The sequence below is a fragment of the Schistocerca americana genome, chromosome X, assembly GCF_021461395.2.
Source record: "Schistocerca americana isolate TAMUIC-IGC-003095 chromosome X, iqSchAmer2.1, whole genome shotgun sequence".
Lineage (NCBI taxonomy): Eukaryota > Metazoa > Arthropoda > Insecta > Orthoptera > Acrididae > Schistocerca > Schistocerca americana.
The window spans coordinates 925,899,436-926,187,793 of record NC_060130.1 but is presented as its reverse complement, the minus strand read 5'-3'; the positions used below and the strand labels follow the sequence as shown (position 1 = coordinate 926,187,793).

Sequence of the window (288,358 nt, the reverse complement as noted above, 5' to 3'; positions counted from 1 at the left end):
CGCTCAGGCATTGTAAAGTGGTGACTGACGTGTTTGCTCATGCTGTCCTTATATAGCAGCCCTTACCATCTGTAATGCCCCCAGTGCTCAGTCCAGCACTATATAAGGTACTTTTTCAGTCACACGAGTGCCATGCCCATTTCAGCTTTCTAATAACTGGGTCCTAAGCTGTGCTTGACTGCAGACCACCTCCTTTTCGTGAGATATTTTCAGATACTTTGATTCTGATTGCTCGTTTTATGACACTAGTTTAGAAACCATTCGTCCTTTTAGTAATAGACATTCCACTGAATGCAATTCAGTGCCCATTTTCCAGAGCAAGTTCTGCAATAGCTGATTTATCAGGATTCTAAGGCGGAACCATCTCCCACATTCCAGATGATGCTGTTCAGTAGTGTGTACAGTCTGTCCAACATAAAACTGTCCACATACACACAGTATTCTACATATTTCTGTCATTCTGAAGCCTGCATCATTTTCCAAAGGCCTCATGAGTTTAAAAATTCTGAAAATACTCTCAATAAAGACATTAGTCTTAGGCACAGATTGGAACCTGGAGATTGAAAGGTTGAATTATGTGCAGTAAAACATTACCTAACAGAGTCTGGACTGCATATCAGTGACATCATAGGTGGTAGCACCACTATAAAGAATGGCAGCAGCAACAACGTGAGTTGCCACTTGATAATGGCCGAGAAAGAGCACTTGCTCAAATGCTCATGGATCTTAAACCACTTAATGTGGCTGGGAGACTGTGAGAATTTTATCAGCGTATATAGCCACAAAATTACACATTTGAAGATAAAAATAGTTTTTTTAAGCATATGTCAGTGTTTTATGGAGTGTGAAAGGTATTCCTCACATATATTAAATTGTTAATAATAAAATAATAACTGGTAAATAGTATACAAGTCTTCTAAATCAGCTGGACTGAAAAGTATTGAAGAAGAGCACAATGTACATGTTCACAAAATATCTTTAGAAATGGGAAAAACAGGGTATTTCTAAGTATGTATTGTCTGAGGATCTGACCCATTTACCACATTTCGAGCTTTCTGATTTATGGTGATGGGTAAGTGAAAGTATATCTGGAGTGTGTACCTCCCCTATGCCTAATATATAGAACTTTTAAGCTGGAAAATGTTTAGGACCAAATAAAAATGTTATGGGTGCTGTAGATGAATATTAAGCAGACCTTCCAGTGTCATGCTCCAAGAATGGGATGGAATCAATGGAAAAGCATGGGGTAAAGTATAATGAACACAAAAATGTCTATTTCTTACTTGTGGCACACGACTTCAGCTATAAGATCATCGATTGTCAACTTGCACTCGTATAATATCCTGATGTACATCGTGTGTGACAAAAAAGTGCGGTGAAATAAGTGAGCCACTAACATTAGCAGGTGTAAAAAATATGAAACAGTAGTGCCTGTGATATTTAGCAGCACAAGGCACTGTACCTTTTGGACACGCATGCATGTCTGAAGGAACATTGCATTGTACTTCTTAATAACACAGGCACTGGTATTTCATACTTATTTCCCAATGCCAGATGCTCAACTCACAAAAACCTGTTGTTCCTGAATGGGAATATACGTAATGTACAAGTGCAGGTTTGACACATGGATGACTTATAGAGGGCTTGGTAGCAGTGACTCTTGGGTGAACAGCCAAAGTGATTTAGGTGACCACTCGCATAAGTGGGAAATCAGGGTTCAAGTCCTAGTCTGGCACAAATTATCATTGTTATCATTCCAACATAAAGCCAAAAGTGGTTCATTTTTGCAACTGCAAATCCATTACCTGTATTACCAGGTGTAACTGGGACATTTAGGCATTTCTAATGCTCTTCCATCAATTAATTGGCCAGATACTAAGTTTGTTTTGCTGACAGATGATACAAATGTTGTGATAAATAACAAGTTAAGTGATGTTTTAGAAAGAACTGTGAATGAAATACTTAATAACATTTATAAACAGTTTGTAGTCGACACTCATTAAATTTTGAAACATTTCCAAACTTATAAGAGAGCTCCATGTAGCATATATATCAAACATGAGACCATTAAGATAGAAGAGGTTCACACCATTAAATTTTGGGGGGTTACCGTTCAACAATAAACCCACCTAGGAGGCAAACGGCATAGAACTACTGAAATTACCAAGAGAATCATCATCTGCAAAGCAGATGTCAGACATTGGTAACATAAAAATAAATATTCTGGCATATATTGCTCACTGTCATTACAAATTGCCATACTATATCATATTTTGGAGTAAATTCTGAAATCAAACTAAGGTTTATCAAGTTTAAAAGTGAGATAATGACAAATTATTTGTGGTGTAAATTCCATAATGTCCTGCAGAAAACTGTTCAAAGAATTAAGCATACTGTCCGGAACCGCGCTGCTGCTACGGTCGCAGGTTCGAATCCTGCCTCGGGCATGGATATGTGTGCTGTCTTTAGGTTAGTTAGGTTTAAGTAGTTTTAAGTCTAGGGGACTGATGACCTCAGATGTTGCGTCCCATAGTGCTCAGAGCCAATTAAGCATACCACCTACTGCCTCTCAGCATATTTATTTCTCATCGAAATTTGTTGTAAATTCACTTCTGACAAAAAAAAAAGTGAAGCACCCGGAAGTAGAGAAGAAAAAAATGAAAATTTACAGGTTGAGATGGTACATCGTGTTATTTCAGCTATTACAAAATTGAGTCAAATTTACAAAGAACCTGGCAATATGAGCCTGCTTATAAGTATGAAGTTGCTCTCCCTTTGGCCTGGATTTCTCCTGAAAGAAATTAGCTCATATCTGTTGTAACTAGTGCTTGATATCCTGGATACTGGCAGTAGGATGGAGTTGATGTCTGAACTGGTCCCACACTAGTTCTACCATTGACAGATCAGGGGAACTCTCTGGGCACAGGAGTACGTCAGCATCATGTAGAAAGTTCATAGACACCCTCACCATGTGTGGATGAGCATTATCCTGTTGAAAACTGGCACCACAATACTGTCATTTGATAGGTAACACATGAGGGTGCAGGATGTCTGTGATGAACCACTGTAGCATTGGAGTTCCCTCAATCACTTCCAGCCATGGCTGGAAGTCATATATGACAGCTCCCACACCATGATTCCAGGAATAACAAGGCTGTGCCTCTCGAAAACTTTGGATTGGGCCTCTCCCTGATCACTGCCACACTCATCGACTATGGTCATTCGGGGTAGTGCACAACTGAAATTTGTTGCTAATCACAGTGGGATGCCCTCAATTACCAGTCAATGTTTCCCAGTGATGACACCACTCCAAGTGGAGCAGTTTATGTAGTAGTGTTCACAGCAGCCTACATATAGAAAGGTGCTAGCCTCTGACCAATGGTGTGGGATGGCTCATAATGTTGTAGGGAGTTCATAATTTCTTCCTTTATGGCAAATGGAGATGTGACGGGATCATGACATGCTTGTTGAAATGGCTCTGAACACTATGCGACTTAACCTCTGAGGTCATCAGTCGCCTAGAATTTAGAACTAATTAAACCTAACTAACCTAAGGACATCACACACATCCATGCCCGAGGCAGGATTCGAACCTGCGACCGCAGCGGTCACGCGGTTCCAGACTGAAGCGCCTTTAACCGCACGGCCACACCGGCCGGCTATGCTTGTTGCTCAACATGTTGATCCTCCCTTCTGGGGTCAGACATGGTCAACCAGAAGCCTGAAGAGGAGTATGCCTGCCCAGTGTTCCCATGCAGTCCAACATCAAAGTGCTCCACAAATGAGGATCTTGCATGATTTGACCAGCAGTCACATGAAAACCCACAATGAATTTTTCTCTAGTGGAGAGATCTCAAAGGTGATCTACTCAGCTCTGTGACACCAACTCAAAAGCTGATTGAAAATAAAGCTATGAAACTGATGCACATGTCACCAGAGTTGTGTTACATTGAAAGGCTAGGTGGCACATGATGTTAATTTATTAGCAGCAAAAGCATCAGCCATTATTTTTCAGATTAGAAAGTGAGATGCCTGATGTATTATGACTACATATCCCATTCTTTCCAAGGTTTCTGAACAATTCTATAGGATTTAGATCTAGATGATATAATGACAGTAGAAAGAATACTATTTTCTCAAAAAATAGGATTTAGATCTAGATGATATGATGGAAGTAGAAAGGAAACTATTTTCTTGAAAAATTTTGTCACTAGAATAAAATGAAGAAGGTAATCACTCCTTAATTAAAATAAAATGATCTGCGTTGCTTGTCTTTATGAATTTTAAACTGTCTCTGATCATTTCTACACTATAGTCCAATGTTCTCCTTTTACAGTAAGAGGGGAGAACTGAACATAAAATGAAACTCAGCTCTTACAAAAATCAAGTATTGTCTGGCATTGTTGTTTGACAATAGTCTTCAAAACTTATTAACAGTGTGTTGGTGTGTTATTGTTGTTGTTGTGGTCTTCAATCCCAAGACTGGTTTGATGGAGCTCTCATTGTAGTCTGTCTTGCACAAGCCTCTTAATCTCTGAATAACTACTGCAAACTACATCAGTTTTAACCGACTTACCATAGTGAAACCAGGGTCTCCCTCTGCAATTTCTACCTCCATAATTCCTTCCATTACCACACTGAGTATTCTTGATGCCTCAGTATGTATCTTACCAATTTATTACTCATTTTAGTAGAGTTCTGTCACATATTTCTTCTTCCCCATTTCAATTCAGTACCTCCTCATCAGTTATTCAATCTACCATCCGATTTTCAACGTTCTTCTGTAGCACCACATTTCAAAAGCTTCTACTTTCTGCTTTTCCAAACTGTTCATCACCCACATTTCACATCTGTTTCCATACAATGTAACACTCCATAAAGATGTGGTCAGAAAGGGATTTTTAACGCTTAAATTTATATATAATGTTAAAAAATTTCTCTTTTTTCATACAATTCTTCTTGTTATTGTCAGTGTACGTTTTATACCCTCCCTTGTTTGGCTATTCTCCATTATTTTTCTGCCCAAACAGCACAACTCGTCAACTACGTTTAGTGTTTCATTTCCTAATCTAATTCTGTCAGCATCACTTGATCTAATTTTACTACATTCCACTACCCCTCTTTTTTGTATTCATCTCATAACACACTATCCATTCTGATCAAATGCTCTTCCAAGTCCTTTGCCATCTCTGACAGAATTATAATCTCATTAGCAAACTACAAAGTTATTTCTTCTCCCTCAACTTAATTTCCCTTTCCAACATTCTCCTTGGTTTCCTATTTTTACCACTCAAAGCACAGATTGAATAGCATCAGAGAAAGCCTACAACGCTGTATCTCTCTCTTCTCAATCACTGCTCCCTTTTGTGATCTTCAACTTTTATAACCATATTAACAATATGATGATGGTATTTTCACAATATTCACTTACAGTCACTTTCCTTCACATCCAGCCCAAAAATACAAATCTCTTTCACTCCCTAAACATTCCCATTACTGCCACACACAAACACACACTATCCATTCACAAAGACCTTTAAATTTTATTACACTCTATCAATTCAAACTGAAATATCTGTAAAGCACTTACTGTGGCTTTGAATAAACGAGTAGGTCCTATATTCCCCAAAACTTTCCCCACACTTCTCAAAGTAATACTCTACTTCCCACATAATGATGTATCCATTCTCCATGTACTACAAACTTTATTGCTACCATTGTACAGCTTTGAAGTTAGCATGAACCAACTGTACACTCATATGAGTGACTAATGCATTATGAGTAGAACTAGGTCAACCATCCCAGTAAAGGTCATTTTGCTCAGTATAACGTCAAACACTCAAACAAATATGACAAAATCCATGTTCCAACATACTACCTTCCATGTCTCCTACAATACTAATTCTCTTGGCATTAATTATCAGTCTAAAATCTTATATCATGTCGCAACACAATGATGGCAGTCTCCACTAGTCCTTTTGCCGAGCTAGTCCTTTTCTCATTCTGAATCCCTTCTCTTATTTACATCTCTCATCTTCCCACAGTTCTTAGTAGCTTCATATTTACCCTTGGCTCTTTCTTCAGTGGTTTTTAGTATCACTTCACTCTTTCTCTTCCTGTGGTATATCTACCTTTCTTGGACAGAGTTTTCTTGATGATTTCCATCACACACACACACACACACACACACACACACACACACACACACACACTCTGTCCTCACTAACACCCACAGAAGCCCCTGTCTATGCATTCTGACTCACTCCTCTGCAGTACCCCATCAACTCTAAACTTCCTCACTCCTATGTGCTGTTCCAGCACATCAAGACTAAAGTGACTGGCGATGCTACACCCTAAGGTGTGTCAAGTATTCTCAAATATGCTGAGCACAACCATATACCCAGCAGAGGAGCTCCTATGTGCTGTTCCAGCACATCAAGACTAAAGTGACTGGCGATGCTACACCCTAAGGTGTGTCAAGTATTCTCAAATATGCTGAGCACAACCATATACCCAGCAGAGGAGCTTTTCCAGGCTTGTATTGTATCTGTGTATTGTATGTTAACCGGGGACCTAGAAACGACGGAGAGGCTCTGTTCCCGCCGCAGCCGCAGTGGTCCACAACCCCACGATGACTACTACAGTCCACTTCACCCCTCCGCCACCCCACATCGAACCCAGGGTTACTGTGCGGTTCGGCACCCGGTGGACCCCCCCCCCCCCCCCCCCAGGGAACGTCTCACACCAGACGAGTGTAACCCCTACTCTACCAGCGTGGTAGAGTAATGGTGGTGTACCCATAAGTGGACAACTTGTTTGCGCAGCAATCACCGACATAGTGTAACTGAGGTGGAATAAGGGGAACCAGCCCGCATTTGCCGAGGCAGATGGAAAACCGCCTGAAAACCATCCACAGACTGGCCGGTTCACCGGACCTCGACACAAATCCACTGTGCGGATTCGTGCCAGGGACTAGGTGCTCCTTCCCGCCCAGAAAGCTGTGCGTTAGACCGCACGGCCAACCGGGCGGGCTTTCCAGGCTTACTTTAGAAGAGCTAGTATACAAAGACAATTAAAAGTGAATATCTGGAGAGAATTCAGAATGAAAAGACAATACTGCTTCTGAAGTATGCCTATTATAAATATTCACACAGAAGAATGAAACTAGAACAACAACACGTGGGCACAAAGTGTGTCAGCTGTTTCTCGTTTGGAATACCTGAGTCAGCTGAAACCAATTATTAGTCTATTGCCAGACAGAAGCTGAGGAAACTACTTTCCTATGCCTGTCTAATGAGCAGTCTATCCAGCATCCAGCAAGGAAGCTGCAGGTATTAACTGCAGTACTCAGACTAGCACACTACTAATTTTCATTTTTTTGCAAATCATTCTCAGTTTGCAAGAAAGTCTGGGTGAAAGAGCCAAATATTGCTGCTTAGGTTAATATGAGATAAAATCATGTTTCTTAAAATGTACTAAAGTAATGGCTCTTTACAGAAAATGGTGTTCAAGAAAAATAAAGGTCGACTTCATTACTCTCACCTTTTTCCAAAGTAATGAAAAACCTTCATGGAGAGGTCTCAGAACAACTTAATGTTTCTGGGGACAAACAATGATTTTTTGGGCAACGGTAAAGTGGTAAAACGAGTTTACCAATAGTTTTTACATATTGGACCACAATATAATGCTAAATGACATAAATGATAACATTTTACCACTCTGGCTGCCTCTGGGTAGAGTACGATGTTTACGTTTCCATTGACCACCTCCATAGCTCAGTGGTCTCCGTGTCTCACTGCTATGCCCAGGTTCCTTGGAGGGTGGACTGAAATGGGGTGCAGTCGGTCTCGTTGTGCTAATTGCTGAACTATTTGAGTCATAAGTTGCGACTCCAAGGCCAAGAAAGCCGACAACGACTGGAAGAACGCTACGGCAACATTGATGGCATATGCAATCAAAATTACGGGTGGGGCCATCCTAGCAACACGTTCTGTACAACGAATGACCTTTTTATTTGTTATATTCCGATATAATTATGCTGCACACAAGACACATAAAGTGACATAGACACCCATCCGATGAAAATAATGAAAGTGTCACATATCACTTAAGTAATACTCAGAGAGCAAGCAAATCCTGATAGGAAAAATATATAAAATACCTTACGGCAGTATTTTGTAAGACATTAGAAGAGGCCACAAGACAAATACCACTGAAACTAAGAACACTTAACTACAACAAGTATTTATTAAATCTGTCTGTAAAAAATACTCACTGATATAACTCAACGGCTGCTAGTCCGTTAAAAAACGGATAACGATGATATTAATTGTATATAACTCCCAACACTCGTAAATTAGGCGTTAGCCTACACAATTAATATGTCTAGCAGCTCCGCTACAAAAATAATGGAATGTTGCTGCTGTCTGAAATCATCGTTGCCCTACAAGATTATTAAATATGTCTGTAAAAAATACTCACTGATATAACTCAACGGCTGCTAGTCCGTTAAAAAACGGATAACGATGACATTAATTGTATATAACTCCCAACACTCGTAAATTAGGCGTTAGCCTACACAATTAATATGTCTAGCAGCTCCGCTACAAAAATAATGGAATGTTGCTGCTATCTGAAATCATCGTTGCCCTACAAGAAGTGCTTTCTAAGTTGATCGTAGATGAACTAACCTCTATTCGTACAACAGATAGGTTAATTAAAAAATATTTTCCAATCCTATTCACTCGATGTAATTTCTAGAACTGTTAAGAATATTTGCGGCAGCCACTACGCAATGGCACAGTTCACGTGTTCCGGGTGAGTTCAGAAATGTTTTTCTCGTGCCCATTTTAGTTGCGAGATGCTTCACTTTCCTTATAACATGTGTAGGGCAAGTGATTTTACTTATCCCTGTGTAATAATAATATTCTGGCAACATAATTTTCGTTCTTTTTCCTTCGTAAGCAAATTTTTTCAGATACTTTGTGGCACATCGTTCGAGAACAGTTGTGAACTTAGTCATCAGCTAGCATTATGCATTTCAGAAAATTGGAATCAATGAGCTTTCGCCAACAACATTTTAATACCAATACCACAAAAAACCGTTAGTGAGAAAGTGAATGATGCTATTCATTGTTGGGGTAATGCTTGTTGTGCCACTAAGCATAGTCGAATTCAATTACACAGCAAAAAGTGGCACCACTGTAGTGACGCCAACGAAAACTATATGTTAACACATGCAACTGTCGTGTCTTTGCAATTTACCACGAGCGGAGACACCACTTTAGTTGTATGTGTGAATGTGGCTTCATTTGTTGTCTAATAGAATGGTAGTAGAATGTTAGCCATTGAATATAGATGGTATGCAAGTTGGTATGTAAGTTGATTAATAGATGTGTGTCTGGAACTATTTAGAAAATCTATTTAAAGTTAGTCGTAGATTATTTAAAAAAGTTGCTACGATAGCTGCTAGATCATATAATTGGGAAATTCCACACCACCTCAAGACAAAGGAATTTTTCGCCAAATTTACACTGATAGCCATGGAAAAAGCATCTCTGTTTCTTTCGTGAAAATTGAACTTAGATTATTCGGTGTTTGATAAGCCCAAACCTAGAGATACATTCAATTCTGTGGTAAAAAACTTAAGTGTAGAAACAAACGAACATAACAAAGACGACTGCATTGTGAGTATAGGTGGCGCCAATGATGTATACAGAAACGAAAGCAAGTCAGCACTGAGAAGTTACAGAAAGTTATTGCACAATTACCCCACACCAATGTTACTGTAAAAAATGCACCAGTACTATATTACATTCTAGAGTGTTTTTGCATTAATAGAGAAATAGGGAATTAAAGTTCAGTGTTACAAAAATTAGGTAAAAAATTCAGCAAGGTAAAATTTATTAAATGTCAGCAAAATGAGCAGAGATGAACACACCCAGCATGGACTAGACATGAAAAGGAAAAGAAAATTAAGGTTAGTGGATGAAATAAAAGTTCTCTGTGCCCCATTCACCAACAAGAAGGAACGAATAGTACTAGGTATTAATACTGAGCTGTTTTAGAGAAAAGAACCATTACAGCAGTGATCAACCAGGCAAAGTATATGTACCGGTATGTAAACCATGGGCACTCAGTGTAATCACACACGTAGAAGATAAGTACAACAGCAAAGACAATTTTGGTTCTGGTCTCACAGAACGCTACAACCTCCACAGACGAATAAACTGAGAAGAAACCCAGGTATCACTTAGCATGATACATCTGAATGTGCAGTACCTTAGACAGAAATTCAATATACTTCAGGTATTTGTAAATGAGCATTTGCCACAGTTGTTAGTATTAACTGAATATGGTCTAGTTAATGAAATTAACTATTATAAACTAGATGCTTATGTACTGGGAAACAGTTATTGTAGAAAACTGCATAAGGGTGGAGGTGTGGCAATCTTCGTGAGAGAAATATTCAGTCTAAAAAACTTACATTTATTGAGAAATATAGTGAAGAGTGGATATTAGAATTAAGTGGTATTGCAATTTAACTAAAAGAGCATGGAGTCAATGTAGTAACATGTAAAGTAATAAGAATATACAGACTATCTTGTGCAAATGTAATTCATTTTCTCAACAGCTTCAATACCATAATTAGGTAAACTAGACCAAATGACTTACTATACTTGGAGACCTTAACTTTGATGCAAAGTCCAACAACAAAGCTAATATGAAACTTGAAAATGTATTAATTTCATTCTATCTTAGAAATATTGTTACCATGGATACCAGTGTTCCACATTCTAGTTCTACCACGATAGATTATGCAATGTCTATGAAGTCTTTCGCGACGTATTTCTTGAATAAAAATCTGTCCGCATACATGCCGCGTCAATTCAGCATAAAACTCCAAGCTTTTGACCACTACCTCCAAGGTCGTCGTCAGGGCTAAAACTGACTGTCATAAAGTATATCTTCTGTTTTTTTCCTTTATTGTATTTCAATTCACCATCGGGGCAGGCTGGCAGCAGCATATGCGCTGCACTTCAGCCGAAAGACATAGAACAAACAATAGAAGACATTTAAAAATATACTAAAGAGAAAACATGACGAACATAGATATAAAAAAGGGGGGAACATCATGGAAGACAATAGAAAAAAAAAGGGGCGACTGTAAAATGGAGATAAAAACCGTAAAAAAGGGGTGCACACAAAAAACCACACACTGGGACAGTTAAAAGAACACATGGCACACCATTACCAGAGCATAAAAGTATCGACAGATGGCTTAGCACATAACAAACACTGACAGTGACACTAAGTACAATGCCAGCACATAATTAAAATCACACCTCTCGACGCACAAGAGAAACTGCACTAAACGCAATACTGACGTGGAACACTGATGATGATCAAAACGGAGGATCTGCCAGGTGCAAGGAGATGAGGGAGACCGGAAGAAGGGAGGGAGGGAGGGGAAGAGAGGGGGGGAGATTAGCGGGGAACGCGCCAAAGAGGGCCAGGTGAGGAGGGATGTGGGAAGGAAAGATGCAAGGATGGGGTGCAGGGTCTCAGGGGGGGAAGGAGGAAAATCCACTCTGGGGGAAGGAGGGGAGGGGAAAAAGGGGGCCCTGGGGAGCAGGGGGGGGGGGAACAAGGCCACGTTATAGTTGGAAGGAAGAAACCAGAGGGTGGGGGGTCAAACCTGCGGACAATGTAAAGGATGTGGAGATGTTGGATGAACAGGAGGAGGTGGGGGAAGTGGGGGAAGGGGATGAGTTCATACAGAAGCCGTGTGGGGGATGGTAGGTGAATATGGAGGGTAAGGCGGAGCGCATGGCGTTCGATGATTTGGAGGGCCTTGTAAGAGCGGGTGGGTGTGGAGATCCAGGCAACGCTGGCATAACAGAGGATAGGACAGATGAGGGATTTGTAGGTGTGGAGGATGGTAGAAAGATGCAGTCCCCATGTCCCGCCAGACAGGAGTTTCAGGAGGCGGAGGCGGGAATGGGCTTTCTGCTGGATGGTCTGGAGGTGAGGGGTCCAGGTGAGGTGACGGTCGAGGGTGAGGCCAAGGTATGTCAGGGTGGGGGTGAGCTGGATGGGGCGACCGTAAAGGGTGAGGTAGAAATCATGGAGACGAAAGGAGCAGGTGGTGCGGCCTATGATGATTGCCTGGGTTTTGGAGGGGTTGAGATGGAGGAACCACTGGTTACACCAAGTGTGAACTGGTTAAGGTGGGTTTGGAGGGTACGTTGGGACCATTGAAGGGTAGGATAGAGAGCCAGGAAGGTGGTGTCATCAGCATACTGGAGAAGGTGTACAGGTGGGGTGGCTTGGGCATATCAGCTGTATACAAGAGATAAAGTAGAGGGGAGAGGACAGAGCCCTGGGGGACGCCAGCTATGTGATAAGATATACGGGAGTTGGTGTTGTGGAGGGTGACATAGGAAGGACGTTGTGAGAGGAAGGAAATGGCTAGACGGACAAAATTGATAGGCAGGGCGTAGGTTTGGAGTTTAAAGAGAAGACTGAGATGCCACAAACGGTCATAGGCATTTTGGAGGTAAAGGGAAACAAAAATGGCGGGGCGACGGGAGTTGAGCTGGATGGAGGTGAGGCAGATGGGATGATAGGAAGAGTCAGCAGAAGGCGGTTAGTTGGGTTTGAGGAATAAGAGGATGCGGGAGGTCTTCCACAGGTCAGGGTAGAAGCTGGTAGAGAGGATGACGTTATAGAGATGGGCGAGGACAGTCAGGAAGGAATAGGGGCTTTCTCGAAGGTGGCAGTAGGTGACACAGTCGTGACCAGGGGCCATGTTGCGTTTGGGCTGGAGGATAAGTTATGTCTTTTGCTGTGATGGGAGTGTTTATGTCGGAGGGGGGCAACTGCTCCAAGTACTGGAGACTAGGAGCAAGTGGAGCGACCTAGGTATCTGCACGGGGAAAAAAGAATAGTCAAAGTGGGTATCATCTGTGATTGAGAAGACCTCAGGAAGGTGGGAAGCGAAGTGGTTGGCCTTACTGAGGTTGTCAGGAATGGGGCGATCGTTACAGAGAAGGGGTTAGTGGGGAGAGGTGATGGAAGGCGGACCACTACTTGGAGGAGTTGATAGGGAGGGTGGCGTTGAGTCATGTGCAGGTCTGGCGCCAGTCTCGGCGTTTCGTTGCTGTAATAAGGTTCCGTACGTGTCACTGTATTTGCCAGTGGCGTTGGAGTGTATCCCTGTCACAAGTGCGCAGGAAGGAGCGATAGAGGCGGCGGGATTCATGAAGGAGGAGGAGGACAGCCCGCGGAGGGAGATTGGGAGGGTGGGGGTGGATGGTTTTAGTAGGAACATGTGCCTCCATGATGTCTGTAATTACCTTCTGAAGGAAGGACGAGGCGTGGATGATGTCGTCAGGGTGGCGATAGGAAAGAGGGTGGCTTTCGACCTGGGTGGTGATGGATTCCCAGTAGGCATCCCAGTTGGCACAGTGGTAGTCATGGACGACCTTGGGAGGGGGTGCAGGGTGGGGAGCCGGAGGGTGGCGGTGAGCAGACGTTATGGTGAGAAGGACAGGTAGGTGATCGCTACCTGTGAGGTCAAGGATGGTGACGGCGATACACCCCAGGATGTTGGCAGAGGCAATGACAACATGTGGGGTGGTGTCACTTTTGGGTCGGGTGTCTTGGGGAAAGGAAACAAGGTCACCTTGGATCGTGGAGAGGAACTGATGCCACTGCCAAAGGGCAGTAGGAGTGCGGCTATGGATGTTGAGATCAGCGGCAATCACATAGGTGGAGAAGGTGCGGTCTATGTGCAAGATGAAGTCATAATGAAGAGGAACAGTGGAGTGGACATAGATGGTCGCACAGGTAATAGTGAAGGAGGGGAAGAAGGCGGTGAGGATAAGGTGTTCAGTGGGGTCATTGAGGAGAGGTTGTGGCTGGATGGGGATATGCTTCAGGTGGCCACTCACAACTCCACCCTGCGCACAAGGACCAGGAGCGTCAGTGCGGTGGAGGATATAGGGAGAGGTGTGGATAGAATGGTGGGGCTGGAGAATGGTTTCGTTCAAGAGGAAGGTGTCGACCTGGTGGTGGGAGATGGTGTGCATGAATAGGTGTTTGTTGGAGCAGAAGGAGCGAATGTTCTGGAAGCGGATGTGATAGTCGTGCTGCGCCATGGCGGGAAGAGGGGGGGGGGGGGGGGAGAGGGAAGGGAAGAGGCTTAAGCTAGGGTGTCGAGGTGGGTGAAGGTGAAGTGGGCTTGTTTGTGGGAGTAAGTGGCAAATGTGTTCAGGTGGAAAACGGGGCGAGTGGCAAGGGAGATTTGTTGGAAGGTGTGGGGGCACTGAAAAGGGTGAATGATTTGGAGTACAGTGGTAAGGAACCGGATGATGTCCATGGCCGTAGGGGGTGGATGGAGGAAATTCTTGGGGTGCACAGGGGGATTAACAGGATGGACAGGGATTGTAAGCTCAGGGGTGGCTGGAGTGAGTTTGGCATTACACTTGTGGGAGTAGGTGGGATGGGGCCCATTGCATGCGTTACAGGAAGGAGGAACAGCGAGGTTGGGGCAGTTCTTAAGAAAGTGGGAGGCCTTGCAATGGGGACAGGTGGGGGGTTTTTGCAGTTAGGAGTCAGGTGGTCATTGTACATCAGGCACCATTGGCAACAGTAGAATTGAGGGGGGGGGGGGGGGTTTGGAGGATTCAACAGGGTGGCGACGGTGGTATATCAGGGCACCCTGGGTGAGGAGATGGTCAATGGAGGGGGCAGACTCAGAGAAGACCCGCATGACGTAGGTGGGACCAGAGGCATTGTGGATGCGGCGGGCAGAGTGGATTTCGAAGTCCGGGTGGGAGTTCAGTTCTGCCAACACTTCATCCTCTGTGATCACCGGGCTGAGCTTGGTAATCACAGCGGTGTAGGTGGGAGTGCGATGGGGAGGCTGGGGCTGATGAGGAGTGGAAGCGGAAAGGAAGGGTGTCAGAGAGGCATGGGGGCCAAATATAACTCATGGGAGTTTATGAAGGAGGTCTGTGTGAAACGATGGGGATGGGGACTTGATAAGGACTGAGTCCCTGCAGGGAATGAGTTGGGAGATGGGAGCATGAGGTAAGTACTTTCGTATCTCTACGGTGAGGGTACGAGCATTGAGGAACTTAGGATCAAGAGATGACAGGACAAAAGTGTGGAGGGTGGAGGGCGGGGTATGGGTGGCTGGAGGAGGGGTGGTGTCCATGGAGACGACAGGAGGAGAGGGAGGTGGTATTGACTTTTTGTGGGAAGTGGTGGGAGCAGAGTCAGTAATGACGCGCTTTTGGGGTTTTTTGGAGACTGGAGGCTTGGAGGAGGGAGAGGGACGGGGAGGAGAGGGAGGTGGCAGGTGGCAGATCCTTGTGGCGTAGTGAAGGTGCCAGGAGAAGCAGCCGGTTCAGTGGTGGCGATGGTGGCTCGGCGAGACGTGATGCATGCGGGGGATGCAGATGAAGTGACCCCCCCTTGGCCATCATAGCACTTTGTATGAGCTCCACTTGACCCATGGATACCTACTTGAATGTTCTCTGGAGCATAATGGAGCTGCTGCCAGCTTGTCTCCATCCTGCAATACAGGTGTCAAGGAGCTGTTCTCCTGGAGGACAACAGATTCGCGAACTCCTATCAGCATGATGAAGAAGGTATCGGGATTCATCAGACCATGCAACACTCTGCCACTGCATCAACATCCAGTGCCAATGGGCATGTGCCCATTTCAGTTGTAGTTGCTGATGTCATGGTGCTAACACTGGCACATGCATGGGTTGTCGCCAGTGGAGGCCCATCGTTAGGAGTGTTTGGTGCACTGTGTTTCCAGACACACTTTTACTCTGCCCAGCATTAAAGTTTGGTATTAGTTCCGCCACCGTTCGCTGCCTGTCCTGTTTTACCAGGCTGTCCAGCTTCTGACGTCCAACATCTGTAATGAGGGGTGGCCAACCAATTCCACAACATCTACATGCGATTTCGCCTTGGTTTCACCATATGTTGAAGACATTTAGCACTGCATTCCTTGAACACCTGACAAGTAGTGCAATTTCGGAAATGTTCATTCCAAGCCTCTGGACCATCATAACCTGACTTCAATCAAACCTTCCCCATTTTAAACAGGGACAGCACTCTTACTGATACTACATGCCCCATATGTGTGTCTGACTAGCAGTCATTCCTTGCCAGGCGATACTGCTATCGCCTGGACGGGTTTATATTGATAGTAGGTCGGTGGCTGCTTAGCCATCACACTGATGGAGGAATGGAATGATTTTCATATGCCCAGGCTGCCATGTAAATACGTAAAAATGAGGAAAATACAACAAAAATGAGGATACTTACATGGCAGCCTGGGCATATGAAAATCATTCCATTCCTCCATCAGTGTGATGATGATGATGATGATGTTTAGTTTGGGGGTGCTCAACTGTGTGGTCATCAGCACTTGTACAAATTTCCAATTTTTGCACAGTTGATTTTTTTTTTTACAGTCCAATCTAGCCACTGTCCCAAATGATGATGATGATGATGAAATTATGGGGACAACACAAACACCCAGTCCCCAGACAAAGAAATCCACCAGTGCAACTGGCAACTGATAGTGCATACTATCCATGCTCTATGGGCTTAAATCCTGCACAGTATACCCTGTTCCACGTGCAGTTGGGTATTGTGAGTCATAAAAATGAAATACGCAGTGTCCAAAGATTTTGAAGTCAGTATGACCAGCACCTAGGACACTGAAACAGTAATGATGTGTCTGGGTGCTATATGAGGAATCAATGCTCTTGATCTGAAAATGGAACATTGTACATGTGCAAGCCCATCACTGTGGAACATTATTATCTTTGGGCAGCTGTTTGGAATCGCTCTGCAGTGCAGCAAACTCTTCCAGTTTCCAAATGTTGCAATGTCTTCAACATTTTCATCAATAAGAAACACTGCCTCTGTCTTTGATTTCCACCACCCTTTTGTGTTATGGAAGCAGCACTCCCTCCACCATGAGATCTCCAGCTTTCTGTGAGACCCAATGGATTGAAAAATGTTAATGTCACTTTAGCAGCTGACATAGACCTCAAAGTCGTGGTATGAAAAGAGAATGTGTGGTGGTGTACAATGCTATGTTACAACAACAACAAAAAAAGAAATATTGTATCAAACAGCTTATAGAACTACAAAACAAGAACCCTTCATGACACTAGAGGCAGCACTGTTGTGTTTCTGTGTTTGTGTCACACTTACTCCTATGTTGAGGGGACATAATTATTAAGAGAACTGGTGCATATTACTGCCAGCTGGACAATGGGAAATGTAATACTGTTCATCAGGATTTTGTTTGGTCTCACGACTAGAATCAATGACTGATGTCATAAGACATATTGATAGCATCGAACATCATTGAGAATTTGGAACTGTAATAATAATATGAGATCTGAACAATTGTTTAAAGCGTGACATCTGAGTGGTTGAATCTCAGTCAATATGTAGTGATGCATTAATATGACAGAGATCAAGATGAGTCGATATAGTGAGGTAAATTGACAGGCTCATCAGTTACGATATGCAGTGTAGCTTTGTGTATCACAGCCGAAGGTCTTGGATGCGAGATGATTGAATAGATACTTACTTCCTGAAAAATGCACAGGCCACCACTGAGCCTCACTGAAACGGTCATCTGGGGTGCGAGAGTCCTGTCGGCCTATGAATGTGTTTCCACGATCTTTGCAGTGTCCGTGATTCAACCATGACCAGTACAGAATGGAATGATTTACAAAGTGCTCTTTCCATAAATTGAGTTTTCAGTTTCATAAGTGCTGTGATTCTAAGTTAGTGACAAGGGTTTGTGAGGTACTGCAAACACTGTGTACCCATTTTCTTGACTGTTGTTGTGTGTGTGTTGAAGAGACTGTGTTCTCTTCATTGAGTTAGTGCAGCATGGTCAAACACTGCTGCTGTGCATTTGTCTCTTTCCTTGTTGTTGTTTAATGCATTTTCCATTGCTGGAGATCATTTTACAGAACTTATGTGAGCATAGCATAATTCCTTAACTGTAATCCAATATGACCATGCACGCTATATATCTCCAGAAAGCTATGTAGTGAATGCATTACAAAGAATCTTTTTTTTTTCCTTTTGTGTAGAAAGTAGTCGTTTTATCATATTAAAGTTTCTCTCCATAATGAGTGAGATACAAACTTGCTGGGTGAATGTATACTGGGTGTTGGAAAAGTACTTCTGCATTGGAGTATTAACAACGTTGCATTCCACATGACTAGTAGCACAGAAAACTACACAGCTTTAACATTATAGCATGTTTAAGTGCAGAACTGTGTAGCCTTAGGACTGTGTGTTTATGGTCTATAATCATTTCTCTCTTTCCAAAACCTTCGTAGTATGGACTCCAAACACTGGAACAGTACACCAGAATTGATATCACAAGTGATTTACGTAAAATATTTCAAACTCCTACTGTCTTGAGCTCCATTATGCATTCTATCTTCTTCTTCTTCTTAACTATCTGTTATATCACCACAACATTCTCAAATGTTTCAGGCTCATATCTACTATACAACAATAAGGAATGCTAACCTCCTTAGCATGCATGCACCTAGAGAGACTGTGTGTACTTGGATAAGTGCCATTAGTAAGATTGGTACAGAACAATCTCCACAGAATGGAAGTTATAGTACATGGTCAGTTATGCAAGATTGAAACACGTGTTATGCTCTTTCTGAAAGCAAAATATCGAAGTGTATTGATTATACTGAACTCAGCTTGCTATGTTCCATCATGAGATGTCGAATGTAGTGAGTATAGTGGCCTTCTACTTCTGGCCAGTTCCAAACTAAATCGGAAACAATGTTGCGTTGAGGGTTGGCCTAAGACAGAGGAAGAGTTACAAGCTGCATAGAAAGAGAGAGATCGTCTAGAGTTTTGCTCAGGATCCTTAGCTCACAGGTTCAATAAAGGAGCAGCTCGTTTCGAAATAGAGAGCAGAGTGCTGCTAGTATAATTTGTAGTTTTACTCCGTTGAATGTCACAAAATAGGAGAGAGATAAATGTGCATCACAGCTTGCTGTCAAACATAAAAATGACTGCGCTTTCTTTAACGCATGAAAGACACTGTTCACTATTGACATTTAATGAATCTGAAATGCATTTAACACCCACGTGCATGATAATTTATTTACAAGACTTCCACTCACACTAATTCTGAATGTGAGGAATGCTTTCAAACTATACCAATTAGTCCATCAAACTGAAAGAAATAGGCAGTACCTGTTCTCATGGAACCATTACTCTTTTATTATCATTGCAATTGTGTTATTTAATAGCTGGTCGCTTATGAGAGGTAAGTTGACGTTAGAAACGATTATTCCACTGAAAGATTCCATCACACAACAGCTTATAACATAGATCTTCTGGAGCTTAAAGTATGACCTAAAATCGTTCTCACCTGTACAAAAACAGCCACAGCTGCAGGATTGAGCATTGGAATAAGTGAGGTGCGGCTGTTGGATAGTTTCCCACCAATTTCGAGTGGTGTTGTGGACTAGTGCACAAACCAAGGTGAACATGTAGTCACACACGCAATCGGAAAAAGCGGGGGTTGGTAGCGCGTCAGAAAGTGGAGGTGGGAGGTGGTGGAGTGTGGAGGCAACAGTAAGACAACCCAGCAGGATAATATCCTCAAAAATATACAAAGTAAATAAATACCTTATATCATTCCTCTCCATCAGCTCAGCACAGATTGAGTGTTTTCCCCAACAACTCACAAGTGGTGGTTGGGAGGGTAACTGGGGAAGAGGAGGCAGGAGAACACCTTGGTCTATGAGTTTGAGGTGCAGGTGTAACAATAGGAAGTAACCACTTGAGTGAGAGTGGAGGTGGGAATGTCTTCAGTATCGAATATCAAAGGGCATCACAGTCATTGGACTAGGAGATCAAAGGGAGCCATCACCCCATGGCTGCCAGCTAACTGGGCGGTCACAAGAAATTTATCTTGTGTCTACTGTTGTGGGGACAACTTTCAGTGACAGCTCTCACAGCGCCCTCTGGGTCGCTGAATAGCGAATTAACCAATATGTTAGTTGAGTGGCGGCAGAAACAGACGTGGGTGTTGTCTGTATTCTCCAGTTTATAAGGGGAAATTTGAGAATTTATCAGTTGATGCTCATGGCGACAGTCTCTCTGGCCTCTGAGAGTCTGTTACAGCCAGTGCATGGATACCAGGAGATGGGTGTGCAACTGCCAGCATGCTCGGCACTTCTGCAGTTTTCCAGCAGTCCTGCAGTCAGCAGACAGTGGGCACTTCATGATCTTGATTGTGTGCGACCAGAAAGGTTTTCTTTTCAACCAGATATGTTTAGTGGAAGTGTTGTGGTGGAGGATGGTGCTTGTTTTCTCAAGTATCACTGAATACAAGAGCTCGGGTACATTTAGCACTAAGATCTATTTGGGGTGGTATTTTAATTACTTGATTTGCAAAATGTATGTGTGTGATTCCCAAACATTGAAGACTTCATATATGTATTATTATGAAGAAGAAATATCATAAGGTGGTGGCGACTTACATCTTCTAGAGCTTTTGTCGCTACCTAGTCTCCTGTAAATTGTTAAACAATGAATTTGATAGGATAGTCCCACTATTTTGATATCTAATTGTGTCTGCTCCCCCTTTGTCTTGTGACATCATAAGTGTGGGGTGTTTTTACCACCCAACTAAAGAGAACCACAGCCCAGCGTTTCTCCAATTTAATTAATTAGTTTAATTAATGTTTAAATAAATAAACAATGTATTTCTCAAATTTGCCGCCCATTTTGTGTCATGAGATCCTCACAGTCCGGCAGCTCAATACAGACTGAGCTTTTCCTGCCAATTCACAAGTGGAGGATCAGAGCACCTGTAGGATGTAGGACAATCCACATATAAATAACTAAAGACAGTACCTCGCGTCCTTTCTTTCCTGCAGCTCAGCAGAGATTAGTTTTCTGCCACCAATTCACAGGTGGGGAGCGGAAGGGAAGAGCCCTGTCTCCCGCAAACTGATTAAATAAAGAATATGAAAAATTAATTTTATAAATAAACAATATTCCATCTGCAATGTAATTGACATTGATTTGAATTTCATACTGTAAGATCCTTTCTCTCCAGCAACTCAGTACAGACTTAATCTTTTTTCCCAGCAGTTCACAAGTAGGGGAGGGGTGGATGTGGGGGACAGGAAGGGAAATGGAGGATGAGGGAAGAGCTGGGGGATTTCCCAGGAGTGGAGAAAGTGGCTCAAAACTGAACTGGGGAGGGGTGACAAAAAAGTGTCCTAGGATCAGTATCCCTTTTCCCAAAGGGGTGGAGGGATGAGGGGGTTGGAAGGGCTGGGGGGGGGGGGGTTCCTCAGAAGGACAGATAATCTCCAGGGGTCATAAATCAACCTCCAAGGGGTCATAAATCAATTAACTTAACAATAGGTTAAGGGGAGGGGGAGGGGGATAATTTGCCTGTGAATGTATGCTTGCCCCTGGATGTATGCAATCTGTATAAACAAAATGCACCCGCTCTCTTTTTGGCTCAGTACACAGGCATTCAGTATAAGTGTTGTATTATTACATATATTATTTAGCGTTCAGCAAGGCATCCCCCTGTGTATTAAGGTTTTAATGTTAAAGTTATTTAGTGTGCTGAGCTACTGGTTTTAGAGCATGTTATTGGTGATTAGTGTTAACATATAGCACTAGGCTACTTGTTCGTTATTTAAGCATGCACAAATGACGACTGGCAAAGATTATTAGAGATTTGTGGGTCTGTGAAAAGATCTATGTGTGAAGCATACAACTACCACCATCATATCTCGCCTAAACATCTGACAAAGAACCCAAAAAAAGTTCTGGTCCTATGTAAAATCTCTAAGTGGGTGTAAGACTTCCATCTAGTCACTCATTGACCAGTCTGGTATGAAAGTAGAAGATAGCAAAAGGAAGGCAAAATTTTTTAAATTCCAAGTTTAAGAAACCATTCATGCAGGACAAACATACAAATGTACCATCATTTGACCATCGCACTGAGTAGTAATAAGCATCCCTGACGTGGAGAAACAATTGAAAAAGTTGAAAACAAAAAAGGCGCCAGGTTCGGATGGAATCCCAGTTCGGTTGTACAAAATGTCTTTGGCCCCTTACTTAGTTTGCATCTATTACAAATCTCTGGACCAGCGCCAAGCGACTGGAAAAAAACATAGGTGACTCCTTTATAAAAGAAGGCTAAAAGAATTGAGTCGAAAAATTACGGAGCAATGTCCTTAACATCAGTTTTCTCCTGAATTCGAGAGCATATCCAGAGTTCGAATACAATAAATTTCGTAGAGACCGAAAAGGTCATGTCCAAGATTCAGCAAGGCTTTAGAAAGCATCGCTCGTGCGAGGCGCAGCTTGCTCTTTTCTCAGACGATATTTTGCGAACTACCGATGACGGGCAACAGGCAGATTCCATATTTATACATTTCCGAAAAGCATTCGACACAACAGCCCACTGCAGACTGTTAACGAAGGTGTGTGCTCACGGAATAGGCTCGCAGGTATGTGACTGGCTCGAAGAGTTCTTAAGTAGGAGAACCCAGTCTGTTGTCGTCGGCGGCGAGTGTTCATTGAAGAGAAGGGTAACATCAGGGGTGCCCCAGGGAAGTGTGATAGGGCCATTACTATTTTCTATATACATAAATGATGTGGCAGATAGGGTGGGCAGCAGTCTGCAGTTGTTCGCTGATGATGCTGTGGTGTACAGATATGTGTCGACGTTGAGTGGCTGTAGGAAGATGCAAGATGACCTATACAAAATTTCTAGTTGGTATCTTGAGTGGCAGCTGGCTTTTAATGTAGAAAAATGTAAGTTAATCCGTGTGAGTAAGAAAAACAAACCTGTAATGTTCGGATACAACATTAGTAGTGACACAGTCATGTTGTTTAAATCTCTGGGCGTTAACACTGTGAAGCTATGTGAAATGGAACAAGTGCATGACGATTGTGATAGGGAAGGCGAATGGTCGACTTCAGTTTATTGGGAGCAGTTTAGGAAAGTGTGGCTCATCTGTAAAGGAAACTGAAAATAGGACGCTAGTGCGACCTATTCTTGATTACTGCTTGAGTGTTTGGGAGCAGCACCAGGTCGGATTGAAAGAAGACATCGAAGCAATTCAGAGGCGAGCTGCTAGATTTGTTACCAGTAGGTTCAATCTGCATGCAAGTATTACGAATAGCACTGGGTGCTCAAGAGGGAATCCCTGGAGGGAAGAAGACAGTCATTTCAAAGAACACTACTGAGAATGTTTAGAGAACCGACATTTGAAGCTGACTGCAGAACGATCCTACTGCTTCCAGAATACATTTCCCATAGGGGTCACGAAGATGAGATACGAGAAATTAGGGCTCATATGGAGGCAAACAGGCAATCGTTTTTCCCTTGCTATATCTGCAAATGGAACAGGAAAGGAAACAACTAATTGTGGTAAATGGCACACTCCACCAGGCTCGATACAATGGCTTGCCGAGTATGTATGTAGACATAGATGTAGATGTAGACAAGCGACACACTGAGCTACGCTATTTAAGATTCCACCAGCACGTGGTGGTGTCCTAGCTGGATTTGCGCATGCAGTGCTTGAGTGCATGCGCTTCTGCTGTTAGTATGTGCAGTGCTCTGTGCGTCCTCCATGGTGAAAGCTCACCTCTTCGGTATTAAAGCGATTGTCTCTCCACAGTAAGATAGCAGGACGACGCCGACTACATAGAGCATGAAGTTTTTTCCATAATCGGCCCCATGCAGAATTTAATAGGAAACTGCCATCTCAATTCATAAGTGATTTAGACAGTCGTATTTCCACTGATTCGTTGATGATTGAGCTCCAAAAGCTTGCTGCGTGGGCCAAAATTTTTATTTCATTATATTTCATCGTATGACCAGTGACATATAGATAGACCATTGACTGTATTCTATCTAAATAAAAGTATAATAAGCTACTCCAACAAACACGAGACGCCGGCCGCTGTGGCCGAGCGGTTCTAGGCGCTTCATTCTGGAACCACGCTGCTGCTGGGGTGGCAGGTTCGAATCCTGTCTCTGGCATGGATGTGTGTGACGTCCTTAGGTTAGTTAGGTTTAAGTAGTTCTAAGTCTGGGGGACTGATGACCTCAGATGTTAAGTCCCATAGTGCTTAGAGCCATTTGAACACGCCTGTTGGACTGTAGGAATGTATCTGAGTTAACTTTGCCCTCATTTAGACGACTGAATAGCGATTTAATACTTAGTATGTGTTGGGCGGCTTTCGTGATCAAGTGGAAATTTGAGAAGATTGTGTACGGAGATGCGTTTGCGCTGGACCGTTATTCCTCCCACGTAAATTGTTCTGTTGACAGCTTCTGCACATTTCGTGCCTTTATTTAGTTGAGAGAAGATCGATTGTGGTGTGTGGAAGACACATTTGCCTGTTCTCTAGACATTGGAAAAACTTTAGTTGTCTTGTAAATTATAGGGATGATTTGGAATCTGTTACATCACCTACTTCGGTATTCTAGAGTGGAAATATCAGTTTCCTCTATTTCTTTCTATTTACTCAGTGGTTTACAGCACGCTGCACCTCGCTAAAGTTTGGAGTTTGTAGAGAAATAATTTCCTGTCTGTATATTGGGAATCATGTTGCACTAGCGATTGGTAGGATGCCACATAGTGATCGATATCGAGAAGTACCGCGAAAATGGTATAATTTTATGGCGAAAATACGCGTGTTCTTGTAATCCCCGAGTCTGGAGATGTGAGTAGAAAAGCGAGCAAGCGAGGAGCAGAAACAGTAACTCGTTTGTGCCGAGGGGACACGAGTGCACCTTAGTACACGTACAGAAAAGGCTGATAGTGATTCCCTAGGACTGAGGGGCATCGTGACACAAAGTTGGTGTGAGTGCAGGCATACGATAAATTTTTCGGGTGCTGTACAGATATAAAAGATAAGTGAACTATTTGTGAGAAAGTGTATATATTGCATTGTAAAGTTACTGTGGCTTATGTTGTGTAAAATGTGTATATATTGCATCATAACGTTACTGTCGTTTATGTTGTGGCAGGACTAGAGAGGATGACTGTGTGTCCTATCGTGAGCCACGTATAGATTCAGCACATCGATAATGGCGAGAGATTTTTTATGTGGAAAATTATGTGCGCTATAGATAATGAGATTGGTTCTAGAAGCACAACCGTCAAAAGGAGACATTACCTGTACATAGATTGGTGTCAGACTGTAGCAGCAATTGTAATATTTAATTGTAGTTACACTGGTAAATATATTCTTGGCTTCCAATGTTCTTGTGAGTCTCATATGTATTTGATGATCTGTAAACAACATTCCAGGTTTAATTGTCAATGCAACTTAGCGATCTGTGCAAAATAATTTTATCGCTGAAAGTCCCAGAAAGAAGAGGTGGATGGTGCTTCGATACTGACGGCATCAGTAATTCGGTGGGTAAATTCGATAAGAGCCAATCATAATGCTCGATTCCTTCACATCCTTTGTGCTGGCATATAGGAGCCTCTACATAGCGGTGAGGACATTTGCGTATGTTGAGGGCAGGGAGGCTATCATGTTAGGTCCGCGAGGAAGACTGCATTCGGTGTTATTTTCGTAAACAGGTTCTGTTAGGGCAAGAATTTCCATGCATACAACTGAGACATCAAGAAAGCGAGCGTTAACTATTCCTGGGAGACTATACAGTTCCCGAGAGGTCGACTTGGCTGTTATTTTTTACAAAGCCATATGACGTAAGATTAACATTGAGAACTATTTTAGATGGCGAGTCGCCACATGGACGTTTCGCAGCTTGGTGTGCTGTCACTGCTGAGCACATCACTCATGTTCCGTTACAAACGCTTCGGAGAAAGCAGCTTGTGGTATTCTGGAATGGATTTCTGCAGCGACGCTCGGCAAGTAGCTCTTCGCTGGACAGCACATAGAGGGAGGGTTCACGTCAGTAGCATCGACCACACTTTCTCGTGGCCCTGCTTGGAGCGTCTGCTTTCTGTAAATAAGTCATCACTCCCATCTGACCTCGTCATCAGGTGCGCCTAGGTGCAACTTTACCTATGTTCGGCGGCATCCCACAACTGTGCTCCCACCTGTTCACGTCAGCACGTGTGTCTAGGTGAACACGTATTTGGATAGGAAATTCTGAGAAATCAAGTATGAAAGTGATGTCCCCACCTCATGGGTGTGGGCATTTCTGCGTGGTTTGACAACTGACGATCCCGTCATTTCATGGTCTGGTGGATAGGGTGTGGGGGCCAGTGCTTGAGCACGTTGAATGCATTATTTTGAGAGTGGGCCTGTAGGCTGTGCCATGCATTATTTGGACAGTTTACGAGTACTGTCTACACATGATTGTGCTGCATTATTTAGGAGGAGTTTGCAGGTCTGTACTGAAATTATTTCGGAAAATTAGCAGTTGCTTGCGTGTCTGCAGACTGTGTATTGTGACCCCAAGCACATCAGGGCTAGTGTTTCGCATCAGTGTGATAAATATACTCCATCCATAAATAAAATATTCCAAACTAAATAGAGTGCACCCTTTTATTACTGTCCCCAGCAGCCCAGCGCAGCCTGAGTCATTTTCACGCCGTTTTCCCCCTACAGACCACCATCTGGGATTAGGTCACAGGAGGGATGACAGTACCCTCTGGTGGCAGTAATGTGTACTAGGTCAGTTGGAGTCTAGATCTCATGGTGGAGACATTGCTTGCAAAATAATAAAGACTTATGTTTAGCATAGGAAAAGTCGTTCCCCCCCCCCCCCCCTCCATTTAGCCACACCATCTTGGATGATGTCATGTGCTGTGCACATTAGTACACGTTAGTGCACGTTAGCGCACAATAGTACACTTTAGTACACATGAGCCCACCAACATGGGTTGGTAAGGGGACGTGGCAGTCGGTTGAGGATTGTGGTGGAGACTTTAGCTACTTCATTCCAAGTCCAGGTGGGTGAGGCATTTGCAAAAATTCATTCCAAGTCCACAGTAGCGCTGTCTGGTGGTGTCAATATGCACTACGCCTAGTGGTGAACACAATGCATGACGCCATCTTGAATAACGGTAGTCGCGTCATCAGATGATGTCATGGACGACAGTGCCCTCTGGTGCCGGTACTGAGTACGAAGTCAGTTGGAGTCTGGAGCTCTTGGTGAACACAATGCATGCTGTCATCTTGGATTACGACACAGATGAGAGCTTCCTCTGGTGGTAGCGCTGTGTACTAAGTCATTTGGAGTCCGGAACTCGTAGTGAGCACACTGGATGTCCGTACTGCATGAAAATGATTAAATAATGACTTTTGTTGAAATGCTTTTCCCACAAATCCTTAGGAGGAGGTGGTGGCTGGGTGACTGAGGTTAGTGGAACTGTGTTTTCTTTAGCGCCATTTTCTTAGCTTAGTAGAGATATGCGAATTGTCCTTTGTTTACTGCCAAAATTAAAACTTGGCGCCAGTTCATAGGAAGAAGTGGCGATTGGGTGACTTAGGTTAGTGGAGGTAGCACAAGTGGCCTATCTTCCCACGATTTTCTTAGCTTAATAGAGATAACAGTGTTGTGATGCATTATCCTTTTGGAAGTCAAACTTGGTGCCAGATTGTAGGAGAGGTGGCGGTTGGATGACTTAGGTTAGTACAAGTGACCTATCTTCCCACAATTTTCTTAGGTTGGTAGCAAAACCCCAAGTGACATTTGATACCGCAAAAATTCAAACTTGGCGCCATTTCATAAGAGGAAGCGGTGGTCAGGTGGCTTAGGTTAGTGGAGGTAGCCCAAGTGAGCTATCTTTCCACAATTTTCTTTGCTTAGTAGAGATAACTGTGGTTTGGTGCATTATCCTCTTAGAATTTGAACTTCCCGCCGTTTTTCTGGGGAGGGGGGTGTGGCACTTTCCTGCTTAAATTCAAACTTCCCACCAAAATCCGCGATCTTGAATGTTGTCATCGCCGCCATCTTGGATGATGTAATGCTCTGTTGCCAAATCTACATGACGCCATCTTGGATGACATCATCGCCGCCATCTTGGTTACATCTGGCAACAATGAAGAGTGGTGTAGAATCTCTTTGCCCCAATACTGTGACAGGCCAATTTTAGACTGATGCATAGTGTACATTTCGTGTCCTCTAGATTGAATGCTAGTTTGCTGCACCGCATGCAGCAGCTGGTGTGGAGTCCTGCAAACACTGCTGTACCTGCATAGCAAATAGTATTCAATAGAGAGGGGCCTCCATGTCATATGACTCATACCCTTAGCCCACCTCTGGGTGGCACCTTAATAGATGAAGCTACTTGTCTCCATGCATGGTAATTTAGGATATGCAAAATGAGTTTTCGCAAACTTATAATGAAAGCAGTACACATGGAGTTTGGATAGGTCTAGTGCGCAGATTTTCACATAAATAGGTTTCGTAAACTCTACTGCAGTCTTTGTCATATCCACAGCCACAAAGTTCTTATTGAATATGGTGAACTGCTTAAAATTTGGTCTGGCGATGCAGTTTCTTGTGCCCAACGCCCATCCCATTCAGTTCTAATCAAAATGTCACTCCATTCCCTGGAATTCTCCATTTTTTCCGAAAATTGAATTATTCATTAATTTATAAAAATCTTTCTCAAAGGCACACATCGCGGAAGCTCTCTGTCTCGTATTCAAATCAAGATACTCCATCAACCAGGCAGACTGCTTGAAGAAGATAGCATGAGTGATTCTAACTAGCTCCATCCCCAAGCTGAGACACTGCTAGAGATTACGATAATGAATATCTCTCTTTATTCCACAGCATTGTCAACAGTGGAGTGGAGCGTCCTCACAGTGGCAAATCGGCGTGAGCGTCGTACCAACTAATAGGGTACCAGAGTTGTTGTTCCACCACATACCCCACATCAGAATCAGCCGCCATATTCGTGGTTTTTCCACCTAATTCCTTCCATTCGTCTTCAGGTACTCATCAAAACTAACCAATCGGCAGTGATCATTACATGGCGTGCCCATATAAGTTCCTCAAATTCACATACACAATGTAACTCAAATCAAGAGAGACAGTGAACCCGTCTCCCATCAGTGAGTTATTTGTATTGGCATGCCCATGGACACATTGTCAAAGTCCCCCGTGGATCCCTCACTCAGAGAAAAGAAGCATGTCAGCATCGGTCAACAATTCAACGCTGCATTTCGTTTTCTTGAGCATAGTGTCCCAAGACATCCTAGGTGCTGTGTAATAAAGAATGGGATCCATGGAATATATGGTCATGCACAGACTCCGGAATTGATTTTATTTCTCTAAGTATATCTGTGACGTCATGTCTATCTATCCCTCTGTGTAAATAATAAAATCCATTTTTTTTTTCAAGGGGTGTATAACGAGTTCTCTCTCTCAACCTTTAGCGCAGGTCTCCATGATATCAGAGACATATGGTGCTATAATTATAATAGATCACTCACCCTTGTAGCTTTCTAGGAAAGCATCTAAGAGATCTCTCCAGACACTTTGATCTAGTACCACATGTCACATTTCGACTACACTTTAAGTTTAAATGCAGATATCCTACGTGACCTTATCATATCTGGATTTTTATTGAATTTTTGAGATTTTCTGCGTTTTTAGGTAGTTGTGCATTTTTCCATAGTCCATATGTAAATGTACAAGTACATAATTTTTATGTGCTCTTATTGCTTACTTAACCAGGTGTGGCTTGCTTTTTTTTAAAATTCCACACAACTTTGACACAACTGTCAACCCAAACAGGGTATCTACTTATATATTCAAGTGATAACACTAAGTGCCAAAATCAACGCTAAAACACATACATGATTACTGTGGGTGTAGAGTAGTGACGTTATTCAGCTGTAAATATACATAGCTACACTATTTCATGTTAAGATGGATGCATCTGTTTTATTATTATTATTATTATTATTATAATTTTCTACTAATCTTTTCTGTTATTGCACTGATACTCACACTAAATATCTATTATTATGACACATCATACCCACGCTATTAGTGAGATAAGGCGCACACACCACCTTTCATAGATACACTCCTGGAAATGGAAAAAAGAACACATTGACACCGGTGTGTCAGACCCACCATACTTGCTCCGGACACTGCGAGAGGGCTGTACAAGCAATGATCACACGCACTGCACAGCGGACACACCAGGAACCGCGGTGTTGGCCGTCAAATGGCGCTAGCTGCGCAGCATTTGTGCACCGCCGCCGTCAGTGTCAGCCAGTTTGCCGTGGCATACGGAGCTCCATCGCAGTCTTTAACACTGGTAGCATGACGCGACAGCGTGGACGTGAACCGTATGTGCAGTTGACGGACTTTGAGCGAGGGCGTATAGTGGGCATGCGGGAGGCCGGGTGGACGTACCGCCGAATTGCTCAACACGTGGGGCGTGAGGTCTCCACAGTACATCGATGTTGTCGCCAGTGGTCGGCGGAAGGTGCACGTGCCCGTCGACCTGGGACCAGACCGCAGCGACGCACGGATGCACGCCAAGACCGTAGGATCCTACGCAGTGCCCTAGGGGACCGCACCGCCACTTCCCAGCAAATTAGGGACACTGTTGCTCCTGGGGTATCGGCAAGGACCATTCGCAACCGTCTCCATGAAGCTGGGCTACGGTCCCGCACACCATTAGGCCGTCTTCCGCTCACGCCCCAACATCGTGCAGCCCGCCTCCAGTGGTGTCGCGACAGGCGTGAATGGAGGGACGAATGGAGACGTGTCGTCTTCAGCGATGAGAGTCGCTTCTGCCTTGGTGCCAATGATGGTCGTATGCGTGTTTGGCGCCGTGCAGGTGAGCGCCACAATCAGGACTGCATACGACCGAGGCACACAGGACCAACACCCGGCATCATGGTGTGGGGAGCGATCTCCTACACTGGCCGTACACCACTGGTGATCGTCGAGGGGACACTGAATAGTGCACAGTACATCCAATTGGTCATCGAACCCATCGTTCCACCATTCCTAGACCGGCAAGGGAACTTGCTGTTCCAACAGGACAATGCACGTCCGCATGTATCCCGTGCCACCCAACGTGCTCTAGAAGGTGTAAGTCAGCTACCCTGGCCAGCAAGATCTCCGGATCTGTCCCCCATTGAGCATGTTTGGGACTGGATGAAGCGTCGTCTCACGCGGTCTGCACGTCCAGCACGAACGCTGGTCCAACTGAGGCGCCAGGTGGAAATGGCATGGCAAGCCGTTCCACAGGACTACATCCAGCATCTGTACGATCGTCTCCATGGAAGAATAGCAGCCTGCATTACTGCGAAAGGTGGATATACACTGTACTAGTGCCGACATTGTGCATGCTCTGTTGCCTGTGTCTATGTGCCTGTGGTTCTGTCAGTGTGATCATGTGATGTATCTGACCCCAGGAATGTGTCAATAAAGTTTCCCCTTCCTGGGACAATGGATTCACGGTGTTCTTATTTCAATTTCCAGGAGTGTAGTTGCAAGGGGGCCAGACGTAAGGTCATGGCCCCATTCATACATGTATGTCTACCCACCATTGCATACCCTTCCCAAATCTCAGATAGAACTGTACTGCAGATGAATAGCGGCCCTCAATAATTATAACATAACGTTTTTATGATGATCAGAGATTAATTGTGCAACAAATAACGTTAAAATAATCTTAAAATCAGCATAGTTTATGCATGGTGAGCCACTTTATGAATGATTGTCCACATTCCTCTTATGCCACACATAATATGTTCTAGATCTGCAACAATAATAACTGCAGTCATACAGGGAAAGTGTGGCGGGAATGGATAGTTGGTACTGGGTGTGAAACGACATGGATGCCCCTATTAATTATTATATTGTTATGAACATTATTCATTCTAAAATCCACATTTGATGGGGAATAATTAACTCTCTCAACAATTTCTACTAAACATGCTGGCCTTTTATGAACATTAATTTCTCTAGACTAACAAATTCAACATGAATTTCTCCTAAAACAAAATGGTATCTAACGAACAGTAATCTCTCTAGACGTCCGCCCCTGGTAGCTGAGTGGTCAGCGCGACAGAATGTCAATCCTAAGGGCCCAGGTTCGATTCCCGGCTGGGTCGGAGATTTTCTCCGCTCAGGGACTGGGTGTTGTGTTGTCATTATCATTTCATCCCAATAGACACGCAGGTCACCTAAGTGGCCTCAAATCGAAAGACTTGCACCAGGCGAACGGTCTACCCGACGGGAGGCCCTAGTCACACGACATTTATTTATTATCTCTCTAGGCTCTTATTATTTCAAAAACTCATTCTTGCTGGACACAGTTAACTTTCCAAACTTTATTTACAATACAATATATTTACAGAATGCTCTGTTAATTAGCACATGGTTTGGGGTTAGGAGGTGCCTTCATTAATCATTCGCACACAGACAATTTCTATCTCACTGACTGTAATATACCCCATACTGATTGAAATAGTAGAACAGAAGTTAGTACGCTCCCAGATCACATGAACATGTTAGCCCCACATAAAGCAGTTCAGACAGACCATTAATACATCTAAGGTAATTTCCTTAACTCGGACACAGTTCCCTCCAGTTTTAGCACTTTCATATGCACATACTTAGCTGAAGTTCAGTAAAACATCTCCTATCCAAAATAAGATCTACAAACAATTGCGACAAGACACACACTATACATATTAACATGACCATCGGACAGACTCCACTATGGACGACATAGTAATAAGCATCCCTGTCGCAGAGAAACAACCAAAAAATTTGAAAGCAAATAATTCACCAGATCCAGATGGAATCCCAGTTCGATTTCACAAAGAGTGTTCTACGGCACTGGCGCGTTACATAGCTTACATTTATCGTGAATCTTTCGCCCAGCACAAAGTCCCAAGTGACTGGAAAAAGCACAGGTGACTCCAGTATATAATAAGAGTGAAAGAACGGACCCGCAAAATTACAGATCAATATCCTTAACTTTTGTTTGTTGCAGAGTCCTTGAAAATATACTCAGTTAAAATATAATAAATTTTCTTGAGACTGAGAAGCTTAAATCCACGAATCATTATTGTTTTAGAAAGCATGGTGCATGTGAAACTCAGTTTGCCCAGACTTCTTAAGTAATAGAAACCAGTATGTTGTCCTCGACGGCGAGTGTTCGCCAGAGACAAGGATATCGCCAGAGTGCCCCACGGAAGAGTGATAGGACCGCTGTTGTTCTTTATATACATAAATGATTTGGCGGACAGGGTGGGTAGCAATCTGCGGTTGTTTGCTGGTGATGCTGTGGTGTGCAATAAGGTATCGAAGTCAAGTGACTGTAGGACGATACATAGGTAAATTTTCCAGTTGGTGTGATGAATACCAGCTAGCCCTAAATGTGTAAAAATGTAAGTTAATGCGGATGAATAGGAAGATCGAACCTATAATGCTCGAATACAGTATTACTAGTGTCCTGATTGACACAGTCAGGTCGTTTAAATACCTGGGAGTAAAGCTGCAAAGTGATATGAGATGGAACTAGCATGTGAGAACTGTGGAACGCATGGGGAATGGTCAACTTCAGTTAATTGGGAGAATTTTAGGACAGAGAGGTTCACCTGTAAACGAGACGGCATATAGGACGTTGGTGCGACCTATTTTGAGTACTGCTCGAGTGTTTGGGATCCATAGCTTGTGGGATTGAAGGAAGACATCGAACCAATTCAGAGGCAGGCTGCTAGATTTGTTGCTGGTAGCTTCGAGCAACACGTAAGTGTTATGAAGATGCTTCAGGAACTCAAATGGGAAACTCTGGAGGGACGTTCTTTTCGAGAAAGACTGATGAGAAAATTTAGAGAACCAACATTTGAAGCTGAATGCCGAAAGATTCTACTGCCGCCAACATTCATTGCGCATAAGGACCACGAAGATAAGAGAAATTAGGGCTCAGATGGAGGTTTATAGAATTCGTTTTTCCCTCGCTTTATTTGCGAGTGGATCAGGAAAGAAAATGACTAGTAGTGGTACGGTTATCCTCCGCCACGCACCGTAAGGTGGCTTGTGGAGCATCTATGTAGCTGTAGATGTAGACATAGGTTAACATAACTGTTCACACGATAATCTGGACTGAAAGCGGATCAAACACATGTTCTGCTCATTGTCTATACAGCCAACAACCACAAGCTCTAAGGGAGACAATTGTTATTCACTGTAATCACCTTTTTTGAGTGCTTGTCTGTACACAAGAATTCTAAGGCTGGCATTCTGAACTTATTCTACACTGCACATGCATGTATACTCAACTTATTCTACACACATTAGCCTCGACTGAAATCTGATCGAGAACGTTCTCTCCTTATTGTCTGTGCAGCCGGCGAACATGAGGTCCACGGGAGAAAATGGTTAAACAGTGTACTCAACCTTTGCACATACTTCTTCGTACAAAAGAAATCACATGCATGTATTATTAACCTATTCTATACACGCTGGCCTCGACTGACATCAGATCAAGCATCTTCTCTCTCATTCCCTGTTCAGCCAGCAACCACAAGGTCCACTGGATATGATGGTTCGACAATGAATGTAATCCAAACTTAATTGCCTACTTCAAAGGCATCTAATCTCAACTTAATCTAGCACATACGAGAATATTTCAACTTAAGCTATCTCACTCAGAAATCTTATCCAGCCATGATTGCAAAGCGTTCCCATTGTTTAAGTCAAAGGGCCATAGTGTAATCAAGTGATGTATCTGATTTAATCAATTAAATGAATGGAAAAATCTCTCTTTTGTGTAATAACAGGTAAGACATGAAAAGGAATAGGTAAGTGCGTACTTCACGCTAAATGTTTCACATACAATACCATTGTCAAGGACATAATTCATTAAGCACATAAAAAGGTCAACCATCCATCTCCTGCATTCATGTCCAAGTGCTTGGCATCACGACACAAAAGACCAGACCATTCTTCCAGAAAGTGGTTTGGGAAAGGACTATCTACCAGCCACAGCCTCCCAAACCTGCAGATCTCCACTCATATTTTCCCCTCATGCCTGCTAAAGTACCCAGGAAAACAAATTCGAGTCGGCAGCATCTTGAGACTACACATGCAGTATCTATGAAAGCTTCCTCTAACATCTGAGCAGATGACACACTCAATGCCATTCAAACTTTCAACCCAGCCGCCAGAAGCAGACAAAAACGAATCATGTAAATAAAATCACTGATACAATGATGACAGTTCAAAAAAAAAAGAAGGGATGTGCAATGAAAAACAGCATAATACAGTATGTCCATCTCTCCCCCATTTCTCACTGGTACAAACATTCCAAAGAATGATGACTATTACAGGCACAAAATATGACAGATCTATCCCAACTGAACAAAAGTGGAAGGGGACAGGCTCTATTCTTTCAGTGTGTTGACTTCCAGCAGGGGCCCCATTCCCTTCCCTGGGCATGGGCAGTAGTGGCAGGGATGGCAGGCGATGTGGCAGTGGGGACCACATTGGAGGGTGGTGGTGGCAGCAGCTGCTGCAGCATCCCAGAATGGGTTTGGAATTGCATCTGAATAGTTGATCCACTTGCTTTACGTGCAGAATATTACTAATGTTGGGTCCACAACACAATACACCCAGGAATACTATTAGGTGTGGAAATAGCATGTCCTACATCCAGCAGTACTGTTTGGAGCCGATCCACCTGCAGAAAAACTGGGATGACGTTTGGGTGGATTCATCTACGCTAAAAATCATCCCAGGTAATCTTCTGTATGGATCCACCCATGTATGATCCGAGGAATCGTCCAAAAGCGTGATCCAACAGCGCTATGTCTAGGGATATTGTTCAGGCTGAATCCAGCATCTGGTACATCCAGGAATACTGTTCAGGGTAGATCCAGCTGAACAAAGCCAAGTGTACTGCTTGGGGTGGATCCACCTATGCACAAAAAATATTGGTTAATGTTTGGTATGGACCCATCCTCATATGATTCGGAATAGTATCCGAAAGGTGAATCCTTCGATGTTAGATTCGATGGTGCCGCCGCCGCCGCTGGGTCCACCGCTGCTGTAGCCCCTGTGGTGCCACTGCCCCTACCACACGCCACGCCAACCACTGCGACCGCCTCCAATGATGCCCCTGCATCGGTGGAGGGAGGGAATGGGGACGCCTGCTGGAAGCAACACATGAAACATCATAGCTGTGCTATGAATGTTTACAGTTGAATAACATCAACACTTTACCCCCACAGCAATCCATATATGTGGATTTATGTCTTTTAGCATTGGTTTTGGCACTTAGTGTTGACATTGTAATAATAAGTACATACATTGGCTGGGTTGGTTCTCTGTATCAAAGCTGGATGGTCTAAAAAAACAGCAAGCCGTACTTGGATACATATAACGAATATGGAAAAAATGGATAGATATCGAGAAACGCGGAAAACGTAAAAATTCGGTAAAGAATCCAGATACAATATGGTCATGCAGAATGCAGAGTGTAGTCCAAATGTGATATGGACATTAGATCAAACTGTCTAGAGAGACTCTATTGACACTTTCCTAGAAAGCTACAGGGATGAGCGGTCTATTATAATCACAGCATCATATGCCTTCAAATTGAGGGTGTTCTGCGGTAAGAGGGCGAGATCGTCATAGACGGCTCGGAAAAAAATAAATGAATTTTGTTGTTTATACAGAGGGAGGGATAGACATGACATCTCACATATACTTAGTAAAAAAAAATCATCATACAGATGGGTTAATCTGTTGGTAGGAGTTTTAATGAGTAGATATAAGAAAGGGAGTGATACAACATATGCCCTAATAGTGGAACTATGGTGCTTTCTTAAGACACAAGACAATTCTCATACTATTGGGGGAGTAATACTACATTAGATACTGCTGACCGTGACATCCTTTTACTGATATGACTCCAAAAATTGGAATACATATGTGTTATATTTTTAGCTGGGTGTGTACATGTTGTGGAAGACTGTAGTTTTAATGGATTATTTGGTAAACACAGCATGTAATACTTCGATACTACACTTGGCAAAAGACGATCAAGATCTGTAATGGTTTATTAAACCAAGTGTTGCATGCCTATAGTTTTGATGTGGAAATCGATCAGACAAAAACAGCGATATTGCCCGCTCTTTTGCAGCCAATCTGATGTTGGAATTGACAGCTACTCCCCCAAATAACTAAAATATTCCCACCTGCCCACATTACTTCCCATGGAACCAAGAGTGAGAAACAAAATTTATTATTATGCACTCGTAGTTATTGTTGGCAGTAACATTGTCTCTCCAGATCTGTCACAATTCCACTATGTAATGCTATTGCCACATTGGTGTAGTAAGTAAATAACTATGACTGGTCTTCGAAACAGTAATCATTTATCACATAAATAAAATATTAAGGATTCTCGTCATGTGTTACGACAAAATACGAGATTTGATTTTAGTATGGTGTCACACAGGCTAGTAATGTAGTGGTCATTTGGCAGGTGTTTACCTTCAGCGTTATGGTATTTAGCACATGTACAATATCTTTGGTTAGAAACTGGTAGTGCTTATTGAATTTGCTATGTAATCAATTAAATAGTATGACATCATTATTTCTACCAATATGTCTGTTTCCAACAAATACACTATGTTGTAACACACACATGCACACACAGACACACACACACACACACTAGTAATGGAGTGGTGGCCTAGCAATGATAAATAAATTGGGACTTATGCTGCAGTGTGGTTGCCTGGGAGCATCATGACATCGACACGATGTGATGTTATGTTGATATGATGTCAAGACATGATGCAATGCTGCACCAAGTCTTGACATCATGCTGCTACATGACACTGTAGTGGCACGACGTTGACACATACACTGATCTGCCAGAACACCATGAGCACCTAGCTAACAGCTGGAAAGTCCTTCTTTGGCATGGATAATGGCAACAAAGTGTCATGGCATTGAAGCAATGAGGCCTGAGGGAGTTGGCACCACATCTGCACATTCAAGTCACCTAATTCCTGAAAATTCCTGGGAGGCGCACAATGAGCTCTGACGCCACATTCAATCACACCCCAGATGAGTTCAATCGGGTTCAGATCTGTCCAGTTGTGGGCTGAACATCAACTGGAATTCGCCACTGTGTTCCTCTAACCAATCCATCACACTCTTGGCCTTCTGACATGGCGCCTTTGTTGAAAAATGCCACTACCATTGGGAAACATGATCGTCATGAAGGGGTGTACGTGGTCTGCAATCAATGTATGATACTCCATGGCTGTCGTGGTGCTTTGCACGAGCTTCACTGGACCCATGGATTCCCATTTGAATGTTCCCCAGTGCCTAATGAAGCCGCCACCAAGTTCGCCCCGTACCACAGTGCAAGTGTCAAGGAGCTATCCCTCTGGAAGATGATGGTTCACGTTCTTCCACTGGAAAACTGAATAAGGTATCAGGATTCATCAGATCATGCAGCACTCTGTCATTGTGCCATCGTCCAGTGTTGATGGTCATTTACCCATTTCAGCCGCAGTTGGTGATTTTCTGGTGATAACATTGGCACATGCATAGTTAGTTGGCTGCGGAGGCCTATCATTAGGTGTTTTCAGACACTATGTGTTCAGACACAGTTCACTGCCTGACTTGTTTTACCAGTCTGCCCAGGCTATGATGTCCAGCATCTGTAATGGGGGGTGGGCGCCCAACCCCATGACGTCTGGATGCGGTTTCACCTTGGTTTCGCCACGTGTTGAAGGCACTACTCACCACACTACTACTTGAACACCCACCAAGCTGTGAACTTTCTGAAATGCTCATGCCAAGCCTTTGGCCATCACAATCTGCCCTCAGTCAAACATAGATTGACCATGTGCCTTCCCTATTCTACACATGGACAGCTAACTCAATAGTACTACATGCACTGTCTGTGTGTTTGATTAGCAGTCTTTCCTCACCAGGTGATGCTGCTATTGCCATGATGGGCTTATATCGATAGTAGGTCCGTTGTCATAATGTTCTGACTGATTGATTTGTGTAAATCTATTCTATGGTCTTGAATATAACTCGCATTATTGCCTGGGGGTTCCCCTGGGTGACCTTGATCAAGTCCTGGTGGTTCCACGGAAGGAGAGGGAGAGGATGGCCTTGAGTATAAGTCGTCCAAGTGTGTCACTGTGGCGCAATGCACATTGAACATTGTGCAAGACAGGTACAGGAAACAGGGTCTAAGGGTTGGTGTCAAGAAAACTGTTGTAGCACCCTTCACAAGGTAGTTTATCCAGGATACATACACGAATCTCAAGTTTTCTAATAGAACTCTATCACTAGAGGACGCAGTGAAGTATTTATGGATAATCTTGTATGCAAAAATATCTTGGATCCCCACACATAGAGAATATATGTTCCAAAACGAAAGCTGCTCTTGGGTCCTGGACAGGCCTTTGGTAAAAAGCTGAGGTCTGACTTGTAAGCCCCAGGAGCATCAGCTGGATATACACAACTGTAATATGACATATAATAAGTTATGTGGATACAGTATGGTGGAATTAGCAGCAAATCCCCAGCTGAGATGGTGACCACACTGGGTGTGCCCCCATTATATCTTTGGGTCACAACAGGGGTAGTAGCAGGGACACACAGGTTGAAAACCAGAAATAATAGGATACCTTTAGGGTGACCAGATTCCCATATCAATACTTGTATAGAACATTTGGTAAATATAGGAACGGTCAGGGAAATGCCACCTGACTGTACAGCAACTTCCAGCTGCTTATGTAAACCTTCAAGGTAATAATTGGAGGTATGGAGCAGTGGAAGAACAAGTCTCAGTATGATGATGGGACATAGTCTGGTTTACTGACAAATCGAAAACAGACCAAGGTCCTGGGGCCACCGTATATGGGGCACAGTCTAGAGTAGAGTGAGCAGTCTCGTGAGGGAAGCTGATCACGATATTCCAGGCCGAAATAACCGCTATCAGAGTGCATGTGGACGAGGATATGAGTAGGTGTTACATGGATCATGGCATCTACATTCATTCAGACAGCCAAGCAGCTGTGAAATCTCTATTAGCCCCCACAACAAGATCATAGATCATTGCCGAATGTCGTCAAGTCCTTGTGAGGCTAAGGTAAAGTAACAGGGTAAACCTGCTGTGGCGCCCTGGTCACTCAGGAACCAATGGCAATGAATTATCTGATAGGCTGGCATGGACAGGTACGGCTACTACATTTTTTTGCCAGAAACAATCCTAACCGTCATTAAGGTTATGGTAAGAATAGAACTACGTATCTGGTTTATGAGGCAGCATGAAGAATATTAACTGAGATCCAATAACAAAAACATGGCAGCCTAATGACGACAAACCTGTGCTTCAAGAAAAGTTCTGTAAACCTTGGCTTAAACAGGAGGCAGATTAAACTCATGGTAGGATTTATGACTGTCCACAGGAACTTTAATTAACACCTGCACAAGATGGGTATAGAAAAAGAAGTCCCTGGGTGCAGACTATTTGGTGAGGGGCGTAAAATTGGGCAACATTTAATCCTCCAATGCAGAGAGTTGGAAGCCAAAGAACACAGAAAGTAGTAGAGATAGTAGAGATACCTTCGTACGAGCACATTTTGTTAGTGCGGGTTGCCTACATCAGGGGCAGGTATGCACTCAGGGGCAAACCTATTGTTATCCTTTGATTGACAGGTACTTAAGCTGTTGTTCTCCTTTGATTGACAGGTCCTTAACCTACTGTTCTGTTAAGTGGTTTTCCATGTCACTGCACTTAACCTATTTTGCCCACCCCGTCCCCTCCACCGTCAGGAAACTCCCCACCCCTCGTTGCTACAGGTACACTTTCAGGTCTGAGTTAACCTATGGTTCTGTTAAGTGCTTTTCCATGTCAATCCCATTTCAATTTGATTGACAGACACTTAGCCTATCGTCACCCCCACCCCCTCCCCCTCCCACAACCCGCAGCCACCTAACTGAAAAAATGTAAATGTCGTGTGACTAGGACCTCCCACTGGGTAGACCGTTCGCCAGGTGCAAGTCTTTCGATTTGATGCCACTTCGGCGACTTACACGTTGATAGCCCCCTCAATGCTACAGGTACACTTTCAGGTCTGAGTTATTGGAACCAGCCCCCCTCTCACTCTTATCAGTTTGACTACTTAATTAAATTGATCAATTAATTAACCTCTCTGGTGGGAAATGCCACGTCTCCCTGCCTCTACTAACCTGTTAAAATGGGCTACCTCCACTAACCTAAGACATCCGACCGCCACCTCTTCCTAGGGACTGGCACGAGTTTGAATTTTGGAGGGAAGATAGGTCAATTTGACTATCTCTACTAACCTAAGGAAATGGCGGGACAGAAAGGGAACTCTGGCTACCTCCACTAAGCTAAGTCATCCGGCCACCACCTCTTTCTAGGAATTGGCCGGGAAAAGACTCAGTTGATTGATTATTTGGAGGGAATCCGATTTTAGTGCATGGAATATTGTTTAAACAATTTAGACATTGTGTGTAATATAGTTTATTTAAAGAATTTAGGCAATTCAAGGCAGTGTATGGAATACATGGAAACTGGTGGAGAAGAAGGATCTCATTACAGGAAATTCAAGGGTATATTGTTTATTTATTAAAAAAATCACTTTTGGGGGGCTGGATTTCTCTTGCTCATCATTCTTTGCTGTTTGGAAACGTGTAGGTCTTGCAAGAAGCAATCACATGGGCCAAACATACTGCGTAAACTAATGTTTGGCGCTGTACCCTTGGTGTCTTAACCTAACATTTCGGCCTTTTTCAGCACTCAACCTATTGTTCCATTAACTGGTTTTCTATGCCACCCCCCTTTTCCTTAAATTATTGTACCGCCTTTGATACCAAATTAAGTAAACAGTTATGCCCTCCCACCATTTTCTGGTACACGTTTCGAATTTCACATGCTTTTCAACGCCATTTCTGGCGCATTCTTCCCTGTCACCCACTCCCTTAGACTATTGTACTGCATTTTACATAAAAGTATGCAAATTAACGTAGTGTTCTGCACATAACCTGCAGTTCTTCTCCATGTCACCTACTCATGCACACCCTCCCATTAACTACTGTACTGCTAACACCACGCCGCTGCTACCTACAGCAAGCAGGTGAAACTTGTGGTCTATTTTCATGTATACAGTTAGAATTCTTCAAGTGTTATGCTGACGTCACAGAACTCCAAGGCGCGCTCACACTCGCCCCACACGCGATGATGCATAGCTGCGATACGATCCAGCACCGAGAGAGATGTTCCAGAATAGCACAGGGTGCATTGTTCCCAGCAATCCTTTCGCCATTGTTTTCTGCAGACGAGACTTTCAGCAGTAAAATTATTTTGCACAGATCGCTAAATTGCACTGACAGTCAAACCCCTAAAATGTTGTCTACAGATTATCAAATACACACAAGACTCATAAGAATATTGGAAGCCAGGAACATATTTACCAGTGTAACTGCAATTAGATATTACGATTGCTGCTACAGTCTGACACCGATCGATGTAGGGGTAATGTCTCCTCTTGATGGCTGTGGTCCTCGAACGAATCTCAGTATCTATAGCGAAGTCTCGAAAATTGCATAGTGTCCCAGAAATACTTAACATATGCTTTTGTAGGAGTTTTCGTGATGTCTCGGCTTGTATGCATGGAAATTCTTGCCCTAACAGAGCCTGTTTACGAAAATAGCGCAGAATAGCGTTGAATGCCTTCTTCCTTGCGGTCCTAACATGGCAGCCCGTCCATAATGTGTTACCCTTCCTGCTTTCAACATATGCAAACGTTCTCATCGCTATGCAGAGACTCCTATATCCCAGCACAAAGGATGTCTTGTGAATGAATTGGGCAATATGATTGGCTCTTTTTGAATTTATGTGCAGAAGTAGTCAACCGGAAAATTTACATGGGAGGGAATAACAGTCCAGCACAAGCACATGTCCATACTGAATCTTCTCAAATTTCCACACGAAATCTATCCAACAAATACTAGATATTAGTTCCCTCTTCAGCCGTCTGGAGGACAACAGTTAAGTCAGCTGCATTCCAACACTCCAACAGGCCTCTGCATTCGGATGGCTCCTACAGTTAACAGGAAACGTGAACCATTCCTGCCACAAGTCACTGGCGCTGCACGCTAAGCAAGCCTAGACAGAATCGACCTAGGAAAAAAATGGGCTCTTATATATTTCATCCCAGTACTTACAACTAAATGTTATGATGGTGGTCTCAGTTGAATGACATTCGGCAATGAGCGAAGTATCGGAAATACAACCTGCTGAGCCGGCCGGAGTGGCCGTGCGGTTCTAGGCGCTACAGTCTGGAGCCGAGCGACCGCTCCGGTCGCAGGTTCGAATCCTGCCTCGGGCATGGATGTGTGTGATGTCCTTTGGTTAGTTAGGCTTAATTAGTTCTAAGTTCTAGGCGACTGAGGACCTCAGAAGTTAAGTCGCATAGTGCTCAGAGCCATTTGAACAATTTGAACAACCTGCTGACGGCTGTGGCTCTGGAAATAGAAATATCGGCACTATTCTTATGACTTGACATACCCTTCCCTTTGCTATCACAGTACTCCACGTCAAACCCATACCTTCTTTACGACTGGACATAGTCATTTCCTGCAGCAGCAACACCACAGACAGACCAGCAAAGCGAGTTGCTGACTCCGCCGCGACGTCTGGCCCGTGCAAGAGTGGCTCAAATGGCTCTAAGCACTATGGGACTTAACATCTGAGGTCATCAGCCCCCAGACTTAGAACTACTTAAACCTAACTAACCTAAGGACATCACACACATCCAAGCCCGAGGCAGGATTCGAAGCTGCGACCGTAGCAGCAGCGCGGTTCCAGACTGAAGGGCCTAGAACCGCTCTGCCACAGCGGCCGGCGATGTAAGAGTGTTTACAGCAAGTACCACAGTTGACAACGAACATGTAGGTGCGACCAATGTCCATCAGAGGGCATCAACCAACAGCAGAGGAATATTAACGAACTATTTCCTGGCAATCACATGTGTGGAAATAATCCTGGAAATATCCTTCGGCCCAGGGCTAGATAAGCCAGCGCCCAGCCGTCCATGAGGCAGTTCTTGACTCGCCAAGTGCAGTGAAGATTGCTGGTCCCGCAATGTGCTACCTCGATCATCCTTTCTTCTGCAACGATTGTGATACGTCGTTTCTGTCATGTTAGGCTATCTACCAGCTGCTAACAACCGACTTCGACATGGAACAGTTGTACGGGTATAGAGTCAAAGGGAACGCTGATTAAAGGCATTAGTTGTTATTTGCTTGATCCACAGAAGGTATCCTTATTGTTTCTTTGGTTTTGATGAGTGTGTTACTGTTGGTGGTTTATTGTAGTTCCTTAAAAAAACAAAACAAAGCTGGCCAAAGATTTGTTTCTCGCTCTGTAGATTTAGCAGTGGCGAAGAATTTGTTCGAATTCCTGCTTTGCTCCATTGCTTGTTGACGTGGCTGAAGGTATTCCGGATTTAGATACGCCGGCAGCTCGCGTGCTTGAGCTGTTAGATCGTTCTGGTTCAGCATCTGCAGGCTTTGACTAGTGTTTCTCCAGGAGTTCTGGTGTCGGCCGCTCCTGCCACATTCCTGCCATTTGACAAGTCTATTGAACTGTGGAATAATTATGCAGCTCGCTTGGAACAACATTTCCTTGCCCATGGAATCATCGACACCGGCCAGCATCATGTGTTTTTTCTTGCCTATTTGGGTCCTGCCATTTATTGCTTAGCGCAGCAGTTGCACCTGAGGTAGAACCCCATGCCCTTCCTTACGAACAGCTAACCGCCACTTAAGCTGAGTGTTTTGATGCCCAGGTCCACGTCTTGGCAGCTTGTCACAAGTTCTTCAGCTGTCAGAAGCTTTCCTCGCAGTCTTACTGGGAATGGATCGCCTGCCTTCAAGGGTTCTCTGAAGACTGCTGGTTGTCTTGTGTGAACCCAGGGTGTAAGCAGTCATATGGTTCGGCCCTCATTCACGACATGATTCTGGTCTATCCTCCTAACAATGCCCTGTGAACAGATGTGTTGAAGCTAACGGATCCCTCCTTGGACACGTGTCTGTCGGTCATTCATGCCTGTTAACAGTCTTCCTGTTCATCTGCAGCACTTCTTGCCTCACCGCAGCTCGTAGCCACATGGCGGCCCCTCTGTCACCCGGAGCCACAGTTGCTGGAGCAGCAGACACACTGATAGCTCGTGGGGAGCTTCCCAACCCCACCTCCTCCTCCAGCCCAGGTTATGGGTTCTCGGGCTCAGTAACGTCAGAGGTTGCCCTCCTGTCGCCAATGCTTTTTTATGCACCAGCACCGTTATTGTAGTTTCCGGCAGGTGGTCTCTTCTGCCTGCAGAATAAAGATTCATCAAGCTGATGTTTGCTACTCCCCTTCATCAATGGTGGTGGACCTCACGGCATTGGACCCTCTGGCTCGGTCTTAGAGGATTCGAGCCAGCTGCCGGGCGTCTCCTTTGTCCAAGTGGTCTTCCCATATGGGGCAGGGTCCATTGCTCTGACAGTCCTGATCAATGGGACTCCTCTCCATTTCCAGTTGGACACAGGGTCCTTGGCTATTATTATCGAGGGCGACTCTCCACGCCACGTGGGTGCTCCTATGCTTCGCCCATTCCTGACCCCCTTGAAGAGCTATAGTAATGACATTATCCGCATGCAGGGATGGTTCCTGGCGCAGGAGTGGTATTGCTCTCATGATGTCACTGTCTGAGTTTTGGTCCTCGCCATTCCCACACACTTACCTTTTGGAGATGGATCTCTTTCATTCTCTTGGCCTTGAGATCCATTATTCAGCCCAAGAGATCGAAACTGTGTCCCCTGAGGCTCTTTTACAGGAGCTTTTCGATTCTTTCTCTGACTTCTTCTCTGATTCTTCTCCAGGGGTGTCTGGTTTTGAAGTGTATGTCCAACTACTTCTCTCAGCGGTTCCAAAGTTTCACAAGGCTAGTCCAATACCTTTTGCCCTGCAGAATGCCTTATGCAAGGAACTGAGTCGCCTCGAGGAGGCGGGAGTTCTGACATAGGTTCACCACAGTCGCTGAGCTTCATCCATTGTCATCCTCGAAAAACTGAATGAGTTCCTCCAGGTATGTGGCGATTTTAAGGCCACTGTCAATGCCCAGTCTGTCATTGACTCTTACCCTATCCCAAAGGTCGATGATATTCTCTCAAAGATGGCGGGTGGAAAGACCTTCACAAAGATTGATCTCAGGGGAACATACCTCCAGCTGCCAGTCGAAACTCCCTCTCAAGTGGTCTTTGTCATCAATACTCCTTTTGGACTCTTCTGGTACAACTGCCTGCCCTTTGGGGTCGCCAGCACTCCAGTCATCTTTCAACACTTTCTCGGAGTCTGTGACTTGGGAGGTCCCCGCCACCACCAATTACTGAGAAGACATCTTAGTTGCAGGGATCTGGCCCTGGTACTTAGTGCGGAATCTTCAGCGACTTTTCGAGGTACTGCAGGCTGTGGGGTTGCAGTGCAACAGGACCAAATGTCAATTTTTTGTGCCACAAGTGATCTATCTCAGCTATGTCTTGAGCGCTGTGGGCATTCACCCAATGTCGCAATACCTCGAGGACATTCAACGGCTCCTCTATGGCTACTGGTTCACGTTCTGCATGCACCGCAACCCCTTGGTCTCCGAGTTCAGGGCCACATCCACCATCCCTACCCAGACCACTTGCCGCCTGCAGTGCTGGGCATTGTTCCTTGCTGAGTCCACCTACGACATCCATTAGCTGGCCGGGGTGGTCGAGCGGTTCTAGGCACTACAGACTGGAACAGTGCGACCGCTACGGTCGCAGGTTCGAATCCTGCCTCGGGCATGGAAGTGTGTGATGTCCTTAGGTTAGTTAGGTTTAAGTAGTTCTAAGGTCTAGGGGACTGATGACCTCAGAAGTTGATTACCATAGTTCTCAGAGCCATTTGAACCATTTGACATCCATTACCGGGCCACTGCCTTCCATGCCAATGCCAATTTTGTCTCTCGACTTCCTGTGGGGGTGGATACTGACTTCTATGCAGATGTGGTTGCTTATTTTCATATGGATGATGTGGCCTCCTCCACCATCGCCGTGTTGCCATTGAACGCCCGGCTCATAGCACAGCATACAGCCTCAGACCTGGTTCTCCAGACGATTCTGCACCACGTTCAATTCAGGTGGCCCTCCAATCGTCATCAACTGTTGGACCCAGAGGTTCAGGCTTACTAGCGTCGCCGCAATGACTTTTCCATCCGTAACAGACACTGATCATTGTTGTGTCGTGATACTGTCCTCCCTCCAGCAGTAGGTCCTCATGCTCCTACATGTCGGACACTGGGACACTGGGGGATCATCCTCATGAAGCGCCTCGCCCGCCAACATGTCTATTGGCGGGGAATGGACAGTGACATCACCCACATGGTGGGTTCCTGCTCCTCCTGTCAGCGTCAGCAGGGCCACGATGCCTGCTTCTGTGACCTCAGACCACTGCCCCATAGTCCCAGCTCCGTCTGGATTTTTTGGGTCAATTCCTAGGGTCCTACTGGCTCATTTTGGTGAACACTTGCAGTAGTTTTCAGTACATAACATGTATGTCCTCAGCGACTGCCACTCACACCATTCGAGCCCTCTCTCATGTTTTTGCCATTGAGGGTCTACCAGAGGCGATTGTGATGCACAACAGCCACAGTTCACATCGGCTAAGTTTACTTCCTTCTGTGATACATTGGGCATACGGCTGCTCTTTATGGCACCATTCCATCCTCCGTCCAATGAGTTGGCTGAAAGGTTTGTCCACATGTTTAAATTGCAGATGGCCAAACGGTGTCAGTAATACTCCCAGGCAGCCACCCTTGACCTCTTCCTGCCTACTTACTGTTCTTTTGGTCGCGAGGGGTCCTCTCCGGTGGAGAAGCTGCACGGCCGCCTTCATTGGATGCCCTTATTACTCCTGATTCCTGCTTCCCCTCGTCCAGCTTCTCTGGTTGCAGTGCAGCTGTGGTACTCTCCACAGGATCCAGTCTGGGTGTTGGTGTTTCCCAAGGGCCACCCCTGCTGGCTTCCCACCAAGGTCTCCACGCTTCTTGGCCACACCATGGCTACTGTCGTCCTTGATGATGGTTCCCTATGTCGGAAGCACTTTGATGAGCTATGGCAATGTCGTGGGGCGGGCCCAGCACTGTTATTGTCTCTGGTACCGCGCCTTTGGTCTGAGGCCTTCTAGGAGACCAGGGGCTCATTGGACTACTCTTTGTAGTCACCGCTGTCACAGCTGCAACTGTTGCAGCTGCCGCTGTCACAGCTGCAACTGTTGCAGCTGCCGCTGCCACAGCCACAACCATTGCAGCTTCCACCGTTGCAGCTGCCGGCGTTGCAGCCATCGCCGACGCTGGCGACACCGGCTTTCGCAGAGTCCCTGCGGGTAGGTCCCTCGCCTATGGATGTTGATGAGGCTCTACCAGCACCTCCGCCGGCCCTTGTGGTCACATTCCACCAGCAGACCCAGGGACTGATGACATGTGCCTTCGCCCCACTCTGGGGAGGGGTGGGGGGTGGGGGTAGGACTGTTGCAGTCACCACAGACACCTACTGCAGCAGCAACACCACAGACAGACCAGTGATGAATGTTGCCGATTCCGCCGCGAAGTCTGGTCGATTCAGGAGTGTTTACAAGCAAGTACTGCAATGGACAACAAACACATATGTGTGGCCAATACCCATCAGAGGGCATCAACCAGCAGCAGAGGAAGGGGGCGCGATGGTCAACAAACTATTTCCTTCGGATTACATGTGTGCAAACAGCCCCGAAATATCCTATAGCCTGGCCCAGATAAATCAGCACCCGACCGTTTAGGGGACAGTTCATGACTCTCCAAGTGTGGAGAAGATCAGCCAGTCCAGCAGTGTGCCACCTTGGCCATCCTCTCTTCTGCAACAATTGTGATACGTCATTCTGGAAATTGGAAATTTGTGGTAAGGTCTTATGGGACGAAACTGCTGAGGTCATTGGTCCATAAGCCTAACACTACTTAATCCAACTTACCCTATGGGCAACACACACACCCATGCCCAAGGGAGGACTCGAATCTCAGGCAGGGGAAGCCACACGGACTGTGACATGACGCCTCAGACCGAGTGGCTATCCCCGTGTGGCATCGCTTCCATCGTGTTGGGCTATCTACCAGCAGCTAACAAAAAACTTCGATGTGGAACAGTTCTATGGGTAGAGACTCGAAGGAAATTCTGATTATAGGCATTAGTTGTTATTTGCTTGACCTGCAGAAGCGATCCTTACTGTTTCTTTGCTTTTGAAGAGTGTGTTACTTTTGGTGGTTTATTGTAGTTCCATAATAAAAACAAAGTTGGCAAACGAGTTAATTCTTGCTCTGTAGCTTTAGCACTTGTCTTCTCTATATAGGCCGAAAAGTTGCAGAAGTGCTTGGTATTGCAGCAATTGGAGCTGTGAATCCTACAACATTTGACTGAGTAAGTAATGCTGAAGAGTCTGCACTTGTTCATGCCACAATGTCTGTTGTTCCCACTGACTGACTTGGCAAGCTGTCCACTTGGAATTTGTGAATTGCTTGACATTGCCATAACAAAAGTCATTTTGAGTTCTGAATTTCATTGGTCTTGAGGAATTTTCTAAGGGCACTACTTTTGTCTGCCTTTTGCGTATAGGCCTGCTGTTGCCACAAACTGATCTTCCCACTCCATTGCTCATTACTGCCCTTTACATCCTTGTGGTTAATTACAGGTACTGTTGTTGGTTGTTGCTGTTCTTGTGGTACCACTTGGCCAGTTTCATCTGGATGCTTCCATTTGAGTGATATTGCAGGCTCTATTCAGGTCTTTGCAGAGGTGGCTGCAAGTAAATTTCTAGCCATTTCTTCTTTTCCTTTAGCACTGAGGTGCAGTCCATGAGAAGTACACCCGTTTCTATTCTCAGCTACTCTAACAAACTGAGTGTTTTGGAATGATTTACTGTTTAAGCAATTTTCCTATTTGTTCATCTGGTTTCATCATTCACACAAGACCAGTTTTCAAGATCATATCTGTAGGCATTACAACTATGACTACATTTGTGTGTTGAAGGCTCACTAATGTTGATGTTATACCTTTTAAACGTTTATCAGCTTCCTGTTTGGCTACATCATTTGTGGCATCCCTGATGACAGCTGTATAATTCAGTGAGAGGTTGTGTAAGTTGTTGCAGCATTCTAGTACTGCACTTAATGGTGCACCTGAAATAACATTTCCTTGAATTACATAATATTATGACTTTGATGCATTGAATTAGCTGTTACTGAGCAACCATGGTTGTCTGAAAACACTATTATTCTTTTCCTGTGTTGAAATAAGCTGCTTACGCCATTGCCGTTTCTATTGTGGCAATATTTTTTGCTATTTATTTTATTTGCTTCACTTGTGAGACGACTTTCCCCAGTACTTTGTTGTTCGTGAATTTCTCTTTTTTGAAGCGCTTCAAACCTGTTGCTTGTCGTAATAATTAACAAAAAACTGTTCACAATTCTTTTTACAGCTTTAAATTCTTTTTTAGGCTTATTTTACTGTTTAGCCCCCGCAAGGGTTTTATTTGCATAGAATTGGCTTTGACATGATTTAGCACCAAATTTTTTGTCTGTCTATTTCACCATCATTTTGTAACCTCTGTCGTGAGAGTTCATCGAATTTACTCTTTAAGTCCTTAATTTCTTCGTTTGATTACATTATTGATTACACCGTAAGTACCCTCTTTCTTTTCAAATTCAGTCCTAGCTCGTCGTCCATGTCCAATCATAACTTCCGTTTCGACTTCATATTTGCACAAGAGAAATGAAACAGTGTTTAATGTCTGATGCACACAATTCCATTGAAGATACGATTGCCACTGTAGCAAAAACCGGAAACTTTTCGGCTTAACGATACATTATGTTCGTAAGATGTCGTTTCGTACACTACCGGACTTCTTCGATTCTAAATTTCTCTTTTTCGTAACTTTTGATATTATAGTGCAAGCTAAACACATTCTGTCATAAATATGTTGAATTGTTCGCACATGCAACATGCATTATGCATACTTTACTTTTGTCTGTCCAGCAATTCGACTGATTGTTCATTTGCGCTTTACTTCAAGCTGAGAGGGACTTTCTGCAGCTCAGAATTTTTATTTCTTAAATGCGAAAAGTAATGTCTTAGAACGCCCAAATTTTTCGTGAGTGCACGGCGGAATGTGTAGATCTAGAGTGTCGTAGCTCCACAAATATTAATAAACACAGTGCTAAAAAGTACACATAATGTGAAAAACTGAATATCTGTAGTGAAATGAAATGTGTTACATGTCATGTGACAGTAAAAATATCAGAGGAAAGAACGGGAATCTCGACAAATTTCGTTAACACAATTGCTAGTACAGTGTCCACATCGTCTTCTGATCAACCTCGTGCTGAACATTATCATATGTACTCACACAATTGATACTGCAACAAGTGACCAGCGAAAGGTATTTTGTAAATTAAATGCAAAACTCGCACCATTACAGTTGTGTAAGTGCTAATCCGGAACAAAAAGTTTCGATTTACATGGGGCTCCGAAAACCGAATATCGTAAACCGATTTCCCAATACCGGTTCTGTGTGGTCATGTAAATACTCCAAAATCGATTTTGGAAATCCGCTTGTGGTTGCCAGTTTTCCAATCCCACAATCGATTTTCGCTGCCATGTAAACGCAACCGGTTTTGAAACGCGCTTGGCCCGTTGGGGTTTCGTCTTGTTATCAAAAGTTATCGGCTAATGTGGATGGAGTGGCTTTTTGTATAGTGAAAGATAAGTAGAAATATTAGATTGAAGCTGTTTACATCTCGTCTACTTGATGAGAAATTGTGACTGTGCTGACTAAATCATAAACCGTAACATCTGTTTTCCAAGCGCCAAATTTAAATAGACTAGCAAATCCACTTCAGACTTTAACATGTAAACACGACAGCGAAAACAGGTTTCGGAAATTCGGTTTTCGTCTTTCGGAAGATCTGTCGCACGTAAACGTAGTGAATGTATCTAAATGATGTCCGTATTTTAAAACGTAAATATGTCGCCTTAACACAAGAAAACCTGCAGCCTGTCGTGAAATATAAAAAAGAAATGCAGGATGCAAAAACAGTAATAAGTAGGTTAACTAATGAACTACAAAGACAGGACATATTGTATTTTTGTTGAGAAAAAAAAACTTATTTATTCTCAATAAAGATCAGGTGCTGACAAAAAGCGGTGAGTTGTGTGTATAATGCTAAAATGTTTTGTTTGAGGCTTTTTGCGTTCCCACAACTCATAAGGACTGACACCTTCTACAGATGACTTCTCTGTCCTATTCAAGATGTAAATTGCTGTGTTAACCAGTTCAGCCTATATCTGTTCTGGATAAGTGACATCTGGATTTGAATACTTAAGTGTCCTGGCCATCTCAACAACTGTCCTGTTATCCCACTCACAAATACCGTTTTGCTCAGGAGTATAGGGAGCAGTCAATTGCTGTTATACCATTTGAACTTAAGGTGGATCTAACCTCTTTGTTATCAAAGTCTTTGCCATTGTCACTTAGCATCTCTTTAACAGAGTAATCCAATGCCTTTGTACATGAGAGAAAATCTTTGAGAATTTTACACAACTCTGATTTTTCTGCAGAAAAATAACCATAGCGAAACTTGGTGTAATTGTCATTGAACAAAACGAGGTGACGTTTCATCTAGAATGACTCATGAAAAGGTCCACACAGATCAGCTGATATCAACTTAGCAGGTCTTGTCGACTTTTCTCTAGTTCCCAATGGTAGACGATGCACTTTCCCAAATTTGCATGGTTTACAAATCTCTGCCCCTTCCTTAACATCAATGTTAATTCCTTTTTGAGTTTTGTTTTAACATGATGCTTGCCTTGATGACCCCATCTCTCATGATACAGTTGAAGTACATCAAATCTATCTTCCACTGAAAGATTCACAGTTGCACCCTTCTCTGGCACTAAGGGCTTAATTTCTGCTTTGTATAAAGTGATACCAACTTTACGATTTCCACACAGTCTCACTCTACCATCAATTGTCAAAGAGCAATATGTAGTACTTGACTGAAATATACTATTTCTTTTACGATCTTGGGCAACTGAAACAGAAATAAGCTTTTAGGAAATTTTTGGTACATACCAGACATCAGTCAGGGTCAGCTCTTCACATCTGCTGACAACTGTTGACAGAATCCGAATTGATCCTCTTTCTGTTGCTTCTAGAGACTCCTGTCCAGTGGCCTTTATACACCAGGGACTGTTGAATGCTTCAAAGCTGACAAAGTAATCAGGACTATTTGTCATATGTTTCGTTATACCATTGTCAATCCACTAGTTGTATACAACCACTTCTAATGAACAAGCCTCGCCACAAACAGTAAACAATGATACATTTGTTACTATAGTTTTGTCCATGTTTTTCTCCACAGTTGTATTTTTAGCTGGTCTTCCATCAGCAATCCACTTCTTGCAATATTTGATCCAGTGGCCCAGTTCTTTCCAATAGTTACATTTTCCTTTAACTTTGAATTTGTTAGTTTTTACTCTGTTTTCTACACCTAATGTACTAATGCCTCTTGTTCGATTTTGTCACTACTCTTTGTGAAATTTCTCTCAAACATGCACAATTGTTCCTTTAATTCATCAAACGTTTTCTTATCATCTTTCGTTAACAACATCCAACTCGACTTAAAGGAACCAAAGCTTGCAGGTAGAATATGTAAAACTTTACATACCAATATCAGATCAGGTAGAACAGTTTCTCCCTTTGCTTTACGCTCGTTGTTCAGTTTTTTTCCACAGACGTGTTAACTTCGCTATGCGTTTGGAGGTATCTTTTAACTGAGTCCAATTAAATGCGAAGAAATGTGAACAAATCTTGAACAGCTGGTCCTTTTATAATGCTTCGAAATTCTGCTTCAATGCCTCCCATGCTTCCTGAGCCGTTTCTTTGTCCATGATCTTCTGATATACAGTGTCTGTAACTGCACTTGTAATCATAGACTTGGCGTAACTGTTCGCTTTACGATAAAAATCTGACTTGACTTTATGATCCTTTATTGTTGCATCATTAGCATCTTCTGACAGTGACTCAGGTTTTACTGACTTGCCATCAATTATGTCTAAAGCTCCTTCATGGTAATCAATTATATCTCGTATTTTTCTCTTCCACGTTGGCCAATCAGTATCACTATTCAACGGTTTGATATGTTTTACCAAATTCATTTTAACTCTAAAACCAAAAACACACTCTCAAATACGAGTTAAAAGAAAACTGTATCTGTCACTTTTAGCACACGTTTTTACACACGTAACTGGGACACATAACTTATCGTATATTTGTTGAGGAAAAAAAACTTTTTTATTCTCAAAAAGATCAGGTGCTAACAAAAAGCGGTGAATTTGGTTTTCAAATACTTAGATTTATTTCTGTGTCTGGAGGCACTGTTTACACAAGAAGTCACTTGACCAAAGAGCTTCTACAAGCACCTATGAATAAAAGTGCGAGTGTTGTGACTCAAAATAAAAAACAGAGATAAATGAAACATTATGCTCATATATGATATTGATTAATAATTTAACACAAAACTTCTTTTTAAATACGTCAATAAAAAGAATTTACTTTAACAGGACACAAACAGAAAACACACCGAAATTGAAGAGTTACAACAGAAAATACATAGCGACGAATCTAAGAAAGCGAAAATCTTCACCCAATTGAATTATTTGTTTCCAAGAAAAAATAAGAAAAGTTCAGGAAATTACACTGAGCTAAATATCTACTCAGAGAGCCATGGAAACTGACTTGTGGATGTACTACGAAACGATTACGATCTGTAAGTATACAGTCATGTGAAACCAGGGGCACTAATGTGGCAAACCAAAAAACAAAAATCATCATGTTGTATTAACGGGAGGAACGAACGACGTGTACTGTAACGAGTTAGCGAACATCATTCTCAACCTAAAATGTGCCCTGGGTTTGGTAGAGAACCAGAAAGTAATTCCTGTTGGTATACAACATAGGTATGACTTTATATGTGCTCCACGTGGGAACGCCGAAATTATGGAAGCAAATAAGCAGATATAAACAATATTCAAAGCGTACCCAAATATAACATTTCTTTGTGTCGATTTCCTGGAGAGACACAGCTTTACAAAATATGGCATGAACTTGAATAGAAAAGGCAAGTCATTGCCTTGCAAAGCAATTTATGAAACGTTAGAAACATACGAAAAACAGAGTATCTTTGGGTCAGTACCAGCCATTGTAATGAAAGCAATCACACAAGAAGTGAATCTGTCTTAGCGGCAACAACTACAGCAGCTGCAGAACCACAAATAGCTACAGCATCAAGATCAAATTCAACAATAAGTGCGCCACCAGCAGTAGCATCTGAACCAACTCAAACAACAATACCAAAAACCGTTGCAGCACAAGCAACAGAAGCAGAAATGGTATCAACAACAACAGAAACAGGAGGGAAACCACAGTCAGTACTGAATCATCACCTCCATCCTATGTCAAAGTGTTATCAAGTGCCTCCAATCAGCATGCCCTCATAAATTATGTAGCATTTGAAACAGACAAGAACCTTGAGAAACAGACAACAAAAATGTCACTTCTATTAGCAGATAAGAAGACAGCAACCTCAGTAAGTACTATATCATCTCCATCCCATTGTGAAGTATAGTGTACCGCATAAAAATCAGCCATCCCACACTATTTTTTATAATGTGTTATCAAGTATGTGAAATCACGCCTGCTAGATAAATTTTGGAGGAAATGAAAAAAGGCTTCCATTCGAGCCTCAAACAAGACAAAAAATGCCACAGCTAACTGATGATTTTTTTATGGCCTGCCTCAAGAAATTCCATCTGATACAGAAACATAACGACACCACCACACCAAACATGAGGACCAGAGAAGGATAAGCCACCATGTATGCATCCAGTTGGGCCCAGGACACTATACATCTTTCCTCTTGCAGTGAAAAATCAATTTTATTTGTGCATATAAATATCAGGTCTCTGAAATGTAAAGCTGATGAACTTGGTGTTATATTGAATGGGAACAAAAGAATGGTATTATATATTAATGGACACTCGTAATGAGAAGAAGGGATAAAAGTGTATGTACTACCATGTTGTAATTTAATTAAAGGTACTGCAGACCCTGCTTGATGTTAGGGACTTATTTGTTAAAGGTGTTCTTGAAGCAGCTGTCATGCTACTACCAACATTAAAACTCACAGTTATTTCTATATAACATTTTTCTGATTGTGATGCTGAAGAATTTGCAGAGTGCTTCGATAAACTTCTTCTCTGTACAGAAAAATATACCAAACACAAGACAGTAATTATAGGAGATTTAAATTTAGATGTAAGGAAAAGACACCCAGAAATACTAATTTGCTAAACGTGCTAAGGTCTCATAATCTCGTCTGTGCAAATTGCAGCTCCACATAACAATTTTCTCATCTCGACAATTTTATTACAAAAGTACATAAAATGATTCTTAATTGGGACTAATTAATGTCGACTATCTGACAGTTCACAAAGGTATATGGGTAAAACTTGCAATTAATGATCGAAAGTGGGACTGTGAACCATCTCAGTATGGCAGGCTATTAAATTATAAAATTATAGATAGCTTTGGGGATAAGCTGAAGGTAATAAACTGGAATATTGTAAAATATGCTTCCACTGATGTTGAGGAGGCTTGTATCAGATTTGTTAGTACTCTATCTGAAATTTTACCGAGCGAGGTGGCGCAGTGGTTAGCACACTGAACTCGCATTCGGGAGGACGACGGTTCAATCCCGTCTCTGGCCATCCTGATTTAGATTTTCCGTGATTTCCCTAAATCGTTTCAGGCAAATGCCGAGATGGTTCCTTTGAAAGGGCACGGCCGATTTCCTTCCCAGTCCTTCCCTAACCCGAGCTTGCGCTGCATCTCTAATGACCTTGTTGTCGATGGGACGTTAAACACTAACCACCACCACCACCGTCTGAAATTTTGGAAACCTCCTGTTCAATGGTTATGAAACAAAAAAAAAAAAAACTAAAGCAAGCAAGCATGGGAAAACAACTCTACATAATTAGTTCACACCACATTTAAAGAAGCTATGGTTGATGGTTTTGATCTGCCATGATAAGGTAAACAACTGTAATGTTGACAAACCAGCGTACATTAGCCACAAGAGACACTACAGATCACAAATCATTTTAGCCAAATGTAGGGCAAATGACACTGGTAAATGTAAGGCTACATGGGGGATCACTAATCCAGAATTAGGTACAGATAGTCATTGTGTAGAAAAGTTGCCAATGATGTTAATGTCACTCCAGATGAAATTAACCTCTTTTTTATCAGTGCTGCTAATCCGAATTCCTTATCTGTTCGTAAGAAGAGTTAGAAATCTAATTCACAACTTGTTTATATAAACCAGTTTTTATAAAACTTTGCTGATACTGTGCCAGCTTGTAAGTGGGGAAAAGTGGAATCATATGATGTCATTAAATCAGTAGCAAAATTAATTGCGTCCAGATCAAAGGATATTTATAGCCTTTTAGATTTTGTGATTAAAATAAATAATCGACTTGGTATCATTCCCTCTCTGTACCCTCGTAAACTGGATGTCTGTCAGTGGTATTTTTCCCAAATATCTAAAAATGGACAGTAGTCATTCCATTGCACAAAATGAGTGATAAATCCTGCTCTAATAATTATTGTCTAATTTCTCTGATACTTCTTCTCTCAAAAGTAATAGAATATTCTATACAATACTAAATTTGCATGGATTTGTCAAGAAACAATATACTGCCTAAATCTCAACACAGCATTACTTTCCAATTGCCAACAATTAAAGCTGTTGAAAATGTTATTTCCATTGCGCAGTCCTCTTTGAATCCAAATTATCTGCTGAAGCCACGCTAGTAGACTTGAGTATTAGGTAAACCCCACATTATTGCTGGAAAAACTGTGGTGTTATAGCATTATGGATTTGGAACTCTCTGTCATTAAATCATATCTCAGTAACAGAAAACAAATTGCAAGCTACAATGGTCAAAAGTGGTAGTTACTCAATGTCACTAGAGATGCTCCCCAAGCATCAGAGCTTGGGCCACTAGTGTTTATAAGATTTATAAATGATCTGCCCAGCAATATGCCATGCAAATCTGAGCTTTAAACACATGATAAAACTTTCATCAATTCAGGAGAGGACATAAATCAACTGAAGGAGCGAAGTAAAGATTTCGTCAGATTGTCCAGTATGTAGTCTGAAGCTAATGAGTTAGCTGTTAACTATGAAAAGACTGCAAATTTTTCTTTTAGATTATCAAATGTTGGTGCTGAGTCCACTTCTACTAAACTTCTTGGTATATATCTAGATACAAAATTAACCTGGGAAAGTCACATAAACTATATACAACGAAAGTTTTCATGAGTTATCTATCTACTGAAAAAAAATATGCACCTCTGTTACTGAAAAACTGCTCATTATTTCCTGTTTTGTCTCCTTTCGTTTCCACATAACTTATGATATTGGGTCATTCCATGTCATAGGGAACAATATTAGAAACCGTCCCCACTCAACCATCTCCAAATCTAATGAAATTTGGTGTGAGGGTTCCATATGGTCTTTGATGGTTATATACTAAATTTCAATCCCCTATCTTCAGTGGTTGAATTCTTAAGGGCTTTTAAAGAGAGGCTACTCACATTCGCATCACGTACGAAGGTGCAAATGAGCCAAGTTTGTTCGGCTTTTTTTAAGAGTTACAGCAGACAATTGGTCATTTCCTTTAATATACAAAGACGAAGTTTTATGCTGAACCACTCCATGACAAAAATTTGGGATTTAGCCACAAATAAATATATATACAACCCTCTAAAATGGCTAAAAAATTGGTTGCATTATGCCGAGAGCCAAGGTTTGACCGACCACGCCCACTTTTCATACAAACCAATCACACCAAAACTTCAGAGGGTTAATCCTACCTATGATGTCTATATATGTATCAAATTGAATTAAAATTGGATGCCTAGATGAAAAAACATGCATGTGCGAAGTTGGCCAAAACTTTGTATGTGTAAATTTTAGGGTATTTTTGAGGACAGTAGCTCAATTGTATCTTGTTCACCCTTTTTTTTCTTGGCACAGCTGGAAAGAGCATGCTTTAAGCTTTCAAAATTATATTGTTTAATTTTTGGATCTTGCATATTGATGAATAAGAATACCTATCAAAAGTAGGGAAAATGGATTATCGATACACACAAAAAATTAATATAATTTGAAGTTGTAAAACAAAAAATGTGTAACTGTAGTGTCTTTTATTAATATAAGATTTTCCTGTGGTTTAGGGGATGTAACTATGCTGTTAAGAAATGTTATCACATTATTTTGCTGTACAGAATATAAATATAAAAAAACCTCAGAAAATGCTTTTAAGATTATAAAATCTAGAAGATCATACTGAAATGCTATGTTGCCTTAGAACTTTTAATCCTACAATGCATAGTGATACATATATGAATTGCCACTCGGTTTGCTTCGGCATTATAAAGCAGCAATAGTTTTTTAAGGCTCTATCCTTGCAGCAGTGATACATTGCTGAATTTGCACATTCAGTTGTTGCTTTCATTTGTGCAGTGTCAGATTTCTGAGTAGTGTAATCTCTGGTGTTGACATTGTACAATTTTTGTGGATGGGTAATGAGTGAGTGAATAATCAATAATCAGCTGAAGGTAAGCACCAAAACAATATGTTTTGATAGAGTAATTTGTATGTTTTATATACAAATAAGTGTGAATCTACCTATGCTTCAAACCAGGACATTGATGAGCCTTCAGCCTTGCTTGTTATCCGTTAGTAATCTAGTGTTTAAATGAACAAAATAGACCCTTGCACCCTGCTCTTTGGTGGATCAAATGCAGCTGATTGTCATAAGTCATCACCATTCTATTATGGCAAAAGTCAACTACAATCATTTAAAAAATGTCACCAGTGGACAAGGAACTTTTACAATGTAGGTCTGGGCTAGATTTTACTGAAGATGCCCAAATTTGTTGGTACCAAAATGCCTTGTTGATGACAAAATTTCAATTCCCGCAGAACACTTGCTGCAGCCCATCTGGTAAAGAAAAACACCTAATCAAGAAGGCTTTAAAATCAGTAACCATTGAAATGTCTGCCAGGTTGAAGTTACTGATTAATGATGATTTTAAACCTGGTCAGAAAATTTGAACTGAATGTAGACATGAAGTGGCCCAAAAGAATCATCCCACCAGGATAAGCAAGAGTCACCATCCAGAAAAGGCATGGATGTTGTTGATGCTTGTTTTACTGCTAATACTTAATTATGATCACTTGGAGAGTCACCATTGAAGCTTCAACGGATCAGCAAAAGGGATTCAAAGAGATACATAAAACACAAAGTTCTGAACGCCCAAGGCAGCATTACTAAGATAATTGCCACATCTGCTGGTGTGAGCCAAGTAGGTATTGCTCAAATACGAACGGAAGAGTGCCAAAAATGTAAAGATATCTTACTTGAAGAACTTAAGCTTCAAGCTTCAGGAATTTGCAGTAAAGTTCACATTTTAACCCTGTCCCCTAATAGCTGGACTAAAAAAAAAAAATTGCTGTTTCAACAAAAATCGTGAAGAAGTGAAGAAAACTAAACATGGAAGATGGGTTTTAGGCAACACCTGCAAACCAAAAATGGAAAAAGCTTAATGATGAAGTAAAAAAATTCCTCTTTTTATCTTGACGGTGATGAGTTTTCTCATTTATGCCCAGGCTAAAAGCATTGTGTTACAGTAAGAGTAAATGGGAAAAAGGTTCACAAGCAAAAACATCTGCACCTTTGTAACTTGAAAGATATGTTCATTGCTGATTGTAAGCGACATGGAAATCAACTGAGATTCTCAAACTTTTGTGAGCTCAGGCCTGAATGGTGTAATACAGATGGTCCTTCTGTATCACATTCAGTATGTGTATGTCAATTCATCAAAATGTCTAATTAATGTTGGCTTCAGAAACATCCATCCAAGATGACTATAAGGTTTTGAGTCAAAATCCGTGTGCAGTAGGGAATTAAGAGATTGTATTCTGCAACAATGTGGGAATGTCCAGGAAAAATAAACTAGAGGCATTTCTTGAAGATGCTTTTAAAGACTACGACCCTGAAGAAACAATGTAATACAAGCAGTGGGTCCATACCGACAGAAATACATTGGAGACATATCAGAAAACTGTTGAAGATTTCATGAAGGCACTGACTTTGAAAATTAGCCATTTTAGAAGAGATCACTTTGTGACAAAACACAAGTTTTACCTTAAACAGATAAAAAAGAAATATTGCAGAAAACGAATTAATTATATTAATGGATTTTGCTGAAAATTATTCACTTGTTGTTTCATTAGGAGGATAGTCAGGCCACATTATATCCATATGCTGTCTATTTTTGTGGGAAGGAATGTCAGAGTATTAGCATTTGTATGATCAGTGACGGTCTAGATCATTATACCATTGGTGTCCATGCCTTTCATATAAATTTAATAGCATGTTTAAAAACAAAGACTGAAAACATTAAGAACATTTATTACTTTAGTGATGGTTCAGATGCTCAATGGAGGAATTTCAAATATTTCGTCAATTTATGTCTCTTCTGGTATCTTGTTCTACATATGTGACTAATATGCATGTACTAAATAATATTCAGATCATATTTTATTATTAACTGCACAGAGAATTTTTTTGTGTATGGTCTCTGTTATTTAATTATGTAAAACTTAGTAAGCGACTTAACAATATTTAGCTCCATATTTAACTGCTAATCATGTGAATAAATCTTTATGTATGAACTGTATTGTTTTATTAGGTATGTTCTTTACAATGTTTACTTAAGTTATGTGTGACAACATAGTTACATTTCTAAACATGTCAATCGTACTCAATAAAAACTCTATCGCATTACTCATGATGACATCGATTGGATGCGAATGGTTGGTGATGGATGAATAAATGAGTAACTAAATGAAATGTAAACTTGTAGCGTTCTTTCAGTTCCACTATTTCACTATTACAATTCCGAAAAATAATTTTTTTGACAGAACTTAAAACTTATGCTCGTTTGATCACTATACACAACTGAACAAGACTCCATCTTGATTCATCGGCCTTAAACACCACAGAAATAAAATTTCAATAGGAATCGATCGTAGAAATCCCGATCAAATGCTTCAGTAAAGCTTGCAGTAAAGTTCACTGCATATTTACAGTGTCATTTTCTTAACGAAAGTGGGACCTTGTCCCTTTGGACACTCGTTCTGTTGACGAAAAAGGCGATACATTAATTTTAGGAGTTTAATCCGTTAAATCGTTTAACTATTTCCGTAAAAGGCAGATAATCCATCGAGAATAATGATGTAGAAGTGAACGTTGTAGAAACGTTTCCATTTAGTCAGCTGACTAAAGATATGGTATTCATAGAATGCACAGAATGTTTCCATTTTCGAGGAAGATCTTCGGTTAAAGTCATAAAGTAGAAATGCCTATATTCCCACTCTATGGTTAAAGTCATGGAGGTATCTTATCATACCACCATGGTTAAAGTCATAGAATAATATACGCTGTGGTTAAGGTCGTTTGACAATATCGTAAGAACGTAGCATCTTTACACAGGATGTCACAGAAGTTAGGTTTGTTTGGTATCATGTGTTGTTGTTGACGGAGAAGAGTGGTGGTGTAATAGGATGTTGATTTTAAGTTTATTTTCGTGACATGTCACGTTAAATTCCTTACACTCATAATGTTACCATGCACTGGTTGTTTTAAAGGGATTAGTTGTCCCTTTTACGATAGCGGTCTTTGCGAGAGGCCGTACTGTCATTTCAAGCATGTAAAGAAAGGTAAGCCCGGGTTACATGCATTTTAACAAAGTTCTTGCAAACTCTTAGAATCCATGACTCACAATGCTACTGTTGTATGGGGAGGGAAAAAAATGATAGCAATAGCTAGTCACCATTTCACACTCTGTATATCGAATCCCTCTACTGTAATATCGAATGTGGCGCGTGTAAAACGTAACTTATTCCTTCCTTCTTTCATTCTGCCAATAAAGATGACTATCTGTGCGCTTTGTTCCACTGTCTGATTTGTTGTCGGTACCGCGGCTTGTTCTAACAATTGTTGATAAAGTTTGATCCCATTTCAAAGATGACAGAGGTTGCACGTGCATTAAAACTCACTTTTATGTTGTCATTTGCATCTCATGCATCCGACCGAGACAATTACACTCCAGGAATGTTGTCATAGTATGTACGAGCTTTTTACTTCGTCTCGCGGCTGTTGCGTTCTGTTGCGACAACTTGTGCACTCCCGTCTGCAGCTTAAATCTTTCATTCAGTCTGCTCAGAACCGTGGTTAGGAAGCCACTGTTGTACGGGTATCTTACCGGCATAATTATTCTTAAGTGGTATGTTTTTGTTCTTTTACTTAAGGTTGCATTTCACTATTTATACAGCTTCAGAAGTTAGTTATTTTATTTTTCTATTTGCCCCTCCCTTCTTTTTATTAATTTTATTTTGGAATAAAATATCCGAGTAATTATTCGTATATTTAGTTGTTGTAGGGCGAAGATGTCACTTATTTATAACAACTCACGTGTGGCTACACTTCTCTGCATTCTGTAGCCTTTTATTTCACTCAGCATTAGTTCTTTTACAATCAGAAATAATTCCAGATCTTTCTGTACACACTGGCCCCCCTTCCATGCCTCATGTACTTACGTATCTGCTGTGTAATCATACTTTTCTAAATTTTACATTGGTTTGTAGGATGCTGCCAGAGTTACCAGTATAAAACTGACTTGTTCCACACCATAGTGATAGGGCGCAATTATGATCCACAGAATGTACAAATATTAAACTAAACAAAACTGTCTTTATTTCCAACTTAAAAGCAAATACAGCCAGTGGCTGTATTTGACATCGCAGCAAAATTCCTGAAGGAATGCAGGAATGAATTAATGAAGCCACTACAACATTTAATAAACAGCTCTTTCAGTCAGGGGTCATTTCTTTACTTGTTAAAAGTCACTGAAATAAGACCAGTGCATAAAAAGGGAGTAACTACAGATATACAAAATTATAGGCCTATTTCATTGACATCAGTACTTAGTAAGCTGTTGGAAAAGCTACTTCTTGATCAACTTGAATCATTTTTTTGTAAGTACTGTGTATTAAGAAACTGTCAGCATGATTTCAGAAAGGGCCAGTCTACAATAACAGCTGTAGCTACATTTTTGAAAGTGATATTGAATATACTTAATGATGGAAACAAAGTTATTGGCACCATTTAAGACCTATCCAAGGCTTTTGACTCTGTAAATCATTCTGTTCTTCTACATAAATTAGAAACTTCTGGAGTCAGAGTAGCAGCATTAGATTTGTTAAGATGCTACCTTACTGACAGGAGACAATGTGCAAAGCTGTATTATACACCTGGGAGACATACACAAACAATAAAATTGTCTTACAAAATTCTTAACTGTGGAGTCCCTCAGGGAAGCATCATCCGACCTTTTTCATTTATTGTGTACATCAATAATATAATAATTCCACAAAATTCGAACCTAGTAAACTATGCTGATGAGGCCTCCTTCATAAGTTGGGGCTCTACAAAACAGTTAGCAGCGCAAAATAATGCAGAGACCATTAGCCCCAAACAGAATCTCGCCAAAAACAAACTGGCACTAAATAAGGACAAGACAATTCTGATGGAGTTTCTGCTAAATTATAAATCAACACAAGTGGATACAGAACCAGAGCTATTAGTTGAAATAATTGATAAATATAAATTCCTTGGTATTATAGTAGATGAACATCTTACATGGAAGGAGCACATCAGCTGTGTGTGTAAAAAAAATCTCCTGTGACACGTACCGGCTAAAACGCCTTTCTACCACAGTAGTGCAACCTGTTTTAAGACAAATCTATTTTGGAATTATACACTCACCTGCTATATGGTATCGAGATTTGGGATGGGGCACTAACGGTATATATCGATAGGGCTTTCAGAGCTCAGAAAAGAGCCATTAGGATAATAGGTAATATTAGTAAGCATCAGTCCTGTAGAGAATATTTTGTTAAGTATAACATACTAACAGTGTATTCATTGTATGTTCTCAGTACTGTACTGTTTCCAAAAGAAAATATGGAGCATAGTGAAATCTGTAATTATAATACAAGAAAAAAAGAGAGCATAAACACACAAAATTTAGCAATGAAAGAGTAACATATCATAGTCCATTTCCTGCTGGAAGACATTTTTATAACAGATTACCAAATAATATAAAATTGTTTAAAGGAAACATACTAAGACAAAATTAAAGCAACTGTTAATTGATAAGTGTTTGTACTCCATCAAGGATTTTTAATGTTATTGACATTCATTATTTGTTAGTTTAGATCTACTAAGAAATGACAGTTACTTAGTGCTCTTTGCTGCCCCCATCCTACACCTCATAATTGATGTATTACATATTTACACAATACGATCAAAATATTCATCGATTTGTCTATTATGTATTAAAACTTTTCTGAATTTATGATAAACATCTAGTTATTTATAATAAAAAGTGTTAAATATGGAGCTTTCATTGACTTTACTAATTCACAAGTACATTGACACAGTCTAAACTAGATGTTAGGGAAGGTGCAGACTAGTCTGTCATGACACTAAAGGTTTCAGGGGCAACACTCTTAACCTCAAGTCCCTGTAACTTGATAGCTCCAAGACCAAGGCATTTTGTTATGGAGTTAAAATCTATGTGGGTAATGGTATTTATAAGCCATGTTAATGTAGGCATCAACTCCACAAGGATTTGTACTGCGGATAATTGCACATAAAACTTCCTGTTTCTCATGCAACTGACACTCAGAAAAGCCTAGTGTCCATCATATCCATTTATATTTTACCCTGAAAAATAGTGAAGGTGATCTTGAGGATTTGAAACAAAATACAGGATCAACCGTACATACTGTATTGCCAGTGCAGACCAAACTGTCATATTCAACCTACCTTAGACTTGGACTGTGCTGCAGATGAGTCTATCACCAATATCTACATCACAAAAACTTACCTAGACACAAAAGAAATATTGTCAGTGTTTCGTTCTCTTTCTGTTTGGGCACATATGGTCCCACATTATTACTGTGTTGTGGAAGAAAGATGAAATTCGGTATTGGCAGTTTCAGTTGATCCAAAATAGATAATTGCTGTTTTAGCAATGTAAGTCTTGCATAACTTGTGCAGAAAAAGTGTTTACTCTGCATCATCGTAAAATATATTTAATTAGTCTGAAATTATATCTTGATTCATTTACTCTCCTCCCCTTGTTGCCTGCCTGTTTTGTGAAAAACAAATCATTTCTCCAACCCTGCTGCTTTAATTCATAGGCATAAGTAGTGATTCAGTCGGCAATGGTACTTGGTTATAGGTAGTTGTATGTTCCTTTCGTCGTACATATAGAAATGTTATATTCATAATGTATAAACTAGTTTATGTAAGTGATGCATTTTGTCAGTGTTTCTATGACAAAAACATTGAGAGTTTGGGGAGACTTGAGATTGTGACACAAACTGCTGGATTTAAGCAGTTATGTTACTGTCAGTTATGTGTATGTTAAATATTCTTTACCTTTGTGTTTGTTGAATCCAACATACATTCCAATAATACATACTAGCTGAGTACCCGTGTTAGCTAGGTATGTATTAATTCCAATCTTTCCCCCTCTCTGTCTTTCCATCTCCTCCTGCCTCTTTCTCTGTCAATGTTATTACTCCCACCAAATTAGGGGTTGCTGGTTCTTATATCCACACACTTTCTTTCCATATATATAACGTGTGTGTGTGTACGTACCAAGTTTGGTTGAAACTGATCCAGGGATTTAGGAGGCGCTTTTTACCCATAGCTTTGCCCACATACGCAAATATCTCATATATTGAACATATTTCACCTGTATCCATAGTGAATTTTGCTGTGCAGTTTTGTATTCACACAGCTCAGTGTTTATGATGCTCATCTCTTCAGCTATGTGCTGTAAAATAATATAATTTTGCGATAAAATCTAGTTGTATATGTGGATACTGTCTGCAAAATGTGTTGCAAATAAAGTTGGTAGTAAAGAGGTAATGAGTTTAAAATTAATAATGCTCAATTTAACTGTTTTACTATGTGAACAGTGGAAAAGTAGTAAACAGTAAAGTTTTTTCCTTTCATAATTTTGTGGGAGGGGAGGGAGGCGAATGATAAAAAGTCTCTTAAAGATTTGAAATTATGTTTAAAGTTTGTTGCAAGTCACTACATGCTCTCATTCTCAATGGATGAATATAGTCTGTCTATTTGTGCATTGTGAGTTACACGTCTTTTTCACCCCTCCCCTCCATCCCTTTGAGAGAGTCCTTACTCCCGCAGTGGTTCTTTCCAGACAGTAAGTGATTTTTATACTAAGGTTGATTGATATCAAGTGGTCTAGGAGGAGATATGGAATGAACGTACGTACTTCCACTTCTTTCTATTATGTATGGATTCAAAATTTGCTTTGTTTCCTTTGACAGATGGAAATTGTTGTTGTTATTAGTAGTGGTGGTGGTGGTGGTGGTGGTGGTGGTGGTGGTTGTTGTCATTGTTGGTCTGAAGTCTGATTTGGTACAGCTCTCTGTGCGAGTCTGTCTGGTACATCCTCTTCATCTCTGCATAACTATTGCAGCATATATCCATTTGAACCTGATTGTTGTAGTGAAGCCTTTTTGATTCTCACATTTATCTCCATCACTAAATTGATGATTCCTTGATTCCTCAGGATGTGTCCTGTCCACAGATCCATTCTTTTAGGTAAGTTCTGCCATAAATTTCTTTTTTCCTCCCAGTTTGATTCAGTATTTTGTCATTAGTTATCTGATGTACCCATGTAATCTTCAGCATTCTGATGGAGCACGACATTTGGAAAGGTCCCACCATCTTCTTGTCTGAGCTGTTTATTGTTCACATTCACACCATGGCAAAAATTAGGGATTTAGCCACGCCTAAATATAGATACAAGCCTCTGAAGTGGCTAAAAAATCCGTTGCACCATTCTGAGAGCCATGGTTTGACTGACCACTGCTACTTTTATGTGCATAAATCACACCAAAACTTCAGAGGGCTATTCCTATCTATGATGTCTGTATATGGATCAAATTTAATTATCATTGGATGTCTAGATGAAAAGATACGCATCTGCGAAGTTGGCCAAAATATTCTACATGCAAATTTTATGGTATTTTTGGGGGGACTATATCCTAACTATGTCTTGTTCAATCCTTTTTTTTCTTGCCACAGCTGGAAAGATCATGCTTTAAGGTTTCATAACTACACTGTTTAATTTCTGGATCTTGCATTTTGATGAGTAAGGATATGTTTCAAAAGTTATTATTTTAGCATTTTGAGATGATTGAAAAGTGAAATATTTTGCTCATTAAATCCCATAATTAATTTTTTTTAGTATATAAATCAGATTAAAACATTGATTTAATACATGCCATAAAAACAAGTATAATACTCAGGACAACAAATTTGCAAAACAAAAATTCAAGTTGGTTCCATTTTTGGTTAAACAGTTCTATAATTCTGTCAAGGACAGGTTGTGGATAACTGCATTGTCTTCCTGATGCTGCTGCTGATGGTCTTCTAAAGTCATGAAAATATGTTACTTAGGAACTCAGCAGGTGTCTAGCAGTTGTCCAGTGGAAGGAATGAGCAGAACTGTGTGGGTGGATATAACTGATGAGGACATCTTGTTGTTCATGTGATACTTTACACACGTTTCTAACCCACCAAAAACTGTCATACGTACATGCAACATACTTTCCTGATTGTAAACTTGCAATTGAGATTGTTGGAATTTCTTCATCTGCTCTGAAGGCATTAACTGTGATTGCTGTAGCATCATTGGAAACTCTGCTTACTGTCAGCTGTTAACAATTAATTGACTTAAATTGCTTATTTTCTCTTGTTCCAGATATTGTATGTCCCATGGCAAACCTCGCTTCTTGACCAGGCTGCATTTTTTCAACTTTATCTTGTGGTACATTAAAAAAAACCTTATGCCTGGAATACTCTCATCACAGAATTTGAACAAATCATATGGAGTCAATATTTGATTATCCAAGGGCCTGTGCAGATGAATAAGGGCTGCTAGTCTTTTTGCAGTTTCCTCAATGCTGTCACAAGGCGATTTACTGTAGCTTGTTCCAAAAAAACTCCATTTGGCAGTGATGCCAAAATTCTTTTTGTGCAGACATAAATTGATGAATTTTTTGAAATTTTTCTATTGAGCATCTGAACCATCACTAAAGTAATAAATGTTCTTAATGTTTTCAATTTTGTCTTTAAATATGATTTTCACTTTATATGAAAGGCATGGACACCAGTGGTATAATGATGGACAGCGTCACTAATCATACAAATGCTAATACTCTGACATTTTTGCCACAGGTGGATGTATTGTGACCTGGCTGTTCTCCCAATGAAATCCTTGCACAGCATCTTGAACAAAAATGAATAATTCTCAGCAAAATCGATCAACATAATTAATTCGTTTTCTGCAAGGTTTCTTTTTAGCTGCTGTGAGTATAAACTCTGGTGTTTTGACACAAAGCGATGGCTTCTTAAACAGGTAATTTTAAAAATCAGTGCCTCCATGAAATCGTCAACAGTTCTCTGACGCGTCTCTAATGTGTGTCTGTTCACATAGATCCATTGCTTCTATTCCATTGTTTCATCAGTATCACAGTCTTTCAAAGCATCTTCAGGAAAAGCCTCTAGTTGCATTTTTCCTGTATGTATCTCATAACATTGCAGCATACAATCTTTTGATTCAAAACTGCATAGTTTCTTTTTTTTCATCAAATCCTTGCAGTTATCTTGGATGGATGTTGCTGAAGCCAATATTAATTAGACATTTTGATGAATTGCACATACGAATACTGAATGTGATCCATAAATGCCAACTGTAGTACACCATTTCGGCCTGAGCTAACAAAATTTTGAGCAGCTCAGTTGATTTCCATATTGCTTAACATAAGCAATTAACATTTCTTTCAGGTTACAAAGGAGCAGGCATTTCTGCTTGTGAATCTTTTCCTCATTTACAGCAGCACAATCATTTTTGTGTGGACATAAAGGAGAAAAATCATCATCTTAAAAAAGGAGTGAGGACATTATGTTTTACTTCATCATTCAGCTTTTTACCTTTTCGATCTGCAGGTGTTACCAAAACCCCACCATCCATCTTTAGTTTCCTAGCCTTCTTCACCATTTTAGTTGAAACAGCAAATTCTTCAGTCTTTTATTTCAATAGTCGAGCTATTTTGGGCCAGGATCACAGTGTGAACTATACTGCAGTTTCTTGAAGCCTGATGCTGAAGATTAGGATCTTCAAGTGAGATCTTGCATTTTTGGCACTCATCTGTTTGCATTTGAGTGATATCAACTTGACTCACCCAGCAGCTGTGGCAATTATCTTAGTAATGCTGCCTTGGGCTTTCAGAATTTTGTGATTTATGTATCTCATTGAACACCTTTTACTGATCTGTTGAAGCTTCAATGGTGACTCTCCAAGTGATCATAATGAAGTATTAGCAGTAAAGCAAGCATCAACAACATCCGTGTCTTTTCTGGATGGTGACTCTTGCTTACCCTGGTGGGATAATTCTTTTGGGCCACTTCATGTCTACATACAGTACAAATTTTCTGACCAGGTTTAAAATCTTCATTAGTCAGTAACTTCAACCTGGCAGACATTTCAATGGTTACTGATTTTAAAGCCTTCTTGATTAGGTGTTTTTCTTTATCAGATGGGCTGCAGCAAGTCTTCTGCAGGAATTGAAATTTTGTCATCAACAAGGCATTTTGGTACTAACAAATTGGGCATTTTCAGTAAAATCCAGCCCAGACGTACATTGTAAAAGCTCCTTGTCCACTGGAAAAGCTCCTTGTTCTGTAGTGACATTTCCTTAAATGATTGTAGTTGACTTTTGCCATAATAGAATGGTGATGACTAATGACAATCAACTGCATTTGATCCACCAAAGTAGCAGAGTCCAAGGGTCTATTGGGTCTTTTAAACACTAGATTATTAACATATAAAAATCAAGTTTGAAAGCTCATGAATATCCTGGTTTGAAGAATAGCAGATTCATACTTATTTGTATGTAAAATATACAAATTACCCTATCAAAACATACTGTTTTGGTGCTTACCTTCAGCTACAACAATGATTATTGATTATTCACTCACTCATTACCTAACACCAAGATTGCACAAAGTCAACACCAAAGATTACACTCCACAGAAGACTGACACTGCCAATAATGAAAACAATGATTGAAAGTGCAGATATCAGCCATGTATTGCTGCTGCGAAGACAGAGCCTTAAAAAACTGTTGCTGGAAACTGAGTGACAATTCACATATGTATCACTATGCATTGTAGGGTTAAAAGTTCTAAAGCAACATAGCATTCCAGTATGATCTTCTAGATTTTATGATCTTAAGAGCATTTTCTGAAGTTTTATTATATTTATATTATGTGCAGCAAAATAATGCAAAAACACTTCTTAACAGCATAGTTACATTCCCCAAGCCACAGTCAAATTTTATATTATTAAAAGACACAACAGTTACACATTTTTTGTTTTACAACTTCAAATTATATGAATTTTTTGTGTGTATTGATAACCCATTTCCCCTACTTTTGATAAGTATCCTTAATTGTCAATACACAAAATCCAGAAATTGAACAATGCAGATTTGAAGTCTTAAAGCTTGCTCTTTCCAGCTGTGGCAAGAAAAGAAGGATTGAACAAGACATAGTTGGAGTATTGTCCCCCAAAAATACCGTAAAATATGCATGTAGAAAATTTTGGCCAACTTTGCAGATGCATATCTTTTCATCTAGGCATCCAATGTTAATTAAATTTGATCTCTATATAGACATCATAGGTAGTAATAACCCTCTCAAGTTTTGGTGTGATTGATGCACATGAAACGTGATAGTGTTCAGTCAAACCATGGCTCTCAGAATGGTGCAACGAATTTTTTAGCCACTTTAGAGGCTTGTATCTATATTTAGGTGTGGCTAAATCCCTAATTTTTGCCATGGTGGGATTCATCGTAGACATTTGTCTGCGTATATTAAAGCAAATGACCAAATGTATGCTAGAACTTGTAAAAAAGCATGAGGATGGGTAGCCTGTCTTTAAAAGCCCCTAAAAATTCAACCACTGAAGATAATGGACTGAAACGTGGTATCTAACCATCAAATACCATATAGAACATTCACAGAAAATTTCATTATATTTGGAGTTGGTTCAGTGGGGACACCTTTGAATGTTAGTCCCTTTGATTATTTGTCATATAACCTCCTTTCAGTGCACTTTCTATTTCATTCAACTTGTCTTCCAAGGGATTAACTGCACCTTTAATACCACTTCGTCATGTCATCTTTCAACTTAAACTAGGCCTCTGACGATGTTGCAATTCAGTACTTAACCACAACTGAGATTTTGGATTCACATTTCTTGGCTTCCAAATTGTCACCTTTCAACCTAACACATATCTTAGACTGCACTGCAGATTATTTGGTCATGATGATGTACATTCTAAATAGTAATATAGACACAAATAAATATTTTCAGTGTTCTGTTCTCTTCATGTTTGCACATGCATCAGCAAACATCAAAGATTTAACTTCTCCTTGAACTTTAATTCCCTTTCCAATTTTCTCCTTGAGTTTCTTTACAGTTTGCGCAGTGTACAGTTTTAAACAACATTGAGGATAAGCTACAACCCTGTCTGACTCCCTTTTCAACTACTGCTTCCATTACATGTCCTTTGACTTGTATAACTGCAGTCTGGTTTCTGTAAAAGTTGTATATTATATTTGGTCCCTCTATGTTATCCCTGCTACATTCAGAATATCAAGGAGCGTGTACCACTCTACACTGTCTGAAATTTACTCAAAATTTTTATCTAATAATTTGTTTCATCGGGATCACTTAATAATTACAATGTTCACATTACCTATGGTGGAAATTTATTGATATCTTCAGATGTGATTAATCCACTAACAGCTTCATCATGATATATGAAAATGCACTTTGAACATCACGAAGTGGTATAAAATATGTCAGTGTATTATACATTGTGTCATGCAGTAAAAGAGGCTACAAATGCTATAAATATAGGTTGGCCTTTCTTCAGCCTACCTTTTAAGGTAAGTCTTAGGGTAAATATTGCCTTGTGTGTTCCTACACATCTCCAGAACCCAAACTGACACATCCCAAGGTAGGCTTCTAGTACTTTTTCCATTCTTCTGTAAAACTTAATATTTTGCAGCCATGACTTTTTAAACTTATAGTTAAGGAATATTCGCAGTTGTCATTACTTGTTTTCTGTGGAGTGGGAATTATTATATTCTTTGTGAAATCTCCCCTGAGGGTCTCACGACTCTTTCGTGAGTTTGTGTGTGGTGCACATGGGGCCTCGAGATGTTGCAGCCCTTTCTTGCTTCCAGGGTTTCATTCCCTTCCCCGTGTCCCTCCATCCCCCACTTTCCTCACTCCTTCCCCACTGTCCCGTCCTTAACCTCTCTCCGTGGCCTTGCTTACGTCATCCTGACTATTCTCCTGGTATGGATTCCTTGCAGTTTTGGTTCCTCTTGCTGTTTCGTTTTCACATTCCCTTTGGGGTTTGACCTCCCTTTCTAAATTTTCTCTCCATAGCATAATCCAACTGGGAAAGAAGTGTGGTGGGGTCATTATGCCACCCTTTTGGTTGAGTTCCTTGGCAATACAGGGATCACACTTCTCGTACCCAAGCTGGTACCTTCTAAAGTATGCCTAGGAGTGGCTGCTTTTCATTCTGGAGCATTGGGACTCCTCGCAATGGCCGCCATGCCACACTGCCCTCACTGTGGCTGGCTGTGGAGAGCCCCAGTTGGGGGTAGGTAGTATCAAGGCAGACACTTTGGATGTGAAATGCATTAAGATTCAAGATGGCCAGTCCTCTGCGACAGTCTCTTTAGTTGGAAATGGATCTTTTAATGCTGTTTCTTATAACCCTGCGGCCTTCCCTTCCCTGGCAACATTCTGGGAGGAGGGCCAGGCTTGCTGGCTTGGGATGAAACCCTTTCCTGCTACCTGATCTGTACCAGGACTGACGGGGACAACTGTTATTTTTTGTGGGTACTATTGAAGACAAGTTTAGTTAAGTTGACTTAAGTCGGGTCCACTGTTAATCAAAACCTCTTGAGCCACTCAGTCTGCTGCCCATGGTGTCGGTGATCATCTTGGCAACCTCCTTGTGTCCTTTACTCCTCGCCAGTCTTGGAATATGGTTCAGGGAGTTTTATAGGGGCCTCGTCCTCACGCCAGTCTGGAATGGTGGGGTGTTCAGAAAGGCCGTAAGGATAATCTCAGTGATTCCGGCACCTTTATTCTGGCATTTGAGGGGTACTTTCCTGGAGGTGGTCAAGGTTATGTGTTATGTGTGATGTGAAGCTGAACATCCTGTCACCTCTGAGGTGTTTCAGTTTTTGCATTTTGGGCTCATGTCTACTTGCTGTACTGCGAGCCCTCTATGCGGTGGATGTGGTCACCCAATCCATGAGGGGAGCCCTTGTATTCTGCCACCTGTATGTGTTAATTGTGACCCTCACTCTCCACTGGGCATTGCATTGTGCTCATTGGCGTCTATATACCTCACAAATAGTGTTTACGCCTTCTTTGCCACTTTGTATTGATGAAGTACCTGTGACGTGTAAAATACAATTATTCACACTGCCTGCATTGCTGACCCACACTTGATGGGCCCCATTCACTTCCGACTGGTCCCATGATGAAGCATGGCCATTTCCATCACCACCTGTGATAGCTGTTGGCCTTGCAATGCCTTAAACAGGACCCTTCCTCCTATTGTCTTATTACCTTTAAACGTTACTTAATGAAACAGAGAAAGCAGGTGTGTTGGGAATGCTTTGCCTCCACCCTGAGTTCCTCAGTCCCTTCATCATGGGTTTGGGCTATGCTCCGCATCCTCCAATGTGCTCCATCCTGGGCCTTGCCATAAAGGTGGCCAGAGTGTAGATTCATCGGTTCTCACGGAACACCTTGCAACCCATTTTGTGATGGCATTGGCGTCGGCCTCTTATCCAACTGCCTTCCTCCTCTGGAAACAGCGGGATGAAGCTTCCCACTTATGTTTTACCCCATGTCAGGCAGAATCCTACAATCAACCTTTTACTGAATGGGAACTTCTGGCCATCTCCTCTTCCCATAATTCAACCCCTGCCCCCAATTTCATCCATAAGCAGTTGCTTCAGTACCCCAATCCTTCACAACAATAATATCTCCTCTGAGTGTTTAATTGTATTTGGCTCCAAGGCACCTAACATTACTGCACTGAGCGTAGTTGCTCTTCCAAACAACAGTCCATACGAGGAAACCAGTTGCATACCTACTTGTGGTTATTTGCAGTTTAGGCACTGGGACTATGCACGACTCTGTTTAAAAAGAATAGCTCGATGTAGTCATAGGGTCAAGCCACGCACATCTGCTTTTGTGCTCTGCAGCTAATTAGCTGCACATAATAACCTGTAGCTGTGATCCTGCAGTCAAACAGTCTATGCACTGGCTAGAATTGTGAATTAATAAAATACACAGAAAATAAAATACGCAGAAATACAAAATAAAGATAAATGAATAAGTTAATAAAAAGGGTCTTATTCTGACATCTGTAATAGATGTAGACGACAGAGAATTATGTTCAATAATATTTATTCAAAAAAAGACATTTCAAATAAACAGGAAGTGGTCCTACAATATTCAGTTAAAATGTAAACAGAAAATGCCCTTATTAAATGTTTGTAAAATTACATTGAGAACAGTATGAGAATGGTAGCAATATCCTAAACTAGATGGTCATCAAAGACTTGCAAAAACGAAGTCCTTTTCATGATCACAGTACACATAAGGTTCACCAGCTCAAAATAGTTCAGATTTCACCATCATGACTCACAAATTATCACATTCATCAGTTCTCACGGAACACCTTGCAACCCATTTTGTGATGGCATTGGCGTCAGCCTCTTATCCAACTGCCTTCCTCCTCCGGAAACAACAGGCTGAAGCTTCCCACTTACATTTTATCCCTTGTCAGGCTGAATCCTACAATCAACCTTTTACTGAATGGGAACATCTGGCCCTCTCCTCTTCCTGTGATTCAGCCCATGGCCCCAATTCCATCCATAACCAATTGCTTCAGTACCTCAATCCTCCACGATGATAATATTTCCTCCAGATGTTTAACCATATGCGGCTCCAAGGTGATTCCTCTCTCAGTGGTGTTGCAGTATTGTGGGTCCTGTCCTCAAGCCCGGTAAGATCCGTTGTCCCTCAATAGTTATTGGCTAATCAGTCTGACTGATATCCCCAGCAAGTGATGTGAATGTATAATGGCTCATTGGCTGAATAGGGTCCTCGAATCTCGGGACCTCTTGTCTCTTTACCAGTGCAGCTTTCTGGAGGGATGGTTTCTGATTGATCATGATTGATCATCTTCTTCAGTTGGAAACCGCAGTTCGACAGGCCTGTACTCAGGGCCACCATCTTGTCACAGTTTTCTTTGATCTTTGTAAGACCTACGACAAGGCTTGGTGCCATGACATCTTTCTTACGCTCCATGAGTTGGGGTGTTCGGGGCCCCTCCTGATTTTTATTCGCCAGTCCCTGTCCAATCTGTAATCAGAGTTCAGGGTGGCAACATTCTCAACTCTTCACAGGCCAAGGAGAATGGCATTCCACAGTGTTCTGTATTAAGTGTCCTTACTCTCATTGCTATTAATGGACTTATGGTCCCCATTGGACCGTTAGTCACCCTTGCTGTATGTGTGGACCATTTGTGTATCCAAGCTAGTTCCCTCTCAGTGGCCACTGTGGAGGGACAGTTCCAGTGTGCCATCTGGTGTGCTTCCGTGTGGACAATCTCACATGGTTTTCAGTTCTACCGCCTTAAATCATGAGTGGTGCAATTCTGTCACTGTTCTACAGACCATCCTGATCTGGAGCTCTATATCGACACCCAAGTCTGGCTGTGGTCCCCTAGTTTAGTTTCTTAGCTCATCTTTTTTACTACAAGCTTACTTGGTTGCCCCAAATCTGCCTTCTCGAGATTGTTTCTGTAAACTCAGTGTCCTTTGCTTACTTGCCTACACCTCCTGGGGCACAGATCATTCGACTCCTCCCTGTCTTTATCAGGCCTTAGTTCTGTCCCATGTGGACTATGGTTGTCAAGTTTATGGCTCAGCTTCCCATTCCACACTGCTCCCTTGGACCCGGTCCATGATTGTGGTATCCGTTTGGCCATCGGTGCCTTTTGCATTAGCTCTGTTGATGGTCTTCTGGCTAATGGTGGGCTCCCACCCTCACCCCCGTTCCCCTTTCAGTTCAGTGGTCCCAGCTCCTGGTTCCCTATGCCTTTGCTGTCTGCTCTTTCTGTGCTTACTCCTCCCATTCTGATCTTTTTGTGGCTTCATGGCATCACCCACCCACTGCCTGCCCGTGAGTGGGTTTACTGGTTCGGCTCCGCCCCACTTCTCTATGCCATGATTTCCATCTTCCCTCTTTGTTTGTTGGTTGTCCTGTTCCCCACATCCTCCTCTCCCCCCCCCCCCCCCCCCCCCCCTGCTCCCCACTCCTTGGTTAGTCCCTCAGCCCTGGACTCGGATGGATTTCTTGTGGGGTGCAAAAGCCTCCATTGCTCTGATGGTGTTCCGTTGTTTGTTCTGTCCACTCTTATGGGAGTTTAGAGATGATTTTGCTTCTTACACTGATGGCTCTAAATCTACAAATCATTAGGGATATGCCTTCACTTCTTCCGTTGGCAGGGAACACTGTCTCTCTTGCTTGCCACGTGTGGGATGTCTAGTGCAGAACTGTGTTAGCCATCTATCAGGCCCTCTTTTGTATTAAACAGTTCTCCCTCACTCAAGTTTTGTTATGTAAGGACTCAATGAGTGGCCTTCGGGCTATCACCCATTGTTTTTCCTGCCATCCCTTGGCCTCTGCTATCCATAACCTTTTCGCTGATCTTGACCATGCTGCTCATTCGGTTGATTTCCTTTGGGTTCCTGGCCACATGGGTATCCTGGTTAATGAACTTGCTTTGCCTGGCTGGTGGGCAGCAACCTAGCCTCCATTCTCAGAGACCCCTCCAGTGGCAGATTTGCAGCTTCACATAAAATTCCTTTTAGCTCAGCTTGGGGAGCCACCATCCTCTCTAATAAACTTTGTGTGATCAAGGGGTTCTACCATGTGGTGTTCTTCCCTCTGTATCATCTGCTGCTGGGAATCTACCTTGCACTGTCATCTTTGTATTGGCCATATCAGGTTGACCCATGGATTTGTACTCCATAATGAGCACCCTCCTCCTTCCCCCATCCCTCTTTATTGCTGCGGAGTTCCTCCTCATGGTGATCCATATTTTGCTGGACTGTTCCCATCTTTTGGCCCTTTGCGCTAAATATGCCCTACCAGCTTTCTTGTCTTAAATGTTAGCTTGGTTACATCTGTCCTCGGTTTTCTTCATGAATGTGGTTTATCCTCTCAGATTTAAGTATCTGAATTTCCTTCCGGAATTGGTGTCCCTAGCTTAATGTTGGCATTAGTTTGGGAGGCCTTTGGCCTTGCATCCATGTTGGCCTGGTTTTCCCTCTTTTTTCCGTATGTTTTCTCTGGTCCTTTGTACTGTTTTGTTTCCCCTTTTCTTGTATCTTATTCCTCTGATGATGTCCAAGTAGTGTTGTGATCATAAAACAGTGTGGGGATTGGGATGGGTTAGCGGCAGTGCCGACACCCTGTCGTGCATAGTGTCTTTGGGGCAACCCCTGCTGTCACCCCCCCCCCCCCCCTCCCTCCTGCTCCTTCCTCTTCCTGCTGCCCCAGCATTCGTTTAGCCTTATTGTTTGCTTGTTTTCCTTTCCCACTGACTGGACTGAACTGTGCTGTGCTATTCCTCCTTTAATTTTTGTCACCTTAGATCATGGAACCAATGATCTCGCTGTCTGATCTTTCCCCAACCCACCAGCCAACCATTCAAGTCTGAGTGTATTTCATTTGTCTCATATATCTTGCATACCAGCTGGAATAGTTTTGTCATGGATAGGTCTCCCAAGGATCTCAATAATTCTGAGGAAATGGTGTCTACTACTGGAGCTGTGTGTTTACTTAGATCTTCAAGTGCACTGTTGAATTCATGCAGTATCGTATCTCCCACCTTGGCTTCACTTATTTCCTCTAGACCTTCTACGTATTTCTTCCACCTCTCAGCCATCCCTTCTTTTGTTTAGTACTTTCTTGTCAGATGATCTCTTAATATTAATACAGGTGCTTCTCATTTCTCCAAATGTGTCACAGTTTCCCTGTAAGTGGCCTCTCTGTACAGCTTTGCATTTATACCCCTGCCATTCCTGCGTTGCCACTTAGCACTTCCAGTCAGTTTCATTTTTTTGACGTGTTCAATTTTGCCTGCTTCATTTGCCACATTTTTATATTTCCTCCTTTTACCACTTAAATTCAATATTTTGTGTCTTATCCAAAGATTTCTACTGGAATTTTAGTTTTAGCGTATCTAATCCTCTGCAACCTTCAGTATTTCGTCTTGCCGTGATTTTTGAAAGTATGGGTGAAGTGACACACAGGTTGTCATTAGAATCTTGTTCAGGGGCTACTGAATTTCCATTTCTGATGTTGCCAAATTAGCTTCCGTTTAATTTCTAATGAGTACACCAAACTTCAACCTTCTTCCATTTCACAAAGTAACCTGTTTTAAGTGGAAATAACAATGTGGAACAGTAGCTACTGAAGTTACATTTGGGAAAAGTAGGGTTTGAATCCCCCATAAAACATTTTAAGTTTTAAGTTTTTGTGTCAGATCAGATGTATGCCATCATGCTACTTCTGAATATTGCAAGGACAATTTTTCACTGTTTATTTCCAGTTAGAGTTACTGATAACTGGATAGTTATCTTCCCCATCCTTAACTGAGCTAATGTGTGGTCTCTAATGACACTTACTGGTATCAAGCAACTTGTGACTGTTGTGATTTTATATATTTTGTTTATTCTTTGGCCGTTTCACACAGTAGGACATGTTAAGTGACAGAGAGATATATGAAAGCAGAGAAAGATTGGATTGGATTTTACAAGGATGAGGCAGCAAACTGGTCACAGCATTTTCAGAGGAACCATTCCAGAAGTCATGTTTAACTAATGCGTTAGGGGAAATGAGAACAGCCAAAAGTTAGTTGTTTGAACAGCGATTTGAATCCCTGTCATCCTGAATGCAAGGCCTCTGCAAGAAGACACTGGACTCTCATTGGCAGAACCAGAGTATTTATGTGAAATTGAACTAAGATGGTCTGCACACAAAAATTGATTAGTAGTAGTTACAGCAAATTTCACTATAGAAGTAATTACAAACTTTGATAGCAAGAATATTATGAAAGTAGCATGTTATTCATTAATAACTGTGTGATTTGTAGATCACTAGAAGTGAATCTAACATTGGGTCAGATTGGAGTAAACTTCAAAGTTTTAAAGCTCTGTAATAATTTATTCATTATTTATTTAATCATATGGGTAGGGCCCCCCGTCAGGCAGACCGTTCGCAGGGTGCCGGTCTTTCAGTTTGACACCACTTTGGCGACCTGCAGTCGATGATATTATGATGATGTTGATGATGATGATGATGATGATACCGATAGCACAACACCCAGTCCCTGGGTGGAGAGAATTCCCCAACCCAGCTGGAAATCGAACCTGGGCCCAGAGGATAGACAATCCATCACGCTGACCATTCAGCTACCGGGGGGGTGGACAATTTATTCATGAAAATACAATAATAGAAATGTTGATCCATTTACATGATGCAAAGCATCCTTTTTCTTCTCTGCTGAATATTGACTAATCCATATTGCAGATTAGATTTCCGTAGATGTTTAGCTCGCCAAAAACAGTTTCTATGTGCATGCCATACGTATTCTTTCTGTATATTTTCTTATGGCTCCTCATGTAAAGTGCAGATGAAGAAATCTCCAGTGAAGACCATTATTGGAGATCTTTAATTTGTCTCAAGCACCTGGATTCAATCCAGAGACAGCTTAGTGTTATGTTCGCACTATAACACAACAAATATTCCGTGATAACCAAATTTATTTGACCTTCATGTCACTCAAAACAAAACTTAAGTTCGACTACACAACACTTCGCATGGCTGTAGCGCCAAGGAGAAATCAGAGTCACTAGTAGAGAATACAAGTCCAAACCACTGCCAACCGGTCGATACCGACGTGTTGCAAGTTTCCAGCCAGGGAGGCCACAGTACGGTTCGGTTGTCGTGAATCCAGCAGCCGGGCAGCAACACAGTCATCGGTGAAGATTGAACTGGTTAAAAGGGCTCAGGGAGCTCGCTTAAATCCACCGGTCCGGCCAATCAGAGTGTTGATAGATGGCGCCCTTATACGGTTGCTCACTCTGTTGGCAAGGGCAGTGCCGCCAGGGTAATCCGTATCGATAGTGGTGTGTAGGCTGCCGCTAACCCTGCGACGACGCGTTTACTTGCGCCAGTTGTTGACATCGTGTGTGGCGCCAGCGGTACTTGCTGTGTGCCGCGCGTGTTGTAGCATGCCACGCCGAGTTGACGGCTGCAGTGCGACGGCTGATACGACACATAGTAATTCTGAATATTCTGCTACAAATTATAGTTATTTGTTTTTAATGTATGTGTTAGATTAGAAGTCTTCATCATTTCCGTCAATTTCGGAAAGAAACTTATGGTGTCTTCGGAACCCAGCTAGCAGTTGTCAGTGGTAGAACATGTCATAATTTGCATCTCATAGCATCTTGCACCCACAGCAGCTGTTAATTGGTACCTTGAAATCTTCTGCGTGATTCTGCTGCTTTGCACTATGTTGTCAGATGAAATGTAGTCTCATCTGTTTCCTGTGAAAGATGAAAGTTTTCTCTTTAAATGATGTGCTTCTGTTTGTGATATTAGCAATGGCAGTAAATATGCCATTACACAGAAGAGGCTGAATGAGAGACAAACTCTGCAGTATAGCTGTACTAAGCAATTTCTAAAGTTACACTGTACAGTCAACATTACTGTCATTTAGATTGAACCATGTATGAGTGTCGCCCAGAAAGTAATGCATGGCATTTTTCGTCTTCAACAATTCTTTATTGAACATAATGAAAATTACACACATGAAAGAAAGGTGTTTTATCTACACACCCTATTTTTCCACGTAATCTCCATCCCGTTCCATGGCCTACCTCGAGCACAAAACAAGGGCGTGTATGCCCTGTCAGTACCAATCCTTGTCCTGGTGGCAGAGCCAGTGCTTCACTGTGTGAATCACCTCCTCATCATCCTCAAAATGTCTTCCACGAATGGCCCAAACAAGTGGAAGTCCAAGGGGGCTAGGTCAGGGCTGTAGGGTGGATGGGGTAACACTGTCCAACCCTCTTTTGCGATGTGTTTAGTAGTCCTCAGACTTGTGTGGGGCTGAACGTTATCGCGTTGCAGCAAAATATCTCCTGGTTTACTGTGACACCAAAGTCGCCAGAAGTGTGTCTTGAGTTTTGTTAATGTGTTGACATACACTTCTGAATTAATGGTACCGCCTCTTGGCATCAATCAATGAGAATCACACCTTCACAGTCCCAGAACACGGTGATCATGACCTTATCGATGGAAGCAGTTGCTTTGAAGTTTTTCTTCTGTGGGGAGTGGGAATGGCGCCATTCCATTGAATGTCATTTTGTTTAGGGCATGGTGAACCCATGTTTCATCACTTGTCACAATCAGGGACAGGAAGGCCTCCCCCTCAGCTTCAGAGTGTTACATCAAATCAAGACAAATGTTTTTTCTGTGCGATTTGTAATCCACTGTTAGACACTGCGGGACACATCTTGCACACACTTTTGAATATCCAAGCGTGCTGATAATTGCATCTATGCTTCCTTTGCTGATTGACAGATGCAGCGCGCCAACTGCCGAGTCATAATGCATCTGTCCTCAAGAATGACATCAGCTCACTGCAACATGTCAGATGTGACAGCCATGGATAGTCTCCCCAACTGCTGCAAATCGTGCATCTCCGCTGAACTGCCTCCTTATGACCTCACCGTTTGTGCCCAGCGACTAACTGTACTTCTGTTGACAGCAGATGCTTCATAGACTTTGCACAAGTGCTTATGAATATCCCCCGCAGTTTCTTTCTCTGCAGTGAGAAATTCAATGACAGCACATTATTCATAACATACATCACCTACAGATGCCATTTTGAAACTGTCCTGCAGCTAAGCTATCTGTCTGAAGCGATTGAAACTTGGCACGCTCACTCACAAGACTTCATGGGGGTGTAAAGAAAATTTCAGGCTACAGGGAGATTTACACTGAAACACCAAAGAAACTGGTATTGGCATGCGTATTCAAATAGAGATGGACATGTAAACAGGCAGAATACGGTGCTGTGATTGGCAACGCCTATATAAGATAACAAGTGTCACAGTTGTCAGATAATATAATAATGGCATGTGACGAGAGCCTCCCGTCGGGTAGACCGCACGCCTGGTGCAAGTCTTTCGATTTGATGCCACTTCAGTGACTTGCGCGTCGATGTAAATGAAATGATGATGATTAGGACAACACAACACCCTGTCCCTGAGCGGAGAAAATCTCCGACCCAGCTGGGAATCGAACCCGGGCCCTTAGGATTGACAGTCTGTCGCGCTGTCCACTCAGCTATCGGGGGCGGACAGTTGTCAGATCGGCTACTGCTACTACAATGGCAGGTTATCAAGATTTAAGTAAGTCTGAATGTGGTGTTATAGTCAGCACACAAGGTAGTGATGAAGAGGGGTTTTCCCATATGACCATTTCACAAGTGCACTGTGAAAATCAGGAACCCGGTAAAACATCAAATCTCTGACATCGCTGCAACCAGAAAAAGATCCTGCAAGAATGGGACCGACGATGACTGAAGAGAATCATTCAATGTAACAGAACTGCAACCCCGATTGCTGCAGATTTCAGTACTGGGCCATCAAAAAGTGTCAGCATGTGAACCACTCAACAAAATATCATTGATATGGGCTTTTGGAACTGAAGGGCCTCTCGTGTACCCTTGATGACTGCATGACACAAAGCTTTACGCCTCGCCTGGGCCCGTCAACACCAACATTGGACTGTTGATGACTGGAAACATGTTGCCTGGTCAGATGAGCCTCATTTCAAATTGTATCAAGTGGATGGACGTGTACAGGTATGGAGAGAAACTCATGACTCCATGGACCCAGCATGTCAGCAGGGGACTGTTCAAGCTAGTGGATGCTATGTGATGATGTGGAGCTGGTGCAGTTGGAGTGATATGGGACCCTGATACGTCTAGATACAACTCTGACAGGTGACACGTATGTAAGCATCCTGTCTGATCACCTGCATCCATTCATGTCCATTGTGCATTCTGACAGACATGGGCAATTGTAGCAGGACAATGCAACACCCCACACGTCCAGAATTGCTACAGAGGGGCTTCAGGAACACTCTTCTCAGTTTACACACTTCTGCTGGCCACCAAACTCCCCAGACATGAACGTTATTGAGCACATCTGGAATGCCTTGCGACATGCTGTTCAGAAGAGATCTCCACCTCCTCGTACTCTTACAGATTTATGGACAGGATTCATGGTGTCAGTCCCTTCAGTAGTACTTCAGCCATTAGTTGAATCCATGCTACATTGTGTTACAGCACTTCTGTGTGCTCACGGGGGCCATACTCGATATTAGGCAGCTGTACCAGTTTCTTTGGCTCTTCAGAGTATTACAGAGACAGGAAATATAGAAAACGTAATATTCCAGATTAAAGTCCACAAGTGGCACACAGTTTTAGTCTGCCAAGCAGTTTTGGAGCAGTGCAACACTTTACTGCAAGTGAAAGATCCATCTTGGAGAAAATCCATAATTTGCCATGTTTTTCCAACTCCTCCTCTACGTAATTGCTCTGTACATTTTATAGATTTGTTGCTGCTCATCTACATTAATTTAAGAAGTCCCTCCTCATATTACGCAGTCACCAACATTCACCCATTATAAAAACTAAATTTGGTGATCAGCCTGAAGACTCTTATCTGAACAGTTTTCTGTATTTTTCAATTCCTTTTAGTGGTTTGTATTTACCATAACACAATCAAGTGTACCTATAGTATTCATAGGCAAACAGTATGATCTACTACATCATTCATTTTAGTGACTTCCCATCCTCATAACACAATTAAGTAGATGTGCAGCCCACAGAAGAGAAATCTCCTCTGTTTTATTGCTAATAGACATAAAATTCATGTAGAAACCTATAAAAAAAAAAAGGAGAATTTCATAACAGTATTTAATCATTTGCTCATAATGTAAAGACCAGTCCTCAACCGTATATTCACAGAATGTGGGCCGATGTTCATTTCAAATACATTAAAGTACTCAACTACAAATGATTAAATGGTTTGATGTAGTATGATGACCCTATTTTATTAAATAGACGTGTACATTTTTGAGTAGTTCCATCTGTCCATGATTTTTCTTAATTGTCTTGTGTTGTGTGTGCACTAACTACTGAATATACATAATTTGCTTAATAAGTCTTAACATGACTAACTCTTCTCTGTGTTCCATCCTGTAATCGTATGGTTAGTCCTTGTTGCATGTGAGGTGTGAAAACGTCTTGTATGATCTTGGAACATATAAACACTCAAGCTTCTCTGACAAATGTTTTTAGTATGGTAACCATTTTAGTACACAAAAAATTCATTGTTTTTCTCTTTGAAATCAATTTTTGTATTTAAGTCGGTTGGGTTTTTTAGTAATCATGCAATCATCAGGTGGATTTTGTTGTTTTTAAATCATGGAACATACTTTAGGCACGCACTTGTGTTGTCTGTTTGGTAGATAGTAATATGATAGAAACCATTATCGATACAAAATATTTTCAGGCATTGTGTGCAAAATGTATTCATGTATTTGTGGATAAGTGTTACCAAGTGTGTATTGAGATGAAACTTGAGTAGTGATGTAAAAATTTGAGAACCTTGTGTGGTTCAGTATTTATATCAATTTTACACTTCTAAGACCAAAGGATTTGGATTGCAGTGGCATATACATTATGCTTCCTGGTGTGCAGTAACTTTGTTTCATATGCTGTTTTCTTCTTCACAACAATAAAATTGATTGACATTAACTCTTCTGTTAACTAGCAACCTCTTCCAATGATCCAAAGTCATTAAGAAATTTATGATGCCTGGAAACTCAAAAGCATAAAATAGTAGTGCATTTTTATATTGCAATATAATTAGCTGATGAACATATAAAGGTTTTTATCTGTGTGGCTCCTCCCTCTGTCGGTACCACACCCCTCCCCTGTACACTTCTACATAGGAGCATTCTTTGCCAACCACCTGCTCTGCTGTTCCACCTGATTCCCACCCAGTGCCTCTTTCCATCTCCTTACCACCCAACCTGGTCAAATGACCAAGATTGCTGCCACCCCAGTTGGTCTGCAGTAATGGGAGACACTGTGTGTATCATTGGCAGTGAGAAACTGTAAACACTGCAAAGTTATATGGTAGTGACATTGTATGCTCTTTTCCCTTAATTTCCTGTATGTTACAAGCTCTTAGAGAAAGTGAAGAAATTGCAGGAACTGGTTTACTCTGATGTCATTGACCAACACGATTTGGCTCTAGAAAGTATTTCTTTCTCTTCTCTTCCATAATATAAAATTTCTTCTTGTAACAGATTAGTTACATGTAATGGGAAATGGGTGCAATGGATGACGACGAGGCCTCAGACCACGTCTAACCTTAGTATATGGGTGAGGGAGGTGGTGATAAATCCATGAAGCTGTGATCAGGATTTCTTCTTTAAAACCAGCAGACATATTTCACTGATTGTGGGAATAATGAAAATATGGTAGTTAAGACCTTAATAATCAACAAAACTGGAATCTATTTAAAACAACATGTGGCTATGTAACAAAAATGGGGGAGAGGCACTCCTAAGCTTGTCAGATTTCTTGCCAACTTGGTACTACTTTTTTAAAAATGTTTTGATTGTATTTTTGGAATGACACACATTTGCTTCCTTTCAGATTTTCATGAATGTGGCAGCTCTTGCTAAATCCTTTTTGATTAGTGTTTCGCACAACAGCACACTGTTTTACTCAACTTCCATCTATTCCCATGAGTTTTGCTACTACAGTTAACGTTTAATGTGTTACTTTTAAGTGCTGGAGGTCCATTTTGTATATGCAGTCAGACATTGTTTAGATTTGTCACTTAATGTGGAGCCTATGGTATATGCTGTGGACTGTGAAATTTCTGTAGACAAACAAAATGCGAGAGAAATTCTGGATGGTGTCATGAACACACTTAACAATGTAGATACATGGTTTTAATAAAATGGTTTTAAACTTAAATTTCAAAGACACTGGTTATGCAGTTCAAAACCAAACAAACAAACAAACAAACAAAAATCCATGACATTGGTATCATAAATAATAATAAAGTTACGGAAGAAGCTCAGACCATCAAATTCTTGGGATTAAACTTGGACAAAAATCTAAGCTGGCAAGCACACACAGATTATTTAGCTACTAAATCAAACAGCCTTTCTTTTCCAATGGACATATTGCCTCGTATAACAGACATAAACAGCAGGGAAGTGATGTACTGCAGTTACTTTGATCCATAATTAGACATACAGGGTATCCATAATTAAAGTTACAGCTTCACAATAGAAAGAGAACCACATGCAAAATAACATCAAATTTGAACAGCATATTATTGATGCAGGGGGAAACACTGTAGAACAAAAAAAAAAAAAGCTGTTTTATGGTTTGTGGCTGAGATGCCAAACATGGCTGTCTCCATGAAGGATCGCATGCTGCTGGTAAAGATCTTTTACAAGAACGGTGATCGTGACTGTGTGCCAGTAGCCCTGTTGATGTTCTGGACTCTCAGTGGCACGAAAAAAGGCATTGGTTCTATGTCTGCTAAGGCTCTGGAGAAAATGATTACAAAATTCGAAAAGACAGGTTCTTTTGAAGTGAAGTGCAGTGTGGCAGAGGGAGGAAAGCAGTTCATGCAACATCCTTCAAAGATGTGGCCACAGCGTAGTTGGGGGGATTGTGCGATAGTGTGCAAACATACAGCGCAAGGGGTATTGTCCGAACATTGGACGTGCCTGTGCACATGGTCCATAAAATCCTATGAAATATCGTGCATTGTTGTCCATACAAAACCAGCCATGTTCAGTAGTTGTTTCCTGTTGATCTCCCAACAAGACAACGTTCGCTCTGTAATTTCTTGCTCACATGGAGGTGGACAGTGAATGGCCATGGAACGTTCTGTGGACAGACAAAGTGCATTTCCATTTCCAAAGACATGTCAATATGCAGAATTGCGGAATACGGGCAATAGAAAATCTTCATGCACATCAGCTGGTAACACTTCATTCTGCAAAGGTGACTTTGTGGTGCGGGTTGATGGACTGGTAAGTACCTGCGGGAACAAACTGCTGAGGTCATCAGTAAGGAGATGAGTCCTGCGGATCCAGTTACCTGTACCATCACTGGTAAACACTATGAGAATCTTATGCGCACCATCATCATTTCAACCCTTCGTGTTCTGCACATTGCACAACCAGTGAAGTGACTTCTGCAGAGGCATTTTGGAAATGCTAGAATTATCATCCGTCATTTACCAACAGCCTGATTTTTAATCCTTGTGACTTCTGGCTGTGGGATTATCTGAAAGATTTGTTCAGTGCTTCAATTATAAACATAGCTGAATTTAAGGCATACATTGTGCTGTGCATTCTGAACATGACTTTCGAGACACTCCAATGTGTTGTGGAACATGGTGTTTCTTGATTTCACGATGTGGTAGAAAATGGTGGACAGCATATTGAAAATGTCTTGTACCAGTGTCCCAAGAATTAGAAACAGATGTCAATTACAAACCAGTTTTTCCCATCTGATGATAAATTTTATTTTGTTGCAGGAAGTTTCCCCCTGCATCAATAATGTGCTGTTCAAATTTTACATCATTTTGATAAGTGTTTCTTGTTCTACAGCATTTTTAAACTGGAACTTTAATTATGGATGCTGTGTAGTTTAATTTTCTGGCAGAATTCAAACCACAAGTCACAAATCCTGCTACTCCAAATAAGAATCATTAGAAAAATGTGTGGTGAACCTCCAAGAACATCCTATTGCCTTTTACCCAAGAACCTCAAAATATTACCTGCCCCTGTATTGTACAAATTTTACATTATCATTTTTTTACCCATTAATCCTGAGGTAACTGAAGAAAACTGTTTCAGACATATGCACAACACTAGACACAAAAAAATATCATGATTCCAAAACACTGCTCAAAACCCTGCCAGCAGACACCTTAGTACATTGGAATGAAAGTTGGCAATAAACTCATGGGTAGTGATTTACTGAGCATAGAGGTAGGTTTACCATAGAGAAAACCACATGGTCTGCTTGTGAAAAAATGCTACTACTCAGTGGAGGAATTTATGAAAGATGAAATGATCATCTGAATTGTGTGATTATTTATCATCATCATGTTGTGTATCATATTGTATTTATAAAATAAAGTTTGGGGAATTTGCACACTCAAAAGAAAACCAATTTGATGGCAGGCAATGAAAACCTCATAATTCCTTTTGTTAAATTTTACAGGTGACTCAAAATCAGTTTCTTAAAAAATAATATAAAGTAATAAATAAAGTTGCTACATGTGTAACTGTACAGTTGGAGCCTAGTTATTGATGGATTAGAGAAACCCATGCACTTTCAGATATCTCTTTGATTATGGAGTTACTGGAATTAGGAGCTTTCGGAGACAGATGGAGTTATGAGGTTTCCATTCCCAACCATTGAATTTAATAATATTATTGTGTTCAACATAAAACTTTACTCAGAAAAATAGTGATCGAGAATTAAGTAACTATGTACATCACAAGACAAAAATTAACTGTGTAAAATGTATGTACATGTATGTTTCTGACATGAGAATTAAAAAAAAGGACAAAAATTCGAGCAGATGATGTATAAAATGTTCATTATGAGAGGAATAAAATACAACACAACAGATTACAATAATGCCCATGTTCATAGTATCAAATGTTTTAACATAGAATAGTTTAAAAATGCTTTTAGCAGTTTGCTGCTCAAATTGTGAGCTGTATCTGAAATTCGTGTTATGGAAAAATTATAATTGTTAGTGCATGTTACTGTAATGCTGAAATATTTGGTAGTGGTATTGTGCTTGCCAGAATTACTGGTCACATCTATAAACATCAGTTTCATAGTCATTTGAAGGGAGAATAAATTGTCAAATTATAACATATGTTGAAGTGTCATGCTTGTTATTTAGATTGGCTCTCTTGGATAATAGGTGGCATTGATAACTATGTGGGACAACAGCATTTATTTGTGTTATTTTTGGATAGGTTTTTCCAAAATAAATTTGTTTTGTATGAAGGTATTTTGCAAACTATCCTGCAACAGTTGTTTCAAATCATGTTACAGATTCAGCCGAGCCACCTTCCTCAAAAAGCACTTCTGAAGCACCAGCAGAGACAGGAAACATGTTACAAAAACTGATCTCCGATGCTGTGAAGAAAGTTTTACAGCATTCAGATATTAACCCAAGTGCCTTAAATGTTAATGATATTGAATCATGTAATTTATCACAATCAGCAGTAAGTCATGTTATTGAAGAATTTGTTCCACCACTGGAAACTGTTCCAGTTCCTGTCAATCGTTATGTTCCAACAACACAAGTGTCATATAAACCAACCCCAATATCTGAACTTAAGAAGAGGCATATACCAATCCCGTACTCACCATCATTAATGAAATCAACAAAAGTCCTAGCAAAACGCCCATCAACAGAGATTTTCCCTGCCAAGAAACTCAAAATAGAACCTGACAGAAGTGCTGGGTTCAGTTCAGCTATTGAACCTCCACCATGGAGTCATACATACATTCCAACTCCAATGAAGTCGCCCTCACAGGGATCATCAGGTGAAGAATTGGATGCAAAATTCAGTAGTGATGAGTCAGATACTGGAGGTGTAGAAAAAGATGATGATTCAGAATTAAGTGTTCATAGGCCATTCTTAAGTACAAGCCACGAAAAACAGACTGATCTTTATGTTCCCACCACACTTAAATCATTAGACAGCAGTGATTATGAAGCACCTAGTAATGACAGTGCAATGTGTAGCATAGACTACAAACCTACTAATAAAAGTGGATCACACTTTGAACCTATGTATGTACCTCATAGGAGTAATAGCACAGAAAGTTCTATATATGAGCCAAGTACAGTGAGCAATATAGAGCCCGAGTACCGACCACAATGCATTCCTGAAGCAATAGATGAGTATCATCCAACATCTAAGTCAGAACTTAGCAGTAGAATATGTGAAGATATAGATATAACTAATGAAATCAATTTATTAGGAGAAATACTAGAAAATGATCTTAAGGATCAGCTATTATGTGAAAATGAAAATCTTGAGAGTGAACTAGCAAAAACCTGTGGAGACAAAGAACCATGTGTAATTCGTGAAGAGACAGATACAGCCGAACCTCACAAGCAAGAAGATACACATCAACAGAAAGTTAAGTTGAATGAGGCCACATCTAGTACAAATAACTTAAGCACCAAAAGTGAAAAAGTGGATAGTAAAAGTGAAAAAACAGAAACCAGGCCAAAGAAAAGCAAGAAGAGTGAGAAAAATGAGTTCAGTTCTGAAAGAAATAAGGATAAACATAAAAAGGCTGTTGAAGGTGACAGGAAACATAGTGGGAACTCAAAAAGTTCTCACGAAATTAGAAACAAGGCTGAACCTGAAAAGAAAGTAAATGATATTAAACATACAAAAGAAACAAGTAGAGAGAAGAAAACCGAAAGAAGACATGAACATACAAAGGAAAAATCATCAGGTAAGAAAACTGATACAGATTCTCATCCAGAGAAGAAAATTCATGTAGAAAAATCTGTGACAAAACATGAGAATGAAGAACATAAAAACCAAAAGAGTGCAACAAGCAATAATAAAAAACATAGTAGTAATAGCAGAGGTAGTAGTGCTCCTGAGGACAGTCGCTCTAAATATGCAGACTCAAAAAAGAGTTCTAAACATAAACCTAAATCCAATGAAACATACGACAAAGATACCAGTGAGAACAAAAAGAAAAAACAGGATTCTTCTACAAGGAGCAGTTCTTCTAGTAATCATAGACCTAGAGAAACATCCAAAGCAAAGCACCCTAAAACTCATTTCGATAGTAAAAGTGGCAAGTCAAACTTGCATCACAAGTCTAGCTGTGAAAGTAGTGGGCTGAAGCAAGAAACTGCTGAGAAAAGGATCAGCCCTGGTACGGAATCCAGCATACCTCTTGGTAAGTTAGTTATTTGTACATCAATAGTTCACATTAGTGTGGTAATTAAGTTCAGTCTGTAAAATTTATTATTAAATTCTGCCATATCAGTTATACAGTGTTGCTTACTTCTCATTTAGTGTACCAGTAGTGCTTTCAGTTCTGAAAAAAAAATTAAAGTGTAGATTTTTGTATATTGTGGTTTATTTATATTAAGTTAAAGCAGTGACACTTAACTTGAGGGACTCTCAAGGGCCTATGAGAGTTTTGTAAAGGGTTTGCATGTGCATCTAGAAATAGTTGTGTGTTCCTCTTAAGTGAAGTTTACATCAAGTTTCTGAGAAAGTATTTTAAAATGTTTTGTTCATATTTATGCTAGCTAATGCTCTGTGTAACTCCTAATAATTTGCAGAGGAAATATTTCTTGTCTGCCTTCGCCATTCCTCAAGGTGGTGTACGTATTGCCAGTTCTGTGAACAGGTCTCGTCAAACAGATGTTTGGGAAGTGCCTTTATTGTTTTGTCATCCCCGTTTTATACAGAGATTAGCTCTCACAGCTACAGGTATACCAGAAAAATTAAGAAAAACAATAAAAGAAATTATTACAATGGTAAATTTTATTAAGTCTTTTAATCATTTGAACAGCTGTGTATGGGCAGTGTGTGCACACAGACATTTATTTTTACATTCTAAAGGTCATTAGTTATCAAAAAACCAAGTGCTAAGAGTTGTTGTATGTCTATGTTTGTGCTTGGAGGTCTGGGGGACTTTGGCTGTTCACTTATGTAAGAAAATGAAACACCTGCAGCCATCCTTACGATGTCATTTATTGTATGGCTACCAGTTTCAGTGCTTCTGTGCAGCATCTTCAGGCCTGAGCATATAGTTAATAGTTGATGGTCAGAGAGACAACATCACAGTTACAGGAAGTCTGTGAAAACCAGTTGGCTACTGATACATCATGTATACAGATGGTGTTAGCCCCCTCAGCATCAACTAAGGCCTGAAGATTGTGCACTGAAGCACCGAAGCTGGTAGCTATACAATAAATGACATCGTAAGGAAGGTTGTGAGTGTTTCATTTTCTTACGTAAGTGTTAAGAGGTCTCTTGTGACTGAAAGATGAAATAATGAACTTCCTTAAATAAAATGTGACAAGGAGAATCCTATATCAGGGTGTATGCGACCTGGGACAACCGGGAAATCCGGGAAAAACCCGGGAATTTTTTCATCCGGGAAAAACCCGGGAATTTTTTGGAATTCCGGGAATTTTTCATTGTTTTAGCTTTCAGTTAATTTTTTTTTAAATTTTGGCTGCAGAATTGATTCTCTAGCAAAGAATGTTATTGTATCCTGCTACTGGAGAATGAAACTGCAGCAATAAAATATAAACGAGAGGGAAAAAAATAAAACTTTAGTGACAAAGGAAATGTGCAATTTACAACAACAAAAAACCTTGCACGCACAAGCGTTTGCAAATAGCAAAAATATGTCAAAGGCCGTAGGGCGCAGACTGTAATTCTTCGTAACAATAAACTGCTTGCTATGAGCATGACGTCACAACTGTTCACATTAGGTTCGTTTGACCAATTGCCAGCGCTCTGTTGCGCATGCGCATTTGACTCGCGTATAAGCAGTACCTTCTCCCGCTACTTGAAGTTTGGCTGTTAGCTGTGTCGGTAGCAGTAGCAAGCAGCCAGATGCAAACGAGAAAAATTTTTCTCGTTCGCCCAAGCTGCCAGATTCACGCTTGCACAGAGTTGCCTGAGTTGTAGTGGGGAGGGGGTTAACCTCCACGTGATGCGTGTTTACGTTAAGTGATTTCGCTGCTTCTCTTCGTGTACAGCTCCCAAGTCAAATGAAAACAAAATGGATTTCTGTGGCCGGGGAGCTATCAAGTGAATTAAAATACATTCACATAATTATGGAGGGCAAAAATATGTTATTAATTTCAGTTTTCTGATTTTATTTTATTTCCAAGTTAGTAGCAGTCAAGCATTAATCGCCTTGCAGAACAGTTAAGTTATTTTTACAAGTTTGCTAAAGAAATTTGGCTTTATAAATCTTTCCGCTGAGGCAATCATTTTATTTGAAACGAAGTGTTTCATTCTACAGTATTGGCTAGTTCCAACTTTTCGCTGAATTTCAAGTGCACGTTATCATCTTCTGCCATATATGGCACTATGCCATAATAAAGAACCAAAAATGAGATCGTAGAGTACTGGTACTCCAAGAAAATTTACATCCCAAAAACCACACTGAAAAGCTTAATATCAGATGGGACATACTTCATTGTGAATCTGGAAAAAGCCAATTCGCACTTCAAGCTGAATTATGCATTTTAGTATGGTTTACGAAATTCCGATGCTCTTTGCTCTGATGCCCTGTTTCTTTTATGGTGTAATGTAAGCTCGTTTAGTGCTTTATACACATGAACATACGGGCTTCCTACACCACTGCAGTTGCACACGCACAATAATGCCTGTTTTCTGGCGCTCTCTGGAAACTGGTAAATCGAACCTATTTCTAACAGTCTGCGGATAGTATTGTGAACGGTGGTTAGAAAAGCGTTACTTTCAAAGTAAATTTCTTTTTACGCAAGATGAATTATGTTACGTGTGAGAAAGTGGGATGGATGTCTAAATCACAGAGCGTTCGAAACTGAACAGTTTGAGGACCAGCCACTTACAAGAATTTCGAGCCGAGACATTTATGTCATAATATTAAATTTACTGGCACATTTGTGTGATGTATCTTAAAGTATAACATACTCAAAAAACATAAATATTACATGTGAAAGCTAAGCTTCTGTTGTAGCGTGTTAATCTTAGAGACTAATATTATATGTGAAAGCTTAGCTTTTATTGTAGATATACGGTACTGTGTACATTAATGTAAACCATTAACTTTTCCTCTTGCGTGTTCATGCTATTTAACCAGTGATCTTGCTATTGGCTGACTATAACACGTGTCCTATGCTCTGAATAGCTGCTGTTATCGGCTGACGAGATCTCGTGGCTTGAGATATGACTCGCTTACAAAAGGACATCGCAACCTCGGTTTCAACGCTCCGCAAACTAACGCGCTGTGTTTGGTGCAATTCGAATTTATACTTTCGTAATACGAAAATATGCAACGTATATGTTGCTGCAAATCAAAGGTCTTTCCAACACTTCTCTCCTTTTATTTTTATTTTTTTTATTAAAAGTCTCTCCAAAACTTCTCTGCCCGTCTTTTTTTTTTTTCCCCCGGGAAGTTCTACGCGATTGTATAAAACGGTACCCATTCAAAGAATTGATAAGTTTTACAGTTCTGAGGGAAAATCTACTGTCACTTAGCACAGAAAAAGTGTATTTTTGCCCAGGAAAAAGCATAATTTTTAAACGGGATATCCGGGAGAAATCCGGGAGAAATCCGGGAATAATCCGGGAATTTTTTTTCCTTATCCCCGTATACACCATGTATATGGTGAGCCTAGGAAAGCAACTGCCAGCATTAAAACCAGTAAGTAAGTGTGACATCTCAACACAAACACAAACATCTGAGTTAGAGAAATACACCTCCTCTGAACTCTCAAATGCACTGTAACTAGTGGGTCTTACAAGCAATAGTATTCACCATCTAGAAGATAAAACACCAACATCCTTGTCCTTGAAAATGTCAACACTTTCAAGTAAAGAAAAATGTTCAGCAAAAAACTGGCCAAAGTCCAAGAAAATCATATTAAAATCATCAGATCACCAAGCACTGTCATTTTCCAATGGCAAATGCAGAGTTGCAGACACTGATGTCCCCATACAGGAATAAAATGGCCTAAATTTTTTTCCTTTACATCTGCATGTCACCATGTCAGAGAGAAATGGGGAAAGAAAAACCTCACTGAAAGATTGCTGCAAGTTTTCAATGGAGGGCAAAGTGGCTCTGAACACACGTTGGAGCACAAACTCGGTCACAATAGCAGTATACCATAATTTAACTGAATGTTGCATGTATGCTGATCAGAGGGTTCAGTATGTGCAGATACTTTTAAGTGACAATTGGAAAAATGTGGATTGGTTTTTGAGTTTTATGAAAAATTAACAAGAATTGGAGCGATTCAAGCTCACACAGAGGCGTACCAATGGTTGTAATTCCCGCTGATCATTTGTGCCTGGAGATGGAATGGGGGAAGTGACAGTCATAAAATCACCACACCGTAAAATGGCTTGTGGGGGTATTGATGTAGATCTAGATTAATCTCAAGGGGAGCTGATTTTAATGATTTTGAGTGGCACAACTTTTCTTCAAGTGTCAGGACATGTGCATTATATATAAATTCTATGCCTGTTTGATATCCATCTTACATACCAGTGACCAGTGCAGTGATTCAGATAGAAAGAACAGATTTCAGTTGTCTATTACAGACTACCTATAAAAGATGGAAACACACAGTGCATGTCATTGGATTGAAGAAGGTTGTAGCCGTGCTCCATCGATCTGCTGTCGTCAACTTCTCTGATGTAAGATATTGATGTTGTTATTTACTGTACATGCCCGACTTTCCGTTATATCTACACATCAGATGGAGCAGCCACAAACATCTTCACTGTAATGGTGACTAAATTTCTGGTTTTCATAATAATAATAATAATAATTGCCGTGGAGGCCCGGGAAAAGAATAGGCCTCCGGTATGTTCTGCCAGTCATAAAAGGCGACGGCAAGAACAAACCACTAATAGGGCTAACCCCCCTTTTAGTGTGATTAGTTGGTTCAGGACAGAACTAATGAAGCCTCGGACAAGCGCTGTCATGGTCGGGGACGACGCTTGAACCCTATGCCCGTCCACAATGGTAACGACACTGCTAGCCACACGGGAAATGATTTAAATCCAAATAGAGGTGTTTTGCAGGATATGCTTCCTGCAACCACTCTAGAAGGAAAACAAAGACAGAGGATGAGATGGTCAGATGAAGTTAACCGACACCTCATGTTCTGTTATTACCAAGCAACAAACTTTGGAACCAACACAACTGGATACAGATCACAAGTACACACAACATTTATTACCAGATACCCAGAATTAGAATTTTTAACAGAACAATGACTAGCTGATCAGATCTGTGTAATAATAAAAAATGACAGGATACTCCAGTCAGAACTAGAAAACATCAAACAACAAGTACAACAAATACTGGAACAAAATAATGTGCTATCAGAAGAAGAAGAAAATACAGTAATGGACTCAAACATCCCAGAGCAAACAAACAAAGAACAACACGCATCAATTAAACAATCAGAGGAAAACGAAATCTTAAGACAGCCACCAGAACAAGCACAAATAGAACACGAAGTGACACACATGTTAGATATAGAAGAAAAATGTCAGCTGACATATATAGAATACAAAGACACAAATACAGACATTAGACCATTCTTGCATAGACCACGAAATAACCCACAAGTCGAAACAACAACAACAACAACTATCAACACAATCATACACAACAAAATAAATGAAAATACAACTATGGAAGAGTTACAACTACTGGTTTATATAGGAGCACTCACTACACTAAATATACACACTATGCAGAGATCAAAACCAACCAGCACACAGAATAAACCCACAAAACCAGCATGGCAATACAGGCTACAGATCAGAATAGAAAAACTGAGAAAAGACGTCGGACAGCTAACACAATTTATAAGAAATGAAATATCAGACAAAAAACGAAAAAGGTTAGGTAAAATCTCACAACAAGAAGCGATAGAGCAATTAGATGAAAAGAAGCAGAAATTACAAGCATTGGCCAAATGACTTAGAAGATACAAAAAAAGTGAAAATAGAAGGAAACAAAACCAAACATTCAACACAAACCAAAAGAAATTTTACCAGACAATAGATAACACACACATTAAAATAGACAATCCACCAAACATAACAGACATGGAACACTTCTGGAGCAACATATCTAACTAAATTATTTAACAGTTACATTGCAGACCCATACACATTCCCTGATACACTTACACAAGGAATAACTTATCTGAAACCTAAAGATCAAGCAGACACAGCAAACCCAGCAAAATATCACCCCATAAGATGCGTACCAGCAATATACAAAATATTAACTTCAGTCATTACACAGACATTAATGACACATACAACACGAAACAAAATTATAAATGAAGAACAAAAAGGCTGCTGCAAAGGAGCATGAGGATGTAAAGAGCAACTAATAATAGATGCAGAGGTGACTTATCAAGCTAAAACTAAACAAAGGTCGCTACACTATGCATACATTAATTACCAAAAAGCTTTTAATAGTGTACCCCACTCATGGTTACTACAAATATTGGAAATGTACAAAGTAGATCCTAAATTGATACAGTTCCTAAACATAGTAATGAAAAATTGGAAAACCACACTTAATATCCAAAAAAATTCAAATAATATCACATCACAGCCAATACAGATTAAGCGTGGAATATACCAAGGAGACTCATTAAGTCCTTTCTGGTTCTGCCTTGCTTTGAACCCACTATCCAACATGCTAAATAATACAAATTATGGATATAATATTACTGGAACATACCAACACAAAATCACACATTTGCTATACATGGATGATCTAAAACTACTGGCAGCAACAAATCAACAACTCAACCATTTACTAAAGATAACAAAAGTATTCAGGAATGATATAAATATGGCTTTTGGAACAGACAAATGTAAGAAAAATAGCATAGTCAAGGGAAAACACACTAAACAAGAAGATTACATATTGGATAACCACAGCGACTGCATAGAAGCGATGGAAAAAACAGATGCCTATAAATATCTAGGATACAGACAAAAAATATGAATAGATAATACAAATATTAAAGAAGAACTAATAGAAAAATATAGACAAAGACTAACAAAAATACTGAAAACAGAATTGACAGCAAGAAACAAGACAAAAGCCATAAATACTTATGCTATACCAATATTGACCTACTCATTTGGAGTAGTGAAATGGAGTAACACAGACCTAGAAGCACTCAATACACTTACACGATCACAATGCCACAAATATAGAATACATCACATACATTCAGCAACAGAGAGATTCACATTAAGCAGAAAGGAAGGAGGAAGGGGATTTATCGACATAAAAAACCTACATTATGGACAGGTAGACAATTTAAGAAAATTCTTTCTAGAACGAGCAGAAACTAGCAAAATACGCAAAGCAATCACTCATATAAATACATCGGCTACACCACTGCAATTTCATAACCACTTCTACAACCCTTTAGATCACATAAGATCAACAGATACGAAAAAAAGTAAATTGAAAAAAGAAAACATTACATGGCAAGCACCCGCATCATCTAACACAGCCACACATCGATCAAGACGCATCCAACACATGGCTAAGAAAAGGCAATATATACAGTGAGATGGAAGGATTCGTGATTGCAATACAGTATCAAACAATAAACACCAGATATTACAGCAAGCATATTATTAAAGATCCCAATACCACAACAGATAAATGCAGACTTTGCAAACAACAAACAGAAACAGTAGATCACATAACAAGCGGATGTACAATACTAGCAAATACAGAATACCCCAGAAGACATGACAATGTAGCAAAAATAATACATCAACAACTTGCCATACAACGTAAACTAATAAAACAACACGTTCCCACATACAAGTATGCACCACAAAATGTACTGGAGAATGATGAATACAAATTATACTGGAACAGAACCACACCACATAACCAACCTGACATCATACTCACCTCTAAAAAGAAGAAATTAACACAACTAATCGAAATATCCATACTCAATACAACAAATATACAGAAGAAAACAGGAGAAAAAAATTGAAAAATATATCCAACTGGCTGAGCAAGTCAAGGACATGTGGCATCAGGATAAAGTTGACATTATACCAATTATACTATCAACTACAGGAGTCATACCACACAATATCCACCAGTACATCAACGCAATACAGCTACATCCAAACGTATATATACAACTACAGATATCTGTAATTATCGATACATGTTCAATTACCTGAAAGTTTCTAAATGCAATGTAACATATACCATACAGTTAAAAGGAAGTCACACTTGATCAAGGTGCGCGTAACTTTCCATTTTTAACCAGACGTAACATCTGAGAAAGGAAAGAAATAATAATAATAATAATAATAATAATAATAATAATAATAATAATATGCCCGGGAAAAGAGTAGGCCTCCGGTATGTTCTGCCAGTCGTAAAAGGCGACGAAAAGAACAAACCACTAATAGGGCTAACCCCCCTTTTAGTGTGATTAGTTGGTTCAGGACAGAACTAATGAAGCCTCGGACAAGTGCTGTCATGGTTGAGGACAACGCTTGAACCCTATGCCCGTCCACAATGGTAACGGTACTGCTAGCCACATGGAAAACGATTTAAATCCAAATAGAAGTGTTTTGCAGGACATGCTTTCTGCAACCACCCTAGAAGGAAAACAAAGACAGAGGATGAGATGGTCTGATGAAGTTAACCGACACCTCATGTTCTGTTATTACCAGGCAACTAACTTAGGAACCACCGCAACTGGATACAGATTATAACAGATAAAACAACACCACATAACAAACCTGACATCATACTCACCAATAAAAAGAAGAAATTAACACAACTAATCGAAATATCCATACCCAATACAACAAATATACAAAAGAAAACAGGAGAAAAAATTGAAAAATACATCCAACTGGCTGAGGAAGTCAAGGACATGTGGCATCAGGATAAAGTTGACATTATACCAATTATACTATCAACTACAGGAGTCATGCCACACAATATCCACCAGTACATCAACGCAATACAGATACATCCAAACTTATATATACAACTACAAAAATCTGTAATTATTGATACATGTTCAATTACCTGAAAGTTCCTAAATGCAATGTAACATATACCGTACTGTTAAAAGGAAGTCACACTTGATCAAGGTCTGCGTCACTTTCTATTTTTAACCAGACCTAAGGTCTGAGAAAGGAAAGAAGATAATAATAATAGATGTCGACTTTTTGCACAGTTGATCACCCTTCATTTGTTGCTGCGTTACCGAAGACAAGATAGTTAATAACATCTTTGTATGTTAGTATTTCAACTTTCTATTTCTGACGTAACTACTTATCGGAACTGTTTCTGATTTTGTGTTATTTCTGTCCAATTGGGAATGAAATTGGAAATAGCTTTTAAGTCACAATTTATGCTTTGTAATATTTCATAATCGAACCGTCCGTCATCCAGAGATACAGTTTGCAGCTTGCCTATGATTATCATTGATTAATACACACACTATTGTGGAAATCACTTTAGCTTTTTATTAACAACATTTAATGATAATTAAATGATCATAAATGATTGCATTTTGTATATAGAGAATAGGAGGGTTGATCCTACAATTACTCTCAACAATTATTTATAGTTCGTCACTCAGAGATATTATAGCAAGGACTATGGTCCATTACTATACTTCGATACAGTCATTCAAACTTCGTATGCTTCTACTTTCACAAAGCTAAATGCCCAATTCCGTTCTTACATTCAATTTAATGTCCCTTCATGTAGTCCACAGATCCTATTATTGGTTATTCAGTATGTAATAGTTAAATACTAAGCACTACTTTCTCTTGCGCACACAATTGCTCAGATATTCTTAGTCCATGACCTTACAGCAAAGATCTACCTAGACTGCAGTATAAGTTTAAACGTAAGTCTGTCCTGTATAAATTAACTATAGTCACTTTTATTGCAGTTTAAGAGAAGTGCCTTGATTCGTTCCATAGCATATCACACGGAAATGCTAGCTATATTGCACACTGCAGCTACCTAGACTTACTCAGAACGCTTCTGCGGGGCTGAGGGTTAGAATAGGCCCAAGGTATTCCTGCCTGTCGTAAGAGGCAACTAAAAGGAGTCTCACAAGTTTCGGCATTTATATGATGGCCCCCTGTAGGGTTTGACCTCCATATTTCAAAATTTTTCCGGAGAGCGAACCAATTGTGGAAGGGCGCCTTACATGGTCCATCGTGCATTGAGATCTTAGCCCACTTTTTTGTCATCACATTGCAGTCCCACTCATTCTCCATCTCTTTGGTGAGGGTACATTCCTAGGTGCATTTTCTACCATGCACTATGCAGTGTCGCCGTCTGTGCCGATGTTGTCATGGACTTCTTTGCACCTGATATCCAGCACTGTAGCCAGTCCGTTGTGGTGGGGCCGCCACGTACCCTGTTGGTTCTAGCCCCCTGACAACACCGGGATCACTCTCCTGATGCCTTTGCCATTAACTCCTCAAGGAGTAGATGCCCGTCACCCTGGGGCATTGGGATTCCTGGCAATGGCTACCCTGCCAGGTGGCCCTTGCTGAGGCTGGGTGGCGCCCGTGGGGAGGGCCCTTGGTCGGAGTGGGTGGCATCAGGGCGGATGTCATGCAATGAAGCGTGATATATCATCTCTTACTGGTGGCCAACCACCAGTAGTCTCTAAACGTTCCAGGGCTCAATTCAATGCGCAGGAGTATGACCCTGAATCGTTCCCCTTCCTGGCCACACCGTGGGAGGAACACCAGGCTAAGGATGGCAGTGAAGCATATTAGCCCTGGTACCTTGTCTATTCGAGAGCTGATGGGGAATCCTTCATGTTGATGAAGCCTCAGTTTTTTGTTGAGCATTTAGAGGACAAGTTTGGGGAGGTGGAGGGCTTGTCCAAAATGCGCTCTGGGTCAATCTTGATCAAAACAGCATCCTCTGCCCAGTCACGGGCATTACTCGCCTGCGACAAGCTTGGGGATGTTTATGTTTCCATCATGCCCCATAAGAGCCTGAATATGGATCAGGGTCTCATATTCCACAGGGACCTTTTGCAGACTGACGATGAGCTGCGTGCCAATTTAGAACGACGAGGTGTTCACTTCATCTGGCGCATCTGGCGGGGTCTAAGGGATAATCGGGTTGCCACTGGCGCCTTCATCTTGGCCTTCGAGGGTTACACGTTACCAGAAAACGTCAAGATGATGGTCTACCGCTGTGATGTCAAGCTGTATATCCCTCTCCTGATGGGGTTTTTTTGAATGCTGGAAGTGTGGCCATACATCTTCCTGGTATACTTCCAGCGTTACGTGTCGAGATTGTGGACGTCCTTCGCATATCGCAATACTCCATGTTCCCCACCTCCTATCTGCGTTAACTGCAGAGAGCATCATTCCCCTTGCTCGCCAGACTGCAGGATCTTACAGAAAGACAGAAAAATCATGGAGTGCAAGACCCTGGACCAACTGACCTACACTGAGGCTAAGAGGAAATGACTTCCTCTTAAGCCGCTGCTACGACAACAGTGATAGCCCCATCAATGCAATGAATTCCAGTCAGCTCTCAGAGCCGTAAGACTACACCTGCCCCTCTTGGCCATGGGGGGCACTACCATCCCTGTTGCTCCTGCATCACCTACTTCGGGAGCAACACCCCCTTAAACATCTGGGATGTCTGTCCCCTCTTCTAAGCCAGAGAAGTGTACAACTTCTTCAGCTCTTCTCACTGGGAAGGGGTCCCTTGTGTCACTCTCTTCGCAGGTTCTTATCAGTGGCATAGTTGACACCCGCCAGTGACTGAAGTAACCACAGGGCTTCACGGTCCTCCTCTGACCCTGAGACTGAATCAGTGAAGCCCTCCCAGCGAGACAAACCTAAGGGGCTGCGAGAGAAACCAAAAAAGCAAAAGACCTCCAAGAGCCAAGTCACCAACACCACTGCTACCTACAAGCTCTGCATCTGAGGATGAGGTGGAGATTCTGGCATCTGCTGAGGACATAGATCTTACCGGACCCTCAGACAGAATGAATATTGACTGCTTAGGCAATAAGTCGGTGGCACCAGGTGACCCTGAGGCATAAACTGCCTCACTGAATGTTCCATGCCCTCCCAGTCTCACAATGATGTCATCATCCAGTGGAACTGCAGTTTTTTTTTTCCACCGCCTGGCTAAGCTGTGGCAACTGTTAAGCTTTACACCTTCTTTCTGCATTGCCCTCCAGGAGACCTGGTTCCCGACAATGCAGACCCCTGCACTCCGCGGCTATAAGGGATATTACAGGAACTGTAGTGACTATAATAAGGTGTCAGGTGGAGTTTGCATTTATGTCCTAAGCTCAGTCTGTAGTGAACCTGTGCCCCTTCAAACTCCTCTGGAAACTGTGGTTGTCAGAATAAGGATGGCGTAGGAAATAGCTGTCTGCAATGTATATCTTCCTCCAGATGGTGCAGTACCCCTGCATGTATTAGCTGCACTGATTGATCAACTCCCTAAACCTTTCCTCCTTTTGGGAGATTTTAACGTCCATAACCTCTTGTGGGGTGGCACTGTGCTTACTGGCCGTGGCAGAGATGTCAAAACTTTACTGTCTCAGTTTGACCTCTGCCTCTTAAATACTGGGGCCATGACACATTTCAGTGTGGCTCGTGGTAGTTCCTTGGCCATTGATTTATCCGTTTGCTGCCCAGGACTTTTCCCATCTATCCATTGGAGAGTGCATGATGACCTGTGTGGTAGTGACCACTTCCCCATCTTCCTGTCACTGCCCCGGCGTCAGGCCCATGGATGCCTGCCCAGGTGGGCTTTAACCAAGGCAGACTGGGAAGCTTTCACCTCTGCAGTCACCGTTGATTCTCCCCCACACAGTAACATCAATGTGTTGGTTGAGCGGGTGATCACAACAATCGTTACTGCGGCGGAAAGCGCGGTCCTTTGGTGGTCATCGGAAGTCGCTGTGGCAATTAAGGAGCATCGGTGGGCTCTACAGCCTCACTCTTCCCTGGAGCACTGCAGCAGCGCGGTTCTTTCCGTCCCTTTACAATGAACCTTCACCAACCTGTGAACATTGTCTCGGGCAGATCATCACTAGGGAAGCCGAGCGGAACCTACTGTACTTCGATGTGAACCAGGCTGCAATTAAAGACACTAAATCTACGTTTCGGGAGAAAATTTTCACATGAAATGAAAGGTTGGAAATTTTTTCCGTGATTAATATATTCTGAAACTTAGGTGAACAAGTATCACTGCTAAGCCCGTACTAGTCTTAACGCAGTCACTCACTGTCCCTTTCACTCACGTTAGTAAGTTTATGGTGTTGCATTTACCGAAAACGTAATAGCTACAAAAATACATATTGTTTTTGGTTGAGAATGCTCGCCAAATATTAAGTCTGTCGGTACCTAATGCAGTCACAGTTTTTAGCCACTGACCTGCTCAATCTGCCACGAAGAATTTATGTCTTTTCTTGTCACAAAATTCACTAAAAAATTCCGAAATTTCTACACACCCATCAGAGTAATTATGCCGTCACTTTACAACACTTTTGATGTATGAAACACTGCTAGATCTGGCAACTTATGATTTCCATCAGAGCTACTACTATACACGTCCGAACTGTTTCATGGCTAGGCTCTGACTCTCTTCTAGAATACTCTAAGTCTTCTCTACCAGCAGAGAAAGGCACGCGAAGAATACTGCTTTACCACTGGTCAGTTTACTCAACAGCCAATAGCAAAATAACTCTCTCCCGCATCAGTCTGCACTTTTCATCAATAACCAATCGCAAAATAGTAAACCTAACGACTGCACTTTTTACCGATGTAATTATCTAATATGCTGTCTATGCATAAAGTTATTTACTATTGTTATTTATACCTGAATTAACTTCCTTTTACCATAAACTTACTTTACAGATCTATTCTACAAAAATCCCCTTTTTCCACATCCATACTTCTTCGAAATGATCCCACACTAAATCCCACTACATAACTCGTTAAACAATTATCTTCATATTAACCTTAAACCACATTCGCACATCATTCATACTGTTAAAACACATTTATTACATTTTACATACACAAAAAGACATAACAACACTTTATGAAAATACTAGAACAGTTTATGAAAAACATTCTATTACTTTAGTGCACTCTAGTGGGCACAATCGAAACTAAATCAGTCCCCTATTCAATATTGTCCTCTATCGGCTGACACACAAACTACGTGCGTGTCCAGTCCCTCGTCACCATCGTCACTATCCAGCTCTGAGACACATCTCCCACTTAACCGCCTCCAAGGCAGGATCGGTATACGGCACTACGCCTCAGCACCTCATAGCCTTTAAACAGCTGCCCATGGCTTCCAGTTTTCAGCTGTGAAGATGTGTCTCATGCATTTCTGTCTGCGTCGTACCGTTCATCCAGAACCAGCACTTTACTTTAATGACAATCCACTCACTGTCGTGGAGACACATCGATTCTTAGGTCTGGTTTTTGATGCTTGTTTGACTTGGCGTCCTCATCCTTGTTTGACTTGGCTTCCTCATCTTTGTCAGCTTAAACGTAACTGTTGGCAATATCTCGGTGCCCTTCGCTGCCTGAGCAACGCCATCTGGGGTGCAGATCGCTCCATGCTGCTGCAGCTTTACAGAGCCCTTGTTCAATCCCGCCTTGACTATGGGAGTGTGATTTATGGTTCGGCGGCACCCTCAGCGTTGCAGAGTTTGACTAGCAACAGGAGCTTTTAGGATGAGACCGGTGACCAGCATACTGGTGGAGGCTTGAGTCCCTCCATTGAAGATCAGATGTGCACATCTGCTCACCAGTTACATTGCACACATTCATAGCTCTCCTGAACATCCTAATTACCGTCTTCTTTTCCCAACCACTGCGGTTCACCTCCCGCATAGGCGGCTCAGGTCAGGGCTAACGATTGCGGTTCACGTGAAATTGCTTCTGTCTGAACTGGAGTCCTAGCCTTTACCACTTCTCCTCGAGGTCGATTCATGTACATCTCCATGGTGTAGCCCTACGCTGAAGCTTCGCCTGGACCTTTCACATGGCCCTAAGGACTCCATTAACTCTGCGGCTCTCCTCTGTCACTTCCGCTCAATTCTCGATGTGTTCTGAGGCTCTGAAGTGGTTTACACTGATGGATCGATGGCTGATGCTCGCATTGGCTTCGCCTACATTCACAGCGGCCATATTGAACAGCATTCCTTACCTGGTGGCTGCAGTGTATTCACTGCAGAGCTGGTGGCCATATCTCGTGCACTTCAGTATATCCGTTCATGCCCTGGGGAGTCCTTTCTTTTATGTATTGACTCCTTGAGCAGACTGAAAGCTATCAACCAGTGCAACTCTCTTCATCCTTTGGTAGCATTCATCCAGGAGTCCATCTGTGCCCTGGAACGGTCCAGTCGTTCAGTGGTGTTCGTCTGGACCCCTGGTCATGTTGGAATTCCTGGAAATGAACTTGCTGACAGAGTGGCCAAACAGGTACACGGAAACCACTTCTGGAGATCGGCCTCCCAACAACTGACCTGCATTTGTTATTATGCCACAAGGTTATTCAGCTTTGGCAGATGGAATGGCAAAATTTCACTACGCACAACAAACTGCGAGGCATTAAGGGGACCACGAATGTGTGGAAGTTCTCCATGAGGGCCTCTCATAGGGACTCCATGGTTCTCTGCTGGCTCCCCATTGGCCATGCCTGGGCAACGCACGGCTACCTCCTGCGCCGTGAAGATCCGCCACAGTGTTGGAGCAGTGCCTGGTTGACAGTGGCCCATACTCTTCTGCTCTGTCCTCCTTTGGCTGCCCTGTGACCTCATCTTTGGTTGCCGGACTCGTTATCATTGATTTTAGCAGACAACGCCTCTTCAGCTGATTTGGTTAAACATTTTGTCTGTGAGAGTGGGTTTTATCATTCGATCTGAGTTTTAGCGCATGTACTTTGTCCCTTTGTGTCCTCCACCCTAGTGCTTTTAGGGTGGAGATTTAATGTGTTGCAAAGTGGCTGGCTTCTCCTTTTTATTTTCATGGTCGGCCAGCCACTGTAATCTGCTTTCTTGTTTTACTCTCTTCTAACTGTTTCTTGCGTGTCTCTGTTGTTTTCGTGTCCTCTTTTGTTCCTCCTGGTGTTCATTGCCTTTCCTCCTTTCTTGTGATTTTTCCTTTCTTTCTGTTCTGTGTTATACATATCGTATGTTTGATTCTCCTGCTTGAGGCATTGTTTTATTTGGAACAAGGGATCGATGACCATGCAGTTTGGTCCCCCCCTCTTTTAAACCAGTCTTTCTTATTCAGAGCTCAGAAAACAAGACGAGAACTAACAGTACCCCCGCATGGTTTATACAGTAGAATTTAGAAACAAAAGTATCCACGTTGAACTCTCCTTGATTTCCCTGAGGCACTACTTTGCTGCTGGCCTCATTATGATGAGGGGTTATATATCGATAATTTTATTTAAAATATTTTCAGTGCTATTAATTATTTCCAATATTTTTGATCACCTCTCCACTATATGAGAATAAGCCTGATAATATTGTTCTCAATTAAAAGAGTGGTTATAAAAGCTCCCCAGAATGACAAAAGTTTGCACTCTGCTGCACAATGTTGTCATTCTCACCCTTAACCACGATCTTTGTATTTCCACTAAGTTAGTAAACAGTCTTTACTTCTCCTAAAAGGGGGAATGAACTTATATTTGCTGATAAATTTGGGGATTTTAATGTGGAGTGTGAGGTTTTGCAGCATCGAAGTGCTGGTGATGGGGAAAGGGGGAAGGTTGATGGTTATGTTATATTGTTCTGTTTACATCAGTTTGTACAATGGTTCTTAGAAATAACATGTTTACATATCATCATCATAGATTTGTACATATAAGTCATTTAAATACTTCATGACTATATTGTGCAGAATAAGTCTGTATACCATAAATAAGTGTCTGCATTTTAGATACAGTTCATTTGAAAACTTTATCACTAAATTATGCAGAATAAGTCTACCTATCATAAATAAGTAAGTTCAAGTATTTGAGAGTTGTTTAAAGGTTGTCTAAAAGAACAATCTTTGGTCTTGAGCTTGATGGAGATTTCAGGGGACGTCAGCTTATCAACTCTGTGTCGCCCTTCTCTTGAGAACCTCCATGCGGTTGCACAGGGGAGAGTAGAACCAGTTTACTTGAGGTTCTCTATGCGATTGCACAGGAAATGCAGCACATATTTGAGATGGAACACATCTTTTCGAACTGTCTCTTGAATATGCTAGTGACTCGACAGGTGGTTATTAGCGTTGTCTGAATGCCGAATTCAATTATTTGTTTGTTATGTCAGTGCGTCTGCAAGATTTTTGCCAACTCATGTACCCGCCTCTTCTTACGACTTGCAGAATATGTTAGTTCAACTGACTGTTTACTGATATGTCTGTTCTTATAATTATTAATCAGCAGTAGACGTTATATCTTGATAATTGGTACAGCTGATTTCTTGTTGCTTATTGGCGAAGTACTTATTGATATCTTCTTATCTTCTATTGCATTTTAATGCATCATGGCTTTCTTGCGTGGGGTTTTATTTTGCAGATGTTGCCCCCTGCTATGGTTTCTTTCTTGCATCGTTGTCAATCTTGACATAAGAAGCTTTAGACAACCATCTGATTATTAGGATGTTGTTGTTGCAGTCTTCGTAACTTCTTGGTCCCTAGCTGTGTGCAGTTTCGCCCAACAGGATATGGTACAGCATCTCGAATCTCGTTTTGTCTAGAAATACTGTGCCGCAGCTTAACGTGCTCTTGTCTCATTAGAGAATTCGTTTAGCGACAACACGTCATCTCGACCATCAGATAGTTGTGGCAGTCTCAGCATGTTATCTCGCCCCATAAGATGTCGCAGGCAGCATCAGTGTGTATTCTCGCCCCATCAGGTAGGTTGTGCAGCGTCAGCACAATCCACCGAGCTGACTCTCAAAGGTAGTGGTTATGGACAACTCAGTCTCATAGATAGTGTGCATATGGAACATAAAATTTGTGCATATATACAGTAGCAACAACTTCATTGCTTAGAGACAAAATAATGATAATTAATCACATTTAAAATAGTGGTCTCCTTAAGTGCTCATGAGATTCAAAAAATTAACTTAATCAGAGTTATTTTTCACCAAATCACTCGACACTGTCTTTAACACAGATTCGAGGTCATCATCTGTTAAATACATAATCTCATCAGGTTCAGTCTATACTAACACTCACATTAACTAATTTAATAATTGTGCAACTAGTTACATGAACAGATTCTGTCCTTTCAGTTCTATCCATGTACAGTCACAACACATGATCAATCAATGTCCCCCATCACAAGCTCAGATTCTGTCTATTCAGTTCCAAACACGTAATGACATGATGCTTAATTAACCACTTCCTGCGTGTCATGAGCCCAGATTATATGTTTTATTCAGTTCTGAACATGTGACATGCGTGACGCTACTGACTGAGCTTCTGCCTCATGCGTTATAATTCAGTTACGTTTATCTTTAAACATGCGGTCACATGTCATCAAATCACTAAGTATAGTACCAAGATTCTGTCTTCTTTCCAGTTCTTGATAACAGGTCAGTCACAGTCGGTGATCATATATTGCAAAAACTCACACAGGTTGTTCTATTGAATTAGGATCAACCCCCATTAAATAAGAAATAAGTGATTGATAACTTTTAAGACAATTGTCCTCACACTACGTACTGCATTACTGCTTCAATACTCATCGCGTTTTTTCATATACTGGCCTGATGAAACTGACTTTACATCTGAGGCATTTATTCAACTTAATACTAGAACATAAATTCACTAACATTGCAAATAACCATACATAAAATATACACTAAGACAGTTTTTTTATATTTACACGAAATCACACAAATGTAGGAATTTACGTAAGACTTAAAATACTTTCCTATTCATGTTGAGAACAAAACAGTACTGTTTCAGTTTCTCTGAACACTTATTAGCATTAGAGTGTCATAATGAATAATGGGTATACCGTACATGCTGTGGAAACATTACTGTTGGAATACACACTCTCCATCTTCCTTCCCCATCCATAATCTTACGAAATAGTTTATTTAACATATGTGGATTACTAATTTTATTCCATAGATTATAGATTACCTTATTCCAGTGTGAGTCACTTTGCATATACAAAATAGCTAAACTTCTTGAGAGCCCACACCACGGCTAATTTCTCCCACTTGGTCATAGTGTATGCTCTCGCGCAGTTGGAAAGTGTGTGGCTTGCAAATGAGATGACCTTAATATCCTCCAAATTGTCAGGCTGTTTGACTTGGAATAACATCAACATAAGTGGTTACTTTCTCTCGTAAATTGTAACCCAACAATGTGTCGAGCGCAATGATAAGAACACCTCCACTTAATAACCCGAAGGGCATCACTCTAAATTGATAGCTCCTTCCGGCAAATATAAAAGCGGTGTTTTTTCTAGAATTTTTAGCTCGTTTAGTTTGCCAATAAGATTATTATAAGTCCAGAAAAATTAAATAGTTTGCCCCATGACAACTCTGCACTAATTCCTCTAAATTTTCCAGTCTGGTACGTACAGGTTTGATGATTTTATTAATATCTTGGGTGTCCAAAACCAAATGCAAACTACCATCCGATTTACCCACAGCTACTAAGAGATTGCTGTACAGAGAAGTGGAAGGCTGAATAAAGCCCCATTCCAACATACTTCAAATTTCCTTCACCACCTTTTCCTTTTTTGCCCAAGGTATTGAGTATGATGGTATACAGAATGTCTGATGAGGTTATATACCTATCTCATACTCATAATCCTTTATAACACCCGTTATATTCGAATTCTAGCATTTTAACTTTTAAAAGGTCAGTGATGTCTGATGCTCCTTGAATCAGTTAAGGAATATATTGCAAACTTATTTTTGAAGTAGAGTATTTTAGCTTCATTGCTTCTTATTTTAATTTGATTACATATTTTGTTTTGAAATTCCAGTTTCCGTACTAATGGTAACTCAACAACTTATACCTGATTGTTTAAGGAACACACACACTTAACACTGTTGAGCATTACTGGTACACCGAGCGGGGTGGCGCAGTGGTTAGACACTGGACTCGCATTCAGGAGGATGACGGTTCAATCCCGCGTCCGGCCATCCTGATTTAGGTTTTCCGTGATTTCCCTAAATCACTCCAGGCAAATGCCGGGATGGTTCCTCTGAAAGGGCACGGCCGAGTTCCTTCCCAATCCTTCCCTAATCCGATGAGACGATGACCACGCTGTCTGGTCTCCTACCCCAAACCAACCAACCAACCATTACTGGTACATTTCGTGTCGAGCATTAAATCTCATTCATGCATAAAATCCCATCCCCAAATACATGGGTAAGTTAAAGTAGGAGCTAACAAGAAGATTTTAATAACTAATTCCCCTTGCACTACTATTTCTGCCTGTACTTGGGCCTTTATGGGTACAGAATGGGTTCCTAATGCTCCAGACAAAGTACAGTTGGCTATTGGTAATACTGGCAACTTCTCTTTGCTATTCAAATATTTGTAAACTTCCATATTCATCACGCTAAAAGTTGTGTCAGTGTCCAGAGGGATGCTAATATCTTCATCTAGGATTTTAACGTTAACGACAGCTTGCACCACTTCAATAGTATTATTATCTAATTTTCCTGGATTATTTAAGAGTTATCTAATATCCATAACATCATTCTATCTCAGTACACCCGCCTTTAAGATTTAATAGCCTCCCGTCTCTTCGCCACCTACACTGGAAAGGCTTCAGGGCAGCTGGTTTTAGTTTGTCACATCTGTTTTGGTGGTTACCCATTTCATCGAGTACCACCACTCAAATTGCAGAATTTTGATCATTCCATTCATTGTTACTGTTAGTAGAAAGATTCTCAGGCATAGACATAAGGGTGTTGGTACAAATTGTCTGAGCGGTAATAACATTAGTGGGAGGCCCCCACTGAATATTCGGTCCAGTACCCCACTGAAAATGCCTGTCCCGTGCTTGTCCTTGCTGTCCCGACTGCTCTTTGTACTTTCTTTTTTTTATTAAAACTGTTTGAATTGTGTCCATTCTGATTATCCTGATTTCTATTGGTATATTCGGCGTTATTACTACGATTTTGTCCATTACTTCTGTAATTGTTATTAGAATTATTCTATTTATAATTTTTATCTCCAGACTGATTACCATTATTGTGATTGTTATACATAACGTTCTGATTTTGATTAACATAGTGACCCTTTCCTTTGTCTTTGGTTTTACTATTACTGTTATTGCCACTACAACCGTTATTTGGTGAGAGTTATTACAATAAGTACTGTGAAATTGATTCCTCATGCTGTTAGCATCTTCCTGAATTACTTCCAGGAAATCAATAACTGACAAAAATTGGTCAACATTGTCATCCAGTATGTTCATTAATTTATCGCATAAACAGATAAATGATTTTCCCTTGAGAATTCTAATAACCTTTCTGTGACTAATGGAATTATCCCAGTATTGAGTTTTATTGATGTACTTTTGAAAGTATTTTTGTAAATTCCCTTTTTTAGGATTGTAAAATTCCGGACTACAAATGTTGTTCCTTAGTCGATTTTGTTTGCTTTACAACCAATATTTTGTGATGAATAATTTTTCAAAATCTCTGTGTTCTGCAACTATCAGCTGCTTCTGGTGCCTACAATGAGACTTCTCCACTGGTCTTTGACACTATAAACTGTACTTTATCTTGTTCCTCCCAAGATCAGGGAAATACCTTTCTGAAACTTTTTATAAACACTATGGGGTGTATAGAATTTTTGTCATTGAAAAAATTTGGTATTCCCTAGCTTTGAAAATACTGTATCCAACCTTAGAGGATGAAACAGTCCCCTTGTGATCATAATATTGATCTTCAAGATCTGACTCATTGCTACTTCTACCGTTACTATGATCGCTCTCTTGCCACTTTCTCTTTCTAACGGGCGATTGATTTCTAGAATATGATGCTGGATATCTTTCAAATTTGTTTTGTCGTTTAGGACTACTTTCACCTTTTGACAAATGGTTAGCTACATAATCCTGCCACATAGGCATCTCGAATAAAACTTTCTCCTTAACAAGACTGAATTCTGCTTTCATTTGTTCCACGCTGTCTACCTCCTCGCATCATGGTGCATTTGGTATATCCGGTTGTGTTTCGTTCCTGATAGCAATCTGAACTTGTGTGTGAATTTCTCCCACCTTTGCTTTTAACAATTCTGACAAATCCTCCTCTATCTTAGTCGTCTGTTTACTAAGATAGTCGTCAATAAACTGCTGCCCTGTGATTTTTAAATCTTCTACTTGTTTAGTTACTTTATCGATCTGTTCAGCTACTTTAATCTGTTCTTTATTTATTGAATCCACATTTTCCTATGATTTGGAGACGAGGTTTGCAATGTTTCATTCATTTCATTAGAAGATTTTACACTTAATGTTATTTTATCTATCTCTGCAGATAAGTATTCATCCCTTTTCTTAGTACGTGATTCTAGATCATTAACAATCTTCAATACCTCTTTCTTAAATTCATGATCTTGATGATCTCATTGTTTCTGTAATTCTAACATCTTCTCCCGAAAAGCTTTTTCCGCAGGTTTGTGTCGTTTCTCTTGTTGCCTTTCTCTAAGTTTGCTAAGATTGCATTGTTTCTCTTGTTCCCTTTCTCTAAGCTCTTGTTGTTTGTTTTGCTCTAAAAATTCCTCTCTAAAGGCTTTATCTCTTAGATCATGTTGTTTATTTAGCTCTGTTTCTCTGAGTTCACGTGGTTTGTTTTGCTCTAATAGTTCCTGATTTGATTTCACTAGAAATTCAAACAGCTTATTGATACTGTTATCTCCAGATGGCATATTGACCACACTGGTAGGATTACTTTCCTCACAAGTACCTACAGTTTCAAACTTGCCACTTTTGATAAGGTCATTACTCCTTACCAAACTAAAGTTTGTCTCATGTAAGAAGATGGCCCAATTTTCAGCCGTTCTGTGCATCCCCCTCCACTAGCCACTGGTGGCCAATAATACTCATTCTCTGTCCGAACAGTTAGCAGAGAGTTACAGCTAGAGAGTGAGAATCTCGCTCCTACATGCTGCACTGTTGCCGTAATTTGCGACAACCGAATTATTCATTCAGCTGTCAGTTTTTTTGTTTCCTTTTTTTCTTGCAGCAGTATAGCTGTGGATGTGTCTCTTGTAAATGTTTAAGGGTGATTAAAAGAAGTGTCAGGTGATGGCAATAAATGTGAATTGCTTCACAAGCAGGCGAGGCGGATTATTTACCACATTTATAACTGTTTCAAACGTGAATTTAAAAGCAGGTCTCCTACTGTTGACATTGGAAAACACAAGAATGGACTCCAGAACTGTGCGGTGTCAGCAAGAGAACTGTAAAGAGAATTGTAAATGGAAGTGTCAGAGTTGTAGGAAGCGTAGAAACAGTTGGTTTCGTATCGCCTGGAAAGAATTGAAATCGCAAGGAACCTGTAACACAAATGGATGGTTTTAATGACGATGTTTTAAAGTGCTCCATTGAATGATGAATTCCCGACATAACAAAAACATTTTACAGTTATGCAGGCTTGAATGGTAAGCGCTTTGTCAAGGTAAAGAATTTTAAAAGACGTTGGTTCCAGACATGTGAAGAAGAGAGTTTTTAGTTCACAGAAGTTACATAGATGCAGCACGAACTATATCCCATATGAAGATTCATGATACAAGAGGAGGAGGTAGTTCAACAGTGTATTACATTGATGAAATATGGGTCAATTAGAATCATTCCAAGATGATCTGCTGGAAAATGAGTGATGGTACTGGCAGTTTTAAAGTTCTCATAGGAATAGGTTCTCGGATAATTATTCTGCATGCTGACTCTTCTTCTGGTTTTATTTCTGAGAATAAACTTGTATTTACATGTAAGAAAAACAGCAGTGATTACATGTAAATGAACACGGTCAGTTTCATGACATGATTCACAATTCTTATCATACGTTGCTTTGAAGTTGGTTATTGCCAGTTATAATCAACTGTTATGGAGAAAACGTCAAGTACAAACACCAGAAATGCAGATATTTTTCCCCGGCTTAAAAATAAAAATATTAAGCACTGTATAAACCAGACTCGTGCCAATCTCCTGCAGCTTGTTAATTTATGCAAGTCACGTGACAGAATGTACAAACTTTACTTCCTTGCACGTGAGTGGAATGACACAGTTTTGCGTTTACCCTTGTTTCACTGTCATTGTAGCCCCATGGAATTAATTTGGGCAAATTGTTTTAAGGCAATGTGGGAGAAAAAAGCAAAACATTCAAGATAACATACAGTGAATCGCTTGTGCATGAGGCGATACACAATGAGGTAACAGACAACATCCCACCTGTAGTGTGGGCACAGTCTGTGTGGCATGCTGAAAAGCTTCAGAAAGAAGAATTTGACAGGGAAGTGATTATGGATAAAAGCCTTGAACCTATCATCATAAATTTACAATCAGATTGTTCGGAAACAGACTCAAATAGAAGTGATGATGGCATTATGATGTAGACTTTCAAAAAAAGTAATAATATTTCTTAGAGTTAAAGACTCATGGTTTAAAAAATGTCTTTGTCAGCATATTGGTTGCATACATAATAATGAGAACTTCCTATCCTTTTTGATTAGGCCTTCGTATCCTTTTAATTATGCCTACGATAATGTTCAACATATTGCCCAAGGAGAAGTTAAGCTTCTCCCACCATGTTGTAAACCTCTGTCATTTTCAAGGCACGAACTGCATAAGGCCCTAAAATGACAGTAACTGCTACTTGTCAAGTTATTGGTGGTTTTTGATGTTATCAGACAGATTCCCTGGAGTTATTTGCAGATGATAGTTAATTGGTTTGTCGCTCAGTGGATTATGAATGTGGTCGCTCACTGTAATATCAAATGTGTTAGTTTGCACTCATAATGCCTGTTAACAACGAAAAATATGACAACTTACTGACTATTTTTATGATAGTCTTTTACATTAATCTTTTCTACCAAAATTCCTTTTTACGTGCAGTGATTGCACTTAACTATACACTTAACTATTGGACTACAGAACGCGCGCGCGCGCCCGCGCGCCCGTGCCCACACCCACACACCCACACCCACACCCACACACCCACACCCACCCACACACCCACACCCACACACCCACACCCACACCCACACACACACCCACACCCACACACACACCCACACCCACACACACACCCACACCCACCCACACACACACACACACACACACACACACACACCTCTTACACATTTTTAAAAATTCTATTGAGCAGAAGCAGTTGTCAAGCAAATATAATGATTTTGGTTTGTGCTTGAAGTTAATTTAGTTGAGCATTAAGTTTTTGCTTATAATGCAGTTCAAATCACAATAAATGGTAATTGTTGCAAGCAGTTTCAATTACCTTGTCGTTAGACAATTGTCGTTTTGAGAAAAATTGGACTTCACGTCTTCACAAAGCTGTGTCAGCTGTTCTCGTCTCCCGATACCACGTCTGTGGAGCAGTGGATGCAACGTCGTCAAGATGTGAATTAATATTTCTCTCATGACGAGTGATAGAAATTGGTTTTAATACTTATTATTTCCCTCATAGATTTGAATGTATAATACAATGTACCATAGGCAAATGGGCCTGTCTGTTGTCTGCAGCAAATGCAGTTCGGCAACATAGACTTCGTTTGCCCACTCTCTGCTGCCGCGCATGCACAGTTCTCATCTCCCCACGCTTCCTTTCCGCTCTGTCTCTACGTGCAGAAGTGCCATGCTAGGTGACGCGGGCTATAGTTCTACTCGTATTTGACATTTCAGGTTCCAACAAATTCTCTGTCCTTTTAACATCTAAATTTTCCACACGGTTTTCATCCTCGGTCGTATCTTCTCTCCCCAAGGTCCCTAGACTTGTATCTAGGTTTGATCTTAAATGGTATCCCTGTTTCATTGTTATCAATATACACCCTCATAACAACACCAAATTAATAAGACACAATAAATAAAATATAACTCTAACTACTTACACAGTTTTTGCGTCACGGACTTGCCTCATTTACCCACACAATTGAAATTTAAAAGGAAGCACAATGAGGTACTGTTCAGCCAGTAATAAAATGTCTTTACACATACAAGTCTGCGTCGCACTAACACAAGTCAGTTATTTGCTACCTTCTGTACAGCTTCTGATGTCTTGTAGTTCCCGGAGGGAGGTGCCCCGTTGCCGGCTGCACTCGCAGATGCGATCTTCTTGTCTGCATTCAGCTCGTGTTGTTGCGCGTGCATCGTGGGTTGTTGTAGTGGAGAATATAAAACATATAATTGGAAGTTTTCAGTCACTGTTCATTACACAATCTCAACAATTATATTTCACCAGTGTTGATTATGCAATAATTGTTTTCATACTACTTTTTTGTAAGATATTGATTTTGTTACCTACTGTATGTGCCCGACTTTTTGTTATATCTACGCATCAGAAGGAGCAGCCACAACCATCTTCACTGTAATGGTGACTAAATTTCAGGGTTTTCATGCTAATGAATAGTCTTGACTTTTTACTTCAGCTTTCTATTTTCGGTGTTACTACTTATCTGCACTGTTTCTGATTTTGCATTATTTCTGTCCAGTTGGAAATGAAATGGTAAATAACTTTTAAGTCACAATATATGCTTTGTAATATTTCATAATCGAACCTTCCGTCACCCAGACATACAGTTTGCAGCTTGCCTATGATTATCATTGACTAATTCACACACTATTGTGGAAATCACTTAAGATTTTTGTTAACGACATTTAATAATAATTAAATTATCATAAATGATTGTGTTTTGTGTATAGAGAATAGGAGAGTTGATCCTACAACTACTCTCAACAATTACGGAAACTAAAATGTCCGTAATTTTTATGTTCGTCACTCAAAGATATTATAGCAAGGACTATGGTCCATTACTATACTTCGATACAGTTATTCAAACTTCGTATGCTTTAACTTTCTCAAAGCTAAATTTCCAATTCCATTCTTATATTCAATGTAACGTTCCTTCATGTAGTCTACTGATCCTATTATTGGTTATTCGGCATGTAATAGTTAAATACTGAGCACAACTTTCTCTTGCGCACACAATTCCTCAGATATTCTTAGTCCATGACCTTACAGCAAAGATCTACTTAGACTGCAGTATAAGTTTAAATGTAAGTCTGTCCTGTATAAATTAACTATAGTCACTTTCCTTGCAGTTTAAGAGAAGTGTCCTGATACCTTCTGTAGCATGTCACATGGAAATGCATTGCACGCCGCAGCTATGTGGACTTATTCAGAGCTGAGAAAACAAGACGAGAACTAACAATACCTGTGGGTGGTTTATATAGTAGAATTTAGAAACAGATTGCGTCCCTGTGACCTTAACAGAAGGTACAAATTTTGCATTTCAGCTCTCCAGGATATAGCAGGGGACAATTTTTCCAAATAATTTCCCTGAGGTGCTACTTTGCTGTGGACATTATTCTGATGAGGAATTGTGTATTGATAATTTTAATTAAAACATTTTCAGTGATTATTTCTGATATTATCAATAACCTCTCTCCTGTATGAGAGTAAGCCTGATAATCTTGTTCTCAATTAAAAGAGTGGTTATAAGGTTCAACATTTTGATAGAGCTGCACTGTTGTTTGTTTGTAGCAACATGGCGACGGCATCACAAGAAAAATCATTTTGTGTGTTGTAATGTGTGCAAAGTCAATCCATTGTTCATGTTCGATGTGCATTTCACTGTCGATTCAACAACAAGCCGTCTTTGCACAAGCAGATTTATGACTCGCATACAAAATTCTTGGAGATTGATTGCATATGCAAAGGGAAGAGCACTTGTTGGCCACACACGTCTGATAAAAATGTTGAGCATATGTGAAATGCATTCACATGGAGCACTTGGAAGTTCACAAAGTGGTCAGACCAGGAACTTCAACTTCTTCAAACAACAATGTGGTGTGCTCTGAAACAATGCCTCCATGTGAAGCCTTAAAAGTTGCAGTTACTGCAGCAATTGCATCCCTGTGATCTTAACAGAAGGTACAAATTTTGCGTTTCAGCTCTCCATGATTTTTTCCAAATGTATCATCTTTTCAGACTGTTGGATGTTTCATCTATCAGGAAAAGTAGATCACCATAATGCAAGAATTTGGGGGTCACAAAATTCTGGAATTGTTGTTGAACAGGAAAGAGTGTCAGTGAAACTGGAAGTGTTTCTGTTCATAAAGTGTATGGACCTTTCTTTCTTGCAAAGGGAACTGTGACAGTAATATACCTCGACATGCTGCGACATTGGTTGTTTCCTCAACTTCACAGATTCCAATGATTTCATTTTTATACATGATGATGCCCCGGCTCACTTTCACAGTGAGGTGCGCGTTATTTTAACACAACCCATCCCACAATGTTGGACTGGAACAGGTGGACGACAAGCTCTAGTTCATTGCTCTTGGCCTCCCATGTCACCAGATCTCACACTTAGTGATTTTTTTCTGTGGGGGTACATAAAGAAAGAGTCTTTGCCCCACGTAAGTTAACTACTCTTCAAGAGCTGAGAAATCGAATTGTTGTACTTGTCAGTTCAGTTAACAGGGACCTGTTGATTTGTGTTTGTAATGAAATGAAATACCATGTGGAATGAAATGAACTACCATTTCGTATTTTGTCGTGCAATACTTGGTGTTCATATTGAGGGTATAGTACAGAGTCTGTACAAGCGAAAACTTTGACCCTTCCTCAGTCCAGTGACATGTGTGTTTCTATCCTTCAAAGTTTGTCTGGAATAAACAACTGAAATATATTCTTTCTTTTTGAATCATCCTGTACTTAACGGTTGTGTCACGTCTTCTGGAATAGGTAAACAAGAAAGAGCCATGACACAACTTTTGGTTAATACTTCATTAATAAACACATAACTTGAAGTGGAGAAGGTAACCAGTGTGTGGATGGTACAGTAATTGAAGATAACAGAACACCAAACACAGTACATTGAGTCCAAGGTGGTAACAGTCCTTGTCCGGTACATATTGTGACACACTTAACATGAAGGTTATGTGGATTGCAACTCACACCACTGAACATAAACTGCCACAACAACTCCGGAACTGCCAAGTGTACATAAATAGCAGCCAGTGGCAGTGGATCTGTGAAGATTCCTGCGGGTGTTGAGGACTTGCTGTGGTTGGCCACTCCGGCTGACATCTAATACATCCTCTGGTGGTGCCAATCTTGGAACCACAATCCGCATTACAGATGACACTACACTTACTGCCTTAAATTATAAATAATTTTAGTTATCTAAAAATTAACCTTTCATGCATTCATTGAATATAATTTTTAGCCTGAAAGTGTTGAGTGGGGTTTGTTGGCGTTGGTTGGTGTCTAGTCTTTCCACAGGTCTTGGCCATGGGGGGCAGGGGAACAGTGTTTCACTCTTTCCTAAATTGACATTATCACAAATTGTCAAAAAAATAGGCCTACTTATTTCCTTGGCAGCTCACCACAGTAATGCTATTTAGAAGGAAAGACCTTCTTGGTCACTTCCCACCATCACCAATAATGTAAGTGAATTGCAAGTATAGACTTGCACTGAACAGGAGAGTTTCATAGCATATTTACAGGCTAAGTTGTAAAACAACAGTTCAAGGAAGAAAATATTGTGATGTTTTGGACTACTGTATTTAGTGGTCATTCTGCTTTACTGAGGGAAATATTAGAAGTAATGGCGATTTGTCATGACCTTGTGTGGGAAAGTGTTTTCTGGAATAATTAACACAGTGACTGCAAACCATAAGTTACCTTGACCCTGACAGTCTGGCTACTGTTGCCAATTACAAATTAAGTCTTACAAAAGAAGTTTACACTGATGAGCCAAAATGTTATGATCAACTGCTTAATAGCTTGTTTATCTGTCTTTGGAACAAAGTACATCACTGATTCTGGTTGTCAGGGAGCCAACAGTTTGTTGGTAGTTTTGTAGAAGTACGTGGCAGGTAGATATCTACACACAGTTCATGCAATTCACATAAATAACTGTCTGCTGATTTGTGTACATGGCAATGGTACCCAAAAGTGACACAGATGGGTGCCATAGGATTTGCAACAGGTGAATTTGGTCACCGGAACATCAATGTGAGTTCACTTTAATGCTTCTAAAACCATTGTAGCATGGTTCTGACTGTGAGACACGGACAATTATACTGCTGAAAGATGACATTGCTGTCAGGGAAGACATCAAGTATGATGGGGTTCAGGTGGTTCGAGGCTGTCGGAAGAATGTCTCCCATAGCATAATACTGCTTCCAACAGCCTGCATCCATGGTGCATTACGCATTTCAAGCCAGCATTTTTGGAGACAATCATCGACCTAGTGCAGCAAAAATGTGATTAATTCAAAGAGCTAACATGTTTCCATTAATCAGTGGTCGAATCCCAATGGTCCCATGCTCATTGCAATGATAATTGATAGTGTCGCTGGGTCAACATGTGATGATGTAAGGGTGGTCTGCTGCAGAGCTCCACAATGTACGATGAATGGTGAGCTCTGAAACACTTGGACGTGTGCCAGAATTGTGCTCTTTTGGCTGAGATGCCACAGATCACCACCTATTGTACTTTACAGAGCATAAACCTATCAAGCCCACATTCTGTGAAGAGGCACGGACATCCAACCATTTAGCACCTAGTGGTTGTTTCACTGTTCTCCTGCCTCTTTCCGTAGATGCTTACGACAGTAGCACATGAACATTCGACCAGTTTTGCAGTTTTAGAGATATTGTTTCACAGGCTCTGTGTAATAATAATCTGCCCTTTGTCAAAATTGCTTATCTCAATGGATTTCCCCATTTGCAGCCCCTATCTTCACTAAGGTGGTCCACCATCCATGTATGTTCTGCTTACAGACTTTTGTTATCATGTCATGTGCCCGCAATGCTACCAGGTAGCATCCAACATCACAATGGACAGTAGTCATAGAGTTGTGGTTATCACTGTATATATTAGTCACCTATGAAAAGTATAGTACCAAGCCTAGATTTATTCTGGAGCAGGTCGAGTGGATACAGCAACACACACAAAGTATTAGATCACTTTATAAGAGTTGAACATTCTCAAATACTTAACTTGGAAACAATCCATGTCAACAGGAATGTCACTATGTATTTTTTACTGTCTTTATAGCTTGTGGTGCCATTGTGAGGTAAAAACTGTCACCTGAGACGACATGCTGTGGATAACACCATATTCGCCCTCCCCCCTTCCCCCCTCCGTTTCCACCACCCACCCAAACATCTGCATCGTCATCGTGTAGTGCTGAGACACCTGACGACGATGGGAGCCTCATGCCAGGAGACACCTGATGACTGTGGGAGCCTCATGCTGGCCATCTGAGGGTAGACTTCTGTGGACGTCAGCACTTCCATGGATGTCAGCAACATTGATGGTGGTGTAGACACCATTGGCACCACTCTGGACAGTACCAACCACAATGGGTGGAGAGTCGGAGCTGATTGCTGTTTCGGACCCCAGTGATGTGCTGGATTTATGGGCTAAAATTCTGCATCATGGTCACTGATTTAAAAGTTCTGCAGCAGGTCCTTCTGATTCTGATGCAGCTCAGAGGAACCTTGAACAATTTAAAATGAAGAACTCAAAACTTTGGTGATGGCACTGTGCTCCCAACACTGGTTCTTGCCGAAAACTTTAAAGAAAACACTGTCTTGCTACTGGAACTATGTCTGACCAGGTGGAACAATCTGTTTCCATGGTGGCTGCAGAAGATTCAACAAGGTACAGTGATGACAACGATGAAATAATTCTCCTGGCAGCTTCTCATCACTTGGAAAGGAGCAGTGGGAGAAAAGAAAAGTCTTTAAGACTTGCTCCTGTGTGTGGGGGGAATGGACTTTCTCCATGTGACTTTTGAACATTTGAACAAACTATGCAGCTTCACTTTTAAGATAAAGGTGGAAAGGAGCAGTAGTTACGTGGTTTATGCAGTTGTTGGCACAAAACTTGAAAATTGGCTGTTGTTCAAGACAAGGACAACAGGAAGACCCTCAAGGCAGAAAATAGAAGACAAAGCTGATATAGTATGAGTTGTTGTGGTGGATGTCATGGGGGCTACAAAAGGAAATTAACTGTCCACGCCTATGACCAGCAGCCATTGTGTGTTCCAGAATGGACCTGCAAAATCTGTGTGTGTGTGTGTGTGTGTGTGTGTGTGTGTGTGTGTGTGTGTGTTTTGTGACGGTCTGGAAGGACATGACCACTGAAAAAACTGTTACAGTGGAGCAGACTCGTGCTCTTTCAAACTACATGGCCACCAGCAGGGTACATATTGCAAAACTACCTGAAAAGGTAGGTCAGAAGCAATTGCTCCAACCATATGCCGCAAATCAAGAGGAAAGTTTTGAGGAATCTGAAAGTCTTTAGTACCAATTTGATAATATGGTTTCTCAGATGACTCAAACTGTGTCTAGTGCTTGTTGCTGCTGTAGTCTTCAGTCCAAAGACTGGTTTGATGCAGCTATCTGTGCTACTCTATCCCATGCAAGCCTCTTCATCTCTGAGTAATTACTGCAACCGACATCTTCCTGAATCTGCTTAGTGTATTCATCTCTTGGTCTCCCTGTACGATTTTTGCCCTCCATGCTTCCCTCCAGTACTAAATTGGTGATCTCTTGATGCCTCAGAATGTGTCCTACCCACCGAACCCTTCCTCTAGTCAAGTTGTGCCACAAATTCCTCTTCTCCCCAATTCTATTCAGTACCTCCTCATCAGTCATGTGATTTAACCATCTAATCTTCAGCATTCTTCTGTAGCACCACATTTCAAAAGCTTCTATTCTTTTCTTGTCTAAACTGTTTATTGGCTATGTTTCACTTCCATACATGGCTACACTCCATACAAATACTTTCAGAAAAGACTTCCTGGCACTTAACTCTATATTCGGTATTAACAAATTTCCCTGTCCCTTAGCATCACCTGATTTAATTCAGCTACATTCCATTATCCTCGTTTTGCGTGTAGTAGATAATTAGACAGTAAAAGAGCCCAACATTGTAATTTTTGTGCTGTCCGCGGTAGGACAGGTTTGGAAGGATTGATCGAAGCTCTTTAAGGCCAATGATATGTAATCAAGTAGAACTTCTGACTGTACAAATATTGGTGAAACTCAGTAACACCATAGACAATGGTGACCACCTCTTTTTCAAGTTGACTGTAATTGCATAGCACTTTGTTCAGAGTTTTCAGGGCGAAAGCAATGGGTCTACCAGATGAATCAATTTATGGGAGAGCACATCTCAAATTCTGTAAGAAGATACATCCACAGATAACACAACTGGGTTAGCTGGATCAAAATGAATCAGACAATGACAACAATGTGTCCTTTAAGTGCCGAAATGCATTCCGACATTCTTGGGACCACACAAAAGGAATGCGTTTCTGGCACAGTTGTTTCAGTGGAGCAGCAATTTGTGCAGCACTTGCAATAAACTTAATGTAATTTGTTAATTTGCCCAGTATGGCCCTTAACTCCTTGATGTTATGGGGTGCTGACAGATCTTCAATTTGTACAAATGTGAACGAGCAGGGTGAAGAGCTTGTGGATTTATAACATGTCCTAAATATTCAAATTCTTCATGGAAGAAAGAACACTTTTCCTTGTTAAACTTTAAGTGAACCACGATGAACACATTCAACAAACATTCCAAATTTGCTACATGTCCAGTGGGCATACAACCCATGACAACAAAATCATCAGAATAGTTTGTAGATGAAGGGACCTTGACTGTTAATGTTCCAGGAAATGTTGAAAAATGGCAGGAGCAGAAGCATTTCGAAATGGTAGTCCTCAAAACTAGAACAATACCAGGTGAGTGTTGATCACAAAATATTGCTTGGACTGCTCATCCAGTGACAACTGTAAGTATGTCTTACATAAATCAGTCTTGGAACAGAATCTGCCCTGTCCCAGTCTGTCCAATAGTTCCGCCTGTCATGAGAGAGGAAGTGAATTCACGACAGATTGTGGGTTTACCATGACTTTGAATTCACACACGAATGTAAACTTCCTGGTGGCTTCTTAATTATGACCGAGAGGGATGCCCACTGCCTTGCATAAATGTGTTGTTGCAGTTCCTCAGCAAGCTGCTCATGTTTAGCCTAGGGGACAGGTCTATTCTGATAAAATCGTGGTTGCACATTGTCTTTAACAGTAATGTGCACCTCAAAATCTTTAGCCTTTCCTAATCCTGGTTCCAATAGTTGACTGTACTTATCGCACAAGTGAGAAACATTGGTATTAGGCACTGAAACACTGATTTGTAACGCGTTGTAAGACACAGGTTGAGCAAATCAAACAAGTCTAAAGCAAAAAGGTTTGTACTGTTTCTAGAACACAGTATATGAAATGAAATTCACTTTGTAACATCGTGAAAAGTTTCTGGCAAGCTGCAAATGCCAAGTATTGGTATTTCGTACCTATTACATGCAGATGAACAGAAGTAGCCTTCCGTAGCCGTGGGCCACCTGTCATTTCATAGGTATATTTACTGATGAAGGACAGAGATGCTCCTTTGTCTAATTGGAATTTGTCTTTTGAGACATTCTTAATTGGACTAAAAGTTTGTTCCTCTGTCTGTGGACTATAGCGGAAGAATTCTGCAAAGCAGAAAAGCAAGTCTCCATTGGCACCAGCTGTAATGCTTGTGCTGACCAGAAATTCGCTTTCTAGAAGCTACGCTGAAGCCATGCAGTAGACTGGTGCCTGCCCCGGCTGTGTTGTGCACAGAGTATGTGGACATAACGGTATTTACCACACGTGAAACACTTTACGTCGTGACAAGGACAAGCATTTCTATCATCATCTGAAGAATGCTGTGGACAAAAATTCGACATGTAATTCTAAAATATGCCTCATGTACCACATGACTAAAAGGTTTTTTTCTTTACATTTACTGTTAATCTGAGCCTTGCTTTTATTCACTTTAACAATAATCTTAGACTGAGAGTGAGTGCCGTGTGCATTATGAACAAGAGAAATAGATGGAGCAGCAAAATAAACTTCAGTGTGTGTCTACAGTACTTTAAGACTCTACAATAGACAAAACTGTGTAGGATAGTAAAGCATATGCATGCACCTGACACATTTTCCATGATTGCATCATGTAAAATGACATCACTATAACAAGACCAGTTGAACCTACAGTAACTGGTTAGCCCTTTGTCAGCATTACACTGTATGAACGACTGTTCAGGCTACTTCTTTAGACAAAAAAAATTGAATCTCGCCACAGCAATGTGCTTTGTAATGCTCATCAGTTCTACGAACGAGTTTTTCATAAAAATTATCTACTGGATGAGAGTCGGGGAATAACTTTATGCATGGACAGTACACATCAGTTTTGACAGTGGACAGAAAGAAAGCAATATGCACCATACCTGCAATGTTGTATGCCGTTAAGTGTGCTTTGAGTTTGGTGCATTATTCCAACCATTCCTTTTCTTTACTGTTAAACTGACAAAACTTGGGATCAGTAACCGGTTGTGGAGCTGCTTGTTGCGAAAGTGAGGTTGTCACCTGCTATACACTGAGCAGCAGTCATTCGAGTCTGCCGCATCTGAAACTGAACAACTTCATTTAGAGACATTTCTCATGGGGACTCGGACATGGTTAAACACTTTATAGGATACACAAAAATATGCAAGTATTGTTGTCACCGTTCCTAGGGATACACCAAGCACTCGTGAGAAGTACGGGAGCTTATTGTATATGGCGAACAGGACAATATGCTGGAGTACAAAAGCCACCATCATTGTTGCAATTGTAGTGTGATTTAGCAAGCCTAGATTTACGTCTGGAGGAAGTCGAGAAGATACTACAGTACATACAAATTATATTTATTAAAATTTGAAAAATCTAAAAACTTAGCTTGGAAACAGTCCATGGCCACATGAATGTCTTTATGTATTTGTTACTATCATTGAATGCTGTAACTGTTACCACTTGATACAATACAGAATGATAGTTGCATCTCAGTGTACAATTGCCTTATAAACTTGATACACTATTCTGACTTACAGGTATGATAGGTCACAGCCAGATCTGGGCTAAAATGATGATATCATGGGCAATGATTACAGAGTGGGCTGAGCAGTGCTGGGCTCTGATGTAAGCAAGCTTCCAGCAGTGGCTGCATATGGAAACTCTTGAGGGCATGTCTGTGCCGACATCTCTCATTCATTGCTGCACCTGACAGTGGCTGTTATTAGCTTGTGGTGTTGTTGTGAGGTACCACATGTAAATTGGGACCTCACTCTTTGGATGACACCACAAAAAGTGTCATAAAAATTCAAGTTAGCAGGTTTCAGGCATAATATATGTGTATTAAAAGTTGACTGGGTGTGGTGGGGCAGACCCTTTATTTTTACACTGGGAAACAGTAACTTCAAAGTGCTTACAGAGGCTCATGTGAATAATATAGTTTTAGGTGTAAAATGTGTACATTGTATTATAAAAGGCAGTAAAAATTATTTTTATTGGTGATAAGTCTGGAAGCATTATTTTATACAAAGAGGTAGCTCATCTTGAGAAACCGAGCCATTGTAATTCATGATGTTTTTTCTGTCTAGTTCTCACTCTGCACCATATGTATACTGAGGTGATGCCACACCCCTGGCAGAACTGTCAAAGCTCACACCACACCACCCCCGCCTCGAGCCCTTTAGCGTGTAAACATACCTTTCTGCAATTTTTTTTCCATGCAGATTTAGAAAATTTTAGAAGTTCTTAATTAGTTCAATAATAACATAGAATTATTTAAAAATATTACTTACATGAACTATATTGATGAAAAATATTGCACATAACACGTTAAAGATACCACTGTAACAAATAAATTACAAATTATGTACACTTTAAAATACTGAAAGTATTAAAAAAAAAATTATATTATTGTTTATGGCTGCTGCTGTAATTGATAATACAAGTATGGTATACATTGAATAAGAAATTGTTTGCTCCTCATAAATTACTATTCATAAATTATTAATTAGAATTAAAAGACAGAGCTGTAATAATGAGTTGAGAAATTATTTCTTTCCAGGAATTGTGTAGTTGTTGCAATTTTACTTTGCCTTTCCTTGCTTTGAGCCTAGCAAATTCATTGAATGTCATCAAGTCAAGTTTAACTGCTTGAGCAGTGCAGCTGACGACAAATGGTGTAATAAACATTTGTTTAAACTAGGGTTCAACTTGAGATTAACAGAATATATCTGTCTCTAAGCATAATGAATAACAAACAAATTCTGTAACATTATTCATCTGACGCAGGGGACTTATTATTTAATTCTTTTTAGATTTACACAGCAGATCGTAGCAGCCAAAGCTTAGAAGCAGAAAAACTGGCTTTGGGGGAGGGGGGGGGGGGGGTGCAAGTAAATTACATATTCCCTCCACTTTTTTTGCTCACATTCTCCACCACTGCATCTTATCCAGTCTGTCTGCAAAAATTGGAAGTCTCTGGGTAAATAGCATATTTGCTTCAGTACTCTCTCACTTTATGATGATAATTGGATAAAATGATACCGTAGAAATGACACTGTTACAAAAGTGCGAGTTTACAGTTGCAGATGGAAAGAAAGGTTTCTTCTTGTAGGCAAAGGACAGGAACATAAGGGGAGAAGAAGTCACATACATCTCCCTATTAATTCTTAAACTGTCTTTCTTCTTATTTTCTTTTCTGGCCAGTTTTTGCACCCCTTTTGTGTCACTGAGCTTTGTGGGGGCCGATCTTAAACCCCCCCCCCCCCCCCCCCCCCCCTTCAGTATGGCACTGCTCTGCACAGCTTTATTTGTCATGCTTTCTTATCAGTGGAGGGTATGTCCGTAAATAATGTAAGATGCCTTTTGTTTGTGGTTTCATCTGGGTGACTGGCATATTATACACTTTAAATACTTGAATATCTTTTTCCTCTGACAGGTGAAGAGCTTGAATGTAAAATTAATCTTTTGCAGAACTTAGTAATAGAGGAGCATATGACCGTATTAATCAGTGTCTGATGTGACATTATTGTGGTTTCTGACTATACAAGGTTTCAAAGAAGTATTGCCATTTCATTTAGCAACTTCAAAAGTTTAAGCATGGAGCTTGTTAGAAATTGTAAAAACTTTCCTTTTGTCATTCAAATTGCAAATAAGCCACTGCTTTTGATGATACAGTTGGACTACAAGTAAGATAATGAATCAAACTGTATGAGCCACTGAACGTGGCATCTGGGAGCAGTATGTTCATTTTGATCATGGCAATGTTAACGTGAAAAATAACTATAGAATTAATTAAAAAATGATGAGCACAATCACAGTTCACAATTTTTGGCCATTTGATACTAACAAGTTCGTTAATGAGTTACATCATCATAATTCCTACCAATTTCCTTTAAGTTTATTTTGCAGTTACATGGTTTGTCCTTGTTAACTGATGCACTTGAAAAAAGGATGTAAAGAAATATTAATTGAGATCCTGTTTTAGTAACTGTGAAGATTTCTACCAGAGTAAAGTTAGAAATAAGAATGTAGTAGAAGTGTTTCCTGGTCCTAGAAGCAGTGCAGATGACCTAAGTAATGAATTTTCTGCTTTTCATTAAATAAGAAATAACAGTATAATAGATAATTGTCACTCATAGAAATCTGTGTATACAGAAGAAAAGTGAATCATCAGAGTGCTTTTGCGATAGAGGTGTAAAGGAGACATCAAAACTGAAATACTTCCTGTGCTAGGGTGTTTATATCTGGTTGGAACAAAGAAAGGACATCACACTAACGCACTCAAGTATGGAACTCTGACAGAACAGGAATGCAAGTTCTAAGTTACAAGAGATTTTTGTTTTTAGTCCAATGTATGCAATTTGATGACAAGAACACATAAGCTGAAAGAAGAAAAATAGACAAACTAGCTGTCATTCATCCTTTCTTGCAGTTTCAGATACAGGAATTTGCACAAACTGGGGTCCTATGTGACTATTGATAGAAAATTGGAGGCTTTCCAAGGGTGCAGCAGTTTTACGCAGTATATTCGCAATAAGCCTGCAAAATATGGAATAAGGTCTTTGCTATGTGTGACTCAAAAGCATTTTTTACAAGTAATTTAGAACTATACTGTGGAAAGCAAGAGGATGGCCAGTATCAGACCTAAAACAAGCCGAGTGATATAGTAATGCACCTGGTTCCTAACATTGACATCAGATTTGATAACTGTCATCCTTTGGTGACATATCCCCTAAAGAAGCAGCTCATTTTTATGGGGACACTGAAGGAGAACAAAAAGAGAAACTCTTGTTGAATTTGAGGGAAGCAAAAATTGATAAGTTGGGTCTTCAATTTTAGAATTTCAAAAAGATGTCACTCTCACTTCATAAATACATGAGAGAAACAGATCGATGATATTGCTATCCATGATGCATGAACTACCAATACTGGATGATAAAATAAAAAAAGCTTGAAATAATAATGGACTATGACATGAGAAAAGGAGACTTTGACACCGTGGATCAATCATGTAATGCATACAATGCCTTGTGCATAACAAGCATATGTCCAATGTGCATCTTTCACTCTTTCATGAATGTCGCAGGAATCAGTGTGTAAGTTTTGTGTACCTGAAATTAACAAAACCCTTATTATGCAAGAAGAATTTTTCAAAGAATTTAGTAATGGTGTTGATGAAGCCTCATCTAACTGAAAGATACAAACTAATGTGTCTTCCTGATGGCATTTTTTCATTCTTGATTAAATATCAAAAACTCTTGGAAAAGAATGACATATGTCCATCTACTTTTCAAGGATCAACAAGCAAGAAATGTGGGAGGTATGTAATTTGTGGCCGAGAAAAAGATGTATCAACAACCATTATATGTAATATATGCAAAAAGTTTGTAAGAAACATTTGACAATTGCTTACAGTTGCAATAACTGTAATGACTAAGTCCTTAGTTTGACTGTGACTTATGTTCATGAGGCCTAAAATGTAGGGGCCACGCACTAAACTGAAAAATAAAGTAAACCTCAAGTGAAACATTTTGTATTAACTTTTTATTATATATTTAAATTGTTATCTAAATAATTTCAAATAATCAAACAGGTTCACAAAAAAAAAAAAAAATTAAAATGCTCAGTAACAGTATTCGCAAAATAAACACCATTTTTGCAGAGTTTGAGACCGTGTTATGTTAATTAATTTGTGGGGTATGAAAAATCTCATACGCCTACTCGACTAATGAAAATGTGGTGTGCCTGCTTGAGTATTAATATACATTATTACAACAAAGAAATTTACATTTCTTTTATGTTTGTTCACCAGATGTGGTGTGGAAATTTTTAAAGGTGTAGTTTTTAACTTACATAAGACACAATACATGCAATTCTGTACTGCTCAAGACCTGATCGCGCAACATTGGAAACTAATCACTATAGCAAAATATTGTAATTTCCCACATGTTTACATTGATAAGAATCTGAACTGGATATAACATGTTATAGATTGTCGTCTTAAACATCAGAGCTTTGCAACTTTTGTATAACAGAAGTATATCTGGGAAACGAAAATCTCAAAATTTGTGGTTTACTTTTTATATTCTCATTCACTGTTGTCTTCATTGAAGAAGAAAGTGTTGCTGCACAGAAATGTGTAATGATGTCCAATGTAGATCCTTGTTATGCAATTTGGTACACCAGCATCTGCCTCTCAGTTTATTTGCTCCCTTAGGAAGTTACTGATAATTAATCACAGTTTAAGAATAAGAACAACATTCATGTATATAATACTAGGAGGAGAAATGACTTACATTATTGATCACTCAGTCTTAATATGACACAGAAATGGGTGAGATTTGCAGCCCTAAAATTTTTTAACTCTTACCCCATTAAGTGGAATAATGTGAAATTAATTAAGAGGTCTGACCATTAAAAGAATCTAAGAAAAGAACACTAATTTAATACATTAATATCAGTGGGATCCAGACTTAGGTACTTTGTTGTTTTGAAAATGGCTTGTACTTCTCACAAGTTTCACAACTTTTGGTACTGTCTGCTTTATTTTACACCAGTTTCGTTTCTTGGTTAGTTAACTTATATGTTGACAAATGTTGCATACATTACTACTGTATGGTGTGGTTAATGACAGAATGCTATTGAATTATGAACGCAAACAATAGTGTCATGTAGAATAGAGAAACGTGTTTGTGCAGCACTCTAAGGAATGGAGTAAAGGATAGTTGGCATGCATACATGTTGAACTATTCTGAAAAGGCAAATATAAAAGTTTTCTTTAAAAGCTGGCCCAACTAGAGCAATTGAAACACAAAGCAGCACTGATAAGCCTTTAAATAAATAAAGAAAAAGGTACTTTGTCATCATAACTGACAAATATATACATAGTATGGAGTCATAAGAACCTAAAACAGAAGCTTTTGTTGTGTAGAAAACAATTGCTGGATAGTGTGTCATGAAAGTAAACTAGGGTCATCAGAATGACTATTTTCTGACTGAAAGAGGAAAAGGGACACACTACCATAAATGTGGAATGTGAGAAAGAACATGTACTTTGAATGTAAAATATAGATATACAAAGGGGACTCAAGAACAAAGAAAAAGTTTTCTCACACATTGAGCTAAAAACAGAAAATGGTTTTTCCCATGCTCATATGTCAAAAAATGGCAATGCAACTGAATTACATAAAATAGAGAAATCTAAAGACAGCTTGTGAATGTTCTAGTGGGCCTGCATAACACACGAGGAAAGAGGGGCACATCTGCTTGGACATGTTGTCATGGTCTATGTTGGCTGCTTATCTTGCTAACAGCTCTAACTTCAAGTTATAAAAGGCCATTGTGTGTAGCAGATTGCGGTCCTTGGAATATTTTTCCTCATCTCTCTCTCTCTCTCTCTCTCTCTCTCTCTCTCTCTCTCTCTCTCTCTCTCTCTCTCTCCCCCCCACCTCCCCCTCCCTCTCTCCCTCTCTCCCTCTCTCTCTCTCTCTCTCTCTCTCTCTCTCTCTCTCTCTCTCTCTCTCTCTGTGTGTGTGTGTGTGTGTGTGTGTGTGTGTGTGTGTGTGTGTGTGTGTGTGTGTGTGTTTTACGGCTGTATTTTGAGATTGCTTCTAACTGAACATGAGTTGTTGGCTTACAACTTATGTTGTAGTCCCTTCATTTGGATACATTTGTTTAAGTCATAAATTTATGGCGCACAGTATTGAACCAGTTGTAGCATAGATTTGTTTAAATTCGAAAGTGCTGCTGCAGATACAGAAAAGGTGTATATAATTGAGATTATTTGATGGGCTCAGGAGACACTGACAGAGAATTCATGGAGGTTTGTGATGCATTGCTTCATTGTAAGACTGTGACTAATATGTTTCTCTCTCTCTCTCTCTCTCTCTCTCTCTCTCTCTGCATTTCTCATCATTTTCATCCAGAAAATGATATTCTATGACTTATTGGGATCCTGTGCTATTGCTGTACAGTAAATTTATTCTATAATAAAATTATTGTTTTTGTTTTAGGGAGAATATCTGAAGAACAAAATTTTGAAACTGGTGTAGATTCTGCTGCTAGTGATGAAGACAGTTCAAGCACAGATGAAGATGATGTAACTAAGGAATGCTTACGTATATTTCAAGAATATGAACCAAGACAAGTGACATGTGTCCCTGAGCCAGTACAGAACAAGGTAAGTTTTTTATTGGTTAAGGCTACATGAAAAGAAGAGATTGGGAGTGAAATGAGATGAAAAGTTCTTAGTTGCTAATTATATCACTTAATGATTGATTTACTGTTTCCTTTACTTCAAAACAAAATAGATTTTAGAAAACATGAGGTTAAACAGAACACAATAATGTATTTTTTACTGTAATGTTGAAAATTGTACTTATTTTTCATAATATAAGTGTAGCTTCATATTAATAACACTACTTTATCTACATCTACATTCCACAAGCCACCTTGCAGTGTGTGGCAGAGGGTACTTCGTGTACCACTGTCATTTCCCCCCCTTTCCTGTTCATCACGAATGGTTCATGGGAAGAACAATTGCTGGTAAGCCTCAGTGTGGAATCAGATCTCTTTTAAATTTATCTTCACGGTCTTGTTGTATTTATGCAGGAGGAAGAAATCTATTTGTTGATTCTTCCAGGAATGTACGGGGTCCGAACTTTAACAGTAAATCACACAATGATGCAGGACGCCTCTCTTGTAGTATCTGCCGCTGGGATTGGTTGATCATCTCCATGATGCTTTTGTGCTTACTAAATGAACCTGTAATGAAATGTGCTGCTCTTCGTTGGATCTTTTGCATTTCCTCTATCTATCCTGTCTGGTATGGATCCCACACTGATGAGCAGTATTCAAATACTAGTCAAACAGTCTGTCTGCTTAGCTGGATGGTAACGTGCTCGCCTCCCATGCAAGTGGGACCAGTATTGATTCCTGGCCAGTTTGGAGATTTTCTCCACCCGAGGACTGGGTGTTGCGTTGTCCTCATCATCATTCCATCCTCATCACCGGCGTGCAGGTCGTCCGATGTGGTGTCAACTGAAATAAGACTTGCACTTGGCGGCCAAACTTTCCCGAATGGGGCCTCCCGGCCAGCTATGCCGTATGCTCATTTCATTTCTAGTAGTCAAACAAGGGTTTTGTTAGCTACCTCCTTGTTAACGGACTATATTTCCTGAGGATCCTTCCAATGAATCTGTCTGGAATCTTCCTTTGCTGCAGTTAGTTTTATGAGGCCATTCCACTTTAAATCATTCCATATGCATACTCCTAGATATTTTGTGCAAGTAACTGCACCCAGTGATTTTTCTACAATTGTGTAATCATATAGTAATGGGTCTTTCCATTTGAGTACATGCAATACATTACATTTCTTGCTCTTGAGGGTTAATTGCCACTCCCTGACCAAGGGCCGATCCTCTGCAGGTTTAAAAAGGTAATGGATCTATAACACTCCCTGCCTGAAGTCAGTTTTACATCTGAAGGCTTCTCTCTATTGAGAATAACATGATGTGTTCTGTTTGCTAGAAGCTCTTCAAGCCAATCACACAGTTTGCCTGATGTTCTGTATGCTCACATTTTGTTAGTTAGGTGGAAGTGTGAAATTTTATCGAATGCCTTACAGAAGTCAAGGAACACAGCATCTACCTGGACACCAGTATGTACCACCTTCTGGGTATCATGGACAAACAGATCAAGCTGGGTTTCACATGATCATTGTTTTTAGAACCCATGTTGATTTCTAAAGAGGAGAGTTTTGGTCTCCAGAAATGTCAATATGTGAACATAAAATGTGTTCCAAAATTCTACAACTAACCAATGTCAGACATACAGACTATAGGTTTTGCAACTATTTGACGACCTTTCTTGAAAATGCAAACGACCTGTGCCCTTTTCCATCAGGAACACTACTCTTCTCCAGAGACCTACAGTATACTGCTGCTAGAAGAGGGTCAAGTTCTTTTGCATACTATCTGTAGAATTTTATTGGTATCCTGTCATGTCCAGTGGCATTCCTTCTGTTGGGTGATTTCATTTGCTTTTCTATACTATGGTCACTTTGGTATCAGCCATTTCGTCATTCGTGCAATGATTTAATAAGCCACAATGCTAACCATCTCTTCAGATGCATTGGGCCACCACTGCCTCTGAAGAGGTACTACAGTGTGATCTTCCACTCTGAAACAGTTGTAGAAAAAGATGTTTAGTATTTTGGACTTTTCGGTGTCATTGTCTGTTCAGGGGGATTGTTGTCCCAGAGTGTCTGTAAAGATGGCTTCCATCCGTGTAATGATATAACATGAGACCAAAACTTCTCAGGATTTTCTGTCAAGTCAGTAGACAGATTTTTACTTTTGAGTTCATTGAACACCTCATTCATGACCCTGCTTAGCTAATTTTGACTACATTCATTTGTTTGTTTGTCTGTTAGGCTTCCTCTCATTGATGAACCTCTCTTTGCTTTCATAGCATCTTTCTAACATGGCTGTTGAACTTCAGTGGGTCTTTTCCATCCTCACAACTGTGCTTCGGATGTACATATCTAAAGTGTATTGTACAATGGATTTTGAACTGTGTCCATTGATACTCAACCTTGTTAGTGCTGAAGATGAAACTTTCATGCTGACTGCTCAGGTAATCTGAAATCTGTTTCTTTTCACTCTTAAGCAGAAAGATCTTCCTACCTGTCTTTGTATTCTTATTTACATCTGTATTCAGGGATGCTGTAATGGTTTTATGATCACTGAATGCCTGTTCTACACTTACTGATGAGGAGGATGTGGCAAGTGCCGTACCCCGATTTCCACAGACTTCTTTCAGCGTAAGAGGAGTGAAAATTAGTGAACACATGTCTCACTTATCTGTATGTACTTGACCATTTCTGAAAACATGACGGTCAAAGATTCCAAGATTTCGAGGTACTGCATGTGTCTTTTGTGGCGCGATATCGTCAGATGCAGTGGTGGCCCAATGATTAGCATTGTGGCCTATTAATTTTGCGCCCTTTGTTTGAAGCCTGATTATTGTTTTTATTTATTTTATTTTTATTGTTTTCACTTATTTTCTATGTCCGTAGAAGATTACTACATGAATGTTTCTTGTCAAATTAGTGGGTACAAGGGTGTTATATTAAATGTGAAATTACAACTGGGCTTCACAGTAAGTGCCACATATTTGTTATAGAATGTATATGTATATGGTGCTTTTTAAATCTCATATTCTGATATTTCATTTTCATATTAATTCTTACATTTTATTCATATATTTATTCTTCAGGAAAATTTATGTGTTCCCTTGGACAATACCAATCATGGAAACATTTGAAACACAGACATTCATAACACCATGAATACTGCACAAAGGCAGGTTTGCCACAGTGACAGTTTTCGTATAATTCACACTGAAGAAAGAAACATCATTAACACTGGTGAATATTCCACATGTTGGCAATAATTTTGTAGCAGACCATGCAGAACTGATCACTTTTCTGCAAAATGGCGCTTGCAGTTCATTATGAATCAAGATAAGCTGCTGGAATTTCTCTGAAAACAATTTCAAATAATTTTCTTTTTATTCATCTGATAAGCAATTTGTAGACGAATAGGGACAATGTTTCATCAGTATACACTGGAAAATGTTTTGTAGTAACTTTCTACAGACACAGGTGTATAAATGAACAACAAAAATAAAAATAAAGAGGATAACCGCATTTCGAACGTGGGACGCATAAATTAAGAAGTCGTGACCCTAACTATTGGGCCACCATTTTGTCTGAGGATATCACCCGGTGAAAGGCATGCACAGGAGCTTGAAAACTTTGACTGTCAATTTTTCTGAAACGGTTGAAGATCTACGGATAAGCTAAGACATGTGTTCACTTATTTTGACTCCTTTTCCACTTAGCGAAGTTTCTGGGAAATCGGGCTGTGGTACTTGCTGTGTTCTCATGAGTAGAGTAGTTTGGGTATGTTTGTTGCCAGCAGATCTAAGATGTTACCTTCATGAGTCAGATCACTATTAACTGCTCAAGGTAGTTTTTGGATAAGGACTTTTTTTTAACTTTCTTAAGGCTGTGGAAAGTACAAAATGTATATGCGCACAAAGGTATTTTAATGTTTTGGGTCGTAATTTGACATAGTGTCAGCTATTGTTAACTTTGAAGACAAAAGTCTTATTACATGAAAGGTACACTGATTAAGAAGCTAGAAACATATTTCAGAGAACATGCACACGAGAACAAGGTAAAAGTTTTTGGACTGGCACAGAGATGACATAGAATACCAACGAAATTTAGAAGTTTTTTTTTTTTTTGGGTACATGTTGTGCAAAGTACTGTTGTGAATCAAGTGTCAACTTGAGCTGCCAAATAATTTTGCTTATATGGTTTTTTTTAATTAGGTATGTTGTGTCCATTTTTTCAAATAAAATTTTGTGTTTTGAACATTTTGCCACCAGTGTAAATTTATCCAAAGCTGACAAAGCCCTAAGTGTGCTTCTTCATTTCCACCAGTTAAGAAATAGGCAGTTGAATTCAAATATGCCTGTAACTGTCATGAAGATGGTGCATGTGAAGTGCATCAAAAATGTGCTGCAGAAAATGAGGAAGTTCTCAATATGGTGTTGCAAGATAAGCAATGAAGTGTGTGTGAAATAGCTGATGCCATATGCATATCACAGTGAAGACTGTGCCACATTTTACTTGGAACATTAATTAGAGGAAGCTTTGTGTGATATGGGTGCAACATTTATTGAATGATGATAGAAAGTAAATTAATAAACAAACTGTCTCTCATTTATTTGCAAAGGCAGACTATCTATGAATAAAAGGAATTTATCAGCAACGTTTAAACATTAGAAAAATGATTTTATGCATTAATTTGTTATGGGGGATGAGGTGTGGAACCATCACTTCATGTCCGAAACAAAAGAACAATTAGAATTGTTAGAAATTTTGAGGTGGAAGCCCGTGGAACCAAAAAAGGAGAGTCAATTTTTCATTTTTCTGAAATGTTGTATGGTGAAATATTATTTGATGCTCAAAAGTAATTCTTTTGATGGATTACCCTGCAAACGTAATGGTAAATACTGTGTAAGTCTCATAGACCAATTGGATGGAAAACAATGTTAAAAGAGACTGGATTGCAGAAGGGGAAGGAGGGGGAATATTTATCAGAATGATGTGCCTCCCGAAAAACATTCTTTGTGGAATGGGGGAGAGGGGGAGGGGAATTGGAAGTGGAAGAACAAGTTGTTGGAACCTACACCATTTTCATCAGATTCGGCAGCCTCTAACTTATAGCCACATATAAAGATATTGGTCACTGGAAAACATTTTGGGCCTAGTGAAGAGGTTGTGACAGCATATTTTGAAGAAATTCTTGAATAGTGAATTGAGAAAGAATGTTCTTATATATATATATATATATATATATATATATATATATATATATATATATATATATATATATATATATATAGTTTTTCTGCCGAGCTGACAAGTGTTCACTTTGTTGTTGTATAAGAAACTTTATTTGCTGTAAAAATATGACATTCACAGAAAGAGAGAGAGACAATTTATGTGATGAGAGGTCTTGTCTCTATAAAATGTCTAGGTGTGTCGAAATTGTTTGAAAGTAAAGAAACCTGGGGATCTAACAACTGTGTGGAAAAGTAAATTAAATTCTATTGTAATAAAGAAGCAGCTTAAGAAACTGTTCCTACAAAACAGCTATTATTGAAGGTTGATATCTAATTGCTCCAGAAATATAGGTACCAGTTCATGAAGTGAAAATTTGAGGAATAATGGCAGAGAGCTATTTAACAGATGACAGTCAAATCAAACTAACTGTATAAGTGTTGCAGAAGTAGTATGAGGTGAGTAAATTGATATTTCAAGACATAGATTTGTTGTTGTCCTGAGACTTGTACCTTGGCAGCATCAGTTGAGTCAAAGAATTAGGGCTGTTCAGCGTCATTGTAATTTTTTTGATGAAAATGTGTGATTTTTTGGACTCACTGTAATTTTCTCCAAAACAGAAGATTATCAAAGATGATGATGCAACAGTAATATGAATTCGTTCTTCATTTAAATGATGCACACAATCCACAGTAGTCTCTAGTGATGACCATTTTAATAAGTTTTCAACCCATAGGATTCATGTATCTCTGAGCAGTTTACAAATTTGACACCACAAGTGCTGACATCTGTCTGTTGCAGGTGTGCATATGAGAGTGCTTTGTGGCATGCGAAATGTCTGGACAGTAGTCCATTTCGTCCTAAGCTCATCCCAACATATCATCAGTTATTCACTCTACAGTGTAAGAGGTGCATTTATTTGAATCGCCTAACTGTTGTGGTCAAGCTGGGCCATGCACACAGTATACCTGATGTAATACCACAAAAAGAAATCGGATGTTAAAATAGGAGATTGTGGATGTCAGAGTAAAATCGGGGGTTCATGAACACATTGGTGCCAATGAGGAAGAGTATAGCCATGTAGTAAGACAAAATTGGAAAAAAAAACACCTTCTCCTGCTGGTGAATAAGTTATTCTGTTATGTACAGGCAGATGAGACCAGTGACAGTAGCATCTAAGGCACAGAAGAGTCAATATACTTTGAAAATCTGAAGTAAAATAAAAGGGCCACTACACTTAGCATCTGTGTATCACATAAAACACATTCATCTTTGGTATCTTGCTCATGACCTACAGTTCATGCATATTTTGTCTGCCCCATATCTGAAGATTATGGCAGTAGTAATATGTTTAACATTTAGATCAGAAGGCAGGCAATACTTTTTCTTAATCTGTTGTTGCAATTAACCTAGTATACTCTTTCTTAGGAGACACCATGCAGTGGGTTGTGACACTTTTAATTAACAACTAGAACATGATATCGATTTCTTTTGGCTTCTTAGATGTGAAGCTGGCAACTTCCACACAGTTTCATCCATGTTAGACACTTATGAGGACTTCATGTGGGGCACTAACATCTAATGAATAGGACTTGCTTAACTCAATATGGTATGTATCTGGTGGCTGCATCTCGCCTTGGGTCCCAAAATATATTTACACTGTTAACAAAAGCACTTGTTCCTGTACTGTCCAGAACACTGCACTTACAGGAGCCATCTGTCAACATAGACATTTGTGGATTGTCTGTGTCATTTCAATAAAGAATTAATCAGCTGTACCTCTGCATGACCTTGTTTTGAGGAACCGTGTAAGAATGTCCTCCTATTATCAGTACTGTACAATAGATGAGAAAAAATAATAGGTTAGTACATTGACAGAAAGTTGATGGAGAAGACTTAAATGTGTAATGCTTTATGGAAACACTGAGAACTTTCAACAGAGACAGCTTAATTTAATAAGGCATGTGTCATTTTATATCACTGTACTGTTGAATATTGAGCTCATCATAGTTAAGTTAATGCTGACTTACGAACACATTTCAGTTTGCCAACTAGATACAGCATTCGGTAGGAATGATTCAGTTAATGAATTTCTAAAGTGGTTCAGTGGTTTTTCAGGTTTAGTTGTGTCTTCAATAATGCCAAATACTGTAGCCTACGGGAGGAAAAGAAACTACTTAGGTGGACAGTTGAAGTTGGGATTAGAGCGAAAGTGAAGTATTACATTATTAGTTAGCTGTTTACACACAAATAGTAATCAATAAGTTCCTGATTTACTATCGAAAGAAGTAGGTCAGTGTTACACGATATAGCCATCTAGCTTCTTCAGCACAGTTATCTTTAAAGTTAAATGTTGAGTCTGCTACAAATGCCACACTTTGAAACTGTCTCCATGTAGCTGCTAAACAAATCTTTCAGCTCAGTGTGTTATTTGTGTATAGTCTTCGAGCTTAACCTTTTGGTTCTCTGTAATGGATGTAGAAAGAAATCATATAAAGCAATTTCCGACCCATGATCCTGATGAGGCTCCAAAGCCATTTTGTTTGGCCAAAAATTTCCCATCTGACGAGATATATCAGCAGAAATTTCCTATTGTAATCTAGTCTTTCAATTTTTTTAGCCCTGTGTTACTCCTTCTTGTCGTCGGGCTTCACTCTTTATTCTGTTGCACTGTCTTGCCAACATACTTTATTTGTTTTGTCGAATTAAGATTGACTGAAATCTTGGTGTGTAATCTACATCATGTGAATGAGAGTTGTGTTGATAAATTAAAACAAATGAAATTGTAAGTTTGATGTACTATTGCAACTGTGATAGTGATTGCTGAAATGATTCCTTAATGAAAGCAGCATCTGATTCTTGTCTTATGTTGGTCAAAACTGTGTAAATCTTTTGTCTACAGTGACTTTCTCGATGAACAAAACTAGCTTTGGAATATGTCTTCCTGTGCACTTAAGCCCATAAACCTTTATTACTGCTTGGTAGTATCCGTAATCAAATTTTTTACTACAAAAGGAAAAAAAATTCGCAGTCATATTCCGTATAATTCCTTAAAGTTCTTTTATAACTGCCCATTTTCTTTCAGTGCTGCCTACTCCGTCTTTATTTCACAGTTCTCAGTTCTGCCCTTCCATTTCAGAGCAGACATAGAGTGACTCAAAACACTTGATATAGAGAAATTAGGCCTCTGGAGGAAAAGGGAACAACTGTGGAGAGAAAGCTGAATAAACGTAAGTAAGTACTAACTGAGACTGCACTAAATTTTGTACCAGTAAGAGAAGTTTTTCATTTACACATCCCATTTTGCTGCTGTTACATTGAGCCATTACTGAGAAATTGTAATTGGGGCACAATGAACTAACTTGAAAACTCCATAGACCTGTAACAATTTTGTGAAGTATTCTTAATAAGAAGAAAAGGGCAATGCATTTGTATTAAAACTAGGAGAAAAGTATGGAGGATGGAGATACTTTCACCACCACTAAGGAAACATTTCAAGATACCTTAATACATCATAATCAAAAGCGGTATAAGAAAAAATTAAATAAATAAATATTGAGCTTTAATGATCGGTTTGAATTTCTCAAAGTGCACAGGAAGAGATTCCAGCTGCTGTCACTTAAGGCAAAGACTGATTTGTTACTCTACTTAAATATCGTACTAGACTACTTTACAGAATCTTCTAAGTTGGCAGCATTATTTGGAGGCAAGATATGTTATATGAAGCTGGAACAAAAATTGAAATACACAGATTTACAAATACATGCATTCTGCGTATCCCATAAATACATCAGAAGGGAATCCATTGTATTATTAGATATTTTGGACTAAATTGTGTTTTTTGTGTAGAAATTATTCAAATTTACAATGATTTTATTGGAAGAACAACCCTACAGTAATAGACCAAGTACAATTTCCCTATTGTATTTTAAAAGTTGATTTATTATGTTACAAGGCATGTTCAGAAAGTAAGTGTACTAGACTTTAATTTTTTTTTTTGGAAGGGGGGGGGGGGGGGAATGTATGTTTGAAAAAAAATTACAGGTTATTGCTGATAACTTGTTGACTATATTTTTACATAATTGCCATCCAATTCAGTGCATGTGGTGAGCTGTGGCACAAGCTTCTTTATGCCCTCCTCGAAGAACTCTGCAACCAGCTTCTTTTCCCATTTCAGAACCTCTTTCTGCACCTGTTTTTCAGTGGAAAATTTAATTCAGTTCATGTGTGCCTTTAGGGAGATAAAAAGATTATAATCTGAAGACACCAAGTCGGGGGAATATGGTAGATGGTTCAAAACATCCCAGCCAAATGAGTCTAAGAGCACCTTGGTGGTTAAGGCTGTCTGAGGACAGGCATTGTCTTGCAACAAGCAGACTTCTCTCATCAGCACCATTCTGAATGCTCCTTTTAAGGTTTATAGGGTTGCGCAATGTTGTTATGCATTGATGGTCTCCTCACGAGGAAGAAATTCAACCAAAATGATGTGTTTTTGTTCCCAAAACACCAAGGCATGATTTTTTTCCCCCTAAATTGTGGTTTTGATTTCTTTGGCAGATGAGGAATTGGTGTGACACCACTGTGATGACTGACTTTTTAACTAAGGCATGTAGTGAGCCACTCATGTTTCATTTCCAGTCACAATAGAGCACAGAAAATCCTCACCTTCCAATTGAAGTCGCTCAAGAAATTTGCGGGTGCTATTGACCAAAATTTTCTTCTGCTGCGCTGTCAACTGTTTTGGGACCCACTTGCACACAGTTTCCGGCATCCCAGCATTTCTATGAGTGTCTTGTATAAGATAGATCTCGGGAGTTGTGAGAACATCACAGAAATTTCACGCGCTGTCAATCTGGAGTCTTCGCGAACAGTTTCTTAGATTATTTTTTTCACCAACTCATCACTCAGAATGGGAGGTCTTCCTTTTCTCTGTTTGTCATGAACATTTGTTCTGCCTCACTAAACACACTTCACCATATAAACACATTCATTCTGCTCATAACACCTTCACCATAAACTATCTGAGTTGTGAAAAAATTTCGATAGGTGTTATTCCTCCTGCGAGTAGGATGGGGATCACAGCACATGTCTTCACTTGGCAGGATTTCTTACCAGCATCTTTCACGCCACTGTACACTAAAACATGAGTTTACATACTAACATGTTCCTGTGATGCTCACTCCAGTCAGGGCATCTCCTCTCCCCCCCCCCCCCCCCCACCTCAAAAAACAAAAAAGCAGCTTGTTGGTCAAGTACCCATACTTTTTTTAACATGCCTCACAGTATGTATACCTATGTCTGAAAAACAAGAGTAAAAAAAACTTTTTTAAAATGAATATCATTGGATATTTGTAAATTAACACACTGACTTTGTGAAATACATTCACACAGTTGACGGAAGGAGCAAAACATTAATAGATTTTGTTCCTAAAAGGGATCACAGATTTTGCAGTTTGCATTGAGCTTTTATCTGAAGTGCCAGAGAGCAGAACAGTATACTGCTGTTACAAACTGAGTTACTGGTACTGTGTTCCCTGTTGATCAGTTCAGTAAATAATGACATAGATGTCTTCTCTGCCACTGTTCAGTTGAGCAACCATGAGGCTTTACTTTAATATTCATACATACAAATATACATATCACACATTTACTAACAAAAAGTTCTCTCTCTCCTTCCCTCTCCCCCCCCCCCCCTCTCTCTCCCTCACCCTCTCCCCCCTCTACTCTCCCTCTCTCCCTCCCTCCCCCTCTCCCGGGAATGGTAACTGCTGTGTTGTAACGAGCACAAGTTAAGCAGATGTATCAAATTGAGAGAGAAACCTTAGACATTTTTAGAGTACTAGGGAAATTTATGCTGAGATTTGGTTAGCAAATAGCATCAAATTTGACCAGAGATATGCAGGACATACAGGAAATAATACATTTCAAGTTTTTATTGTGTTTTAAACAGCTTTGTAACTTAGAAAAGAGTGTAGTGTATGGATACAACTTGGGCATTGAGGTACAGTCATCACAGTGTAGACATTTACAGTCCAAAATGGAACATCATTTGACAAGTAGAATGAAACTGATAATGCCTTAGTATGTGATTTCCTCCAATTTGTGTGCTAAATGTAAAGTACCTACCTAGACATATGAACCTGCTGATCTAACTTATAAAGGACCTATAATTAACATGAAATATTAACCTTGTGCAAATTGCAGACACAAAGTATAACCAGAAGTGAAAACTGTGCCAAGTACCAGGGGGAAAATCATAGGGTCAAATGGAGTTGAACTGAGCTGGGAACATTTTGTGTAATTGGTCTGATGTTGATCTCTTGAATCACCACGTCTCAGTGCTGTACAATAGTGGACACGTAAGAATAAAAGACTGAGTGTTCATTGTTCATGATGTTGTTTATTACAAGAATCCTGAAATGGAGTAGCTGGCGTGGCATTCTGATAAATTAGGTTCCTTATTCCCTTTGATGAACGACATTTTCGCAAACACATTATAGCTTTACCAATATCTTATTCATCAACATTTGGATATATTTTGGGACGAATTCATCATCAACTGTTGGGTATGAATACAGAAGGAATTGATATTATTTACATACAGATGTTATGGCACAAGTACTAGTTAACTGTTGTACAGTGAAAAAGCAGACACTTTTTCATGCACTTAAGAACAAACACATGTTCAATAATTCATACTGTAAGAGAAGTAAACTAAAATCTTATGAAGTCAGTTGAATGTCAACCACATGCTGATAAGCACATATCAAATGAGGTGGCGAAATCGTAGGACAATGGGCTCTTGTTTGTAAGAATGACAACTGAAATCCCAATCTGGTCATTCAAATTTAGGATTGCTATGATTTCCCTAAATTGCTTAAGGTAAATTTTGTAATGATTTCATCAAAAGGCAAAAGGCACAGCTGATTTCCTTCCCCAACCTAGCTTGTGATCCATCTCTAATGACCTTCTTGTTGGTGGTACAGTGAAGCCTAATCTTAATTATCCTTCTTTCAATCAACAGACTTTTATATCTGACTGTTAATAATAAGTCAAACAGTGGAGAATCCAGGACAAAATTGTGAAAAGGATAGATTGCTATTCACCATATAGCGGAGATGGTGAGTCGCACATACACATACCTATCTGCAACTCATTGATAAAGAGGATGTCATCCAAGAAATATCTGTTGACGGCAAGGCATGGTGCTCAGGAAATTGTACCTTACTTCTTTCTATACATGATCCAGTTATTACTAAGGTACTGGGAAAACTAAAGCAGAGTAGCAACAAAACATACAATATTTCTCATTTTAGACATATCAGCGTTAAATCACACCAGTTTAATGATGGAACAGTATCTCACATTTCCCCTTGTGGTAATTCCTTGTGTATGAATGAATGATCCGGTATGCATGTTTTGCTTTCTGGTAATCCATTTTAATCTTGCTAAAATCATTTTATTGTAAATTGTTTGTATTACCTATTTTCTTCAGATTGCATATAAATATTCTTCCTCATTGGCATTTGGACAGTACTGATTTGCTAACAGCATGCACTGCTTCTATTATTCTATCATTAAATAGATGATGATGGTTATTATTATTATTATTATTATTATTATTATTCATGTTAAGGATGTTGTTTAACTACCACATGAAACATAATCTGCTTGCAAATGTGTTTGAGTGCAGTGGAAGTATTTCAAAGGTGTTAAGTTAAATTTGTTGCCGTGAACTTTCATCTGTAGCAGTCTTTTATATAGTAAATGATGTCTGTGTTGGTTAACATTCCATTATAGACTGAATGTATTTTTGGTGCAGCAGAATAGGGCCACAGCTCTTTTCCTCCCCTTTAAAAACGCATTATATTTCAAAGTGAAGGAAAAAAAGTCTGTCATTGAATTGAAATCTTCTGCTGTGTGTAAGTTGCCAAACTAAAATTTCAGTTATTGACAAGAATCAGATTTGAAGAACTAGACATTGGACTCTCATTTGGGAAGACCAGGCTTCAAATTTCCATCATGCCGTACAGAATGTTTTGGCTAAACAGGTTGTGGCACATGTCGGAGAGTTCCTTACTTATGATCACACCTAATTTACTTTCCCACCAATCCCTATTCCAATCTTACACTTTGTACTTTATCTGTCTGCCAAATTTTTAACATGCCTCAGTACCTCTACATTCCAAATGCTGTTGCTTTCTTCATCTCTGGATCTCCTACAGCCCACATTCCTCTCTTGTACAACGCTGTGCTCCAGATGTATTGTTTCAAGAACTACTTCTTTATTTACATATACATACCTGATACCAATAGAGCTGTTTTATTGGTGAAAGCTTTTTCACTTCTATCAAATTACTTCCACATTGTTCACAATTTTGGTATGCAAGATGTTATTCTCCTTTCTACTATTCTTTACCCTTTTGTCATTCCTTTATTTATCCCATGCTAAGTGTGCTGTCAATTCCTTTCAACATGTCTTCCTTATATCTGGCCAGACTGAAATAAAACAGACAGGCCATACCCATTTACACACATTCTTGCCTATAAATTTGTTAGCACCAGGTGGAAGCAGTTGCACAAAGTAACAAGATCACAAGTAAGGATTTTCAAATGTACATCTATACTCCACGAGCCACTTCACAATATGTGGCAGAGGGTATCGTTGCTGCCAGTATCATTTCATTCCCAGGAAAAATAACTGTAGCCAAGCCTCCGTATGAGGCCTAGTTTCTCTTATTTTTGTGTTGTTTGGGATCTGCACTCGTAATCATTTTACGGTTTCCATCTCCAGTGATTTATTGTCAATGGTATATTCAAACACTAATGAATCTCTTCATTTGTTTATGTGCAGTACATTAACATTTATTATCAATTAAGTTCGACATCTAATCCCAGCACCGATTGTTGATCCTCTGTGGGTCTTCCTTCACTTCACTACAGTCTTTTGACATTTCTGCCTTCCTATAGATGACAGCATGATCTGTGAACAGCCTTGTGGAGCTTATGACATTGTCCAATTGATAATGGCCCAGTAACACTCAAATGGAGTGTCCCCAAAATTACCTTATGTGTGTTGATTTCACCCTGTTAAAAACACAATGATGAGTTCTATCTGCAAATAAGTCCATAATCCAGTCACAAATCTGGACTGATGTATACATTTATCTGATGATCCTTTGTGAAAATGGTAATGATCTCACTTTATCTGTCAATTGGTACCCATTGTTGCTCTGACAAACTACAATGAACTGATGTTAGAAGGAGACCAAGTTCCTTCACATAATCTCTTTAGAATCTCATCTCGTCCAGATGCATTTCCATTCATGATGTATTTCAGTTGACGTTGTATTGTGCAGTCACTTCTCTCAATAACTGCCATTTTGGCATTTGTGTGACAATTGAAAGGAGGAACTCCATTACATTCTTCCACAGAGAAACAATTTTAGAAGACTAAATTCAGTACTTTGGCATTCACTCTGCCATCTTCCAGTATGGTCACTGGGCAACCGAACTGATTTTGATTTGCTTACTGATTTTACATAATATTGAAATGTCTTTGTAATTTTCGTCAGATGAGATGCCAAAATTTCACTTTCAAATTCACTGAACGATTCTTGTATTGCACTCCTTATACTCATTCTGGCTTTATCCAGCTTTCACTTTTCTGTGATGAATCTCTCTTTGCTTTCTTAGCAACATTCTAACGTGGTTTTATGTCACATTGGGTCTTTCCTTTCCCTCATAACCTTCCTCGCCACGTACAAGTCTAAGACATATTTTATAATGCTTTTGAATTTTATCAATTTCTCCTCCACACTTTTGTCTTTAGAGTTGAATATTTGCTGTTCACTGCATGGATACTCCCCACTTTGCTTTATATTACTCTTGCTAAGCAGTGCTTTGGAGTGACTAAGTTCTTCCTCTGTGTCAACTTTTCAGAAACATTTGGTTGTATTACTAAGAGGTGCAAGATTGAACCCCCACAATTCAGTTCTCTAACTGCTTGAAGTACACTGATGGATATTAAAATTGCAACACCATGAAGGCACCAGCGCAAAAAGTAGATAGGACTAAAGCTATCTACATTTTATACAGGGTGATTAAAAAAAAAAAAAAAAAAGTTTACAAAATGACATGGCATGTTGGATGTACAACAAGGATCAGTGATCACATAGGAACTGGCAGTCACAAACACTATGAGAGAATGTTATGCTCACGAGAGGGTTGGCAACCTCAGAGACTGTATAATAGGGTTGTACATTCTCCCAGAGCAACTTGATTGTTGCACATATCTGGTACTCCTGTGAGAAGTTCGGTCAGACATACTGAACAATGTTTCCATGTCTATTCATCATCCCATTCAATTTCAGCACAACGGAGGCCCTGCGCATTTCAGTAGACAAGTGATGGCAGACATTTTACTTGAAAGTTACTTGCCCTGTGTCGATGGATAAAAATAATATTGCACTGCCTGCAACTTTGAATACATTTCATGTACGAGGTGCTATCCAAAATTTTCGGGACTGGTGCTGCCATCTGTTAAAAACCTTACCTTTGGGCTAATGGTCACAATCACTCTCGAAGTAGTTCCCATCCGCACATACACACCGGTCACATCGCTTCTGCCACTGGTCAAATGTTTTCTAGAAGCCCTGTTCTTTGAGGGTGTTTATCACCGCCAGCGATGCTTCTTGAATCCTCTCTAGAGTGTTGAACCAACGGCCTTTCAACTAGAGTTTCAGTTTTGGGAATAGCACGAAATCATAAGGTGCCAAAGCTGGCGAGTTCGGTGGGTGGGGTACAAACGCCATGTTGTTTTTTACCAAAAAGGTCCTGGTGAGCAAGGACGTGTGACAGGGCGCGTTGTTGTGATGCAGCTGCCAGTTCCCTTGACACCAAAGTTTAGGGCCATCGCCGCCGCATGTTTTCACAGAGCCGTCGCAAAACATCACAGTAGTATGCGGAATTCACTGTTTGGTTGGGTGGGACTAATTCTTTGTGCACAATTCCCTTGGTATCAAAGAAAACGATGATCATGCTCTTCACTGTCTCGCTTTTTTGGGTCTTGGAGGCTCTTACATTGGGACTGTTGTTGCTTTGTCTCTGGGTCATAACCGTAAATCCAGCTCTCGTTGCCAGTGATAGCCTGTGACAAGGAGGTTGAATCACCAGATGCAGTCTGACGAAGGTCTGTGCACATTTCAACACGCTGTGCCTTCTGATTGGCAGTCAAGATCCTTGGCACAAATTTTGCGGCGACACGATGCATGCCCAATTCATCAGTCAACATATGTTGGCATGTCCCATAATCAATACCCACTTCATCTGCAAGTTCTTGAATGGTTCAATGTTGATATCTGGACGAACCAATTGTTGAAGTTTGGCAACAATGTCTGGCGTTGTGCGGCTAACGGGCCTTCCTGTGTGAGCATCATCTTTGACGCCTGTACGGCCGGCCCTGAACTGAGTGTGACACTCAAGCTCACGCGTACGGATAATGCTCTGTGCTCCCAAACACTTGTTGAATCATTGCAAGGGTCTCCGTAGCACTTTTCCCGAGATTTGCACAGAATTTGATACACACGCACTGTTCTGTTAGCGGATCCATCGTAACATCACCACACATCAAACACAGAGTATTACGGAAATCACTGTGGACACGCAACACATCCTCCCAACTGAATGCCACTCCACACATTGACTCATCAGATATGCAGCTCTTGCCACCTAGTGGTGCAAAAGTCTACTACTCCTACTTTCCAGATGGCAGCACCAGTCCCAAAAATGTTGGATTCCACCTTGTGTTTCCTAATGGCCGTAGTCACCACAGTGCCTGTTCCTTCAGACATGCATGTATGTCTGAAGGAACTCTGCATCCTAATTTGGAATAACACATCATATTTATATGCTAACACCAGGCAAGTGACTTTTGAGTAAAATGTCTCCCATGTACAGGAATATACATAATGGAGGTATGAGTACAGGTTGTAGACACGTGGTTGATGACATATGGAAGTTAGGGTGAGTACCAGTCTGGCACAAATTTTTATTGTCTTCATTCCATTATACAGCTGATGGTTGCCCATATTCGCAACTGTGAATACATTTCGACTATAGTTTGTGTTGGGCATTATGAGTTTATGGAAGTTTCGTGATGTGGGATTGTGTCTAGAAAAAATGCGAATTTTCTTTGACATATATCACATGAAAAGATGAATACTTTTTGATTGGGTGAACTGAACAAAATTGTTTTGCGTTGCCCAATAGGCCTGGAATTCCAGTTTGCCTCTATGTAACAAAATTTTCGCTCTTGTTAAAGGAGCCAATTTAAAGTGACACTACGAAACAATTCACCAGCAGTTCCATTAACAATTTTCCTGTGGGTAGTGAAGTTCATTAAGAAAAATTGCCGGCCGGAATGGCCGTGCGTTTCTAGGCGCTACAGTCTGGAACCGCGTGACCGCTACGGTCGCAGGTTCGAATCCTGCCTCGGGCATGGATGTGTGTGATGTCCTTAGGTTAGTTAGGTTTAAGTAGTTCTAAGTTCTAGGGGACTGATGACCACAGCAGTTAAGTCCCATAGTGCTCAGAACCATTTGCACCATTAAGAAAAATTACAGGCGGCTTCTTACTAAAGTGCTATATGAGCGGCCAAGAAAAATCTGCAGAAGCAGCATTACGCGTGTTTTGGACGCCTGATAAACACCAGAAGCCATTTTCAGACCCTGAGACAGTAAAAAACAAAAAAAAAAGTATGCTGGAAGTGACCGCAGCACATTCTGAGGAGAAAAAGGATGTTGGTACCACAATTCAAGGTATTACATTGACTGCAGGAAGCAATACAAGAAGAACTAAAAATTTGGTTGTTGACGGTAAAGGTAGTTTTCTCGAACTTATGCAGAAAGCGCCTTACTATGCCGTCGCTCTTGATGAATTATGTGACATTATTGATGAAGAACAAATATCAACTTTTCGCATGATTTTTGGGTATTGAAAGCAAAACATATAGGGAAGAATTGCTAGCAATCTAAAGGCAAGACTCGCGGAGAAGATTTATTCAAGACTTTTGATGACATCAGGACAAAATCAAACTGCAGTCAATGATAACATGTTCCCTGTCAACTGATCGACAACTGAAAGGGACTAGTAAAGAGAATCAAGGATAAGAATTGTGGGCTGCTATCTTAATAATGGCTAATTCTACAGGCATGCTTGTGCGGAAAGCTTAGTATCACTCTTAAAGAAATAATGGACAGCCTGATAAGTTGATTACCGTAATTTTATGAGGTCTCGTTATGACCTTCAGCACAGAAAGGATAACGCTAGATTCTCTTCGGCTACACTTCTCCGTGGCGTCACTCTGACGCGCCAAGCGTAATTTCTACCGTCGTGACGTCAATCGACTTTCCTGGTCGTATCGAGTCTGAGCGCTGTGAGGCTCCGGTTAAAGGCCGTCCATCTTGTGCCTACAGCCTCACGATTTCACCTGGGAGTTGGCACCATCATCGTGTCGATACATGCTACCACCTAGCGAACGTTTTTTAGTAAGCAGTTTACCGATCAGAAACAGCGTGACTGCTTGCTGTTTTCAGTACGTAGTTCTTTCCAAGAATGAAAGTAATGACAAAATTAAGTTCTTTTCAGAAATAGTCTACAAATACCCAATCACCGTGTCTCTCTCATTGATGTTAAAAAATTGAAACGGTTTAATTGGCTGCATACCAGTGGATAAAGTCACACATTTCCTCATCTTAGTAGATTTGACACGTTTATTCACTTCGTTTTAATTGATCTGTTTACTCATTTGAAGACCATAAACGTAACTTAAATTTGTGTAGGTACATATACAGATTTATACGTGCTTTGCTCACTAGAATAATGACTGTATTATTACCATAAAACTCTTATGAACTCGTAAAAAATTGTAAATAATGAGTATCGTTGTGACTGTAGTAGCCATTAGTGCTCACAAATAAAAGCAGCAATCATATCATCAATAGGTACACTTGTTGCAGTTTTGGAAACTATTCGTACCTTTTCTTTATTTGAAAGTGAGAACCTGCCAACTTCATACTCTTTATTTACATACCGTAATTATGTATTACGAAAAGTACATATCAAGAAGTTTCCCCAAGGTTAAAGTGTGGTGGTTATGTGAAGGATGTACTAATTTGTGCGAAGAATTACAATTCACTGCGAGAAAAATTAACTTCTTCCTTCACACTTTTGAAAGTAACTGAAACAACCAGAAAAACCAGCTGCAGGTAGATTCCTGTAAGAGTCCCTTGTTTGGAAAAGAGGTCTCCGAAGAAAACTACCTTGTAAATTTTCTTTTATACTTCGTAGACGGTTGAGACTAAATTATATTTTAATTCCTTTTCAGATGTATCAGTCCTTTCTGTTTTTATTTTATTTTGACTGATATTTACAATGTTTTGCCAGATGAGCAGCGTATTTCGAACAGTCACCGGTATTTGCGTGTTTCATGCTTCATTTGCAAATTATTGGCAATTATAAATCACACCTGGGAGAGAGCACGTGTATGTATATAACATCAAATATTACAGAACACACTTTCATTAAGTTAATAAGGTCCTATAATTCGTTAAAAAATCGCAGGGAAATAATGTACATGTCGCGGGATGCGAACCGACGAACCAACTTGTTTCATTTTCATAACCACTAGCCACCTTGCAGTTTATTACTTTGTTTTAAATTTAAGCACCGTGAAGACGTTAACTGCTTTTTACCTTACATTTAATTATAACAATTTTTTACCAACAGCGACGCGTTTTCGAAAGATCCTCAATATTTGAAGCATCCTATATTCATAGGACATCATAGTATTTTAAAAACCTATCAAATATGGCTTCGCCCACAACTCAGTACTCTACATGACCACAAAAGTCGATAGACTTCCCGGACGGTCGTAACTGGACACTTCACTAGTCAGCAGCCCACGAGAAAAACACAGCATGTGACAACGCAGTTCTTATTAGTGCCAGCACCCTAACACTTATCTTTATAGACAGCTCGGCCCGAAACCTGAATAACCAATAGCATTTCAGCGTAGCGGGAGCCAATAGGATGGTTTCGTTTCGGATCAGCATGAATATTATCGGTGGAGACATGTATATGTTCAGTGTTGTATGGGCGCTGTGGCGAACAACGAGAGCTGAAAGTTTACATGTGAATCATTGCGGGAACAGTTTGTTAGCAAATGATCCATGTAATAGTGTATTTTGTTACTGCAGCTTGAAAAAGGGGAGAGAAATAAAACTTTTCCCATATTTTCAGTAAGTGAGTGTTCGTGTTGCTGGCTACTGATTCTGGAACATGACGTATTGTAAAGATTCACTCAATGCTTTTCTTATAATTTGCAGCAAAATTTGTACTGAATAATTATCTTTGGCGAATTGTGTTGCTTGCTACAATTAAGTGTGTATTTTGTCTTTAAATGATAATTTAGCGAGGCGTAAAACGGAAAATATGGTACAAATCACAGTCGGACACCATAGTATCAGTGTCCATTCTGTATTTTGCACAAAGTTCGTTATCACTCGTTGCGTGGTGTGATCTTTGTCTTGACCGCTGAAGTAAATATACGATCACAGCAGAGTATTTGCCACTAGCAAGAATGTAAATGTCATTGCTGCTAGTTTCAGTCGCAACAATTTAAGCTGTGCTCTTAAGTTCCTGCCAACCACACCCTCCGGAATCGCAACATATTCAGAATAAACAGCGGAGTATTCGTAAGAAGCTAGAATACAAATAGTATTTCTGGTTTTTTCCCTTTCAGGAGTTTCATCTTTCGTTCTGCAATCACACTGAAGTCACAAAATCGAAGAAACTTGTTCCTGGGAGACCATGCTCTTATATGTAATCACATCGTATATTGCAGAGCATATTTCAATTACATGAATAATAAAGAACCAGAATCTTTTACAAACCAGAAAAAGGAAAAAAAGGTTCCACGTAGCAGAATGTGAACCTACTTCCTTTAACATAAGAACCACACATCTCTGAAGGTGCGTCTACACGATGCCTTGTTTGAGTTCAGCTTTGGGCAGAAATTTCCAAGGGATGTGTAATAACCTGGAAATGGAGGCCGTGTATACGCCTAATGCGCATTCTTTCTGCTTTTTAGCAGACGACAGGCAGCTTGGGCCCATATGTGTTTGATTACGTAGTGTGTTGAGGTTATGCTGTGGAGCGAATTATGTGCATTAATGTTTGTTGACTTCAAAGAAGCACGCATAAGTTTATAGATGATACCTCTTCCGAAGATTATTTGAATAAAAATTAGAGATGTGTTGCACTGAGCGTCCAGTATTAGATAAAAAGACGCTGATCATATTTCTTTAAAGAATAAGGTTCCGTAGTTTTCCTAGTAGTAAAACCGAGAAGAATAAGCCAAAAATTTAAGGAAGTGTATACGGAAACGGTGGACGAATATTCATGCAATGGCGACGTAAAGTACATCATCTGTGGAGCCTGACATCTGAACGAAAGAACTGATGAGGTACGTTAGTCCTCAACAAACTACTAAAAATAGAAATGAAGCACACTGATGACGCAAAAAATATGAAACTGAAAAACACAATGGGTATGGAAAGAGAGAGCAGTACTTATAGATGCTACTAGATACAAATTGTAATATGATCGTAGGAATAAAATATGCTAATAATTACGAGCTTACCCATTTCCTACAGTGAACAGAGGTATAAGACACTCAAATAATAGTTTACAGTTATTCCACATTAAGAGTTACGAATTCTATAGAACTGAAATGCTTTGTTTTGAAATGAGGAATAAATAATTCAAATGCGTTTCTAAGTCGCCAATTACTAGCGAACAAAATTTTACTGCCAGCCTTATCGTTGCAGTTTCCCAAGTAGAAAATCTAAAATCTCGTAACCTTCGCCTGAAAGTTGCAGACAAAACGTTATCATCACTTTGTATTTCATGTACGTCTGTTGTTTATATGTTTCTTTACCTACAATCGCTTTTGCGTTTTGTTTTTATGTCGGCTTTTCAATGCACTAAACGCAATGCAAGCTTCCAAGCAAAAAAAGGGGGTTCATGACAGACTGCTTTCGCAGTGACAGAACTTGTGACACGAGAACCGCTGTGCGTTCATCCCTTCTTTCCAAATATTTTGTGTAGTAATTTATCTCGTGCGTCAGCGAGTGCACACGAGGAAAGAGGCATCATGTGGACGAACGCCTGTCACATGCAAATCCTGTCCTCAACATTGTTCATCTTTGGATCTCCTAAAGGGTTTTTATCGCTGATGTGTCGTTAACCGACATTTAATTATAATAAATCTACCGAGAATAACGTTTGTGATAAATTTTCAATGCGCCATTGGCTTGAAACGGTATACTGTCATATAAGGGAACAACAGAACATGGTAAGTCCAGTGCAGAATATCTAAAATGGCGAGCAAGCAACAGCACGTGACCCATCCCGATTGCCGTGAAATGCCATTGCCATTGGTTATTATCGTTAACGATAAACGCGAGTATCTGTTTGAGACGAGTTTAATAATTCTTGACTGCCTGTTTAAATGCATGCAAGCTCTCGATAGCACACGACAAAGTTAAGACCTTTGGTGGGTACCTTTTCTAGTACATATGATTTCCGTTGACCCAAGGAGTCGAGCGTTCCGCGATAAGTGGACTAGTGTGACGTCATAAGTTACTTTTTTTTGGGGGGGGGGGGGGCGGCTGTATTTCGAGTAACCTACAGTTCACTAGACTTTGTGCAAACCTGACGTCATTTTGACGTTACACGCACTTATCGTTGACCGCAGGAACTCCTTTCTTCAACATTCGATGCTGGGTGCTTGATGAACACTATATATCTTCTTCTTACGTCGATCACCCAGTAAGGCAAACTTTCATTCAGTATAATAAGCATAGAAAAGACTAACACATTTGCAACAGTATGAAAAGATAACTTAGTCTCAGCCATCTGTAAAGTGTTTAAAATGCAATAAACGAACGCATTCTTTTAGGACACTTCTTTTCCTAACAAACGTCTTCAATTCAAGTACATCTTTAACCACCAATATTACGCTTTTCGTCATTTTATTACAACACATTTTGCCAACAGCGACGCTTTTTCTAGTGACCCTCAATGTGTTGGTGTTTTGGCACAGCATTTATTCGTTGGGCATAAGATGCCCCACCCTTTTTAATCACAGAACAACTCCTGAAACTAGTTTTCAGAGGTTCTAAAAATAAGCTTATTTTGCTAAGATACCTTAACGAATACTGTTGAATACATATGTCATTGAATAATTGAGTGCTGGATGGCTTCAGCTTTTGTTAATCACTAAGTCATTTCACTTACAGGGTTGATTAAGGCGTGTTAGGAAGAATAGGGAGTATAACTTTTTGTGTAAGTTTCGGAATTAAATATTGCCAACACTTTAATCTCTCCCCTATTCACAGCCCAGCCCACATAAAAAACAGAGCTTTACAAATTTATAAGCGATGTAACTTCGGGGTCAACGTATCCTGAAGTAAAGAAAGGTATAACCTCCACTTCTCTCTACTTGAGGTCAATTTTACTGTTTTTAACGTTATTTTCGCATAGCGTGTTATGAACCAAACAATCGCGAAAGCCGATAGACCTCTCTTTCAGTTTTCAGTAAAGCATGTGATGTGTAAATGATGTAACATTTGCATGAAGTGTGCTGTAGGCTATCCCTGTATTTCTCCTGGAGCCTGGGAACATGACATAGTGACATCAAGGAGAAGTGTAAGACTCCTACAACATGAGCTGAACTGTCCGCCGTGTTTCCCAAAGTGTATAGAATATTTGTACTAATTTACATGTGAGTCATGATGCAAGTAGAGATCTCTAAGTAACTGTATTGAAGAATTCATCATAAATATGGCTGGTTGCTCAGCTGTAAACTGCACTAACCATTGCAAAAATGGTTTTTTCATGTTTAGATTTCCAAGTGACCCCAAACGAAGAAAAAGAATGTTGACAACGACCTAAAAGCTTCCGGTTTTTTTTTAAGTTGCTAGGTATCCAATCATTTAAAACACAGTGTGTGTAGGGACACAAGCTTTAATGCAAAGACAGAAATGCACAAACCTAACAAAATACATTAAAAAATGCTTTCCTGTCATAGTTTTACAGATACTAGCTAGTCCTGTAAGGACAGTAACTCTATGGGCTGCCCACTCAACAGAAGCAATGGAATCCCACCTTGAATGCCTAACTAGTTTTCAATAAAATCTAATAATTCATCAATGGAATTTGTTGGACTATTTATAAGATCCCATTGTAAAAGTTCTGGTAAGCATCTCTTGAGCATGATGATTTTCGTTAAAACTCCCAGTGATCGATTTGTATGCATCAACTTACCCAGTTGAAATAATAGAAAATCCAGGATGGAATAATGGCAGTATTATGAAAAGAATTAGATTACTACTCGTATAGCAGAGATGCTGAGGCGTAGATAGGCACAACAGAGAGACTGTCCAACAAGTAAGCTTTTTGTCGGCCTTCATCGGGATTAGACAGTGCGTGTGCGCGCACGCCCACACACACACACACACACACCCACCCACACACACACACACACACACACACACACGCCCACACACACTAGATCAGAAATCATTTTCAGTTGGTGTCTCTACTTCTGGATACACCACTTTTGAATCGAGGGACTGCTGACATTGTTGTTTGCTCCCTTACCGTCTTCCCTCCCACCTTTCTTCCAACCAGTCAACCTTGTTACTTCTGGCAGATCTGCCTCCTTGTAGCCCTGTCATAAAAGTGTCCAGAATCACTTCCTTGAGCTCTCCACTCAAAAAAAGTCTATCTCCATATGACTCCAGTAGTGTTCCACCACTGTTTCACTCCAATCCCCACCAAAAATACATCATTCTTATGTTCTTCAGACATGAATTGGCTCAACTTGACCGCTTTCATCAATAAACCAACATACTGTACAATGTTTAATAAAGAAATGTTAAACATTCTGCCACACTCAGACCATTTACAATAAATCATAGTTTGTTCATTAATAAATAAGTCAGCATTCTCATGCATATGTGATAACAATAAATGACAGTAAAATAGTGTTCAAACAATTACTTGGGTTTGTTAGAAGCATCTTTTGACACTTTTTTCAATGGTGATGTCAAGTAACACATGTGATTGCCAACTTTTAAGTAAAGTTACTGGCAGAAATAGTAAAATACTCTTTAAGTGGTTACACAAGAATGACAAGATATGGGATATTCATGCTGCATTCAGTTGTTATATTATTGTGGACGAACATTTGCATAATGAAAAAGATATAAAGAAGTAGTAAGTCAATTAATAAGATAGATACAGATGTGTAACTTCCAGAGATGTAAGCTATAGTGCCATGCTTCATTCGAGGCATTATTTGTTTTAATTGGATGAAATGTTTAAAAGTTGTTAATTTTAAGGTTCATAGTTTTTTACGTATTGAAACCATTGTGTCATGGGCTGTGCCATCATTTTTCTTATGTGGCAGATATAGCCAGATTTTATTTGTTATGAAACTGTGATTTATTACTGAATTTCTAAGAGTTGTAAATAGCCACATTTAAGACTGCCCTATATTCTGCGATTTGCCCTATTCTGCACCATTTCTGGTGCATGTGAGCAATGGCCCTACACGGGCTCCCTGCTCTTGGATTTACCAACATCTGGCCGTGCTGACCTCCGTTGTACCTGGGGTGACCAGTACTGGTTGCTTCAGCTGGGGCTGGCCGCGCTGTGCCCTAGGCCCTGGACTCTAGGCTGGCTGTCCAGTGCTCACTCACACAAACGTAGTCACCTTACCTTATTCCAATTCTAGGCGACCGAATAACTCTCCTATGTAAGCGTAACATTAGAAAGGTGATACTACAAAAAAGAAAGTCACAAACAGTGAGAGACCAGAAGCTGTTATATATGTACTTACTGAATACAGCTCTCTCAAACTGTACAAACATATAAAAAAGTTTAAAAAATGCTACTCAACACAGATACTATTCACTTCACCACAGAAGTATGTAAGAAAAATATTAAAGCAAACTCTGTATGCAGAACAGTTACTACTGTTGTTTCCACTAGCTGCTCCCATGTCAGTGAAAATAGTCATTAAGTAGACCAGGGAATTATGCAGAAATGAAACTCATATTTGCGTGAAAGCAGGCATGTAATATTAGAAGGAAAATATAGTATTTCTGTCGGCATGATAACACTTTACCAACTTTGCTGTTATATGATGAAATAAAACTTCTCTTTATTTTGTTTCCTTTACTGTATAGTCGCAGCTGTGAAGCCATTTGCATATGTATGGATAAATGGAGCCCATCAAAATGGCCTGACTTAGATTACAGACCAAAAACACCTGAAAAAAATTGTGCATTTAATTGTGTAATCATAGGCTACAGCCATATTATTCGATGTCATGGCAAATGCATCTGCCACAGCAGTTATCCTATGTGCCATTTAGAACTCTATGAATGAGGATGATTGGAGATGTGTGAATGGAAATGTGGAAAAATAACTTGGTTGAGGAACTAAATTATGTTTGTAAACATTCAAGTAAGTGTGGCAGAGAAGATTCTCAGTTAAATTTATATAATAAAAAGTGATAATATAAAATTATATATAATCTAGAAATCAGGATGTGGTAGTGGGGGAAAAAATCAATAATCGGGAAAATAAATACAGTACAACAATACTACCACGAGGGAAATGGGAGAAGATGAGAAGTATCATCATCCAATTACTAGGTGCTGCTGTTATCAATATTTATGTTGTGTAAATAATCAGAAACCTCAGCTAATCCCACTATTAATGTGTAATTGCCACATTTAAATGCGTCTGGATGTTATCTTGGCAGGAAAGGAAGGCAGGTGTGCATCAAATTGCCAGTCACTTTGGAAACATATGGAATACTGGCTTTGGTGATTTTTCTGCTGATGAATTGAGAAATGTTTAAACTGTGACTTAAAATCTGGAACGATTACTGTATTGATAATTTATAATTTCATTTGATAGAAAGCACTTCAGAGTACATTTGACAGCATTAGTGATTTATCTATTCCAGAGCACAGTCATATAGAACAGAGATAAACATTTACAGCACCATCATCATCTAGTTGTGCTCTGTGGCTACAAAATTTGCTCAATGAAGAAGCTGATTGGAAACAAACTTGACATTTTTAAGGAAGGTTGATGAGGAACTTTTAAACTCTGAAAGACAGAGGGGAGTGTTTGTATAAGCATTACTAACCACTCGTAATGCGCAGGTCTGTTTTGTCAGTTTGGCCATTTTGAAAATACTGCAATTTAATTGTAAAGTCTTTCTCATAAGCTGTCTTTACTATGATTCATACCAAGTACTACTTCATCCCTTGCTTTCCACCCTAAATATCTCCTAGACAGACATTTATTAAATGACAACAGCAGTCATATTCTGAACACATTTTCGCCAGTTTACGCTTTTATCATACATACCCTTTGAGGCATTTGTGACTGAGGTGAAACAGTCTAGTCTGTTGTACTACAGGCATATGTTAACACTTTTGAGACTGGCCATGTAGATGAATATTAGACCAAGGAAACTGGCTATTTACGTTGTTATTTAAAGCATTACTGGCATGTATACGTTTGATGGATTTTCAAGAGTAACACATACCAAAAAAGGGCCAAGCTTCAAGATCTATTTTTCATGTTTACTGTAGCTCTTTGATGGATTACAAATTAAAAACAACATTGACAGAAAATATAATTATCCCCTGGACAAAAAAGTGGACGATGTGTTATTGAGAAATTTATCTGTATTGAGGTCCAAATTTTTTGCTCTCTCTCAACAAATGTGACATATTTGTAGCAGGATTACAGAAAACTGCAAAATCTAATGCATAGATACATCACATTATTCAATTCAATCATCTTAGCTCAGCCATTCATGACAACAGCTGTTACTTTCTCTAATGTTTCTTTCAAAATAATTCTAGAAATTGATAACAGAAGGCAGAACCAGTCAAGGGACAGGTCATGAGACTTCCGTACTTGTTCTCATGTGAAACAAGTCCAGTTTTTGATCAATAGGTGGCTTGCATGTTGAGAAAATTGTGGCCCAACAGATACTCATGTGCAGTCTTTTTAACACAAAGTTGTGGCCAAGCTATGCTCAGGCTCGGTCTCCAAAGTGTTAAGTATTTTCCTTTTCGTTCTGATGCAACATGGGTTAGACAAAACGAGGGGACTTCCCTTACTTTTAATGAATTATGGATGTTGGAGCATCTGGGTCAAATACTGCTGTCATATTAGATGTATTGAGAGAGGGTGTATCTAGGGTTATGAAGGCCTAGATACATCATGCGAAGACATCTGTGTAGAGTAATTGTAGGTCAAAAATAATTCATAGTGAATGAGTTTGCCAAAAATTGGAAAGTATTGTCATAAAGATTGGCATAACTGACATGACTGTATTGACATCATTAGTCGTCCAGCTAGTTGGGTCAAATGGTTTCTATGATCTGCAGCTGAGCGGTAATCTCAAATACTTTATCACCATGTGCATTTACTGGACTGGATCTGTCAGACCTGTTACAATTCAGCAGTGCATCTGTGGTCATGCCAACTTGGTAAGGTCTCCAAACAATGTAGTAGTACCCTAGAATTGATTGCTCCAGCATCACATGTGCTATTTTCTCTACAGATATCCTTTAGTTTTCCAGAATGCTTACAACAAGTCTAAGTTTCCCATTGCCTTTTGATTACCATTTTATATATTTGTTGCTATTGCCCTAAATTTTTCAAATAATGTGACATTCTGTACCTATGTCCCCAACTACTTACATACACTGTAAGCCGCCATACAGTGTGTAGTGGAGGTTATCTTGTATCACAGCCAGCCACCCCTTTTCCTATTCCACTCACAGTATAGCTACTGTATGAGTTCCGGTTTCTCGTATCTTGTTTTCGTGGTTCTTGCACAATATCTACATTGGTGCTTATAGAATTGATGTGCAGTATGTTGCAAATACTAAACTTTCTGATTAGCGTTTTGCAAAAATAACACCTTCTTCCCTTCAGGGATTCCAATTTGAGTTCACAAAGCATCTCCATAATATGTGCTGATCAAACCTACCAGTAACAAATCTGGCTGCATATGACCCGACCTGGTGAGAATTCCAAACTCTTGAATAATACTCAAGAATGGCTGATGCAAGTGTTCTGTATGAACTCTCATTCATAGATGAGCCACACTTCCCCAGAATTCTACCAATAAACTGAAGTCTATCATTCACCTTCCCTACAACCAACATTACATGCTCTTTTCTTTACATGTCACTTTGCAACATTATGCTCAGATATTTAATTGATGTGACTGTGCCAAGTAGAATATCACTAATACAGTATTCGAAAGTTGCAGGATTATTTTTCCTACTCATCTGCATTCACTTACAGTTTTCCACATTAAGAGCAAGCTGCCATTCATCACACCAAACAGAAATTTTATCTAAGTCATCCTGTATCCTGCAGTCACTCAATGATAACACTCCCATATGCTATATAGTCATCAGCAGTTGCAGATTGCTGCTCACCCTGTGTGTCAGATTTTTTTATGTACATAGTGAACAAGAATGATACTATCACACTCCCCTGGGGCACTTCTGACAATACCCTTGTCTGTGATGAATACTCACTGTCCAGGACAGTGTACTGGGTTCTATTACGTATGAAGTCTTTGAGCCACTCACATATCTGAGAACCTATTCTTCTGCTCATACCTTTGTTAATGTTAACAGTGTTCAAGTGGCACTGTGTTGAATGTTTTCCAGAAGTCTAGGAATATGGAATCTGCCTGTTGTCCTTCATCACCGTTTCACAGGATAACGTGAGAATGGGGCAAGCTGAGTTTTGTTCAGGTGCTGCTGTCTAAATCTATGCTAATTTGTGGGCAGAAGATTTTCTGCTTCAAAGAAACTGATTATATTTGAATTTAAAATGTGGTAAAGAATTCTGCAATGAACTGCTGTTTATGAAATTCGTCAGTAATTTTGCGGCTCTCTTCTTTTGCCCTTCTAATATATGTGAGGCACCTACTCATTTTTCCTGTCGTTTAGGACTATAACCTGGGCTAGTGCCGAATCGGAATTCTATCCGTATATGGCGAATTATTTGTTTTGATCTCCGTCAGTTGCTTTTCAGTGTCAGTGATGCCTATCTGTGTGATTTGTACGGGATTCTGTGTGGTGGCTGAAAGGTGATATGTTTGTACAACCCTCCCGCATGAACGATTTTTTTTAAATATGAAACTTAGGTCTGCATCTTTCCTTTTGCTAGTTTCTGTTGCCACAGCAGCACAGCCAGTGAGTACTTGAATAGAAGCCTTCAACTAACTAAGCAGTTTTATGTAGGACAAGGATTTTCTAGGATTTTCACCAAGATCTGTCATTAATGTGTGATGGTGATATTATTGTGTGCTTCAGGTACCAGTCTTTTTATAAACACACAAATGCCTATCAGTGTTTGTCTGTAAACATTTCCATGTTCTTTTTGAAAGAAGAGAGCCAGAGTCTCTGTTTCCTCGGCATTTTCCAAATTTTGGTAATGCACCACAATGGTCTTTTCCATCTGATTATTTGGTACATAGTACTCCAGAGTGCATTTTACAATTGGATTAAACATTACCCATAATTCCTTTATGCCAATCGTATTGGAACTAAATTATGATCATTCATTGTCTAAAAAGAATGCAAACAACTGCCAATCTTTTCTTTACTGTGGGGAAAAGCTCTTTAGCCTTTATCGTGGATTTACTAACTTGAGTAACTATTATGACTGTGATGACCTCTTGATCACTAATCTCTGTTTCTATACCTAGGTTTCTCTAAGGTCAGGCCAGCCTGTAGCTACAAGATCTGAAATATTTCCATTGTGAGTGGGTTTTCCCCCCATACGTTCACCACTGAACTTGCAATTAGATACTATTGGGTTCTCTCTTTTCATTATGGACATTATTTTCGATTGATGTATATTTCAAGAGCGTTGTCATTCATTGTATCAAGTGCATATTTTGTCCAAGATTTTTGAACTTCTATATGATTATCCAGTGACAGCACTTTCATGTAGCTAACAGCACTGTCAACGAACAATCTAATAGTGCCACTGACCCTATCTGATAAATTATTTGTGTATACTGTGGTCCCATTGTCATCTTTGGGGAACACTTGTTGTTACTTTTGTTTCTGTAATATTCACTACCCAGTATGCCATACCGGGTCCTATTAGTAAATGATTTTGTGAGACAATAAAGTTTCTGTGAAGATCTATGTATGATTGTATCAGGGTTGCCTTGTAAGTTTTTACCAATGTCCACTACGTAGCACAATTGAGATGCGACACTACTACTAGTTTACAAATTGTCATTTGTTGTTAAAACAATAGCAGCTGAGAAATTGGCCGTGTAGATTGTTTACTATGAGAGTTTAAAGAAACTGTTGTGAAAAAATGGAAATTTATCACAAAGGTTTACGTTAGATGATTTTTATGAATGCCTAACTCAATAACAATGCCTCAAACTGCTTCCTTCATCTTTAGGCAATCAATAATTTTCAGAAAACACTGTTTACAAGCAATTTGCAGAATTTTGTTACAGCCGCACTTCCGTGAAGGTTAATCAAATTTGATTCCCATTACAAAATAACATAGACGCTGTGCATGACACAACGGAAGAAGATTGGCAAGTTCAGGATAGAGGTATCTGTAAGCATGTCAAAGACTGCTATAAATTTGATTTCACACAAACATTTATCAGTGAAAAAGATTAGTTCCTAAAGGATTCTGCACAATTTGACTGGAGCTCAAAAACAGTGTGAGGAAATGCTTATAAAATTTGACCATATAAATGCAAAATTGGGATGCGATATTGTAACAGGATATAATTTGGATATATTTATATGTGCCGGAAAATGAGCAACAATCGGGTTCTCGCTATTCTGAGATGAAGCGAAACTGACAAATGTGGTTTATTTGCAAAGCACTTACTAGAAAATGATTGCTTATTTCTGTGGTTAATGCGTGACGAGTTGTGATCGTCACGTTAGGAGATGAGCAAACTGTCAGTGATGAATGGCGTATGACAATTTGTTTGACACAAGTCATCAACAAAATTGAGAAGATGGACTGTAAATATTGGATTGTTCATCATCATGACAATGCCAGTTGCCACACAGCACGTTAAACAGTTGATTATAAGATGGAGGAAAAAAACTGAAGTAATGTCTGATTGCTTGTATTCACCTGATTGAGTGCCTGGTGACTTTTTTTCATTTCATTATGTCTAACAAAAATGCAAGGACAGTGATTTTCATCAACTCAAGAAGCTTTTGAACTGTTGCAAAATGGTAGATTTTAGGCACCAATACCAGAGTGGAAAAAAAGTTTCCATAATTATTGGTTCAAATTTGTGAGTAAGTATGTATACATTAAAGGTGAATATTATGAGAAAAAATGATTTCTATAAAAAAAGTTTTCCCTTTCTTCTTTTTGCAAATGGTATTTGCTGGCAGATGAAAGCTGCGTGTGCTGGACTGAGATCCCAACACAGGACTTTTGCCTTTAGCGGACAAGTGCTCTACTGACTGAGCTGCCCAAGCAATGACTAGTGACTCATCCTCATGACTGTACGTACTAGAGATGGACGATCCACATCTGGACTAATTCAGAGATCATAAATTTGACTGGAAGTCTTGGTGGATGTATGTGTCTATTAAAATTACAAAAACTGTAGGGAATTTGAAAACACTGGATGATCGCAGAAAAAGCAGGTACAACATGTTTTTTAGATCTGTTTGTTTTATTCCTCATTACGTGTTTCGGGCTCTGCACTTCTTCAAATGACCTGACGAACATACAGTAAATAGTGTACACAAAAAATACGTGTCGTAAATAAACAGTGTAGTTGCAACATATTTGCACAACAGTTATTTTTAATAGAAGAATACGTACCATTTTACGTAAGTGTTAAATATAACATTGACATGTATGTCAAAAATAGTCAGGAAAACCATGAAGTTAAACAAAATAGCAACAGCAACAAGATACGACCGAGTGAGGTGGCACAGTAGTTAGCATGCTGGATTCAAATTCGGGAGAATGATGGTTCAAACCCGCATCCAGCCATCCTGATTTAGGTTTTCCATGATTTCCTTACATCAGTTCCGGCAATTGCCGAGATGGTTCCTTTGAAAGGGAACAGCCCACTTCCTTCCCCCCTCCTTCTCTAATCCGATGGGTCTGATAACGGTTTTAGTGTTTGTTCCCCCCCCCCCCCCCCCCCTTCCCCCCTCCCCTCCTCTCCCAATACCCCAAACCAACCAAGCAACCAACTAGATACAATGACCTAACATGGAGAAAACTTACAGTGTAATGATAGGAATCGCCTTTTGTGTCTGTTAGGTAAACAGTCTATCAATAGATGGTGTAACTGTAGTAGCACTACTTTACATCATCATTTCATCATTGTCATTAGTTACATACTTGTCCGTAATAAAAGTTAGTGTTGAAAATGATAGATGAAATATAATATGTACTTATAAATTTTAAGAGCTATTCATGCCGACCTATTAGGCAGGAAATCATATGCAGAAGGATACTTTTTTTTATATACACAGCATAGTTTTATGTAATGGATAACAGAAGACTGCACATAATGTGATTAATGCAAAGTAGCAGGATGAATGTTTCTCTATACTTAAAATCCCTTGCAGTCCCACAAGAACATAATAGTGAAATATGTAAATCAAGTAGATAATTTCTTTTTCATTTTTTTATAGAAGAGATTTACAGGGAGACTTAGAGCAGCATTGTGAACATGTATGGAAACTAGTGGCGAGAAACAGCTATACCTAGTGTCAGATCAATAAGCTTGATTTTAATTGGTAGCAAGAACTCCAGTTTCAACCCAGAAACCACTGCAGTGCTATTTCGTCATGGGGTTATATTAAGAAAGTGTCATCGTTCTACCAGAAAAATTGTATAAAAGGAACTGGATTGCACCATAGACAACAGTGGGAACACATTTCTGTACCAATTGTCATCTCATAACATTCCCTGCCATACAGGTATATGAAGGCATGCTGAAATGTAAGGCCTCCGAATTTTGTATGTGAAAACTTGTAAAGTTTTTTGAATAAAATAAATGTTATAAATGTTCTACATCTTGATCCTTCATGTATACATATTCGCTGACCTCTGCCATTAGAGGACTCTGAATTGTAGTGTGTAACATGGTAGTGTTTTACTTAACTGCCGGCGGTGTGGCCGAGTGGTTCTAGGCGCTTCAGTCTGGAACCGCGCGACCACTACGGTCGCAGGTTCGAATCCTGCCTCGGGCATGGATGTGTGTGATGTCCTTAGGTTAGTTAGGTTTAAGTAGTTCTAAGTTCTAGGGGACTGATTACCTCAGATGTTAAGTCCCATAGTGCTCAGAGCCATTTGAACCATTTTTTGTTACTTAACTAGGTTGGTGCATGAGAAACAGCATGCTGTAATCAAGTTTTGAATTCAGAGCGTTCGTCCACACATGAGCACTGTGACATATACAATGATCTGATGCCTTTGGTTCACTGTCATGGATCATCTTTCATACTCTTCCTATTTGGTACAATCCAGTATTCATCCATTTCCAGAACTTGAAAGACCACCTTCAAAAGCTTCATTTTGTTAGTGATGAAGTGGTGAAAGCAGAGGTGAGGTTGTGGCTCCGCCACTAAATTAAAATATTCTACAGTGATGGCATCACCAAACTGGTCGCTAGTTGGGAGAGGTCTCTAGTTGGGGGAAATGTGTTCGTTGCCTGGGTGCCTATGTTGAGGAATAAATATGCAGACATGGAGAATAAAGCTGGAGAATGTTAATAACATTTATCTTATTTAAAAAGCATTAAGAATTTTCATATAAAAAATTCGAAGGCATTCCTTTTCAGCGTGTACTTGTATTACTTTGTCATAAGTTCAGACAGTTTGTCTGAGGAATCCTGCACCTTACAAATCATGTATGAAATGGTGTTCAGTATATCATCCATTCAAAAGTTGGCTGAATGGTGTGCAGAATGTGAATTTTACTTAAATCTGTGATTGAAATAATCATCAATGATTGAGCACAGTTTTGAAAGTGGCCATAAAATCTAGTTTCATGAAATGAGGATCCCGTCCTTAGCCACCCCATATTTGGATTCTATAATGCACCTCCATGACAACCACTTTACTGAAGATTAAGATTATTTAAGTCACAATGTGGAATTGGGCACTGGACATAGAAAAGCAAGTAAGACTGGCCATAAAAAAGTGAAAGTAGCTGCAGAAATGATTGTGTGAAGCTCACTGGCCATGTTACCTTTGCTTTTATTTCATTGGTCCAGCTGTAGGTGCGGCTCTCTTTTATGGCTGCTAGTTTCCATAGATATTAAAACTACCAAGCCTATGTATGTTAAACATTTGCGAAGCTTCTCAGCCTCTGCCTCTTTACAGAGTGAGACAGCTAATACAGGCCACCTAATATATATCCAGAATGAGTAAATATGTTGAGGTGCAGTTTTTGAGAATTTATAGCAGACTTATGGTGAATTTTGTGACATACACAAATAATTTTTAACGTTTATAGCTGCTGAATTGTGAAACATTCTTTTTTAGTTTTTTTATGGAAGTGTATATTTTTTCTATGGTATGAGAAGAACCTTCGAACAGGACTTCAGTGATAAAACACGTATGGAACTTGATCAAATAGTAACAAGAAAACAAACAGTGCGACAAATCACTCTCCCTTCATCAGAAGAAGAGGTCTCACAAACATCTGCCCCACTGTACCAAATGTAAGCAAACATGTTAACACAGGTATGAATTGTGTGTTTCTTATTTTGACTGTGATATCAAGTGCTCAAGATGTTGGTACTGAGTATTGATACGTGCTGTAAAGGATTTCTGGACAGACAATACTGCATGTTGAATTTTATCTAAACCCACCGATAAAAGTCTAGAAGTGTTAAGTCTGGTGAGTGTGCAGGCCATATTGTTGTGTTTCCTGAATGGCCAATCCAGATGTTTTGTTAAGATGGACTATAATTATCTCTGCGGAATGTATCTACATATATACTCTGCTAGCCACCAAGCGGTGTGTGATGGAGGGCACAATTTGCGCCTGAGTCATATCCCCCCCCCCCCCTCCCCCTCTGTTCCACTCTCGGATCGCGCAAGGGAGAAACGACTGTCTGAACGCCTCAGTACAAGCTCTTATTTCCCTTATCTTTGAATGATGATCATTACGCAATTTGAAAGTTGGTGGTAGTAATATATGCACTACATCCTCGGTGAAGATTGGATTTCGGAATTTAGTGGGCAGCCCCTTCTGTTTAGCGCGTCGTCTATCTGCAAGTGTGTTCCACTTCAAACTTTCTATGAGAGTTGTAATGCTCTCGCTATGGCTAAATGTACCAGTCACGAATCTTGCTGCTCTTCTTTGGACCTTCTCAATCTCTTGAATCAGACCCAAATGGTAAGGGTGGACGAACTAACGTATTGTAAGCTATTTCCTTTGTTGAAGGACTGCATCACTTCAGGATTCTACCAATAAACCGCAATCTAGAGTTCGCCTTACCCGTTACTTGTGTAATCTGATCATTCCATTTGAGATCATTTTGAATAGTCACACCCAGATACTTGATGGATGTTACTGCTTCCAAAGACTGATCATTTATTTTTTACTCATACATTAATGGGGATTTTTGCCTTGTTATACGCAGTAGGTTACACTTACTAATATTGAGAGATAACTGCGAGTCGTTACACCACACATTTATTTTCTGCAAATCCTCATCAACTTTCGTGTGATACTACTTTCCTGTAGACTACAGCATCACCGACAAACAGTCTAAGGCCACTGTCAATATCATCAATCAGATCGTTTATGTAAATCGTGAAAAGCAGAGGACCTATTACGCTGCTCTGGGGCACACCTGAAGTTACTCTTGTTTCTGTTGAAGTTACCCCATTCTGGACAACATACTAATCCCTGTCTGTTAGAAAACTTACTATCCAACTGCATATGTCATTGGATAGACCATAAGCGCGCACTTTTTGTAGTAGGCGACAGTGCGGAACTGAGCCGAACGCCTTTCGAAAGTCGAGAAATATGGCATCAACCTGGGAGCCGGTATCTAGAGCCTGTTGTATATCATGCACAAAGAGGGCAAGTTGTGTCTCGCATGACCGCTGTTTCCTAAAACCGTGCTGGTTTCTGCAGATGAGCTTCTCAGAATCTAGAAAGGTCATTATGTCTGAACACAAAATATGTTCCATGATTCTACAACAAATCGATGTCAGTGAAATTGGCTGGTAATTATATGCATCCGATTTTCTACCCTTTTTATAGATTCCTATGACCTGGGCCTTCTTCCAGTCCTGTGGAACTTTCCGCTGTTCCAGTGATCTCTGATAGGTAATGGATAAGAATGGAGCTATATTTGTAGCATAGTCAACATAAAATCTTACGAGGATACCGTCTGGGCCAGATGCCTTTCTGGCGTCTAAGGATCTTAGCTGTTTTACAATCCAGATACACTAAACACTATGTCAGCCATCCTTTCATTTGTTCGATAATTGAAAGGGGGAATGGTGCTGCAGTCCTCTATTGTAAACGAGTTTTTGAAAGCTAGGTTTAGAATTTCGGCCTTCTGTTTATCATCATCAGTTACATTACCCATACTGTCAGCAAGAGAAGGTATGGAATTATTTGTAACATTCATAGATTTTACGTACGACCGAAATTTTTTGGGGTTATTTTTAGAATCTGCTGGTAAAGTATTGCTTTCAAATTCGTTAAGAGTCTCTCATTGTCCTTCTGACAGCTGCTTTCATTTCGCATAATTTCTGTTTGTCAGCGGTGCAGTGACTACGTTTAAAACGCCTGTGCAAAATTCTCTGCTTCTCAGCAACTTCCTAATATGTTTGTTGTACCAAGGTGGATCCTTTCCCTCCCCTATCCCCTATACTTTTGCTAGGCACATACTTCTCTAGCAACCAAAGATGCTCAATATCTTTGTGTCCCGCGGTGAATGCTTGGAGCTGACTATGAAGATATTCATTAATGACACTGCAGCTGGCTGCACCCTGCACACTCGATAGCTGCTGGAAGAGCCTCTTCCACATCCTGGACAAGCCCCCCCAGCAAGCACACCGAGTGAACGTTGGACTTCTTCCCCGCTCTAGCCGCTATGTTAACATTGGAGCTCCCAATAACTAACAAACCCCTACCCCCACGCGCCTGTCCAGACCTTGCTGAAGGAGCAGGCACTATCCTGGCAGAAGGTGCAGTCTGATCTGGCTCAGTTTCTCCCCCAGCATCAGATAGCACACTGAATGTATGGGACATCCGTAATGGTGTTACCACATGGATTGCCTTATAGTGAGTGGAAAGTCTTCCAGTAACTGTGGCAGCATATCTGTATGGGCAGTAGATGTTTGCTGCACATACTGATAGACAGAGGTTGGTGTTTACCCACTTCCTTTAGCCAAAGCAGATATTCAACTGACGAGTAGTGCATATTGCTACGATTGAGTTGCTGATGGTCTGTAAATGATGCTTCATCCAGAATCAATATCTTGTATAGGAGCTCCACATCACTTTAAATTTTTTGTAGATACCATTCAGAGAGATGTAACCAAGTCTGAAAGTCACCGCCATGACACTGTTGATGGAGCAAAACGTGGAAAGGATTAAGTGCATTGGAATGTAATATTTGCAGAACACCCATTTGGCTTATCCCACTGGCACATTAAAGGTGTGTTGCAATAACATATGGGTTGTTTTACCGCTGCTGGTATGTTACTTGCATTTTTCTCATCAATTGTAGTTCTTTTTCACTAGCATATTTTATTCATTGAACTTCCTATTTCTTGATTTTTTTTTTATGTTACAAAGACAGAGTTTGAGGGCTTGATATGATAAGGATATCTTTCAGCATGCAGCAGCCACTGCTGTAATAGTTTCACAATATTTGCCATAAATGAAAATCGTATCCTCTTCTTGACTGTCATATACATTGTGAAAGGCTGAATAGCTTCACGAGTAGTAGTCTGGTCAGTACAACAGCAGAGCACAGACTCGTGGGCTTCGAGTGCACAAGGAAATACACAAACTCCACTAGGGTTACTTGTTTGCAAGGTTTGATACAGTGGGATAGACATTTTGGGGATATATTCGCCTAACAGCAGGACAGTGGTTTGCAGCGCTGTTACCTTGTTATTATTTGATCAAATTCCACACGTTACATCATTGAAGTCCTCTTCAGAGACTGTTTCCAATGTTGCAAAAGATACATATAGGTACATTTAAAATAATTCGGCTGCTATATACGTTAAAAATTAGATGCATATCTCTGAAAATTCACCACATTACTATAGCATAGTGAAAACTGCACCTTGGCATGTTTACTGCTTCTAGGTATATTTGGGATTGCCTCACTGTGCATAGGAATCCTAGGAGTAAGCTTACACCCCATTTGACAATGATGATTGAAGTCATGTAAGTGTGACTTGGATACTTGTATCCACCAAGTCTGCTGCAACTCTGAGCTCACTTAACGATCCTCTGTAGAAGGATATAATATGCAGGTTTTGTCAGTAACAGAAACAGTGGCTTGGAAGAATGCATTTGCTAAGTTCATAGAAAATTCATAAAATACTGCCTGGACAAAGAGATTATTGCATGCTTTTATCGATTCACAGACTGTGGAGGACAAACCTCGCCACCATAAGACAGAAAGAAACGCAGTAAAAAAAGTATTAAATCCATTGATTCTTGCCTATTTTTCTCTTAAGATTATTCCTTGTTTCCTAAGTAACAGCCAGATGTATAGCTACAGCCTATCAGGGAACGCACAGATAAAAATTTGTAGCAAAGCAAACATGTAAATTTGAATGATTGGTTGTCAAACTAGCAGCACAACTACACCATTGTGAAACTTCTTGGCAGATTAAAACTGTGTGCTGGACCGAGACTCGAACTCGGGACCTTTGTCTTTCGCAGGCATGTGCTCTATCAACTGAGCTACCCAAGCACGACTCACACCCCGTCCTCACAGCTTTACTTCTGCCAGTATCTCGTCTCCTACCTTTCAAACTTAACAGAAGCTCTCCTGCAGACCTTGCAGAACTAGCACTCCTGAAAGAAATTGTGGAGACATGGCTTAGCCACAGCCTGGGGGATGTTTCCAGAATGAGATTTTCACTCTGCAGTGGAGTGTGCGCTGATATGATACTTCCTGGCAGATTAAAACTGTGTGCCGGACCGAGACTCGAACTTGGGACCTTTGCCTTTCGCGGGCAAGTGCTCTACCAACAGAGCTCAGTTGGTAGAGCACTTGCCTGCAAAAGGCAAAGGTCCCGAGTTTGAGTCTCAGTCAGTCCGGCACACAGTTTTAACCTGCCAGAAAGTTTCATATCAGCACACATTCCACTGCAGAGTGAAAATCTCATTCTGAATACACCATTGTTGTTTCCCAGTTTGTTATTAATCTTTCAGCGAAGGAGATAGACAATGATCTTGTTTCCGTGTCAAATTAATACCTAAACTTTGTTTTGAATTCACAATATATACCAATTGTAGGCATTAGAGTCTGAAATAAAACATCTTAAAAAAGTGTTCGAGAAAAATAGCTGTAATAAAAAAAATCAGCATGTACTTACCAAAATTTAAGGAACAGACAATTTGGGGGTTGGGGATGGGATGGGAGAGAGAGCCAGCTGAGAAACCACCTGCAGTCCCTTCCGAACATGGAACAGCTGATGAACATCAAACATATGCTACAACCTGTGAAAGACAGCCTCATTTTTGGGACACATGGATAATTGTAAAATCCCCTGTGAAGGTGCTATTATTTATATTGACCAGACAATTTGAGCAAAGGTTGAATGCTGTGTGGATACGAAGAAACTTTGAAAAGTCAGAAAATTGGGCTCCAAGAAATGAAGATCATGGTCCACACCACTTCATATTGGGTTCCATAGTAAAAGAAGCAGGGAAGATGGATTTTAGTGATGACATTGTAAACAGAAAATGAAGTTGTGTACTGGGCACAGTGTGAAAATGGGTGTAGGAGATGATGGAGCAAGTTTGATCAGTAAAGAGTGGCATTAAATGCATAAACGGTGATGCGTTGGGGGTGGCGGGACCGGGGGGGGGGGGGGGGGGGGGGGTCGTGTTTGTAGTGCTGATGGTAAGTGTAGTATTGTTTTCCAGTGACTAGTTTCCGTAAGTGTTAAAATTACCAAGTTCACATTTGCAACATTTCAGAAGCTATCCGCTCTCCGCATAAAATATGTGTATGGAAATAATTGAATGCTTGAGACTGCTAATTTGATTTAACAACTGAGGTGATTTATCCTTTAAGGTTCCCTCTGCGCTAATGTATCGATGGTTTATGTTGTATCTTATTCACACTGTTTGTTGAAAAAATTAATTAATCTGTTGCTTGGAATGCTTTACTTTTGTTATTATTGATGTTAACTTGACTTTCAGAATCTGAAAATTAAAAAAAAAGGTGGATTTAGTACTCCCCAGTTCATGTGGACTTATGGTTTATTGTAAAAAGTTTATGAAAGACACTTATGTTAATGCTGTGCTGCTGCATTTCCTCATTTTTTTATAGCTCATTCAATATGTGCTTTGTGTAAAATGTAATTTATCATTCTCGCTTTTAAATAACAGAACTGTTGTACATGTTATCTGATGTTGTGCTTGTTATGTTACAGGAAGAAAAAGAGGATGATAAACCAGTAATTGGAAAGAAACGGGTTGCTCATGAAGCTGCCCAGTGTGTTACCAAAAAGTTCATTATTCCTAAAAAGGTTGTACCAAATCCTGGAAAGGTATGTGTGATACACAAACGTGACACTTGGTTTTATTAAGAATTTCATAATGTGCAAATTCATTTTACTGAGTTCTCCTGATTTCACTTGAACAGTTTAGTAGACTTTGTTTCAGTTGCTTTTTGTTGTGGCCTTGAGTCGACTATTATTGCAGTAAATGTGGTATGTGGTATGATATGTTCCAATATAGGCTTAATATACTGTTTTCATAGATTGCAGCAATAGATGGAAACGGGGAATAGCAGACTGATAGGAAGAAGATTTCAGCGAGATCAGAAATGAAACCAGATGGGGGGGGGGGGGGGGGGGAGAATAAGTAAACAAACAAACAAGCTAACTTCCTGCTAGGTGGCAGTCATGAGAAGGGTGTCGGTCAACAGTTTGAGGACAAATTAGGATCAGGACTCCTGGTCCCAAATTTTGTGATGCCAAGTATGAGACTTGACCAGGTCATAGAGGATATTAAAGTAATATGTGGATATTTAAATGAGGAGGAGCAGGTACTAACAGTTGTTTGGGGGGGGGGGGGAGGGGAGGTGGAGGCAGTGGGTGTAGTGGTGGAGGAAGGGGGTTGGCAGGGTAGAAGCAGGTAACAGCCTTGCTAGGAATGAAATGTGTCACATCAGGAGAGACCTGGACATTTTAGGAGGAGCAACTATGCACACTAATGTGGGTCTTATTGATGTTCTTCGGTGGCATTATCAGTCATGGCTTGACAAAGTTGTACAGTGAGCTAACTGCGAACAGAGAGGCTTGTTGCACACTTTAGAGGGAACTTTCATTATAGCTGCACCAGTTGATGCTAGTGGGAAGTGGTAATACACAAAATATGATCTACAGTGTGATAGGTAGGGGACATACAGGTTAGCCAATTTTTTAGCTGTGAGAGTAGCAGGAATGGGAGGTTATAATCACACATGAAATTCCTGTAATTAGTGATGTGAGAGGAGCTAATTAAAAAAAAATTTTTTTATTAATGGCTTCATCCAGACAGGTAGTGCTGAAAGATCAAAATAACTGAAGTTCCAGATATCACAAAATAGAGAAATTGGAGAGAAATAGAGAAACGCTTAAATTTATGTTCAGTGGCTTCTTCAGAAATTTTTTTTCTTGACATTGCCATTCTGCATTTTACATCCTCTCTACTTTGCCCATTATAAGTTATTCCACTGTCCAAATAGCAAAATGCAACTTTGTGTTTCATTTCTTAATACAAATTGCCTAGCATCACCTCACCTAATTTGACATTCCATTACCTTCATTTTGCTTTTATTAATGTTCATTCTATATCCTCGTTTCAAAATACTGTTGATTCCATTCAACTGCACTTCCAAGTGACCATCTCTGTCAGAATTACAGTGTCATCAGCAAACCTCAAAGTCTTTGTTTCTTCTGCCTGAGCTTAAATTGCATCTCCAAATTTCCGATTGTTTTTGTTCACAACTTGCTTAATGTACAGACTGAATAACACTGAGAAGTTACCACACTGCCTCACTTCCTTCTCAACTGCTGATTACTTTTCATGCCCTTCAACTCTTTTAACTGCCATTTATTTCTATACGAGCTATAAATAACCTTTCACTCTCAGTGTTTTATACCCGCTATTTTCAGAAATTTAAGGAGTGTATTCCAGTCAACATTGTCAAAAACTTTCTTTAAATCTACAAATGCTATCAATGTAGGTTTGCCTTTCTTAAACCTATCTTCTAAGATAAGCCATAGGGTCAGTACTGCCTCGTGGTTTCAGCATCTCTCTGGAACTCAAACTGATCTTCCCTGGGGTCAGCTTCTACCAATTTTTCCATTCTTCTGTAAATAATTTGTGTCAGTATTTTGCCACTGTAACTTGTTAGGTAATATTCACACCTTTCACCACTTGCTTTGTTTGGAATGGAAATTGTTACATTCTTCTTGAAATCTGAGGATATTTCCTCTGTCTCGTATGTATTTCACACCAATTGGAGTTGGTTTGTATTGTGTGGCTCTGCCAAGGATATCAGCAGTTCTGAAGGAATGTCGTCTACTCCAGCAACCTTGTTTTGACTTGGGTATTTCAATGCTCTGTCAAATTCTTCTTACAGTGTAATATCTCACATATCATATTCATCTTCTTCCTCTTCCCTTTCTATAATATTGCCATCAAGATCATTACCCTTGTATAGCACCTTTATATAATTCTTCAGTGTTTCAGGTTACCCTTTTTCACTTAGTTCTGGTTTTCCATCTGAGCTCTTGATATTAATACAACTGCTTCACATTTCTCCCAAGGCCTCTTTAATTTTTCTGTAGGTGGAATCTATCTTCCCCCTAGTTGTACATGCTTCTATAAACTAACATTTGTCCTTTAGCCACTACTGCTTAGCCATTTTGCTTTTCCTGTCAATCTCATTTTTTTAGAATTTTGCATTCCCTTTTGTGTGCTTCATTTGCTGCATTTTTATATATTCTTGTTTTACCGATTAAATTCAATCTCTCATGTGTTACCCAAGGATTTCTACAAGGCCTTGTCTTTTTGCATATTTGATCCTCTACTACCTTCACTATTTCATCTCTCAAAGCTGCCTATTTGTCTTCTACCATATTCCTTTCTCCTGTTTCAGTCAATCACTGCCTAATATTCCCTTCGAAACACTCTGTAACCTCTGGTAACTTTAATTTATCCAGGACACATCTCCTTAATTTCCCACCTTTTTGCAAATTCTTCAGCTATAACCTACAATTGATAACCAATAAATTGTGGCCAGGCTCCATATCTGTCCCTGGAAATGTATTCCAGTTTAAAATCTGGCTCCAAAACCTTTCTCTCACCATTGTATAATCATTCTGAAATCTTCCAGTGTCTCCATGTCCCTGCCACATATACAACTTTCTTTCATGGCACTTAGAGTGTTAGCTTGGTTGGTTGGTTGTTTTGGTGGAGGGGACCAAACAGTGAGGTCATCAGTCCCATTGGATTAGGGAAGGATGGGGAAGAAAGTTTGCCGTGCCATGCCGTTTCAAAGGAACCATCCCAGCATTTGCCTGAATCAATTTAGGGAAATCATGAAAAGCCTAAATCAGGATGGGCAGACACAGGTTTGAATCATTGTTCTCCTGGATGTGAGTCCAGTGTGCTAACTATTGCGCCACCTCGCTCGGTGAAGTGTTAGTGATGAGTAAATTGTACTCTGTGCAGAATTCTACTGGGTGGTTTCCTCTTTCATCCCTTTCCCCCAGCCTATTTCTTGCTATTTTTCATTCTCTTCCTCTTCTCGAGTTCCAGTAACCCATCACAGTTAAGTTTCCTTCCCACTAAACTATCTAAATAATTTCTTTTATCTCATCATATATAGATATATATATATATATATATATATATATATATATATAATCTCATCATATGCGGAGCTATGCGGCATACAAAAGTTGTTCTACAGTGGTGGGTATTGGCTTTGGGCCTATCTTGGCTATGAAAGTGTTTTCATTGTGGTGCTCATAGTATCTTATCCACATTTCTGTCTCCTTACTCATTATTAGATCTAATACTGCTTTATTTCTATTTGATTTTGTATTTATAACCCTGAACTCACCATACCAGAAGCCCTGTTCATCCTGCCACTGAATTCCACTGAAAATGAAATTATCATATGGCAAGTTTCTCACCTCCTCCCTAACTGTCACAGTACTTGCAATGGCTCCTGATGCAGTTTGGAATTCCTGTATGACAGTCTGGATTGATGTCTGCCTATTAAACATTATGACCCTCTTCAACTGTCGGCAGTCTCTGCCTGTCAACAGACGAGGTTGGTGTGTATGATTTTGTGCTGTATGTGTCCCTTCACATTTCCATTTCACTATCACATCAGAATCAGTGGACCTAAGGATGTTTAGGAGTGTGGAAATCTCGCATACTGACATATGAAACAAGTGACACCCAATCACCTGATCACCTTCGAAGTCCATGAGTTCCGCAGAGCACCCCATTCTGCTCTCTCATGATGTCTAATGACTACTGAGGTTGCTGATATGGAGTACCTGGCGGTAGGTGGCAACACAATGCACCTAATATGAAAAATGCATGTTTTTGGGGGTTGGGTGACTTATTTGTCAATGATGATGATGATGATGATGATGATGATGAAATGATAATGAGGATAACACAACATCCAGTCTCTGTAAAGGTTTTTTTTTTTTTTTTTTTTTTTTTTTTTTTTTTTTTTTTTTTTTTTTTTTGAATTACCACTACCAGTCACAAACTTTGTCAACTATTGTATTACCTATTTATTTAGCGACATTTTTTGAGGTAATACCTCATCTTCAGGCTAAATGGCATTACAAAAACAACTTTACAATAAGGTGACCAAGAGAGCCACAGAAATGGAAACACCTCAGCACATCACAACGAGACTGCCACGCCAGAACAACAAAGTGAGTGACCGTTACAAAACATTTTTGTGCAAACATCAGTCCAGCTTCCAAAGTGACATCTTCCTCAGGATGACGACCACAGCATTTATGAAAAGATTATGTAACATCAGTATGACCTTATTGTAAAGTTGTTTTTGTAATGGTTTGTGACAGGTAGTGGCAGTAAAAAAAACCTTTACATATTTATTGAGACAGTCAAGGTCGAAAAATAGTCAAAATGACCCAGTCTCTAAGTGGAAAAAATCTCCAAGCAGTTGGGAATCTGACACTTGCCCGTCGCATGGCAGTCAGGGGTGGGGGGACACTGAACTTCGCTAATCCCAACTTTATGTAACTTCAACCTATCCATTTCCCTTTTCAATTTTTCCAACCTGCCTACCCAATTAAATAATTTAAACTTTAATGCTCTGATCTGTAGAATTCCACTTCAGTTTTTTTCTGATTATGGCATCCTATTGAGGAGTCCCTAGCTGGAGATCAGAATGGGCACTATTTCACCTCCAGAATATTTTACCCAATAGGAAGCCATCATCATTTAACCACACAGTAAAGCTTGCATATCATTGGGAAAAGTAGCAATTGTAGCCTCCCCTTGCTATCAGCCAATAACAATACAAGCACAGCAAGGCCATTTTGGGTGTTACAAGGCCAGATCAAACAGTCCCCCAGACTGCTGCTCATGCAACTACTAAAAATCTGTTGCCCCTTTTCAGGAGCGACATGTTTGTCAGGTTTCTTCAATTGTGGTTGCTATCTGTATCACTGAGGCATGCAAACCATCCCACCTCAGCAGAATCTGTGGTTCCTTGCATGAAAAAAGAACTGGAAATTTAGATGACGGTCTTTGCCTGTCTGGGCACCATGTAAATATAAGAATAAAAATGTTGGATATTGAAGATTATAAATTAGCAGCTACACTATGTGATCAGAAGTAAGTATCTGGACACCCACAAAAACATGCATTTTTCATATTAGGTGCATTGTACTGCCACCTACTGCCAGGTACTCCATATCAGCAACCCCAGTAGTCATTAGACATTGTGAGAGAGCAGAATGGGGCGCCCCGCGGAACTCACGGACTTTGAATGTGATCAGGTGATTGGGTGTCACTTGTGTCATATGTCAGTATGCGAAATTTCCACACTCCTAAGGCACCCCTAGGACCACTGATTCTGATGTGATAGTGAAGTGGAAAAGTGAAGGGACACGTACAGCACAAAAGCATACAGGCCAACCTCATCTGTTGACTGACAGAGACCACCAACAGTTGAAGAGGGTCATAATGTTTAATATGCAGACATCTATCCAGACCAACACACAGGAATTCCAAACTGCATCAGGGTCCATTGCAAGTACTGTGACAGGCGGGAGGTGAGAAACTGGATTTCATGGTCAAGCGGCTGCTCATAAGCCACACATCATCTTGCTTGGTGTAAGGAGCATAAACATTGGACGATTGAACAGTGGAAAAAGTTGTGTGGAGTGACGAATCATGGTACACAATGTGGCGTTCCGATGGTGGGGTGTTGATATGGCGAATGTCCGGTGAACATCATCTACAGTGTGTGTGGTGCCAACAGTAAAATTTGAAGGCGGTGGTGTTATGGTGTGGTTTTCTGTTTCATGGAGGCGGCTTGCACCCCTTGTTGTTTTGCGTGGCGCTAATACAGCACAGCCTACATTGATGTTTTAAGCACCTTCTTGCTTCCCACTGTTGAAGAGCAATTCGGGTATGGCAATTGCATGTTTCAACATGATCAAGCACCTTATCATAATGTCATAATGCACGGCCTGTAGCATGACAATAACATTGTGTAATGGGCAGTCCTGCACAGAGTCCAGTCCTAACCTGAATCCTATAGGACACCTTTGGGAACGCTGACTTCGTGCCAGGCCTTACTGAATGACATTGATACCTCTCCTCAATGTAGCACACCGTGAAGAATGGGCTTTCCCAAAGAGACCTTCTAGCACCTGATTGAAAGTTTGCCTGCAAAAGTGGAAGCTGTCATCAAGGTTAAGGGTGGGCCAACACCATATTGAATTCCAGCATTACCAATGGAGGGCGCCATGAACTTGTATGTCATATTCTGCCAGGTGTCCAGATACTTTTGATCACATAGTGTACCTATTGCAGAAGCAGTAAGGCTAAAGAATTAGCTGCCATGTATTTACAAAATCAAAACTGTAGATACAAGTAGTTTCCACCAGAATAAGACTAGGAAGCCTGTGCATGTGAAGTTGTAGTGACAAACACCACAATTATAATTAGTACACTTTACGAATCCCCTCTTGGAAGTTTTCAGAGGTTTTTACAAAAATTTGAAACCTTATTATGTCATTTGTTTGAAAAATGGAGACAAATAATAATTTATGGTGATTTCAATATTTTTTGGAGTCTGAGCAAAGAAAGGATGGAAAAATTTTACTTAACATTTACAGTGTATCTTCAGTTGTAAATTTTACTCGTCATAATTGTGCAGGGCAGCAGCACCTTAATGGACAACACTTTCTTTTAATTACAGCTCTTCTCAAACACCTGAGTTCAGCAACATTTGCTCTGCATGTAATTGCTGATTTTGGTGATGGAAACATCAGACTTCTACTTTTTTTTATTTCATATAGAATAATATCCTGGGACAATTCCACCCATACACAGAGTTATTTATTGCACATAAACATACTGTAGGGTTAAAATCTGGTGTCCAGCCTTGAACTTCATGTTGGCACCTGTTTAATAAATCAGGCATACTAACAGCAACCTCACAATACATTTTACTCTCTAATGAATTTTTTTTGCGAAGAATCAGTCATTATTTGAAAACAGTAATTGCATTCATAAAAATAACACTAGGTACAAAAGCCTTTACTATCTACAATATAATGCCCTAAGCAGGTCAGCATTTGTTTGCTGGGTATTTGCTTGGGGACCCGGGGCTTCCGGAGCTAAGGACTGTAAGTGCCACCAGTCCTCTGTCACCGTAAACGCTGGGCATGCTTCAACAACTGCTGTGTGGTACAGCGGTGGAATATTGTGTGGCACAGGGAATGGGGACAGCCTGGATTGTGAGGAGGGTAAAAAATCTATAAAAAAAACCACTCAGTCTTTGGGTGTGATGCGCACTGATGAGATGCATGGCTATTGAGGTGGAACAGTCATTAGCAGGCAACTTCTGGGGAAGCTGCTGCATCTCAGTTGTATAAGGCTTACACGAGCAGGCAGGGCTCTGTCTGAGTGGACCATTATTTTCCTAGCTGCTTGTGGGATGTGGATGGAATGCTCCAAGTTTTCTCCTCTTCCTCCCAGCGGAATGGATGGGGCACTGAAAGATACTAACACCCAGCCTCACAAGAGGGCTCATTTAGCCAGTCCTTCTGACTTGGGGATTTTTCAGAGTTCTTGCGTTAATAGCAACAGAATGCGTAGTGCCAGCCAGAATGTGTTTTTAATAGTTAAAAAGAAAGAGGGCAGCTTTGAGAAAGCTTCCCGGTTCTGTATTCAAAAGGGTTTAGAGACACTGATGGCACTTTCAAATCTGTCAAGCGATTCTGCAATGTTACACTGTTGGTAGAAAGCTCTAGTTCCCAACAACTATAAAGAACCTCCAGAAAGCTAAATGCCTCAGGGAATATGCAATTGAAACTTAGCTACACATCACCTTGAACTACAGCAAAGTTGTTGGGCCATGCAGAGATCTGGTAAATGCTCCCAAAGAGGAACTGAAAGCTGACGGGCCCCAAGAAGGCATTGCTAACGTACAAACTATAATGAAAAGGGTTGATGACAATCTGATTAAATCAGACTCGTGTATACTTATTTTCAACAGCACGAAACTTCCAGAGCACATATGGGCATGTTCTTTCACCTAAGCATGCAGCCATATGTTCTTAACACAGTGTGATGTTTTAAGAGTTGGCGCTTTGGGCACACCAATCTAAGGTGCAAGGCGGAAACCACTTGGGGCGAATTTGGTAAGGCTGCCCACAAAGGAGTCAGTAGTTCATCTTCTTCAAAGTGTGTAAATTGCTCTGGAGATCACCCTGACTGGAGCAGGGACTGCAGTGTCTTCCTTGAAGAAAGGAAGATACAGGAGAGTTAAAACAATGAAGTGGATGCCATATAGTGAGGCCAAAAAGATCTATAAGACCATGCAGCCCCCCCTCCCACACACACATACATTTGCTACCTCCTTTTCTGAAGTTCTTAAACAGCCAGTTCAAAAAGCTGATGCTCCTACAAAAACAGAGGTTGCTAGTGTTAGCACTGGTAGCAGTGTTTGTCAATGCCCACAGTTCTCGAACAGCTGACTGTGCTTTTGGCTACAGTTGGTCACATTCAGGCTGCTGCTTTTAGGTGTAGTGGTGGTGGAGAATCTAGCATGTTGCAAGTGACATTTAGATGTTCCTTGTTTCACCCAAGGGCTCTGGTACTGAGGCATCTCCTAGTGTAATCGACACAGAGAAGTCGCTCTCACAGTGGAGTGCGTGGCAGATGGTAACACATTTGCACCTCTCAAGGCACAGACTGGTTGTCTGGCTTCGCCCATTCACTCTGTGGGTGCCCAGGAGGTCACTCCTTCAGCAGGGTCTGAGCAGGCATATGGGAGGGAGGGTTTTATGGAGGCAGTCTTGCCTGCTCATATCAAGTGTGCAGGGTGGAGTTGCAACTGACGATGGCACCGCTGCTGCCTATCACATGGGTTCTGAGGCCATCTTTAGTTTATACAGGCAGTTGCCGGAAGTGGTGAAGGCTGTTGGCCTCACGTGTAGGATGCAAGCGGAACTCTTAATTTGCAGCATTGTTTGCAGAGCTGATTGGGGTCCTTTGGCTTGGAGCCGAGTGGAGGTTCTCAACCAAAAGATTTGTCGACTCTGTGATGGTCTTGGCTGGAGATTTCTAGACCTGTGTTATCGGTTGGGGATTTGTAGGACTTAACTTAGATCAGGGTGCACTACAGAAGGGAAGCAGCTCCTTGGGTAGCAGAGTACTTGTGGAGGACACATCAAGGGTTTTCAGGTTAGGCAGTAGTTTGAGGTATTCTGTTGAACACTTGCCAGTCAGTACACAGCATGGGAAGTCAGTCCACATTCAGAGTAAAGACACTTTGACTGTCAAAGTTTTATCAGTGAATTGTTGAAGTATTTGTGACAAATTTCCTGAATTTAGTGCCATCCAGGAAAGTTTGCGCACTCAAATTATTCTCAGGAGAGCAGGCTGAAACCCAAAGTAGAGAGCTCTGAGGTATTTAGCGAGTCATGGAATATATATCAGAAAGACAGATTAGAGGCCATAGGAGGGGCAGTGCTCATTTTAGTTGACAAAAATATTCTCTCTGTTGAGGTCGAAGTTGAGTGAGACATTGAAGTTAGTTACCTGGTCAGGGTGAAACCAAGTTAATTGTTGGATGTTTTTACTGGCCTCCTGATTCTGCTGTGGCAATTCTAGAGTCATTCAAAGAATGTCTTTGGTCAGTAGTTCAAAAATACCCAGATCATGCATTACTAATTGGAGACGAGTTTACGCTGTAGTATAGACTGGAATGTCTATGGATATATTTTAGGTTACCGACAGACAGTCATGTGAAAACATGGACATAGAAGAATTATGGGCAAAGTTTAAGCAGATTGTAAGTCGTGGTCTGGAGAATTGTGTGTCTAGTAAGTGGATACAGAAAAGACTCACTATGGTTTAGTAATGAGATTTGGACAGTGCTGAGGAAGTGGAGGCTGTTGTGCTTTTGCTTCAAAGAACGTGCAAATTATGACAAGCAAAGGTTAGTAGAGATTCCTGCATTTGTGAAAAGATCTATGTGTGAAGCATACAACTAATACCACCATCATATCTTAGCAAAGATCTGGAAGGGAACCCGAGAAAATTCTGGTCCTATGTAAAATCGATAAGTGGGTCTAAGACTTCCATCCAGTCACTTGTTGACCAGTCTGGTATGGCAGCTGAAGGTAGCAAAACGGAAGCCGAAGTTTTAAATGTCACGTTCAAGAAATCATTCATGCAGGAGAATTGTACAAACATATCATCATTTGACCATTGAACAGACGCCTGTATGGATGACATAGTAATAAGCATCCCTGGTGTAGAGAAACAGTTAAAGGGGGTTGAAAACAAATAAGTTATTAGGTCTGGATGGAATCCCAATTCATTTTTTCAAAGAGTGGTCTATGGCCTAGGCCCCCTTACTTAGCTTGCTTTTATCACTAATCTCTTGCCCAGTGCCAAGTCCCAAGTGATTGGAAAAAGTTTGTGATGACTTCTATGTGAAATAAGGACAAAAGAACAGACTCTGCAAAATAATAGGCCAATATCCCTAACATTGGTTTGCTGCAGAATCCTTGTACGTATCCTCTGTTCAAATATAAAAGATTTTCTTGAGACTGAGAAGCTTATGTCCGTGAATCGGCACGGTTTTAGAAAGCATTGCTTGTGTGAAACTCGGCTTGCCTTTTCTCGCATGATATACTGCGAACTATTGATGAAGGACATCAGGCAGATTTCATATTTCCAGAAAGCATTTGCAGTGGTGCCCCCACTGCAGGCTGTTACGGAAGGTACAAGCATGTGGAATAGGTTAATAGATATGTGAGTGGCTCGAAGACTTCTTAAGTTATAGACCCCAGTAAGTTATCAATTGGCCGTGTGTGTTCATCAGAGACAAGGGTATTGTCTGGAGTGCCCCAGGGAAGTGTGACAGGACTGCTGTTATTCTCTGTTTACATAAATGATGTGGTGGACAGGGTGAGCAGCAATCTGTGGTTGTTTGCTCATGATGCTGTGGTGTATGGTAAGGTGTCGAAGTCAGGTGACTTCGACAAACTTTGTAGTTGGTGTGATGAGTGGCAGCCATGTCGAAATGTAGAAAAATGTAAGTTAATGAGGATGAGTAGGAAAAACAAACCGGTAATGTTCAGATTCAGAATTAGTAGTTTACTACTTGGCACAGTGATGTCGTTTAAATATCTGGGCATAGTAGTACAAAGCGGTATAAAATAGAACGAGCTTGTGAAGTCTGTGGTAGGGAAGGGCAATGGTGGACTTCGGTTTATTGGGAGAATTTGAGGAAAATGTGGTTTATCTGGAAAGGAGACCACATGTGGGATGCTAGTGTGACCTGTTCTTGAGTACTGCTTGAGTGTTTGGGATCCGTACCAGGTCGGATTAAAGAAAGATATCGAAGCAATTAAGAGGCGGGCTGCTAGATTTGTTACTGGTAGGTCTGAACAACGTGCAAGTGTTACTGGGATGCTTCAAGAACTCGTATGTGAATCTCTGGAGGGAAGGCAACATTCTTTTTGAGGAACACCATTAAGAATATTTAGCGAACCAGTATTTGAAGCCGAGTGTAGAATGATTCTGTTTCCTCCAACATAAATTGCGCATAAGGACCATGAAGATACGATATGAGGAATTACGGCTCTTATGGAGGCATATAGACAGTCGTTTTTCCGTTGCTGTATTTGTGAGAGGAACAGGAAAGGAAATGACTAGTAGTGGTATGGGGTACCCTCCGCCACACACCGTAAGGTGTATTGCGAAGTATCGATGTAAGTAGCTGTAGACTGCTTGTTCAGCTATGGAATGCCTCTTTACTAATTATCCACGAGCAATGAGGGTGTTTGGGATCTGTGCAAAGTGCATGCTGGAGTCCTTTGGTGTGTGGCTTGTACAGGTTCAAATCCGGGGTTTTCACCAACTGCCTCGCTGGTTACTGCAGAGACCCACAGTGACATTAGATTTAGCACAGTGCAGGAGAGATTGCACTCCTGCTTATACTTTTAATACTATGTTTTCCAGTGTTTTAACATTAATTGTATCTTAAAGAGTCAATTGCCTACAGACGTCACAGTCATTGATACTTAATATCTGCAATCTTGAGGGTGCTGGAGCAGATGAGATATGCTGTACCTGTTAAATCCCTTGTCTGTTCAACTCCCTGAGAGCCTTCAGTCTCTGCAATGCATGTACCCAGGTGATACAGTAGTCGAGGATATCGAGGACTCCCTTCTCCACTTACAAAGGCTGGGTATTGCGAGAAATGAAAGGCAAGATGTAGCAGCCAAAGAGGCGTGTAGTGATCCTCAGTTAGTTCAATGTGCCATCCTCCTGCATGCTATCACCTCACTGTTGAGGTACAGAGTCATGTGTTGATGGGGAGAAGAGTGGCTGGGCGTAGCGGATAATAAACTGTGAACCATGGATTTAAATTCAAAGAATATTCTCAAACATTTATTTTATTTACTAGTGATTCATCAAGAACATTAACACATTTAATCACACTATATGGGCGTGGAAGTAGTTGCCAGGTAGTAATTGATGAAATCATAACCAAATTGCGTTTAAGAAATGGGAATTTTATTCCTAAAAGCTTTTTTTTTTTTTTTTTAAATATAAAGAAACAGATTTAAAATTATAAGCAAAAGCACCCTCTAGTTATCAAGTTACAATTTATTCAGAGGCAGAAGGAAATATAGCACACTGGACTCGCATTCGGGAGCACGACGGTTCAATCCCGCGTCCGGCCGTCCTGATTTAGGTTTTCCGTGATTTCCCTAAATCACTCCAGGCAAATGCCGGGATGGTTCCTTTGAAAGGGCATGGCCGACTTCCTTCCCCGTCCTTCCCTAATCCGATGAGACCGATGACCTCGCTGTCTGGTCTCCTCCCCCGAACAACCAGCAACCAGCAGAAGGAAATAAGTTTTAACTGTATGAGCTTTCTGGCAGAGAACCCTGCCGCTCCCTTTTGAAACGGCCGTAGTTACGACTGCTCGCAACAGCTCTGAAAGACTACACTGGTGCAAATCTGCAACACACCAGATTACTTTAAACTAAAAGTTTTAACAATTTACACAAGCACACCAACTACGCAACCCCGTAGGAGGGATGGAAATGGTACAAAAACACTAAGAACTAAAATATTGACCTTGCCACCGAAGGTGCAACTTGATTTTAACTTCTAAGAAAAGTCTTACGGTGAAAGGGTAGCAACTTTATATACTAAAATGACCATCTAAATAAAAGCCAATGAAATGCAGTCGTATATAAAATCCTACAAGGCTGGCCAAACAAGTTTAGATGCTCTACAGTACACAGAAACCGCCTCTCAAGATCATAGGCAAAATCAAAACATATTTCAGGTATTGGGCCATTACACTCAAAGCAATAAATTCGTTAACATGCCGAATCCGACAAACATGACAGAGGCAGCTCTGAACGACAGACAGACAATAACAGCCTAACAAATGCGGATGAGAGACAGATGAGCAAGCTGCGGACGAGAGACTGACCAAGAAAACAAGTAGAATTTAACAGGAGTAAATCACACAACATATCACCAATCACTTAACTTCTAATAAACTGTGATTTCTCGAAAAGACCTGGCGCAGCACCTCCAAATCAATCTCCCAAACCGTCCGCTGTCAGCCGCTTCAATGGATGTAGGAAGGCGCGCGGATCTCCCGTCTTTCCGGGTCCGCACCAACCGACCGAGTGCCCGCTGCTGCGTTCGCGACTGACTGACTGGCGAGCTCATAGCGCCCCTTAAATGCACGTGAACGGGCAACCTTTCCCCTTTCCCACCAGAGGGAGACACCAAAGCTGCAATTGTCACAGCGGCACCACTGCCAGAAACGGAGGGCGACTGCTTCACACTACGCGCTGTGGCACGCTCTTCAAAACAGCAATTTTTACCACGGGTCAAACTGCGTCTAGTAAAGTCCACAATACTGCTGTTACATATCTCCTTCCAACCACACAGGTGGGATGAGGCTCTCCATACTCCTCTTCAAATAGGCCACAACCCTATGATGCACGGCTTCTTGCTCTGACAAGAGACATCTCCAGTGTGTGGTGCTTGTGGTGTACATATCACTGTGTGCCACATTTTGGCAGACTGTGCTTGCTTTAACACACACACACACACACACACACACACACACACACACACACACACACACTCTTAACCTTACTGTTGCACAAAAAGGGGAAAGTATGTAGCCATAAAAATATTTGACAGCAACTCTTGCAAATTAAAAGTTGTTGGCATATAATGAAAGTTTTATAAATACATTGAAAACATTGCCTCTTGACAACTCATTCTACTCCAGTGGTGAATTTCTGAGTAGGTAGTATGTATGTGGTTGTTACTACATTTATCAAATTTTGTTGTGGAAAACAAAAATAATCAACAATGTAAACAGGGAGCATATAATCCTGTTTTCACAGAGAAGTTGTATCTTATTTGTGAAACTACCGAGACATTCTAAAATATGGCAAGTCATCACAAATGTGACCCATGGTACATGCAAAAAGCTAAGCGAACTATTTTCATAATTTTCATATATCAGGAGCTATACATTATTTTTGAGATAGTTTATTTATTTTTCAAAATGTAAAATAGTGAGCTTACAATCCACGAGGAACTATGTAATAGTGTAAATAGATATGACTTTTCACAGTGTAAAACAAGCAGAGATGTCTGATTAGCATGCTGTAAATAACAAGTTAGTTAGTTACTTATCGTAACATTCACTGGATCATAATTGTGATGTCTCACTCTGATGTGGAACAAGTCAGTTTTGTATTTCAGTACAGTTTCTCAGCAAAAAATATGGCATCATGCCGACTATTTATATGGTTACCATAAAATACTTCTTTTTTACAGGCAACAATTTATAAGCAATTATTTCCTCTCTCTCTCTCTTTCTCTCTCTGAAAGTATGCTGCAATATGTTTGATCAGATAATGGCAAGTGACTGTTGTTCTTCGAACTGCAATGAAGTTTAGTGCAGTAATGAATAGTGCCTGGGTATTCGGCAAAACCTCATGGAATGGTGCCTGCAGGTACACCAAATCTGAAATCTATTGAAATAGTTTTTGAAACCAGTCAAATGTACATCTTACAAAAAGTTGTATTATTTTTGTAGAAAGGATGAGGCAAATGTAATATGAAGCTCGTAAGAGATGATGTGCAAAGTAATGAGTGTAGTAGGTATAACAATGTGACAGATAAATTCAGATTTTGATGATGTGTTAAACAGAAAATGTAATAAATTAGAAAATGAAGACAGGGATTAAGAAGTGTAAATGACAAATAGAAGTTATGGTAAAGGAAATGTGACAGATATGAATGAAAAAAGCTGATGACGAAGGAAATGGAGACAGAGGGGTTGCGGTAGTAAAAATAGAGATTAGAGTTTCTTGACCAACAAAATTCACCTCCGTTACTGTTGGGACTCTGCTGCACATTCGATTGACGACATGCAATTGTGACCTTGTCTAGTGCAGATATTTCAAGGAAGACAAATCAGATAGTACCTATCAATTTGGGTTGGTTCATAATGATAACACTTCCTGATTTGCAGCAGCCTTGGCACACTGTATACTGTGTAGTTGCCACTGACAGTGCTTGTGTTATTGTGTGATAATCAGGCTAGAAAAATTATTTGGGTAGCTATCTCCACTGAAACTGACTTCTCGGCACTCTTGCCACCAACAAAACTGATGGCCAGAAATAAAGAAAACTCTTGGTCGCTGCCAGTTTGGTGTTTGTACTGACATAGCTGTAGAACCATTTTCCATTGTGATTAATATTTATGGAGACTAATATTTATCAATGTTCTTTAATGGTAATTGTATTAAAAAACAAATTGTCATTCAGAATATGTATATTGTAGTTCTCTTCTTTCTTAGGTCCTGGCTGAACGGTATATGAAGGTTCGTGCAACACCTATCTCAGATAACTCGTCTACAACTTGCACACCATCTGCACTTCAGTCATCTGCAAATACGGGTGGTATGTGCATCATCATATTCTTTTAATTTGTAAATTATTCATGGTGTGCTTTTGTTATGCAAATAATACATGACATGGCAAGTACTTCTACTTATAAAAATTCCACATCATTGCTGTTTGTTCACGAAAGATAGGTGTCCAACACAAAGGTAGCAGGAAGCAAACCTCTCGCCACAGGTGTCCTTAACTAAATGGAAATGACATGCTTGCACACTAAAGAATGCCTTCGTATTCTGTATGATGTTGAGAGGTTGCTGCTTACAAGGATAAATGAGAAGTGATTGAAAGGCAACAGTATTAACAAGAACTTCATTTGTGAGAAAGTGAGAGTAATTTTTGTTGGCTTTGTTAAGAAGACACTAGGATAATCAGCAGATGAAGAAGAGTTTAAGGGAGGTTCTGGTTGGTTTGAGAAGTTTAAGAGAAGACCCGGCAGCCACAGCATTGTGAGGCATGGCGAAGCAGCCAGCTCCGACATGAAGGCAGTAGAGAACTTTACCAGCAACTTCAAGTTGCTCATTGATTCTGAGGGTTTTGTACCACAGCAGGTTTTTAATTGTGATGAGATGGGTCTATGGAAAAATATGCCAAAGCGTACCTTAATAATAGGAGAGGAGAGTGCATTGCCTGGTCAGAAGCCAATGAAAGACTGTCTCGCATTGCTGTTCTGTGCCATTGCAAGTGGTGATTTGTAAATTAAACGGCTGCTTGTTTACCATTCAGGAACTCCACAAGCCTTCAAGAAGTGTAAAGTCCAGAAGAGTGGGTTAAATGTGATGTGGAGGCCCGTGACACATGATCTTTTTTGTGATTGGTTCAGTGAACTGTTTGGTCCTTCGGTGAAAAAATATTGGCTTGAGATGAATCTGCCAATCCATGTAATGCTTGTTATGGACAGCACTACTGCTCATTCTCCAGGCCTGAAAGACCACCACCCTGAAGAATTTCAATTCATCAAGATCCAATTTCTGTCTCCCAAGGCTACCAACGCATCTAACTGTGGAACACCAAATTTTATATTAAAATAAGTTCTGAAAATATCACTCTATATATTTTCACTGATATGTAGTTCGAGGTACCTCTCCTGGAGAAGAGCAGACATTTTGTGCACATTCATATCTGAATTTTAATAGCATTAAGTCTGTCATGATCTGGCAGTCTGCAGGTTCTTTTGGAGTGCTTTCCTCTTTTACGTTTGTGGGATGAATTACTCATTAATCTGTTGATCCAAATTTTGCATGTCTGATGTGTAATATGCTAAACATTACACTCTTTCAACAAACGCATACCTTAACAATCTCTAAAGACAATCGATATTCAAGTGAACGATGGCAACGGGATGCACTTCCTTCTTTGTCTCTTCACATCACCCATCTCAGTGCACTATAAAGCCAACAGTTGTATCTATATGTCATAATGAAGTACCCAAAATCTCTGAAAGAGTTGCACCTTATCGTTTGCTGTTAAATTTTCATGTGAGAACTGACAGTGGAAAAACTTTCCTTGAAAAGAACAAAGTTATATTCCTAATGTTTAACAAAATATGTGACATTTAGGCTTACACCTGAATGAAAAATCGCGCAAAAAATCGAAATAATGTTCAAAATATTCCAGTTTTGACATTTGCACTGCTGTATTAGAACCCTGCAAATATTCAACACACACTACTTTTTGCCTATGCAAGTTATGGATGACTTTTCTAATTTCAAATAGCAATTACAATGTTGTTCCACTCACACCACCAGGTGGAAGTTTTTCAAGAGTTTGACCATATCTTCTCAACATATAATGGCACTCACTGTCCGTCAATCCCTTATGTTGATTATCCTTTTGTCCATCCACTCACAAATGTTAACTTTGTTTCCTTCATTTATTCAGATGCTTTTGTGTGTGTTTTGCTCATTACAAGAACATTTGGTGTGTTGCACATAATGATTACACTTACCACATTGTGTGCAGCAACAAATTATTTTGTGGTTCGACAATGGTACCAAAAATACTACGAGACAGGAACAATTTAACCAGTAGTAGCAGGTCATCAGATAAAATGGTATTCCAGTTCTTGCGACAAAAATATCGGTTACAATGTTGATATGATATGAGTGTTGTGTGTTAGTACTGGGTGCTCAGTCTAAACAAACAGTAAATTCCGGGCCTGATTTTGTACATTCAGTTTGATACTATTATACTGGGTGATTCACGAAGATATGCAAATATTTTAATATGTTATTCTACTAGTAAAACTAAAGAAAAAATTTCATGTAAACATAAGTCCACAAATGTTTAGTTATGGAGTTACGGTTAATAAAAAGATTTTGCTTGAAATTTAGCAACATCACTAATATAAAGCCATTGCAAAACTGTATGAGCATAATGCAAAGCACTATTTCCATATACACTCCTGGAAATGGAAAAAAGAACACATTGACACCGGTGTGTCAGACCCACCATACTTGCTCCGGACACTGCGAGAGGGCTGTACAAGCAATGATCACACGCACGGCACAGCGGACACACCAGGAACCGCGGTGTTGGCCGTCGAATGGCGCTAGCTGCGCAACATTTGTGCACCGCCGCCATCAGTGTCAGCCAGTTTGCCGTGGCATACGGAGCTCCATCGCAGTCTTTAACACTGGTAGCATGCCGCGACAGCGTGGACGTGAACCGTATGTGCAGTTGACGGATTCTGAGCGAGGGCGTATAGTGGGCATGCGGGAGGCCGGGTGGACGTACCGCCGAATTGCTCAATTGCGGAACGATTTGAGGTGGAATGATCATATAAAACTAATTGTTGGTAAGGCGGGTGCCAGGTTGAGATTCATTGGGAGAGTGCTTAGAAAATGTAGTCCATCAACAAAGGAGGTGGCTTACAAAACACTCGTTCGACCTATACTTGAGTATTGCTCATCAGTGTGGGATCCGTACCAGGTCGGGTTGACGGAGGAGATAGAGAAGATCCAAAGAAGAGCGGCGCGTTTCGTCACTGGGTTATTTGGTAACCGTGATAGCGTTACGGAGATGTTTGATAAACTCAAGTGGCAGACTCTGCAAGAGAGGCGCTCTGCATCGCGGTGTAGCTTGCTCGCCAGGTTTCGAGAGGGTGCGTTTCTGGATGAGGTATCGAATATATTGCTTCCCCCTACTTATACTTCCCGAGGAGATCACGAATGTAAAATTAGAGAGATTAGAGCGCGCACGGAGGCTTTCAGACAGTCGTTCTTCCCGCGAACCATACGCGACTGGAACAGGAAAGGGAGGTAATGACAGTGGCACGTAAAGTGCCCTCCGCCACACACCGTTGGGTGGCTTGCGGAGTATCAATGTAGATGTAGATGTAGATGAACACGTGGGGCGTGAGGTCTCCACAGTACATCGATGTTGTCGCCAGTGGTCGGCGGAAGGTGCACGTGCCCGTCGACCTGGGACCGGACCTCAGCGACGCACGGATGCACGCCAAGACCGTAGGGTCCTACGCAGTGCCGTAGGGGACCGCACCGCCACTTCCCAGCAAATTAGGGACACTGTTGCTCCTGGGGTATCGGCGAGGACCATTCGGAACCGTCTCCATGAAGCTGGGCTACGGTCCCGCACACCGTTAGGCCGTCTTCCGCTCACGCCCCAACATCGTGCAGCCCGCCTCCAGTGGTGTCGCGACAGGAGTGAATGGAGGGACGAATGGAGACGTGTCGTCTTCAGCGATGAGAGTCGCTTCTGCCTTGGTACCAATGATGGTCGTATGCGTGTTTGGCGCCGTGCAGGTGAGCGCCACAATCAGGACTGCATACGACCGAGGCACACAGGGCCAACACCCGGCATCATGGTGTGGGGAGCGATCTCCTACACTGGCCGTACACCACTGGTGATCGTCGAGGGGACACTGAATAGTGCACGGTGCATCCAAACTGTCATCGAACCCATCGTTCTACCATTCCTAGACCGGCAAGGGAACTTGCTGTTCCAACAGGACAATGCACGTCCGCATGTATCCCGTGCCACCCTATGTGCTCTAGAAGGTGTAAGTCAACTACCCTGGCCAGCAAGATCTCCGGATCTGTCCCCATTGAGCATGTTGGGGACTGGATGAAGCATCGTCTCATGCAGTCTGCACGTCCAGCACGAATGCTGGTCCAACTGAGGCGCCAGGTGGAAATGGCATGGCAAGCCGTTCCACAGGACTACATCCAGCATCTCTACGATCGTCTCCATGGGAGAATAGCAGCCTGCATTGCTGCGAAAGGTGGATATACACTGTACTAGTGCTGACATTGTGCATGCTCTGTTGCCTGTGTCTATGTGCCTGTGGTTCTGTCAGTGTGATCATGTGATGTATTTGACCCCAGGAATGTGTCAATAAAGTTTCCCCTTCCTGGGACAATGAATTCACGGTGTTCTTATTTCAATTTCCAGGAGTGTATTTTGTTGTTACTGGTCTGGTGAATCTAATAAAATATGTCTCAGACATGTATTTACAATAGTTTTCCAGAACATCCAGAGAAGCAAAGATTATTATACAAGTAAATTTGTTTACTTTCCATTAAGAATGAAGAAACGCTTATGTCATTGTTGGCAACCATGAGTGAGTTGTTTGTCATTTCCTAACCTTCAAACAAGTTAGTTTTCTGTGTTGTTTAGTGAAAGAATATAACAACAACAATGTATTTAAGTGAAACTACATAGTAACTGTTGTTGTTTGTAGATTATTTGTGAAATAGGGATGCCTTTCAAATTTATGATAGAGGAAGATGCCGATATGGTGTTTATTTATGGAAAATGTGATAGTAATGCTGTGGCTGCAGTTAATGAATATCATGTATGTTATCCAACTTGGAGGATTCCAAATGTAGAAACCATTAGTGGAGTATTTCGAATTTTATGGGAGACAGTTTCTCTACCTAGTGTTCATAATCAGTACAAGCGCTCAATATGTGAAGACAATGATGAGGATATTATGGATGCTGTTCAACGTAGCCTGGGTACCAGTACACGATGTATCTCTCGACGATTAGGCATTTCACGATCCAGGGTATGGCGTACACTGAAGTACAATAATCTGTATCGTTACCATGAACAAAAAATGTATCATTTACATCCGGGAGGTCCTGTCTTTTGCTTGGAGTTGTGCAACTGGTTAGATACTAATCAGCAGTTACACAAATACATTTTATTTACCGATGAGGCACATTTACTCGAGCTGATATAAACAATTTACATAATGAGCACATATGGTCTGAAGCAAACCCACATGCAACAGTGCAGTGCAATTTCCAGCAGCAATTTAGCATAAATGTGTGGTGTGGCATAATCAACACACACTTTATTGGACCATTCATTTACCCAGGATGTCTAACTGGTGAGACATAATTCCTTCAAGAAGAAATGCCCTGCTTGTTCAAAGATGTTCTGTTTGCCACACAATTGCAAATGTATTTTCAACATGACAGCATGCCTCCACATTTCACCAATGCCATTACCACACATTTAAATGAACATTTTCCCCAGAAATGGATTGGTCGTGATGCTACCCGTCTGTGGCCACCCAGATCACCCGATTTAATGTTAATGGATTTTTGTGTATGGGATGGATGGATGAAAGGCATAGTTTATGAGGACAAAGTAATACACATGAGGCATTACTTGCTCACATTATTAATGCAATAGACAAAATTAAGAACAACCCTGTGAAACTGAAACGAGCAACAAAATCTGTCAATACACGTGCAGCTAAATGCATTGAACTCAGTGGAGACATTTTTGAACATTTATTGTGAATGTATTGTGAAATTGTATGTACACTGTACAACTTCCTTAATACTGTGCTTGGTTTTTTTCTGGTTTAACATGAATTCACGTGTGCTATGGCATTAATAAAAGTAGATTATCTGGCACATTCATACAGTTTCAGTTAACGTTATTACCATCATTTTTCCAAAATTAAACTCTCAACAACTTCTGTTGAAAACTTTATGCAATTGTCTGGAATTTAAAAAACAAATTGGGCCAAGTAATTTATGAATTAAAAATTTTATGAAATTACTTCTTTGCTTCTCTGGATGTTCTGGAAAACTACTGCAGATGCACGTCTGGGACACGTTTTATTTGATTCACCAGATCAGTAACAATAAAATAAATGGAAATTGTGCTTTACTTTAACCTCATACAGTTTTGTGGTGGTTTCATAGTTGTGAAGTTGCTAAATTTCAGGCAAAATCTTTTATTAGCCATAACTCTGTAACTAAACATTTGTGGACCTATGTTTATATGAAATTTTTTCTTTAGTTTTACTTGTAGAATAACATATTAAAATATTTGCATATCTTCGTGAATCACTCTGTATATAGTTCATATGAGGTTGTGAACTATTTCCCTAAAATAATTGCATAAAATAGGTAGCTTTAAATGAGAGGAATAGATAGACTTTGACCAATTTTACTGTGCTAAACTAAAAAATAGCAATGAAAAGAATGAATTGGCTTAAGGTAGCTTCTCAGTATGTAGCAATGGTGCTAGGCAGTGTATAGGCGTGTTAACACTGCCAGTACCAGGTCTATTTTATGTACCCATCCATAGAAACCAGGCAATTTTTCCAGTATTTAAAAAATAACTCCATCAAATCTGCTGATTGGATTGTGACAAATTTAGTACGATTTTGGATCTGCACTTTTCTGTCTCAATATGGTGTGAAAGAAACATTCTTGAAATGCACAGCTTTGAGTTACAGTTATAGAAATCACTTAGGTGTTTTAAGAATTTAGAAAAGTCATCAGTATCTGCCTGGGTGTTGGATTCACTGGCAGAGGTCAGTAAGTGTCAAATTCAGTCCACTCTCTGACTTTTGGGTAAGACACAGCCATTGGATTTGACCCAACACCTTCGACATCATTCTCAACTGCACCTGAAGACAAACTGTCATCGATCTCATTAACTAAAAAGAGTACCACATTATATGATACTACGTACATCACTTACAGAACAAACATGTTCAGCAGAAATGTATGTAATGGAGTGATATATTGTTGCAAATTAGTGAGTACTTATCTTCAAACACGTCACTGTATTCAGAATCCCCTGAATCCCTCTGTATGTTGTGTGGAGTGTTGCTATTTTAATCAAATCCACGATTTCTGCATCTGACAAATCTTGCTGAAACATGGTTGCAAATGAAACAACAAAATTTTTGAGAAAGTAATGTATTCAAGAGTAGCTTCAAATATCTGTAAAAATGAAGTACTAACAAAATGTCAGTTTGGTTTCCAGAAAGGTTTTTCAACAGAAAATGCCATATATGCTTTCACCAATCAAATTTTGAATGATCTGAATAACCGAACATCACCCATTGGGATTTTTTGTGATCTCTGAAAGGCTTTTGATTGTGTAAATCATGAAATTCTGCTAGACAAGCTCAAGTATTGTGGCATGAGTGGGACAGTGCACAAATGGTTTAATTCGTACCTAACTGGAAGAGTGCAGAAAGTTGAAATAAGGAGCTCTCATAATATTCAAAGATCAGCACATTCCTTAAACTGGGGAACTATCAAGAATGGGGTTCCACAAGGGTCAGTCTTGGGTCCTTTGTTGTTCTTAATATACGAGGGCTATCCACAAAGTACATTACATTTTGGAATTAAAAATAAATAAAGTATTGGAATTTTTTTTTATTATATACAGATGAAAGCTACACTTAAATACTACTTTTCTACATAGTTGCCATTTAAATTAAGGCACTTATCGTAGCGATGGACGAGCTTGGAAATTCCTTTGTCGTAAAATTCGGCCGCCTGCGCCTTCAACCACGTGGTTACCTCTCCTTTTGGGACAGAAAAGGTGTGATTTTTGTGGATTTCCTGGAAAGAGGGACTACAATAAACTCTCAAAGGTATTGCCAAACTCTGCACAACCTCAGAAGAGCAATACGAAACAAGCGCAGGGGAAAGTTGGGCTCAAAGATCTTGCTGATTCACGACAACGCCCGGGCCCACACGGCAAATGCCACTCGTGAAGTTCTCGAATCTTTTAAGTGGGAGTTGTTTCCTCATCCACCGTACAGTCCCGACCTGGCACCGAGCGACTTACACTTATTCTCAGCAATGAAGAAGTGGTTGGCTATGCAGCGTTTTGATGACGACGCACAGCTTCAAGAAGAGGTAACCACGTGGTTGAAGGCGCAGGCGGCCAAATTTTATGACGAAGGAATTTCCAAGCTCGTCCATCGCTACGATAAGTGCCTTAATTTAAATGGCAACTATGTAGAAAAGTAGCATTTAAGTGTGGCTTTCATCTCTATATAATAAAAAAATTTTCCAATACTTTATTTATTTTTAATTCCAAAACGTAATGTAGTTTGTGGATAGCCCTCGTATATTAATGACTTGCCATTCTATATTCTTGAAGAGGCAAAGTTAGTTCTCTTTGCTGATGATACAAGTATAGTAATCACACCTGACAAACAAGAATTAACTGATGAAATTGTCAATACTGTCTTTCAGAAAATTGCTAAGTGGTTCCTTGTATGCGGACTCTCACTGAATTTTGATAAGACACAGTACATACAGTTCCGTACAGTGAATGGTATGATGCCATTAATAAATATAGACCTTAATCAGAGCATATAGCTAAGGTAGAATATTCCAAATTTTTAGGTGTGTCCATTGATGAGAGATTATATTGGAAGAAACACATTGATGATCTGCTGAAACGTTTGAGTTCAGCTACTTATGCAATAAGGGTCATTGCAAATTTTGGTGATAAACATCTTAGTAAATTAGCTTACTACGCCTATTTTCACTCATTGCTTTCATATGGCATCATATTTTGGGGTAATTCATCACTGAGGGATAAAGTATTTATTACACAAAAGCGTGTAATCAGAATAATAGCTGGAGTCCACCCAAGATCATCCTGCAACATTTATTGAAGGATCTAGGGATATTCACAGTAGCTTCTCAGTATATATACTCTCTTATGAAATTTGTTATTAACAACCAAACCCCATTCAAAAGTAATAGCAGTGTGCATAACTACAATACTAGGAGAAAGGATGATCTTCACTATTCAAGATTAAATCTAACTTTGGCACAGAAAGGGGTGAATTATACTGCCACTAAAGTCTTTGATCACTTACCAAATAGTATCAAAAGTCTGACAGATAACCAACAAGTATTTAAGAAGAAATTAAATGAATTTCTGAATGACAACTCCTTCTACTCCATAGAGGAACTTTTAAATATAAATTAAGAAGAAAAGAAAATAAAAAAAAACGAACAAAAAAATTATATAAAAAAATAAAGAAAAACACAAAAAAATAAAAAAGTTGTTATATTAACTTAGGTGTGTTGTTAAATTAACTTAATTATGTCATGTATTGGAAAATTTGACTCGTTCCACATCATTACGAAATATCGTATTCAGGATCCATGGAACTAGTATTAATCTAATCTAATCTAATATGATCTAATCTGTAAGGAATACTGAGAACGTAAAGATAAGTTTTAACACAAATCATGACACTATAAACAATACTGCTGTGCCGTCTATGGACAATTGTTACTAAACATGTGTAAAATGGTTAATGCTGACCAAACATGGTAAAGTAATGTTGTAGTGTTTTGCGCAAACTTAAATGTAGGGGCCCTGATTTTTTCACAACTCCAGGCCGGTGAATCCTACAGGTTTGGCACTTAGTGTGTTAACAAGAAATTGATAATTGTAGCTTATGTTCTTCATATTCAGCAGGCATTGCAGTTACAACTACTTTTCACTTTTTGTGGGTGGTGCTGGGAGCAAAGTGTGCAATTGCCACCTAGCACATACTTACTTGCTTTTACATATCTGGGTCACCAAGTATGTTGCACATTTCTAATAATTAGCTACATGGATGGCTTTGTCATTTACTGTGATGAGGACTGCCATTGTGCAAGTTTCGCCTATTTTTGGACATATCATTAGATGCTGATGGTCTTGTGTTGCTCCTCAGTCACAGGAGTTGCTCTCTCTATATCCCCATATTTTTGTGTTGATAATTCGGTGTGTAATGCAAGTTCTTAAATGGTTGAGTGTTCTCCATGGTGGAAATGGTAAATTATTCTCATCAGCCTGTTCTTCTTTAAGCTTTATCAGCATTTGATTAATACACTTTTGCCATAAATTTTCTTTCCATATTTCAAGCAGCTCGTCTTAAGTGTTGCTCATTTACATAAAAACTTTGCTGGGAATTTAGTCAGCTGTGCCGTATTTGGTCATCATGTAACAGGTGCCTGTGAGCATCAGACTGCTTCTCCTTTCGGACTCAGTTGCAACTTGTCTTCTGATTGTGGGTGGAATTATGACAACAGTGGGGTAAATTTGTTGTGCTGCTGTTGGTTTTAGGCAGCCAAATGTTATGCACTCTGTCTCATTAATTCTTGCATCAACATATTTGGCATGTGCAGAGTTGTACCAGGCAGGTGCTGCATATTGTGGTGCAGAGAAATGTAGTGCGAGAGTCAGTGTTCTCAGAATCTGAGGTTGAGCTCCCCATTTCATGCTAATGAGTTTTCAGGTGATATTAATCCTTGCACATCATACTTCTCTCTTAAGGGGAGTTGGAACATTCTATCTGCTCCATGTTAATTTTGGCAAATATAAGGAACATTTTTTCTTAGACTATTAAACATATGGCTCTGAAATTTGGAGAATATTTTCAATGAGTATTTCTCCACGAAGTTACAATGCCATGTTCAGAAATATTTATTGTTTTTTGTTTTGCAATTTTTTTTAGTGTTGTCAATTTTTCCTCTAAAATTTTTCATCGTTTCTTCTATAACTCCTTAATTATACAATATTTTTTTACAATTTGTTATAACAATGAAGGAAATTAAATAAATAATATTGTGTATAATTTTGATTCATCAGTGGTTTTTGAGAAAATGTTCCTTAAATACGAAAATTTGAAACTTGCGGGAAGTGGCTTCCAATGTTTTTTAATACATTCCCGCTCCATATGATGGAGAATCAGTATCCTCTGCTTTTTTTTTAGTGTTTGTTTCCTTTTCACAGGTTTCTTCTTCCCTTTTGCTGCATGTTGTAGACTTTGTCTCTTCTTGCTGCACCTCTTAGTCTTTCTTCATCAATTAGGGGCATTGTGGAAATGGTGTTGTGCCCTGGTTGGAAACCTAAACCTTTCAGCACATCACATTTTATAATGTTTCCAGTATTGTATGTTGCAACTGCATCATACACTCCAAAGTGCGCTGTTTTTATCTGTACAAAAACTTTTTTTGGAATTCTGATCCAAATTAAATTGTTCACGCTTTCATTGGGATTTTATGTTTTCCCATGTAGACACTTTCCCAATAAATTTGGTTGTGACAAGTCTCTGAATATGGGCTTAATTACATCAAATGCAGCATTTGGCAAACTGTTTTTATGGTCATATTCCTTTCCTAATTGGTACTTACATCATGAGTCTTCATCTGTGGGACATAGTGCATGTTGTGGGTGCTCATTTGTTGATGCAGTATGAAAAAATAATGTCCATACTTCTTTCCTCATATGCTCAGTGCTTCCTGTATTTTGCCTAATTTCACAACCATAACACCTCTGCAACCTGTCAATTATTAATCTGTCAGTCTCCCTCTTATTCCAAGAGTGTTATCATCAAATTCCTGGGATCCTAATGTCTGTTTCAGTTTGTGCAAGCGAGCCCACATGCGCTTCTGCATATGTCCAATGCATTCCTGTTTTTTTTTATGTGAATTTCATTGCCATAAGATTTGTGTTGCTCTACAATTTTATATCCCTTAGGATCACCATCCCTAGATAGTTCGTATATCGTACATTATACCACTCTTCTGATCTGGAAAAATTCTTTTCGCTCTCTCTACTTCCATTGCTCCACTTGTGCCATGAAAATTTGCTTCACAACCTTCATTATGTTCCTCCTTGGTATTGCCCTTACATCCACAATGTTTGGAGAGAATAGCATCATCAGTAACTTTGCAACTGTCTCCACTGGTAGCTGTCACGACTCCATTTAGAGATTTATGACCTCTACGTTGCCATGATCCATTTAAAGCAACAGTTAAATCTCTACGATTTCCATTATCAGTCACAGCCCTCTTCAACTGCTTTCTTCATTGTTGCTTGTGCAAAATCTTCAGCAGAAGATCCCACCAATTCATTATAAAATCCAAACTTGGTTGGCATTTCTGGCAAGTTCATAATTCCACATAACATTGTTCCTGCAGCACTGCCCTTTTCTATGCAACACAAGCCAGACACTAGCCTAATATTTATGTCGTACACCTTCTTTCTTTGTGGGTATCGACACATAAAAGGAATATGGAGAGGTCCTCTTTCTGTGCTGGGATTGAAAAACATGATTTGAAAGCTTGAATTAATTGGCAATTTGGAAATTGCTCCTGGGAGCAAGCCAGATGGTGAACTTCAGTTTATTGGGAGAATTTTTGGAAACTGTGGGTCATCCATAAAGGAGACCGCATATAGGGTGCTGGTGTGACCTATTCTTGAGTACTGCTAGAGTGTTTGGGATCCATAACAGGTCAGATTGAAGGAAGGCATCATAGCAATACAGAAGCGTGCTGCTAGTATGAATCGGGGGGATTAGGGAGGAGCCTCCTTGCAGACTTTATTTCAGATTCTTCAGGAACATCCCGCGGAAAAGACAGTGTAAGCTAATCCTTCCAATACCGGAGCACCAACTGCATAAAAAATCTGGGTCTGTTCCACTAAAAAGGCATTTGTGAAAGCCAGTTTTAGTCACAAATTTGATTCCACCTGACATGTGTCGATACTCACAAAGGTCAGCAGCACTGTTGCTGTTGTTTCGATAAAACAGCTTTACGAGTAAAGCGTTGCTGACCTTGTCCAGACCTACGCTGACTGGTGCATGCTGCATGCTGCCTTGTTTCATAGTTAAATCTGGCAACAGGTGGAAACAATCTGTACGAGCCCATTGGTTATCTGACTTCCACTGATTCCTCTACTCCTAGAAAAGTGCAAAATGTACAGGGTGGTTATGACTAAACTTTCACTACTTGAGCCAGTGTAGATGGATGACTATTTACCATATGAGTACCCAACTTTATAGTAATGATGTTCAGACTATGAACTGCAGGATTTGTATTGTAGGTGGTGTTAGTTTCATGACTTGCTGTCAAATGCCAGTACTGATACAGTGACATAAGGTTGAAACACAAGCATAAGTGTGCATTACAGTTGCAGACAATCAACATGGGTCTGGACAAGGTGAGCAGAGCTTTACTTGTGAAGCTGTTTCATCGAAACAACGGCAATAGTGCTGCTGCCTTTGCGATTATCGACACATTAAAGGAATATGGAGAGGTCCTATTTCTGCACTAAGGTTGCAATTGGGCATGGTGCCTTGGTGATGAGGTTACCTATAATTTGAAACTGCTAGTAACAGAGCTACTAGCTACTACCAATATTTCTAAATTGGTAGTAGCAAAAGGTTTCATAAAGAAGGCTAAGTAAAATGCAACAATAAGTATTTAGGTGTTGAGCCAGCAGAAAAGAGCCTCAGTAGCGAAAGTCTGAAGTGAGTAGGAGAGCTGATAGTGAGGGAAAACCAGGACACATGATGTCATAGCCATCCCATCTGCCACAGAGCACATGGGAAGTGCCAACGTAAATACTCACCCTTCTTAACAAATTTCTGACCACAGAGTGCTGACTGCTCAGTGTGTAGTCACAGCCCTTGTGTAAGCTGCAACACTTACGGGGCTTGGAGGTCACCGTCATGCTGCAGGCCTGCTGGAGGCTTGACCTGTGACACCTGGATGCTGTCCGTCTGTGAGAGGTTGGAAGAGGGCGGAGGGAGGGGGGGGGGGATGCACTGCTGCTGCTGATCTGGTTCTTGTGGCAGATACTGATGCCGCTGACTTCTGTCTCCTAAATGGAGGCTGAAAGTTGACCCCTACGAGCCAGCGAGTACTTCATGCGGACCTGGGGCCTGCCTCCTGATTGCAAATATTCGACATTAGTGAGTCCACTTTGGAGTGCGATACATAGAGATATAGGCTGCCCAAGTCCCCCGGTTGATAGCCATCCTGTGATGCAACAGCCGCCACATGACACTTTGCTGACACGGTGGTACTGCAAATTGAGTACATGGTGGCCTCTCCCTGCTGATGAGGCACTGCTGTGCCAGCCCGGCTGTTGTGCAGTGCTTTGGAAGACAAACCTGTATTACTACCCAATAACTGTGTTATTGTCAGTGAAGTTTTCTTGGTGCTCTCGAGCATAACTAGGTCCTCACTACCACACCCAATCCGGTTCTCTCCAGACCACTGTAGGAGTCAGGGAGTGAACTCGTGTATCTGGTGTCAGTAGTGATATATGTACCCATGCCCACAAGCCGAAGATTGGATCCGACATTCAATCAGTAAAAGGGTTGGTAAGAAGTTGGGTGACATTTGACGACAAGTAAAATGCACAAATACGAAAGATTTAAAATGACAAGAGCAGATAGTACAACACAACGGGAAGTTACTGCAATACCGGATTGGCCAATGGGTGATAGTAATGAACTCAGACACCAAAAGGCAAAGCAGACAAATTCCTGACCTGATACTATGGGCCATACCAGGTAGTGGAAATGACGGCACCTGTCAATGTTAAAAATACAGATGCCAATGAAGACTATGATTATTCACGTGGAACATATTAAGCCTCTTAAGGGAGCTGTCTATGCATTGCCACGGATACCAGCAGCATCTGTAGTACAAAATGTGGAGTCTTATGGAACAAAGAAGAAACAGATGACTGACGACCAGAGTACATCTAAAATGCCTTTGTCCTTAGACCATGTCGATAGATGAGATTTAAGATTGTTGTTTGCTTATGTTGCACTTTGTGTTCTTGTGTAGATTATTAGGAAGTCATCCAGTTTTATTTTGTTCTACTTCTAGTTTTATTTTTAGTCAAGTGATTGATACAATGCTATCCTTGTATTATGGGGGTATAGTTTTGTCAAAGTAATCTTGCATCTGAAGGGAGGGAGAGACAATGATAAAATTTTCTTTCTCTCATATTGCATACCAAAATGGATACAGGTGTGGACCAAATATGTATTAATAATTTCAGAACAAAGAGATGGCTATGCTATAATGTTGATGTGTTACAATCAGTTCAAGTAGGATGATACAGTCTGGCTTACAGCTATATGAGTTCAAATAAATTCCCGGGAAAAACTGGATCAAGCGAATATCAAAGGGAAGTGTTAATGCTGTATCCCCATTTCCAGAGAGTGGACACCCCCTGGGTCTACTCAGCTTTTACGCCAGAAGTAGTCATAGTAAACTGGGGAAACATGGGAAACCAACAGGTATGAGTAGAGTAGATTTATGGGATAGCGGAATAGTAATAGACGGTTTGACTAGTGACTTAGCAGGTGCAATGTTTTGTCCACCAGCTACAAACACCAATATGATGACACTTAAGTGCTGTCTACCCAAAACTTAACCTTCCTAAATAATACCCTAAATCCAGAAATTATATGCTCACTAACCGAACTAGTAGCAATGAGCAATGCCAAAAGGGAGAATTACAGCCAAACAGATGTTCAGCACCTACATAAATACCACAACAGATAACATCATTGTGTCACAACTGCCCCCTGCGGGTTCGGGGGTAAGAATAGGCCCGCGGTATTCCTGCCTGTCGTAAGAGGCGACTAAAAGGAGTCTCAAATGTTTCGGCCTTATGTGATGGTCCCCTCTCGGGTTTGACCTCCATCTTTCTAAATTATTCCGAAGAGCGAGTCAATTGGGGAAGGGCGCCTTACATGGTGCACTGTATCCGTCGTGCATTGAGACCTTTAGCCGGCTTTTTCGTCGTTGCATTGGTGTCCCGCTCGTTTTCCATCTCTTGGGTACGATTACCACGCTGCACTCTGCAGTGTTGCATTTAACTGCGACGACGACCTTGGACTTCATTGCACCTAAGATCTAGCACGGTAGCCAGTCCGTTGTGGTGGGGCTGCCATGTACCCTGTTGGTTGTAGCCCCCTGACAACACAGGGATCGCTCTTCTGATGCCTGCGCCGTTAACTCCCCACGAATGCCAAGGAGTAGATGCCCATCTCTCTGGGGCATCAGGACTCCCGGCAATGCCCATCCTGCCAGGTGGCTATTGCTGCGGCTGGGTGGCACTCGTGGGGAGGGCCCTTGGTCGGAGTAGGTGGCATCAGGGCGGATGACCCGCAATGAAGTGTGGTACATCATCTCTCGCTGGTGGGCCTCCACCAGCAGTCTCTAAGTGATCGAGGTCTAACCTCAACGGCAGGAAATATGAACCACGATCATTTCCCTCCCTGGCCACTCCATGGGAGGAACGTATGGCAAAAGAAGGCAGTGGAGAATATTCACCCCGGTTCCTTGTGTGTACGCTAGTTGATGGGGAATCGTTTATGTCAACCAAGCCCCAGTTTTTTGTGGAGCATTTAGAGGACAAGTTTGGGGAGGTGGAGGGCTTGTCCAAGATGCGCTCTGGTTCTGTGCTCATCAAAACGGCATCCTCTGCCCAGTCCCGGATGTTGCTCAATTGTGACAAGTTGGGGGATGTTTCAGTTAGCATCACGCCGCATAAGAGTCTCAACATGGTCCAGGGTATTATATTCCACAGGGATCTTCTTCTGCAGTCCGACGATGAATTACGCACCAACCTCGAACGACGAGGTGTTCACTTTGTCCGGCGCGTCCATCGGGGTCCGAGGGATAATCAGGTAGCCACCAGTGCCTTCATCTTGGCCTTTGAGGGTGATGTCTTACCCGAAAAGGTTAAGGTGATGGTTTATCGTTGTGATGTGAAGCCATATATCCCTCCTCCGATGCGGTGTTTTAAATGCTGGGAGTTTGGGCACATGTCATCTCGCTGTACTTCCAGCATCACGTGTCGGGATTGTGGACGTCCTTCGCATCCTGATACTCCATGTGCCCCGCCTCCTATCTGTGTTAACTGCGGAGAACACCATTCCCCCTGCTCGCTGGACTGTAGGATATTCCAGAAAGAAAGGAAGATAATGGAATATAAGACCCTGGACCACCTGACCTACCCCGAGGCTAGACGGAAATACGAGCGGCTCCATCCTCTGGCAATGACGTCAACCTACGCCGCTGCTGCAACGACGGTTCTTCCATCATCCCGACTCGGCTCTAAGATCGGTCAGCATCCACCAGCCCCCTTGCTTGTGGGGGGCACTTCACAACCTACTTCAGGAGCAACACCCCCCCAACAATCGGGGACATCAGTTCTCCCTTCCCAGCCGGAGAAGCGTAAGACTTCTTCGGCTACTCTCGCAAGGAAGGGGTCCCTTGGGGACCTCCAATCGCAAGTTCCGACCAGCGACACAGCAGACACCCGCAAGTATCTGAAACAACCACCGGTCGCTGGTCGTAGGGCGCCGCGGTCGTCTTCAGTCCCTGAGACTGACTCGGTGCGGCCCTCCCAGCCAGAACCACCTAAGGCACAGCGCGCAAAGCAGACCAAGAAAAAGGCTCCCAAATTTACTGACATTGCGGTGGCACCTGTCCCACCGCAACCTTCTCACTCTGCGTCCGAAGATGAGGTGGAGATTCTGGCGTCCGCTGAGGACCTGGATTTAGCCAGTCCCTCGGACGCAATGGATGGCTGTTGTACAGGTGGTGACTCAGTAGCAGCAGGGGCCCTGGAGGCGTAATCTGCCTCCCCAGTCCCTTCACGCCTTTCCCATCCATGGCCAATACCTTCCTCCAGTGGAACTGCAGCGGTTTCTTCCACCATCTAGCTGAGCTCCGCCAACTTATCAGCCTTCATTCTTTCCTTTGCATTGCTCCGCAGGAAACTTGGTTTCCAGCAATGCGAACCCCCGCCCTCCGTGGCTATCGGGGTTATTATAGGAACCGAGCAGCTTGTGAAAGGGTGTCTGGTGGCGTCTGCATCTATGTTCTTAACTCTCTTCACAGCGAGTCTGTCCCTCTACAAACAGCTTTAGAGGCTGTCGCTGTTAGGGTGTGGACGCCGCGGGCTATTACCGTCTGCAGTCTTTACCTTCCACCGGATGGTGATGTCGCGCTGCCTGTCCTGGCTGCACTGATAACCCAATTGCCGCCACCTTTCTTGTTGCTGGGCGATTTCAATGCCCACAATCCTCTATGGGGTGGGACTGTCTCTGATGACCGCGGTCGTACCGTGGAGCATTTGTTGGCTCAGCTCGACCTTAGCCTCTTGAACACCGGTGCTCCCACGCATTTCAGTGTGGCCCACGGCTCGTTCTCGGCCATCGATCTCTCTCTTTGCAGCCCCGGACTTGTCCTATCCCTCCACTGGAGAGTGCATCCTGACCTGTGTGGTACGAGGTGGTCCGTGTCTTAACCACGTCAATCATTTCGGCAGCCGAGGCTGCCATCCCCCGCTCTTCTGGACTCCCTCGGAGGAAGGCTGTCCCCTGGTGGTCGCCGGAGATTGCTGAGGCTATTCGCGACCGTAGGTGGGCTCTCCAGCGTCATAGGCGGCACCCGTCTCTAGAGACCCTCATCGCCTTTAAGAGGCTCCGTGCCTTGGCCCGTCGCCTTATCGCACGGCGTAAGCAGGAGTGCTGGGAGAGGTATGTCTCATCCTTGGACTCCCGTGTCTCCCCCTCGCTCGTGTGGTCCAGGATCCGGCGGATTTATGGATACCAGACCCCTATGGGTATCCCTGGGATCTCCTTGGACGGCGCTGTCTGCACGGACGCTGGCGCCATTGCTGAACACCTTGCTGCGCACTTTGCTCAGAGCTCTGCGACTGCAACTTATCCTCCCGCCCTTCGCTCTCTAAAGGAGCGAGCCGAGCAGACGCCGTTATCATTCCACACGCGTCATTCTGAAAAATACAATGCTCCTTTCAGCGAGAGGGAATTCTTCGCTGCCCTCGCCGACTGCCCTGATACGGCACCAGGACCAGACTGCATCCACGCACAGATGCTGAAGCATCTCTCCAGGGACTGCCAGAGACACATCCACACCATCTTTAACCGCATTTGGAGCGAGGGCGTGTTCCTGTCGCAATGGCGAGAGGGTGTTATTGTCCCCATCTTGAAGCCCGGTGTGGACCCACTGGCGGTGGACAGCTATCGTCCCATTACCCTAACCAACGTTTTCTGCAAATTGCTCGAACGTATGGTGGGGCGGCGTTTGTGTTGGGTCCTTGAGTCGCACGGTCTCCTCTCTCCATCCCAGGGTGGCTTCCGTCGGGGCCGGTCTGCTGCGGACAATTTGGTGCGGCTGGAATCTGCTATCCGTACGGCCTTTGCCCGACGTCAGCATCTCGTTGCTGTCTTTTTTTATCTGCGGAAGGCGTATGACACCACATGGAGGCATCACATCCTTGCTACGTTGCATGAGTGGGGTCTTCGTGGTCAGCTCCCGGCTTTTCTTCAAACCTTTTTATTGCGCCGCTCTTTCCGGGTGCAAGTGGGTGCCGCCTCTAGTTCATCTTATATACAGGAAAATGGGGTCCCGCAGGGCTCGGTGTTGAGTGTCTCCTTATTTCTACTGGCCATTAATGGTCTGGCTGCAGCCGTGGGGTCGTCGGTGTCTCCTTCTTTGTATGCCGATGACTTCTGCATCTCATTTAGCTCCACGACTACGGGAGTCGCCGAACGCAGGCTGCAAGTAGCCGTTCGCAAGGCAGCATCATGGGCTCTGACTCATGGGCTTCAGTTCTCTGCAGCCAAGACTCGAGTTATGCACTTCTGCAGGCATCGGACGGTCCACCCTCATCCTGACCTTTACCTCGACGGCCACCTGCTTGACGTGGTGGACACTTGCCGCTTTTTAGGACTCGTCTTTGATGCCCGGCTCACATGGGTTCCTCATATTACTCAGCTGAAGCAAAAGTGCTGGCGGCACCTCAACGCACTCCGCTGCCTGAGCCACATCTCTTGGGGGTGCGGATCGCTGCACGCTGTTGCGATTATACAGAGCCCTTGTGCAGTCCAGGCTTGATTATGGGAGCCTGGCCTATGGGTCTGCATCACCCTCAGTGTTGAAGTTGTTAGACCCCATACACCACTGTGGGGTTCGGCTTGCAACTGGCGCTTTTTGTACGAGCCCCGTGGATAGTCTACTGGTGGAGGCTGGGGTTCCCCCGCTGTGGATTCGCCGCCATCGACTGCTCGCCGACTATGCTGTCCACGTGCATTGCTCGCCGGGCCATCCCAATCGTCGCCTGCTTTTTCCCTGCCATGGTCCTCAATCTGCCCGAACGGTGACCTAGGTCTGGGCTTTCCGTAGCTGTCCGCGTCCAGTCCCTGCTGTCGGAACTGGGATCATTCCCTCTTCTGCCTCCCTTCTGGGTCCGTGCACCTACGCCTCGCTGGTGTTTGCCCCGGCCGTCCGTCCGTCCGTCCGTCCGTCTGGACTTGGCACAGGGACCCAAGGACTCGGTTCCGCCTGTGGCCCTCCGTCGCCATTTTCTTGCGCTCCTCGCCTCCTTTTCAGGCTGTGAGACTATCTACACTGATGGTTTCCTGGTTGATTGTCGCACTGCCTACGCTTTTGCTCACGCTGCCCATGTTGAACAGCGCTCCTTGCCGGCTGGCTGCAGTATTTTTATTGCAGAGCTGGTGGCCATATTGCGCGCTCTTGAGCATATGCATTCCTGCTCAGGTACGTCCATCGTCATCTGCAGTGACTCCCTGAGCAGCCTCCAGGCCATCGACTGCTGATATACCTCTTCTCCTCTGGTGTCCTCTATTCAGGAGTGTTTTCGCCATTACCCGCTCTGGTCGTTCGGTGGTCTTTATTTGGACGCCAGGTCACGTTGGCATCTCGGGGAACGAACGTGTCGACAGGCTGGCCAAAGGGGTGATCGACGCCCCAGCTTTGGGAATCGACCTCACGGCTTGCGATCAGCAGCTGGTGTTGCGCCGTAAGGTGCTTGGGATGTGGACTTCTGAGTGGCGTGGCATGACATCCCCGAATAAACTGCGGGCTGTCAAGGTGACGACCGATGTGTGGTGCTCCTCCCTGCGGGCTTCTCGCAGAGACACTGTCATCCTGTGTCGGCTGCGCATAGGCCATACCTACATGACGCACGGTCATCTTTTGCGTCAGGAGGATCCCCCCCCTGTGTCGGTGTGGGTTCCGGCTGACGGTCGCCCACATTTTGCTGGAGTGTCCCCAACTGCGCACCCTCCGGCAGTCTTTTAATCTCCCGGGCACTTTGCCTTTGGTTTTATGTGTCGATGCCTCCATGGCTGACAACGTTTTAAATTTTTTCCGTGGCAGTCCTTTTTATGGTTCCATTTAGGGTGGTCCTGCACCTTTCCCTTTCTGTGTCTTTTGTGCTCACGTCTCTCAATATTTGTTGCTGTTTTGGTGTGTTGTCGGATGGTTGACTCCTTCCCTTTTTTTTGTTCTTGTGGTCAGTCAACCAGTCTCCAGCCATCTTATTTTCTTCTGTTCCTTTCTGTCTGGTGTTCCTCTGTACTCTTCTTGTCTGTAGTGTTTATTGCTGCATTTGTGTTCTTTTAGTGCCTGGGGGGCGTCTCCTCCCCCCTTTGGTTTTTACCTGCTTCGCCGATTTTCGGCTCGCCTGTGTTTGGAATGGGGGACTGATGACCTTCGCTGTTTAGTCCCCCTTAAACATCCCAACAACCACCACCACCAGTGTCACAACTATAAACGTGACATCTACCAGCACTGTAATGGTTCTGATTGTGATTTGTGTAATCTACTTTGCTTTTAACCAAAAATCAGCACACCACTCAGATTTGCCTGTGCTTCAAATACCCATTGACTGGTTTGTAAATAAAGCTCAGACATAGTAAGGGAATCATGTGTAAACTTATAAATAAACCTATAAGTATATGAATAATTGTGTTAGGATGTGAGAAATGATAGCTGCAAAGACTTACATTATCACTTCGATATATCAACCATTGAAAATCTTGTAAATTAGCTGTATGGTAACGAAAGAATAACTGAAGTTGTATAATGTGTAACTACTGGTGCAAAATGTATAGGATGATGTTATTATGGATACTCCAAATTGAAAATTTCAAGACTAATTTTCTGAAAAGGAAAAGGAAGATTTTATGTCCCAGGATAGTATTCCCGGTGGGCATTAAAAATTCGTTCAGGTTCTACCTTGGGGGAGGGAGGGAGGAAGGGAGAGGGGTGGAGGGAGTGAGCATGCACCAAGAACATAATGTCCCTGTACAATGAATAATTACCATTAACAATGTCTTAAGCTCTCACTCAAGATACTGAAGAGAAGTGTGGACTAAGTCCTGGATACTGGTGCCCAGTGGGATGCTCAGGAACTGTATGACGTCATATACATAGCCAAATTCAGTAAGAAACAAACTTCTTTCATTGATAGCTTTTGACATGCTACATTTATTTCAAATACCACAGGTTTCTTTATATTCAAAAACTTCAGTCATAGACATAAGATAGAGATTTTAATGTGTTTCGAGCTTAAATCAAAATTGGTTATAAGGTACTAATCGATAGCCGGCTGGAGTGGCCGTGCGGTTCTGGGCGCTGCTGTCTGGAGCCGAGCGCCCGCTACGGTTGCAGGTTTGAATCCTGCCTCGGGCATGGATGTGTGTGCTGTCCTTAGGTTAGTTAGGTTTAATTAGTTCTAAGTTGTAGGCGACTGATGACCTCAGAAGTTAAGTCGCATAGTGCTCAGAGCCATTTGAACCATTTTTTTTACTAATCGATAAATATGAGAGCTTTTACAGTAAGTGTGTGGGAATGTTGATCATTGAGGGAGTTTGTGTGTGTGTGTGTGTGTGTGTGTGTGTGTGTTGATATTGTGTTACACAACATAAAATATTAATTTTCTTACAGTATTTCTCATTGGAATGATCCAGTCTATAAGGAACAAATAAATATGAGGGGCACTCTTAAAGTTTTAATTAACACCTTAAAAATCCGGCTGCAGCTATCAAACTTGGTGATGGTGTTAGTCCTTTAAAAACTGATAATGCAGTACGAAACATTTTCTCAATGATAGATGACTTTGTGCTGACCTAGATTTATAAGTCTACATTTTGTCTGCTTGGGGAATATTCCACCTCAAAAATCACCTTGTCAGTCTGGAAATATGCAATGAGTTCTTCATCCAAGGAAAGAGGAAGTAGGCACTGGATGCCATGTTGGGGGAATATGGGATGAGGCAGAATTTTATGGCCTAAAGAAGCAGTTGCTGACTCAGTTTGGCAGACTTTTTAAATGAGTGTGGCGTCCTTTGTCATTTTAAAAATGTCATGCAAGATGTTGAAAACTGACCCATGACTGATTTTCATTTTTATGACTGTAGCTTGTGCAGAATAAGCCAGGGAATAATTGTGGAGCAAAAACGCCCCCTCAAAGAGCTTTCGACATCTCTTTGTCTCGACAGCCTTGCAAGAACCACATCAGGTGATTTTTGATAATAAGCTTCTGTGATGGATTTGTCCCTTACAAGCATAATCTGCTAACATGACACTATGTCAGTCCCAACACACACACATTTTCACCTCTGTTGATGATGATCAGCTCCTCGCCTTTTTCGACAGTGCTAAATCCACACGTTTCCACAGTTTCCTTTTCTCCTTTGTCTCGGGCTTATAGTATTTGTCAATGTTTATTAGGCACCTATGAAAGTCAGATGGATTAGATGGTTAAAGAAGTTGTCTGAATGGGCTGACACAGCTGGAACATTTCCAGTGCTGCATCTGTTTGATGGTTTTTCATAAATGGGTGTAAGCTGTTGTGGAATTTAGCTGGTGGCAACCTTTCTCAAGTTCAAAATGTAGAAGATGATGAAAACTGACATGACAGATTTTCACTTTTTCTGCACTCACCACTTCGAGCAAGAGGGTCTCCACTTCTCTTGTGATCCTTGATCCTTCACAGAGAGATGGCCTGCTACTTTGGTCTTCCTCATTCGGACTTGTTTGACCACACTGGGGGATCTGTGTCACTTACTAACTGTCACAGGAAGAACTGTTGTTGATGTACTCTTCCACAAACCCAGCATAGATTGCTACAATGTCGTTTCCCTTTAAACACAGCAGTTACTGCCCAATACTCGGCTTTATGTGTATGCTATGTCCCTCCACCCCCACAGTGCACCCCCCTTCTCCCCTCCCCCTCCTCTTGGGCAGCATTCTTTCATAGTTTGCGCAAGAATTTCTGTATCAGGAATGCAGACATATATGTGCAAACAAAAAAATTAATTACACTACTTTACTTTTTTATTTTATTAAAACTTATGGGTATTGCTTCTATCAGCTCCTTGTTGAATTTAATATTAAATGAAATTACACAGCAAACTTCGAGCATTCATTTTGCAGCATTTATAACTTATTTTGGTTCCTGAACCAGCTTATAACGGTAGTATATTTTAAAGTGCACTGTTCACAAAAGGGGACACTGAAGAGGGCTACTAGAAGCAGGAGATAAATGCTTTCCATCCATAAGTTGTAGTTGTGGATATGACTATGCACAATGCATGCGAAGTGTAATAACCAATCCCTTCAGTAACAAATACAAGGCATGTTTTATAAGTAAGTACTGGTTTGAAATGAAAATAAAACAACTAGACTTTGCATAGGAATTTTATTTTTATGTGGAAGCATGTTCTTTAATCTACTTTCCTACATCATGTCCACCAATATTTGGCGTGTTTACATTTGTTTGTGAATATTTTAAATGCCTCCTCCGATTCAGAATACTGCTGCACTTATTGTATCATACAACCAACTTTTGAATACCATCCTCGTAGAAATATGCTTCCTGACTAGGCAACAATTGCATAGAGCACACTTTGTGCACTTGAGGAAACTCGTCACATAATGTCGAAATCACGAAACATCTGTCCTCTCTCACTTTTTCATCAACTTTTTGCACAAATAATCAGTTATGTCTGAAGGTCGCCCATTTCATTCATTATCATGCATGTTTGTACGGCCATCTTCAAAAGCTGTCACCCATTTCCATACTATCCAATCACTCATAATGTTTTCTTGACACACTTCACTGATCTGATGATAAATTTCAGCCACTTTCACAACTTTAGCACTAAGAAGTTAATCACAGTGTGTATTTCACAGCCAGCTGGATTCTCCATAGGAGCAGAGATTTCAAATACTAACAAACAAATGTAAACATGCTAAATATTGGTGGGAATTATGCAGAAAAGTAGATTAAAGTACAGCGTTTCACGTAAAGGTAAAATGAGTGCCTGAAAAGATCTACGAATACAAATTAGTTTCTTCTATGGAGAGGGAATGCTACAGCAAGTCAAGAAGCTCGATGAGCTCCAAAACAAGAAACATCACCTTCTGAGTGCACTTGCCTTTTTGAAAAGGTGTCGAGACTTCGGCATTGTGCCAACATTTGCCAAGATCGTACATCATATCCAGACACCAGCAGCAAACTGATTTACCAGAACAGCCAGCCTGGTTCTAGTGTAAGAACAGATCAGAGACATACGCCACCAGCTTAACTCCATAGGACACTAACTCTTTGTCCTACATCTGGAACTGGCATCCTTGCCCACCCCCCAATACCTGGGAGTGGGTTGAATTTTATGCTGAGCATAAGCAGAGCGGCCACAACGAAATACGTTAATGAAGCAGTCTTCAAAATTCAGGCACCTAGCGTTAAAACAGTCAACACAAGAGACTAGATGAACCATCATGAATCTTAGAGAGAAAACCGTCGATGACACTTCATTGTCTGTCCTTGAGAAATGCTTAAACATTGCCCCAACACCAGCAGCACTATCTGTCCCAGAAATCATAAAAAAAGTGGAACAAGTTGGCTCCACTCTACCATCCGATATGGCACAGGAGATACAGCGGGAAAATTCTGTACTGTTGCCTGGTCTGCACCACTGAGGCTAACATCTGCTAGGAGGAAAGAGCCGTGCTACATTCTCCGTGTGACAAACCTGACATTGCATCCTCCCAGCAAATAATGGGAACATAACCGTCGTACTAACAGTTGCAGAATACAAAGAGTAAATGTATAAACTCCAAGACCACACAGCTTGCAAGATTATTACGATTGATCCAACCAGCCATATGCAGCCCAAGATGACTGAACTTCTCTGGAGTACTTTTACAGAAGAGACAGTGAAGAAACTTTGGCCGCATTTGCCAAACTATGTAGGCTCTATGGTGTTCCAAAACTGTACAAAGAGGGCACACCTCTGAGACCAGTAGTGAGTACAGTAGGAACGCCAATGTATCAACTTGTGAAACACATGACACCAGTCTGACCTCACGGTTAGTTTTGACATTGTTTCACATTTCAACAGAGTCCCACTCAAGTCGCTGGAACTTATTGAAAGGAAATTTGGGCCCTCATTCACCAAAATTTTCAATTTTGTGCTTACATCGACATATTTTCTTTTTGACGGACATTTCTAGGAACAGTCCAGTGGTATGTGTATGGATTGTCTTCTGTAACCTGTGATGGCCAACACTGTATGTCCACGGTAGTCACAGAGGACAAGGCTGTAGACTCATCACCATTAAAACTGACAGTCTTTTACAGATTAATTCATCTTTGGTCTTCATGGGGAAAATGAGCTTAAAGTTTTCTTGCTGCAACTGAACTCCATCCACAACCAATTTCATTTCATCATGGAGGTGGAGCAAAACAGTCAGCAGTCATTTTTGGATGTTCTGGTATGGAGAAAACTGGACGGAACACTGGGATACTGTGTCTGTAAGAAGAAAACCTGCATGGACCAGTACCTTCATGCCTCTAGCTGTCATCAACAATCACAAAGGAAAAGAGTGCTAAGCACACAGGTCCACAGAGCTTGTGTGATATCCAATGAAAACAGCCTAAAAAACCATAACTGGACCACCTCAGGGATGTGTTTCAGTAAATCGGTTATAGTGACCAACAGATTTGACATGCCTTCAAGCTAAAGACCACATCACAGCTGACATCTCATGGAGACGAACCGAAAAAGATAGCCTACATTCCATACAAGGGAACATATCAGGTAAAATAGGTAAAATTTCACAACAAAAAAATCAGATGTGTGTACTGCCTATTGGCAAAGACTAAGTCCCTTTTAGGAACAGTAAGAGATGACCTGGGACTCCAGAAATCTGGAGTCTATTACATGTCATGTGGATGTGGGAATGCATGTGGAACAACATGTTTGCACAATTGAAGAAAGCTGCACGGGACACAAATGGCACACCAACCTCCACCAACACACAAAATCAGCAGTTTGTGAACATTGTGTCGTAACCAACCACAGAATTAAATATGAAGATATGGACATTTTGCACAACACACCCCACTGATGGGTTTATGTATACAAGGAGGCTATTGAAATCTGGGTACATGAGAACCTCATAAACAAGGACAATGTGTTTCAACTTAGTGACACATGAGCTCTGGTGCTGAAAATTCTCCATACACAGCAGAAATTGAATTCACTGCCCATTGAAGGCAGAACACAGATTGAGGACTGTATTTCAACTCCCAAGCGTGAGCTACCCTCACCACCACAGCTAGCACATCTCACAGTCCTTACAGGGGATCAGTGGAGGGGGGAGGCGACAGGTATATATATTGCACCCACTGGTTCAGGCTGTCAGTCAGCAGGAGAAAGATGATGATGATGATGATGATGATGATGATGATGCACCATCAAAAATTTGTTCTACAAAGGTCAGTCAGTCCAGCTGTATCCCCGAGAGACTTCTAATGGAGGGAGGGGGGGGAAGAGAGAGAGAGAGAGAGAGAGAGAGAGAGAGAGAGAGAGAGAGAGAGAGAAGCTAAGAAAAGGCTACTTGTTTTATTTTTATTTCAAAATAGTGCTTACTTAAAAAAAAAAAAAAAAACGTGCCTCGTATTGATACTCAGTTATATCACATAACGCAGTTTGGTCCCTGTTGGTCCATTGTCAGATGCCATTTGATTATTTATTTTTATTTTACATGTCTAGTTCTGTAGGACCAAATTGATGAGCAAATCTCCAAGGTCATGGAATGTATCAATACATGAAATTATAACAGTAAAGTAATAACAGATAAAATAAAATGTTTATGAATCCAAAAAAAGACAAACCATACGTTCATGTAAACTCGATCAACAATATAACACAGGAATCGGCCTAATTTTTCAATGAACTCTTCAACAGAATAGAAGGAGTGACACATGAGGGCATTCTTCAGTTTCAATTCAAAAGCATGTGGATTACTGCTAAAATCTTTCAATTCTTGTGGTAGTTTATTGAAAATGGGTGCAGCAGTATACTGCACACCTTTCTGCACAAGAGTCAAGGAAGTGCGATCCAAATGCAGATTGGATTTCTGTCTAGTATTAACTGAGTGAAAGCTGCTAATTCTTGGGAATAGGCTGATAGAGTTAGCAAGAAATGACAGTAATACATATCGAGAGGCCAGTATCAAAATACCCAGATTGGTGATCAACAGGTCGTCAAGAGGTTCGTAAACTTACACCCTTTATTGCCCGAACTGCCCATTTCTGAGCCAAAAAGATCCTTTGAGAATGGGAAGAGTTACCCCAAAATGAACCACCATATGTCATAAGCGAATGAAAATAAGCAAGGTAGACTACTTTTTGTGTCGAACTATCACTAACTTCTGATACCATTCAAATAGTAAAAATGGCAGCATTAAGTCTTTGAACAAGATCCTGTACGTGGGCTTTCCACGACAGTTTAATATCTATCTGAACACCTAGAAATTTGAACTGTTCCATTGCACTAATCATATGCCCATCCTGTGAAATTAAAATGTTTTGTTGAATTTTGTGTTGGAGACTGCAAAAACTGAGTCTTACCATGATTAAGCATTAGTTTATTTTCTATAAGCCATGAACTTATGTTATGAATTGTGCTATTTGAAACAGTGCCAGTGTTTCACACAATGTGCTTTACTACCAAGCGAGTGTCATCAGCAAACAGAAATATTTTAGAATCACATGTAATACTAGAGGGCATATTATTTATGTAAATAAGGAAAAGAAGTGGCCCCAGCACTGATCCTTGGGGCACCACCAATTTGATCGTGCCCCACTCAGACCCCACGTCATAGCCATTCTCAACACTGTGGATGACCTTTTGCCGTCTATTGTTAAAGTAAGAGGTGAGCTAACTGTGAGCTGCTCCCCGTATTGCATAATGGTCCAACTTATAGAGCAATACTTGATGATCAACACAATCAAATTCCTTAGTTAAATCAGAAAAGATGACTAGCATCCGAAACCTTTTGTTTAATCCATCCAGTACCTCACAGAGAAAAGAGAATATAGCATTTTCAGTCGTTAAACCACTTCTAAAACCTAACAGTACATATGATAGCAAATTATGTGAAATAAAATGATCAATTATCTTTACATACACAGCCCTTTCAACAACTAGCAAACACTGATGGCATAGAAATAGGTCTAAAATTGCTCACATTATCCCTTTCTCCCTTTTTATAAAGTGGTTTTACGAGTGAGTACTTTAATCGTTCAGGAAACTGACCATTCTTAAAGGAGAAATTGCAAATATGGTTAAGTACAGGGCTAACATATGCAGCACAGTACTTTAATATTCTGCTAGGCATTCCATCATATCAACGAGAGCCCTCAAGTCTTCAGTGATTTAATTAATGACTCAATCTTCCCCCTTGTCAGTATCGCAGAGGAGTATTTCAGACATCAATCTCGGAAAGACATTTTCCAAGAGAGTTATATGAATCCTTGTAGGAACTAAGTTTTTGTTCAACTCACCAGTGATCCTCAGAAAGAGATTGTTAAATACTGTACATGTATCTGACTTATCAGTAACAGAAATATTTTTACTACGCACTGACTATATCGTTGACCTTGTGCTGCTGACCAGACATTTCCTTTGTGACTGACCACACAGTTTTAATTTCATCCTGTGAATTAGCTATTCTATTTGTGTACCACATCCTCTTTGCCTCCCTAATAACATTTTTAAACACCCTACAATACTGTTTGTAATGGACTACTGTAGCTAGATTGTGACTACTTCTAACATTTAGATATAACTCCCACTTTGTACTTCACTATATCCTTATCCCACTAGTCAGCCTCCCAAGCTTCTTACTTCAGTACCCTTACTTTTGATGATGTGAGATTAATATAAACGTGTATTCCTAAATCTATATCTACATCTACGTCTACATAGATACTCCGCAAGCCACCGTACAGCGCTTGTACCACTGCTAGACATTTCCTTTCTGTTCCATTCACACATAGGAGGATGGAAAACTGATTGCTCATATACCTCTGTATGAGCCCTAATTCCTCATATTTTTTTCTTCGTGGACCATGCATGCAGTGTATGTTGCAGGCAATAGAATCATTTTACAGTCAGCTTCAAATGTCGATTCTCTAAATGTTCTTAATAGTGTTCCTCGAAAAGAAAATCGCCTTCCCTCGAGGAATTCCCATTTGAGTTCCTGAAGCATGTATGTAACACTCGTGTGTTGTTCAGACCTACCAGTAACAAATCTAGCAGCTTGCCTCTGAATTGCTTCGATGTTTTCCTTTAAGCCAACCTGGTGTGGATTGCAAACAGTCAAGCAGAACTCGAGAGCAGTTTGCAGCACTAGCACCCTATACATGGTCTGCTTTACAGGTGAACCACATTTTCCTAAAATTCTCCCAGTAAACCGAAGTCAACAATCGGCCTTCCCTACCACAATCCTGACATGCTTATTCCATTTTATATTGCTACCATATGCACAGATATTTAAACGCCGTGACTGTGCCAAGCAGTACATTACTAATGCTGTATCTGAAAATTATGGGTTTGTTTTTCCTACTCATCCTCATTAACTTACACTTTTCTACATTAAAGCTAGCTGGCACTCGTCACACCAACTGGGAATTTTGTCTAAGCCATCTTGTGTCTTCCTACAGTCACTAAATTTTGACACCTTACCATACACCATAGCATCATCAGCAAAGAACCACAGATTTCTGCCCACCCTGGCTCCAAATTATTTGTGTGTATAGAGAGTAATAGTGGCGAGAGGTTAATGTGTTAAATTTTGAAAATTGTGTGTTAAAGAAAATGAAAAACACTGAAGGAGAATGAGTTGGGAGATAATGAGAAACTTGCCAGAGAAGCTAGGAGGAACATAACTTGACATTGTATCAGTGTTTAATGTGAACTACTGCACTTCAGAAAAGCACCTCACTTGGCTCAAGACAGAAATGTTTGTGTATACAAAAAACGATTCACAATTATGGTGTGGAAAGAGTTAACAGACCATATATTGACATATATGTTACAGATTCATTAGATCCTATCATTGCATGCAATTACAGGTATTACAAGTTTTTAAAAGTGGTAATATCTGTCGGCAGCAAAAACCTGCCTGCTTTTTTAGCATAGATTCAGGCCTTTCAATTTTGTACAGCAGATATAGGTTCTTAAAATTGGGTTGAATTTGTAGTATGGTCAAATTTTTTGTGAACTTTAAACAATGTATTTGTGTCATGCTTCTGCTGTGTTGTGACAGATTTAATCTGAAGGCATTCATATTCTCTTGGAATGATGTTATAAAGCCTTTGACTCTCTTTCTGTCATAGTTAGAAGGACAACTAGGACATGATATTTTATATACTCCACTGTTGCTGATGAATTGGTTTTTTGCTTTTATGTTGCAGGCTGATAAGTACTCGAACTTCTTATGAGTGAGTGAAGAATGCAATTTTTACATTTTTTTGTTATCAGTTGAGCAATTTTTTTTCTTTGTAAAATGGGCCCTTCGTATGGAATGCCAGCATATGAGGTGTGTCTGGAAAGTATACCATTTTTCGTTGTGCTAGTGCTTAAGTGGCCACAGAGTGTTCCAATCCAGTTGGTTGGGTTAGGTGGGGCTGAGGTGGAGGGGGGGGGGGGGGGGGGAGGCTCTCAGCTTCAAAGCAATGCCTTCACCAGTCTGCTCAAGCAGTTGGGGTGTCAGGATCATTGTGTCTGCCTGTTTAGTGCCTGTGTTATGGAAACACACTTGAATCATCACTTGAGCAACGTTATGCGTCACAGTTTTGTTTGAAACTCAACAAATCTCATGCAGAGACCCAAAAATTGATTGTGCAAGCTTTTGGGGACAGTGCTCTACCATATTTGCAAGTTTTGCAGTGATTGAAAGTGTTTAAGAAAGACTGGAAAGGGGTGGTTGACGAACCGCATGCTGGACACCCATCAACCAGCACAACTGACGACAAGTTGGCCCATGAGTGCAATCTGTTAAATTCTGACCTCAGTTGAATGTCTAGATGATTGCAGAACCTCTCAACATTCCCAAAACAATTGTACACAAACTGGTAACTGATAAATTGCACATGAGGAAGGTGTGTGCCAAAACAAGGTTTTGATGGACCATCAGAAGAATCAGCAGGTGATGGTCACGATTGAGCTTCTCGAAGGCATGGAGACTAAACCTTCTTCCCTTGAAAATGTCATTACCAGGGATGAAACATTGTGTTTCGAGTATGTCGCAGAAACAAAACACCCCGGAATCCCCAAAATTGAAAAGAGCAAGTTGAGAGTGAAAACATTTTTGATTGTCTTTGTCGGTGCCAAAGGTGTGATCCACAGAGAGATTGTTCCTCAAGGCTAAACTGTGAATCCTGTCTACTATTTTGATGTGCTGGAAAACCTGTGAAAAAGTATTATGTCAGTGAGAATGGTGAGTGCCACTATCTGAGAGCTCCACCATGACAGATCTCCAAGCCACATGGCGCTGGGCATCCACAAGTAACTGGGGAAGTACAACTTGGCAATGCTGCTGCAATCCCCCTACAGACCAGTAATGGCTCTGGCTGACTTCTTTCTCTTCCTGAGAATCAAGACCACACTGAAAGGAATGTGTTTTGGGTCGATTGAAGCTGTCCAAGGTGCCATGATGAGGGCTCTTGCTAGGGTCCCGTTGAAGCTTTCCAGGACATGTACCATGTGTAGCAAAGCTGCTGGAAAAAGTGTGTAGATGTCCAAGAGAACTACTACAGAGAATATTAAACACTTGTAACAATATCTGCAATACATCTATTGGTTGGGAAAAATTGCAGTACTTGCCAGACACACCTCATATATTTCTTGTCATTATCTTTGTTACGCATTATTTTCTCCTTTCTATTGTTTTTGTGTATTTTATATGTCAAGTTATCATTTATTTTGAGAGTGTAGTCATTGTTTGTAGCTATGATTCGATTGTGTCTAATTCTTGCCTAAGACTGTTGTTCTAATTAGTGAGTGTGCTTCCTGTATCACTGTCCTAAATGCTGCATGCTTCTGTATAGTGGGATGAAATGATGAGCTGTCTGTTGTTATGTCAGTATATGTGTGTTCCTCGTTGTATGTTGAACTTAGGCATTTTTTATGTTAATGATTTTAAGTTCAAGAAAATTTAAGCCTTGATTTTCCTCATGCTGTACTAAGAATTTTACATTTTTGTGGAAAGAGTTGAATGGTGCAAGAAGCTCTAAAACCTCTTCATCTGTGGTATAAAACCAGCACTGTGTCATTGACAATACTGATATTACAAATTTTTTTGTGTGGCCATTTTCCACAGCAAGTATATGAATATTGCATGAGACTATAAGTAGTCAAAGGTAGTTCAAATCACTGATGTCATAGTCATATCAGAAGAAAGTGTATGGTACAACTTACTTTAAGAAAGATGAGTATTTTGCAAGTGTGGTGCTGCATTTGTTGAATACTAGCCAGAAGGTAATGGGTACAAGAGAAATAAGAATAAATGAATCAAAATTTTTTTTGCGCCAATTTGTTTCTGGGGATGAGATGTGAATCATCACTTAATGCCAGAAATGGAATGACTGTCAAAATAGTGCTTGGAAGCTGGTGGTTCTGGACCAGGTGAAGTTGATTTCATTGTTGGAAATATTTAATGGCAAATGTTTTCTCAGCTGTAAAGTGAATTATTCTTATTGATTAATTTTCAGAGGGTAAAACAATAACTGTGCAAGTATTTGGGACCAACAGGGGAAAAAGAAATTCCCAAGAAATGGAATGAATTATAAAAATAAAAGAAAATGATGTTTCTACAGAACAGCAAATGTGCCAACAAAGGTTCTTTGGAAGCTAGAGCTGTGTCCACCATGTTGATCAATTATGTGTTAACCTTGGCTTTAAATGTATCACGCAAGCAAAGAATTGTTTCTTGGACACAGTGCTATTGAGTACTGTGTTCAAGATTACAAGCTATGTATTTTCAACTTTAAGACATTGAGATGTGGAGATTTTTGTCTCTAGAGTTGACCTATTGGTTTGGAGACAATGTATGTTTCAAAATAACAGCAGGATTGCTAAGATTAGTGAGACAAAATTTTTCACTTGTCAGGTTCATTATGCAAGTAGTTAGACAACACCAATCCTAATCCAACATTTATGACATTCCAATTTAAATTTTCTGTGTGCAGATGCCACTTCATTGCCATTACTGCAGAACGAGGTTTAATTTAACATGATGAACTCACAGTATTGTTTCCTGTGAGAAAGGTGTTGTGGTTGGATGTTCTCATAATTAACAGCAGACTTATTTCATACTTGTTACATTTGATAATGGTGACTGAGCTTCACCAAAACTAGTCAAGTAAACTTTCTGTAATTTACTTTGACTATGGCTTGACTACTGTACTGAAGTCAAATAAATTTTAATGAGGTATATATTGTTGGAACAGTCACCCTATCTGTAAAGAACGTTTTGTCAGCAAAACATATTGAATCATAAGAGGGAGTTAAAACAGCCATAGATGGCTGTTGTACAGACCTTCCAGGATTGGAGTTCAGGAATGGAATCTGCTCACTGGAAAACTTTGGCCAAAGCACATTGACCTAAAATATAGTGTATGTTAAAAAATTAGTGAATTTTATAGATAAGAAAAAGTCTTCTACTGCCAACCCAATAAATTAGCACCTTGGTCTTATGTAGCATCCTGCCTAAGAATTTGGAGTATATGAAGTTTCTCCCTTGAATTTCTTTTCGATCCATTGTCACCACCACCCCGTGACTCTCATTTTGATACATATGTCGGTTCTTCTGAAGCATTCTCCAATTTCTTTCAGTTCTATCTAGTTATGTAGGAAGTCTTGTGGACTCCACATTATATTAGCAACAACACTTTCTGCTGTGTTTTGAAGATTCCTTTCACCTATCTGCTTAGTTGCAACACGTATAATTTACCTTCCACACACCATCATTCAAGATCAGTGTAATGAAGTGACATGCTGATATGTTGCGGATGCATATTTATTTCAGAGTTTTATAATAAATTGATCTAATTGTTATTATATCCTTCCAATTTACTTTGACCCTACCTTTACCCTGCTACTTTTGACTACAAATTTTTCTATTGCTGAAGTACTAAATGGAAAAGAAATATTAATCACCATATTTTTACTATGGATTAAGTGGTACTATATTTTGTTACATGCAGTTGTCTAAAATATAGAAGAGATTTTTATAAGATGCATAGCAACAGTTTCATTTCTCTGTTTAATGTGGTGGTTAACAAGAAAGGCACTTGCATATCAATGTGTTTTCTCAACATTATGAAATGCACATAAGCTTCAAAAGTAAAAATAACTAAATCAGCTATAATTTGGCATGTGTTACAGGTCGCGTACGTGTTGCCCATGTTCAGAATGTCCAGTTGCTTCTAAATGCCAAAAAGAGAATGGAAGCATTGAAGACACATGAGCCGAATAAAAGACCTGTGACATCATTAACTGTAATGCACACACTGCCTAAAGGTGGTCAGCGTATTGCTCATACAGCAGCACAAGTATGTCTTAACGTTCAATATTATCTATGTTTGTGGTAGCCTGTTTACTTGTGTTATCACATTTGTGAAAACAAATACATAAAAATATGAACACAAGGAGATGGAAATAGACTAATTTTATGAACACACACAAAAAAAAAGCACCTGCAGTTATTTTCAGTCCCTTTCTGAGAATTTACACAGTGTCATACGGTATAATAGTAAACCAAATAAATTTTAATGAGGCTGAAATGCAAATTTGTATGAATGTATCATTAGTTCTCATGAAAATTTGAAACAAATATAATAAAGGCTGCACTTTCAGTGGCTTTTCGTAGTGTGCTACAAGTAAGTCCTTCACATAGGCGAAAGATATGAAAATGTCAGGAAGGAAGCAAAAGAGAGAGAGAGAGAGAGAGAGAGAGAGAGAGAGAGAGAGAGAGAGAGAGAGAGAACTGTGGAACAAAAGGTAAAGATTAATGGTAAGGTATGAAAAAAGTTTTAGAAAATGTATGAGTTGAGGGATGGCCTAAACATACGGAAGATGCGTAGATGATGATGTAAAGTTATTGAGGCGTTTAGTGAAGTATGTCTGTGAGAAAGCACAATATGAGAATAGGTAAAGACACATTGCAGATTAGGAATATGGAAGAAAGAAGAAAAAGTTTTTCTTGGAAAAATTCCTATTATCAAAGTTAAGGCAAGAAAACAAAGTGATGAAAAAAGTGGAGAAAACATTAAGGAAAAAACAGAGAATGCTTGTAATGGGAAAAGATGAAAATTGTGAAGTAAAACAAAACTAGTGATAAATTAACTATGAGGAAAGAATCCAGAGATGATGAAAGGGCAGATCTCAAGGTAGCATTGAAGAAGTGAATCAGTTTGTTTATGCCTTTAAATGAAAAAAAAGAAGAAGAAGAGTTTATTTTTTAAATATTTTAAATATTTTTGTTTAGTTTTATAACTGGTTTGGGTCTATGTGATCATCATTAGATATGTCTAGAAAAGACAAAATAGATGCATAATTATCATTGGGAGTATTACATTAATATAAGACAGTATTGGAAGTAGCATTTACATAAGTGATGTGAGAAGCAGCTAAAATTGGTCTTGCAGCAACATACTTGTCTTGATAAACTAGTATAAAAAGCACAAAAAACTTGTAGCCCAAATAGGCACTGTCAAATGTAAAGCATATTAAGGCTATATGGTAAACAAACAAATAATCAGTAGTGTAGGGTCACATCATCATACTGTTGCTGTAGCTGGCTTGGTCACTAGGTGTTTCTACATGATTTCACAGTTTACAGTTGTGTACAACAAAAACATTGACAGGGATAGAAGAATTCTACTTAATTAAATATAATTTGAGTTAATGTAATAAAAGTAGAAGTATTACACTATATTTAGGCATGTGGTAAAGTAATAATTATAGTTTTTAAATGCCTGCTGCTCTCATATATGTACTTATGACATTCATAGCATAAGATGAAAGTGCACTGGAAGCAGCACACCAGATATAAAAAGATAATAAGCACAACAGAGCAACAATGTTAGGTGTTAAGAAATGATTGCCATAAGACTGTATAGGTATTTGCCGTTAACTGCCATTTTATGAGTTGAAATTGGAGCTAAAATTAATGAAGAAATTTTTCTTGCTAGTTCAAAGATAAGAAAGAAAAGAGAAAAAAAAACAAACAAACAAAAATGAAGAAATTTGCTGAGTCACCACTATGTGCTCGTCAGTAGCTATATAAACAGGGATCTTAAAGAAAAGAAATTGTAAGATGGTACTGGACCTGGATGATCCACAGTGTGTTCATTCTTATACTGAGCCAATTGCTGGGGTACAACTAGTATGGTCAGCAGCTGCTGGTAACTATTCTGATTATTACCTTGTTACCTTGTTGGAATGGTCTGTGACCAAAATTTTGTGATGATGACCACTTTCTAGTGTGACTGTTACTTCCATGTCATGGTTCATTAGACAGATCACCATACTACACACTTCAGAAAACAAAGTGATGGGAACTATGCCTCCAGTCTCTCCTTTACATCTACGTCAATATTCCATAAGCCAACTGTCAGTGTGTGGTGGAGCGCACTTCTGGTACCACTAAATTATCTCTCTTCCCCCCCCCCCCCCCTCCCCTCCGTCCTTTCCCTGTTCCCCACGCAAATGTTGCATGGGAAGAATTATTGTTGGTAAGCCTCTGGATTAGCTTTAATTCCTCGAATTTTCTCATTGTGGTCTTTGGCAAAATGTATGTGTGAGGAAGTAATGTTTTACAACTCTTCCCAGGAAGTGCTCTCTCAGAATTTCAATGATAAACCTCTTTGTGATGCACAACACCTGTCTTGTGGCATCTGCTCCTGGAGTTATTCGAGCATCTCTGTAACATTCTCTTTCCAGCTAAATGATCCCATCATGAAACGCACCACTGTTTATTGGATCTTCTCTCTCTCTTCTATCAGTATTACCTGGTAAGCCTCCAAGATTGATGAGCAGTACTCGGCACCTTTGCATCATTCTCATTCGGATTCAGTGTTGATGTCCTTAAAGACGTCCCTGATCTGATACCCTGTAACTGTACCACCCTCTCTTTAAGAATAATTATCCAAAAGACAAACTGGTACAATAGATGAGTGGAAGTTACACTAAAATAATACATAACCTGTTGTTTTTGTTGCTGCTTTCACCTTGTCGAATTCTTCTTTTGAATTTTGCCTGGATCTTGATTTGTATGTGGAAACTAAGTAAATAAAAGATTCAGGTGTATTATCTGTTTTATTGTCGTATATTTGCTCTCCACATGATATAAACTGCAGTTCCAAAAGACTGACTGTCCAAAACACAAACTGAGATAAACACCGAAACTGAGGCAAAAGGCTGAGACAAAGCAGCCCTGCTGCATTCCTTTATATAGAATTTTAACAATGAATTTCAAAATAATCCATTATTAATTTTGTTACAATTTCGATGTTACAACTAAAATTTATAAAACTTAAATAAACTGATATTATAGCCAAATAAGGTATAAAATACAAAATCGAATGACATAATTTTTGTAGTATCATCTGTAGTTTTAAATATGGGAATCAATCTGAACTTTAATTACAATAATGTCTTTTGTATTATTTTAGTTTTGTAACTAGTTACAGTATGGATTTTGTTACTGACACTTAATGACAGTACAGAACTCGTGCTTTATCTGATTACATAATTAAAATTCACAAATATGGCCTCAAATTCTAGAAATTGGAATGTTGGGTGGTGTAAACAATGGTAAGTTAATTAGAAACTTAATTACAAAGAATATTAGCATCAAAAGTGGACATAAAAATTAATTAAGAATACAAATACCTTGCTTTGCAATTCCTTCTGAGCTATTTCTCAAGGTAATGAAGTTTTCTGTTGTTAGATTGTTAAATTACCATTTTATTAATTAGAAGTATTGATTTTTCATGCTAACATTTCTGCAGTCTCTAATTATTTACTGCTACAAAATGATCACTAAAATTTTACAAAATGATGACTAATTTGGCTTAGGCACAGGTTCTGATTAATGGTGTCAGTCAATTAACAATGAGGACTGTACTTTGTGATGAATCTGGAATGTTATATTTGATTAGAGTTTAGGACATATAGAACTATACAATACCCACTTAACTATACAGACAGTATATAATATTGGACTGGTATCGTAATGCTGACTTGAAATTTTGGGAAGCAGTAGTATTATAATCCACACTGCTGAAACATTGGTCCTCCTTTCCAAGGGCACTCACAAACAATGGCCAGTCGTGTGGTGGTGTGATGAAATTTTAGCAACAGTCCAGGATCATCAAAGAACTTATCCAACAATATAAACAACACCTCTCTATGGTTGACCTTAGAACCTTTAAGTGGCTGCATACAAGGCTGTCTTTTTAATAATTCAAAGAAAGAAAGAGCGCTGACAGTGCTGTGACTTCTCATTGGGAATGCAGTAATCTTTCTCCGAGATGTGGACAATGCTGCATGGTCATCTAGGCCATTAGTGCCCAACAACTGTTCCAGGTTTCCTCCTTAATGGTTAGTATCTCTACTGAACCATCTGTCCTTACTGAATTAATTGTAGTCCACTTTATAATGGTGTCGGCATTTGCTTCTTTACCCTCCTACCTTCCAATGATGGGTGGAAGATGGTTGCATTTCTTTTACCATTTTCCACTCGTAACAACATAAGAAGCCTTTTAATGAGTGAGAATTGCTTAGAGCCCTCAACTTGTCAGCTCAAATGTCTCGAGTTGGTACCTCACTCAGTTCCCCATAGCTACAGGAGAATGACATCCTTTAGTGCTTAGTTGTTTCACAGAATAACAATGCTAGCCCTGAAAACCAAATGAGCATTAAAGCATGTAGTGGGAGCCTGGAGTTGAACTGTGCTATAAGTAGCAGCACAACACCAACAATAGTTCACAGTCTGGTTGATGTCGAAGCAGCAAGTATGCGTAATAACACAGCCAATTGCACCTGAAGAAGATGATGTTTTCATTGTAAATCTGTATGTGATAAAATTGTCATTACATTTTACTTTTCTGTTGTCAGCTAATTTGGAGACAATAATTTGTAATTTATTTGTGTGAAAATCTAATTACATGCATAGCAACAGTATGCAATCTAATTTTACTTTATAATAGGAACTTATGTATGCAGTCCAAATTATTTGACATAATAATACTTTAGATTTTAGTTTCTACAGTAGGCTATAGAAGCACTGCTCAGTGAGCCATGATTGTAGATGTTTTTTGATTGTCTCTCCAGTTATTACCTTCAGTTCATTTGGCAGTGCATTGAAGTATTTTGATCCATTAATATATGGACTGTTTGCTGTTTTGTTTTGTTTTTTCAGTGTTCTGTGTATCGTATGGTAATTGTGTACTTGTCTTGTATTGTGATCATGAATTTCTGCATTTCGACATGTATATTTCTTATCTTCTACAGATAATTCTATTGTTTCAAACATATACATAGAATAGATAGTCAGAATTTTAAATTCTATAAACAATCCCTTACATGATGTTCTAGCATCTTTTTTGCCTAATATTCTCAATGATCTTTTCTGGAGTTTAAATACTCAGTCTACATGAGTTTTGGAAGCCCCACCCCACAATGCAAGACCATATGCTTGAAATGGATGTATTAAACCAAAATACATCATCCTCATTGTTTGGATATTGATGTATAGAGCTATTCTTCTTAAAACATATAGGCTAGATGATAGCCCTGACATACATTGTCAATTTGTTGTGTCCATAATAGTTTGCTATCTATGCATATACCTAGGAATTTACACTCACAGCAGATTTTCCCAAAAATATTACTATCTAGAGAATCAATACAAGTTTGCAAATCACCAACTTTGAAGGGTATTATATTTGTTTTTTGTAAGTTGACTTTTAGATTGTCATTTTCAAACTTTTCCTTTACAATATCTATAAATATTGTTACCTCTATGCCGAGATTAAGAATATAATTTTCCCAACAAAAGCCTGAAGTGTATCTGCGTTCATTGTAATGAAGGTATCATTTTTACTACCTTTGGAAAGTCATAACATATAAAAAGGAAGGGACCAATTATCGATGCAGATGATTCCCAAAAATAGTCTTAAAGGTAAAATACATATTCTTTGTCTCATATCTCTGAGTGTACTGAAAATTCTTCTTAGCAAATTCAACCTGTTGTCAAGAAATTCCATGAATTTAAATAATGATGTACATAGTGCATGTGGGTCAATTCCATATACTGTTCTCATGTCTCACTTTTGAGGCAGACATATACTGTGTAATATGTCTGATTATTCTCAGAACAGAACATCACACAACATTATAGTTCAATTGATAGTAGACACAATTCATGTAGGGAAAGGTAGCAGCAGTCACTTTCTGCACAGGATTCTGAATATAGAATCCAATCACCATTCATCGTGGGGGATCTTCACAGCGAGACAGTTTTTCATTACAGGGAGTATCAGAAATATGTTTTCTTTTGTAATACCTTTTTTAAAGTTTATTCCTGTAAACTGAAAAATGGCTAACTGCTCAGTGAAAAGTGTAATTTAGATTATAATTTCTTTGTGGCAAGCAATAGAGAGTTAAATGAAAATTTGTGTTTCATACTGTAACCTCATTAAGTTGACAATATATTCTGTGAGAAAATCTTGTTGAATGATTTATCCATGAGTTTAACTGAGAGCAACACCCATCAAAAAGAATAAATAAGAAATTTCAAGATATGTGATATTAGAAGCCAAGATCGCTTTAAGTGAAACAGTTTATTTCATGACCAGTTTCGACACTAACTAGCTGTCATCTTCAGAGTCTCATATTTACAATGTATGGATGGAATAACATCAGTGTAGTAATATGCATGATCATCTAGCATTACACACAAGGAATCACATTATCTGAATAATAAAAAAATTTAATGCTCTCCAGAAGTATAACTGGAACAGAGAGAGTAGATAAATCGGGAGGATAAGTATCATTTCAAATGAGCTGAACTGAAATTTTAGAGGGATATGATATGCATTTGATTTTCATGTAGTCATGTAAGATTATACTGTACACAGTGAGTGTGTAATATAGGACACACCAATATATTAAACATTCAGTATCACATACTTCTTAAAAAGCAACAGTGTTGTTAGTCATTTTAACATTAATGATCACATGGATCATTATATGCAGATGTGAGTTTCTTTGAAAAGTTATTGTGATGTACTCTACCATCTATGTTTTGGGGCGAATTTCTCTTTGATATAATAACCGAGTACAGTGCTCCTTTCCCAAGGATAACCAGTTAGTAGGATACACTTCTTAACTGGTTCTCCCTCCATACATTGTGGTTGTGAATACTTGCATTTGTTATCTGCTGTGAACGGTATTTTGTTATAAATATTGTTGTGTTACATATGTACAGAGATATAAAGATTAAGAGACCTAAACTTTTGAATCAGTTCCTGTATTTCCAGGTGGCCTTTTTGTTAAAATGACTTTTCCTCGCATGTGAACACACTTTTTGTTTCTTGAATGTGTAAGTTTGCTCATCTTTTAAAAAGAATGTGGGGAAACTAAATACTGTCTTACAAAACAAGGTGTTTAAAACCAAGTAACGCATATTCTTAAAGGAGGGAGAATTGGTCAAAACTAGAAGAAAAGCTCATATTATGATATGTCTGGAAACCAATACCTGTTGAGATATGGGTCAATCTGTCCTCTCGTTGCCATCTGTCTATTACATAGTAGTAAATGCTTTGGCTATTGCTGTATGTAATTACCACACATCCTAACACATCCTTCAACCCATCTTTGCACTCTTTCAAATACACCCGGCTCCATTTGGATTATGTCACATGCACTGAAAACATGCTCATGTAAAGTCTGCACATTGTCAGTGGTTTAGGCATACACCAATGCATTTAAAATGTCCTCACAGGCAGAAATCCAACAAATTCAGGTCCAGTGAATGGGAAAGTGGTCCTACCCCATTACCTTGACCAATCCATCGCCCTTGCTGTCATATGATTCACTGTAGCATAGTGTGGTGCTGCGTGATGCCTCAACCACAGTTGCCTTTTTACAAGGGTGACCTTCTTCAATAGAGCTGACAATTCATTGCACAGAAACTGGTGATACACAGCACCTGTTAATCTTTTGGTGAAATTTATGGCCCTATTAATCTGTTACCAAAAAGTCCTGCCCATACATTGGTACTGAAGTGATATCGATGCCTGACATTCACAATTTCATGAGGATTTACGTGTGCTAACACATGTGTTGTTGTAGTTTACTGTGCCATCTGTCGTGAATAATAAGGCGGCCTACATCACTAAATACTACGCATTACTCATCACAAGTAAAACAACTCCTATCTCAACAAGTTCCTGGACGTATAAGTAGACAAACTTTCCTTTAGTTTTGATCCATACTACCCCCTGTAGGAATATATGGAATTTTTTTTTTAAACACCCTGTACATTTACTTTCTTATAAAGTGTGTTACTAAGAACCAATTAATATCTGAAAAATAGTATTCATTAATGGCAATTATGCAACCATAAAAATATTTTACTATGTACATTGTAAATTAAAGGTAGTGATAGACAATGAAAACAGCTTTGCAAACAAACTAAAGTTATTTCTGCTTGTCAGCTACTCCTACTACATAGATAAATTTCTGGTTGGCCCAGTTACTATATTTAAATGTAGATTAAGATTAACGTAGAAGTCTGTCACGTAAGTGGTCAAAATCTATCCATAGTTTCACTGAGAAAATATGTTTTATTTACAAACCAGTTTGAAATATTCCATATCATAATGAGGTAAATAATTAAACAATTTATGAAACAGGATTATGTATGTGATCTTTTGTATCTTTTGGTGTTTTCAGTTGGTTTTATTAATGATGTCAGTTTCTGTTATATTATTTCCTGATTCCAGGACGTAAAAATAAGGGCCACCATAACAGCTGAAGTTGGTGGTAAAATCCCAGCACATATTCGACAGAATTATTTCAACTTGCTGTCTAGTGAATATGTTAACTTTTATCACAGTGAAGGTGAAGCACAAGAGAAGGTAATTTTATTTAACTTACTTTGTTCTTTTCTTGCATCAACCCAGAACCAGTGTAAATGTAAACTTTTATGCAGTTAAAATATCATCATGTTTTAATACAAAGAAATACAGTGCAGGGATTTTACAGAACTGTTGAAAAATGTGTTTCGTTTGTAGTTTTTATATTAATTGGGATCTCAGTATTACCCTCAAATGCATATTGTATTAGTAACTATAGTAGTTTCGTTTTTTTACTGAACCCATACGCATTTCAGATTGAAAATCTTCATCTTACAGTTCACAAATTTACATTGGTAATTGATTTGGCCTGATGAATATATTTCAAGTGAGAGGGGTTAGAATGATAAATATATGGGAAGAATATGTGAATATTAATGTAAAATGGACCACAACGCTATTGACTATCTGTGTTTTACGAAAAGTCTGCTTCACTTCTTGCCTATGATGAATTCCCACTATGTTCCATCTCTTAATACACAATCACTTCCAACAAACTGACACACACAAACATTGGCCACATAAGCTATTTGCATCAAAACATGTTTATTTAAATTAATTTTATTCGACACACACACACACACACACGCACACACACACACACACACACACACAGAGTGAGAGAGAGAGGATCATCTTACGAGAAAGAAATGCTGTTAAAGAATTTACTGTTCTCATAAATCATTAGTAATGTATCTTGAAAATGAATCAAAAGAGTTAAGGTTTTCTGTAAGTTGTTGAATTAATGACTTTGCAGAAATGTTGACAAGCTTATTTCAGAAGACAATGGAAGGTGATATTGAGATAAACACCAGAATTACAGTAGACAAATGTCTTCAAACAATATTTTCATAAAATTTTGTCATTTGATTTAGAATGTAATTAGGCCATGCAGTTTTTGTCTTAAAATTTGTGTTTTTTTGTTGAATTTCCAGTTTTTTTATTTTATATTGTACATGCAGAATGTTTGTCATTTTTAGTATTGTCATTAGTGTACTCAATATCAAGCAAAAGGTCAGCTCCTGTACATTTGTTTGGCTGTTGCAGATGAAAAACTGCAAGGTTTTTATTTAACCTAAGTTTGAAATGTCTGCCACTTTACTCAGTAAAGAAATTATGACAATTTTAGTAGAAGGTTTTATAAACCCCAAATTGCTGTAGTTAGTGTTACTTGATTTATGTAGAAGTTACAGTGGCAGTTAATTTTTTTGTCTGGAAACTGATGTTTGTGTTGAAATGTTTAAAACATTTGTTGCTTCTTGTTAAATACTGTCAAGAAATTTCAAACTGCCATTTATCTGCCTATACTTTCAGTGGATTTAGAAAATGTGTAATTTTTTTATTAAACTTTTGTTTTAGAGGAATCTTATTTTGTATGCGCTATTTTGAGCAAGTATTAGGTTGGTGCATAAGTTAGTAGGATTTTTGTTATACATTTTGGTATTACATTTTATATGGATTTATTTATCAACTGTCATTTTTTATTTGTATTTCACTGTTGCTGTTTGAGTGTACATATTGTTGTTTTGAGAGAGTGAGTGGAGCAGTGGATGCTAGAAAATGGAGTGTCAAGTGGAGAAATCGGAACATTTCCAACATATTCTTTTGTTTGAGTTCAATTGAGGGGTGACAAAAGTGGTGGCATTCAGAAATATTTTCGTCATGTATGGGGATAATACCATTGGACAGAGCATGGCAAGAAAACTGTTTTCTCCTGTTAAATAAGATTGTTTTGACATTAATGACTTCACATTCAGGAAGACCTTCGGGGTTTGATGAAAATCCTTTAAACGTGTTAATCCACAATGATCCACGTCGTTGTATTTGAGAACTGACAGATGTGATGTACTGTGATCATTCCAGAATCATCTGACATTTGCATACAATGGGGAAGATTCAAAATTTGGGTGTATGGGTACCACATGCTCTAAGCCAAACTCACAAAAATCAGCGGGTGACCATATGAGCATCTCTGCTTGCTTGTAATCAATTAGCTCGTGAGCAACACTGACCATTCCTATTCTGTATCATTACTAGTGGTGAGAAATTATGTCTTTATGCTAACATAAGGGAAAGAAAGGAAGAGTTGAGCCCAAACAAAGCAGAAACTCCTCATACAAAGACCTGTGTGCATGGTGGAACAGTGACAGTGTGGTGTACTACATATTGCTTCCACGAGGTGTAACCATCACTGTCGACATTTGTTGTCATCAACTGAGACATCGTGCAGGTGCAGTCCAAGAACAATGACCAGGAAGACTGGGTGAAGTGATGCTACTCCCCGATAATGTTCGTCCACATTCTGGTAGACTGACAAAAAACACTGTATGGGAGTTGGATTGGGAAGTTATTCTGCACCCACCTTATTCACCTGTTCTTGCACCCTCAGATTTTCACCTTTTCGGTACTCTGTTGAACAACCTTTAAGGAACTTCCTTTCCAGATGAAAAGGCACTCCGAACATGGCTCAGTGAGTTCTTCATCTCAAAACCATGTGATTTCTACAGTGATGGAATCGAAAAGTTGACAGCCTGTTGTAAACAGTGAAGGAGAATATGTTATTGATGACTAAAGTCTCTGTTATGTGTATATTAAACTTATGGAAAAATGCTGCAAATGTATGCACCAACCCAATAGTTCTGTTTACTTAATATCCTGAAGAAAAAAGTACAGGAATACTTTTAAGAAAATTTGATTTAAAGAAATCCATTTTCAGTAGAGTTCATGTTTCATTATTACATTATCTGCTTTTGTTCTTTCTAAAATTTATTTGTCACAATTTTTGTCAAATCACTCATTCATCCACTTGCTAAGAAGTTTCATTCTTTTGGTTCATTAGTAATGCACAACATTAATTTTATATATAAGAAAAATGTAAAGCCTATAATAACAATTTTGTTTTGTAATGTGGTATAACTGTAGGTTAGAGAGAGTATTTGGAAGCAGACAGCTGATGTGCCCAGTGTTTTTGTGCAGCAGTTTGTGTAATAATACAGATGTATTAAAGATGAAACAACACAGGAAATAAATCATGGTCAAATTTTCTTCCCTGTTCTGCTCGCAAATAGAGTGAGGGGAAAATGACTGTCTATAATCCTTTGTGTGAGCCCTAATTTCTCTCACTTTACTTCCATGGCCATTCAGATATATTACGTCAGGCTCAGATTGTGCATAAACAACATTACAAACAACTCTCAATATGTTTTCTATTTAATTATACTATTTTATCACTGTTGGGCTATCTGTTATGGGATGTATAATCCTAACAGGAGGAAGGTGAAACATACAATAAATTTCTGCATGTAGTAATGGGAATGTTGTATATTATATGCAGTTCATCCAATGAAACTTAAGTATAAGGTTCATTTCTACAGAGAACAAAACATGTTTCATCTATGGTGATTACGGTGAATGAATCATATTGTTCCCTGGTAGTTTATGTACATTTGGAGAGAACATCATCAGAATCTACAGCATCTGAATTGTCTGCTTTGGATGCACGGGAGAAGCTGTGACATTTTTGGAACTCTTGCTACCCATTGGCTTCAGCATTTTTTGAAAGTTTTACCCACTTCTGTGTGCTAGTGAGGATAATAGCCAGTTGTAGCTAATCTATAGTGTCCATTTTTTGTACTCTTTGGCAAACTTGAAATGTTAATGTGTTTTTCTGTAGACTTCAGTATAATGCATACACTCAGCATTTTAAGAACATCACAGTACAATTTGTCACTGTATTGATAGCAGGAATTCTTTTAAATTAATATGTTCCTGTGTCCTGAGGTAATTAGTAATAACAATAATAATAATAATAATAATAGTATCCTATTTTTGTCAAATAATAATAATAATAATAATAATGCCATTATCCCATTTTTGTACTACTTCAATATTTCATGTAGTTTATCATTTCAGGCAGTGGAAGAAGAAAAAAATATATACAATCGCAGTTCATCACGGCAGGTATACACAAATCTAATGTTGAATAGAATCCAACAAATACGCCGTGAAGCAGCACAAAATGCACCGAGTAAGTCTTTGAATCTACTGTTTATCAATTTTAGGAGATTCAGGATCTAAAGTCTCCTTATCTTTTCTGACAAACTGCTTACATCAGAAAGTTTAAATGTTGCTCCTTTTCAATATAAACTCACTGCACATTTATGTATTTTTTTCACAATGTAGGTACTGTGGCTCCATGGCAGTTGCAAATGCTTTGATAGGTGTTTGTTTTGACCACTGACAAATTGCTTATGCAGTTTTGGTTTGACTGGAAAGCACAACATTGCTGGGAGCTACGTGAGACGATGAAGGAGCATGAGACACTACGTAAATATTATTGTTACAAGAAATTCCCGAGTCAGGAAGCTCTGACGAGCAGGAGCATTGTCTTGATGACAAAAATAGATGAGCAGCTTTTCTGATTGCTTTTGTTTGATGTTTGCAGAATCTTCATCCTCATAATAAGTTCATAGGATGCAGCCATTAAGAGAGTGCTCTTTAGAATTAAGTTGGGTGGACATCTTCACTTTCCCAAAACAAAATCACCATAACTTGCTATACACTGACAGTAACCTAAAATTTCATCTGTGGTGGGCAAGATCTGTGTTTCCTTTGCCAAGAGCAGTTTTGTTTGAGAACTGAAAAACTGCAAACATGTATCATCTACTGTGATAGATGGTGGAAAGGAAACACAGTTTATGCATACCATAATCATTTGTTAACATCACTCAGTAAACTGCCACCTGTGCAGGCTTGTGTTGGTTAATTAGCATTTGAGGTACTCACCTTGACGGCACTCAGTATTTACATTTCTTCAAGCAGTATGATCTGCACCAACAAATTCCATAATAATTTGCCCCACTTGCACAGTCCACTTGGTTTGTGGACGCTTTAGTTTGGCTTGTCTACACACAAGACTAAGTCGCCTTTGAACTGTCACACCCATTACATCATCACTGCATGTCTTACTAATTTGATAATCTGGTTTCATACTTCACAAATGAATTATTGCACCCTGTTCCTATGGTCCTATACAAACATTCAGTATTCCAAAATATATAAACATAAGATATTTCAAGAACATGCCACAAATGATAAATACTAATAAACACAAATGATTTCTGGTGGTTGGGTTTGAACTGGCAGTCTGCAGCAGGCACTAGCCACTATGCCACACTGCATGCACCACAACATGCACCCTTTCCTGGAGGAACAGTGACCTACTGTTGCAGAACTCCTCACTTGAGCCAACTACAGCACCTTGGATTTAGATCTTGTCAGTGGCCCTCTATATAGCACTCGTGGCATATCCTCGAATTCTGGTCATCATCGAGTGAGTCTTCAGTTTCCTCGAACCTCCTGTTGTTGATCTGTATATCTGGATTCTAGTAGGTCTTCATGTGGAGGATGTGGACTGTCTCTCCACTTTTGTTTTCATTATAAGGATCACCATCCTCAGTTTCATATATGACATCTGACAAGCAATGAAGGATATGATACAGGCCAAAGTAGCATTTTAGTGACATTTTCAGTAGTCCTCCTGTCCGCTCCCGGTAGCTGAGTGGTCAGCGCGAGAGACTGTCAATCCTAAGGGCCCGTGTTCGATTCCCGGCTGGGTCGGAGATTTTCTCTGCTCAGGTACTGGGTGCTGTATTGTCCTAATCATCATCATTTCATCCCCATCGACGCGCAAGTCGCCGAAGTGGCGTCAAATCGAAAGCCTTGCACCAGGCGAGCGGTCTACCCGACGGGAGGCCCTCGTCACACGCCATTATTATTATTATTATTATTATTATTATTATTATTAGTAGTAGTAGTAGTAGTAGTAGTAGTAGTAGTCCTCCTTTCCGCACGTGCTTACAAATCCTTACCAAGTGTCCTAGGCTGTATCTCACTTCTTGTGCTTGGCATTATAGTGCTCTCAGTCTTCCTCCTGGGTGTCAAAGATCCATATGCAAGCCATCTGCCTCACCTCGTTTGTGCTGGTGATGAGGTGTTTCACATAGTAATGCTGAGTATCGTCTGGTTGAAACAGTATCAGCGTACTCAATGTCTTTTCAGCCTCACGACTGTGGACAGAAAGAATGGTGTGATGCCTATAGTGTCTTGCTTCAGTGTGTTATATGTGAATGTCTTGGCGGCAGGATTGTATATTGATCTCTCTGTTTGATATCAGTGTACATTGAGAGTGTAATCTGCCAACATTTTATTAAAGTGTTTTCTGATGCCATTCATCTGTGGATTGTAGGAAGTTGTGATCCTGTGGGTGATGTCACAATTTAAAACACCTCTGGTATTAATCTTGACTGGAAAAGTTTTCCATGATCACATGTCATCTCACATGGGGTGCTCATTGCTTAAAAATGATGTCTTCTGCAAGGAACTTACCAATTTCTGAAGCTTCAGCAGTCAGCACAGGTTTTAGTGACAGCATAGTGGGTGATGTAGTCAGTGCAGGCTATTATTATCCATTGATTCCCATTTGTAGACTTCAGGAACCTACCCCTAAGAGGACAGTTTCAGTTCAGTGGAGTGGCGGTGCTGCAGGCAAGATTGGTATCAGATACCCCGGAAGTAATTGCAGCACATGTTTCTGTCATTGTCATTCCTTACAGTGGCCTACACAGTATCTAACAGATCGGTAGAGATGTGTCCAGTGATAACTGCATCTGATTCAGTCTAGAGTCTATACGAATTGCTGGTGATCAGATGTTGGAGCACTGTAGAAGTACTTCTGGATAGCTGGCCATAGTTGAGCTGGAATGACGAGCAACTATTTCTGCCCACTGGATCATAGTTCCTATTATACAAGTGGTCTGTTAATTTGTTGGAATTCTCATTTGGTTTGTTCCTCTTCCTTCAAGACTCCTATGGTTTTCAGAAGTGCTCTAGCTTCCCTCTGTTTAGCAACAATCTCATTTAATGCAGCGATGACTGAGATTTCATTCATGCGGCTGTGTTCCACCGAAGGATTCCTTGAAAGGTATGCAGCATCCTTGGGTTTGCATCTGATTTTGTACACCACTGTGATGTCATATTCCTGATGCATCAGTGCCTATCTTGACATTCAATCCAGTGGATCCTTCAAGCTAGGCAGCCAGTGTAGGGAATGCTGATCCAGCACAGCGGTAAATGTTTTGCCAAGTGAGGTATTCTTTCTCGGTTGTGTAGATCCTCTCAGGTTTGGAGAGCACTCTGGAAGTTTAAGCTATCACCATTCAGCACCTTCCTGAATTTGCGCTAGAACTGTACCTACCCCACAACCGGTAATGTCAATGGGAAGTTTTGTCTCAGCATTCTCATCACACAATGCGTGAACTGGAGATGATGGTAGAAAATTTGGTCTCTCTGCAGTAGTTCTTGCAAAGGACATGCTTTGATTGACAAGTCCTTTATAAATTGCTGGTTGTACAAGCATATTCTGAGAAAACTTCTCACATCACGAATGTGCTGAGGAGTTGGAAATTCTGTGACTGCTCTTATTTTCTGTGGATCAGGATGGACTCCGCTGTAATTCACTAGATGCCCTAAGATTTTTATTTCATGAGTGGTGAAGAGGCATGTTTTGGATTCAGCTGGAGGCCTGATGTCCAAACACACTTCAGCATGGTTCTCATACAGCTTCGATGTTCTTCAAATGTCTTTGAGATAATGACAAGCAGGTTGTGCATCACATGTTCAAAAGTGGCTGGAGCATTACACAGTCCAAGTGGCGTAACTTTGAACTCATAGAGACCATCAGAAGTTCTGAAGAGAGTCTTTTTTCCCAATCAGCTTTATCAACCTCGATTTGCCAGTAGTCAGTAGCCTGTTTGCATGTCCATAGTTGAGGAATACTTTGTTTCTTTCTTTCAAGCGGCCTAGGGTGTCATTATTCTGTGGCATTGGGTAGATGTCTTTTTTCATGTTTTTGTTTAGTTGTCAGTAGCCAATGCAGAAACACCATGTGCCAGTCTTCTTCTTGACAAGGATGACAGGAGATGATCAAAGACTGTCTGAAGGTTCAATGATATTCTTGCAGTAACTCCTCCACTTATTCATCATTCAACTGGCAACACACTATAAAAATGCTGGCTAATTGGTGGATGACCCCAGTGTTGATGCTGTATTTAACCATGTCCTGCTTCCACTCCAGATTTGAACGCATTTGAAAATCTATGCAGAATGTCTATCATAGACTAAAATTGTTCCTCAGTCAGGCCAGATCCTATTGGCATTTCAGTAGTAGCTTTCTGCTCTGTGTTGTCTGTAGTAGTAGCGGAGCATGCTTCTTCGTTGATGCCAGTAAGCTGCTCTCCCTGGATAGGTTTGGCTGTCCTTACACACGTGCCTTTAGGGATGAGTTGTGGCTGCTAGTGACAATGATCTCAAGCTTTCTTGACCACCCATATTGCTTACTATTGTCGCTGGCATGTCGATTTCTTTCATGAGCCTGAGTAGCTTTTTGCAGTCAAGGAAAGCTCCACAGTTTAACTTAGCATCTTGATTGACAACATTATGACTACATTCTGTTACAATGACAAATTCGAGGGGCTGTGTTCTGTCATTGGTGGTTATGCTTGCAATATGTGTTCCCTTCAGCTGGAATGTTTCCCATTTTCAACTTTCAGCACTATTGCTTTCATACCACGGAACATAGTCTTCTTTAACTGACGGCGATAAGCATCCAACGGAAGTCAGCAGCTGGATGAGAAGCTGGCACCTCTGTACGGTGATGGGGAATGGCTATGGCATGTTGAGAAGCAACCTCATTCAGGTTATGGCAGTGGGCTTTGTCCTGTAGGCCGATTACAGTCGTCTGCAGTTGACTGGCGTGAATAGAACTATTGTGATGGTTGACATCTGGCAGTATAGTAATTGTTGAAAACCCGCCATCTTCTCTGCAGTAGCATACAACATGTACAGGGGATGTCCACAGTTGAAATACACTTGTAGGCTGTCGTCTGTCTTCCAAGTGTCTGTTCAAATGGCTCTGAGCACTATGGGACTTAACATCTAGAACTTAGAACTACTTAAACCTAACTAACCTAAGGACATCACACACATCCATGCCTGAGGCAGGATTTGAACCTGCGACCGTAGCAGTCGTGCAGTTCCAGATTGAAGTGCCTTGAACCACTCGGCCACAGTGGCCAGCAGTGTCTGTTCGTCAACGGGATGATATAGTCGGTGTAGGAGTAGGTTATATCTGTGTTGGTCAGTGCTGGGTTGTCGTTTGATGGTTGCAGCCCAAGTCTGAGTTTGCCAAGTCCATTCTTCCTGGCATGTTTGGCTGGTGGCAGAGACAGGTGCTAAGGATTGGCAGACCTGTTCTTCAGCATTCTCTGTTACTTCTTGATGTATGCTTTGACATTCATAACTGCTGTCTCTTGCTTACTTGGTCGAACATTTCTGGTTGCCATAAAATGCTGTATCTCTTTTCACTACTTAACATTCGAGAGAGGGAAAGTCATGCTGATCTTCCAAAATTGCCATTGCAACCACATTTGGGAGTCCGTCATACTTCTTTCACCTGATTCATTGCTGTTACATTTCCGTGATGTGCTGGCACCACTTGATGAATTCCTCGGTTGTGTGACATCTTTTATCAGAAGAGCTTGGTACATGTCTCCTGCAACTCCTTTCACCAAATGTGAAGTTTTGTCAGCTTTCATATTTGGATCAGCAATGGGGCATAGGCCAAAACGTGCTGTATCTAGGACTGGTTCATGTCCTCATGACATTGGGCCCTCTTCTTCAGTTATTCTTCCACTTAGTGGACTTGATGCTGATTCTTGCCAAACATTTCCTTCAGTTCAAGCTAGAATTTATTCCAGATGTTGAGCTTCTACACATTTGCAAAACACATCATTTCATGCCATATGTTGTATTTGGAAGTTGGTCGAATCCTTTCAGTCATTTTTTTGGGTACTAACCAGCATCTCCGGAGAAAATTGATGGGTGCCTGATGTGCAGCTGACTCACTGCTGGCCTGGAATCCATTGGCTCCTGAATATATGAACTGTGCGAGCAATTGTAGTGCTCGTATTCTGGCTCGTGTCCATGTAGACAATGCCTATTACATTGTCTAATTGGAGTGACAGAGATATAGATGTTTTGAAGTAACCAGTGTCTCAACGAAACAATGTCTCATCATAATGTCACCCTAGTCCAAATCCAGATGCAGTGTCACGAGTGCAATACATCACTTAGAACGGAAAGCTACCACCATCATACCTTAGCAATAGATCTTGCAGAGAACTCAAGAAAATTCTGGTCCTACTTAAAATCGTGAAGTGGGTCTAAAGCTTCTGTCCAGTCACTTGCCGACCAGTCTGATGTGCAGTAGAAGATAGCAAAAGTAAAGCCAAAACTTTAAATTTTGCATTTGAGAGATCATTAATCTAGCAGAATTGTACAAACATTCCATCATTTGACCATCACGCAGACTGCCTTATGGAGGACATAGTAATAAGCATATCTGGTGTAGACAAACAACTGAAAGAGTTGATGGCAAGTAAGTCACCAGGCCTCAATGGAATCCAAATTTGGTTTTTCAATGAGTACTTTACAGCAATTTCATCTTACTTAGCTTGCATTTATCGCGAATCTCTCACCCTGTGCCAAGTCTCAGATAACTGGAAAAAAGTGTGGGTGACTCCTGTATATAAGAAGGGTAAAAGAACGAACCCACAAAATGAAAGACAAATATCTGTAACATTGGTTTGCTGCAGAATCTTTGAACATATTCTCAGTTCAAATATAATAAATTTCCTTGAGAGGGAAAAAGCTCCTGTCCAGAAATCAACATGGTCTTAGAAAGCATCACTCCTGCAAAACTCGGTTTTCCCTTTTTTTGCTTGAGATCCCATAAATGATGAATGAAGAGCAGCAAGTGGGTTCCATATTCTTAATTTTCTGTAAAGCATTTGGTACGGTGATACACTGCTGATTGTTAATGAAGGTACAAGCATACAGAATAGTTTCCCAGATAAGTGAGTGGCTCAAAGACTACTAACATAACAGTACCCAGTATGTTGTCCTCAACAGTGAGTGTTCATCAGAGACAAGGGCATCATCAGGAGTTTCCCAGGGGTTACAGGACCGCAGTTATTTTCTATATACATAAATGATTTTGTGTACAGGATAAGCAGCAGTCTACCGCTGTTTGCTGATGATGTGGTGTATAGGAAGGTGTCATTCTCAAGTGACTGTAGGAGAATACAAGATGACTTGGACAATATTTCTAGTTGGTGTGATGAATGGCAGCTAGCTCTTAATGTAGAAAAATGTAAGTTGATGCAGATGAGTAGGAAAAACAAACCCATAATGTTTGAGTACAGCATTAGTAGTGTGCTGTTTGGCACAGTCATGTCAATTAAATAGGTGTAACGTTGCAAACCAGTATGAAATTTAATGACCATGTGAGGATTGTGATAGGGAAGGAGAAAGGTTGACTTCAATTTATTGAGAGAATATTAAGAAAGTGTGGTTCATCTGTAAAGGAGGTCATATATATTATTCTGGTTCAACCCCTTGTTGAGTACTGTTAGAGTGTTGGGATTCTGCACCAGATCAGGATTAAAGGAAGACATCAAAGCAATTGAGAGTTAGGCTGCTAGGATTGTTACCGCTAGGATCCAACAATGTACAAGTATTATGGAAATGCTTCGGGAACGCAAATGGGAGTCATTGGAGGTAATGTGATGTTCTTTTCAAGGAGCACTATTGAGATAATTTAGAGAACTTCCATTTGAGGTTGACTGCAGAACGATTCTACTGCCACCAACGTACATTTCACATAAGGATAATGAAGATAAGATTAGAGAGATTAGGGCTCATATGGAGGCATATCACAGTCATTTTTCCCTTGCTGTATTTGCGAGTGGAACAGGAAAGGAAGTGACTAGTAGTGGTAGAGGGCACCCTCCACCACGAACTCCATGGTGGCTTGTGGAGTATTTATGTAGATGTAGATGTAGAAGCACGTTTATTATGAAAGCCAGAACAGAACTGAACTTCTGGGTGGAAGTTGGAGTTATTTATGCAAATGTCAAATGTTCCAGAAAATATGAACATTGCAGACATAAGATATTTCAAGAATCTTCCAGAAATGATAATTACCCAATAACAGATAATTGCTGGTGGCCGGGTTTGAACTGGTGACTTGCAGCATGCCAGCCATTTTTGCTACTGATTCAGATACTAATAGTGGAGACAGTCATTGTACATTTTTTGGCACCATTCTGCAGATGTTGCTGTACATTAGTTAATTAAAGCAAGCCTGAGAGCCAAAGAATAAAGAAATGATCAACTCGTTCACCATATTTACAAGTGCATGGTGAAAGTGTGTAGAAAATACATTTAAATAATCCAGGAAATGTGAATTTATGGCACTGTAATGGTGTCAAAACTTACTTATAATTTGACTGAATATAACTGTTAAATCAGATTCTGGCCTGAAGTTAACAAGTTGGAAGTTACATGATGATGAATTATTTGCCAGAAAAAAAGGAACAAAAAGGGGAAAAGATCATTTATTCCACAAAAATGAATTAACATCAATACAAATTTTTTTATTTGACAGTTATATATATATTGGCATTACGAAAATATTTCAATTTAATTTCTTTATACACAAAGACTAGAGCTTTTACTTCCAAATGAATTTTTCTCATGATTTTTTTTCATGGTTATTCTCATTTGCATTTGATGACTTCTATAGTTTTAAAGATTCCAGTTCCATGGCTGAGACTGATAATTTACATTGATATTCTGCCACTTGTGACAATGGCTGAAGAAATATTTGCCCAAGAATTTGACCAAAAAAATGAAGGTCAGAGGGTAACATTCTGTAACTCAGTAGATTGTGTGCCAGTATGTTTGATTAAATTCCAAGCTTCTCCATAGTGTCTTATGAAGTGAGGGCATCATTGTTAATGGTGATCTATCTTTACGATGCAAGATGTCATGCTCTGTGGTATATTTGCTACTTTTTAGTTGAGGAAATTTTTAGTGAAGGAAATTATGTGGTGATGTAATGTTTCAAACCTCTGTCTTCATTAATTCTGTAAAAATCCACAACATTTTGCTCAACTATTTTGTGAGTATTTTGATATAATCTTTATCTCTATAATTTTGTATACATACTATCGTAGTATTTAGGATTTTCTGTGTTTTTGTCGTTATTCACTATCTGGTTAAATGACAGGTACCAGTAAGGCTGCATCAGCAAAACCCACTATGCGTCCATTTGGGAACAGAACGGTCTCGCACAATGCAGTGTTAGCTGGAAAAAATCGAAACAAGGTCAGCTGGAGTATTGAAAAACCAAAGAAGCAACCAGGTGAGAGACATCTGTCTACACTAATTGTTTATTGTACTGTCACTCCTGAATGTTGATTTGTGTAATTTTCCAGATACAAATGTTTGTGGCTTTAGCTGTGTTGCTTTCTTAATGTTTCCTCTTTTCCTTCCACTTTTCCCCCCTGCACTGAGAACTGATTGAACCTAATTTTATAATATGTAGAGTAAAAGCATACTCTGTTGTGAAACATTTGAGTATTGTTGAAATATGAGTCATGTTTATTTACTTAATAGAATGTTTGAGAAGTATGTGGACTGATCCTATTATTTTATGCATAGGATTGTAGGAACTGACTGAAAATGACATCTCAAATCCCGTGTGGTGTTTCAAGTGCCAGAAACTCGGGCACTCTATTAATTGACATAAAAACCAGTTTGCCACTGACCTCACTTTCTGCTCTCCTGCCCTCTCAAATGGTGCTCAGTGGAAAATGGTTGATGACTTACATTCAAGTGATCTCTTCCTTGTCCGAATCCAGCTCTTGGGTCCACAGTTTCCAAAAAAAGCCACCATGTTGGATGTTCAAATAAGTATTTTTGACAGCATCTTACATGGAGTGGATCTGTTGTGAGCATGATCTGTCTTGCTACTGATGGCTGTAGCTGAAATTTCTGAGTCAAAATTCAGAGGCTGTGCATAGAGTAGTGTAGTTACTAGTGCTGGTCTACAATTTGGGTGAGGCGTATGGAGTTAAGTTCTTTCTTTGCTAACCGTACAGAGAGAATCTCACAAACTTTCGGGTTGCAAGAACCAGAAGGTGTTATAGCAAGTTTTTCTGAGCTCAATAAATCTTTCATGTAGCTCTGCAGTGGTATGGAAAGTCATAAGGATGATTTGTGACAAACATGGTAGGTTGTGAGATTTGTGACAAACACGGTAGATTGTGAAGAAATGCTGTTCTGAAGCACGTACGTGTCTCTAAATAACATTGGGAGACATCATCCAGACAGTGACAAAGTCCATGAGTTTGATTGAATTGTGTTGTGGTTTGTTTGCTTTTTTCTGTTTTATTACATTTTCGTATAATTGTTACAGGCAGCAATAGTCGACCTCTTTATTTGCTTTGGGTATTCATTGCTTGTCACTGTGTTTAATGCAGCAGTCCTAGATCATTAACTGATGATGTAATAATTCTGAATTCACTTTTGGAGATATTCGGTTTGTTTTTCAGATTGACCGCATATTTCATTTGTTTTCATCGCACCTCGGAGCCAATTCTACTGTTAGCTATTTTTGAAGTTCCAGTTCTACTGTTAGTTGTTTTTGAAGCTAATAGCTATAAAGAATACTTGCAGAGCTGTATCTGCTGCTTGCAGAAATATTTGTCACAAGAGAAAGCCATGTGATAAATATATTTTAATCACCACTGATTCTTTCAGGAAAGATCTTCCTCCCGAAGGAAATTTCAATCTTATTGAGTGGGTTTCAGTTGTACTTTTTCCTCTTTGTTCTCCTATTATGGATGCATTGTGAATTTCAGCTTTTATGTTCAGCTGCAATTCTCTGTTTTAAAAACAAATGTAATAACTTACATCTGAGAAAGCTTTAGTTGTAGTGTGTATTCAGTTTAAAATTCAACATAAATGTTGCAATACTTTGGGGTCCACTATTTTTAAGTACATCCTGTTGCTCTTGAATGATAATACTAGAAATATTAAAGTTGAGAAGTAGTTTTTATAAGCATGAAAGTAATGTAATAAAAGTCTTTAGCATTAATATATTATTATCTTTTTTATTTCAGAAGTACCATTAGATACTTACAGCTGCTTTTTGAGGCATCTTATGACAGAAGAGGATCTGAGGAACAATGGATTCCCAAGACCACATCCTGAAGAAAAGGGTGTAGCCATTGTTTATTCATCTTATAAACAATTTGTTGTGGCAAGCAATCCTTTAAAAAGGATATGTGATCGTTGTGGCAAAGAATATTCTGTGAATTCTCAGGGATTTCCTGTAAAGGCTGAGGAATGTATAAATCACTCTGGGAGGCTGTACAATATGAGGAGTATGTGTTTATCATCAATATTTGCTGACAGTGCTGCTGCTGCTGCTGCTGCTGCTATAATTATTTTTGACAGTGTCACCTCTGCTGCTGCGGTTTACTTAACTTCATACACCGGCAACACCTCAATGAATGCAATTACCAGCTCAGCTGACACTGATGGCTTAACTATATTTAAATTTGCAAAAATTATAAGATCCATTTTATCTGTAAAAGGAGTAATAATAATAATCAATAAGACTAGATGAAATGAGAAATTGTAACCATTGAAGTATCAGCATTTCTCACTTGTTTTTGAGGATGAGTGGAGCGCGAAGTTCATCGAATCTTTACAATTCCTGAAACCACACTAACATTTCCACTGCATGGCACTATACAGTAGATACCTCATGAAACTCTGTTGCATCTGTCAAGGCTCTAGCTTGACAAATGTTGAGATTCCTCCAGTGATATCTGTTAAGCACAGGTCAGCTACTTATTAGTAAAAGTTGTAGGCAAAAAATGGAAAATTGTGTGTTAGAGAGACTAGATAATTTAGTTTCACAGTAAACACTTCAGGCATCCAAAGCTTTGCTTGAAGAAAGAAAATGGAACGTATAAATTCCACCAGTGATTCTCCCAGTGCCCCAGATAATTCATTAAGTAGCATTAACATCTAACCTAACAAAAGAATTCAAGATTTCATCCTCCTTCGATATAATTTTTCTGAGATCAGTCAGATTTCCCATAATGAAATGCATGTGTTTACCATTGTGTGTCTGATTGCATAAAGGTGGCAATGTTGAAAAAAAAAGTATTACCTGTCAAAGAAGTATTATGTTGCTATATTCAGAAACATTATACCGAGTTAGTGGTACTCATTAGTGAGTAAAAAGGTAATGAAATGGAACTTTCCTAATACTGATAACTAACTTCTGTCATACCACTGTTCTTGTAGATGTGTAAAAATATGGGACGGTATCCTGTTATGATAATGCTTTCTTGTAGATGTGTAAAAATATGTGAGGATATCCAGTTACAATAATGCCAATATGCTTAATTAGACCAAAGGTGCTACAATGTAAAAACATGACATAAGTATATGATGGGTGTCCCTTATAAGAGTCATTAGGTGAATTTTCTCTGATGTTTCAGCAGAAGTTTGCAATTTCATTTTTGCAGTGTGTAGCTGGATTCAGCCCAAACAAGTATTGCTCATCATGTTTTTCATGCAATGCCCATTGTGGATGGGAAGCATTGGTTTGTTTCCAATTAGAAACAAAATTATTTTTAAGATTGAATTTTGGAGAGCTGCACCAAACCAGTCATTGGACTGAAGACCACAACAACAACTTAGTGGCCCCAGATTAGTCTAATGAGAAATTTTTTAATCATTGTGTATTAATGGGAACAGTTGGCACACAAAATTCCATAAAAATCCGTTTGTTTGTCATGGGAAACAAACCGATGCTTCAGTCAACACTGACGTGGTGAGCAGTGGGATTTATTTGGGCTGACTCTCGCTACACATTCAATATGTGAAATTGCAAGTACATGCCAAAATACCAGAGAAAATGTGCCTGACAACTCTTAGGAGGAATGCTCTATAGGTGTAGAAGGAGTGTAACTAAGGAAGAAATGGCAAATCAGATGTCATAAAACATCAAGGGCACAATGGTGAGCTACAGAAGACTGCAACTTTTGTGCTGCCATTCACAATTCTGTTACTTCCCTTATATATTATGGCAGGGTTCATTTATTTCATAATGTTACCCTAGACACCAGAGATCTTATGCAAATTCAAGCATTTTGGTCATATAGGGCAGAAAATGTGTCAAAGTTGTCAAAGAAACAGGAAAAACATTCGTCTCCACATTCTTAATAACCACTATGGTAGTACTGCTGTTTGAAGTTGGGAGTGCCCACTTTTTTAGTGTAGAAAAAATTAAATTAAGGTGTTGAAGTTTAGGTCCTCTCATTGATCCAGAAATACCTAAAAGTATTGTAGCTACTATATCTCTTGGCCTTACTCTCATCAGTAGTCAAAAAGCCGCCACAGAATCAAGCCCACATTACAGACACGCGGAAATAGTACAGTCGTCAGGACCAGAAATTTTGCATATGCTTGCAAAGGCTCACAGTTACAAAACTAATGATGCCTGTAGAATTGCAACATGTACTCTCAGAATATGTTAGCCAACAAAGTCATCTTAGTAGAGAAGCAAATCGATGTCAAATTTAAAGTTGTATCCCCTTCTCCAGTCTTCTGTGATGAGTTCAGTGATAAATCTCTTGCAGAATCCGGTTATGTTCAGGTCTGCCTGATTTATGTTGTTCTGAGCCAGCAGCATTATGTGAGTCTTGCAATGATATTTTAAATGTGAGTCCAAGTCTGCTACTTAAATTGAATTTCTTTATTGCAATAGGCGTATTTTGGCTATAATTGCTGTTGTAAAGCTATTTGCAAATAATACATAGAATTTTATCATTATTTGCACTGTTGGTGCAGCTGTCAAATGTTTAGTCAGAAATTCGTTACCAGATAAATATAAACTAAAATACTTTGGACAGCATCCAGTGATGGGACAAAGGACCAGCAAACTGTCACAAATTTGCTAAAATACAAACATACTCATAGACCGCAGTTTAATAAGTGGCAGTACCCACCAATGTGAAATGGAAGTTAAGAATAATCAGACGTAAGTACCTATGTGTGTGTGTGTACACACACACACACACACACACACACACACACACACACACACACACACACACACTTGATATAGCCATAATATGGCAAATAATGATAAAATTCTGTGTATTATTTGCAGATAGCTTGACAGTGGTAATTGTAGCTGAAATAAGCCTATTACAATAAAGAAATTCAATTGACACAGTGGACTTGCATTCATATTTATAATGTCATTACAAACCTTTTGTAGCTGGTCGGATTACTGCAGCATAAAGAAATGAAAAATGAGAAAATCTCACTGTTAAATGGATTCCCATACTCTAATGGAGTGTTATGATGATTACACATTTAGTATATGCATTTCTGTGTAACTTGTTTTAAATATTATAATGACTTTATTCTGTGGTGTGCTAGCCTTGAGTACAAGCAGAACTGCACTGGAGGCACCGGTAAAGTAAGAGAACCTGTATTTGTAAATGACAAGTCATACATATACTGCCTATAACAGATATTAAAACACTAGCTCTTGCAGTATGTGTTTCCGTTTTAAGAGGACAATATGTTCCGATTATTTACCACTGTAAGAAGTTTTAAATAGTGAGAGTATTGCTCACCTTGTTACATAGCTCTCTCATCCATTTGTTCTACTTGAGTAATTTAATGCATTCACTGCACTGTGAGTCTCTCCCTTTCTGTTTTGTAAGAAATTATCTGTCAAGTACCTCATTATACCCTGATACCAACCATAAGGGGCACGTCAACACTGCTACAAGTCTTACCAAACGAGGTGGTGCAGTTACTCACATCCGGAAGGCAGTGGTTCAAATTCTTGTTCAGCCCTCCAGGTTTATGTTTTCAGTGATTCCGCTACATAAGTTAATGCAAATACTCTGGTTGTTCTTTTGTAAAGGAGAAAGCCAGTCTCATTCCCTATCCTTCCACACTCTGAGCTTATGCTCCATCTCTAATGACTATGTGCTCAGTGGGTTGTTAAACCTTCAGATGAGAAACCCGGAGGGGAGATGACATTCATTCCATGAAACAGTGTTAAGAAAATTCCGTGAACTGGTATTTGCGGCTGATTGCAGAAGGATTATACTGCCGCCAATGTACATTTCACATGAGGACTGATACGAGAAATTAGAGCTCATACAGAGGAATAGAGACAATGGTTTTCCCTTCACTCCATTTGCGAAAGGAACAGGAAAGGGAATAACTAATAGTAGTACAAGGTACCTTCTGTCATGCACTGTAAGGTGGCCTGTGGAGTGTATACATAAATGTAGTCATTGAGTGGTCATTATTACAGTATTTCCCAGTGAGCAAAAACTAAGAAAACATCTACAAAAGAAATCATGGCCCATATGGATGGACTCTGATTTCTTTTATCTTGTTTTCGTGGATCATAATCAAAATATGTTCGCAACAGTCCCTGCAGGTACTTCCATTTGATAATTTTTGAGAATATTTAATTGGAGAACAGATGTTTTTTTTTATTACTTAAAAATGAACATGAGCTGTCACAACCACAAGAAACTTCTTTTTTATGAGATTACCATCTTCAGATCTACCACCATGATGGTAGACAGTGGTTATGAATGGAACAAGAACTACGACTCCCTGAACGCTAACTACTACAGTTTGGCAGTTAGTGTTCGGAGAGTTGTAGCACTTGCACGATTCACTGTCACCATCTACCATCATGGTGGTAGGTATGAAGATGGTCTAAAACAGTCAAAAACCGGTAAGCTCATAAAAAAAGAAGTTTCTTGCGGTTGTGACCATTCATGTTCATTTTTAATTCCCATTTGTCTTCATGGGGTAGTTCCATGATACTTGCATGTTGACTGAACCTACCAGTAACAAATCTAGCAGCATGGCTCTGAATTGTTTCAATGTCTTCCTTTAATCCAACCTTATGGGGATCCCAAACACTCAAACAGTACTCAAGAATGAGTCACACAAGTGTTCTATGTATGGTCTCTGTTATATGTGAGCTACAGTTTCCTCAAAGTCAAACATTTGACTTCCCTGCTACCAACCTAACATGCTCCTTTCATTTCATATCACTTTTCAAAACTACATCTCACTATTTAATCAGTGTCACTGTGTCAAACACCACTAATACTGTTTTGAACATTACTGGGTGTTTCCTACTCATCTGCACTAATTTACATTTTTCTACGTTTAGATAAAGCTGCCATTCAGCATACCAAATAAAAATTCTGTTTAAATCATCCTGTATCCTCCTACAGTCATACAATGACAGCACTTTTGCGTACACTACAGTATCATCAAGAAACCGTCGTAGACTGCTGCTCACTTTATCCGCCAGATCATTTGATCATTTACGCATATAGAGAACAAGAGCAGTCCTATCACACTTCCCCTGAGCACTCCTGGTGATACCCTTTTCTCTTGTGAACTTACACTATTCAGGACAACGTACTGGGTTCTATTACTTATGAAGTCTGCGAGCCACTCGTGTATCTGTGAACCTATTCTGTATAATCATCCCTCTGTCAACAATTTGTTGTGAGGCACTGTGTAAAATGCTTTTAAGAAATCTTGGAATATGGAATCTGCCTGTTGCCCTCCATCTGTGGTTCACAAGTTATCATGCAAAAAAAAGAGCAATCTGAATTTCTCATGAGTGGTGCTTTCTAACTCAGCACTAATTTGTGGACAGCAGCCTTTCTGTCTTTTGGAAATTTATTATATTCAAACTTAGCATACGCTCAAGACTTTTGCAGATACCTGTAATTTTGTGGGTCCATTTTTTACTGTTCTTATAAACAGGAGTCGCCTGCACATTTTGCCATTTGCATGCGACTTCTTGCTGAGTGAGGGATTTGCTGTAAATGCCAGCTAAGTAAGGGACAAATGTTGAAGAGTACTCTGGACCTGGTGATTTATTTGGTTTCAACTCTTTCATTTGGTTCCAACTCTTTCATTTGGTTCCAACTCTTTCATTTGGTTTCAACTCTTTCATCAACATCAGGGTCGCCTATTTCTAAGTTCTCCATAGGGGAGTCTGTGTGATGGTCAAATTATTGTATGTCTGTACTATCCTCTTGATTTTTTGATCACCCGGTACATAATTTTGTTTTTAAACAATGGTTGGTACATACATCCTCAATCTACTTACTCCGCAAATACTTCTCCAGAGCATGATTTAGGAACAGTTAAAATGTTGCCCATAAGTCATCTTCATCCACAATATTGAAAGTTATTGATGTCTATTCATTGCCCCCGTCAGTGGTTAGAGTCCTCCCTTGGGCGTGTGTGTGTGTGTGTGTGTGTGTGTGTGTGTGTGTGTGTGTGTGTGTGTGTGTTTTTTGTCCTCAGGCATAAGTTAGTTTAAGTTAGATTAAATAGTGTGTAAGCTTAGGGACCAGTGACCTCTGCAGTTTGGTCCCATAAGACCTTACCACAAATTCCCAATTTTCTATTCATTGTGCAAGTAGGATGCTAACAACTGCTAATCCTCTCTTCCACCACAAAAACTTTCGTACACTTCTGGATAACTTCATTCATTTAAATGACCATCATTGCTGTGATTACATGATGATCACAGATCCCTTTCTCTGTACTGACACTGTCAGTAAGGTCAAGTCTGTTTGAGTTTCGAAAAATGTGTTCAGAACTACTTCACAAAACAACCTGCAATGAATCCATAGATGTCCCAGTCTATACTTGCTATGTTAAAGCCACCTTCAATTAATATTGCACGATTGGGATGCTTCTGCACTACTGACTGTAGAATTTCTTTGAATGACTATACGACTGTTATGGAGGAATCGGGTGGCCAGTAGAAACGTCAGAAAATTAACTTAAGTTCACCTAGACTGGAGTTGTCGCACCCACATAACTTAGCAGTCAGATTCAATTTCAACCTTGATCAACAATATTTTTGTCGACTTCATTGAAGACTCACGCTCCCTATGGCACCTAACCTGCCTTTTCAGTATACGTTCCATGCCTCATTAAATATTTCAGGGCTTTCTTCTTCGTGTTTCGTGCAGCTCTTGAGTTCTGAGTATAATTTCAATGTGCCAACTTTCCTGAAGGGCAGTAAATTTGGGGACTTTCTTAGAAATGCTTCAGCACTATATTGTTAACATTATGACATTTGAAGCGTCTGTACTTTGCATGTGATCTGATTTTGCTCTGCGTATTGATTCACAACCACTAATCAGAGAACCTAGAACTATTACTTAGGCTAAAAAACTCCCATGTGCACTCCGCAAGCACTCTGCCACCTTAGTAGCTGCTTTGTATTTTTAGTGCACCCATGATGTATCAAGAGCCATCCTACAATTCTCCACCCCATAACGTAGGTCCAGAAATCTGCAACCAAGTTCATCACAGAATCAATGTAGCCTCTGGTTGAGACCCTCGACTTGGCTCAAACAAAAGGACTCTGATCAATTCCAGGTGCAATACTGTAAATTGAAAGTTCTGGACCTCAGAACTGAAACAACATGCGTCACTGGCACCTACGTAAGCCTCGACTTGAAGACGTGACTGTACTTGCTCTCCCGATAGTGGCAGGTAGGACTGCCTCCAAATCTAGAATGAGGCCATCTGGCAGACATACTGAGTGCATGTTGGACTTCTTTCCAACCCTGGACAGTACTTCCCTTAGGAGCTCTATAACAAGCCTAAAATGGAGCTCCTGATACCTAGCAAACCCCTCCCTCATGTGACTGCGTGGATCCTGCTGCAGGAGTGGCAATTTGTTCACTCTCAGGTCAAATGGGGAGGGCCAGATGGGCGGTCCCCACATTTGCCCTCTGCCTAGAGTGAAGTGAATATTTTACAACCTGGCACTAACTCTGCAGTGAGCATGTTTTCCCACAACAGATACACTGGAATGTGCATTGGCAGCAGAGCTCATGGGTGAAAGAAGTGCCCCTTGATGTGTCTTATGTGACACGCCAGTTTCTCTGATGCTGCTACAGTCTAAGGCATGAGTCTGCAGGTAGCAGACCTTGGCCAACAGCATCCTCAGCCATTTGTGAACTGCAATGAGCTCCTCCTGTGACCACACATAGCATGCACACTCTTTCCAGCCTATTACTAAAATTCGAATGAAAGAATAGGAAAATGTAGATAAAAATGAGCCCTCCTGTCTTTTAGAGAAGGATTTGCCCTACCAAATCTGTTAAAAACACAGAAGCAAGCTACTAAAAAAACATAGCCTTTCACTAAGGCAGACAAGCAAAATGCCCATTTGCATCCACCTACCAAAGTAATTTGTGCCTGAAACATCACCACAATGCGTAATATAAATGGTAAACTGCTCTGAGACTCAAATAGAAGTAATAAACCCGCTGAAAGTATTCCCGATAGAGCTGTGGATAACCAAAACCAGTTTTATTAAATTATGCTCATGGCTGCATACAGTACAACCCACATGAGAAGTACCCTAACTTGAATGGCTAAAACCGACTGGCAATGAGGTTAAGACCTGACATTGTACCAGTATGAATAGCTGTCGATGCCATACAGTTATAAACTACACATTGTGCAGTACCCATCTGTAGGTTAGTGTATTAGCCTTGCTGCATTGTAGGTGTACACATCATACAAGTGAGTCTGTTGCTGTGTTTGATAGTGAATAGAACAACATGAGTATGTGGAAGCCAATTAATCCTGTTAACCACATTAAGTTGCTGTGTGAAAAGGCACATGAAATTTACATATTGGATAATGGAAAGTAAGCATCACCCCGTAGCTATTCTGACATGTCCACTGAGTGTGCCGTATGAAATTCTTCCCCTAAGATAGGGACAGACAATTTATTTTTGATATTAATTGGATTGGAGGATATGCTGTTTGCATGCAAGTTATATGATATCATAATTGAAAAAAGTTTCTGGGCACATAGGTGAAACACATGTGAACACAATTGAGAGGAATTCTGACTGTGTGTCTGATGACAGAGACAAAACAGTATGTGAATGTTAAGAGTTCCAACAGCACTGAACTGTCATATCCAGCAACTGAAGGAACTGTAAGTCAGTCAAAGTCAGTGCACACCTTCACTCCTAAAAATAATACTGCTGCAGAGTACTGGTGGCTGAACACTGAATAACCTTTATGAGAATAATTGCAGCTACAGTAATGATGTGCTTTTGGGTGGCTAGAGGAATTGTTGATTGCATTTTTCTGTACAATGTTTTGACAGCCAACCCAGTTGTCATCTTCAGTTGCTACAAACTGTGTTGTTACATTTACTTTCTACCTAGACTGCAGCCAGAATATTGAAAATAAGAAATGAATAAACAGCTGGTGTGGTGCAGTCTGTTTATAGGTCCACACACTGTTACGCGATAAATATGGCTGTTTCCACACATGGTATATTAGTGAACAAGCTTTATCTTTGTGCAGTCAGTACAAAATCTCTGTGCCATACATCTTGTTGATTATTATACTTGCAAACTGACAAACCACAGGTCACATTACGTGAGTCATATTTCATCATCCGCATTCACTCTGTTATCTACAACCAACTTTCTTCATGAAGATACAGAGATTTGTTAACAAATGTGTGTCATAGATCTGGTTAAAAGTTGGTATTACTGTTGCAGCATTTGCTAATGTGATGACTGTTGCTTTTGGCACTGGACTACTGCAGATTCACCGAAAAAGATTTAACATGTCTACATGTTTCCCTTGTCAAGTGTGCGTAGTGTTCCATTCCACTGTGTTTTAATCACTTCATTAAAACTTCACATTTACACTTTGATGACAAATAAGGGAAGAACTTACAATGTTGTCACAACTTCAATTTTGGGAGATATGTCTCTGTAAGTACTGCATGTGTGAACATACACTCCTGGAAATGGAAAAAAGAACACATTGACACCGGTGTGTCAGACCCACCATACTTGCTCCGGACACTGCGAGAGGGCTGTACAAGCAATGATCACACGCACGGCACAGCGGACACACCAGGAACCACGGTGTTGGCCGTCGAATGGCGCTAGCTGCGCAGCATTTGTGCACCGCCGCCGTCAGTGTCAGCCAGTTTGCCGTGGCATACGGAGCTCCATCGCAGTCTTTAACACTGGTAGCATGCCGTGACAGCGTGGACGTGAACCGTATGTGCAGTTGACGAACTTTGAGTGAGGGCGTATAGTGGGCATGCGGGAGACCGGGTGGACGTACCGCCGAATTGCTCAACACGTGGGGCGTGAGGTCTCCACAGTACATCGATGTTGTCGCCAGTGGTCGGCGGAAGGTGCACGTGCCCGTCGACCTGGGACCGGACCGCAACGACGCACGGATGCACGCCAAGACCGTAGGATCCTACGCAGTGCCGTAGGGGACCGCACCGCCACTTCCCAGCAAATTAGGGACACTGTTGCTCCTGGGGTATCGGCGAGGACCATTCACAACCGTCTCCATGAAGCTGGGCTACGGTCCCGCACACCGTTAGGCCGTCTTCCGCTCACGCCCCAACATCGTGCAGCCTGCCTCCAGTGGTGTCGCGACAGGCGTGAATGGAGGGACGAATGGAGACTTGTCATCTTCAGCGATGAGAGTCGCTTCTGCCTTGGTGCCAATGATGGTCGTATGCGTGTTTGGCACCGTGCAGGTGAGCGCCACAATCAGGACTGCATACGACCGAGGCACACAGGGCCAACACCCGGCATCATGGTGTGGGGAGCGATCTCCTACACTGGCCGTACACCACTGGTGATCATCGAGGGGACACTGAATAGTGCACGGTACATCCAAACCGTCATCGAACCCATCGTTCTACCATTCCTAGACCGGCAAGGGAACTTGCTGTTCCAACAGGACAATGCACGTCCGCATGTATCCCGTGCCACCAACGTGCTCTAGAAGGTGTAAGTCAACTACCCTGGCTAGCAAGATCTCCGGATCTGTCCCCCATTGAGCATGTTGGGGACTGGATGAAGCGTCGTCTCACGCAGTCTGCACGTCCAGCACGAATGCTGGTCCAACTGAGGCGCCAGGTGGAAATGGCATGGCAAGCCGTTCCACAGGACTACATCCAGCATCTCTACGATCGTCTCCATGGGAGAATAGCAGCCTGCATTGCTGCGAAAGGTGGATATACACTGTACTAGTGCCGACATTGTGCATGCTCTGTTGCCTGTGCCTATGTGCCTGTGGTTCTGTCAGTATGATCATGTGATGTATCTGACCCCAGGAATGTGTCAATAAAGTTTCCCCTTCCTGGGACAATGAATTCACGGTGTTCTTATTTCAATTTCCAGGAGAGTACATTGTTTCAAATAAATATTAACTTTGGGCCAAATAATACCTCATTTGCAACTGTTGTGAATCTGCTGTTCATAATTGTCTTGTACAAGATATTGTTTCTTCAGTGACATTTGCTTCTGCTGTCTTCAAATTCATTAACATCAAATATCAATTTCAGCCAAATGCAGAGTTTTTCAAGTAAGTGTCATTAATGGGCCACATGATGCACACATCTCAGTATTTTAAAATTATTTTTACTTCATTAGGCCATTTGACTTGGAGTACTTGGCTTTTTAGAGGTGCAATAGCCTCAAACTGCTCCCTGAATACTGATATTGTGTAAATTTTCTCATTTTTATATGGCTTATTCTTTCTCATTGATATTTCAGATACTGTGTTGGTTGTATTTTATCTTCCCATTATTAGCAAGAGAACAATGACAGTTAATACTCTGAAGTGAAGCTATATTACTGTAGTTATTAACATTATAATGTTCACAGTATAAACCTGTGTTTACTGTTCCTGTTTTTGTATAATTTTTCATTTTTTATTCCTTATTCACCTTTACCGAATTCATACATCGAAGAAGATCAAACACACTGCTATGTTTTAGTTGATATGATTAATTTACAAATGACACTCTTCTGAGTTTTAAAAATTCAGTACTGTAAATGGACCCATTATTTGTTTATAAAATGTTTTGGTTACTACACTTGAAATATCTGAAGCAAGCAGCTAACACACTAGACACCTTTAAATGTCTTAGGGCACATTTCACAAGAACCAGGCAGAACATGCCTCTTTTCTTTACAAAATGATCTTGATTGTTGGTGTGCAATATATCAATAAGTGAGATCTACCCACTTAAATACATATATTTGAAGAGGATTTAGATGGTTACAGCTGCCTACAGGAGTAGCAGCATACAAAGTTTTCTGGCCATTGTAGTGTTTTAAGCAAACAGGATCTTGTCTGTTCCACAGTTGCTGGTAGGTTATATAATTATTCACTTATCACTGAAATATATATTTATTTATTGTCAGTAAGCTGTGAGGCCTTCTGTGAACCTTGCAAAGTGTAACTTAATGACACCTGGTGTAAAGTAGGAGGCTGTCTTTAATCATGCCTGGAGTCCACTACCGCCCCTCACTGTCAGTTTCCTATTACATTTAGCAACTAAAAAGCAGTATTTTTAAAATTAATCTTTGTTATTATTTTAATGAGCTCTGTAATTTTTCAACAATAGACAGGAAGGGGTAAGCAGGATAACAGGCTTGGCTGCTCCACAATTTTCTTTTTCTGTATCTAAGAGATCCTTTTGCTGAACATATTTGCTCTATTTGATTCAGAATTAAGCACTGGAACAGACAAAATATGATCATGAACTGAAATTCCTCTGGCTGATTCTCTGAGCAACATATACACCATTAATTATACAACCTAAAGTGAGACAGGTCCGTTATTTATAAAACTACCTTTTACACCTTCAAAGGCAATGAATGTGGTGTCATTTACAAGGTAGCAGAGAATGCAGAAACTCAGATAAAGTGTGTCAAAGATAGAGCAGTCATGGAGGCTTGTATAGGTCATAGTACAGCAAAATAGTTCTTACTTTATGTATTGTGACGTTGTTGTTGAAGTACAGGGGCATGTGTCATAGGCAAGATAAGTTATGAAAGTGAGGGACAGCAACCAGCTGTTGGTGACACAAAAATCCTGTAGGTGCTCTATCTCATTTTAGACAAAAAGAAAATATAATTCACGCAAAAATACCACATAGTGCATAAGTGCATATACTAAAAAGTGACAATGAAATAAATTGGCTAATACTTCTATCCTGCCATTTCCATTGTAAAATGATTACCTTGACTTTCAAATGTGAATAAGACAACAATGTTACTGAAATGACTGGCCAGTGTATCTAGTCATGATGTATTTAATGAAGTTGAGTACTAAAATAAAACTCAAGGCTCTTCTAATGCAACCATTGGAAGTCTCATGTTGACCTATTAATGCCACGTTATTAAGAACCAGTTCTCCTACCTCTCATCTTCTCTAAGTGGTGATTGGTGTACAGGCAATAGGATACTGTTTGTCAAATTTGTTAAATTTTTGTACTACTCTGTGCTGTAAAATTCAGACAAACAAGGAATGCAGCACATAGACTCACAATTTTCTTTCACTGCACATTGTTTTTTATATTCATACATTTCATGAAATTTTTGTCCAACTGTTTTGCTATTTTGCCTGTCCATAATTTTTCTTGCCCACTATGTGATGAAAAAAGTGAAGCACCCAGAAAACATGGTCAGATGGAAATGTAACTTAGTACATGTACACACCATCAGTGGGTATGTAAATGATCAGATTTGCAATTGTCTGTGACAGGTAGACAAGCCACTAGAGTGCATTAGTACTGCTTGAGGTTAGTGTTGTTGCCAGGCCTGGCAGGATGTAAAATGGGTGTCAACAGCATCAGATGTTCAGTGATCACTGTGAAGGGCATGGATATGCTGTGTGAGGCTGTGTTATTAGCATCTGACATGGTTTGAAAGGGAACTCATTTTAGGTCTCCATTTGGCCTGCAGGTCAAATCGTGCAGTATCCATATTTGCAGGTCATAAAAATGTGACAGCGGCCTGCTGGTGAACGGCATGGGAATGTTGGGGCAGGAATACTCATTGACCATGGCTGACTGCCACAAGGGAGGATCACTGCATTGTGCCCCGACCACATCACAACCCGTTCATGTCTATGCCAGAACAATAATAGACAATGGACTCCATGCAACATTCTGAGTCATCCTGCATTGTTGATCAGAGACTAGCAACAGCTGGAATAGGGAATTATGATCCCATGCGTAGGCTGCCATTAACACCACAGCACAACCACTGCATTTGGGATGGTACCATGACTGAGAAGCTTGGACTGCTGATGTGACGTCACATAGTGTTCAGTGAACAATCGCAGTTCTGCATTACCTCTGACTCTCACCATCGGTGACTATGGTTGTGACCTGGTGAGAGGTACTATTCTTCCAATGTTTTCAAGAGGCACAGTGGTGTTTGTTATTCCTGGCATGTTGATGAGGGGAGGCAGTTGGTATGACTTCAGGTAATAATGGTTGGTAGTGATCTCTTATGGCACAATGGTATGCCACTGGCATCCTTATGTGATACGTGTCATGTGGCAATATGGTACTGCCACTTTTCAACAGGTCAGTGCATGTCCACCCATGGCATGTGCCTTTATAAACTATCTGCATGATGTTGAGGTACTTCTGTGGCTAGCACAATCCCCAGATCTGTCCCCAGTTGAAAATGTAGAACCAGCTCGAACTTCAAATTCATGCTAATGCTTGTATCCAGGATACCAGGAACCAGTTACAACAGTTGTGGGACAGATTTCCTTGGGAGAGGATACAATGGCTTTATACACCCTTCCCAACTGGTTCAGTGCGTACAGCCAGGCCAGAAGGGGTGCGAAATTATCCCAATAACTTGCCTCGTACTGCCAAGGCTTTTATAGATTTGGCTCGATTTTGTGATCACTGCAATAACAACACACACACACACATCTCAACGTATGAAGTTCCATTTCGTTTCCTGCAACCTTCCTGGGTGATTCACTTTTTTTCTCAGGTGGTGTAATTTAACTGTAAATCTATTTTCAGTCCTTTACAACAGTATCTGATTCATGCTTTTTTTGGCTTAAGTTGCAAGTAAATTAAAGAAAAGGCCAGAATTGCAATAATTGTTCCAGTTGTCTTTTATTTTTCTAGTTAATGGCTCGTGGCAAGAGAGGTACCTCTGTTGCAGTGAAGGCATTGGTGCAGCAGGATGTAATCATAGTGATTGCCATGTGTCATCAAATTTCAATCCAAGTAACCTCCGAGGATTTGTGAGGACTCTACCAAGGGAAACAGAGGTTGCAGATGGTGACTATGGAGTGTATGCACTGGACTGTGAGATGTGTTACACAACAATGGGACTGGAATTAACCAGAGTCACTGTCATTGATCGAAAGTACAAAACTGTTTATGAAACTCTAGTGAAACCAAAAAATCCAATAATTGATTATAATACACGGTAAATCAATCTTAGTCTTTTTTTCCATTTTTTAGTACTTGCTAGTATACTGAAAAACAGTTTACGAGTTTTGACATATGTTGTAGCGTATCTTTCCGATATTGATCAATTTTTAAGTGAAACTTGTAAACTTATTTTTAATATATGCAAATCGCTGTCGTCAACCTATTGTATAGTCTTTCCATCAAAAATGTTTGACAAATAACAACTAAAGTAAAATGTACTATGTTTTTCCAGCATTACTTTAATGTTTTACATTTTGGTACTCATGTTTCTTTTTGTGTATAAATATGATTTTGTTACAAGATGTCTTGTGGCATATATTGTAATTTATATGCCTAAATATGTACCACACACAATTGATGATACCAGTTGAAGTAACTGTAACAGGAATAACCTCCAGTTTTATGTGGCTTGATTGTGGATTCATGGTGAAACCTTGTAAATAGTTTCACAAGAAAACACACTTTGTTGCCTATGTTTCACAAAATTTTATTTTATGTGTGTTGCATTTCAGGTTTCAAGCCCATTATCTAGTGTTTCTGCTTCAAAGACATTACATCTACAGGGTGTTACAAAAAGGTACGGCCAAACTTTCAGGAAACATTCCTCACACACAAATAAAGAAAAGATGTTATGTGGACATGTGTCCGGAAACGCTTAATTTCCATGTTAGAGCTCATTTTAGTTTCGTCAGTATGTACTGTACTTCCTCGATTCACCGCCAGTTGACCCAGTTGAAGGAAGGTAATGTTGACTTTAGTGCTTGTGTTGACATGCGACTCATTGCTCTACAGTACTAGCATCAAGCACATCAGTACGTAGCATCAACAGGTTAGTGTTCATCACGAACGTGGTTTTGCAGTCAGAGCAATTTTTACAAATGCGGAGTTGGCAGATGCCCATTTGATGTATGGATTAGCGCGGGGCAATAGCCGTGGCGCGGTACATTTGTATCGAGACAGATTTCCAGAACAAAGGTGTCCCAACAGGAAGACGTTCAAAGCAATTGATCAGCGTCTTAGGGAGGACAGAACATTCCAGCCTATGACTTGCAACAAGAGAAGACTTAGAACGACAAGGACACCTGCAATGGACGAGGCAATTCTTCGTGCAGTTGACGATAACCCTAATGTCAGCGTCAGAGAAGTTGCTGCTGTACAAGGTAACATTGACCACGTCACTGTATGGAGAGTGCTATGGGAGAACCAGTTGTTTCCGTACCATGTACAGCGTGTGCAGGCACTATCAGCAGCTGATTGGTCTCCACGGGTACATTTCTGGGAATGGTTCATCCAGCAATGTGTCAATCCTCATTTCAGTGCAAATGTTCTCTTTACAGATGATGCTTCATTCCAACATGATCAAATTGTAAATTTTCACAATCAACATGTGTGGGCTGATGAGAATCCGCACGCAATTGTGCAATCACGTCATCAACACAAATTTTCTGTGAATGTTTGGGCAAGCATTGTTGGTGATGTCTTGATTGGTCCCCATGTTCTTCCGCCTACGCTCAATGGAGCACGTTATCATGATTTCATATGGGATACTCTACCTGTGCTGCTAGAAGATGTGCCTTTACAAGTACGACACAACATGTGGTTCATGCACGATGGAGCTCCTGCACATTTCAATCGAAGTGTTCGTATGCTTCTCAACAACAGATTCAGTGACCGATGGATTGGTAGAGGCGGACCAATTCCATGGCCTCCACGCTCTCCTGACCTCAACCCTCTTGACTTTCATTTATGGGGGCATTTGAAAGCTCTTGTCTACCCAACCCCGGTACCAAATGTAGAGACTCTTTGTGCTCGTTTTGTGGATGGCTGTGATACAATACGCCATTCTCCAGGGCTGCATCAGCGCATCAGGGATTCCATGCGACGGAGGGTGGCTGCCGGCCGCGGTGGTCTCGCGGTTCTAGGCGCGCAGTCCGGAACCGCGCGACTGCTACGGTCGCAGGTTCGAATCCTGCCTCGGGCATGGATGTGTGTGATGTCCTTAGGCTAGTTAGGTTTAAGTAGTTCTAAGTTCTAGGGGACTGATGACCACAGCTGTTAAGTCCCATAGTGCTCAGAGCCATTTTTTTGGAGGGTGGCTGCATGTATCCTCGCTAACAGAGGGCATTTTGAACATTTCCTGTAATGTAACAAAGTGTTTGAAAGTCACGCTGGTACGTTCTGTTGCTGTGTGTTTCCATTCCATGATTAATGTGATTTGAAGAGAAGTAGTAAAATGAGCTCTAACATGAAAAGTAAGTGTTTCCGGACACATGTCCACGTAACATATTTTCTTTCTTTGTGTGTGAGGAATGTTTCCTGAAAGTTTGACCATACCTTTTTGTAACACCCTGTATATTATGAAACAGTTAATTTACAGCCAACAAAGAAATGAAGTTGTCATTCAAAATACATCAAGATCTTACAATGTACAACAAAGAAATTAAGTTTACGTATAAGCATGTTTTATAATCTGAACGTAAAATCCATTTGGCCATGCTGTAGCCATTCTAGATGGCCCTACTAATGAACTGTTACTGAATGACTGAACAGATTTCACTCTCATACAGGTTCTGGATTCTGCCAGGATAGCTGCTGAAGGAAAATCGTGTTGTTACATTTGATACCAGCTCAGGCTTGCAAGGCCAGTGTCAGTTCAATTGTTTTTTTATTTGGTCATGCCATTTTGTAACACAGCATAACAAATTACTGGATGGGCATCCACAGCCAAACTTCTGCATGTTGAATAAAAACAGCTGCAGTTGTTATAAATTCTTTGTTAAAGATGTGACTGGTTTCTGTAATTTTAAACTACATCATCAGATGCAAATGTGAATAAAAAGAAGATAGAGGCCAAATATTTACATTATGTGATGAGGCCACTTTTACAGTCTGATCCTAACCTTCTGTTTCAAATTTGGAAAATTTCACAAAAAGTGGTAGTCATGTATTTGAGAGAGAGAGAGAGAGAGAGAGAGAGAGAGAGAGAGAGAGAGAGAGAGAGAGAGGGGGGGGGGGGGTGGGGAGGGGAGGGGAGGGGGGGGGCAGGCATGACACTGGAACTTATGAACAAATGGGATGAGAGAAAAGACTATAAAATTCACCAGAAATGGGGGGGACAAAGTATAGAGCAACAGTACTTCAACTGAAGCTGTCCTGGCATGGAACACTGCAACTGCCATACACTGGTTGATTGAATATCAAAGCATAGGCCCCACAGGGAACACCGCATGCATGGAAGCATGAATAAGCTCTGATAACTTTAAGGAAGTGGTTGGGAACCAGGCGTACAATAATAAACATACAATAAAAATGGCAATTGTCAAGTGAATAACTTATAAGCATAAGAATAAAAGCGTAGAACCTGATGAGGGTCATTTACATGTATAACATTTAGAATGAAATAATCTTTAAAAAGGGGGGAATAGCCCTAGTAAAGCACCCAAGAACAGAAGAAAAGGGACAGAGGGTGATTATGAACAAGGCTCTATAAGTAATCAAAGTTTTCCAAAACAGCTTTATGCTTTAATTCATTTTAGAATTCGTTGTTTGGTTTGCAGGTTGGCTTAATGCACAAAAGATCTCCGACCCTTCCAAGACATTAAGAACGCCATCACTGCGTTTCATATGTAAAATTGTGAGAGCAGGTGTAATACAAGAAATTGAGTGACCAATTTCAAATAAATGCAAACGCAGGGCAGAACTGGAACCCGAACCAGAAATATGTTCTTTAAACCTAATTGCAAAGATCTTCCACTTTGGCCTATATACTTAGACTGGCAATCTTCACCGGTGATGATGTAAACACCTGACGACTTGTGGGACTACTGTTTCACACTCTTCCTATGTTTAAACAACAGCCTGTTATTATTGGGAATGAAATCTGATGGAACGATATCTTTTGTAGCCAACTGTATACCCACTCTATCTGAAACCCTTCCATAGTACAGCATCCTATGATAAATGTTCCCAGGGCCATTCTCCTGCAGAAGGAATGATGTAGACAAAATATCCTGTTGACCCTGGGTCAGTGCAGTCATGTGGCTTGTTTCCTTTTTCTTTTTTAATATGCTCTTGTTAATACTCTGGACAAAATCTATTTGGTACCCATTAGTATTAGCAGTATTAACAAGAACATTTTAAAAAATAGAAAGGAAAAGAGTCAAATGATTGCTCTGACTCAGGGTCAACAGGATATTTCATCAACATTATTCCCTGTGTGGGACAGGGGGCTTAGGAATGTTTCTTATCATAGGATTCCATGCTATGGAGGGTTTCAGATATCTTCCCAACATATTTCTTTCCTAAGAATAATGGGCTGTGGTTTAAACACAGGGAGAGGATGAAACGGGAGCTCTACATGTCGCCAGGTGTTTGCAGCATTGCCTGTGATGATTGCCAGTCTAAGTACATAGGCCAAACTGGAAGGTCCTATGAAGTTATGATCAGGGAACATATTTCTGATTTGGGTCCCACTTCTGCCTTGAGTTTACATGTATCTGAAATGGGTCACTCAGTTTCTTGCATTACATCTGGTCTCACAATTTTGCATACAGAATACAAGAATAATGTTCTTAATATGTTGGAAGAGTTGAAGCTGTTTCATACATTAAGAAAACCTTCAAACTAAACACAACATTCTCAAACTGAGTTAAGGCATAAAGCCATTTGGCCAGCTTTGATTACTTAAATAAATAGCCTGGTTCATTCGTTCTCTCCCCCTCACCTCCTCTTACTTGGTGCCTTTACTATGGCTATTCGCCCTTTTTAAACGTCTTTTTAAAATGGTTTTTTTTTTTGAAGTTTTAAGGAAATTGTAACAGTTTTCAAGATTATTTAATTCTAAATGTTATGTTTGTGAATGGCTACCAACAGGTTCCAGGCTTTTATCTTTATGTCTATAAGTTATTCACTTGGACAGTTGCTACTTTTATTAGAATGCTTATTTTCGTACACCCAGTTCCTTAAAGTTAACAGAGGTTATTCATGCTTCTGTGCATGCGCCACTTCCTGTGGAGTTTGTTTTGATGTCCAGTCTGTGTATGGCAGTCGCAGCATTCCATGCCAGTGCAGCTTCAGCCGAGGCACTGTTTATTCAATACTTTGTCCCTCCCCATTCCTGGTGGTGCTTTATAATCTTTCCTCTCATCCTGTTCATTCATAAGTCCTAGTTTCACACACCCGCCTTTTTTCGATCCATAACTATTGCTTTTTGCATAATTTTCCGAATTTTAAAAAGAGGCTTGGGATTGGACTGTACAAGTGGCCTGACTGCATAATGTAAGTATTCGGTTTTCTGGATGCTTTCTATGTGTGTCATATGGTCTTTGCGTAATATTGTTCATGGTCTGTTTCTGATGATCTAAATTAAAATTATGAAACAGTCGTCCCGTTAACAAGGGATTTATAAGATGAGCAGCAGTTTTATTCGACATACATCCTTCCAATGTTCCTCTTCAGGGTAATGAAACTGCTGGATTCTGATGACAGTCTTCTCTATATATGATGCTATTATGATTGTCATGCATCAACCGAAGTCCCTGTTCTGGAACATCATTGGACATGACTGTAGACAAGGTCGTACAGAAGGCCGTTTCCTTTACTACATCGGCAGGTATTTGTCAGGCAACAGTAAATTAGCAGCATTATCCTGCAGCGATACGTCAGTTTTGTATGGCAGTTCTTTATGGTCATTTGTTTAACCTGTTGAACCTGGGTCTTCAGGAGATGCTGGCTGATAAACACATGCATGGACTGGAATCTGTGACAGCAGGGACATTAACAAGCTTGTAGCCATCCTACCTGTTCATATTGTTGGAGAATTGAATTGTCTTGATAACCTCTCTTACTTTGCACTCCTGCATCCATGGTAGCTGAACAAGCACAAGAACTCTTGAAATTTGATGGATTGGCCACAGTTGGTGTTAACGAGTAAAATACATCAATTCACCTTTGTTGTAGGTTGCATCAGATATTGCAGAAGAGTTTTTGATACTGGAATAGTTACTATCATTATTATAAATCACACTAGTACCAAACATTGGAAACTCCAGGTAGTAATATCAACAATGTAGAAGAAGGTAGACTGCTATTTACTGGAAAGAAGACATGTCAAGTTGCAGACATTCACGATTAAAAGACACTACACTCGCATATAGCTTTCAGCCACAGCCTGCATCAGCGCGCGCGCGCCCACACACACACACACACACACACACACACACACACACACACACACACACCAAGAAGCAATTAGAGAACGCCCTTGGCTACAACTTCTGTTGTGTTTACCATTGTCGTATGACTCTGGGATCTCTGGTGTTGGTTACAACTATCAGCTGCAGATAGCAGTCGTGACTCTATATGTAACTGTTCTGATTCACTTTCATTGCATATTTTATTTCTCCGTACAGCGTATTCATTTTACGCAATGGACTGGTGGAAACTAGCAATGAAAATGCACAGAAAAGTGATGAAACTAGTTTGATCCTTCTAAGTGAGCTCAACACTGCATGTTAAGAGGAAGTGTGAAATTATGTTAATGCTGAACTTCCAATATCACTCTTTTCTGTGTGCAACTGTTTGGCTATCAATCACTTTGGTATTCTCGTCCAAGTATATAGACATTTGGGCAGAGGATTCACTTTCTGATCTTTATATCAGTGTTGCTCAGTCTCTAAATGAAACTTGTATGTCTCTGTTTATTGTTGCTATCTACATGTAAGCACCAGCAATATGACATATGCCACTGTTGCACATTTAAGAGGGTAGATTCCTATTGTATATGCAAGGTGGTACTCAAAATCTAAAGTAAACTGACTTACACCACTATTTCTATTAACATTCAGTCTTGGTAAACACAATACTGTTGAGCAGGAAAGCCTTTTAATCCATAAGACATTTCACACTTTTGTAGCATGAGGTAATTCCAACCCTGGAAAATGTTGATATTGTTCTGATTTATATGCTGAGAAATTGGTATTATTTTGGACTCTTGAGTGTGATACCAGTTTATTTTGTCAATGTCACTCCCCTCATCTATTTGAGTCATGTGTATGTCACTAATTTAACTTTTACTTTTTGTGAGATGTATTCAAGTAACATGTGTGAAACGATTGTTTGTTCTTAAGTGTAGTTTTTTTTCCCCCTTCATAAATATCTGTTGTAGATTCTGCATTTCAGTTTTTTTAGTGTTGTGTCTGTTATGTTGTCTTACCCTTTTCACACATCATGATGTTACACATGTGAGATAAATTAATTAAATTATTTTTTGGCTTTCCAATTAGAAGCTCATGATGGGCATATGGCTTTATGACTGACGTCTCGAACTACTCATTATTACCTCATATGTTATGTAAATTTTAAGAATATAATTTTTTCTAGAGACAGTATTTGCAGTGGAAAATCCTGTGGATTGTAAGTATTACTTTAAATTGATGGACCACCGTTTATCCAGAAGTTGGAGTTCTGTGATCGGAGAAAAGTCTGTGTGCAAGTTCTGTCAGCCATTCTCTTAGTAACTGAGAAAAAAAGTAGTAAGCTTTATTTTGCAACATTTCTTTGGGTACACATGGTGCATATAGAGTAATTTCTTCATATTTCTAATCATTTTACATATATACCGAGCGGGGTGGCGCAGTGGTTAGACACTGGACTCGCATTCGGGAGGACGACGGTTCCATCCCGCGTCCGGCCATCCTGATTTAGGTTTTCCGTGATTTCCCTAAATCACTCCAGGCAAATGCCAGGATGGTTCCTCTGAAAGGGCACGGCCGACTTCCTTCCCAATCCTTCCCTAATCCGATGAGACCGATGACCACGCTGTCTGGTCTCCTTCCCCAAACAAACCAACCAACCAACCATTTTACATATAGAGTAATTTATTATGGTATTTATAATCATTTCAGTGTCCAGTGTCAGAAAGGTGTTTAATTTCTTATATCATCAGAAAAAATGGATGTTTTGTTATACTTGGGAGCAGTAAAAGTGATGTTTTGACTGGCAAGTAAGAAAGGGATCCATTCCATCTTTTATCCACTGTTTCATATATGCCCTAGTTTTCAGTCAGTGGGGGAAAATCAAGTGGAAGCATTCAAGTTTCAGCACCTGCTGTAAAATCTTTTCAACCAAACAATACTGTAGACAACTGGCAGCAATATCTCCACTATTGTACTTGTGTAGCTGTGGGAGAGTTATTTCAAGGGGAAAAAATCAGCTATGGTTCCAAAATAAAATTATCTGTGAAAAAAAAGTGGAAAAGATTATGAAGAACATGAATGAGTCATGTTACAGCAGATATCTGGAACAACTGCAGTGTTGCCTCATAAGTCATGTCAATGGTAGATACATGTGTAGTAATTGTTGTTCTGGTATGATGCTATGGCAGGTGCAATGCAAGTGATAACTGTGAAAACAGTGAGCACTTCCTGTAACATGTATAGTGGATAATGTGTCAATAGCAATACAGTAAGAAGAGAACACAACAGGCAGGAGAGCTGACATCTCTCAGTTGGCAACCTGTGTGGCAGCTCCACAGAATGATAGAATAATCAAATTGTTTATTATTGCCATTGTTACATGAGGAGAAAGGATTCTTATACATTTTTTTGTTTTTAATTTCAGCTTTAGTGGTATAACAGAGGAGCAGTTACGGGATGTTACAACTTCAATATATGATGTACAGTCTGCATTATTGAGTTTCATTAACTCCCAGACAATTTTAATTGGGCATAGTCTGGACAGTGACTTCAGGGCACTGAAGGTATTGTGTATTTCATATTAAATCACTTTCTCTGTCGTGTACCAGAGTAATGGTAACATCATAGCTAAAAATAAATTAAGCTCTTAAATATTTAATACATTTGTTGTTTCAAATATTGAGAGTGTGCTAAGAAAAACATAGATAATGAAAATTTGAACAACAATACATAGGAAATTTCAAAGCAGTTTGCCTCACATTGACAATGATAGATAACTGAAAGTCGGAGAATAGAAAGGAGGAAGGTTTGGAGAACATAGAAAGAAAAGGACATAGTGTCAGCGAAATTAGAGCCAAAATATTGCTACTGCACTTAGAGAATTAAAAGGGCAGCGTTGTGCTATCGGCCTTGCTTATAATCATTCTAGTATTCACATGTAGTGATTTGGAGAACCATACTGAGTATTACCTTCTCGATGCTAGTGGGCATGGTGAAGGAGGTGAAAAATGTGTTTCCTCTTGATCTTGGCCACCAATAACGACAGTAGTTGAAGTATTTGCTGCTTTATTGCAGTTTGTTGTTTTCATTCTTCCATTCCCTTAAAGAACACAGTAAGTTACTTTGTCAGTTTCTGGTTATGTTTTATTATGTTTTAGCTCATATTTTGTATTATGCCTGTCAAAACTCAGGCTGTACTCATGTGCATCAAATTATTAGTGACATATCCACAGTTTCTTTCTGTGTTGGTCTCCTGTGCAGGCAGTAATGGTGAGATTCTTCTTTTTCTTTTCATTTTCCTCATATTCTGAATCAAGAAAATGTTTGCCTTAAGTTTATATTTTCATTTTGATTAAGGTCTATGCAACCAACCTTAAATGTTGAAATATTATATACAGTGGGTTTTTTTAGGTCCATAATTTTTTCTGAAACGTAGTAAACCCCTTAGACATTACCTCAGTCAACATTTTTTTTTGTTTTTTGCTATGTTAAGCTTTCTTCGCAGACAGTTTTTGTGGTGCAGAGTCAACTAACTGCTTAACTTAAGTATTGTGGCATGAGTGGGGCAGTGCACAAATGGTTTAATTCATACTTAACTGGAAGAATGCAGAAAGTTGAAAGTAAAAGTACAGATAGTCTACAAAAACCAGCAGAGTCCTGTAACTGAGGAGGTATCAAGAATGGTGTCCCACAGGGTTCAGTCTTGGGTCCCTTATTGTTCTTAATATATATTAACGACTTGCCACTCTATATTCATGAAGATGCAAAATTAGTTCTTTTTGCTGATGATACAAGTATAGTAATCACACCCAAGAAGCAAGAATCAGCAGAGGAAATTGCAAATAATGTCTTTCAGAAAATTATTAAGTGGTTCTCTGCACATGGACTCTCACTAAATTTTGAGAAAGCACAGTTTATACAATTCTGTACAGTAAATGGCATAACACCATTGATAAATATAGACTATGAACGGAAGTCTGTTGCTAAGGTAGAAGACTCAAAATTTATGGGTGTGTGCATTGATGAGAAATTGAATTGGAAGAAACACATCGATGATCTGCTGAAATGGTTAGGTTCAGCTACTCATGCTATTGGGGTTATTGCAAATTTTGGCGATAAACATATCAGTAAATTAGCCTACTATGCCTATTTTTATTCGCTGCTTTCATATGGCATCATATTTTGGGGCAATTCGTCATTAAGAGAGGAAGTATTCATTGCACAAAAGCGTGTAATCAGAATAATAGCTGGAGCCCACCTAAGACCACCTTGCAGACATTTATTTAAGGAACTTGGGACATTCACAGTACCTTCACAATACATATATTCACTTTATGAAATTTGTCATTAATAACCCATCCCAATTCAAAAATAACAGCGAAGTGCATAGCTACAACACTAGAAGAAAGGATGATATTCGCTATTCTGGATTAAACCTCACTTTGGCACAGAAAGGGGTGAATTATGCTGCCACAAAAGTCTTGTCATTTGCCAAAGTATTAAAAGTCTGACAAATAGCCTACCAACATTTAAAAGCAAATTAAAAGAATTTCTGAATGACAACTCTCCTTCTACTCAATAGATGAATTCTTAGACATGAAGTAGTAAATGAATAATAATAATAATAATAATAATAATAATAATAATAATAATTACTTTGTGTAAAGAAAACTTATGTTAAAGTGACATGTTCCACATCATTACAAAATGTTGTATTCATGATCTATGGAACCAGGATTAATGTATGTATGTATGTATGTATGTATGTGGTGGCTTTCATTATATTAATGTCAACGAGCTGTAGTGCTCAACATGATCTAGATCATTTTCTTCAGAATGTGGTATTACCTATCAGGGTGGGTAGAAAGTGAGTGTGTACAGGAAACTGCAACTATATATCAAAATAATTGTTCTTATTTTACTGAATCAAGTTTTATCATGATCAGCACAACAGTACAGATTGTTTTTACAGGTGAATACCACATAGTTGCCAGCATTTTTGACCAGTTTCTTCAATCATTTGGGAATGTTCTCAACCAACTTCAACAGCAACTTTTTTGGTACTCTGCTGGCAACGTGCGTGATACAAGCATCCAAATCATCCAGCATACTACACGGTCTGGTCTGATAACTTCCTCCTCTGCCCTTTGGCACAAGAAGTTGTAAAGTGTCAGAATAGAACTCTGTGTTGATGAGGCCCACAGCAACTTGATCAATGCCCCAGAAAATAATCATCCAGCCGTTTGCTTACACTGATTACAAAATGTGGCAGGGCACCATCTTGGATAAAGCCAAGCCTGGTTTCCCAAATGGCTAGTCCGTGTTAACTGCTCTTTGAAGAAGGAACAGACTGATGTGTTGATTTGATGTCATACCACACCATGCTTTTACATGGGACTGATATTGCATTTACTCATTGGTGGCATGTGGAGAAACCTTTATCCAGTCATAGGAATTATGATGGTTTACAAATCCTCTCACATGAAACACACCCTTACTCCAAATTTTGTTTGGAAACAACAAGGGGATGTCTGCGAACCAGCCTAGCATGATTTCTCTGTTCTCCGATGGTCACAATCTTCTGCAGACAGTTCCCGGCAATAATGCCAAACCCAAACAAGTATTGAAGAATGCCACACTTCAGATCGACAGTCCACCTGAGTCCATTCATTCTCTGGCATATGTCTATCCATAAAGATCAATTTCAACCACTGCAAGAAGTCTATTCATAAAGTTCAATTTCAACCACTGCAAGAAAAAAAAAACAGTTGTTTTAAACAAATATATTAATATTTGTTAAAGTGATTACGTATTTATAGTAGTTACTTATGCCCTGCTCCCCTTGTACTTTACACAGCATTCTAACTGCTTGTTCTTCCAGAATAAATATTATATTTACTTTAGATGCATTGTGCAGAAGATAATTCCATGAAACAACTGGCAGTGACAGGGTACAAAACAAGGTAAGACATTGGTCAAATAAACATATTGGGAGATACTGCCAAGCACAAAACATGTTGAACTGAGCTTATTCATTAACTTATCTATGCCCTAAGTTCATTTGAGTTTGTTATCAATCTGGACCTCAATGAATCTTACACTTCGAGTTTCATTTAGTGTATTATGATTAATGTGTATTATTGTTACCATCAGACTACTTTTGCTGGTTTGAAATTGCAGACTGATGGGAAAAAATCAAACAGTAAAAAATAATCAATGTAGAATAATGAAATTTTGGGAATACATTTGTCTAGGTAACAAATTTAAGTGATTAATATTGCAAGATCACAGCTTTATTTAAATGTGAGATAAGCCATTGCAAATGTGAAATGGAAAACAAGCACGCATATGTGCATGCATTGTGTTATACAGGTGCCAGATGTCGGTTTGTGGGATGGAGTTCCATGTCTGTTGTACTTGGTCGATCAATGTAGGGATGATTAATGCTGTTTGTGAATGACGTGGGAGTTGCCATCCGATGATGTCCCATATGTGCTTGATTGGAGACAGATTTGGTGATGGAGCAGGCCAAATCAACACGTCGACACTGTTGGAAAACACCCCCTGGAATACTGTTCATGAATAGCAGCACAACTACTCGAATCGCCAGCGTGATATACAGATTTACTGTCAGTGTGTGGGGGATAACCATGAGAGGGCTCCTGCTGTGGTACAAAATCACCCCCCAGGCCATAACTACATGTGTAGGTCCAGTGTGTTTAGCACACAGTACAGTTGGAGGCTCTCAACTGGCCTCCTTCAAAACAACACACAACCATCACTGGCACGGAGGCAGAACCAGCATTCAACTGAAAACACGGCAGACCTCCACCCTGCCCTCCAAAGAGCTTTTGCTTGACACCACTGAAGTCACAAATGGTGTGGTGGTTTCGGGTCAGTGGAATGCACACTACAGGGTGTCTAGCTCGGAGCTGTCTTTGAAATAACCAAGTTGTAACATTTCATTGTGGTGCCAAGTGCTGGTCAAATTGCTGCTGCAAATGGTGTATGATGCACCAGAGTTATACGCCAAACGTGATGGTCTTCTCTCTCTTGGTAGTGTCATGTAGCCATTTGAAGCCCAGTCCTCTTGCAACTGTACATTCTGTGACCACCATGCCAACATCCATGTACAGTGGCTACATTCCTGCTAAGTCTTTCTGCAATATTGCAGAAGGAACATTCAGGTTCTCGTAGCCCTATTACTTGACCTCGTTCAAACTCAGTGAAGTGTTGATAATGACATTCTTGAATGATATCACCTCACCACGCCCAATCTTCGAGGTAGCTAACACTCACGACCGTTTCAGTGTTTATTTAAAGCAAACCTGATTTGTGTCTCCATAGTGGCACTACTAGTGCCAATCTTGTGCAAATGGCATAACATTTTAATAGACATCATCTAGCAACCATGCCTGCCAACTTTTGTTTGTTTCAAAACTCCTCCTTGCTGTTGCAGTTCCCCCCTCCCCCCCATTCTCCCTTAGTGTTTGAGCCTCTTCAGGTATGATTTGTGCTATGTCTCTCTTCTGGTTGGGTAGGGGCACTTGATTAATATGCTTGTAACATCAGTCACTAACAAAATAACAATGTAGTTGCTTACATAAATTTGTAATTTCATTAAATAGTTATTTTGCTTCTGTCTAAGCAGATATATTCCAATTTGTTATGATAATGGTAGTTTTTTTCTCTACCTTAAAAGAAATTTCTCTACTTTAAAATGGATGGCATGTAAATACTACTACTGCTCACATATATTTGGAAACACTTTTAACAAATATGGTTTCATGTTGCAGTTGATTCATGATACAGTAGTGGACACGAGTGTTGTGTTTCCTCATAGGAAAGGCCCTCCATACAAGAGAGCTTTGAAAACTCTTTGTAATGAATACTTATCGAAGAATATTCAAAATAGTGGTAAGTGTTAAAAATTCAGTTGATATACAATTTTACTTTAAACTCCATCGTAGTAGATGACAGTGTGAATTAATTGTGCCATTCAGTTACACTGTGACTGGTGTCTCTGAAGTCTTTGTCTTGAAATAAAGCACATATATAAAAACAAAATAAGTCTTAAGTGCTTCTAGATGAAGAAACTATTTAATTTTATTTGTTTGCTGTTTCTCTTAGAATCTGGACATGACAGTGCAGAAGATGCGAAAGCTTGTATGGAACTAATGCTGTGGAAGATCAAACACGAAGGGTCATCATCTACATAGCTAGGGCTGCAGAACAGTCAGGCTCCAGCCACTAGAAAATGGCAGCACAAGTGGTTGGTTCTGTGCAACGCCATTTGAAGACTTCACCGTGACTGTGTTTTTAGTGTCTCACCAAACTTTCAGCTGATAACATATCATGGATCGTGCAGTTGTTGATTGTGGTGTTTCAATGCCTCAGTGTCTTCATATAGTTAACTGCCATCAGACTAATAGCCATGATATAGTTGGACTTTTACCACATTCAGTGATTTGTGAAGCTGTATGTGCCCACTTCATTTGACGGACATTTAATCACATCGTGTAGACACATCTGGCCGTTGTTACCAGAGTTCCTAACAGTCAGTGTTTCAGGTCGACATGTTTTACCAAGGAGCTGAATACTCTCTATTGGCTTTATCTTAACTGTATATCATTATTCAATTCTGGCTTTTGTTGTAGCCATAGACAAAATTCCCAGCAGGTATGGTACTGAATAAACAGGTAGTCGCTACATATGATGATGGTATGATATATCATCAGTATGAGTGACATGTATCTTTCTTTACTGATATTATTGATGAATTAACTGCATAGTGATATGCCGCATGTGGCCTATGTTTGTTCCAGTGTACTGCAAAAAAACAACTTCAGGTGTTTTAAAGTAACTGGTAGTTTCCCCGTCTTACCTGGGAATTAGTTTTTGGAGATACTTGTTTTGAATGTAGGTGCCATATTTGCCTGTTAGTCCCAGGATTCATGTTTTTTAATACAGAGTAGTATTATTTCCTTATTCCTCGTTGCAACGGTGAGTGCATCTTTGACCATGACAGATTGAGTATCCACATCTTCATCATGCACACCTTTTGTATGACACTGATCTCATCAAACCTTATATTAGTTATATTTCTTTTGCTGCTTATTTCCCCATTGATTATGAAATATGGTTATTTCCCCATTGATTATGAAATATGGTGAACATGAAACTTTTGATTGATTTATTTATCACTTGCAAGTACTGCGTTAGTTCCATTGTCATTTATTTATAATTTACTGAGAACATGGGCAGTGCCCATGGTTTTAAGACTAGTTAAGAAAAAAAATACCTTTTTGATATTGTACAGATTTTCCCAAATTAATAATTTTCTATAGAGAAATGTAGAGCCACAAATGTAAGAATGTTTTTGAGTTAGGAAAGAAGGTCTAAATAATTACGTAACATGCCATCTTGAAAGGTGCACTCGTATAGTGCCAGATAGGAACAGAATGTGACACTTGGTAAGAAGGGAGCAGGTTTAAGGATAATAACAGCACTTCTCAGGCAGACACAGGCCACAAGAACTTCATTTCTTTTCAGTTATGGTCTTTGAAGAAAACTGATCTGTATATGTTCACAAGACTGAAAAACTGAGAGCTGAAGCATATCATAAAGTCTATCTAGGTAATGTCTGTCTCAACTATAAAACACTGATTGTAAGGAATTTTGCCTTATAACAGCTGTCAAATAGCTGAAACCACATTTTTCATATTCATAATTATCAAAAATTCATCCGAATCACTTAATCATCAAAAGCATAACTGCCTTTTTGTTACTTTTCAAAGCAGTATTAAATTTTTCATAAAATTTTTGTGTAGTTTTCATTCTGTGATTTCAATACCTTTGTGAAGACTTTTCCTTTTGAGAGAGAGAGAGAGATTTTGGAAATGGCATCTAAAACTGTAAGTACTGCTTATTTTACAGTGTCAGTGAACATCCTCACAGGTATGAAACAATAAGCTCACCGGTTACGTATCACAAATCATTCAGGAAAAGCTATGTGAAATCAAGGAAAAAATTATTCAGCCTGACAGGGTAAGATTTTTTTTTTTTTTAGATAAAGAAAGCACATATAATTTGGCATAGCCCTGTTATGGCCTTAACTATGTTTATTCTTTTTCACGCCCCCACCCTCTCTGTATTGAACATATTGGCAGCGTGTTACCACATTTTTCACTGAGAAAGTGTACCATAATTGTAAGATTGACTTGTTTCACATCATTGCGAGAGATCACAATTAAAATCTGTGGAACATACAAATAAGTAACTGAGTGATGCAGCTCATTATTAGGAATCTTTAAAACTGTCCAAACATTCAATTTCACTCGAAGTTTTCTCATAGATGACCAGTCTTGTGAAATGTGTCAGAAAATTTCATCTTACATTAGTACAATGCAAATGTTTTGTAAATGTTTTATTATTGATCTTCCAGTATCATACTGTGCTCTTTAATCATGTACATGTTTATGGTAGCAGTTTGGATTGCCTTACACATATCTCATCTTTGAGAGAAATATGGCCTATTGGAATTTAGATACTCATTTAATAATCTGAAGATGTAGGAGCAGACTCATAAATGTTCACCAGTTTTAACCAAAACATCTAAAACAAAGAATCTTTTATTGGTTCCATATTTAATTTCATCCACCTGAAACACCACTTGAGGATCCACATATTGGGTAGACACTTGACTTACACTTCCATGCTATGTAATTAATATAACTTAAACAAATCTCAAATGGATATCTGTGCCAGGCTGAGAAATTCTTACTATCATGTAACCAGTATTATGCCCCCCACCCCACCCCTGCACACAATATTGTGACACTTAACATTTTCTGTCCTGTTGTTCATCATTTGTGTGTTTTGCTAGTTGTGTGTACTTACACACACTTTTTTCACACATGAGAGTGAATGAAGTGTAAAAGGTGTGAGGAAAATGTATGTAATTATAACTGAAACAACAAATCACATCATTTATGCACAACACGGTAGAACATGTAGGTATAGGACATACATTGCTACTATTCTTGAAATGTCTCTCAAAATCAATAACACTTTAAAAAAATTATTGCAACTACTTTGTAGATGACATGCCATAAAACCATAAAAAGGCATAAATGTGAACCAGCCTGTACAAATCCACTTTTAAAACTAATGTAATTTCAGGTGAGTAATCAAAGCAAAACAAAATGCACGTTATAGTTTTTAGGCTTGACATAGGAAAACAACTGTGAACTTTGTACAATATTTTTGCAGAAATGAATTGAGACCCACAGAAGATGATGCACCAGTGTTGAAACATGTTTGGGAAAATGGAAAAACGAAGCACATTGTGTTTTGCAGAAGGCAGAATTTAAAATTAAAAAAAAGATGACTTTTCACTTTTGGTATAGTGGACTGATGCTCTAGATTTAACATAAAACAAAAATAGACTTCTCCCAAAGAATACTGTTCCCATAACAGTTTCATTCACTGACATCACATTTTCTAACACTTCTGCACAGAGAATTGTACCAAAAACAACATATCAAGGAGAGATCTTTAATGTGATGCATCAGTTAAAGGGCATATTTCTGTAGTATGCAATGTCACATAAACATCTCTCTTGTCATATCAGACATAGAAGGACTTGAATGATGCTGCAGTTTGATAGCTTTTTATGAAATAATGTTCAATGCCTTGATCAACTCACCACCAAATTATTGTTTTTCAGCCTGTCGTATGCCTCAAGCTACACCAGATCAGTCTGTCACAACTGACTTCATTCACAAAATAATAGAAATAATACTAAAGAACTATATAAAGAAGTAATTCTCAGTGATTGTTGGCACCACCAGAAACATGTCTGCATATCATGTCCCATGCTGTGAATTTCTGGCAGAAGCAAACTGAGCAGGTGCCACGCTGATTTACATTTTTGTGGAACTAAGTGTTTGGTGGTTTTCATTTATCCTTGTGTACTACAGAAATATGTGTTGTGACTTGGTACAGAATGAAAACCGCAGTTACAATAAGCCCACAGTTTATCAGATCACGGAGCGACAGCATAACAGTTAATAGGTCACAGAGCAACAACGAACATAAGAAACTACAATATGATTAATAATACATCGCATTAAAGCCCTCTCCAAAACATATCATTTTTGGTATGATTTGTTGCGCAGAAGTATCAACATATAAAATGTCAGCTGATAAAACTGTTATCTCTGCTCCAAGTTAAAAGATTGGAGATGGCTTCATTCATTGATTAAAACTGACGTGCAAAGAGTCTGGTATGTATACCTGGAAAGGCAGGTCTCAGCAGTATAGATATTCTGAAGATATAAAAATCCCTTTGGAACTTAATAGAAAACTAACTTCCCAAGCCAGCAAGAAATTTGGACATTGTCAAATGCCTGCTGTTGCACCAAACGCAGTTTGGTTTCAGTGTTCAAATATACTCTGAGCAGCTGTTTTAGCACTACAGTGAAATATTGATGGCTGGGCAGAATAAAGTCTCTGAAGAAAACTTTGAAAATATGACAGTGTTTTCTTTTCAAAACCTTCAAACAGTTTATAGTTTCAGACTTATTTCTTTAAATTATTAAACTGAACAGGGTGAAAATAAATATTTCTTTTTTCAGTAACATATTAGGCTGTGTGATGGCAATAAATATAACTCATGGGTACATTTTCATTTCGAACCTATCTCTGAAAAAAATTAAAAAAGAACATATGGCACATGAAATATAAGCTCTCAGAAAATATACACAAGTCAGCACTAAAAACCATAATTAGTCGAAAAATAACAATTTTAGCTGTCCCTTCTCAATGATTCACTTTTCTGTGGAAGGTCCAGGTTGGAGACTTTTACTATACATCTGTTCACATTCTTCTATTTCACACTTCACACTGGCTTTTCTTGTTTCACCAAACACAAGCTACTTGTGGAAGTAGTATCATATTAACTACACTGCAACTATTGTGTAACATCCTAGCCCAATAGGACTATGCACTCTTATGAATGGCCACTGCCACATAGTGTGCAAAGCTTTTCTCCAAACTTTCATGAATGGCTTGTGATGTAAAAATCCTTTGTAATAAAGTTTGCTGAACCATTTATGGCTCTGTACTTTCTTTCCTTAGGCATGGCATCATTTTCCGGGGAAATGCCCGTCAAGAACGTTCTGGGACACAAAAAAGTGAAATTCAAGTTGCTGAAAATCAAGCAAAACTTTTTAATAGTATTAAAACTTACCTCTGGCATGTATGTGCTTTAAGTAGTAGTACATGTCATGAAAAGTATATTATGGGTAGCCGTTACAACAGCATCTTGAGTACGAATTAAGTATATAGTATTCAGGGACAAAACTGTTTAATACCTAACACAATCACATAGAATTGTTTTAAAAAAAGGCTCAATGAGACCCGACATGCTACAAAACTTTTTCTGTCCTAGCTCACAGAACCCCGTGTCTGCAGCTTCAAAAATTGACCTGGTAATTATACAAGTTAGTTTTGCATAATATACTGTATGTTTAACCCTTTC

General features: G+C 40.1%; 1 protein-coding gene across 1 annotated transcript; it reads left to right on the top strand.

The window, feature by feature from the left end:
• Nucleotides 1-62,861: 62,861 nt before the first annotated feature.
• Nucleotides 62,862-284,635, top strand: LOC124555203 (RNA exonuclease 1 homolog). Its single transcript, XM_047129048.1, has 14 exons — nucleotides 62,862-63,075; nucleotides 90,919-92,802; nucleotides 135,318-135,484; nucleotides 177,544-177,660; nucleotides 193,771-193,873; nucleotides 229,508-229,674; nucleotides 238,138-238,272; nucleotides 242,182-242,296; nucleotides 251,459-251,593; nucleotides 253,356-253,619; nucleotides 268,310-268,616; nucleotides 277,241-277,379; nucleotides 282,612-282,732; nucleotides 282,946-284,635. The coding sequence occupies exons 1-14, from the start codon at nucleotides 62,976-62,978 to the stop codon at nucleotides 283,032-283,034; spliced, it is 3,843 nt and encodes a 1,280-aa protein (XP_046985004.1). The 5' UTR covers nucleotides 62,862-62,975; the 3' UTR covers nucleotides 283,035-284,635.
• Nucleotides 284,636-288,358: the final 3,723 nt, after the last annotated feature.

Bases quoted from the DNA above. Each gene is read 5' to 3' on its own strand.
- LOC124555203 (XM_047129048.1), top strand. From the start codon at position 62,976: ATGTTACCATGCACTGGTTGTTTTAAAGGGATTAGTTGTCCCTTTTAC. The intron at 251,594-253,355 runs GTGAGAGACATC...TTTTTATTTCAG, and splicing joins AAAACCAAAGAAGCAACCAG to AAGTACCATTAGATACTTAC. The intron at 268,617-277,240 runs GTAAATCAATCT...TTTTAATTTCAG, and splicing joins ATAATTGATTATAATACACG to CTTTAGTGGTATAACAGAGG.